This window comes from Coregonus clupeaformis, chromosome 20, assembly GCF_020615455.1.
Source record: "Coregonus clupeaformis isolate EN_2021a chromosome 20, ASM2061545v1, whole genome shotgun sequence".
Lineage (NCBI taxonomy): Eukaryota > Metazoa > Chordata > Actinopteri > Salmoniformes > Salmonidae > Coregonus > Coregonus clupeaformis.
This window is the reverse complement of record NC_059211.1, coordinates 13438417-13687736: the sequence shown is the minus strand read 5'-3', so window position 1 is coordinate 13687736 and position 249320 is coordinate 13438417. Positions and strand designations below refer to the sequence as shown.

The 249320-nt window shown below is 43.3% G+C and overlaps 8 protein-coding genes and 1 long non-coding RNA gene across 17 annotated transcripts; 3 read left to right on the top strand and 6 right to left on the bottom strand.

Annotated features, from left to right (window-relative positions):
* Positions 1-24530: 24530 nt before the first annotated feature.
* On the bottom strand, positions 24531-31359 carry LOC121532772. Of its 3 annotated transcripts, XR_005994387.2 has the most exons (5): positions 31219-31359; positions 30781-30935; positions 27088-27163; positions 25017-25118; positions 24531-24709 (listed from the first exon to the last, which is right to left on the bottom strand). It is a non-coding gene; the product is annotated as an uncharacterized LOC121532772 (long non-coding RNA). The 3 variants fall into 3 exon arrangements; XR_005994385.1 differs by lacking the exon at positions 30781-30935; XR_005994386.2 differs by lacking the exon at positions 31219-31359 and having other exon boundaries at positions 30781-31205.
* Positions 31360-37384: 6025 nt separating this feature from the next.
* LOC121533746 (nexilin) lies at positions 37385-57098 on the bottom strand. 2 transcript variants are annotated; one of them, XM_041839947.2, is made up of 15 exons: positions 56934-57098; positions 54067-54583; positions 53553-53744; positions 52862-52946; positions 52413-52561; positions 43821-44018; positions 43152-43328; positions 42398-42586; positions 41966-42157; positions 41135-41182; positions 40411-40608; positions 39106-39327; positions 38811-39002; positions 38268-38631; positions 37385-38063 (listed from the first exon to the last, which is right to left on the bottom strand). In XM_041839947.2, the coding sequence occupies exons 2-15, from the start codon at positions 54535-54537 to the stop codon at positions 38050-38052; spliced, it is 2691 nt and encodes an 896-aa protein (XP_041695881.1). In that variant the 5' UTR covers positions 54538-54583; positions 56934-57098; the 3' UTR covers positions 37385-38049. The 2 variants fall into 2 exon arrangements, with proteins under 2 accessions (XP_041695881.1, XP_041695883.1); XM_041839949.2 differs by lacking the exon at positions 41135-41182 and having other exon boundaries at positions 37978-38631.
* A 5049-nt stretch (positions 57099-62147) lies between these two features.
* Positions 62148-65197, bottom strand: LOC121533748. 2 transcript variants are annotated; one of them, XM_041839952.2, is made up of 6 exons: positions 64896-65197; positions 64546-64603; positions 63994-64363; positions 63579-63770; positions 63180-63246; positions 62148-62372 (listed from the first exon to the last, which is right to left on the bottom strand). In XM_041839952.2, the coding sequence occupies exons 3-6, from the start codon at positions 64296-64298 to the stop codon at positions 62256-62258; spliced, it is 681 nt and encodes a 226-aa protein (XP_041695886.1). In that variant the 5' UTR covers positions 64299-64363; positions 64546-64603; positions 64896-65197; the 3' UTR covers positions 62148-62255. The 2 variants fall into 2 exon arrangements, with proteins under 2 accessions (XP_041695886.1, XP_041695887.1); XM_041839953.2 differs by lacking the exon at positions 62148-62372 and having other exon boundaries at positions 62600-63246; positions 64896-65161.
* Positions 65198-66184: 987 nt separating this feature from the next.
* LOC121533747 (TGF-beta-activated kinase 1 and MAP3K7-binding protein 3) lies at positions 66185-79473 on the top strand. Of its 2 annotated transcripts, XM_041839950.2 has the most exons (7): positions 66185-66375; positions 67589-67763; positions 68773-70060; positions 70191-70351; positions 70753-70846; positions 71012-71095; positions 78539-79473. In XM_041839950.2, exons 2-7 carry the CDS (start codon positions 67662-67664, stop codon positions 78685-78687), a joined length of 1878 nt encoding a protein of 625 aa, XP_041695884.1. In that variant the 5' UTR covers positions 66185-66375; positions 67589-67661; the 3' UTR covers positions 78688-79473. The 2 variants fall into 2 exon arrangements, with proteins under 2 accessions (XP_041695884.1, XP_041695885.1); XM_041839951.2 differs by lacking the exon at positions 67589-67763.
* A 3046-nt stretch (positions 79474-82519) lies between these two features.
* LOC121533750 (transmembrane protein 47) lies at positions 82520-94581 on the bottom strand. The gene is made up of 3 exons (XM_041839954.2): positions 94210-94581; positions 83965-84105; positions 82520-83870 (listed from the first exon to the last, which is right to left on the bottom strand). The coding sequence occupies exons 1-3, from the start codon at positions 94433-94435 to the stop codon at positions 83692-83694; spliced, it is 546 nt and encodes a 181-aa protein (XP_041695888.1). The 5' UTR covers positions 94436-94581; the 3' UTR covers positions 82520-83691.
* Positions 94582-98087: 3506 nt separating this feature from the next.
* On the top strand, positions 98088-102974 carry prrg1 (proline rich Gla (G-carboxyglutamic acid) 1). 2 transcript variants are annotated; one of them, XM_041839957.2, is made up of 4 exons: positions 98088-98196; positions 98934-98979; positions 99510-99673; positions 100291-102974. In XM_041839957.2, the coding sequence occupies exons 2-4, from the start codon at positions 98970-98972 to the stop codon at positions 100738-100740; spliced, it is 624 nt and encodes a 207-aa protein (XP_041695891.1). In that variant the 5' UTR covers positions 98088-98196; positions 98934-98969; the 3' UTR covers positions 100741-102974. The 2 variants fall into 2 exon arrangements, with proteins under 2 accessions (XP_041695891.1, XP_041695892.1); XM_041839958.2 differs by having other exon boundaries at positions 98093-98196; positions 100309-102974.
* On the bottom strand, positions 102922-112945 carry cpox (coproporphyrinogen oxidase). 2 transcript variants are annotated; one of them, XM_041839955.2, is made up of 7 exons: positions 112264-112945; positions 110368-110511; positions 110015-110125; positions 109778-109919; positions 108880-109098; positions 104887-104991; positions 102922-104153 (listed from the first exon to the last, which is right to left on the bottom strand). In XM_041839955.2, exons 1-7 carry the CDS (start codon positions 112784-112786, stop codon positions 104069-104071), a joined length of 1329 nt encoding a protein of 442 aa, XP_041695889.1. In that variant the 5' UTR covers positions 112787-112945; the 3' UTR covers positions 102922-104068. The 2 variants fall into 2 exon arrangements, with proteins under 2 accessions (XP_041695889.1, XP_041695890.1); XM_041839956.2 differs by lacking the exon at positions 110015-110125.
* Positions 112946-113489: 544 nt separating this feature from the next.
* Positions 113490-121438, top strand: ccdc181 (coiled-coil domain containing 181). Of its 2 annotated transcripts, none has more exons than XM_041838569.2 (6): positions 113490-113668; positions 114384-114488; positions 117428-118462; positions 118659-118805; positions 119563-119720; positions 120130-121438. In XM_041838569.2, the coding sequence occupies exons 1-6, from the start codon at positions 113660-113662 to the stop codon at positions 120299-120301; spliced, it is 1626 nt and encodes a 541-aa protein (XP_041694503.1). In that variant the 5' UTR covers positions 113490-113659; the 3' UTR covers positions 120302-121438. The 2 variants fall into 2 exon arrangements, with proteins under 2 accessions (XP_041694503.1, XP_041694504.1); XM_041838570.2 differs by having other exon boundaries at positions 113498-113553.
* A 1295-nt stretch (positions 121439-122733) lies between these two features.
* Positions 122734-236998, bottom strand: p3h2 (prolyl 3-hydroxylase 2). The gene is made up of 15 exons (XM_041839959.2): positions 236018-236998; positions 172000-172152; positions 164057-164246; positions 149828-149959; positions 147272-147399; positions 143183-143272; positions 139783-139823; positions 127898-127989; positions 127410-127537; positions 126850-126945; positions 126312-126462; positions 125855-125972; positions 125572-125647; positions 125154-125294; positions 122734-124917 (listed from the first exon to the last, which is right to left on the bottom strand). The coding sequence occupies exons 1-15, from the start codon at positions 236432-236434 to the stop codon at positions 124816-124818; spliced, it is 2055 nt and encodes a 684-aa protein (XP_041695893.1). The 5' UTR covers positions 236435-236998; the 3' UTR covers positions 122734-124815.
* Positions 236999-249320: the final 12322 nt, after the last annotated feature.

Below are 249320 nucleotides of genomic sequence, written 5' to 3'. Positions count from 1 at the left end.
CACACTCTTGGCATTCTCTCAACCAGCTTCACCTGGAATGCTTTTCAACAGTCTTGAAGGAGTTCCCACATATGCTGAGCACTTGTTGGCTGCTTTTCCTTCACTCTGCGGTCCAAGTCATCCCAAACCATCTCAATTGGGTTGAGGTTGGGTGATTGTGGAGGCCAGGTCATTGATGCAGCACTCCATCACTCTCCTTCTTAGTCAAATAGCCCTTACACAGCCTGGAGGTGTGTTGGGTCATTGTCCTGTTGAAAAACAAATGATAGTCCCACTAAGCGCATTACCAGATAGGATGGCGTATCGCTGCAGAATGCTGTGGTAGCTGGTTGAGAAAATGCCAAGAGTGTGCAAAGCTGTCATCAAGGCAAAGGGTGGCTACTTTGAAGAATCTAAAATCTAAAATATATTTTGATTTGTTTAACACTTTTTTGGTTACTACATTATTCCATATGTGTTATTTCATAGTTTTGATGTCTTCACTATTATTCTACAATGTAGAAAATAGTAAAAATAAAGAAAAACCCTAGAATGAGTAGGTGTGTCCAAACCTTTGACTGGTACTGTATAGTAGAACATTTAAATGATATTATATTCAAATAAAGATAAAAAGTATTGTCTCATAGGCTGGTCTAGTGGTTAATGCTGCCGCCTCTGGCACACATGTCTACTGTGTATGCGGCGATTCAAATCCCGACCCCACCGCAACGCTGACGCACACTTCTACTCTCTGAACTCCAGGCGGTGCTATGGTCAAATTACCAAATTAAAATAGAGCTCTTTGGCCACGCACACCAGTGGTTGGTTTGGCGTCGAAAAACAGAAGCATATGCAGAAAAGTACCTCATACCTATGGTAAAATATGGTGGTGCATCTTTGATGGTATTTGGCTGTTTTGCTTCCACTAGTCCTGTGACCCTTTTTAAGTTCAACGGCATTATGAACTTTACCAAGTACCAGGACATTTTAGTCAAATACCTGGTTGCCTCTGCCAGGAGGCTGACACTTGTCCGCAAGTGGATCTTCTAGCAAGACAGTAACCCAAGCACTAATGAAAATCCACAAAGAAATTGTTAATTGACCACAAAATCAACATTTTGCAATGGCCATCTCAGTCTCCGGACTTGAACCCCATTGAAAAATTCTGATTTGAATTGAAGAGGGCAGTCCATAACCGCAGACGAAGGATATCAAGGATCTGGAAAGATTCTGTATGGAGGAATGGTCTACGATCCCTCCCAATGTCTTCTCCAATCTACTCATTTTGTGGGGAAAAAGGTTCAGTGTCGTTATCCTCGCAAGGATAGAGTGCTGGAGTACTGAAAAAAATAATAATCTCTGAGCAATTGTATTCCCAATTTCTTTGAGCATACAATATAGCTCAGTATTTGTATTATTATTATAATTTTTTAAAAAGTGATTAACTGTTTTCTTTATCATTTTACAGACTACAAAAGATGTGCAAGATTGCTAACACGGCTAGCAATGAGTCCACTCTGCACACAATAGTAGACTTTGCATGTGAGTATACTTTCTTTTTAGGCGTTAAACTGTCACGGGGGTTAGATTTGCATATTCAAAAGAGGAACCCTTTTTGGTTCTAGATAGCACCTTTTTTTCTAAGCGTGTATGTATTGAAAATACATTTATAGTGTTAATGGAGATTCACATGCTGTACAACTCCACCAGAGTATAGTTGGCTGTGTTTTCAACATATCCATCTTGATTATTTGTGTTAGATGAGAGCAAGTATTTGTATAGCTGAAGTAATTTTACGTTGAAAGTCATGACAAAGTTACATGTGAGTGATAAATTAGGGCCTGCAATGAGCATTGTCCTGTATGAAAAAAGTTAAACAGTAAAACAAGGATAATTTTGAAGCGCGACCAAGTGTGTTAACAAGTTGTCAGTCACACAATGTAAGCTGCACACCACTTGGTCAGACAATGAAAAAGGAAGGACCTGATTGTCTTGGTCCAGCTAATTTGCTAGACCGGCATCATTGTTAAGTTGATAACCCTTTGTTACACTTGTCTATTGCCTCCACCTGATGAGGCTGATGACAGCAGGGATGATGATATCTGTGACCTACATTTGTGTTCAGGCTCACTTAGAACTGACTCCATGTCAGTTGATGGCATCTAAGGACCTTTAGATGGTCTAACATGAATGAAGCCCCCATTACAAGCACCGCTTTAGTTGGAGTGTCATTGGAATTCAATTGATTGGAAAATTGAGGGGGCTGGCACATTAGCAGTTTTTCAGTCTCTCCAGTCATTATTCTTTTTTACTCTGAGAATGTGTTCTAGTCAGAACCATAATGAGAGATCTACTGCCACTGGGCTGTCATTAAGGGACTTACGAAGGGCCTATTAGGTTAATCATCGATTGATTCATTCAGCTCATTAGAAAATAAGTCATGAAGTGCCCTTTAACCCTTAGTCCCTAATAAGGAAAAATGGAAGGGCAGCTCAAACCCTTCATATTCTACCTCATAAAAAAAAAAGGTTAACAATTATATATATATATATATATATATATATATATATATTCACTCATAGGACAAGAATGTCACAGCACACAGATTGTGTCTTTCTGCTAGATGGGAGATTCTGTGGCCTATTTTACAAACTTTTTACAAAATAATTTAAAATTACATTAGAAAAACATGCCCTCCTGTTTTTATGACAAATAATAACATTATGTAATTGTTTGTAATTTGATTTTGCTGTGTGTTTCAGGTTCAAAATATTGAAAGCGGGATCTATGTTTTGCCAAGGAAGTGCCTTCAATTTGCAGCAGTCACATTAAAAACATAGTATTGTAATTGTTTATAGTATTTTTATTTTTGTTTGTGATACTGTATGTATATGAAAATGCTGACAGACTTTATTGGTTTTATGAAATAGATTCACATTTTATTTTCATGTATCATGTATTTTTAAGAAAACATTAATTTAATGTTGAATACACCTATTTATTGAAATGTATATAATTATTCACAATAATTCTGAAATATTCAATTATTTTCTTAAAGTTCTCATCTGATTTTTTTTTTCTCATCATGTGTGAATTCATCTCACTGAATATTATTTGCTTTGTCAATATTACATTTTGAGACGGTCCTACCATGGTCGTTTTAGATATGTCTTTCACTGTCGTTGTCTACATTGCATTTAATTTGGCACTTGAATGATTTCACACAAGGAAAACATATTGAATGATGACGATGCACTGCAGTACTGAACAATAAAAAATATTGAAGCACAGCATATTTGCAATTATTATAGAAGAGCGTGATTATTATAGAAGAGCGTGTTGAGGAAAACATCTCTGAGGTTTCTGGTGTTAGGACACTCAATAGGGAAGCTGCAAGCAGGGCTGCATCCCAAATGGCACCCTATTCCCTATATAGTCTACTACCTTTGACCAGAGCCCTATGGGCCCTGGTCAAAAGTAGTGCACGACAAAGGAAATGTCTACCAATAGGATGAAATACCATAATCCTAACATCAGCATGTGACACACACAACTATATTTCACTCAAGAGTGTCCTGTTGGGAAGACCAAATAGCAATTATTCAGAGGGTTATTTCAGTTCTGTCTGCACCTCATAACCCCTACAATTTCGAAAACAACACAAGTTTTAGGGGGGGGAAATGTATGCAAAATCCTTTCCTCAATGTATTAGCAAAGGTTATACTGCATTTCCCAATCTGTAGCTGACTTGGTTTCAAAATCGCTGGCACACTTTCTGTTTGTCCCTTGAGAACCCAAACTCATTCCAATCTTGGACTATTGGACAACAGAAAGTGAAGCAATTCAAACTCAACAAAACCAAATGGACTGGAAAAGTCTCATTTTTTATCCAGTTGTGTTTCAAAGCCTGAAGCAAAATGAATGATTACACGAACAACCAAATAGTTACATGTTGTTAACATATTTACTTTGAATTGGTGAGGACCTTATTGTATCCACTAAGATATTGTATCCAGAAGTCTAAGATATAACATATTTCCATTCCTCTTAGTAATTTTAGAATTGTTTACTTGGTATTTTGGCCAGGATGGCCTTAACTTGAGCGTGCCTTTCACATTGACCTGCATGCACCTGGTATTAAACCTCCAGTGATATGTATGGCAGTTACAATAACTTGACAAGTGAGATTCGGTGAACAAACAAACTTTATATTATTATGGCTCAGCAATCCATAATTTCAGTTATCATAGAAAGATGCAACACCCCTCCCTCCCTTTTGGTGCATTGTAGACAATTACTTGATCACTGGTATAACATGCTCCTGCAGTTGCCTGCTCAGACATTACAAGACATTAGAAAGAACATTAGTGTTTATTTTCTGGAGTTATCCAGGATGTGGCCTCTCTAAAGGTCCTAAATGTTTGTATAGTCATTTAAGACTCTTGTACAAGAACGTCAAACAATAACAAATAAAAGGGATAGCTAGAGACTTTAGCAATTGAAGAAAAAACAAGCAGAGACTTTAAAAAATGTAATTAAAATGTTGAATATAAATACATCTGGAAATTAAAGGGACATTACACCCCAAAACCAAGTTTTTCAGGTATTGCCAAGAAATTAATACATATTTATAGCGTCTATAACAAAAATGTCCTTACAAAATAAACAGTAGAGAAAACGGGTATAATGACTTCAGTATATATTCCTATTGCTATCGTATCCTATCGTAACGTACAGACACGCCTGGGAAATAGTTGATCGTCCATTGTTTTTATTTTGGAGAGTGATAAACAGACAAATTGAACCCCTCACACATAAGGAAGACTGGAATAACTTAATCTTAACCCAATGAGTCCCGCTGTAACACCGGCGCGTTTTGGACTTCTAAACATTGTGTTTTTAAACATGTTTTTAGACCCCTTTTAATCATTGTGTGTTTGTGCTACCGACCAACCATTAGTCTGTGTGATTAATGCAGGATGAGCTAGAGCTGTGTTTGTGAGATGATCCCAAAGGGGCCAGGGCCGGGTCTTTTATATGGTTTGAGCTACAAACTACATTATCAGTGGAGGCTCCTCAGAGGAGGAAGGGGAGGACCATCCTCCTCAGTGAATTTCCTAAAAATAAAAATAGTAAAACATTGAAAAAGGTCTCCTTTTTAGATAAAACTATACTAAATATATTCACGTCACCAAGTAATTGATTAAAACACACTGTTTTGCAATGAAGGTCTGCAGTAACCTCAACAGCACTCTGTAGGGTAGCACCATGGTGTAGCCGGAGGACAGCTAGTTTCCGTCCTCCTCTTCATACATTGACTTCAATACAAAACCTAGGAGGCTCTTGGTTCTCACCCCCTTCCATAGACTTACACAGTGATTATGACAACTTCTGGAGGACGTCCTCCAACCTATCAGAGCTCTTGCAGCATGAACTGACATGTTGTCCACCCAATCAAAGGATCAGAGAATTAATCTAGTACAGCTAGCTAGCACTGCAGTGCATAAAATGTGGTGAGTAGTTGACTCAAAGAGAGAGAAAGACAATAGTCGAACAGTTTTCAACAAATTAATTTATTCAAAAATGAAGGAGAAGCAAGAGAGAGAGACATTGTAATTTTTTTCACTTTCAGTTTCACTTACTTAGCTAGCAAATGCAGCTGGCTAGCTTAGTTACTCAAACACCCGGCTCAAACAGAGGGATGCTATGTTAGCTAGCTGGCTATGACTATCCAACACAACACTGGAACTCTTCCAAGTCAAGGTAAGCTTTTGGTTTTATTAATTTATTGCCACCGGGGCCCGCCGGTGTAACTGCTTACTGACAATACACTGTAACGTTACTGCAGATTGTAGCGGGTTTACTAACGCATTAGTTCTATTAGCTATGTTGACTAGGACGTTACTTTAGCAAATATGGGGACAACGATGTAGGCTGTGTGTAGCGGTTATGACATGGTTTGGCTTGGAAAGGTTTTTTCGCCTGGTCACATACAGCTGATGTGTTGTTCATTGAAGTCCACAAATGAAGGGAAAAGGTGAGAGGATTAGAGTGCATAGAGGTGAACTGTGAAAGTGAATTGTGTTTATGAGTGATCAGGGTTGTATTCATTCCGGCGATTCTGTTGAAAAACGTTTCTTAAATGGAGGCAAACGAAACGGGGATAAAAATACCTGAATTTGTCCAATAGAAACTCTGGTTTGTAACTGTTGGACTAATGAGTACACCCTAGATAAGCTAGATGCAGTCAAGAGTGTGCAAGGCGGTATTGAATGTGTCACTGTCTGTCCATGTGTCACTGTCTATCATCTCAAATTTGTCTCTCGACCTGTGTGCACCTATGTTGTAAACTTTCATTCATAGGCTAGGTTGTAGCAACCTCATGATGGGGATAGGGAAAATTATAATATCATGTACAGTGGGGAAAAAAAGTATTTAGTCAGCCACCAATTGTGCAAGTTCTCCCACTTAAAAAGATGAGAGAGGCCTGTAATTTTCATCATAGGTACACGTCAACTATGACAGACAAATTGAGAAAAAGAAATCCAGAAAATCACATTGTAGGATTTTTTATGAATTTATTTGCAAATTATGGTGGAAAATAAGTATTTGGTCACCTACAAACAAGCAAGATTTCTGGCTCTCACAGACCTGTAACTTCTTCTTTAAGAGGCTCCTCTGTCCTCCACTCGTTAATGGCACCTGTTTGAACTTGTTATCAGTATAAAAGACACCTGTCCACAACCTCAAACAGTCACACTCCAAACTCCACTATGGCCAAGACCAAAGAGCTGTCAAAGGACACCAGAAACAAAATTGTAGACCTGCACCAGGCTGGGAAGACTGAATCTGCAATAGGTAAGCAGCTTGGTTTGAAGAAATCAACTGTGGGAGCAATTATTAGGAAATGGAAGACATACAAGACCACTGATAATCTCCCTCGATCTGGGGCTCCACGCAAGATCTCACCCCCGTGGGGTCAAAATGATCACAAGAACGGTGAGCAAAAATCCCAGAACCACACGGGGGGGACCTAGTGAATGACCTGCAGAGAGCTGGGACCAAAGTAACAAAGCCTACCATCAGTAACACACTACGCCGCCAGGGACTCAAATCCTGCAGTGCCAGACGTGTCCCCCTGCTTAAGCCAGTACATGTCCAGGCCCGTCTGAAGTTTGCTAGAGTGCATTTGGATGATCCAGAAGAGGATTGGGAGAATGTCATATGGTCAGATGAAACCAAAATAGAACCTTTTGGTAAAAACTCAACTCGTCGTGTTTGGAGGACAAAGAATGGTGAGTTGCATCCAAAGAACACCATACCTACTGTGAAGCATGGGGGTGGAAACATCATGCTTTGGGGCTGTTTTTCTGCAAAGGGACCAGGACGACTGATCCGTGTAAAGGAAAGAATGAATGGGGCCATGTATCGTGAGATTTTGAGTGAAAACCTCTTTCCATCAGCAAGGGCATTGAAGATGAAACGTGGCTGGGTCTTTCAGCATGACAATGATCCCAAACACACCGCCCGGGCAAAGAAGGAGTGGCTTAGTAAGAAGCATTTCAAGGTCCTGGAGTGGCCTAGCCAGTCTCCAGATCTCAACCCCATAGAAAATCTTTGGAGGGAGTTGAAAGTCTGTGTTGCCCAGCGACAGCCCCAAAACATCACTGCTCTAGAGGAGATCTATATGGAGGAATGGGCCAAAATACCAGCAACACTGTGTGAAAACCTTGTGAAGACTTACAGAAAACGTTTGACCTGTGTCATTGCCAAAAAGGATATATAACAAAGTATTGAGAAACTTTTGTTATTGACCAAATACTTATTTTCCACCATAATTTGCTAATAAATTCATAAAAAATCCTACAATGCACTTGCACAATTGGTGGCTGACTAAATAATTTCCCCCCCCCACTTTAGTAGCCTAAACCTATCGATTTTAAATTGAACTAGGTGAATGGAATATGAATGACAGTCATCCAATAAAGGCCATGCATAATAGAAATAAGGCCATGTTCATGGATAAAAAAAAAATCCACCCTCATCATAAACGGCACTGACCGCCACTGTACACTATATATACAAAAGTATGTGGACACCCCTTCAAATTAGTGGATTTGGCTATTTCAACCACACCCGTAGCTGACAGGCGTATAAAATCGAGCACACAGCCATGCAATCTCCATAGACAAACATTGGCAATGGAATGGCCTTACTGAGGAGCTCAGTGACTTTCAACGTGGCACCGTCATAGGATGCAACCTTTCCAACAAGTCAGTTCAGTTCGTCAAATTTTTGCCCTGCTAGAGCTGCCCAGTCAACTGTAGGTGCTGTTATTGTGAAGTGGAAACGTCTAGGAGAAACAACGGCTCAGCCGCAAAGTGGTAGGCCACACAAGCTCACAGAACGGGACCGCCAAGAGCTGAAGTGCGTAGCGTGTAAAAATGGTCTGTCCTCGTTTGCAACACCCACTACCGAGTTCCAAACTGCCTCTGGAAGCAACGTCAGCACAATAACTGTTCGTCGGGAGCTTCATGAAATGGGTTTCCATGGCCGAGCAGCTGCATACAAGCCTAAGATCACCATGGGCAATGCCAAGCGTCGGCTGGAGTGGTGTAAAGCTCGCCGCCATTGGACTCTGGAGCAGTGGAATCGCATTCTCTGGAGTGATGAATCACTCTTCCCCATCTGGCAGTCCGACAGATTAAACTGGGTTTGGCGGATGCCAGGAGAACGCTACCTGCCCCAATGCATAGTGCCAACTGTAAAGTTTGGTGGAGGAGGAATAATGGTCTGTGGCTGTTTTTCATGGTTTGGGCTAGGCCCCTTAGTTCCAATGAAGGGGAATCTTAACGCTACAGCATGCAATTACATTCTAGACGATTCTGTGCTTCCAACTTTGTGGCAATAGTTTGAGGAAGGCCTTTTCCTGTTTCAGCATGACAATGCCCCCATGTACAAAGCGAGGTCCATACAGAAATGGTTTGTCGAGATCGGTATGGAAGAACTTGACTGGCTCGCACAGAGTCCTGACCTCAACCCCATCGAAGAACTTTGGGATGAACTGGATCGCCAACTGTGAGCCAGTCCTAATCGCCCAACATCAGTGCCCGACCTCACTAATGCTCTTGTGGCTGAATGGAAGCAAGTCCCCGCAGCAATGTTCCAACATCTAGTGGAAAGCCTTCCCAGAAGAGTGGAGGCTGTTATAGCATAAAAGGGGTGACCAACTCCATATTAATGCCCATGATTTTGGAATGAGATGTTCTACGAGCAGGTGTTCACATACTTTTGGTCATGTAGTGTATCTATGAAAAGCTGAGAACGAACAAGCACATGTAACATGTTCGGCTCTATGACGCTCACAAGCTACACAAGAGTCGTTAAAAGCTAAGAGGTTCTTCTACAGAAAAGATCATAGGAAATCCCAGGACATAGTGTCTATTGTACTGTAATAAGCTCACATAGTTGCTGTCACAAACTCCAAACTCCACACAGTTGTCACTGACTAGTTCGATATTCATTTCCCAGTGAGCAAATAATTTCTCTACTTACAGCATTCATATAACTTAATTTTTATCAGGTTTTTGCTCTGGCCGACCTTATTTTGTTATTGACATTTGTCAATAAAACTCATGAATGCAACCATTTATGTCAAATTGTTTTGTGTTCTACTTGTAGCGTTGGTTGTCCTGAAAATAAAATGGTAAAACACTTCATTGTGAGGCTAAATATAAGATGCAGATAAATGAAAGTCAGATAAATGAAAAGCCAATTTTTGCTGGAATCTCGGGACTGTCAGGGTTAAACAAACACTTACTTGGCCAAAGATTACACCACTACAGTTCTCACGCCAGCATGTCTCTATAGACTGTTTATAATGATTTGTAACATCAACTGGAGAAATCCCATCTTAACCAAGACTAATCACTAGGCTCTCTTATGAGCAATCTCCCCTTTTTCACTATTAGATAAAGAGATATCAAACCTCTCCATCAATGACAGACGTGAAAAGAAGCTGTTCTACCACTTCATCGTAGTTCCACAACAAAGAATGTGTTATACATCATCGTGCGATATAGCTCATGTTTCATGACTGCGTTATACCCCACTCTGAAAATTGGCCTCCACTTCTACAGCTTTGAAAGTGGAGAACAATGCAACAACTTAGATCTTTAAGGCGTTCACTTTTATGAATGTGATACTTTTAGGACTACATTTCATACAGCCACATTTCCTATTGTTCTCCAGAGGCATGGTTCATACAATATTTACAAGTCCATATAAAATGGATGTAATTTTCATTGGTCCTGAGGGCCCCTAAACCTCCGTCATACCACTGCCTTTTCACAAATCACACCCCCATCACGAAACACACCATCAATACACACTCTTTGGAAAGAAGGAGACAAAAACCAAACTACGGAAATTATGCTTCCACACAATTTATCATCATTGCTATTTATATATTTTTAAAATCATAAATGGCACTATCGATCATAATAATCTTTATATGGCTGATCATCACTGTATCATGATTACCCGGGACAATTAACAAAGGAGTGGTCGGTGTTTGTGCCAACACTATAAAATGATTAGGGTGCTATAAATAAGGAGTCCGTACTCACGGGGGTACGGAGGGGGATCCCTTTCTCAGCGGGTGGGTGGGCAGGGACACTGGATCCTTATATGAGGAGGATATCACATCTGAAGACAAACCGTGCAGATTAAGGGAAGAGACAGAAGATGCACTGGGGACGGAGTGTGGGAGGGCCCTAACACAATTACACACAACCCTACTGAATACCCCAGCGCCTCCTCTGAGAGGCACTGAGATAAATAGAGCCAAAGCCAGGTCATTTCCCATCCATCTGAAGAGCCGCAGTCAGCTGAGAGACAATGGTGGCGTCCCAAATGGCGCTCTATTCCCTACATAGAGCACTACTTTTGACCAGAGCCCTTATGGGCCGTGGTCAAAAGTAGTGCACTATATAAGGAATAGGGTGCCATTTGGGACACAGCACAGAGGGGAGCAACAAGGCTCAATAGGTTTATGATGCTGCCTCAAAGTCTTTCTGATTCTATTTGTGATGGCTTTCCATTCAATTGGTCTGTATTGTGCCCTCAGTAATGGTATGGTCAGTAATGATATAGAATAGTAAAATAGCACTTTATTAGTCCCTGCGAAAACAGAGATTCTTCTTTTCTTTTCGGCAGGGACTGATAAAGTCCTCTTCCTATGGGTTGCCATTTTCAAGTCTGGTCTCATAGAATAGACATAACATAGTAAATGTAAATATGACACAATGAAATTAGTATGATATGTTATGTTTGGTACGGTTACATAAGACAGAAAGTTACTTACGGCAAAAATTAAAGTAGGGTGATTGGTTGGGGTGGATGGGTCGTCGTATAACACAAACGTCTAGCAACCCAAAGGTTGTGTGTTCGAATCTCATCACGGACAACATTAGCATTTTAGCTAATTAGCAACTTTGCATTTACATTTGAGCTACTTTATATCTACTTTGCATGTTAGCTAACCCTTCGCCTAACCCTTTAACCTATATCCTAACCCTAAACTTAACCCTAACCTTAACCCCTAACCCTTAGCTTAGCTAACATCAGCAACCTAGCTAATGTTAGCATTAGCCACCTAGCTAATGTTAGCCACAACAAATTACAAATTCGTAACAATTGATGATAGACATCCAGAAATGAATACATACCAAACAAAATGTAAGATATCATACTAATTGGAGTGTCACGGATTTACGTTTTTACTATATTACGTCTACCCCTGAGTCCAGGTTGCATTTTCTGTATCAACCCTATGGCAATGGTGATACAGAGAGTACAAACTGACACACCATATTTTCTGTAAGAGACTTTGAATAACCCAAAACATGGCTCCCTGTGACGTGCGTTAGAAATCAGCCAAAAATATTTTTTTGCATCAAAAGTAAACACTTTAATCCAATTAAATAATCCTTGTGTAAGCAAACTACCTTTATTTATAGCTAATGCTATATTTATGTAGATGGCTGCATGACATTCTTTTACTGAGGTGCCCACACAAGTTTCTGTAATAGAGGGCCCTCGATTCATTTTGTGTGGTCTTATGTTTAATTCATGGCTCTCGTATCTTGTTTTGTGAATGCGCACATCCCTACATGATGATGACTAATACGTCAAGCATTATCAGTAGAACCTACATCAAATTCCTTGAGAAAGAGATGTAAACCTTGGTTCCTCACAGTATGTCTTTCTTTTTTTCTAAAGGAGAGTGGAATACCACTCTACCTTTAGTATTGTTATGCTTTTTAGGGATTGAACCCTGGTGCATGTCCAGTGCCTTCAGAAAGTATTCACACCCCTTGACCTTTTCCACATTTTGTTGTGTTACAGCCTGAATTTAAAATGGATTAAATTGAGATTTTGTGTCACTGGCCTACACACAATACCCCATTATATCATAGCGGAATTATGTTTTTAGAGATTTTTAAAAATTAATAAAAATGAACAGCTGAAATGTCTCGAGTCAATAAGTATTCAACCCCTTTGTTATGGCAAGCCTGAATAAGTTCAGGAGTAAAACATGTGCTTAACAAGTCACATAATAAGTTGCGTGGACTCACTCTGTGTGCAATAACAGTGTTTAACATGTGTTTTTATGACGACCTCATCGCTGTACCCCACACATACCGACTTGCCCCCTTTCTGATTTTCTCTATTTGTGCATATTTTTTATACTGAATGTTATCCGATTTTCAACAAAAACCTAATATTAGATAAAGGGAACCTGAGTTTACAAATAACAAAAAAATATACAGTACCAGTCAAAAGTTTGGACACACCTACTCATTCAAGGGTTTTTCTATATTTTTACTATTTTCTACATTGTAGAATAATAGCGAAGACATCAAAACTATGAAATAACACATATGGAATCATGTAGTAACCCAAAAAGTGTTAAACAAATCCAAATATATGTTATATTTGAGATTCTTCAAATAGCCACCCTTTGCCTTTATGACAGCTTTGCACACTCTTGGCATTCTCTCAACCAGCTACACCTGGAATGCTTTTCCAACTGTCTTGAAGGAGTTCCCACATATGCTGAGCACATGTTGGCTGCTTTTCCTTCACTCTGCCGTCCGACTCATCCCAAACCATCTCAATTGGGTTGAGGTCGGGGGATTGTGGAGGCCAGGTCATCTGATGCAGCACTCCATCACTCTCCTTCTTGGTAAAATAGCCCTTACACAGCCTGGAGTTGTGTTGGGTCATTGTCCTGTTGCAAAACAAATGATAGTCCCACTAAGCCCAAACCAAATAGGATGGCGTATCACTGCAGAATGCTGTGGTAGCCATGCTGGTTAAGTGTGCCTTGAATTCTAAATAAATCACAGACAGTGTCACCAGCAAAGCACCCCCACACCATCACACCTCCTCCTCCATGCTTTATGGTGGGAAATACACATGCAGAGATCATCCGTTCACCCACACCGCGTTTCACAAAGCCACGGCGGTTTGAACCAAAAATCTCCAATTTGTATTCCAGACCAAAGGACAAATTTACACCGGTCTAATGTCCATTGCTCGTGTTTCTTGGCCCAAGAAAGTCTCTTCTTCTTATTGGTGTCTTTTAGTAGTGGTTTCTTTGCAGAAATTCGACAACGGAGGCCTGATTCACACAGTCTCCTCTGAACAGTTCATGTTGAGATGTGTCTGTTACTTGAACTCTGTGAAGCATTTATTTGGGCTGCAATTTCTGAGGCTGGTAACTCTAATGAACTTATTCTCTGCAGCAGAGGTAACTCTGGGTCTTCCATTCCTGTGGTGGTCCTAATGAGAGCCAGTTTCATCATAGCGCTTGATGGTTTTTGCGACTGCACTTGAAGAAACTTTCAAGGTTCTTGAAATGTTCCGTATTGACTGACTTTCATGTCTTAAAGTAATGATGGACTGTTGTTTCTCTTTGCTTATTTGAGCTGTACTTGCCATAATATGGACTTGGTCTTTTACCAAATAGGGCTGTCTTCTTTATACCCCCCTACCTTGTCACAACACAACTGATTGGCTCAAACGCATTAAGAAGGAAATAAATTCCACTAATTAACTTTTAACAAGGCACACCTGTTAATTGAAATGCATTCCAGGTGACTAGCTTATGAAGTTGGTTGAGAGAATGCCAAGAGTGTGCAAAGCTGTCATCAAGGTAAAGGGTGGCTATTTGAAGAATCTCCAATATAAAATATATTTTGATTTGTTTAACATTTTTTTGGTTACAACATGATTCCATATGTGTTATTTCATAGTTTTGATGTCTTCACTATTATTCTACAATGTAAAAAATAGTAAAAATAAAGAAAAACCCTTGAATTAGTAGGTGTGTCCAAACTTTTGACTGGTAGTGTATATACTTATTTTATTTATTTAACAAAGTTATGCAACACTCAATTCCCCTGTGTGAAAAAGTAATTGCCCCCTTACACTCTATAACTGGTTGTGCCACCTTTAGCTGAAATGACTGCAAACAAATGCTTCCTGTAGTTGTTGATCAGTCTTTCACATCGCTGTGGAGGAATTTTGGCCCACTCTTGCATGCAGAACTGCTTTAACTCAGCGACATTTGTGGGTTTTCAAGAATGAACTGCTCGTTTCAAGTCCTGCCACAACATCTCAATATGGATTAGGTCTGGACTTTGATTAGGCCATTGCAAAACTTCAAATTGGTTCCTTTTTAATAATTTTCATGTAGTCTTCATTGTGTGTTTTTGATCACTGTCTTGCATGACCCAGCTGCGCTTGAGCTTCAGCTTACAGACAGATGGCCTGACATTGCCCTGTAGAATTCTCTGATACAGAGCATAATTCATGGTTCCTTCTATTAAGGCAAGTGGTCCAGGTCCTGAGGCAGCAAAGCATCCCCAAACCATCACACTACCATCACCATGCTTGACTGTTGGTATGAGATTCTTACTGTGGAATGCAGTGTTTGGATTTCACCAGACATAATGGGACCCATCTCGTCCAAAAAGTGGACTACAGTTAGCCAAAAAAGCACCTGGAAGCACCTGGATGACCATCAAGACTCTTGGAAGAATGTTCTATGGACAGATGAGTCAAAAGTAAAACTTTTTGGACGACATGGGTCCCATTATGCCTGGCAAAAACCAAACAATGCATTCCACAGCACGAATCTTATACCAACGGTCAAGCATGGTTTGCAACGCCAGGGTTGTGGGTTCGATTCCCACGGGGGGGGCCAGTATGAAAAATATATATATATATAATGTATGCACTCTGGATAAGAGCGTCTGCTAAATGACTAAAATTTAAAATTTAAAATGTGGTGGTAGTGTGATGGTTTGGGGATGCTTTGCTTGGCATTGCATATGGTAATCTTAGGCTTGTGTGCGGCTGCTCGGCCATTGAAACCCATTTCATGAAGCTCCCGACGAACAGTCATTGTGCTGACGTTGCTTCCAAAGGCAGTTTGGTACGCGGTAGTGAGTGTTGCAACCGAGGACAGACCATTTTTAAGCCCTACGCGCTTCAGCACTCGGCGGTCCCGTTCTGTGATCTTGTGTGGCCTACCACTTCGCGGTTGAGCTGTTGTGGCTCCTAGACGTTTCCACTTAAGTGATAATGCCCGAGAAGCTGGTGTTTGGAGGGTATATCTGCAAACCGTGCCAATATATCCTCCAAACACCGGCTTCAAGGGCATTATCACTTTTTTACAACGGGTTACCAACATATTCAAATAATGATTGACATATTTTCATTAAAAACGTTATTTTGATGAATTTATTCATACTATTTCATCCTTCCACAATATATAATCCCGACACAAATCTAGGGTTGCTACCCAAGCCGGCTGGTCGTTCCGTTCTATCGGTTCGGTTGCCAGAGACGCGACCCAGTCGTTCAGTCATTTTGTTCTGTATCTATGGACACGACCCAGTCATTCGTTATAAATGTTCCATTGCCATACTGGCTGGTAACATTCTCATCCCTTGCTTGCTAGCTAGCCAACTATGGCTAACTTACAGTCATATCAAAAAGTGCAGCCAGAGTAACAGCAAGTATCTTCATTTGCATTTGTTTAAGCTGTTTTCTAATGACATTTATTTGAAACATCCATAACAATGAGCTAATGAGGCGTGATTTCGCCTGGCATAGAAAATGTGCTCACTCGTCAGGACACTGTTGTTCAGAGGAGCTAGCCAACAACACAGCTAAAACAATCACTTCAAACTGCAGCTGGAAAGACCGCAAACTAGCTGCACTTCGTTTCGTTTTACCTTTTTTCAATTGACATTTCTTTATATATATCCATAAAAATGATGCCAGCTGATTCATAATTTCGACTGGCTGAGAAACACTGTCTACTTGTCTGTCTCATCCCGACTCCCGACACGTTCATTACTATGGGACAGCTGTAGATCGAATTTGAATATTGAAACAATGTTGCAAATGTCAGAGAGACAGACAGCAAGGTTTAAACATATCTCAACTGTTGAAAACGAAATATTAGTCTAAAAGAAATGCGAGATAATGTCTAGATGCATTTTATAGTGGAGATCAAGTTCATAAAGTGCCTGGCTGGGCTGATGAGACAGTGGATTGCGCAGTCAGATGGAACAAAGGAAATAGGCATTTTTACGTCATAGATTTAGCCGGTGGTAACTTGTGGAATAGACACCGGCTGGAATGCGGTTTTAACCAATAAGCATTCAGGATTAGACCCACCCGTTGTATAATTCACAATAACAGCACTTACAGCTCTAGCAGTGCAGAAATCTGACGAACTGACTTGTTGGAAAGGTGGTATCCTATGTCGGTGCCATGTTGAAAGTCACTGAGCTTTTCAGTAAGACCATTCTACTGCCAATCCACTAATTTGAAGGGGTGTCCACATACTTTGGTATATATAGTGTATTTTCAAGCATGGAGGTGGCTGCATCATGTTATGGGTATGCTTGTCATCGGCAAGGACTAGGGAGATTTTTAGGATAAAAATAAATGTAATAGCAAAGGCAAAAGTTTTCCTAGAGGAAAACTTAATTCAATCTGTGGGAGACAAATTCACCTTTCAGCAGGACAATAACCTAAAACACAAGACCACTAGAGTTGCTTACCAAGACGACATTGAATGTTCCTGAGTGGCCTAGTTACAGTTTTGACTTAAATCGGCAAGACTTGAAAATGGCTGTCTAGCAATGATCAACAACCAACTTGACAGCTTGAAGAATTTAAAAAAGAATAATGTGCAAATATTGTACAATCCAGGTGTGCAAAGCTCTTAGAGACTTACCCAGAAAGACTCATAGCTATAATCACTGCCAAAGGTGATTCTAACATGTATTGATTCAGGGGTTTGAATACTTATGTAAATGAAATATTTCTGTATTTTATTTTCAATAAATGTGCAACAATTTCTAAAAACATGTTTTCATTTTGTCATTATGGGGTATTGTGTGTAGATGGGTGAGAGAAAACATATTTAATCCATTTTGAATTCAGGCTGAAACACAACAAAATGTGGAGTAAGTCAAGGGGTATGAATAGTTTCTGAAGGCTCTGTATATGTGCTGGCCAGGAGTTTTAACCACTCGACCATGGCTCTGCACACAGTAGGTCTTTCTATATACCAGCTGTAAGTGAACAGAGAGGTAAAATGACTTGATTTTAGAAAGCTAAAATCAGATACTTAATACTTTGACTGACATAGTCAAGAACTTCCTTCCTGTTCCACCCACTTCCATTGCCAAGAGTGTTTTGGCCCGGTATTGACCCTTCCACTCAAAATGGCTACTCTGATAATACAATGGTCTGCTGGGTTCTTAATGGACAAGAGCCCAGGGATGCAGCATGATAGATACAAGTGGGTCTCACAGTAAATGAAGACGACACTGCTCTCTATCTCGGTGCCAGTTGCAGTGTTTTTGATCCCTGGTGCTTGAGGTGTTGGCATAGGGATCTTTCCTGCCACCCCCTCCCTGCCTGCATTACATCCCAGAACTGTGTGTAGCCATTTTGAACCGTAAAATAAGAGCAATGGATGATGTGATGCAATAAAAAAGTATGTTATTTAAAGAAGAGAAATATATATTTGAAGATAAATGACTTAATACATTGACGTTACTGTCAATCTTTTATGAGTGTGTGATATGGCTATGACCCTAAGTTGAGGAGACATCTACAGCCAAAACAATGAAATAAATGATTTGGCCCTGGCTAGAGGCCCATGCTCATATAGTATATGACGTTATCATGAGTGGGTGGAGATGTTTCTGTGATCACTCAAGCTTCAAATACATAGAATCGGATGGCTCTAATAAACTGACCGGGCTCCACCTTTGTGTATTGTTCTTGCGAAATGGAGAAAGAAGTACCAACGTTCATAAATATTGTTGTGTTTCTTTGTGGTGCCACTATTTGCTCAAATTCTGCACTACATAGATACATTATAGGTGTTACACAATCCACTGACTTCTTTCAAGTAAAAAAAACACAGTTGTTGTAAATATTCGGGAAAAATAAATCAACATTTCATATAGCTTCTCTTCTGTCACTGGAACCAAGAATGAGCGGAGTTGACTGCATTCAGGATCCATTTACAACTCAACAGCGGCAGCATGAGGACAATCAAAGCATTGCATGTGTCCATGTGCAGTCGTTCACAGCAGACAAAAGGCAAGATACAGGTGATCCACAACTTCTATCTTAATAAAACAGATTACTCTGACCAGTCATATAAAACATTTACAGTCAAACATACACACCACATGTATTTAAGTTATGTATTAGAATCAGGTTAGAAATATAATAATACATTATGGATATTGTAATACATTAAGACTAATGGTCATGAAAGCTGCATGTCATAGGCTATGACAAATCCAAGGCACTCTATTTATCTTGGGCATATCCATGTAAGATACAATGAGGTAATGACTCGTTTTAAGGCGTATGCATCAACACTTCCTGCACCACTTACTGTAAAATCTTCAGGCATTCAAAAACAATGACATGGACAAAATGGCCTCCATGGTCGTGTCAATACGTGTGGTCGTTGATAAAAGACTATAATATTTATACAATACAAATAATATACTTTATACAATACAAATATATACTTGTAAGTACATCTATTTAATCTGTAATAACAAAGCAGTATATTTTGTCTCCAGCCATGGGGTAGGCCTAATCTCATCGACAGTCATCACCTTCTATCCACTAGCCAATAAAAGTATGGGCTTGGTGTCATTCCAATTGACAATGGCATCTTTCCATATAGGAAAACAAAACACAAACTTAGTCAAAGAGTGGACTATAGTAAATGCCCCTGAGGTACCTACAGCTGGAAATAAACACAAGAATACAAACTCTTCATAAGGAACATTAACTTGATATGCTTTATGATTAACACTGCAAGTCATTCATTTCTCAAGTGAAGAAATACATACAAGTGATATGTGAAGAACGAATAGGGCTGATCCTTTCACATCAATAACCAAATAAATCAATAACCAAATCAATCAAATCAATAACCAAATAGCTACATACAAAAGGGATGCATCTGTGTCTAGTTCTCTAGCAGATCAAACCAACCCAGATCATCATCAGTGTTCTATACGTACAGACAGTGAGGAAGATTTCCTCCCGCTGATTGGCTAGGCCTTTGTAGTAGTATAGATCAAACTCCCCGAGCACACACTTGTCACTCAGCAGCTCCTCCTGCACACTAAAGAGCATGCTGAAATGGCTCTCGCTGCACTCCACCCAGATAGGGAACTTGGGAGTCTTCAGGTTTTTACCTTGCATATATTATAACGTTCAAATAAGGACAGCAGTCCAATGTTATTGTGACCTCTTATTCCATTGAGAACGGTCAGGTTTCCATTGCCTGAGTCCAGCTCCATGTGGTTGATACAGCCCGTCCAAACAGCAACAACACAGCCATTGGTGAATTCTAAGAGTGTCTTTCAACAAAACGTGGATTTCTACTTGGCACAATGATAGGTGTCTGGTAGCCTACTTAGGTTGCGTCCCAAATGGTACCTGTTACCTACAGTGAGGGAAAAAAGTATTTGATCCCCTGCTGATTTTGTACGTTTGCCCACTGACAAAGACATGATCAGTATATAATTTTAATGGTAGGTTTATTTGAACAGTGAGAGACAGAATAACAACAACAAAATCCAGAAAAACGCATGTCAAAAATGTTATAAATTGATTTGCATTTTAATGAGGGAAATAAGTATTTGACCCCTCTGCAAAACATGACTTAGTACTTGGTGGCAAAACCCTTGTTGGCAATCACAGAGGTCAGACGTTTCTTGTAGTTGGCCACCAGGTTTGCACACATCTCAGGAGGGATTTTGTTCCACTCCTCTTTGCAGATCTTCTCCAAGTAATTAAGGTTTTGAGGCTGACGTTTGGCAACTCGAACTTTCAGCTCCCTCCACAGATTTTCTATGGGATTAAGGTCTGGAGACTGGCTAGGCCACTCCAGGACCTTAATGTGCTTCTTCTTGAACCACTCCTTTGTTGCCTTGGCCGTGTGCTTTGGGTCATTGTCATGCTGGAATACCCATCCACGACCCATTTTCAATGCCCTGGCTGAGGGAAGGAGGTTCTCACCCAAGATTTGACGGTACATGGCCCCGTCCATCGTCCCTTTGATGCGGTGAAGTTGTCCTGTCCCCTTAGCAGAAAAACACCCCAAAGCATAATGTTTCCACCTCCATGTTTGACGGTGGGGATGGTGTTCTTGGGGTCATAGGCAGCATTCTTGGTGACTATGGTCCCAGCTGCCTTGAGATCATTGACAAGATCCTCCCGTGTAGTTCTGGGATGATTCCTCACCGTTCTCATGATCATTGTAACTCCACGAGGTGAGATCTTGCATGGAGCCCCAGGCCGAGGGAGATTGACAGTTCTTTTGTGTTTCTTCCATTTGCGAATAATCGCACCAACTGTTGTCACCTTCTCACCAAGCTGCTTGGCGATGGTCTTGTAGCCCATTCCAGCCTTGTGTAGGTCTACAATCTTGTCCCTGACATCCTTGGAGAGCTCTTTGGTCTTGGCCATGGTGGAGAGTTTGAAATATGATTGATTGATTGCTTCTGTGGACAGGTTTCTTTTATACAGGTAACAAACTGAGATTAGGAGCACTCCCTTTAAGAGTGTGCTCCTAATCTCAGCTTGTTACCTGTATAAAAGACACCTGGAAGCCAGAAATCTTTCTGATTGAGAGGGGGTCAAATACTTATTTCCCTCTTTAAAATGCAAATCAATTTATAATATTTTTCACATGCGTTTTTCTGGATTTTTTTGTTGTGATTCTGTCTCTCACTGTTCAAATAAACCTACCATTAAAATTATAGACTGATCATTTCTTTGTCAGTGGGAAAACATACAAAATCAGCAGGGGATCAAATACTTTTTTCCCTCACTGTATATAGTTCACTATTTTTAACCAGAGCCCTTGAGAAACACACTTTGTGTCTTATACATTACATGTCCCTTCTTGTGTTAGGACACCCAGATGTGTGCAGTAACCATGGGCTCCGCTGAGTGTGTTGGTGGGGACATTCATATCCTCTCTTACCCCTGTCTCAAGAGGACCACAATGGAAATAAGTCCCAGACTTTATTGTGTGTTATCCTCGATGACTTTACTCATGTGCATGTATGGCTTTTCAAGTTTTATGTGTGCTTGTTTTTTTTTATGGTCAAATTAATAAACTAAACTAAAGGGAGTAGAGGATCACACAAAAAACACACTATCTACTTCCAGTGTTCTTCTGTCTGGTTTGCTGTGTTGTAAATTGTGACTGAGTGTAAGAATTGTGTGTACTTTATATGGCATGCATGCATTTTCTGTCCATTCTGTGTTTAATGTATACTACTTCGATTCAATGTTATGTTACATGTTGTGTCTCATGTGGAACTCTATCTATGTTGCATTCTTGGTGCGCTCACTTGGAAAATATATGTAAATCTCAATGTTACTTTCTCTGGTTAAATAAAGGATAAATAAATAAAATACTACAGACTTACCTGTCAATAGATCTGGAGAGAATAGCAGAGATGGTGAGCAATATACAGTGGGGAGAACAAGTATTTGATACACTGCCGATTTTGCAGGTTTTCCTACTTACAAAGCATGTAGAGGTCTGTAATTTTTATCATAGGTACACTTCAACTGTGAGAGACGGAATCTAAAACAAAAATCCAGAAAATCACATTGTATGATTTTTAAGTAATTAATTAGCATTTTATTGCATGACATAAGTATTTGATACATCAGAAAAGCAGAACTTAATATTTGGTACAGAAACCTTTGTTTGCAATTACAGAGATCATACGTTTCCTGTAGGTCTTGACCAGGTTTGCACACACTGCAGCAGGGATTTTGGCCCACTCCTCCATACAGACCTTCTCCAGATCCTTCAGGTTTCGGGGCTGTAACTGGGCAATACGGACTTTCAGCTCCCTCCAAAGATGTTCTATTGGGTTCAGGTCTGGAGACTGGCTAGGCCACTCCAGGACCTTGAGATGCTTCTTACGGAGCCACTCCTTAGTTGCCCTGGCTGTGTGTTTCGGGTCGTTGTCATGCTGGAAGACCCAGCCACGACCCATCTTCAATGCTCTTACTGAGGGAAGAAGGTTGTTGGCCAAGATCTCGCGATACATGGCCCCATCCATCCTCCCCTCAATACGGTGCAGTCGTCCTGTCCCCTTTGCAGAAAAGCATCCCCAAAGAATGATGTTTCCACCCCCATGCTTCACGGTTGGGATGGTGTTCTTGGGGTTGTACTCATCCTTCTTCTTCCTCCAAACACGGCGAGTGGAGTTTAGACCAAAAAGCTCTATTTATGTCTCATCAGACCACATGACCTTCTCCCATTCCTCCTCTGGATCATCCAGATGGTCATTGGCAAACTTCAGACGGGCCTAGACATGCGCTGGCTTGAGCAGGGGGACCTTGCGTGCGCTGCAGGATTTTAATCCATGACGGCGTAGTGTGTTACTAATGGTTTTCTTTGAGACTGTGGTCCCAGCTCTCTTCAGGTCATTGACCAGGTCCTGCCGTGTAGTTCTGGACTGATCCCTCACCTTCCTCATGATCATTGATGCCCCATGAGGTGAGATCTTGCATGGAGCCCCAGACCGAGGGTGATTGACCGTCATCTTGAACTTCTTCCATTTTCTAATAATTGCGCCAACAGTTGTTGCCTTCTCACCAAGCTGCTTGCCTATTGTCCTGTAGCCCATCCCAGCTTTGTGCAGGTCTACAATTTTATCCCTGATGTCCTTACACAGCTCTCTGGTCTTGGCCATTGTGGAGAGGTTGGAGTCTGTTTGATTGAGTGTGTGGACAGGTGTCTTTTATACAGGTAACGAGTTCAAACAGGTGCAGTTAATACAGGTAATGAGTGGAGAACAGGAGGGCTTCTTAAAGAAAAACTAACAGGTCTGTGAGAGCCGGAATTCTTACTGGTTGGTAGGTGATCAAATACTTATGTCATGCAATAAAATGCAAATTCATTACTTAAAAATCATACAATGTGATTTTCTGGATTTTTGTTTTAGATTCCGTCTCTCACAGTTGAAGTGTACCTATGATAAAAATTACAGATCTCTACATGCTTTGTAAGTAGGAAAACCTGCAAAATCGGCAGTGTATCAAATACTTGTTCTCCCCACTGTACATCCTAAGGCTCCTGACTCAAACTACAAAGAATGAAATCAACAGTCAGTCAACTGCGAAAAAATCTAACAGAAAAATCAAACCAAACCACATGGTCACATAAGGATATTGTCCATTTAATTAATAGAAGATAATCTCAATTGTTGTATGTGCTGCTCCACAAGCAACTGAAGGTCCTTTAGATTATCAACATGAATACATGTAATCTACAACAAAAGAGTTTTGGGAACGACATTTGTCCCAAATTGGATAAAACAATATCCGAACCTCTCTTGTCATGTATTAGCCATATACTGTACAGATGCTGTCAAATATATTGTCACCCTTGTGCTTTACAATGGAGTGCAATGGAGCAGAATGTTCTGTTTTTTCTTTTCAAAACTGGTTGAATGGCTATTTGTATCCTGTAGGCACATGCAAAATACTGTACCACATGTGAGATAAATTACACAGTAAATGAGAATCATTGCCTCCAATCAAATTAAATTGAATTTTGAGTAATTTAGTCCAGACCATTTTTGACTTTGAAGTGAAACATCTCAATTTCAGTTCATATATTTTTTTTCTTGGTCCTGTGCAATTGTAAATCAAACAAATACACGTGTGAACACCAAATGTTTGTTCAATTTCAACGTATATTAGAAGAAATACAATACAATCATGCAAGGAGGCAATTGTACTATATTTCACCAATATTTCATATTGCATCTGTATGTAGACAGCATGTTTTTATAGGATAAATTATACAATTTGAAAACATTTACTCTAATTCAATTACATTATTATTGTTCCCAGATATCTGGGAATAATATGATCAACAGTAGAATAGCCTTTTTTATTGGATTATTATGTATCACAGTTCAATGTCTTATGAGGTTTGAGTAAGCCAAAGCATGCACTCTGGTCTACTTTGAGGTATTCCTAACATTACTGTACCTTTTCTAGTACTCCTTCAGATCTACAGTGTCCTGTATGGGTGAAATGGTTTCTTCCTGATGTTCTGTAAGATAACATAGGTAACAGAAAGGCTTATAAAAGGAATAACCTTGGCTTACACCTTCTAACAACCTGGGTCATATTCATTAGTGCACACCGTAGCAAAATGTTTTGCAACGGAAATCGAAAACAAGCGTTTCTTATTGGACAACTTCAAGTAATCCCTCCCTGTTTTGGTCTGTTTTCTTCCTTCTGTTTGGTGACTAGGCTACAAATACAACCCTGTATTTTCATGTTGACATTCCCTATAAAGTAGTTTTGATTTTGCTGGCTAGATTCCAACAAGGATCAGAGAAAGGTTTATAACTTACATAGCGATGGTGGCTTTTTTCCCTTCCCCAGCCCGCCACAGGATCTAAGCAGTGGCCAACGTGAGGCACTTTGTTCTCGCAGCACTGGAGGGTCTTAATCTCCTGGTGACAAAATGCCATGTGAAGTCAAGACGGAATTAAATACTGGAATTTACAGAACGTTCCATGACTTAATACTCACTGATGTAAATCAAGAAAGCACTCCTTGATGTAAATGAATGGTTGGTGAAGAATATTTAATTTATCATAATAAGTACTATGTCCCAAATAGCACCCTATTCCCTATATAGTGCACTACCTTTGACCAGAGCCACATACAGTGCCTTTGGAAAGTATTCAGACTCCTTCCCTTTTTCCACATTTTGTTATGTTACAGAATTATTCTAAAATTGATTAAATATGTTTTTCCCTCATCAATCTACACACAATACCCCATAATGACAAAGCGAAAACAGGTTTTTAGAAATGTTTGCAAAAATAGAAAACTTATTTACATAAGTATTCAGACACTTTGCTATGAGACTCGATATTGAGCTCAGGTACATCCTGTTTCCATTGATCATCCTTGAGATTTCTACAACTTGATTGGAGTCCACCTGTGGTAAATTCAATTGATTGGACATGATTTGGAAAGGCACACACACCTGTCTACATAAGGTCCCACAGTTGACAGTGCATGTCAGAGCAAAAACCAAGCCATGAGGTCGACGGAATTGTCCGTAGAGCTCCGAGACAGGATTGTGTCGAGGCACAGATCTGGGGAAGGGTACCAAAACATTTCTGCAGCATTGAAGGTCCCCAAGAACACAGTGGCCTCCATCATTCTTAAATGGAAGAAGTTTGGAACGACCAAGACTCTTCCTAGAGCTGGCCGCCCGGCCAAACTGAGCAATCGGCCCACTCCGATGAGGGATCAGTCCAGAACTACACGGCAGGACCTGGTCAATGACCTGAAGAGAGCTGGGACCACAGTCTCAAAGAAAACCAAGAGCTCCAGAGTTCCTCTGTGGAGATGGGAGAACCTTCCAGAAGGACAACCATATCTGCAGCACTCCACCAATTAGGCCTTTATGGTAGAGTGGCCAGACGGAAGCCACTCCTCAGTAAAAGGCATGACAGGCCGCTTGGAGTTTGCCAAAAGGCACCTAAAGGACTCAGAGCATGAGAAACAAGATTCTCTGGTCTGATGAAACCAAGACTGAACTCTTTGGCCTGAATGCCAAGCGTCACGTCTGGAGGAAACCTGGCACCATCCCTACGGTGAAGCATGGTGGTGGCAGCATCATGCTGTGGGGATGTTTTTCAGCGGCAGGGACTGGGAGACTAGTCAGGCTTGAGGGAAAGATGAACGGAGCAAAGTACAGAGAGATCCTTGATGGAAACCTGCTCCAGAGCGCTCAGGACCTCAGACTGGGGCGAAGGTTCACCTTCCAACAGGACAATGACCCTAAGCACACAGCCAAAACAACACAGGAGTGGCTTCGGGACAAGTCTCTGAATGTCCTTGAGTGGCCCAGCCAGAGCCCAGACTTCAACCCGATCTAACTTCTCTGGAGAGACCTGAAAATAGCTGTGCAGCGATGCTCCCCATCCAACCTGACAGAGCTTGAGAGAATCTGCAGAGAAGAATGGGAGAAACTCCCCAAATACAGGTGTGCCAAGCTTGTGGCGTCATACCCAAGAAGACTTGAGGCTGTAATCGCTGCCTAAGGTGCTTCAACAAAGTAAAGGGTCTGAATACTTATCTAAATGTGATATTTCCATTTTCTATTTTTAATAAAGTTTCAAAAATCTAAAAAACTGTTTTTGCTCTCTCATTATTTGGTATTGTGTGTAGATTGATGAGGAAAAACAACAATTTAATACATTTTTGAATAAGGCTGTAACAAAACAAAATGTGAAAAAAGTCAAGGGGTCTGAATACATTTAGAATGCACTGTAGGCCCTGGTCAAAAGTAGTGCACTATATAGGCAATATGGTGACATTTGGGACGTAGATCCTGTGTGATGGATTTGTTATCTCTATGCAGGGTGGTACAACTATAGCATTACAAAGGTGATCCAATCCTACCTTCTGTACAATCCCATATCTCAGATCCGGTGTATCTGAGAATGTGAAACTCTTGACTCCTCCACTCTTTCAGGGCCTGGTAGAAAACACAGAAAGCCATGACATTATCACTGCACATCACAGCATTTTAACTCAAACCAGTCCAGTAATCATATACGAGTCTCAAATGGAACCCTATTCCCTATATAGTGCACTGCCTTTGATCAGAGCCCATAGGGCTCTGGTCAAAAGTAGTGCACTATGTAAGGAATAGGGTGCCATTTGGGATGCATTCAATCTAAAATGGCAGTGTGCTGATCCATGGGTTGACTATCAGAACTGGGCTGAGGCAAACTGGAGGAGTGGAAGGACACTCTGGGGAACTCACTCAACTCCTCGTCATCATCAATGTCATCTGCAATAAAATATATGGTCCATGTCATCCAATGACTCCCGAGTGGCGCAGTGGTCTAAGGCACTGCATCGCAGTGCTAGCTGTGCCACTAGAGATCCTGGTTCGAATCCAGGCTCTGTCGTAGCCGGCCGCGACCGGGAGACCCATGGGGCGGCGCACAATTGGCCCAGCGTCGTCAAGGGTAGGGGAGGGAATGGCCGGCAGGGATGTAGCTCAGTTGGTAGAGCATGGTGTTTGCAACGCCAGGGTTGTGGGTTCGATTCCCACGGGGGGGCAGTATGAAAAGTAAAAAAATAATGTATGCACTCACTAACTGTAAGTCGCTCTGGATAAGAGCGTCTGCTAAATGACTAAAATGTAATACTGCAACTGTAGTGTCATCATGATAACAATGGACGTTGAATGAATGTTGCATTCAGCTTGATAAAATGGTATAATTACCTAAAATCATCTCCGACATGCAGATCAACATTTTGATTGGACATTGATTTTATTCTGAAAATAAATAATTAAAAATAAACTCAGCAAAAAAAGAAACTTCCCTTTTTCAGGATCCTGTCTTTCAATGGATAATTCGTAAAAATCCAAATAACTTCACAGATCTTCATTGTAAAGGCTTTAAACACTGTTTCCCATGCTTGTTCAATGAACCATAAACAATTAATGAGCATGCACCTGTGGAACGGTCGTTAAGACACTAACAGCTTACAGACGGTAGGCAATTAAGGTCACAGTTATGAAAACTTAGGACACTAAAAGGGCCTTCTACTGACTCTGAAAAACACCAAAAGAAAGATGCCCAGGGTCCCTGCTCATCTGTGTGAATGTGCCTTAGGCATGCTGCAAGGAGGCATGAGGACTGCAGATGTGGCCAGGGCAATAAATTGCAATGTCCGTACTGTGAGACGCCTAAGACAGCGCTACAGGGAGACAGGACGGACAGCTGACCGTCCTCGCAGTGGCAGACCACGTGTAACAACACCTGCACAGGATCGGTACATCCGAACATCACACCTGCTGGACAGGTACAGGAAGGTAACAACAACTGCCCGAGTTACACCAGGAATGCACAATCCCTCTATCAGTGCTCAGACTGTCCGCAATAGGCTGAGAGAGGCTGGACTGAGGGCTTGTAGGCCTGTTGTAAGGCAGGTCCTCACCAGACATCACCGGCAACAACGTCGCCTATGGGCACAAACCCACCGTCGCTGGACCAGACAGGACTGGCAAAAAGTTATCTTCACTGACGAGTCGCAGTTTTGTCTCAACAGGGGTGATGGTCGGATTTGCGTTTATCGTCAAAGTAATGAGCATTACACCGAGACCTGTACTCTGGAGGGTCCGTCATGGTCTGGGGCGGTGTGTCACAGCATCATCGGACTGAGCTTGTTGTCATTGCAGGCAATCTCAACGCTGTGCGTTACAGGGAAGACATCCTCCTCCCTCATGTGGTACCCTTCCTGCAGGCTCAGCCTGACATGACCCTCCAGCATGACAATGCCACCAGCCATACTACTCGTTCTGTGCGTGATTTCCTGCAAGACAGGAATGTCAGTGTTCTGCCATGGCCAGCGAAGAGCCGGATCTCAATCCCATTGAGCATGTCTGGGACCTGTTGGATCGGAGGGTTAGGGCTAGGGCCATTCCCCCCAGAAATGTCCGGGAACTTGCAGGTGCCTTGGTGGAAGAGTGGAGTAACATCTCACAGCAAGAACTGGATAATCTGGTGCAGTCCATGAGGAGATGCACTGCAGTACTTAATGCAGCTGGTGGCAACACCAGATACTGACTGTTACTTTTGATTTTGACCCCCCCTTTGTTCAGGGACACATTATTCAATTTCTGTTAGTCACATGTCTGTGGAACTTGTTCAGTTTATGTCTCAGTTGTTGAATCTTGTTATGTTCATACAAATATTTACATGTGTTAAGTTTGCTGAAAATAAACGCAGTTGACAGTGAGAGGACGTTTCTTTTTTTGCTGAGTTTATATTAAATAGGCTACAGTTAGAAATCCGAAATTCCCTGATCATGAAAACAGTTGAAGGACTCTCAAATCTAATTACTTGTTTTTTCCTACTCTCTCAAAACCATCTTCATCACTTCCTTTCCCCAGTGTGCTACATGGCTGTTGGCTTTCTCTCATAGGGTCAGCAGGGGAGAGCTCGGTCAGCCCCGTAACCATTCTCTGTGACTGGACAATCAATGGAGGCCCATCTCTTGCTGTTTTGTTGTCTTCATCATTTGCCAGAAGAGGATTTGGGCCTCCTAATCGTCGAGTCTGGCGTTTTCTATTTGATTCCATCGAGAAAACACAATTCAAATCACCAAATAAGGGAATAAAGTGAGCTTTCATCAGTTGTATGTATCACAAGTGTCAGCTAAGTGAAGTATCCATGATTATGAATATACAAATCCCTCATACCAATACAGGGTCGTATTCACTAGGCACCTAACTGAAGAAAACTGACTGAAACAGGGAGGGACTATCTGAACACTCCTTTTCATTTTTGGTTTTACTACAGTGTGCACTAATGAATACGACCCAGGTTTAATTTAGTCAAACACTGTACCTGGGGAGATCTAGCTATTGGACCTGCTCTTGTGAGTATTCTCTGTGGTGACAACAGTATTTTTTTGTGAAAAGGATTCCCTCTTAGCTGACCTGTCATTATCTAGAAAGGAATGTAAAGGCTGTTGGTCCTGCTGGCTGTGGCTACGTTTATGGCTCCAGATACTTCTCTGGGTAGTTGTGGGGTGAGTATCTGATGCTTCAAATGATGATAATGTACCATGTGATGGACAGACAACCTATGTAACTGACCTGTGACAGAAACAAATCACAAATACAGAACCCTTGCAAATAATCTAACTAACATGTAGCCTAGTCTCTCATGACAGCTGAGATTTAGTTCTGGGTGCCAACATTATCTAATAACATGCCTTTAGTTTATGATGAATACCTCGACATGTCAGTTTTGTTGAAAATAAACTCAGTAGTGTTCTCTTCTGTCCTGGGGTTGTCATACACTGTTTGTGTCACTGTTGAGATTTTGTCAACAACTTCTGTGTAATGTTAGTTGATTTGGTCTGGATGGCATCGCTGTTGAAGCATGTCCTGTCATCTTTATGTCCAATATGATGTCTTACAACGACCTCCAACATTGATTTTATGGGACAGTCTTTATTATTGAATAAAACATTACAAGCAGCATATTAGTTAATACATAGTTCTGTCCCCTTTACACTCTCATTAAATTAAAACTCATCTTTGTTTTATTAGCTAGCTAGCTGGATTACCTTGTTTTTCTTAGATAGACCGTCCAGGTGAAGAATTTGTCGCAGGTCGGATCTATTGTTGATGTTGGCATCTATACGGGGATGCTCTTTATCCATGCAAGCAATCGTTTTCTTGAGTCCCCGTAGTGTGTACAAGTAAACTAAACAAACATGGACTGAGCCTGCTGTTAGCTAGTTTAACTGTAACGTTACCTGTAAAGCTTAAACATTCTCAAAACATCTGAGATGACTTCATCACTGAACTGACTTCAAGTTATTGCTAATAATGCTAGCTACGTTCTCTAATATTCTCTGTTTGTACACTACCTACAACTCCAGATTGAATGGTGGTGTTTTGAACGTTACTTTAGACAGGCTATGTAACGCGTTAGCCAACTTGAGAGCTAACTAGCGTTTGCATTTTATTCCAATTTCATATGTGCACAGATCTCCACCTACCTTCCGACTGAGAAATTCCGGCACAAGCGATGCAGCAACTTTTTCAACTCGTACACACATAATTTGTCATAAACTACAAATTCCTACGCGAAAAATCTGCTAGCTAACCAGCTACCCTAAACAGTGTGATCTGTTTCTATGGTTACGGTGCATCGCTGGCTGGGCCAAATGAGGCTCCTTCTTCGATGATGTTTTACGGCGTTGGCATCCAATAAATTTGGCATTACCGCCACCTACTAGAATGGAGTATAACTCCCGTATACGTTGCTTTAACCCTCCCGTTGTCCTAGGGTCAAAATGACCCGCCACTGTGTTGAACCAACTTTATTTCACTGCCTCCTTCTCACAAATGATCCAAAAAATATAAAAATTAAATAAAGTTGGTTCAACACAGTGGCGGGTCATTTTGACCCTAGGACAACGGGAGGGTTTTAATAATAATAATAAAATAAAATAATAATACAAAAATAAAATAATAATAATAATAATACCGTACCATCTAACACTAAACTCACAAAACAAAACACAATTACCATACTCCACTATTTAAATCTATTTAGTCCTACTTTCAGGCCAACAGCCTGAAAGGATGGGACACCGCCACTTAACACACCCTGTAACTCTTCTGATGTCAAGTCTCGCACACCCAAATACCTCTTTGCAGCTGCCACCACAACCTCTATTTTCTGCGACTTACGTTCCATCCCTGCAGTACAGTTGATAACCATTGCTATAAATGTCAAAAATCCAATCTTACTGAAACATATATCACTTGTTGGTTTATCCCGCTGTACTGGTACAGATCTACTAATCACACCACTCCTCTCAGGATCCCTCCCCCTTGACCCATCTTCCTCTACTTTCTTCACTGCCTCAGCATATGACAACTTCTGCACTACTCTAACCCTGGAAACCTCAACCTGCCTCTCTCGCATGGGACATTTCTGATCCCCAGCCCCATGGCCACCCCTACAATTAACACATACCACTACTTTCCCCAATGCTACACTTTCCTTTGTCTCATGCCCTTCTGCACACTTCTCACACCTAGGAAACTCCCTCCTACACACTGCTGCCACATGCCCATAAGCTTGACACCTGTAACAACGTAATGTATTCGGCACAAAAGCTCTTACAGGATAACTTATATATCCTAACATCACTTTGTTGGGCAAAGACTCAACATCAAAACTAAAAAGAACAGACAATGACTCATCTGTTTCTCCACTCACGCCACCCTGTCTGCGTCACACCAAACGACGAGCATCACAAATACCGGGAATCTTCCCCTTCAGTTGGTCAGCTTTCACATTTACCGCTACCCCAGTAATCACTCCTTTCAATGGCGCCCCTTTTCTTGAGAGCAAAACAATTCACATCTCTTGCCCCCATTCGTTTAACATGGAGCGCCTGCTCCCTCTGACCAGCAGAAACACAAACAATTATCACAAGACCACTTCTGGTTACCCTCACCGATTCCACAGCACCCAACTCTGTTTTCATCCACCCTGAAACAAATGGATCAGCCAAAAGGCAAAGGTCCACTTTTTCCAAAAACATCACTCCTACTGTCACAGACTCATCTTTATCCTGACCCTCAGTGCAAACCTCGAGCTCCGAGAACTTCACCACACCTACCACCTCCGATACTTCGCCCTCATTCACTTCCATTTCTCCTCCTGTCTTCAACTCACTCTGATTACACTTTCTACCATTCTTCTTTAACAAACCATCTCCCTTTTTCCCGCCATTTTTAACCAACTCAAGCTCACCCTCTTCCTCCCTCTCTCTCTTAGACCCCTTCTGCCTCTCTTTTTCCCTCCTCCAAATGAGGCTGGCTTTGTCATAGTTTTTAAAACTTTTTGATAGAATGGTGAAATATAGCAAAAACCCTGGTAGGCCTATGTTTATGTTGTCAAAAGCAGCTAGGTTTATGTTTTTTTTCTTTTTTCTACAACTTGAATGGAATTATTTGCTTCTCCATAGAAGAATACATCAATAAATGGGAGTTCAATGGGAGGAATAGAATAGTTTAGTTTATTAGGATTGCTACGTTCCCCAGCAAATAATGTTGCTCAAATAAAAAGGGGAACTAACAAAGTGTCACTGACAACAACCAAAACGAAACAGGTGGGGTTTTAGGAGGGGTTCTGAAAGACACTCATGAGATGTCCACTGAAAGTTGTCTAGCAACAACTGGGACCTAAAGGACACCAACCACAAGCGCCCACTAAATTTGCCCAAGAACAGGCAAACAAAATAAAAACCTACACCAAACTTAAAGACAGGAAGCAAACCAAAAAGTTGAGCAAAATGAAAACAGGGAAGATCATATCAAGGATTGTTTGTCTAGAAATCAAAATAGGGAGAGACAACTAAAGGTGTTGACTCGCCACATCTCTAAAGACAACTGGAGCACTAGGCCAGCCACTCTTAAATAGCACCTGGGCCAGCACAGGTGAAAGACCTTCCCACTAACGAGATGGCAAACAGCACAGGTTTTATACATATTGACCAAAGAGGTGACACCAATTGGCAGATGTTCGATGTACTGATTCCATGGCACATGGTTTATGAACTGATATGCAAAATGACGCTGGATCCAAAACTTAGAATTTTTCCATTTAAATTAGTATACGAAATTCTTGCAACCAATACCGCGATCGATAATAGACAGTACTGTGCAGCCGTTTTCATCGACCTGGCCAAGGCTTTCGACTCTGTCAACCACCGCATTCTTATTGGCAAACTAAATAGCCTTGGTTTCTCAAATGACTGCCTCGCCTGGTTCACCAACTACTTCTCAGATAGAGTTCAGTGTGTCAAATCCGAGGGCCTGTTGTCTGGACCTATGGCAGTCTCTATGGGGGTGCCACAGGGTTCAATTCTTGGGCCGACTCTTTTCTCTGTGTATATCAATGATGTCGCTCTTGCTGCTGGTGACTCTCAGATCCACCTCTACGCAGACGACACCATTTTGTATACATCTGGCCCTTCATTGGACACTGTGTTAACAAACCTCCAAACGAGCTTCAATGCCATACAACACTCCTTCAGTAGCCTCCAACTGCTCTTAAACACTAGTAAAACTAAATGCATGCTTTTCAATCGAACGCTGCTGGCACCCGCCCACCTGACTAGAATCACCACTCTCGACGGGTCTGACCTAGAGTATGTGGACAACTACAAATACCTAGGTGTCTGGTTAGACTGTAAACTCTCCTTTCAGACTCACATTAAGAATCTCCAATCCAAAGTTAAATCTAGAATCGGCTTCCTATTTCGCAACAAAGCCTCCTTCACTCATGCTGCCAAACATGCCCTCGTAAAACTGACTATCCTACCGATCCTTGACTTCGGCGATGTCATTTACAAAATAGCCTCCAACACTCTACTCAGCAAATTGGATGTAGTCTATCACAGTGCCATCCGTTTTGTCTCCAAAGCCCCATACGCTACCCACCACTGTGACCTGTACGCTCTTGTTGGCTGGTCCTCACTACATGTTCGTCGTCAAACCCACTGGCTCCAGGCCATCTATAAATCACTGCTAGGCAAATCCCCGCCTTATCTTAGCTCATTGGTCACCATAGCAGCACCCACCCGTAGTCTGCGCTCCAGCAGGTATATCTCACTGGTCATTCCCAAAGCCAACACCTCCTTTGGCCGCCATTCCTTCCAGTTCTCTGCTGCCAATGACTGGAACGAATTGCAAAAATCTCTGAAGCTGGAGACTCTTATCTCCCTCACTAACTTTAAGCATCAGTTGTCAGAGCGCCTTACCGATCACTGCACCTGTACACAGCCCATCTGAAATTAGCCCACCCAACTACCTCATCCCTATATTGTTATTTATTTTGCTCTTTTGCACCCCAGTATCTCTATTTGCACATAATCTCTTGCACATCTAGCATTCCAGTGTTAATACTAATTGTAATTATTTTGCACTATAGCCTATTTATTGCCTTACCTCCATAACTTGCTACATTTGCACACACTGTATATATATTTTCTGTTGTATATTTTTTTGGACTTTATGTTTTTTACCCCATATGTAACTCTGTGTTGTTATTTTTATCGCACTGCTATGCTTTATCTTGGCCAGGTCGCAGTTGTAAATGAGAACTTGTTCTCAACTGGCTTACCTGGTTAAATAAAGGTGAAATAAAATAAATAAAAAATATAAATAAATAAATAAAAAATACAATGTTATATACTGTATATGGGGGCTACAACCATCCCAGCTCTGCAGGTCTGGAGGCCTTCATAGAACGATTGGGGGACACGGTCAGCCTCACCTCCGGGTACCGTCCCCAATCAAATGGGCAGGTGGAAAGGGTAAACAGGTACTGGGTAGGTACCTTCGTAGTTACTGTCAGGACCGGCCGGGGGAGTGGGCTGCGTTTCTGCCTTGGGCAGAATACGCACAAAACTACCTCCGTCACTTCTCCACTAACCTCACACCCTTTCAGTGTGTTCTAGGTTATCACCACGATTGACAGGTGGGTCATTCCACAATCCACAGCATTATTGAAACAACCGATTCAAAAGATTACAACATATTACTACGTAAAGTGCTTTGAGCATCTGGTAAAGCACTATATAAATCCAATCAATTATCATTATTATTAGTGTCTCCAATTATGTGAGAGAGGAAAACATGTTAGTGACTTTCAGTCCTCTCTCTCTAACCCTCTCTCCAGTATGGGCCACACTTGTGTTCACTGTTTTGACCGTTGCCCGGATCGTCACAGGTCAGTAAGCTAGAACCTATTTCTGACTAGACATGCATTTACAGGTGCTTTTTGGCAAACTTGAGTCAACTTTTTGGACGACATAATGGGACCCATCTCGTCCAAAAAGTTGACTCAAGTTTGCCAAAAAGCACCTGGATGATCATCAAGACTCTTGGAAGAACGTTCTATGGACAGATGATTCAAAAGTATAACTTTTTGGACGACATGGTCCCATTATGTCTGGCGAAAACCAAACACTGCATTCCACAGTAAGAACATCATACCAAAGGTCAAGCATGGTGGTGGTGTGATGGTTTGGGGATGCTTTGCTGCCTCAGGACCTGGACGACTTGCCTTAATAGAAGGAACCATGAATTCTGCTCTGTATCAGATAATTCTACAGGAGAATGTCAGACCATCTGTCTGTGAGCTGAAGCTGAAGCGCAGCTGGGTCATGCAGCAAGACAATGATCCAAAACACACAATCAAGTCTACATGAAAATTGCTAAAAAGCAACAAATTGGAAGTTTTGGAATGGCCTAGTCAAAGTCCAGACCTAATCCCAATTGAGATGTTGTGGCAGGACTTGAAACGAGCAGTTCATGCTTGAAAACCCACACGTCACTGAGTTAAAGCAGTTCTGCATGGAAGAGTGGGCCAAAATTCCTCCACAGCGACGTGAGAGACTGATCAACAACTACAGGAAGCATTTGGTTGGAGTCATTGCAGCTAAAGGTGGCACAACCAGTTATTGAGTGTAAGGGGGGAATTACTTTTTCACACAGGGGAATTGGGTGTTGCATAACTTTGTTTATGAAAGAAATATGTAATTGTTGTGTTATTTGTTCACTTATGTCCCTTTATCTAATATTAGGTTTTGGTTGAAGATCTGATAACATTCAGTATCACAAATATGCAAAAGTAGAGTAAATTAGAAAGGGGGCAAATACTTTTTCATAGCACTGTATGATTATGGTTTATAAAATCTGTTTTTTATATCTATTTTTCTCTTGCATACATACTATACAATAGATTCTGTTCATATATAACTTTTTAATTTTTTTGTGATAAAGAAAACAATTACATGCAAAGTTGTTGCAGATGAACATAATTTTCTTTATAAAAACATGTCATATTGTATTATATCAAGAAATATATAATGTTATATACAGTAGGCTACGTGAGAATCATATATATATGATTCTTACGTAGCTGTTGATCAATGTACATCAAAAGATATGCACCATGAAAAAGGTGCAACTGAACATAGGAACTCTCTTACAACATTGTAATAAACTACAAATGCCTTATAATAGAATATAATCGAATGGAATATGTAGAAATCCTCCTCTCCATCCATCCCTCCCTCCATACATTTACATTACTGTAATTAATGTTAAAAGAAAATGATAGAACAGTTGCACAGAGACTGGTATTTAGCACATTTTATTAAAACTTTTAATAAACATATCACAAATATTCATGCTAGCCTAAAACCAATTGTGTCACTATATTTCAAACCATACAACAGTGTCCAAGACAACTATATAAATTTGAATTTCCTGTAGAGTTGTACTTTAGCTCAACATGGGAAAAAAACTTTGGGGATATGAAAAACCTTTTTAGATAAAAAATCCTAAACAGATAATTATTTTGATTAGTAACCAATGTTTCAGATAGATTGTGCATACTGCTGTCTCTATTTCACAGGGATTTCAAAAGGCTTTAAATTGGGTTGCACCATATTCTCAAATGGAACTTTCTGAAAATTGACCTTTGAAGGGACATTTTCCCAGATGCACAGGCGTTATGATCTATGATATGATCACAAAATCAATCTGAATATCATTCATGACAGCAATCACTCATGGGACCAATATGTGATTTGGCACAGATTTCATCCTAAACATAATACTGAAAGGGATGAATTATGAATGACGTAAACAACATGATCTTGCACTTTTCATTTTGTGTGTATCCCTAGAAGGAATGGCTAGCATACTGCTGTTTCCTCCTCTTTTTGGCCCTACCACGAGATAGGAAGTTTTACAAAAGGAGTGAGAGAGACAGGAAAAGTTCCAGAAAAAGGAGAGCATCAGTAGTCCTCAGCTGGAAGAGAGAAACAGAAAAGGGAGGTGGTTACCCATGGACGAAGCAGCTGAACCAAGCCAATGAGGAAGAGGAGCATGCGATCCCATCCAATCATAGAAAGAGGAGCATGCGATCCCATCCAATCATAGGAAGATCAGAAAACCAAAACAGTAAGTGGTATCATGCAGGCATGCAGTGACAGTCAGACGGACAATTGCTTACTTTCTATCGTTAGGATACAGGTGCTGGCGGCGGTGCCTCTGCTGTTGACAGCTTTGCACATATACTCTCCCTCATCCTCGGGGAAGGTCTCTGGCAGGTAGAGGCAGAATGTCTCCCCTCTCTCTATGTACTGATAGTCCTCACAGTCCTGGAGCGTCTCCCCCTCAAACCACCAGGTCACCTCCGGCTTGGGCTCTCCAGTGATCTTCACCGTGAACCGCACTGGCTCGGCATCCACCACCGATTGGTTCTTCAGGGGCTTCTTAAACCACGGAGCCCCCGACCTGGCGTGGTCTTCCTCATCCTCATAGGCTGCCGAGCCATTGATGATGCTTCCCTCTTCCTCCTCCTCATCTTCCCTTTTCTGCCAAAGACATGACACATGATATCACATTTGAGATTTTTGGAACCCCTCCCCCATTACCACTTCAGGCTGAACTGAACTGAACTGTCATGCTTTTTGAGAATGCCATGCGTGTCAAGGATGCCCACAGTTTAACAACGAGAAACTCGATGATTGATCCCGGTGAAAGAGGAATTTACTTTTTGGAGAGCGGCGTCAATCTCTTGCTGCTCGAACTGCATCCTCTGCAGCTTCTGTTCCTCCACCCTCTTCCTCTCCTCCTCCTCTCTGGCTTTGGCCATTTGTTCGAACCGTGCGCGCATGTCCACCTTCTGTCTGAACGGAGCCTCCTCAGCCCCCTTCTCTGTGTCCTTTTTGCCTTCATCATCCTCCTGAAAAAACAGCCCTCAGAGTAAGTGATTTCAGAACAACATGATACAGACCAACACGTTGGAGTTCCAAAGCGATTCTGAAGGATCATGCTCAAATATATACCTCCTGGATCCGCTCTTCTTCCCTCTCTTTGATTTCCTCGTCTACGGCCTTTCTCTTTGCTCTCACGTCCTCAATCTTTTTCTGGATCTCCTCGTCTTTCAACTGCTTGATCTTCTCAAACTTGGACTTGAGGTTTTTGGCCTGGATGGAGCCGGTCCTCTTGAGTTTCTTCAGCTCCTCATACTCCTTACTCACTGTATCAGAGCTCTCATTCACCTCATCCTTTGGAAAGAAGCACATTGAACTGATTAGTGATGAGGATACATTCACAACAGAAGCATACAGTGAGCTCCAAAAGTATTGGGACAGGGACATGTTGTTTTTATATTGGCTCTGTACTCCAGCACTTTGGATTTGAAATGATACAATGACTATGAGGTCAGTGCAGACTGTCTTTAATTTGAGGGTATTTACATCCATATTGGGTGAACCATTTAGAAATTACAGCACCTTTTGTACATTTTAGAGGACCAAAAGTATTGGGACAAATTCACCAATACGTGTATTAAAGTAGTCAAAACTTTAGTATTTGGTCCCATATTCCTAGCACGCAATAATTACATTAAGCTCGTGACTCTACAAACTTGTTGGATTCATATGCTGTTTGTTTGGGTTGTTTTTCAGATTATTTTGTGCCCAATGGAAATTAATGGTAAATAATGTATTGTGTCATTTTGGAGTCACTTTTATTGTTAATACGTTTCTAAACATTTATACATTAATGTGAATGCTACCATGATTACGGAAAGTCACAAGCTTGTGGTAATCATTGCTGCCAGGAATATGGGACCAAATACTACACTTTTGACTACTTTAATACACTTATAAGTGAATTTGTCCAAAATAGTTTTGGTCCCTAAGATGGGGGGACTATGTACAAAAAGTGCTGTACTTTCTAAAGCTGATAGTCAGCACTTTAACCTCATTTTATCATTTAAAATCCAAATAGCTGGAGTACAGAGCCAAAACAACAATAAAAAATGTCACTGTCCCAATACTTTTGGAGCTCACTGTAGGTCTTATGGTTTAAACTGGGGCCGTACGTACCAAGCGTCTCAGAGTAGGAGGGCTGATCTAGGATCATGTTCTCCCCTGTCCATGTAAACGTATTCATTTTTATCTAAAAGGCTAAACTGATCCTAAATCAGCACTCCTACTCTGAGACGCTTGATAAATACGGCCCCTGATTCTCCTCGTCTTGTCATCAATCTCTGCAGTTGGTAGTTCCATACCAATATCCATGAGACTTCCCATGTGGGTCTTAGTTAACAGCGTTGTGAGACTGATACCATGTTGATGACTGACCTCTCCCATCTCTTGCCTGAGCTGCTCAAACTCCTGTTTCTCCTGCTCCATTTTCTTTTTGCGCGCCTCCACCTTGCGCTTCCTATCGGCTTCCTCCTTCTGCTTCAGCAGCTCCTCGAAGTTCATCTCTAGTTTCCCAGGGTGCAATGCTTCCTGGGACTCACTCTTGACCATCCCTTCCTCTTCCTCGTCTACCACCTGGCGGCACACAAACACAGAGCATGGTGTCATTTACAATCTCACTATAAACCAATCAGAATAAAAAATCACAAATGATCTTTAATCACAAATCGATCATCATATCAGCTTCCAATAACAATTTAATCCACCGGTTTAACCCTCCCAGAATGAATCACAAACAGTGAAGCATCCAATGAAAAGCAAAGCTAAAGCAACATAATCACATTGAACAGCAAAGCTAAAGGAACCAAATCACATTGATCTTCTCATCAGATACTGTAAAAAGCCCTAGAACGTCATTGTAGAATCAGTCCAAGTAACCAGGACACTATTACACACTGATGGGGAGCCACTTTTAAGCAAGCCAGCAGTGTTAGTATGCCTACTGAATATCCCATTCATACAGTCAGTCCATTCACATCCATTCGTAACCTTTGACTTACAATAAGAACTTACAGTATTAGCAGTTCATGGGAAACACTGTGTTATTTCTTCTTAGTCAGTGTACAAACACAATTGTCATTTGAAAGTGAAAATATCTTACTTCTCCATCTCGATATGAAGTCTTAGATTTTTCCCGATCCAGGGGGCTCTTTAAGAAGATAATTTGAAAGTAGGAACAGCAATTGCAAGTGTACCGTTTCAGTAACGTTACATCATCATGTAAGATTAATCCATCTCCAATTAGAGACCAATTAGAGATTGAGTTCTTATATTAAATATAGGCTACCTCAAATGTTAATATTGTGGTTAGTTTTCAGTAGATTATAGCAACATTGGTCACACTTTAAATGAACTATAACTTTAAATGAACTATAAGAACTATGGAGTCATAATAAAGCCTTCATAAGCACTTCATAAGGCCTACACAAATCATTTATAAACAAATGTAATTAGTAGTTCGTTTAAAGTGTGAGCATTACATTGGATATGTGCTCAGATGACATGGATCAAGTTGAGTGCAAAATATCACACAGCATGAGAAACTGAAGGTATTCGTCTGTGACATACACACACAAAACAAGTTATAAAACGTAACTCACTATGGCTCTAATCATGATGAAAAAACAGGAATAAACGATTAATCAAAATCATTTCAATCTTTTCACATGCTCCTTCTGAACGTAGCCTACTATAACCTACATGTTAGCGCAGGGCTTCATAAGCCACATGCTGGTGCTGCCTGCAGAGGTATGTTCATAGAGATCCTATAATTCACAAATGTATTGTTTTATGCCATAGTTATTCCATATTTGATCAGTTTCTAAAATAAAATGTTTTCCTGACAAGATGGCAGATTTTTCATAATGTTGCTAAGATGCCAAATTCCACTAGTGAATTGCAGGATCTCTATGGATATGTTACCCAGTCCTACCATATTCTTGCGGGCCTCTGCGAATAGCCTCTTCTCCTCCTCCAGCCTCCTCTTGGCCTCCTCCTCTGCTTTCTTCTCCTCCGCCTCTCTCCTCTGACGCTCCTTGTCTTCGAAGCTGATGCACAGCTTCCCTGGCTTGCTGCCCTCCAGGTTCAGCATGGCCAGCAACAACTCATCGTCATCATCCACTATCTGGAGAAGGGGACAACAACGAAAGAGCTCAAACTAGTGTCTGACATCTCGGTGGGATCAGTGTGAAAAGGAACTCTAAACACAATGACCAGGCTAGGGGCTTAGCCTGGTCCCACATCAGTTTGTGCTGTATAGCCATCTCCTATGGCCGTTTGACATGGCAATGACCAAAGGAGTTGGCAAGACAGCACAAACAGATCTGGGACCAGGTGAAGTGACCATCACATTACTCTCACTGACCATGCTTTTCCTGGCCTCGGCGAAAGCCCTCCTCTCCTCTTCCATTCGTCTCTTGTACTCCGCCTCTGCTGCCTTACGCTCATTCTCTACCCTCTGTTTCTCAAGCTCCTCGAAGCTCAGCCTTAGTTTACCCGGCTGGATCACCTCTCTCTCGCCCTGAGCTCCTTGTGAGTCCTCCTCATCTTCGCTCTGCAAGTACATAAAGTTCCAAAGTCACACAAGGCACAAGGCTGGGAAGTATAGCTCAGTTGGTTAGAACACAGTGCTAACAACATCGCAGGTTCAATCCGGGGAGAGCCTCAAAGCACCTTATCAAAGCGTGATTGTACATAGCGCTAAATAAATGCTACTGTTAAGAATGCATTGTGTTTAATACGTTTTATGTTTTTTTGTGTTTTTGTTGTTGTTATTATTATTATCATATTTACGAGATTATGTTCACCTTTATGACTACAATGTACACACCAACAGCGCTGACGGAGTGAGTATACTTCTTTAAAAGTCTTATCAAGAAGACCTAAAGATGGCACAAGCCAACTTGCCACTTCAAAAGCACAACAGAAAAGCACTGCAGGATGTATGAAGGGGATATGCAGGGTTGGTACAGAATGGCCACTCAGATAATTTACCTCCAGGATATATCTAGCACGTCGGAAATATCTCAGCTCTCACAAGGAAAGAACAGGACATTGAAACGTGATGTGCCAATAAGCTAATAAGAAATGTGCTAATAATGTTTTATAAGATCAGTCACCATTTCCAGCTTGGCCACCTCGAAGGCTTTCTTCTCCTCTTGCAGACGTTGTTTAGCTTCTCTCTCAGCCTGCTTCCTCAGCCTTTCCTGCCTCTCCTTCTCCGCCTCCTCAAACGTCATCTTCAGCTTCCCAGGAATCACCTGTTCCTTCTCTGTGGGTTGCTCCTCATCCTCATCCTGCGTTGACAAAGACAGTCTACATTAGAGACCACCATATCCACATGAAGTATTGACACAGACAGACTAGAACGGCTGTCATGAAAGATGAGATTTTCCTAGTTTCTGAGAAACACCTAAGCTGTTTCTTTGTCCTGACAAAGCTACTTCTCTGTGGGCTGCTCCTCATCCTGCTTTGATATAAACAATCTACACTTAAACCCCCATATTACCACAAAGTATTGACACAGACAGAATAGAATAGCTTTCATGAAAGATTTTCCTTAAAACACCTAAGCTTTTTTTTGTCCTGTCAAAGCTTCTCTGTCGGCTGACATAAACAATCTACACTTAGACTGCCATATTCCCATGAAGTATTGTATTGAAGTATTGACACAGATTGACACGGATATAATGGCTTTCATGAAATATTCGATATTCCTAGATTTCCTCCTAAAACAGCTATGCTGCCAGTCCTGCCAAAGCCTATCGTAGAGGTTCTACTCAGCACACCTGTACGACCGAGCGCCGCTTGGCCTCGCGGAAGGAGTGCCTGTTCTCATCGTAGCGCTTCTTCTTCTCCTCCTCCGTCCTCCTCTTCAGCTCCTCCTCACGGTTCTTCTCCAGGTCCTCAAAGTTCATCTTGATCCTGCCTGGAGGTCGTGATGACTTTGCAGGCACCACGCGGACCAGGATGGTGTCATCTCCCTCCTGACATAAGTGGACAAAAGCCATTGTGAGAAAAGGAAATTACATTTAACATGAGATAAGATACAATAAAACAGTAGTATATTAATTCCCAAAGGGGGTTTAGCACATAAAACATCAGCAACACAAACCATTTCCTGGTCTGTGAACTTGACAAATGCTGAAGTAGTTGTGTATAATCAAGTAATGGACTTAAGCTATGTTATACATTATGAAATTATTAGTTGAGAGACCTACCTGTGTTATGTCAAAATAGAGAGAAAAATCCCCACCAACAAAACACACACACACACACACACACACACACACACACACACACACACACACACACCGAGAGAGAGAGAGAGAGAAGCTAACAGCCCATAAAAGAGAACATTCTTTCGACCTAATGGCCACCATTTGCAGTGGGTCAGTCTGTGAATGTCAGACCTAAAATAGGAGTGTGTGTGGGGGGGTGGGGGGGTGCAACAGTGGCTAATTTAGTCAGTGGTGTGGGAAACAGTTGCCAGTCACATGTTGTCTACACCTGGCAGTGTCTGTGCCTCAAGCAGCAGCAGAGCTTGAAAGCACGGTGGCCCAATTGTTTCTAGCTCACTCGGTCAGTACTGGCTCAGATTAAAGCTACCTCCCACGCTCAATAAAGACTTCATCAAGTTTTTCCTAACTACTATAAAGTATAGGTACATGCAGTAGTGTCACGGTTTCGGCCGAGGCTGCTCCTCCTCCTGGTTCGGGCAGGCTTCGGCGGTCGTCGTCCCCGGAGTACTAGCTGCCACCGATCTATGTTTCATGTTCGTTTGGTTTGGTCTTAATGTTGTACACCTGTGTCTAGTTAGTCCTCGTTAGTGTTCTATTTAGTTCTCGTTGTGTGTGTCTGTGTTTGTGTGTGATTGCGCCTCTGTTACGTGTTGGAGCTACATTTTTCCCTCCAGTGTTTGGAGTGGTTTCTGTGCACATGTTTTGTGCGCAGTTTATTTTGTCGCCTGTGTGCGCCTGGTATTCACCTTCAGGCTTATTGTGCTTTTGTTTGTGTGAATTTAGAACTAAAGCCTTTGAACTGAGCCTCTGCGTCCTGCGCCTGATTCCTACACCACACCCACCTTCAGCACCTTATGACAGAATCACACACCACAATGGAATCAGCAGGATCGGCAGAGACGCCTGTGTCGCTCGAGGAGCATATCCGTGGACAAGATGGCCAGATTCGACAACTGGAGACCGCTCTACAGGAGGTAATCTACACCTTGCACCGATGGGGAGGCCAGCCGGGTACCCACACCTCCACCTATCCTGCCCACCCCATCGGTCGGTCCACCAGTCCTAGGTTCGGAACCCAGGGGGATTCGGCTCTCGCTCCCGAGGGCGTATGACGGAACAGCTGCCGGGTGTCAGGGGTTCCTCCTGCAGGTGGAGCTCTACCTGGCCACTGTACACCCGGTGCCCTCGGGATACGAGAGCGTTTCCGCCCTCATCTCCTGTCTCACGGGCAAGGCGTTGGAGTGGGCTAACGCCGAGTGGAGGAGAATGGACGCCAACACCGTGACCTACGCAGAGTTCTCCCGCCGCTTCAAGGCCGTGTTCGACCATCCACCTGAGGGCAAAGCGGCGGGGGGAGCGTCTAGTCCAGTTGAGACAGGGGAGGAGGAGCGCGCAGGCGTTCGCTCTAGAGTACCGGACTCTAGCGGCTGATGCAGGGTGGAATGAGCGGGCTCTCATCGACCATTTTCGATGTAACCTACGAGAGGACGTTCAACGTGAGTTGGCCTGCAGGGATACCCATCTTACATTCGACCAGTTGGTCGATATGTCCATCCGTCTGGACACCCTGCTGGCCACCCGTGGACGTCCCGAGGGGAGTCCGTCCATTCCCGCCTCCGGCGCCTCCGAGCCGAGCCCCTATGGAGCTCGGGGTGCCGGCGCTAGAGAACGGAGTAGGAGGAGCCCGAGGGGGCCTGTCTCCTGCACCAAGTGCGGTCGTGGAGGGCACACTGCGGCCAGGTGCTGGGGAGGGTTCTCCGGGGGAGAAGACAACAGGCCACGCACTGGGGGGGCCTCCCAGGTGAGTAGACGTCCCACTTACCCAGAGCTTTCTGTTGCGCACTTTTGTATACCTGTGTGTTTTCCACAGGTTGCACCTCATTCCCAGCATAAGGTGCTCGTAGATTCAGGCGCAGCTGGGAATTTTGTTGATCGGAAGTTTTGTTTTGAGTTAGGGATCCCTCTCCTACCTGTTCACAAACCTTTTCCCGTTCATGCCTTAGATAGCCGTCCGTTGGGGTCGGGGTTGATCAGGGGAGATCACAGCGCCACTTCGGATGTGTGCGCAGGGGGGTCATGAGGAGACTATACAGCTGTATCTGATCGACTCTCCTGCGTACCCAGTGGTGCTGGGGATTCCCTGGTTAAGCACCCACAACCCTGCTATTTCGTGGCAACAGAGGGCTCTCGATGGGTGGTCTGCTCAGTGCGAGGGGCGATGTCTGGGTGTTTCCGTGGGGCGACTTCGGTGGAGAGTCCAAACCAAGTGCCCGCACTGCACATTCCGCCTGAATATGGGGATTTAGCTCTCGTGTTTAGCAAAACTAGGGCGACGCAGTTGCCTCCTCATAGACAGGGGGATTGTGCGATTGATCTCCAGGCAGGAGCAGCGCTCCCACAGAGCCATGTGTATCCTTTGTCTCAAGAGGAGAGAAAAGCTATGGAGACTTACATAGCCGAATCTTTGAGACAGGGATACATTCGGCCCTCCATTTCTCCCGCCTCCTCGAGTTTCTTTTTTGTGAAAAAGAAGGATGGAGGGTTGCGCCCGTGCATCGATTACCGTGGTCTCAATCAGATTACTGTGAAATACAGTTATCCACTCCCTCTGATTGCGACCATGACGGAGTCATTGCATGGAGCGCGGTTTTTCACAAAACTGGATCTCAGGAGCGCGTATAACTTGGTGCGCATTAGGGAGGGTGACGAATGGAAGACAGCGTTTAGTACCACGTCAGGTCATTTCGAATATCTCGTCATGCCTTATGGGTTGATGAATGCTCCATCAGTCTTCCAATCCTTCGTAGATGAGATTTTCCGGGATATGCAGGGACAAGGGGTGGTCGTGTACATTGATTACATTCTGGTGTACTCGTCTACCCGAGCCGAGCATATAACCCTGGTGCGTCGTGTATTGAGGAGGCTGTTGGAGCACGACCTATATGTCAAGGCAGAGAAATGTCTGTTTTTCCAGGAGTCGGTCTCCTTTTTGGGTTATCGGTTGTCCGCGTCAGGGGTGAGAATGGAGGTGGATCGTGTGTCCGCTGTGCGTAATTGGCAAACCCCAACTACTGTAAAAGAGGTGCAGCAGTTTTTGGGCTTTGCGAATTACTACCGGAGGTTTATCCGGGGGTTTTGGACAGGTGGCAGCTCCCATCACGTCCCTTCTGAAGGGGGGTCCGGTGCGACTGCAGTGGTCAGCCGATGCGGACAGGGCCTTTAGGAGACTGAAGGACCTGTTTACGTCGGCTCCGGTGCTGGCGCATCCGGATCCCGCATTACCCTTTCAGGTTGAGGTAGACGCGTCTGAGGCTGGTATAGGGGCCGTTCTCTCAACGGTCCGGCACGCCACCTAAACTCCGCCCCTGTGCTTTTTACTCTAAGAAGCTCAGCCCGGCGGAGCGTAACTATGACGTTGGGGACAGGGAGCTGTTAGCTGTAGTTCAAGCCCTTAAGGTGTGGAGGCATTGGCTTGAGGGGGCTCAACACCCTTTCCTCATTTTGACTGACCATCGGAACCTGGAGTACATCCGGGCAGCGAGGAGACTGAACCCTCGCCAGGCTCGATGGAGTATGTTTCTCACCAGGTTCGTATTTAAAATCACGTACATCCCTGGGTCCCAGAATGGTAAGGCAGATGCGCTGTCCCGGCGGTATGACACGGAGGAGAGGTCCGTTGAGCCCACTCCCATACTACCGGAGTCGTTCCTTGTGGCACCAGTGGTGTGGGAGGTCGATTCCGAAATCGAAGCGAGCGCTAGTGCACCGACCCCAGCCCTCCACAGTGTCCTGAGGGTCGGAGGTACGTTCCGCTCGAGATTCGGGATCGACTCATTTACTGGGCTCACACGTCACCCTCCTCTGGACATCCGGGTATCGGCCGGACAGTGCATTGCCTTAGCACTAAATACTGGTGGCCCACTTTGGCTAGGGATGTGAGGGTTTATGTCTCCTCCTGCTCGGTGTGCGCCCAGTGTAAGGTGCCCCGACATCTGCCCAGGGGTAAGTTACAGCCCCTACCCGTTCCACAACGACCATGGTCCCACCTCTCGGTGGATTTTGTAACAGACCTTCCCCTCTCTCAGGGGAATACCACCATCCTGGTCGTTGTGGACCGTTTCTCTAAGGCCTGTCGTCTTCTCCCTATGTCGGGTCTTCCTACTGCCCTACAGACTGCTGAGGCCCTATTTACCCACGTCTTCCCGGCATTACGGGGTCCCCGAGGATATAGTGTCTGATCGAGGCCCCCCAGTTTACCTCCCGGGTGTGGAGAGCGTTTATGGAGCGTTTGGGGGTCTCGGTTAGCCTTACCTCGGGGTACCACCTGGAGAGTAACGGGCAGGTAGAACGTGTCAACCAGGATGTGGGTAGGTTTCTGAGGTCTTATTGCCAGGACCGGCCTGAGGAGTGGGCGCGTTACATTCCCTGGGCCGAGATGGCCCAGAATTCTCTCCGCCACTCCTCTACCAACCTAACCCCTTTCCAATGTGTATTAGGTTACCAGCCAGTTCTGGCACCGTGGCAGCAGAGCCAGATCGAGGCCCCCTGCGGTGGATGATTGGATGAGGCGCTCGGAAGAGACGTGGAACGCTGCCCACGTCCACCTGCAGCGGGCCGTCCGTCGTCACAAGGCGAGCGCCGATCTCCACCGCAGTGAGGGGCCGGTGTACGCACCCGGAGATCGAGTCTGGCTCTCTACCAGAAACCTGCCCCTCCGCCTGCCCTGCCGGAAGCTGGGTCGGCGGTTTGTGGGGGCCCTTTAAAGTCCTGAGAAGATTGAACGAGGTGTGTTATAAGTTACATCTACCTGTTGAATATAAGAATATTAACCCCTCGTTCCATGTGTCTCTTCTCAGGCCGGTGGTAGCTGGTCCACTCCAGGACAATGAGATAGGAGAGACTCCTCCGCCCCCATTGGACATCGAGGGGGCTCCGGCGTACACCGTTCGGTCCATCTTGGACTCCAGACGCCGGATGGGGGTCTCCAGTATCTCGTGGAGTGGGAGGGGTACGGCCCGGAGGAGCGGTGCTGGGTGCCGCGGAGGGACATCCTAGACCCATCTCTCCTGTCGGAGTTCCACCGGGACCATCCCGCGCGCCCTGCTCCGCGTCCTCCTGGTCGTCCCCGAGGCCGGGGTCGGCGCACGGCTGGAGCCGCTCGTCAAGGGGGGGGTACTGTCACGGTTTCGGCCGAGGCTGCTCCTCCTCCTGGTTCGGGCAGGCTTCGGCGGTCATCGTCCCCGGAGTACTAGCTGCCACCGATCTATGTTTCATGTTCGTTTGGTTTGGTCTTAATGTTGTACACCTGTGTCTAGTTAGTCCTCGTTAGTGTTCTATTTAGTTCTCGTTGTGTGTGTCTGTGTTTGTGTGTGATTGCGCCTCTGTTACGTGTTGGAGCTACATTTTTCCCTCCAGTGTTTGGAGTGGTTTCTGTGCACATGTTTTGTGCGCAGTTTATTTTGTCGCCTGTGTGCGCCTGGTATTCGCCTTCAGGCTTATTGTGCTTTTGTTTGTGTGAATTTAGCACTAAAGCCTTTGAACTGAGCCTCTGCGTCCTGCGCCTGATTCCTACACCACACCCACCTTCAGCACCTTATGACAAGTAGGTTGCAGTGAAAGGAGACAATGAAGATTGAAGTCTATGTAGCTTTCACCATGTTCAAGAAACAAATTCCTGTAGGTCTACTGGAGTAGAAATAAGATCAACAATGATTGTACAGTAAGCACTGAATACAAGCATTAGGCATAATGCTTCCTAGTGTGTTGTCACTTGTTGACATCTACCACATTATCGTACAGTGAGGGAAAAAAGTATTTGATCCCCTGCTGATTTTGTACGTTTGCCCACTGACAAAGAAATGATCAGTCTATAATTTTAATGGTAGGTTTATTTGAACAGTGAGAGACAGAATAACAACAACAAAAATCCAGAAAAACGCATGTCAAAAATGTTATAAATTGATTTGCATTTTAATGAGGGAAATAAGTATTTGACCCCCTCTCAATCAGAAAGATTTCTGTCTCCCAGGTGTCTTTTATACAGGTAACGAGCTGAGATTAGGAGCACACTCTTAAAGGGAGTGCTCCTCTTCTCAGCTTGTTACCTGTATAAAAGACACCTGTCCACAGAAGCAATCAATCAATCAAATTCCAAACTCTCCACCATGGCCAAGACCAAAGAGCCCTCCAAGGATGTCAGGGACAAGATTGTAGACAAGGCTGGAATGGGCTACAAGACCATCGTCAAGGAGCTTGGTGAGAAGGTGACAACAGTTGGTGCGATTATTTGCAAATGGAAGAAACACAAAAGAACTGTCAATCTCCCTCGGCCTGGGGCTCCATGCAAGATCTCACCTTGTGGAGTTGCAATGATCATGAGAACGGTGAGGAATCAGCCCAGAACTACACGGGAGGATCTTGTCAATGATCTCAAGGCAGTTGGGACCATAGTCACCAAGAAAACAATTGGTAACACACTATGCCGTGAAGGACTGAAATCCTGCAGAGCCCGCAAGGTCCCCCTTCTCAAGAAAGCACATGGAGAGGAGAACTGGGTGAAAGTGTTGTGGTCAGATGAGAATAAAATCGAGCTCTTTGGCATCAACTCAACTCACCGTGTTTGGAGGAGGAGGAATGCTGCCTATGACCCCAAGTACACCATCCCCACCGTCAAACATGGAGGTGGAAACATTATGCTTTGGGGGTGTTTTTCTGCTAAGGAGACAGGACAACTTCACCGCATCAAAGGGATGATGGACGGGGCCATGTACCGTCAAATCTTGGGTGAGAACCTCCTTCCCTCAGCCAGGGCATTGAAAATGGGTCATGGATGGATATTCCAGCATGACAATGACCCAAAACACATGGCAAAGGCAACAAACGAGTGGCTCAAGAAGAAGCACATTAAGGTCCTGGAGTGGCCTAGCCAGTCTCCAGACCTTAATCCCATAGAAAATCTGTGGAGGGAGCTGAAGGTTCGAGTTGCCAAACGTCAGCCTCGAAACCTTAATGACTTGGAGAAGATCTGCAAAGAGGAGTGGGACAAAATCCCTCCTGAGATGTGTGCAAACCTGGTGGCCAACTACAAGAAACATCTGACCTCTGTGATTGCCAACAAGGGTTTTGCCACCAAGTACTAAGTAATGTTTTGCAGAGGGGTCAAATACTAATTTCCCTCATTAAAATGCAAATCAATTTATAACATTTTTGACATGCGTTTTTCTGGATTTTTGTTGTTGTTATTCTGTCTCTCACTGTTCAAATAAACCTACCATTAAAATTATATACTGATCATGTCTTTGTCAGTGGGCAAACGTACAAAATCAGCAGGGGATCAAATACTTTTTTCCCTCACTGTAGGTAACAGGTACCATTTGGGACGCAACCTAAGTAGGCTACCAGACACCTATCATTGTGCCAAGTAGAAATCCACGTTTTGTTGAAAGACACTCTTAGAATTCACCAATGGCTGTGTTGTTGCTGTTTGGACGGGCTGTATCAACCACATGGAGCTGGACTCAGGCAATGGAAACCTGACCGTTCTCAATGGAATAAGAGGTCACAATAACATTGGACTGCTGTCCTTATTTGAACGTTATAATATATGCAAGGTAAAAACCTGAAGACTCCCAAGTTCCTCACTGTAGGTCAACAACAAGTTTGTGAACTGGCTTCGGTCCAGTTTGGCATGGCTACAGCTACAGCTAGCGTTAATTCATAAAGCGTCAATGCAACCAGCGCTGAATGCTTTCGAAGCAGCTATTTTGTTTGTGATCCATTCTAAGGATACTAAAGCCACTACCTGATGACTAGTGAGGGAAACCTTGTTCAACTTGACAGATACACCCAAAATTCATAGCATATGACCTGAATATGTGCTCTCAGAGCTGCTGTGGCTCGCAGCTCCACTGGACTCCACTGCAGGATTTCCCTTCAACCTGCATCAACTGTTAGCCTTTCAAATGGCACTTAAAATAACTCATCTGGGTGGCAGCTGAGGATTACCTGGCTGATTACACATAGATGGAGGCCAGTCCCTCAATAGAGGCAGCGACTGAGCAATCCAGCCCTACTGTCCCACTTCCCCTATAAGTTACACTACAGTATACCTGTCCCAAGGAAGGAATCCCGCAAGCTTACCTCTGCGGCTTTCTTGGCCAGCTCCTTCTGCATCTTCGCTTTCTCCATGATGTCCTGGGTGGCGCGCTTCTTCCTCTCCTCCTCCATCCTCTTCCTCTCATCCTCCTGTCTCTGCTTCTCCATCTCAGCAAACTTCCCCTTCACGCTACCTATAGAGTGTAGACCCCACATGTTGATGATGATGAAGATGAGACCACGGCACAAACAACAGGGTTGTGTTCATTAGGCATGCAACGCTTTAAAACGTTTTGCAACTGGAATAGAAAATGAGCGTTCCTTATCAGATAAATCCAGGTAGTCCCTCCCTGTTTCAGTCCATATCCTTCAGTTTGTTGCCTAATGAATTCGACCCAGGGGTGAGTTGATAATTAGAACCAAGCCCTCCTCCTCAGCCCTCTCCCAGCCCACCTGCCCCCCTCCACACCCTCAACAATACCCCCATTTCCTACCTGTGATCTTGGGGACGTAGGATTTCTCTATCTTGGCCGGCTTCACCTCCTCCTCCTCATCACTGGAGGCGAGTAGTTCTTTTATCTGTGGTGGACCAGAGGGAGAGCTTTGCTGAGAGGTTACCAGTTTATCTGGGATAATCTGCTTTGCAAGCTGGCCACCTCAGGAGCCATGCTGGTCCCAGCAAGTTCTCAAGGCCCTAATCCTGTGTAATTGCACATGCATGTGACCTGCAGGGAGGCCTCTGATTGGATCATGCGGTTGTGACATGGGGGGAGATCAACATGTAGGCATCCCGTCTCAGAGAGTTGGCTACGATAGTACAGGGCATTTTCTTCCCCCCTCCTGAGTATCAATGTGTTAATCCCTCGTATCAGACACTGTTTGTTTTACCACGATGCATCCTGTGATACAGCTTGTGATGAAGGACAACATACATAAAATAGACAATTGATTTAGTATGTTATCATTAATCCCCATGTTTTAAGGAAAATTGTCTTAGATGGATAGAAGCACAAACCAAACACAACTATAAGGTATTTCAATCAAATCAAAAATGTCTCTGTACAAAGTGATGTGATGATGTTATAAATTCACCAGTACACCCACACTGCTGTTGTTGAGGCTAGTGCTCCATGCCATGCAGGTCACAGTTAGTTGGGGTTATCTCTGTCTTGTTTGACCTCCGACCTGTTGCTTCCTGCGGTTGTATTCCCTCTCCTTGACATACTGCTCCTTCCTCTTTTGGTGCTCCTCCTGGCTCCTCCTACTGTTGCGCTCCTCCCTAGCCTTCTGCATGGCCTCAAACTTGTTCTTCACATCAGCCTTACCAATCTGGGGCACGTAGCTCCTGGCCACCGGCTTTTTGGAGCGCAGGAGTCTCTGGAGAAAGATGAAGATGCAAGTGTTAATGTAAAATGTTGTAAAGGATTGGGAGTGTGCTAACGGAAAGATTCATAGGAGTGAGATCCATAGGGCTGAGAGTCTCAGAACTCAAACACGTTTTCAATAGTGCTATTCAGTTGAACGTTACAGAAACGTTATGAAAGATCTACAGGCAGTCACTCCCTAATGTAACATCAGTGATTGGCTCAACAATCTATTATATTTCATATAGAACATGTCCAGAAGTAAACCTTATTATTAAGTAAGCTAATACATCAACACCAACGGGATAAACTCAAAGGATATGGCCGTGCCTCACCTCTTGTTTCAGTGCCACTTCAGATATGTTCTGTAACTGGTCTTTCTCTTCTTTCTCTTTTTCATTGTCCGTGTCATGAGCCACACCATTTTGTGCCACATCATTCTTGTCCTTCCTCGATCTTGATCTTTGCATTGGCTTGTCCTTTGCCGTATCATTTTCTTTGTGCTCCACCTCATTCATGTTGTGTGCCTCATCTTCCTCATCCTCCTCAGGCTCTGTGTGAACCTCGTCCTCTTCGGTGTGAACCTCTTCCTCATTCTCGCTATGTGCCTCATCATGCTCGTCGTGTGCGGCATCGTCCTCTTTGTGTGCCACAAGCCCGTGCCACTCGGTTGCGACGTCGTCGTGTGCTTTATCATTCATATCGTGTGCCTTGTCACTCATGTCGTGTGCCACATTGTTCATGTCATGTGCCACATCAGTCATGTCGTATTCGACATCAGCAACATTCTGTGCCACCTCAGTCATGTTTGCGCCACTCTGACAAATTGACAGGGCCCTCTTCAAATGTTACCTGTCAAAAAAAGAAAAGCACCATTACGGTATGGTACAATAACAACTTATTTCTCTTCACATAATAATTTATTATTCATCATTTATATAATATAATAATAATAATAATAATAATAATTATTATTATTATTATTATTATTATTATTATTATTATTATATTATTATATTTATATCCCTTTAAAATGTTTATTAAGCTCCTCTGCCCCATATTCAAATTTCCTCCCCCAGAAAATGCAAGCTAAATTTAGTCTCATTCCTCTCAGCCATCATCAAAGACGTATTACGTAATGGTAAGACAGGTCTACCAATGATGAATTTCAGATTGAGCTGATTGAATGAACTATATTGAATACAACATTTAGGCAACAATTTTACCGGTAAACATTACGACTTGCCCTTTCTGAAATCTGGCGTGGTAAATGACTAGACCTATGTGGACTTCAAGAATGTGTGTAACTTTGAATATCTGTAATTGTTTTACTACCCTACATATTACACTGTCCTCGTCCTCCCCCTCCACCTCCCCCTCCTCCTCCCCCCAGTATGCTGAGCCACAGCACAATGTGCAGGGTCAGAACGCTAAGTATAGCCCACTTGTGTGTCCAGGCCATGTGATGGCTATTTCTGACGAGTGATATGCGGTGGGACAGAGTAGGGTCGGCAGCCATATGTCGCCTTGACAAAACGGCCAGACTTAGTACCAGACAATCGGATAAGCAAGAGATGTTTGGGCCATAGAGTCATCAGACACTAAAACGGTTACTGTTTATCAGTGTGTTAGAAATCTAAGCTTGGCATCTGGCATGGCTGTACATTTTGAATCTGTTCTTATCAATTCAGTTGGTAATAATACTGAAATAAACAGTCAGGGGTTTGCGGTTAACAAAGTACTTCAAAAAAAGAGATAGGCCAACAAATAAAATGTAATTGATTTGATTGATTCATGGATTGAAAGCTTGAAGGGTAGGCCTAAATGTACCAAATGTTGGCCAAATGTTGATTATAGGGGCCTACTAAACAGAGTATAATACATACTACTTTTTGTCAAAAGGACCACCTGTTGCAAATTTGACTTTGAGTTCAAGTTTAGATCGATTTCCCATTACACACCTGATGAACAGCTGTGTTGGCACACATCACATCAACTACTTTGATTACGACAACTACTATGATGTTGATGGTATGGATTACCAGTCTGAGAGTAACAGGTAATTAACTGGATTCTACCAATATATGAATAACCCAAGGCTTCTTCCTAACATGTTATCTCGACCAATGTACCATTAGACTGGGATCAGTACATCTGTTACAGCTGTGGATTTGGTCATCAGAATGCACTGCCCTCTTCAATCCAGCTGTGATAACCAGGCATGATAATAAAGGCAATAATTAATGTAAATGTTAAAAAATTATACAATTTTTATCACAAAATTGTCTCTGTGTATATTACAATTGGACACTAATCAAAATGATACAATATTGGGATGCAGTAAGCGAACACATTGCCCAAGTCACCATCTCTCTACAAAGAAGTTGTAGGCCTTTGCTGAAATACAAATACCATTTAAAAAATATAATTCCAGGCATTTTTATAGTATTGTTCAAGCACTTCTATATGGTATATACATTTAAGTAGCCTATTGTATCAATCATGACCTCATATGTAATAATTTAGAGTATTACATGTTGGCAAGAAGAAGTTATTACCCTAAAAATTATCTACAGTCTATTGCATTACCCTGACCTAGTTACACCCATGAATACTTTTCTTGACCCCACATTTCATGCAAGGATTTGCCTAGAATAACTTGAACTGCCATATCATAGTTAACCAATACATTTAGGCCTGGCAAGTGAAGTCCTATTTTGGTCTAACAGTATATACTCAGCTGCCACTAAATACCATGACAATGTGCTAGAAGAATCTGTGTTAAAATTAAAATAATCTGTGTTTTAAAAGAAGATCTGGATTTCTTTGACGTTTGGTCATGTTAGACCCTTTATGCTCATGTAGACTGACATTAAAAAGTCAGAGTACCAAACTAACAGAATATTTTATTTTACAGCTAAACAAAACAGATGTACATATTTTTGTTTATGTTTTTATACCCAACAGCTGAATGACAAAGCAAAGTCAACTAGGCCTAACTGAAACATTATTACTTTCAATATTTCAACTTTTTGTATTACTGAATTATAGTTTGCCTAGTCTTCTGAATAGCATTATTTTCTCATTTACATTACAAATCTCAATTTAAAGATCAACAATTGAGGGGCAAATTTGAAACTCTCCCTAACAAGTGAATTTTAGCATCCACATAACACACATTATCTTCAATTAAAGTCTTTACCTGTTTCAGTGTAATATCCTCCTTGTCATAGGAATTTTCTGTACAAATAGTGGATCAAAACAAAAGTAATGTCAAGTGGAGAAATTCCAACTTGTCAAAGCATGGAGATGTGTGCGCCCCGTTCACTGTGAGACGACTCAAAGGCGAATGGGTGAGGTTACATATCGGTAACCAGCTTCAATAAAAGTAGGCCTACCGCTACTTTTGCGGTCTACCACATTCCGCGCGCGCCAGCGCCAGGTTCAGCTGTCGCCTCAAATACGCATGGTCCTTTCTGTTCGCTCGACGCAGATACGGCTGCAGTTCTCTCAGCCAGTCTCCCCGACAGTGTTTTTATTTGTCAAATTATATATTCCCTGCCATTATAACAACATTTCGTGAGTTAATGAAGTCTACATTTAATAAACGATTTACCATTTGTTGGCATGTTTTCTTTCAGCAATTAGGCTACTATTAGTCCTAGGATTGCCCCCTTTCCACCAGAACAAAGAGATTGTCATTTTTTTTCTAACTGACTTACTATTTGAACATGTTTACCAGTGGAGGCTGTTGAGGGGAGGACGGCTCATAATAAAGGCTGGAACAAAGCAAATGGAATGGCATCAACCCATGAGTTTAATGTATTTGATACCATTCAACTAATTCCACTCCAGCCATTACCACGAGCCCACCCTCCCCAATTAAGGTGCCACCAACCTCCTGTGGTTTAGACATAAACATGTCTGAAACTTGCACAATACTGAACTCATTGTTAGGCCTATGTCAAGAATTTGACACATTCTGGTGCTGGTGTAGCTCAGTTGGTAGAGCATAGCACTTGCAACACTAGGGTTGTGGGTTCAATTCCCACAGGGTACCACTATGAAAATGTATGTAGTCACTACTGTAAGTTGCTCTGGATAAGAGTGTCTGTTAAATATCAAAAATGTTAATGTAAAAAAGGTTACACGAGAGACTGGCTCAAAATCATGATAGGTATGCCTACTTCTCAGAATGCGTTCCACTGTTCATTCCTAACTTTTATATGGATTCATAATCAGCTCAGGACGCAGCCTGGCAGGTAGCCTAGTAGTTAGAGTGTTGGGCCAGTAATCAAAAGGTTGCTGGTTCAAATACCTGAGCTGACACAGTAAAAAAGCTTGAGCAAGGTACTTAACCCTAATTTGCTCCAGGGTTGCCATACTACTATGTATGATCCTGGAAAACAACACATTTCACTGCACCTATCTGCTTGTTGGCGTTGAGAGGCAGGGAGGCTTATCTGTTATGAGTGAAAGCAGGTTGCCTTGATTTTCCCCCTGCAGCCCAGCAATAACCCAGATATCACTGTCACTGTGCTATGCAATAACGGCTAGCTGCCTAGGCTACATATCAGTGTCTCAAGGGCCATACAATAACAGGTTTACAGTCTTACTTTGTCAAACAATAACCCACATATTCCATATACAGTATCAGTCATTTAGGGTCAAGCATTTACCCATAGGCTATACCATACTGCAGGGTTCTTCAATTCCGGTCCTGGAGGGCCGAAACACTTCAGGACCGGAATTGAAGAACCCTGCCATACTGTATGATATTACTAACCCCACTACTCCTCATAGTAGGCTGATGAGAAAGTAGTGTTCACCAAGGGCGAAATTGTGCTGTTGATATTGGTGGGGTGAACAGTAGCCGAGGGGTCCTCCCCCGGAATTGTTTTTGACATTTTTAAACGCATTTCCTGCAATTCTACACAGTTTGACATAACTTATTATGCTTATATTGAGGGGTTTTGAGGGGTATATGGAGGGGTATTTTGAAAACACAGTATAAGTGGAAGGATACGTAGAAAAAAAACACTTAAAAACCCCCACCTCAAATCTCAACAGACTGTTTAAGAAATGCTTGCTATTTCCTCATAGAGGATGATGTCAAATCAGATCAAATCAAAATAAAATAAAATTTTATCGTTACATGCTTTGTAAACAACAGGTGTGGACTAACAGTGAAATGCATACTTCGAGAAATAATAGAAAATGTAAACACGTAATAATAAAAGTAATAATAGATACACAATGAGTAACGATAACTTGGTTATATACAAGGGGTACCAGCACTGAGTCAATGTGCAGGGGTACAAGGTAATTTGCAGGGGTACAAGGTAGATATGTACATATAACTAGGAATAAAGTAACAGATAGTAAACAGTAGCAGCAGCGTATGTGATGAGGAGGATGAGCTGGCCAATCAGCGGTCTACTCGCGTGAATATTTTTTATGACAGGTATACACCCACACCATTCTGTTATTGGGGTACGCCCACACTATTCCAACACAGAAAAGCTGCTTTATATTATACTTAATTACCATTTTTTGGAAGGAAAACTATTTTACCCATATTGTAATTAATTATAGGTCATATTTCATAGAAGTCTGGAAACACTGGATAGTTACTTTAAAGGTCGACTTGGGTCAAAAACACAAAAATAATGGCTTTAAACTGTATAACTGATCAATACACCATCATACCAGGTCATTTAATGCTTTTTTTTAAATGGATGAATAACATATTTGGCTACAGAATTGCCATTTCTTACCGATCTCTACAGCTTCCGTCCAAAAATAAATCCTGTGAAATGATGTCAACACATACTGGAGGAGTTACTGGCTAGCTACAAGTGGCTAGCTTAGCTAACGAACTAGCTTCGTCCGTCACGGTGCGTATGACCAAAATGACACATCGATGAACCACCAAAGGCATACCTCATTTCTGTTTGAAAATTGAGAAAGAGTGAGAATGAGTTTTACTTTTTTTTGTTGCCCAAAGTCAGCCGTTAAAGCTAATTTCCTGCAATTCAAAAAATTTTGCCATTGCTTATGATGCGTTGATATACTATATTTTGGGGGATTTTAAAGAAACTAATGGGGGGGACAAATCGACCTATTCTGAATATTGGGGGGGTTGGCAATTTCGACCTATGGTGCTCACCATGGTGAAGGATGTAATAGAAACCCTGATTCAGACACATTTGTCAGCTCTTATCAGTCTCAATAATGGCAGTCTCACAGCTGCTGACTCACTGGCCAGTCTGGCCTCTTCTTCACACAGGGCATGGCTCTGGAAATCATTAGTAGCATGTTTGTGAGCAGTACACGGACCATGCACAGCAAGTAATGCTCAAAACAAGCACATCATGAATTGAAATTGGGCCTACAAACAAATTAGCATGATGGGAAGGAAACCAGTCAACCAGTGAAAAATAAATGTTTTATCAAAAATGAATGTAATTCCTTTCTGGTCTAAATGCAGAGATGTGCATTACGTTCTTATAAGCAGTGATTTTATAGAGTTGTAGAATGGAAAGAAAACCCAATAACTCAGAGACATTGATGCCAATGTCGTCAGTCAATATGCAACATTACCCTCAGTTACTGAGATGGTTGGTGAGTGGACCGGTCTTTGGGAAAGCCTCCAGCATGCCAAGAGTCAACCCTCCAGCTAATGTCTGGAACTGAAACCTGAGAGCCAGACCATTATGCATCACTCAGCCAGACCAGCATGCATCACCAGTGCTACAGGTCATAGTCAGCGTAAGAGACACACAGTATTCGGCCTATACTGTAGACAATGTAAGATTTTAAATTGTTGATTTGACAGATAGGATACAGTGAGACTTTGCACAGGTTACAGAGAAGAATGACACTGGGGAGTTGTGGGGACTGTCTTCGACACATGTCCACTGAAGAAGTTATGCTTTCAAAGCTGGGGACTCACCAAATAGTGTTTCAAGAGCACGGATTACTATGATGTCAAAAAAGCAAGGGGTGCCAGTGTCATTCATACAGCTGCTCTCTAGTGTTCACCCCACCTCATCCATCCACCTCCTCTCTTGGTGCAGAGGGTAGTGTGGACGGTAGAGTCAGTTCCTTGAATCCCAAGGCTGAATGGCATTGGTCCCATCCAGAGACCCTCAAGCTATCGGGGACAACAAGGAGACTGCCTTAAATAGCCCCACAGCTGTGGGAACCAATCAAGTCTGGTGTCAGGTCGCTCGAGTCAGGCCATGCCTGAGCCTCAGCTGCTGTGGCACGGCCAAACACCCCTTTGACCAGCCTCAGAATGGTACGGCCCACACACTCCTCTGTCTGTCCAGCCCTGGAGTGGAACGTCTATGCTGGGTCAGGGGCACTGGTCAAGTGATGGCCGCTACTGTAATGATTAAATTCACTTTAATTGGTAAGTGTGATATAATATGATACCCCTGCCAAAAGGACACCCAAGCTAAAATATTACTGTGTGTACATCAAATTTCCCTTAGAAATGTTGTCTCACAAGATAGACCAATACATCAGGATGTCTATATATGAAAACAACATAAGGGAGTTGTCTGTATTGATGAGTAGCTTGCCTATCTACAGTGAGGGAAAAAAGTATTTGATCCCCTGCTGATTTTGTACGTTTGCCCACTGACAAAGACATGATCAGTCTATAATTTGAATGGTAGGTTTATTTGAACAGTGAGAGACAGAATAACAACAAAAAAATCCAGAAAAACCCCATGTCAAAAATGTTATAAATTGATTTGCATTTTAATGAGGGAAATAAGTATTTGACCCCTCTGCAAAACATGACTTAGTACTTGGTGGCAAAACCCTTGTTGGCAATCACAGAGGTCAGACGTTTCTTGTAGTTGGCCACCAGGTTTGCACACATCTCAGGAGGGATTTTGTCCCACTCCTCTTTGCAGATCTTCTCCAAGTCATTAAGGTTTCGAGGCTGACTACATTATGGCCACTTAAAGGACTACAACATCCATGGGAAGGTGCTGTTTCATGGGCATGTCACCGAGTCCCAGCTGTGGTGTGTGTGAGCTCAGCTGCAGGGGGACTTGACAGGTGTAAGGCCCCCATGACAGGTGTAGGTCTCTGGTCAAGTTGCTGCTAGCATAGAGAGAGCCTGCAGTTTGTCTGATACAGGAGATCACATTGGATTATGGCTATCATTTAACTATAAACCGTTCCAAGATTTTGTCTTCATTATTTTATTATTTGTTTGTGCATACATAGCCTTGTTATTTTAAACCATATTATTGAGACAGATAGATAGAGAGTGAGTGAGTGAGTGAGAGAGAGAGAGAGAGAGAGAGAGAGAGAGAGAGAGAGAGAGAGAGAGAGAGAGAGAGAGAGAGAGAGAGAGAGAGAGAGAGAGAGAGAGAGAGAGAGAGAGAGAGAGAGAGAGAGAGAGAGAGAGAGAGAGAGAGAGAGAGAGAGAGATTTTTTATATAATCAGAGACTAACACGAAAAATTGGAATTGAAGGTGATTTTTGAGAACCTTTTCTGCCATTACAGATCCTTCCAGACAAATCTTACGCACATTTTTGAACAGGGCACAAGGGTGGAATCTGGTCCCAATGGTTTGCACGGTGGGACCAAAAAGACCTCTGTTTCCTCTAGGTGTCTCTGTAAGTAGATATAATGTCAGTGCTATCAGTTAACAGCCACTGGCTATATTTAGGCCCGTGACAAGTGAGACCTGGCTCGGTGACCAAGTGGCCAGCAGCAGAGCAGTTGACTCATCAATTACAAATAACTTTTCCATGATCCACAGCTCTGATCTGGGTCAGTGATTGGCTCTGGTTTACTCATTTGAAAAGCGTGAGCAATTTTGGTAACCTGAGATTCTGTCGCAATCTTATATTGTAGACCATCTTTATTTTATTTATGTGCTGATATAATTCAGTAGACACTTGTCAACTGTAAACTCAATGACCAATACAGTGCAGTACTGTTATGCCAACATAGAAATCAGGTTCACCATTCATCAGTATACTGTGATTGGTAAGTTTTCACACCATTCTCCAGTTTAAATAAATGCAAATCTTCTGTTCCATATTTGATCCATTCTCTTTGGAAATCTAAATATCAAAACAAATGTTGAGTTACTAATCTCCACATCTACGCCTCAGAATTGAGGGAAACAAGTGGAAGTTCTTGTTACCTACTACTGTAATTCACAATCCAAAACTTGAGTAACAGTCATCGCTGCCCCCTAGTGGTGATGGATAAAGTTGGCAGTGCACCTGTTTTTTTTTTACATTTACATTTACATTTTTCATAGGGAAATTAATTATACAGTACATAGAAGGTAATACATTTCACAATAAAACACGATTATAACTTTTCTTATGTATTACTTTCAGGACAAAGAGCAAAGAGGCTCTATGATACAAATTAGAATAGAACATTGAACTGCATTTATTGTAATACCATTATCCTCTGTTTCAACAAAATCTCTGCAAAGCCAACCGTCTCACAGTCTTGGAGAGGGCACCATCTGTGGAGAGAAAGACATTCAGGTTAATACAATACAACATAAAGTCATCCACAATGTCAATGCAATCTATAATGCTTTAATACTCACAAATAGCTGTTATTTAGTCACAATCATTGTGAAATGATAATAAGATATTATAAGGGGGTCATACATACTTATGACAAGTTACAATGCATTACAACCGGATCATAATGTCTTCTAATGTCTTCAGGTGTTCCTGAATTAAATCTCAATTTTTGATTTTCTGAATCAACATGATTGAAATAGCCTTGATCCCCAACCCTGGTTATCAGGTCATAGTCTGGCTGTTACTTTGCATTGAGATGACTGACCTCTTTTTCCTCTGCTGGACCACCAGGGGCTTAGTGGGTGCCAACTGTGGAGGGGTCAGGTAGCATGTAGAGCTGGACTTCCAGGGGTGCGATGGAGGTAGGGGGGTGGTGGAGGAGAGCTGGGTGCCTGGGGTGATGGATCTCCCCCAGGGAGGAGATGACTTGGGAACGGACCGGCCAAGCCTGGTCCCACTGCAATGTACCAGACAGACAGACATAATCATCCTGCACATAACTTCTGTTCTCATAAAACTGAAGATCTAGGTTCCCCCACATAAACCACATAATAGACAAATCAATCAATCAGTCAGTCAATAAGTCAACTGATGTGCTATTAGGAACAGTTTAGGAACAGTTTAGAGCGTGACTTTAAGAGCTCATTTTTTAACTCTGGCATTGTCCATGCAGGACTTACTTCTGACTTGGAGGGGGCCTTCTCAACCCTTTGATCCTAAATGGATTAGCCATATTGTTTCCTTTCTTTGATGAAGAACTGGGAACATCAGGGAGAGTGGGGGCCTGCATGGAAGAGGTCTCTCGATAGCCGTTACACCACACCACATTATTTTTGAATGTTGACAGGGAGATGTCCCCTAAGGTGGCACTCTTATAGGCTCGTGGGTGCCTCCTGATGACAGCGCTGCTCCTAAGTCGCTGGTTCCTCCGCAAGGCGTCCAATGAGGTGTGTGTTTGTTGCACGGTCAGCAGCTTGATGTCCATGTTGTTGATAGGTGAGTAGACTGTGCCAATTGGCTCATAGTAGGCCAGCTCCTTTTGCCACAATTCTGAGATGAATGGAAAAAGAGATAAGGGGTACGTATAGGAATATGGTACCATTTGGGACGCAATCAAGGTCTCCAGATTCAATCTCATGGTTCTACAGAGCATTCAGTGTTGTTGAGTAATATGAATCATTTTAGTGTGGAAGTAAACTGGGAAGGAAAAACTTAGATGTAGGTTAACTCACTTGAAATGACCTTAGCATAGCGTTGCAGGTAAAACAGAGCATTCCATCATCTTCAACACTGTTGGGAAATCAGAGTTTTTCCTGGACTGAGTAACAGTGGCGTCTTTTATTAAACCTTACATAAGATTTCGCATGGACAGACTTCACTGGCTATAATCTGTATCAACCAAAACTAGACATAATAGAATAGAATAGAATCATATCAATTTTGGTGTAAAATGTACATTTGTCTTTTGTCTATCATATGTATTCCAGAATTTCTAGAATAAAGTGTAGCCTATTGGAAATATCATTTTTGAGCATGCCTCTAAAAGTTCACATCATCAGACTGATAGTAGCCGTTTGCTTACCATGCAGAAGATAACTTTTTACATCCATCCGTCTGTTTGTAATTGGAAAACTTGTCTCTTTTTTCAGATATAAGTGCATATTGTTGCTCCAAGTCGTCTCCAGTAGCGCTGTTGTTTTTACCTCTGATTGGTGGCATGGTAAAATCGAGGAGCACTTCCTCGCAGCTTTTCAGCACCACCCATGCCCCCAGATGTGTGGGGATATGTGTGTGATAGGTCAAGCGGCGCAGTCTGTCACTTCTGTATTGTTCAATGAACAGTTTAGGGTCGTTGTAGTGCTGAGATTGCGATATGACGTCACATTTATTCTCTGCACACTCTCTTCTCTGATACGAAATTATTTTCCTGGACAGTTGTCCCTTGGTGCAAAGTTCATTCCTGTAAATATGTGCTTCTTTCGACCAGGCACCGACTCCGTCATTGCGCTTTGTTTGATCGTAGTAATCAACACAGTGATCACTGACCTCCAATAAATGTTCAGTTGAAAGTCGATCCTGTTCTTCTTTCGCACAACATTTAATATGTCGTTTCATGACACTTTGCTTTTATCATAGCCTATAACTTAATTAATTGCAGTGTAGGATTATGTAGGCCCATGTCCATGACATTGGTCCACATTGTTGCGTAGAAGTATCCAGTCCCGTTACATGGTAACCACAGCATCAGCCAACATGACGCCATACAACTATGGACTATTTAACTATAGTACAATGTTGTTATTAATTCGTTTTTAAATTATTAATTCAACTTTTGAGGTATTTGATAGTTGTCAATAAATGTGTATTCAGGGCAGGCTATCAATTAAACCATAGTGCCTTAAAGAGAAGTGTCTTGCATATTTTTTGCATTGAATTGTTATTGCATATTTGTAACACATAGATGGAACAACCTTTTCAATATGCAATCAATAGGCCTAAGAAATGTAATGATCTAGGCCCTAGGGCCTATAGGATATAGCCTACACTCCTTGGGCAAGCTTGGCCTACACTGGCTGGACTGTTTCCGATAATAACGTAAATCGTCATGTCGCCCTTCCCTTGTCAAATCAAATCAAATTTTATTGGTCACATACACATATTTAGCAGATGTTATTGCGGGTGTAGCGAAATGCTTGTATCCCTTGTAAGAGGAAATATCAAATAACACAGAATAGGATCGCCTCACATACAGTTATTACAATTACTGTAATTAAACCATATCTACATATGTATCTATTGGACAGGGCTCAAAAGACAAGCATGCGCAGTACAGACAACTTAGATTTAGACTACTTCCTGCTCCGAAAAGCTGACATTTATCGCGATAGAGCCAATTTCGTACGTTGTGTAGACGACGGCCTTGTCTTGGAATGTAACATAATCGCTTTATCTATCAAGAGTGAAATACATATTCGTCTACCACTTTCGGAACATATCACATCAATGAGCTTTCTCTGAAACTGTAGCTATAATGGTCCATGACAGGAGTGAGTAAGCTCATGGTAAGTCGAAGTAGCTAGCTAGCTAACTTATGCTAGCTAGCTAAAGCTTGTTTCGACGATACGATGGTGAGCTAGCTAACTAGCAAACTAGTGGTAGCCAGCTCACTAGCTAGCTAACATCTGTAGATTCGCTGGCTAGCTACGTTAACGTTATTAGTTTCTCTATGTCAGTTTACTTGTTGTGTGCCTTTCTGGTCAACGGCGCCTTAATAAGAAGTTGTCCGCTAATGTTATCGAACTAACGTTAACATTAGCTAATCTCTTTAGCTCGATACCAAAGATGTGTTCCATCTGTGTCGATACTTGATGGTTTGTAGCTGGCTAACGTTAGCAATCAACATACGCATCCTATTTGTCTAGCTAACGCGCTTATCCAAAAACTACAATAGTAACTAGCCAACTAGTTTGCAGTTAGCCAGCCAGCTAGCTGGTTACTATAGTTACTTAGCTAGTACGTGGACGGTGCGCTATTTTGTTTAGGTTGATAGCCATCTAAGTTAGCTATCTATTTTGTTTTTTCAGTGTAAGTAACGCGCTAAGCCCAACAAGACCAACTAACGTAGTCAGTTGACGTTATAGCATTATTGACCACAATAAGGTAACTTAGATGGCTAAAATACCACTGATGTTGATGCGAACGCTTTGTTAGTTTAGTTAGCTAGCTAACACGTTAGTGATCAGTATGAATTAGTTAGGTAACACTTGTCAATGTGACGTGCATGTCGTGTTATTTAGCTAGGTAACTTAGCTAGTAACTTACTTAGCTAGCTGTCTTGGATTTTTAGGTCATTACTTGGTGCCGTGAGATGACTAAACAAACAACAGAGCCAGATCCCATGCCTGTCTGTTGCAGCCAATCCTGCCTGTTGATGTGTGAATTGTCGGATGGGGTTCTTGACCAGTTTTAGCCTGGCTAACCTCTCATTGCTGCTTTATTGGCTTATCTGTCTGGTCTTTAGGGCCCATAAACTGGCCGTGTCGCCTAATTACATTGTTTCTGCAGAGGAGCTGCTGAACAAAGCTGCCCAAAATCCTTCTTCCGTTTGTAAACACATCTTCTCACCTGTGTTGCTATTTAAAGTACAGATCTTGTGACAGAGAGACATACTTTTAATGTTGTGTGGCTGGGCAGATGTGACGCAATAATGAATGAAGATTGATGCCAGCTATTCATGATGACATTGACTGTGTGTGTGTGTGTGTGTGTGTGTAGGGGATGAGAAGAGCACAGGTGCAGCAGCAGCGTTCACGGCTGTGAGCTCAGTGACTCTATCTGTGGGCTCAGGATGGCGCAGGGAGGCCCTCAGTTAGACTATCACATCCTGCAGGACCTCAAGCAGCGCTTCCCTGAGATCCCAGAGGGAGTAGTGTCCCAGTGCCTTCTGCAGGTAGGCTACAGTAGCCAGACAGCTATGAGCAAACACATAATTGAATGCGTCCCAAATGGCACCCTATTCCCTATAGTGTATTACTTTGGCCAGAACCATATGGGCCCTGGTCAAAAGTAACAGTTAAGCCCCGTTTCCACTGGCACTTAAAATTAGGGCCAAATTCCATTCGAGCTGGCTTGAGGGAAACCCGGCCCAGCGTAGCCCAGTTTCACAACTGGTGCCAGCTAGATTCGAATTCGGGCTGGTGATGCTGTTACTATGCAACCACCAAGCTGATCACTGCTGGATGCAGACACAACGTTAAGCTAGCTCTTCTGGGCTTGTTGCTGCAGTAGTCAGACACGACACAAATTACCACCATAGCTGGATCCTTTATTCATTTTTGCACTACACAAACTTTTTTTATGAGAACAGTCAGCCCTCGAATGCTAGCTAGCTACTTAACATTAGCTAGCAAGAGTTTAAACAAGCTAGCAGGAATTTTAGCTGGCCAGGTCGTATTGAAAGCTAGCTAGCTACATCATATCAAACCTGTCGTCTGGTTAGCTAGCTAGCTAATAGCCAGCTGCAGTCACATAATGGCTGCCTAGCAACATGACATAATTAACGTTGCTCATTTCTGGAGGCAGGGGAAACGCAATTTGAGCTAGCACACCAAGGCCAGCCCAACCTGGGTTGACTTCAAAGTGCCAATGGAAAGGGGCTTTAGTGTACTGCATAGGGAATTAGGGTGCCATTTGGGGCTCACACAGGCTACAAACAATGAATGTCTGTATGCTGCTTCACTGATCTAGGCTTACAAATAGCCTAAATATGAAGTTGAACATTGACAGCTGTTTGTGTGGTTTAGGTAATGATCTGTTATGACCCCAGGAAGTTGGGGTTAGTATGCCTCTGTTTTTCTACTGGAAATCGACAGAGCAGTGACAGCTATAGAACCACAGCACCAGTCTGGGCTCTATCACTGAGCCTCTAATCCCGGCCTCTAATCCCGTCTCTCCTCCAGAACAACAATAACCTGGATATATGCTGCCACCTGCTGGCTCAGGAGAGTAACAGATACCTCTATGGGGAGTTCCACAATCCGGAGGAGGTCCGCCTGAGCCGGAACCACATGCTGCACATCCAGCTAGGGGGCTACCCCCCCTCGGAGGCGGTCAAGGCCAACGGAGGCGGGCACTCCCTGGTGCACAGCTCCAGCGACGGTCACATCGAGCCCCCGCGCGTCGCCTTTCCGGAGCCCCTCTCGGCCCCCGCCACCATAGCCCCCTCGCCGGGGTACAACCCCTTCTTCGACCACGGGGGCCGCACGGCCAGCACCCCCACTCCGCCTCCCATGCAGGGAATGTCCCCTACCTTCTCGCCCATTCCTCGCTACACCATGAACCCCATCACTGTCACTCTGTCCCAGAACCTGCCCAACGCCCCCCAGGCCCTGCAGATCCCCGCCGGACACTATGGCAACAGTGGCGGTAATGCCCTCTACATCCGGCCCTCCCCCTCCCAGAGCCCCCAGCCCTCCCCCTGGCCCTCATCCGGGCAGCCTGTGTATCAGCCCTCGCCCTACACCACTCCCACCTACCAGTCCCCCTATAGCTCGCCCCAGCACCAACCCCACCAAGTGCAGCCCCAACAGCAGGTGCAGCACCAAGTCCAGCACCAACCCCAGCACCAACCCCAGCACCAGCAGACCCATGTCTTCCTGCCCATCAGCCCTCCCACCCTGGCCAGCATGCCCTACCACCACCACCAACAACAACAACAGCAGCAGCAGCAGCCCATCTACCGGCCGTTCCTGCCCAAGAGCTCCCTGAAGAACCAGATTGAGATCACCCTGGAGGGCCCGCGGCCCCGCAGCAACTCCCCCGTGCACTGCCCCCCGGGACAGACTCTCTACATGGCTACCAGCCCCTCGCCCAGCTCACCCCAGCGAGGCCTCAGCCTGAGTGGAGGGGGCCTTGCCGCCTTCCACCCCGGGGTCTACGTGCACCAGTGCCCCACGCGGCCCCGGCCCACCTCCTCACCCCAGCCAGGCAGCCAGGCAGGCTACACATTTAAGATCAAAGTGTCCCCAGGACAGGCCCAGCAGCAGCAGAGGCCCCCCTCGGGGTCCCCTCCAGTGTCCTCTCCGCCTGAGTCTCTGCTCAACATGGTAGACCAGGGGGAGCATCACGCACTGGCCCCGGCACCCATCCTGCCCATCTCGGCCCTGCCCGGTAACATCATCAGCCACATCGCCAACCTCATGCCGCGTCGCTCCAGCTCGGGCTCCGATGACTACGCTTACACCCAGGGTAAGCACGGCATATGAATGGATACGTTTTGTGTGTGCACAGAATCACAGATGTATGCATTCCTGCACATCCACCCGCGTAACCATCCCATCTGTTTGAAGCCCTGTGTTCCCTGCACTGTGTCCCCCAGCTCTCCTGCTGCACCAGAGGGCCCGGATGGAGCGTCTGCTGAAGGAGCTGCTGATGGAGAGGCAGAAGCTAGAGCAGCTGAAGGCGGACGTCAACGACATGGAGTACGACGCCCTCCAGAGACGCTTCAGACGAGTCAACAGCACCAGCCTCATCCCCCGGGTAAGGGGGGCACAGGGGAGCAGATGTGATTGTGTAGGCACATAAACACACACACATCGGTGAAGTTTAAATGCATAATCACATACATGCATATACACACTCCTTTGAAGGCATAGTACGTAACATGGCTTTTTTGCACATACACACACACCAATTGAATGCATAGGCACACAAAAATGTTTGAAGGTATAGGCACACATACAAAAACACACATTAGCTACATACGTATGTAAAAAAAAAAACACATTCTGTGAAATATGTGCATACAAACAGCTTTGATCTTATTCTTAACACGTGGATAGGTTTCTGTAAATCAATGCAGAGTATAGAGTTGTCTCAATGCAGAGTTGTCCAAAAATAAATGGGCTCATCCAACCCACCGGTGTTTGTGCCTGTTCCAGCCTGAAGAGATGACCCGATTGCGCAGTCTGAACAGACAGCTTCAGATTGATATCGACTGCACCCTGAAGGAGACGGATCTGCTGCAGTCTAGAGGTACACACGCACACAGAGAGAAACTCTCACACACAAACAGGCTTTTGAAGATGCAGTTTGTACACACACACACAAATGCCAACAGGCTTTTGAAGATGCCGTGTACAAGAGCGCACATTCAGGTGTCAAACAACAGATGCTGTATGAGTTGTGTCATTTCTACAGGGAAGTTTGATCCGCAAGCCGAGAACAACTTTTATAAGAACATTCAGACCGGTCCGGTGGTACCGCCCAAGCCAGCAAGAAAAGGTGAGAAACATGATATCCTCTATTGTACCACTGTAAACATTGGTAACACTTTATTTAAAAAGGGCAATCTGCGGTTGGTACATACATTTTTGGACTTGATGATATATATACCCTCTGATTCTTGAATAATATAAATTATAAATGCTTCATGATCTTTGTTAAACTTTCTTACCCCATCCAGAACCCAAAATATAAGCTTGTTTTGCTTGTAAGCAACGTAATTGTAAACAACCACTGTATAGCCTCAAAATTGTTAAAAATGTTGGTATCATGGATGGTCAGTCAATCAATTTTTCAATCAATTTTATTTTATATAGCCCTTCTTACATCAGCTAATATCTCGAAGTGCTGTACAGAAACCCAGCCTAAAACCCCAAACAGCTAGTAATGCAGGTGTAGAAGCACGGTGGCTAGGAAAAACTCCCTAGAAAGGCGAAAGCCTAGGAAGAAACCTAGAGAGGAACCAGGCTATGAGGGGTGGCCAGTCCTCTTCTGGCTGTGCCGGGTGGAGATTATAACAGAACCATGCCAAGATGTTCAAAAATGTTCATAAGTGACAAGCATGGTCAAATAATAATCAGGAATAAATCTCAGTTGGCTTTTCATAGCCGATCATTAAGAGTTGAAAACAGCAGGTCTGGGACAGGTAGGGGTTCCATAACCGCAGGCAGAACAGTTGAAACTGGAATAGCAGCAAGGCCAGGCGGACTGGGGACAGCAAGGAGTCACCACGGCCGGTAGTCCCGACGTATGGTCCTAGGGCTCAGGTCTCTCAGTTGGCTTTTCATAGCCGATCATTAAAGAGTTGAAAACAGCAGGTCTGGGACAGGTAGGGGTTTCGTAGCCGCAGGCAGAACAGTTGAAACTGGAATAGCAGCAAGGCCAGGCGGACTGGGGACAGCAAGGTGTCATCATGCCCGGTAGTCCTGACGTATGGTCCTAGGGCTCAGGTTCTCAGAGAGAAAGAGAGAACGAGAGAATTAGAGAGAGCATACTTAAATTCACACAGGACACTGGATAAGACAGGAGAAGTACTCCAGGTATAACCAACTAACCCCAGCCCCCCGACACATAAACTACTGCAGCATAAATACTGGAGGCTGAGACAGGAGCGGTCCGGAGACACTGTGGCCCCATCCGAAGAAACCCCGGACAGGGCCAAACAGGAAGGATATAACCCCACCCACTCCGCCAAAGCACAGCCCCGCACCACTAGAGGGATATCCCCAACCACCAACTTACAATCCTGAGACAAGGCCGAGTATAGCCCACAGAGGTCTCCACCACAGCACAAACCAAGGGGGGCGCCAACCCAGACAGGAAGATCACGTCAGTAACTCAACCCACTCAAGTGACGCACCCCTCCCAGGGACGGCATGAAAGAGCACCAGCAAGCCAGTGACTCAGCCCCTGCAACAGGGTTAGAGGCAGAGAACCCCAGTGGAGAGGGAACCGGCCCGGCAGAGACAGCAAGGGCTGTTCGTTGCTCCAGCCTTTCCGTTCACCTTCACACTCCTGGGCCAGACTACACTCAATCATATGACCTACTGAAGAGATAAGTCTTCAGTAAAGACTTAAAGGTTGAGACCGAGTCTGCGTCTCTCACATGGGTAGGCAGACTGTTCCATAAAAATGGAGATCTATAGGAGAAAGCCCTGCCTCCCGCTGTTTGCTTAGAAATTCTAGGGACAATTAGGAGGCCTGCGTCTTGTGACCGTAGCGTACGTATTGGTATGTACGGCAGGACCAACTCGGAAAGATAGGTAGGAGCAAGCCCATGTAACGCTTTATAGGTTAACAGTAAAACCTTGAAATCAGCCCTTGCCTTAACAGGAAGCCAGTGTAGGGAAGCTAGCACTGGAGTAATATGATCAAATGTCTTGGTTCTAGTCAGGATTCTAGCAGCCGTATTTAGCACTAACTGAAGTTTATTTAGTGCTTTATCCGGGTAGCCGGAAAATAGAGCATTGCAGTAGTCTAACCTAGAAGTAACAAATGCATGGATTAATTTTTCTGCATCATTTTTGGACAGAAAATTTCTGATTTTTGCAATGTTACGTAGATGGAAAAAAGCTGTCCTTGAAACAGTCTTGATATGTTCGTCAAAAGAGAGATCAGGGTCAAGAGTAACACCGAGGTCCTTCACAGTTTTATTTGAGACGACTTTACAACCATCTAGATGAATTGTCAGATTTAACAGAAGATCTCTTTGTTTCTTGGGACCTAGAACAAGCATCTCTGTTTTGTCCGAGTTTAAAAGTAAAAAGTTTTCAGCCATCCACTTCCTTATGTCTGAAACACAGGCTTCTAGCGAGGGCAATTTTGGGGCTTCACCATGTTTCATTGAAATGTACAGCTGTGTGTCATCCGCATAGCAGTGAAAGTTAACATTATGTTTTCGAATAACATCCCCAAGAGGTAAAATATATAGTGAAAACAATAGTGGTCCTAAAACGGAACCTTGAGGAACACCCGAAATGTACAGTTGATTTGTCGGAGGACAGACCATTCACAGAGACAAACTGATATCTTTCCGACAGGTAGGATCTAAACCAGGCCAGAACTTGTCCGTGTAGACCAATTTGGGTTTCCAGTCTCTCCAAAAGAATGTGGTGATCGATGGTGTCAAAGGCAGCACTAAGGTCTAGTAGCACGAGGACAGATGCAGAGCCTCGGTCTGACGCCATTAAAAGGTCATTTACCACCTTCACAAGTGCAGTCTCAGTGCTATGATGGGGTCTAAAACCAGACTGAAGCATTTCGTATACATTGTTTGTCTTCAGAAAGGCAGTGAGTTGCTGCGCAACAGCTTTTTCTAAAATTTTTGAGAGGAATGGAAGATTCGATATAGGCCGATAGTTTTTTATATTTTCCGGGTCAAGGTTTGGCTTTTTCAAGAGAGGCTTTATCACTGCCACTTTTAGTGAGTTTGGTACACATCCGGTGGATAGAGAGCTGTTTATTATGTTCAACATAGGAGGGCCAAGCACAGGAAGCAGCTCCTTCAGCAGTTTAGTAGGAATAGGATCCAGTATGCAGCTTGAAGGTTTAGAGGCCATGATTATTTTCATCATTGTGTCAAGAGATATAGTACTAAAACACTTAAGTGTCTCTCCCGATCCCAGGCCCTCGCAGAGCTGTGCAGATCCAGGACAGCTAAGCCCTGGAGGAATACGCAGATTCAAAGAGGAGTCCGTAATTTGCTTTCTAATGGTCATGATCTTTTCCTCAAAGAAGTTCATGAATTTATCACTGCTGAAGTGAAAGCCATCCTCTCTTGGGGAATGCTGCTTTTTAGTTAGCTTTGCAACAGTATCAAAAAGAAATTTTGGATTGTTCTTATTTTCCTCAATTAAGTTGGAAAAGTAGGATGATCGAGCAGCAGTGAGGGCTCTTCGGTACTGCACGGTACTGTCTTTCCAAGCTAGTCAGTCCTTGTGTTTATATCGCTATGAATTTGACCAACAGTGGTGGGGTGTCTGCTTTGTTATTGTTTGAACTGCAGATTGCCCCTGCGGTATAGCTTAGTGCTTTATAACTTGTTTTATGCATGTATGAGCCTTTATAATGTCTTGTATTACATTTGATAAAATGTTACTTGTCTTTGTTTTTTCCTCAAATTCTCTCTGATCACTCCCCTCAGTAGACCAAAGGTGGTAAATAATCGAGTGACCATGGTTTTTGTTGATTACCTTCGTGTTGCAAAGGCTCCCTGTGTGGACATTCTCCAAATGTTTTTGAAAGCATTTCCTTTTCAGAAAGGTCTTTAAAATGGTGTTGTGTATTTGTATGATCGGTGTGTAGTGTAATGACATTAATTTCATTTAGCGCTTGATATTGTACTTATGGGGTAACTCGCCTTATTCACCACTAATTAGTATCACCCTCATTGGTGATATGACAGCCAATTTGCACCAGAAGTCTCACCACCACGTAATAGCAGTGGAGAGATTGTGGCAATTTGATCCTGTAGATGACAGTAGTAGGATAATGGGCCAGGTTATGAATTTAGCCATGACACCAGTGTGAACAGCACCCCTGCGCTTGCCATGAATGCCTATGGGATCCTTGCTGAACACAGATTGAGGCTCTCTGTTGTAACATCCCATCGGAAGGACATATTTTTATTTTTTTCTGTTATGTTTGGTAGTGTGATGATGCTAACAGACCTGAACCGGACACGCAAGTTTTGCAGAGCACGGGAAGTGCCTATTAATTTAGATGAAACCAGTGCGAAAGCAGCGCGGTTCCTTGCGCTGCTCAGAGTAAAATTACACTGGTTCTATTTAAAAGGTTTTGTTGCGTGGCTCATGCCCGAGAACACTTGATAAAGTGGCTTGCTGTCTTCTCATGCCGGCAAAAAGCAGTGTAGTGACAAAAAAACAGAATGTTTTCCCGACACCCTGTTTAGCTCCCCTGTAAGACTGTTGTAGGATCTGCTGTGTTTGTTGGTGTGATACTAGGTAGAGCTGGGAATTGCCAAGGACCTCACGAGATGATATTATCACAATACTTGGGTGCCGATACGATATGTATTGCGATTCTATCTGTATTGTGATTTGATATTGCAATTTGATGTTCCAAACATATTGCTCACCATATGTCTGCTGCAGAGAGACAAGGGAGCATGAGAAAACAAGTTTTGGTCAGTTAGGGAAATAAAAGTCATGAAAACATGTTGGCTCACGATTTAAAAAGATTGAGAACAAGCTATAGGATGAAAAATACAGGAGTTTTGGCACAGGAACACCTGACTAGCGCTAGTTTAAACTACGTACTGTAGAAAAAAAGAAATGTTATATATGTATATATACAGTGCCTTCGGAAAGTATTCAGACCCCTTGACTTTTTCCACATTTTGTTACAGCCTTATTCTAAAATTGATTTGTTTTTAAATGGGTATGACGCTACACGCTTGGCACACCTCTATTTGGGGAGTTTCTCCCATTCTTCTCTGCAGATCCTCTCAAGCTCTGTCAGGTTGGATGGGGTGCATTGCTGCACAGCTATTTTCTGGTCTCTCCAGAGATGTTCGATCCGGTTCAAGTCTGGGCTCTGGCTGCCACCACCATGCTTCACCGTAGGGATGGTGCCAGGTTCCTCCAGACGTGACGCTTGGCATTCAGGCCAAAGCGATCAATCTTGGTTTCATCAGACCAGAGAATCTTGTTTCTCATGGTCTGAGAGTCCTTTAGATGCCTTTTGGCAAACTCCAAGCGGGCTGTCATGTGCCTTTTACTGAGGAGTGGCTTCCGTCTGGCCACTACCATAAAGGCCTGATTGGTGGAGTGCTGCAGAGATGGTTGTCCTTCTGGAAGGTTCTCCCATCTCCACAGAGGAACACCTACCTGACCAAGGCCCTTCTCCCCCGATTGCTCAGTTTGGCTGGGTGGCCAGCTCTAGGAAGAGTCTTGGTGGTTCCAAACTTCTTCCATTTAAGAATGATGGAGGCCACTGTGTTCCTGGGGATCTTCAATGCTGCAGACATTTTTTGGTACCCTTCCCCAGATCTGTGCCTTGACACAATCCTGTCTCGGAGCTCTACGGACAATTCCTTCGACCTCATGGCTTGGTTTTTGCTCTGACATGCTCTGTCAACTGTGGGACCTTATATAGACAGGTGTGTGCCTTTTCCAAGTCATGTCCAATCAATTGAATTTACCACAGGTGGACAAGTTGTAGAAACATCTCAAGGATAATCAATGGAAACAGTCTCATAGCAAAGGGTCTGAATACTTACACTACCAGTCAAAGTTTGGACACCTACTCATTTAATGGTTTTTCTTTATTGTAGAATAATAGTGAAAACATCAACTATGAAATAACACATATGGAATCATGTAGTAACCAAAAAAGTGTTAAACAAACCAAAATATATTTTATATATGAGTCTTCAAATAGCCACCCTTTGCCTTGATGACAGCTTTGCACACTCTTGGCATTCTCTCAACCAGCTTCATGAGGTAGTCACCTGGAATGCATTTCAATTAACAGGTGTGCCTTGTTAAATGACGTAAATGTAAATGTTAAAAGTTAATTTGTGGAATTTCTTTCCTTCTTAATGGGTTTGAGCCAATCAAGGTAGGAGGGGTATACAGAAGATAGCCCTATATGGTAAAAGACCAAGTCCATATTATGGCAAGAACAGCTCAAATAAGCAAAGAGAAATGACAGTTCATCATTACTTTAAGACATGAAGGTCAGTCAATCCGGAACATTTCAAGAACTTTGAAAATGTCTTCAAGTTCAGTCGCAAAAACCATCAAGCGCTATGATGAAACTGGCTCTCATGAGGACCGCCACAGGAATGGAAGACCCAGAGTTACCTCTCCTGCAGAGGATAAGTTAATTAGAGTTACCAGCCTCAGAAATTGCAGCCCAAATAAATGCTTCACAGAGTTCCAGTCACAGACACGTCTCAACATCAACTGTTCAGAGGGGACTGTGTGAATCAGGCCTTCATGGTCGAATTGCTGCAAAGAAACCACTACTAATGGACACCAATAAGAAGAAGAGATCTGCTTGGGCCAAGAAACACAAGCAATGGACATTAGACCGGTGGAAATTTGTCCTTTGGTCTGGAGTCAAATTGGAGATTTTTGGTTCCAACCGCTGTGTCTTTGTGAGACGCGGTGTGGGTGAACGGATGATATCCGCATGTGTATTTCCCACCTTAAAGCATGGAGGAGGTGGTGTTATGGTGTGGGGGTGCTTTGCTGGTGACACTGTCTTTTGATTTAATTAGAATTCAAGGCACACTTAACCAGCATGGCTACCACAGCATTCTGCAGCGATACGCCATTCCATCTGGTTTGGGTTTAGTGGGACTATCATTTGTTTTTCAACAGGACAATGACCCAACACACCTCCAGGCTGTGTAAGGGCTATTTTACCAAGAAGGAGAGTGATGGAGTGCAGCATCAGATGACCTGGCGTCCACAATCCCCCGACCTCAACCCAATTTGAGATGGTTTGGGATGAGTCGGACGGCAGAGTGAAGGAAAAGTAGCCAAGAAGTGCTCAGCATATGTGGGAACTCCTTCAAGACTGTTGGAAATTTGTTTAACACATTTTTGGTTACTACATGTGTTATTTCATAGTTTTGATGTCTTCACTATTATTCTACAATGTAGAAAATAGTAAAAATAAGAAAAACCCTTGAATGAGTAGGTGTGTCCAAACTTTGACTGGTACTTTATGTAAATAAGGTATTTCTGTTTATTTTTAATAAATTCGCAACAATTTCAAAAAAACCTGTTTTCTCTTTGTAATTATGGGATATTGTGTGTGTGTGTGGGGGGGGGGGCGGGGCATTTTAATCCATTTTAGAATAAGGCTGTAACAAAATTTGGAAAAAGCCAAACGGTCTGAATATTTTCCGAAGGCACTGTATATATGTTGTGGGTTAGTGACGCTAAGCCTGTATGCGTCTTTCTCTCCCAGAGGGGGAGCGGAACCCCAAGCCTGCGGTCGCAGGGCCCCAGAGGGACGAGGACTTTGAGGGAGCCCAGTGGAGCTGTGAAGAATGCACCTTCCTCAACCACCCTGCACTCAACCGCTGTGAACAGTGCGAGATGCCGCGCTACACCTGAACCTTGCCCAGCCCACACCAATCCTGTCCCGGACAGTAGTCGTCCCCTCCCCCCTTTACTTCTTCTTCCTGTAAACTCCTCTGCCCATGTTTGTGTGATGACCCTCCTTCCCTGTCAATCTATATATAAGCCCCTCCCACCTGCTGAGGAAGAGCCACTCCCCCATCCCCACTCCTTTTGTCTCATTAGAGGAACCCACCCATGCACTTTGACCCTTGTTTCCATTGGAGGAAAACATTTTCACAGGAGAGGACAGCAGGATACTTTTCCCATGTCAACCCAAAAGGGAGGGACTAGCTGTACGGAGAGTGGACAGTGGGTGTGGCTACAGAACAGCCAATGGAGCGTTGTTTTTATTATACAGAGGAGGAAGAGGCGGCGTGGTTTACCCAGTGAACATTCCGTTGCAGAATGAATGAGATTGCCCTGTTTACACGACTGAGCCCCTTCCCAACCCCCACCGACGGGCAGACGTTCATTCCCCTATAAATGACCAGGGCTGCACTCTGACAGTGGGACAATGCAATGGCTAAAAGAAAGGGTCTGATGAACTAATCCTAATGTAGACTATACACTGTATCGGCTCTGTGCCAAGAGCTCCTTCTTTCATCAAATGAAGAACACTAAAGAGACTTGCATATGAATATATTCCTGGTACTTTTATGCATATTATGCCCACACTGTATTCCGTGTTAAAAATGTCGATTTCCCTGTGCAAATGCCTCAAGTTGCTGTACTTAATAAAAGAGCTGATTCTATGTGACTGATGCTTACACCTGGAATATATTTCCTGTAGTTTTGAGTGTCTTTTTAGTGGCATTTCATTTAATGCACTACTGCTTGCTTTGACTTGGTTGTCCCCTCTCGCAAATGAAAATCACACACACTTCTCTTTTTCATTACCTGTTTTATTGTGTTAGTTTACTAACTAATAGGCATCAGCCACACAGCAGCAGCAATCCATACTCATTCACTCTCAGCACACACACCTCGCTACTCCTTTGCACACACACTTTCTACCTCAAAAGCACACAAGCATTCCTACTCTAGCTTCATTTACCTGTATTGTTTTTAATGTAAAGGCTAAATAACTTTCATTTTAAGTTATGGATCAGAAACTAGAGTATATTCTAGACAGAGTATTCAAGACGAGTATATTTAAGACATATTTTCTATAATATATTTTCTATAATACTGCTTAAGAGCTTGGCTTCATCCCAAATGGTGCCCTATTCCCTACATAGTGCACTACCCCTATGGGCCCTGGTCTAAAGGTTTGCACTAAATTGGGAATAGGGCGCCATTTGGGACGCAGTTCCCAACAGTTTGGACCAATAAGAGGGAGTGTGGGGAGTGTGGGAGTGCACACTGAGTGATCGTATTGCTCCAGGCCCCACACACATACAACACTGGTCGTTTGCCCTCTTCACACACATCATTGGAGAAAGTGGCTGAATGGCTCAACGTCAATTTGGGGAAAACGGTAGCGATGTACTTCTCCATAAAACTCAACAAACAGGCTTACCGGAACATACTTATCCACTGAGTTTAAATATATGGGCATTATCCTAGACCCTACATTGAACAAAACCAAAAACAAGATGTCCAGCAAAATCGGATATAGTCTTTCAAATTTCCATTACATCAGGAACTCACTCTCTACAAAGGCAGCCAAGATGTATTTACATGCAATGATCTTCTCTCACCTACTGTATAACCAGCTGGTCTCAAGCCACTGAAACATAAATTAAGTCCCTTCGATCTCTATATAAACAAGCACTGAAGATCCTGGACAGGAAATCACATTACCATCACTGTAATAATCTCCCCAAATACAATCTGTTCAATTTGGACAACTTTGTTTCCTCAGATGTCTGTCTAGTTTATAAGATTATCAACAATGTTGCACCCCCACCTCTGAAATATTTTGTCATATTAAGCTCTGAACGCAGCCTGGCCTCCGACTAGGCGTAACATAGTAAATGTAAATCCGGGACACTGAAATGAGTATGATATGTTACGTTTGGTATGGTTACATAAGACAGATGGTTATTAAAGGCAAAAACGAAAGTAGGGTTGTTAGATGGGCATTTAATGTGAACGTCTAGCAACCCAAAGGTTGTGAGTTCGAATCTCATAGCAGGCCATTTTAGCTAATTAGCAACTTTTCAATTACTTAATACTTTTTAGCTAATTTGCAACTACTTACCATGTTAGCTAACCCTTCCCCCAACCCCAACTTCAAACCTTTTAGCTAATCCTTTAACCTAACTCCTAAACTTAACCCTAACCTTAACCCAAACCCCTAGCCTAGCTAACGTTAGCCACCTAGCTAGAATTCGTAACATATTGTACGAAATGGTTGATGGACATCCACAAATTAATACATACCATAAGAAACACAACATATGATACTAAATGGAGTGTTGCGGATTTGCATACAGAATAATACAAAATGCTCTGAGACCAGGTTGCTGAACAAAACCTCCACAAGCGGAGACTGTGTCATTCCTAAAAGGAAACCCACCTTTGGGAAGTCAGCATTCTCCACCTCAGGCATCAGAAAATGGAATTCCCGCCCCTCTACCTTAAAAAGCACTAGCGACTTTAAATCCTTCTCCATGGAGGTCAAAGTGTGGATCAAGGCGCATCAATCCTGCACACATTGACTAATTCATAATGCACTCAAGTCTCAATGTGTTTTATGTATCTATTGTATTTGTTGTATTTTATGTTTCCTGTATTTGTTTTAATCTGTTATATCACATGTCAAACTCATTCCACAGAGGGCCAAGTGTCTGCAGGTTTTCGCTCCACCCTTGTACTTGATTGATAAATTAAGGTCACTAATTAGTAAGGAACTCCCCTCACCTGGTTGTCTAGGTCTTAAAACAAAAACCCAGACACTCGGCCCTCTGTGGAATGAGTTTGACACCCCTGTGTTATATCGTACTATACTACTGTATGAGTGATGTGTGTATTTAGCTATGTTTATGTATTTAGTTATGCATAGTTAGGGACCGCGGATTAAAATTAGCTGTGTTTAGCATACTCTGGTGCAAACATATTTCACTGTCTGAAATGTATGTTTTTAATTGCACATGGACCCTTTAAATAAACTACTACTACTTCTCTAATTTACTGTATTAGAAATGCATTTACCACACGAAAGCACCTCTTAACTACTCTATTTACATATCTTACAACTGCTGCTATTCGAAGCAGGCACAGCTGGGGTTAGGCCGCAGGGTGCAGTAGGTCTTAGATTAGGGATGGGGGCCACAAGAAATCTGAATTCATCATGAGGGGCAGCAGTGGATCGCATGTCTGCGTACCCACATCCACATCCACACACACACATGCAGTCAGAGCCGGTCCTAGCCTTTTGGGGGCCCTGAGTGAAATTTGGTTGGGGGGACACCTTGGAGGATTTTAGCGTCCCCTCTTGACAGCGGAGAGAAAAAATTGAAGTTTTAGAGTCAATTTCCTGCAATTCTACAGAGAGAATTTAGCAATTTTATAACAAATTTCATGCAATTCCTTTTTCCATGGGTGGAGAGAAACAGGAGTTTTATAGCTAATTTTCTGCAATTCTACACATTTTGCCTTGGGTGGAGAGAAATGTTTGCAGTTTTTAATATGATATCTGAGTGAGAGTGACTAACAAAATCAATGGGGCCCCCCGGTCGGTAATTCGACCATGATTACTACAACTTTATATAGCTGGCTAGACTAACTACCAATCTAAAAAAAATTAGCTGACATGGGCTTATTGAGTGACTGTGTCAGTGACTGACATAAGAAAATATAAACTGCTGATGCACAACCAAATTTCGAAATTGCATCTTGTGTATTCTACTATTCTTACTCTCAATAGTAAGTTGAGACCCCCACTGAGTTCCAAAAAAACTCATTTTCATTTTTGGAAATTGATCCGCGGGCCTACAAAAGGGGGGCGGGCCGCTAGTTGCCCATCCCGGTCTTAGATTATGCCTTACCGCTGCTAGTGTGTGTGTGTGTGATGTGAGTATGCGTGTCGTGTGGTATGTGTGCATGTGGTATGTGTGTGTGTGTGTGTGTGTATGGCCTGTGCTAATGTTTAACCAGTAATACTTTGCATGGAATGTATCGTGAGCTCTGGCCTAACCAATTATACCATATCTTGTTTGTGGCATTGGGGCATGTACCAATAGTCTATAGTGGCTTCCTTCCCTTGTCTCCTTCCCTTCATCTGCACTGATCTAGAGGAGCAGTATAGGTGAAAGCAAATTACTCTTTGCTGCCTACCTTAACCCATCCAATCTTATTTTAGATTAGCACAGATGAAAAGATGAAAGAAAGGCAAAAGCAAAGGTAATCACATATATTAGAGGGGGTGATGGCATGCATCCTTGATTCCTTTCCTTAGGTGAGTCACCTTCCTTTCCTCCTCAAGATCAATCTGTCTATCTGGCCCATCCCTCTGCTCTCTGATTGTTCTGTGTGTCTGTCACTCTCAACTGTCCCTTCTCCTCCCTCTCGTCTCTGTATTAGATCAGCTAATCCATCTGTTCTCTGTGGTTTATTAATGACAAAGCATTGTGCTGCCAATTCCTACTGGAGTTCCTATGTTAAAGGGGACCTACTGTTGGCTCAGAATGTGGACATGATTTCACTGATGCATCTGATTGATAATTAGGATTCCATTGAACTGTCAAATTGGCTCTTTAGCCTCACCACTTAGCCTATGGTTGATGTTGGTCACAACACAGGCGGAGATGCCCGTGGAGACCACAACCTCATACTGTGCTATAGAGTGTTCCTTTAAGTCTGGTATAGTACAGGATTGTGAAGGTTTGACTGTATAGATAGACACTACTGTTGTTGATTCGCCAATCGATGTGTGTGAATATGTATTTTCTCTACCAGTTCTATAAAGTTCAGAGTTTCAGCTGCTATCACAGTGAGTGTGGGGGGAACATGAAGTTGTGTAGAGGGCTCTCCTCCTCTCTAATCTTGCAGGGTTTAGTAGTAGTCGTCATAGTCCTTGGGGTTGAGGCAGTAGAGAATGGCCCCTCCAAAAGAGAAGATGGTGGCCCCCCAGGCGAGGCCATAGCCCCAGTTGAACTCGTGGTATATCCTCAGGCTGACCGTCTCAATGAACTTAATGGGGTAGAGGATCAAACCGCAGACCTGGAGCACCACTGTTAGGGAGAGAGGAGGATGTGAGTGAAGGAGAGAAATGGAGCACATGAAATGAAAAGAAAATAAGAGAATAAGGAAGATTCAATACTGTACCTGCAGCGAACAGCATGACAGCGATGGGTCTGTAGCAGTGGCTCCTGGAACCGACACACACTGACACCAGGGCCACCAGGAAGGAGAACAGGATGAGGGCTGCACCACCCAGCAACAGGACCAGCGTGGCAATCTGCCAGTCTGAGAGAGGGGGGGGGGGCACACAGCCACAGTGAAAAATGGCACAGCCACCGACATGAAAGTCATGCAGGTGAAAAATCACATTGCACACACACCATCTGGTATCAGAGTGCTTCCTATTCCTCATGGGTATAGGAAGAGTATTCTGAGAATTTGACAGAGATTTGCCAGGAAAATGTTTTCGTGGGGTTATAAGCCTAGTGATCCATGTTTACAGTGTGGTGTATGGTCCAAGAATGTTAACCCTGCACTAAAATCTGATCTTTACCCAACGCAGAAGAATGGACGAAAACGAACACACGCATGCGCACACAGACACACACACTTTCTCTCTCTCTCACACACACACACATAGGCGCTCTCTCCGTCTCTCACACACTCTCACTGCTAGGCTTCTTAATGAATCCCAGTGCAGCAGCAGAAGTAGACAAAGTAATTATCTGGGTGATTATGGTAATAGGTATCCATCCTGCCTGCCCCATGCAAAGTCAGCAGCAGTCTCAGCGTTTCATTCAGAAGAACTGCAAAACATTCAACTAAAGTAGAGACTAGAAATAGCACTCGCTGGAATGCTAACAGGGATAGGAGAGGGGGCTAGAGACACAGAGGGGGTTGAGAGAGAGAGGCAGAGAGAGCTACTAGCTAGGCCTACTATATCGAGCCACTTCACTACATGTATGGAATGAAAAATAATCTTGGTAGAATAAAAATGTTGGTGGGTTGAGGAATAAGGGATAGATATGGTATAGAATGTAATAGGCGGTATTTGGGGAGAAAGCTTGGATACAATGTGCTGGGTGGTGAAGTTTCCCATCTGTGCAGATCTAGCATCAGCCATAAGTGGGGGAAATGCAAAATGACCCAAGAACAGCGTCTACTTGGACAAACTTCACCCTACACGATAGAATGTTAACAAGCTTAGTCTCACATAGCTAGCTGCTAGACCAGGGTTCGGCAAACTTTTTTGTGTGGAGTGCCAATTTACCCTACCCTTTCTAATGATCTGCGTGCCAGTTATGATTTTCATATGTGCATTACAACTCATTGTGTCTATTGAATATCTAAGTGCCCACAAACGGAAGAATTCCATAGTTCGCTTCCATAGGCGCTGTCCATTAGCACCACGGGCTTGATCTTGGAACACAGATTGTCTTGCTGAATGATAATGACATTTAACCACGGGGTGGCCAATCTTATCTTCAATCAGCTCTGCGAATCCTTTATGTTTCCCCACCATAGCGAGGGCACTGTCAGTTGTAATAGCGAATATGTTTTTAATATCGACACCTCTCTCCTCGAAATGATCTGTGAAGGCTTTTGCTACATCTTCCCCCTTAAGTAGTACCATGCATGGGTTTTAGACAAAGCAGCTCCTCACGTACCTGCTCTGAGTCACAGTACCGTATCTTGCAACAACTGCCAGACGTGGAATGTCATTCACATCCACACTCTCATTAACAGCCAACTAAACACAGGTGTATCTTTTAACGCAACAGTTTTCTGCTCCTTTACAATCATCTCGGCAACGCGCCTTTCAACAGTTCTGGCAGACACAGGCATGTCTTTATCTTTGAGATGATTGTGTCTTTGTTAGGCAATCCATCAAATAAAACCTGCGAACTACTGAGGAAAGCCTCCTTAATATATTCCCCATTAGTAAATGGGTTTCCATGTTTAGCAATGCACTGCGCAATTTTGTAGCTCCCCTGTAGCTTGATTCTTGACTGCATGTAGATTTGTAAACACACTGCTTTGCTTTTCATACCTGGACATGGCCCTCTTGATTCCTTCAGCCTTGTCCGCCTCATCCATGTGTGAAGTTTTTCTCATGTCTCGTTTCAAAATGACGCCGTACACTTGATGTCCAACAAACAACAGTTTTACAACAGAGAGCGCAAACAAACCGGTCCTTCAGTAAAACAAATCCATATCCCTTTGTCCAAGAGGCAATAAACGAGGGGACATATGCCTTATTTTTCTTTGCTGATTACATTTTTCGCCCTGAACTTTTTTAAATAAAAGAAGGCTTGCTAGCTGCTAGCCATGTGAAAACGAATCTCTCATCTTCAGTGCTGCCTTGGTTTTGAATTTCGCGGGAGAGGCGAGGCGAGGGGGGTCGTCTTGCGCTGAACTAATAATATGAAACTCCTGCAAAATCATGAAATTCCATTGGCTAAACCAGGATGGACATATCTTGGGAACTACAACATTTAGACATTTAGGCGTAGACACTTATCTAACAGGCTAGACTGTATGGGAGGTATACTGGCATCTAGGCACATAAGACTGAGTGGGCTATGAGGACTGATGGACTGCTGAGTGATATAACTGTATAATTGTTGGGAGTAACAGTCTAGATTCTTGTTCATCAACAATCTGTGTGCTGGGTGGGGAAATGGTATATGTAAACAAACAAGGGATGTTATGATGGGGTTGTTGATTACCTTTTAGAAATATATCTTATCAAAGTAAATACCATCACAGAAAAGGGTTTGGTTTCTAATTATAAAATATGCTCAAATAGTTAGACATAAAGAAAAAGTCAGATTTAATACGTAATCACACAATGTTCATTACAATCACAGCTAAACAGATTAATGCATGGCAAATTATTTCCCTCTATAGCAATGCGGGAATCATCAAACCAGTCGACAATGAGAGAATGTGACAGTGTGTAAGCCGCTTAAACTACAGTTCCCACCCTTGTCGGGGGGAACTTCATTCCACAGGCTGAGCTGCTCAAACATAAACAAACATTCACTTCTTTGACCAAATATGGCTTCTACGATTTAGAGTTTTAAAATGGTCCTGTCATCACAGGAAGCTGAAGGGAACCCACAAAAAGCAGAGCTCCGGCTCCCTTCAGCCTCAGTGCTTTCACAACATGCGGTACTGACTTGGAACGACCCTTGACCTCTCATTTGCAGCAACCTCACTGGCTGCCTCTCCGACCGCAGGAGCTACACTAACTCCTGTTCGTCTGTATCTAATCATTCCGGTCATTTTATAGTCGTTTCGGTCATTTCTTCCCTATCAGACTGCAACTGAAATTGCAGGAGCTACTGCGGTTATTATCAGTCTGTATCAGTTGTGTAACAGCAGGATACAGAAACTCATTTCAGCAGCTCAGATATTTGGAATGGACCCACATGCTCTGTGCGAGAAATACAGCCAGAAGTCTCAGTGCTTGAAGGACAGGAAGCGCTAACTATTAATCTGGGGTTGAGTCACAAATGGCACCCTATTCCCTATGTAGTGCACTACTTTTGAGCTCTGGTCAAAAGTAGTGCACTATATAGGGAATATGGTGCCATTTAGGACGCATCCTAGGTCCTGTATGATGACAGATGGAAATGGTGATATGCAAGATCCAATCTGATCGGTAATTACATCTCCCTGTGTGTATTTTAGGAGCAGCCATCCCTGTTAATCAAAAAATCCGGATTGGCCTTCAGGGTGCCTCTCGGCCTGAGACAATAGAGGGAATAACTGTGCAATTTTTGTTGTGGCCCCGGACAAACACACCTGATTCTACTTGTCAACTAATCATCAAGCCCTTGGCAAGTTGAATCAGGTGTTTTTGTCCGGAGCTACAACAGAAATGTGTGCTGTTGGGAGTACTCGAGGACCGGAGTTTGGAAACACTGCCATAGGAGAAACCTTTTTAGTTCCAGGTAGAACCCTTTTGGGTTTCATGTAGAACCCTCTGTGGAAAGGGTTATTTTACTCGTTATTGTTATTCACTGTATTTCTTGTGTCACTATTTCTATAAAAAAAAAAGTACATCTTTATCTTTAACTCTGCATTGTTGGAAAATCAAATCAAATTGTATTTGTCACATGCGCCGAATACAACAGGTGTAGACCTTACCGTGAAATGCTTACTTACAAGCTCTTAACCAACAATGCCGTTTTAAGAAAAAAAGAGTTAAGAAAATATTTACTAAATAAACTAAAGTTAAAAAATAAAAGAGTAACAATAAAATAACGAGGCTATATACAGGGGGTACCGGTACCGAGTCAATGTGCGGGGATACAGGTTAGTCGAGGTAATATGTACATGTAGGTCAGGGTGACTATGCATAGATAATAAACAGTGAGTAGCAGCAGCGTAAAAAGGGTGGGAGGGGGTCAATGCAAATAGTCCGGGTAGCCATTTGATTAGCTGTTCAGCAGTCTTATGGCTTGGGGATAGAAGCTGTTAAGAAGCCTTTTGGACCTAGACTTGGCGCTCCGGTACCGCTTGCTGTGCGGAAGCAGAGAGAACAGTCTATGACTAGGGTGGCTGGAGTCTTTGGCAATTTTTAGGGCCTTCCTCTGACACCTCCTGGTATAGAGGTCCTGGATGGCAGGAAGCTTGGCCTCAGTGATGTACTGGGCCGTACGCACTACCCTCTGTAGCGCCTAAACCGAGCAGTTGCCATACCAGGCGGTGATGCAACCAGTCAGGATGCTCTCAATGGTGCAGCTGTATAACTTTTTGAGGATCTGAGGACCCATGCCAAATCTTTTCAGTCTCCTGAGGGAGAATAGGCGTTGTCGTGCCCTCTTCACAACTGTGTTTGGACCATGATACACTCTAAAAATTAGGGGTTCAACAAGGGTTCTTCAAAAAACCTTAGGGTTCTTGGCACTAAAAATGGCCCCCAAAATGTTCTTCCAAGAACCCCATAGGAGGTGGGGTTCATCGAGGAACCTCCTTAGTTGGTGGGGTTCTTGCGGGAGCCTATCTGCCCAACTGAAAAATTTGGATTTGAATTTGAAAGGACAGCATGTGCAGGCACTTAACTGAAAAATGTAAAGATCTCCTCAATTTAAGGTAAGGTTTGTCCCTTGTATAATCTAAATTGATATTGTTTTATATTTGTGCAAATCTTTCTAAAACAGAAAATTGACAATTCAATGGATATCAATCAACAAAGAGGTAAGAATATGTAGGCTATAAGAATATGTTGAAGGCTAGCTGTATTGGGTGCAGATGTCTGAACTGCTCACTTTTGTGTCTGTGTCTGCAGGTATACAGGCGAGGAGGCATACAAAGGTATCTCAATTTGTATTGGTATGTTATGCTGATCACATTTACCATCCTCCTCCCTTACCTCTTCAATGACTATCCCATAGGCCTCTACATTATGGACAAGGTATGTGTATGAAAACCATTATCAAAACAGTTTTTTAAATTCACATTCACCACAAAAACCAAGGTATGAATTCTGTTGTGTGCATGTTTTGTTAATCATCAATTACAAACAAACAAAAATGTCATCCTCCCTACACCTCTGATGAATATAACAGAAAACCTGTTCAATCACCATGCACTGCAAAATCATTCTGGCTATGGATACGGAGAACATCGACACATTAACATCATCACGCCAGAGGATATATCCATTGGACTTGGGGCTCTGCTGGGAGTTTACCTCATTTAGATTTTTTTATTCTGCTTTGCCACTAAAATCATAATAAACACTGAGAACTAAAATATTGTGTTATTGTTGTTATTGTTATGCGTAGAATTAATAATAATAATAGGGGAGGGGGGGTAGTTCAAAAATTAACCCCAAAAGGTTCTTCAAGGATCCATTAAAAGGGGTTCTTTGATGAACCCTTTTAAAGGGTTCTTCGAATAACTTATAGGGGTTCCCCCACAGTTTCAATTTGAAGAACCCCTAAAGGATACTCCAGGAACCTTTTCTTTTTAAAGTGTAGTTTGTTGGTGATGTGGACACCAAGGAACTTGAAGCTCTCAACCTGCTCCACTAGAGCCCCATCGATGAGAATGGGGGTGTGCTCGGCCCTCCTTTTCCTGTAGTCCACGATCATCTCCTTTGTCTTGATCACATTGAGGGAGAGGTTGTTGTCCTGGCACCACACTGCCAGGTCTCTGACCTCCTCCCTATAGGCTGTCTCATCGTTGTCGGTGATCAGGCCTACCACCGTTGTGTTGTTGGCAAACTTAATGATGGTGTTGGAGTCGTGCTTGGCCACACAGTCATGGGTGAACAGGGAGTACAGGAGGGGACTAAGCATGCACCCCTGAGGGGACCCCGTGTTGAGGATCAGTGTTGTTGCCTATTCTTACCACCTGGGGACGGCCCGTCAGGAAGTTCAGGATCCAGTTGCAGAGGGAGGTGTTTAGTCCCAGGGTCCTTAGCTTAGTGATGAGCTTTGAGGGCACTATGGTGTTGAAAGCTGAGCTGTAGTCAATGAACAGCATTCTCACATAGGTGTGTTCCTTTTGTCCAGGTGGGAAAGGGCAGTGTGGAGTGCAATAGAGATTGTGTCATCTGTGGATCTGTTGGGGCGGTATGCAAATTGGAGTGGGTCTAGGGTTTCTTGGATGATGGTGTTGATGTGAGCCATGACCAGCCTTTCAAAGCACTTCATGGCTACAGACGTGAGTGCTACGGGTCAGTAGTCATTTAGGCAGGTTACCTTGGCGTTCTTGGGCACAGGGACTATGGTGGTCTGCTTGAAACATGTAGGTATTACAGACTCGGTCAGGGACAGGTTGAAAATGTCAGTTAGTCCACACCTGTTGTTTACGAAGCATGTGACAAATAACATTTGATTTGATTTATTCTACAAGAAACTGAAAAAGGGTTCTACCTGGAACAAAAAGGGTTCTACCTGGAACCAAAAATAGTTATTCAAAGGGTTCTGCTATGGCAGGGTACCCCAGCTGGCGGCCCCGCCGGCAGAATGTGGCCCGCGGGTGATTCCCCCCCCCCCACCCCCCCGGCATTCAGTTACTGTTCAATTGAATGTTAAAATGGGCAAAATGACTGACCTAACCGACTTTGAGCATGGTATGATCGTCGGCGCGTGGTTCCAATATCTCAGAAACAGACGGCCTCCTGGGCTTTTCACGCACGACAGTGTCTATGGTTTACCGAGAATGGCGCGACAAACAAAAATCATCCAGTCAGCAGCAGTCCTGTGGCCGAAAACAGAATGGCAAGAATCGTGCAAGCTAACAGGCGGCCCACAAAGACGCAAATAACAGTGCATCTCAGAACGCATTTCGGAACTTGTCGGTCCTTGTCACGGATGGGCTATTGCAGTAGATGACCACACCGGGCTCCACTCCTATCAGCTAAAAACAAGAAGAAGTGGCTCCAGTGGGCACGCGATCACCAACACTGGACAACTGAGGAGTGGAAAAACATTGCCACGGTTCCTGTTGCGTCATTCTGAAGGCAGAGTCAGGATTTGGCATAAGCAACATGAGTCCATAGCCCCATCCTGCCTGGTGTCAACGGTACAGGCTGGTGGCGGTGGTGTAATGGTGTGGGGAATGTTTTCCTGGCACACGTTAGGTCCCTTGATACCAATTGACCAACGTTTGAATGCCACAGCATATCTGAACATTGTTGCTGACCAGGTGCATCCCTTCATGGCTATAGTTTACCCTTTGTAACATGGATACTTCCAGCAGGATAATGCGCCATGTCACAAAGCATGTATTGTTTCAGAATGGTTCTAGGAACATGACAGTGTGTTCAGTTTACTTAAGTAGCCTGCACAGTCCCTAGACCTCAACCCAATAGAGCATCTTTGGGATGAGATGGAATGGGCTGTTCGCAGCATGAATGTACCGCCGTCAGATATGCAGCAACTGTGTGATGCCATCGTGTCAGTATGGACCAACATCCCTGTGGAGCGTTTCCGACACCTTGTAGAATCCATGCCCCGAAGAATTCAGGATGTTCTGGAGGCAAAGGGGGGTCCGACCTGGTACTAGATGAGTGTACCTAATAAACTGGCCACTGAGTGTATGTGATAGTATACAAATGTAAGCACGGTTTGAAATGATTATATTTTATATCTGTATGTTATATCTGTTTGGGCTTCTTGCGGTCAATTTGCAATCTACAAATTATTTGTAATTATGTTCCGGCCCCCTTACCATCCACTCAAGAAAAAAAAAACGGTCCGTGGCTGACTCTAGTTGATGATCCCTGTCCTATGGGGACAGCTGATGAACCTTTTTAGGTTCTAGATAGCACCTTTTTTGGGGGGGGGTATTTTACCCCCTTTTTCTCCCCAATTTCGTGGTATCCAATTGGTAGTTAGTCTTGTCCCATCGCTGCAACTCCCGTACGGACATGGGAGAGGCGAAGGTCGAGAGTCGTGTGTCCTCCGAAACACAACCCAACCGAGCCGCACTGCTTCTTGACACAGTGCCCACTTAACCCGGAAGCCAGCCGCAACAATGTGCCGGAGGAAACACTGTACACTTGGCAACCGAGTCAGCGTGCACTGCGCCCGGCCCGCCACAGGAGTCGCTAGTGCGCGATGGGACAAGAACATTCCTGCCGGCCAAACCCTCCACTATCCTGGACGGCGCTGGGCCAATTGTGCGCCGCCCCATGGGTCTTCCGGTTGCGGCCGGCTGCGACAGAAGCACCTTTTATTCTAAGAGTGTATGTAGGGATTAATATGATGCCATTTGGGATGCAGCCTGAGTCTCATATTCCCCCATCATCACCTCTGACTGAACTAGAATCAGTGCTAATAATGATGAGTACTGCCTGTTTAGTGCTCACACACTCGCTCCACATTCGTTGCGCCCCTCTCACTAGACTGGCATCAGCACAAAACATTCTCACAGAGACACTCCATATTCCTGAGACTGTGTCAACCCCTGCATGTTTTGTATCTGACCCGACCTCTGCCCTGTGTGTGTGTGTGTGTGTGCGCGTGCGCATGATAGAGAGGGTAATAAAGAGAGAGAATGTGTGTGTGTGCTTGAGTGTAATATCCAAATGTCATCCATTTCCATTTGTCATCTGCATTAATGGAATGTTCTTTGGCACAGACATATAGGACATGAATAAACATGCACATCTATGCACAACAACCCTGCAGAACTCATTATTGAGTGTACCAACCTGGTCATTTCAACACTAACACAATTTGTTTAATGTCCTGGGCATGACACTGAGAAAACCTGGATATTGGGGGAAGAAACTGACGGATTACTGTGAGTCAAATCAATATGTAAGCCTAGTGCAAGGCCAGCCTGAGGAAATGAGCAGTTTGTTGTGTGCAGTTAATGTGGTATGCTGGCTGCTGCTGACACAGAGACTCCAGGTCTTTATAAGGAATCAAGCTGCACTTTGTCTCAGAGTGACAGTGGGAAGAAGCAGGGCCAAAATCACCCTCAGTTACTCATCACAGAAACAAAACAGTGTTGTCATACAAACAAAAACACTTACTTAATGCCTGCACAACAAACAGGACAACAATCAGCAGCCCACATTTGTTTTGATAAAAATAAACATTAAACACACTTGGTGTAATAATCGAAATACAGATTGTTTCTACAAATGCTTCCGTGCTGGATGAAAAATAAGTCCCCTTTTCTGAGGGAAAGACAGCATTTCTCGAATGCGGCACTTGTTGTCCTGGTTACACTTATCTCCCGGCAGGATATTTGGATCTCTGGGAAGTTCGGTTCTCAAAGTTGCCCTCGCTCCATGGCCGGCGGAGGAACCCCAACAATGGCTGATTTTGTCGGCAACAAAAGCCTAATAAAACCCCAGCTGGACCGCCGCTTGCAAGGCAAAATTCCCACGTAATTTAGTGGCACGCTGGACAAATAGAAAAGAGTGTAACTGAGAACTGAAGTTGATAAAGACTGATATCATTATATTATAAGTATTCCCTTTACTTTGAAATAAACTATTTTAAACTTTGAAAAGACAGCTGTTTTAGAGCGCACACATCTTACATTTGATAACAGATAGTCTAAACTGAATGCGGATAATCTATACTGAGAAAATGATGCTCCTGCTATCTCTACCTTTTAGCCCCATCATATATTGTTACTGAGCAGAGAGAAAAACAGTGTTTGTGCTGATGCACCAGTGGACTCAGCAGCAGGGGGCCCTTTGTCATCTCTGAATTAATATGCATCTCAGTGGAGCTTTGAATATTACTGTGGGTACCAAAAATATCCACAAAATGTCCCCAAATGCCCCCAAAATAGAACCCTATCACCTTTTCCCTAAACACAATATAGATGCATATGGACAATTTGAACAGTTAAAACACAGTAATAACTGTTGACTTTAGTAAGCATGAGGCAGGTCTCTCTCACCAGTCTCGAGCGTGGTGTTGCACTGCCATGTGTCCGAGGTGACAGGCTTCCAGCAGGACTCCCACAGAGACAGGTAGTACTGGTTATCCGCCGTTACCCACGCGGGGCTCAACACGGCCCCGATATCCAGACAGAGCGCAAGGAAGACGCACACCAAGCCAACCAACTTCAGGGGCGTCAACGCCGACACGCGCACTTCCTCAGTTCCACTCCCGGATGAAGCCATGGATGGCGTATGGGGTTTGGGGTGATAAACAAAAGTATCTTTCTCCGAGGATCGTGGGTTTGCGGTCAGATCGCAAACCAAGAATTTTGGGATTCTCCCCCGCGGTGTGGAGAGTAGGCAGCCTCTGCGCGTCAGGGACGCCGCTGCAGCCGTACCACAACTGCTGATGTGACTGCACTGCACATTGCTGAAATATCACAAAGTGGCCCCTGCAGGGTCCTAGTGCCTAGGTTCTCCTATGGGATTTCCACGAGTCTCCTTCCATAGGTACTATGGAAGGAAACAGCGGATATGTTATCTCATTTTTATAATTGAACCTAACCGATTCTTATTTCCTCAAGGAAGTATCCAGTAATTAGGTATTATATATATATATATATATATATATATATATATATATATATATATATATATATATATATATATATATAGGGGACACATTTGATTATTACTTTGAGACAATTAAGGCCAGGCACCACACCCTAACAGGGTAATTTTCCCTTAGCCTAATCATATCACAATCAACTTTTAACAGTTGAATGTAGACACAAATATTACTTTTTTGTATTACAATTTTTCTGAAATATTGTATTAAAATATGCAAATTAGTTGATATCTCATGCAAACAAAAAATCTAGACACTGGATGAAGTCAGCCTAATTATTTTCTTTCATTTTATTAAGACACTCAAAGAACGGATTTATACATAGCAGATTGTGGATAAATACATTTTCATGTTTCTATATCTGTAAAATACTAAAGAAAGGTAGACCTACCTAAAATCCATTTTTGGCACATTTTTTTGAATAAATTGTATCTATTTTTTTAGGACATATCAACAATTCCCTATGTATAAGTCTGGAAAATAAGTCTAAGGATACCCACACAACATTTGGTGAATGCAGATGCTTCTGAGGCTGAGAAAAATTAGTTGGCGTGTGGGAAGAGTCTGACTTTCGGGAAATGGCAGTTAAAGACAAGTACACTGAATTTAGACTGCCAAACGCCAAACACCTATTTAGCCCCAATCACCATCTCTTCAAAGTACGTTACTACACATAGTCCAGTTTGTAACATTCTCTATGAAATGGGCTTTAAAATGGTGATTCAATGTAGTGAGCTTTGAAATTACAGATATGTCCATTTAAAAGTGGTTAGAATTCATGAAATTTTGATGACGTAGTATGATAAACTAACGGAAATATATATTTGTTTTTTTACTTTTAGAAAATACTAATATTAATGGACCAAAATACTAAAAAATCTCAAAATTGGTGAGTAGATGCAAAAATGCAATTGGTCTTAATTCCAAAGTTGCACATTTGTTTTCAAGTGCAATTATTCAATGAACATGGGGGTTTTCTGACGAGTGAAATTATTTGATATGATTCATGGTTCATTTCACTCCCATGTAGGCTATGTTAGACCTATAGGTGATGTGTTGAGTGTCAATTTTTTAAACTACAGTCAAATGTGATCATAGACTGGAGTTTGATTAGACATTTTGAATTTGATATTTTGTGACAAGTTAAAAAAACGTCCCAAAATTAATTGGCTTTTCCTGACCTTGTATGCTGCATGGCGCATGTATGATACATCCCATATCTAACTGAGTGGAGAAGCTCCCATCTGTACCTCTGCTGCAATTCTAATGAATAGGGGTATTATTTTTAGGTAAACAAAACGTTTCAAACAATACAACAGAAGTGGAAAGATGACTCGACAACAAAGAGGACTTTATGTCTCTCTACATTTGGGTCATAGCCAGATAATAGGGTTTCAACCATCAAAGATAAAGCAGAAGTGTGCAGCGGTGGAAAGAGTACTCAATTGTCATACTTGAGTAAAAGTAAAGATACCTTAATAGAAAATCACTCAAGTAAAAGTGAAAGTCACCAAGTAAAATACTACTTGAGTAAAAGTCTAAAAGTATCTGGTTTTAAATATACTTAAATACAGTGATGGAAAAATAGGCCTACTTGTCATACTTGAATAAAAGTAAAAAGTAAATGCTATACATCAAATTCCTTATATTAAGCAAACCAGACGGCACAATTTGTAATTTTGATTTATTTACGGACAGCAAGGGGCACACTCCAACACTCCAACATAATTTACAAACGCAGTATTTGTGTTTAGTGAGTCCGTGTGTGTATGTGTGTGCGTGCGTGTGTGTGTTTATGCGTGTCAGTGTGTGTGTGTGTTCCTGCATCTGTGTGTGCATTTGTGTGTTTTAGGACTGTAGGACGACTGTGCCTTGTGGCAAAGTCTTTCTACATCATCACTGATGATTACAGATTCTAATCAGGAGGCTCTCAGGGGAACAACAAGGCACCGAGTGGATCATCACACACTAACACAACAGCCCCTGAGCCACAAAAACACAATACATCAATCACATCACTAAGAGAAATCACACACTCACTCACACACACACACGCACATACATTGCAGCAAATTTGTGGGCAAGCCTGAGCAAGATCCAAATCCACAATTGTGTGTGAATAAGTCCACCATCTAAACCATGTATACCAAGAAATCTGAACCTCTTGATGAGCTGGTGTTGTAGTCCTACTAAGTGGCTGGTGTTGTAGTCCTACTAAGTGGCTGGTGTTGTAGTCCTACTAAGTGGCTGGTGTTGTAGTCCTACTAAGTGGCTGGTGTTGTAGTCCTACTAAGTGGCTAGTGTTCTACTAAGGACGCTACAACTACACTACCTCCATCCTCTGGGAAACATGCCTGGCCCAGCGCTCATCACGATCTCTAGTTCCTCATGTGACTCCAATGTCCTCAGGGAAGTGGCATCCTACTTCTGACACCAGTGCAGTGAGTTCAGGAGATCTGAATAGGATTGAAACCCACAACCTTGGGTCTGTCAGTCGGACATCTAAGCTATTATACCAGAGATTTACAGTCAATCTACAGTAAATGTGTTTGTCAATGGTGTTGTGCTATTGGATGCTAGAATACTGTAGGGACCTTAACCCAGCACCTAGTGACATCGTCAAGAGGTTCGGACCTCTTGGCATAACAGTTAAGGTGTTGGCTTGACAGTCGCTGGATCTGGGTTTGAGTCCCGGTCAGGACCACCCCCTGAATTCGCCACAATATTGTCAACTGTTCAGGCTAATTGATTGATTGATAGTCTGATGGTACTGAGTGATGAGACCAACAACCCATCTTAAATTATACAGTGCTATCTATTGTATTATTATTCAAGAGATAGTTTAGATAATATGTCATTTCAGTGCACTGTGCAGCACACATTTTGTTAAATGTCAAAATGCTTAGTGCCTAGGCACTGGCCTAGACTATGGTAAGCTAAGTACAGACTGACATAATTACATTGGAACCTAAAGACCAAACTCCATGCATTGATTGCTATTGACTCACAAATCAATGCCTGCAAGACCATGGAAACTCAGTAAATCAAGTTTTGACAGGCAATGTTTCCTGGTGCATTTAATCATTAACACAAGGTGGTCTACATAGCTCCAGGATGCCTAACTGTGCACCGTGAGTAGCTTACACATACTCTTTCATTCTTGCTGCACACTCCCAATAATATAATGTGAAACAAATAATGATATTGTGTAGAAATAGCACATAGCCTACTAGGGATTTGATGCCAGTCACCTGACTGTCCCTTTAAACTGGAAAAAATAGAAAACGGCTTTCCAACAGGCTTTTGCGCGTGCGTAGCAACATTTTGAGCATCAAGGCGTTAGTGGAGCATAGAGCGCATTCGGGAAGGAAAACAGGTAAATAAAGTTCAATTATTTGCCATTTTCATTTGAAAAATAAATGCTTTGAATCTTTCGTTTATTCTTGAAGCGGTTAGCTAAAACCTTTGCTCATTGGAATGACAGGAGTCGCTTCTTATCCTACAATGTAGCAAATCAACCAGCGAAATGGTTACAAATCAAATCCGATTGTCAGCGAGCTAAACGTTAGCCAGCTTCAATCTCAGATGTCTTCCATCACACTGTTCACACATATCGGCAGCTGTAATAATATCGCCAAAGATTAAAGCAGTTTTTATTGTTCTAATAACGGTTTCACAATTCATATCCTGTGCCGCTTTTGAAGAGATGGAAGGAACAGGGCGGGCGGCGCTTTGTTTGTTACATTTCTGCTGGTGTTCTATTTCGGTCATAGCAGTAACATTCCTGTGTAACCCTGGTTAGCGTTTGGTCATTTCGTTTTTAGTTGGCAAAGGATGTCTGAAATTCACAGTACACTGCGTGACGGCCATTTCCGTTAATACGTCTGTCAGGAGTTGAAAAGTAATAATAGGATTACGCGAACTCTGATGCTCTATGGGAAAAGTAGCCTAAACACCATGTGGAAATTGTAGTTTGGATATATAGAATGCTTTAAATGTCTGAATCACCTGTTGTATGACTAGGACTACTATTGTCCTGTTTCCTCTCATTGACTTTGTCCCAGTTAAAAACATGGAACTGACTGTTTTTGTTTAATGTTTTTCTGTCAACAGACACTGTCACCCACCCCAAACAGACCAGCAGGAATAATGTCGAGTGGTACGTTTGTTCTCTGTAGGCTATCCATAGGCCTATGGCATGTACATTTACATAACTTCACTACCTGCAAGGCTGGTCCTTGTTTAAACAACTACTCAACATGGTGGTTTGTCCAAGAAAATACAAATGTTAGCTGACTCTCCCTTCTGTGAGTCTAATCAGATGTTTTTAAACACAAAATGGTTCCTGTCCATGGACTCTGGTCTGATCCCAGATCAGTCCAACAGAGGGCCGCTCTGTCCCCCTCTCTTGATTCCCAGAGTTAGTTTCACTTGTACTGGCCAGGGTTGGCCGTCCTAATCAAAGAAGCGTTTGTTTTATACAGAAATGCAGTTAGTAGGCAGCTCCCTCTTTTCTACTGGCTTTGTATCAACCTCTGCTTCTTTTTCTCTCTCTGCCTCTCCTGTCTTTCTCTTTCTTCTCTGTTCTCTCCCTGTTTCTCTCTTTCTTCCTCCCCTTTCCCCCTTTCTCGCTCTCTGTCCTCTTCTCTCTTTTTCCCGCTTCTCCTTCCATCTCTTGCTCTCTGACAGTGTTCCTGCCGTCGGACCTGGCCAACTCAGTGTTGAGCCGGCAGCGCAGGGACAACAGCTACCTGCTAGAGGAGATCAGGCAGGGCAACATCCAGAGAGAGTGCAGGGAGGAGATCTGCACCTACGAGGAGGCCAGGGAGGCCTTTGAGAATGACGAGAAAACTGTGAGTGAGACGCACATGCAACCCATGTGCGCAACACACACGCAACCAGGGTTGTGGTCAATTCCATTTCAATTCAGTCTATTCAGGAAGTAAACTGAAGTTCAAATTAAAAAAAACTAGTGTTTCTTATATGGGAAGCATTGAGGAAAATTTGAATTTTACTTCCTTGTTTGTTTACTTCCTGAATTGACCCCAACCCTGTATGCAACACTCGCTCACACAGATGCACACACAATGTTCTTTGTCTCGCTATTGCTCCCTCATTGACATACACATACACTCGATAACAAAAACACTTGTAATCCTACTCCGAGTGTGCTGGCCTGTGGAATGTTCCTGCTTTTCAGGAAGTGATGATAATCAGCAGGAAGAGTAGCTGACTCCCTGAGAGTGCTGCTCAATAGGGAGAGGGTCATTACTGCAACTATTGTCAGGAGAGGGAATGAACAGTCCGTGCAGCACGCACATGTGGAGAGCTTTTTGTTTTTGTTTTGTGTGGGAGCTTTCTGGAGTATGACATTCAGAATGTTGCAAATGGCATTTGTAGTTTTCACATTTTTCTTTTACTTTAAATGCCCAGTAATTGATAATTCTGCCCAGTAATTGGTCTGATGTAGCTCTCTGATTGGCTGCAGCAACGGTTCTGGGAGGAGTATGTACGGGAGAGCAGCCCAAGTGGCGGGCTGCAGTCTGTGGTGGGCGGAGTCCACTCCCTCTACCTGATCCTCCCCTTGCTCCTGGTGCTCCTCCTCATCGCAGCAGTGGCCATCACCGTGTGGCGGTGCCACTCCCGCAAGCGCTCAGAGCGCAGCCCCGCCCTGGGGGGCTCCAACCGGGACCCCACCCTATCGGTGGTCTCCATGGACCAGTGGGGACGGGACTTCCACGATCACTCCGAGCTCAGCGTCCACAGCAGCCCCGCCTACCCGGGCTTGGAGGTCACGTCGGCGAGGGGAAGCAGGGGAGAGCCACCGCCATCTTACGAGGAGGCGGTCGGCCACACAGATGTGCACATAGAGACAGAGCCGCCGCCTCAGTATGAGGACATCATTGGCCATGGGAAGTGAAGTACCCCCCATGTCCTTTCTTACCCAACACCCCACCTCTCTCTCCAGCCCCCATCCAGCTATATCATCCTCCCGGTCTCAGCCTACACCTCGCCTCCCTCTTTAACTGTTACGTTACTACACTATACTAACGGAGAGTTACTGGATGCAATAACGTCGAAGCTTGCACTGACCATCAGATAGGAGTTGAGTGATAGCGGAGACGATACCAAATGTTTGATTTCGCAAAACCAAAATGTACTGTGTTTTTGTCATCCTACCATAGATTTATGTTATGACTACCCTGGAGGTTTGGGGCTTGCAAATGAACGATGCATGACAATTGTGTGGTGTAAAGGAAAAATAAGAAAACAGCAACAGTTCTTATTGACATACTTGTAAGAAAGGAGAAAACAATTCTAGAGAGATAGTTGTTTTGAATGTTCAGGAAGTGAATTGTAAAAAAACAAGCAATTTTGCTTGCATAAGGAGACAGAATTGTTTGCTGTGTCATTTTAGCCATATATTTGGGTAAGCCAGTACTGGCTATGTACACGTGGGCTTATTGGATCTATGCCAGCGTCGTATACATTTGTGGAAGACTGTCAATATTCTCCGACCGTATTCCATTAGGGAATGTCCTAAATGGCACCCTATGCCTTATATAGTGCATTACTTTTGGCCAGAGCCCTATGGGTAGTAGTGCACTAAATATGGTATAGGGTGCCATTTGGGACACATTCTATGTCTGTCTCTCGGAGTGGGACATTATCTGAGCTGTGCTGGCATGGAGCGCGGAGTGACCTGCAAGCGAATATGGGCCAGGAAGCAGAAGAATATGAAGCAGGGTGGAGCAGCAACAACCCATTTTTCACTTGCAGTATTAAATGTCACTATGGACAGCGTGTGTGAGCATGTGTGTATATACATGTGTGTGAGAGTGCGCTTGAGTGAGCGTGCTTCTATTTTTTTACTGCAGATAACGGCAGTGACTACATTGATACTAATGTAGTGGATATGTGGTGTGACTGAAGGCACTTTCTGTTAAGGCTCAAACTGAGCCGTTTGCTAATGAATTCTAGGGCAGAGTCTGTTTTGTTTGTGTCCATTCAGCACAACTCTCAGCAATAATGTCACCTATTGATACAACGGTCTATTTTACATGCTAATTATGCAGCTGGGGGACTAATTGCAGACATCTGCCTAATATTCAGTATCATAATACATGTAATATGACAATGGCCCTGTAAACACTTTAGGTTGTACAACTGATTGACAAAGCATTTGACACCATTGTTATGATACCACGGACAGTTTGGCCAGGATTCAATCTTATTGCGCGCTTGCCATTTTAAAAGTAATTTCCATTAAGCTGTCATCTACAGTGTTTGTTAATGCATTAGTGTTAATGCAGGAACATTGCCTTTTTAAAGGTGCATTGTCGACAGCGTTCTACTGATTTTGAATCCTGGCCTTTGTCGGCACAGTAATGTTTGCACACTAATTGTGCACAATGTGCAGTGTCTCAACAACGCTTGTAATGATACATTTTTTAAATACAAAACAAACTTTCCGTTGTGCAAAATGTGTTGTACATTAGTTGTAGAACTTGTGTGTACGGGGCCTGTGTAATATGTACATTACAGATTGAGAGCACTGATGTTTTTTGTTGACCTGTGGAATCGCAGCACTTGTCCCAATGCTATATGACCTGTGACTGGGATGTGTTGGTTAAGTTAGCCATTTCGGTTTGGTCTATTGGTACGTTCAAGACAACTCAGAAACTCATCTTTTATGACTTGGAAACTCATAGGATGAGGCCCGAGTCAACAATAGGAAGCTCTTTACAAATAACTTATGTTCATTTTAACTTGAGGTTCCGAGTTTCCGACTTGTCATGAATACACCATATGGCCCTGTCCAGAAACAACCCCTAGGACCCTACCCACTTCTGAGAGGATTCAATATGTTAAAGCTACAGTATATGGTGACAGCTCCACCTTTCCCTCTGATAGAATAGGTGGAATTGTTGCTATATTGCTTACACCTGTCCAATCATTTCAGATCTCCACAGGTGTCTACATGTAGGTAATAGGGGCAAGGAATTCTGGACAGGGCCAATTATTGTACTGTTACCTTTTGAAATCCAGTTTTTACAACGCCTTAAGTAAATGCATAAGTAAATGTAAAAAAAGATAAACCTTTGAATATGTACTGAGCTTGAATTTTAATTTGTAATAAAATACTTAAACATGTGGGGCTGTTGTCGTCAGTGCCTCCAAATTTATCCAACCCTTTTCTGTAGTTGATATGAGGACCATCTTTGTCCTTCTGCAGTCCAAAAACAACTGTATAATGGTATTTCGAATCCCAGTTGAGACTTCAGTTTTCAAACCTTACCCAACAATCACATTTCTAATCTACATTCTAAATGACTAACCTAAATATGTGCAAAAACAATGTTGGAGTATTCCACGTCTAGCGCAGTAGATTAGGTACTGGGTTTGAGACCAGAAAATCACAGGTTATGCTGATGCCCTTTCTCAAAAAAAGGTTATTTATAAATTATGTTGAATGACATGTTATATCCTAGCATGTCTAGCACTTTTTATTATATTTTACATCAATGGCATAGCGCACATACCCTGAGTGGTTCAGACACACTTTCCCTTTGTGTCCTGGGTCACATTCAGCATGAACAGAAGGGAGAAAACAGTTTGAAACATGAGTGTTTTTCCTTCAAAAGTGCCTAGACTGCCTGGAGAACACAACCCTGGGTTGCTTTGGAGACCAGAGACAAGCAGAGCCAGCCAATCTAGACCAGTTGGTACACAGCATGCATCTGACACAGGAAATATTAACTTGAAGCAGTCAATAGTGATAAAGACACCCGTGATAAAGCAATGTGGGCGGAAGGCAAAAGGGCAGCAGTTAGCCTAGCGGTTGAGAGTGTTGGGCCAGTTACCGAAAGGTCGCTGGTTCGAATTCCCAAGCCGACTAGGTGAAAAATCAGTCGATGTGCCCTTGAGCAAGGCCCTTAACCCCAATTGCTCCTGTAAGTCGCTCTGGATAAGAGCGTCTGCTAAATGGTAGTGTTAAGGCTTATCTGACACAGACAATATTATATCAAGCAATAAGAAACAGACAGCAAAAGCAATAAGAGCAAGTGTGCATTTTCCAGTAACAACTAGCTAATAGCATCAGCGGTGCGTTGGCCAATGACAAAGCAATGATTTCGCAGTCAAAGGGACGGATGCCTGTTCCAGTCAACAGTCACGTAGGCTGCTGCTCTGAAGGCTGAGTCAGGTTGGTATCTCCATGGTAATGTGTAAACATGGTAACACCCATTTCAGATCCACTCCTTGGGGTTTCGTAACACCTCCAGCATATCGGCCTCCTGGGAACCTTTAGGAGGCTCATGCATGTACTCCCACCTGTGAAGAGAGAAGACAGTCAGCATGAATGAGAGGCCTGGGGCTTCTTCAGTGATTGCAGATAAAAATGTAATGTACACAGCTGACATTAGATGACTCCACAGGGGTCTGGTTGATGCGGTGGTGCAGCTCGGTCATGGTACGAACCGAGGGACATACAGTGTCTGTGTTCCAAATGGCCCCCATAGGGCTCTGCTCAACTGTAGAACACCATGTAGAGAATAGGGTGCCATTTAGGATGCTGACACAGAGCACTTTGTATAGTTGTCTCAATGGAAGCAGCCAGCTCTTTCATTTCCCGCCAGCAAATTTAGAAGACATTAGCATTTCACTCTCTAAACACGTGGCTATGACTCGTGGATAACCACAGAGGTGACATGACTCCCTATGCGACAGTCATGTCTGTTCAACACTACACATTTCTACCTGAACATTTTAGAAGCCTTCTGAATAAGCCCTAGAGCATTCACTTCCAGGCACACACAGGCTGTACACAGTAGTACACACAGTCTTCACTGGTCCAAGGTTGCGTCCCAATCTCTCCCTTTCCCCCAAAATGTGCACTTGTTCACTTCCCTTTATGGATTGAAAAGTACAATTTATGGGAAGTAGTGTAAGAGTGCACACATCAGGAGGAAGGAGAGATTATTGGGACACAACCCAGTACTCATTCCCAATCACTAGTAATTTACATCCAGTGCTAGCAGCAGCAGTATGACGTAATATTACTCACTTGGCTGTTAGGGGCAGGGACATGAGGATGCTCTCGATCCTGGAGCCTGGGGTGGCCAGTCCAAACTTCACCCCTCTGTCATACACCAGGTTAAATTCCACATACCTGAAACACACACACACACCAAAGGCTTAATGAAACACAAGCACAAAGATATAGACACATATACAAACTGTGTTATTACACATGCACACAAGCATGTGGGTACACCTAGGGCTGTTACGGTGACCGTATTACTACCACGACGGCAGTCAAATTCCACGTGACCGTTTAGTCACGGTAATTAGGCTTCTCCAAGGTCTGATGCTGCTGATGGTCATTAGTAGCCTAACAAACTTGCATGAGAAAACAGAGGGATGGCCTCTATTAAAAAGAGGAGGATCCCATCAGCTTTCTATAGGCTAGGGCTACTATATTTATTTCTCAACTTTCCTAATATTAAGCACATTGCTTCTCTTTACAACAGGAGTATAGCCTACCTGGCTGGCATGAAAATGAACCACGGGAAAAGCGTCCTCCATTCGCTATTTAAGTGCATAGATGACATGTATTTTTTCCCCTACCCCTGTTTTGAGACAGGTGCATGATAATCGTCCATTCTAAATCAAAACAATTTTCACACATACAGTACCAGTCAAAAGTTTGGACACACCTACTCATTCCAGGGTTTTTCTTTATTTTATTCTACATTGTAGAATAATAGTGAAGACATCAAAACTATGAAATAACACAAATGGAATCATGTAGTAACCATTTTTTTTTTTTTTACAAATCAAAATATATTTTAGATTTGAGATTCTTCAAAGTAGACACCCTTTGCCTTGATGACAGCTTTGCACACTCTTGGCATTCTCTCAACCAGCTTCATGAGGTAGTCACCTGGAATGCATTTCAATTAACAGGTGTGCCTTGTTAAAAGTTCATTTGTGGAATTTCTTTCCTTCTTAATGCGTTTGAGCCAATCAGTTGTGTTGTGACAAGGTAGGGGTAGTATACAGAAGATAGCCCTATTTGGTAAAATACCAAGTCCATATTATGGCAAGAACAGCTCAAATAAGCAAAGAGAAACGACAGTCCATCATTACTTTAAGACATGAAGGTCAGTCAATACGGAACATTTCAAGAACTTTGAACGTTTCTTCAAGTGCAGTCGTAAAAACTATCAAGCGCTATAATGAAACTGGCTCTCATGAGGACCGCCACAGGAATGGAAGACCCAGAGTTACCTCTGCTGCAGAGGATACGTTCATTAGAGTTAACTGCACCCCAGATTGCAGCCCAAATAAATGCTTCACAGAGTTCAAGTAACAGACACATCTCAACATCAATTGTTCAGAGGAGACTGCATGATTCATGCCTTCATGGTCGAACTGCTGCAAAGAAACCACTACTAAAGGACACCAATAAGAAGAAGAGACTTGCTTGGACCAAGAAACACAAGCAATGGACATTAGACCGGTGGAAATCCTTTGGTCTGATGAGTCCAAATTTGAGATTTTTGGTTCCAACCGCCGTGTCTTTGTGAGACGCAGCGTAGGTGAACGGATGATGTCCGCATGTGTGGTACCCACTGTGAAGCATGGAGGAGGAGGTGTGATGGTGTGGAGGTGCTTTGCTGGTGACACTGTCGGTGATTTATTTAGAATTTTACGCACATTTAACCAGCATGGCTACCACAGCATTCTGCAGCGATACGCCATCCCATCTGGTTTGCGCTTAGTGGGACTATAATTTGTTTTTCAACAGGACAATGACCCAAAACACACCTCCAGGCTGTGTAAGGGCTATTTTACCAAGAAGGAGAGTGATGGAGTGCTGCATCAGATGACCTGGCCTCCACAATCCCCCGACCTCAACCCAATTGAGATGGTTTAGGAGGAGTTGGACCGCAGAGTGAAGGAAAAGCAGCCAACCTGCAAAACACCAGTCTCAACGTCAACAGTGAAGAGGCGACTCCGGGATGCTGACCTTCTAGGCAGAGTTACAAAGAAAAAGCCATATCTCAGACTGGCCAATAAAAAGAAAATATTAAGATGGGCAGTCTGAGATATGGCTTTTTCTTTGCAACTCTGCCTAGAAGGTCAGCATCCCAGAGTCGCCTCTTCACTCTCGACGTTGAGACTGGTGTTTTGCGGGTACTATTTAATTAAGCTGCCATTTGAGGACCTGTGAGGCGCCTGTTTCTCAAACTAGACACTAATGTATTTGTCCTCTTGCTCAGTTGTGCACCGGGGCCTCCCACTCCTCTTTCTTTTCTGGTTAGAGACAGTTTGCGCTGTTCTGTGAAGGGAGTAGTACACAGCGTTGTACGAAATCTTCAGTTTCTTGGCAATTTCTTGCATGGAATAGCCTTCATTTCTCAGAACAAGAATAGACTGACGAGTTTTAGAAGAAAGTTATTTGTTTCTGGACATTTTGAGCCTGTAATGGAACCCACAATTGCTGATGCTCCAGATACTCAACTAGTCTCAAGAAGGCCAGTTTTATTGCTTCTTTAATCAGCACAACAGTTTTCAGCTGTGCTAACATAATTGCAAAAGGGTTTTCTAATGATCAATTAGCCTTTTAAAATGATAAACTTGGATTAGCAAACACAACGTGCCATTGGAACACAGGACTGATGGTTGCTGATAATGGGCCTCTGTACGCCTATGTAGATATTCCATTTAAAAAATCAGCCTTTTCCAGCTACAATAGCCATTTACAACATTAACAATGTCTACACTATATTTCTGATCATTTTTATGTTATTTTAATGGACAGAAAAATTCATTTTCTTTCAAAAACAAGGACATTTCTAAGTGACCCCAAACTTTTGAACGATAGTGTATGTAAAGACAAGATTAAATCAACAACAGTCTGATGGGTGAAAATATTAGCCTATCACTTGTGAATGATGCCCAGCTTGTGTGCAGTAAGGCAAGAAAGAGTGCATGCCTTTGTTGCAACTTTTTCAAATCAGTCGCACACCTCATGTAGCCTAGCTCATAGGCCTATATGTTTTGATAAGGTTTGTATCACAACTAAAGTGGCCAAATAACTTCTTACAATTAAGCACACTAATCCACTTTACAACAGGTGTAGAGCCTAACTGGCATACATGCACAGCGTGTGAGTTTCACGTTTGGGGAAGATACTTTTTTTTTTTTCTTAACTTTTTCACAAAAGGCATGGATTTCTTTAAGGGCCATTACGGCCACACAAAGGGGATGCCGCCGAGAAATTTGAGGCATTATCAAGTGCTTGTCAAATTGTGAATGAGAGACTGATGAAATGTGTGCAGCCTGCGCAAATAACAAAGCAGAGCTCATGCCTTTCATGCAACTTTTTTCAAATCATCATTAGTCACATCATGCAGCCTTAGAATGTATAAAAAAATACAAACGTTGGCCTATATATTTTGATCACAACTAAGGTTTCATAAATAACTCTTAGTTAAGCATATAAGAAGACCTGTTTCTTTGTTAACCGCTCAACACAGAATAGTGGCATGTGCGCACTCCCTCAGAAATATTTTGGAGAAAACATTGTTTGTATTTTATTCAGCTGTGTTCATTTGTATTCTTCATACTATAAAATAATGCCATGAAATTCTAAGCAAATCTTGTCTGCTAAATGAACTAGTATAGCCCACAGGCATATGGCATAGCCAGGTCAGAGCCTAACATAATGACAAGGAGTATGCTATTCTGTTCTTCTGAAATAGACCACATTTTCTTCATATCATGTTTATTAGACCTGTCTAAAATACATACTTTATTGTGATGGTGTAGGCTATGGATTTATTAGGCTTTTTAAAATGTAGATGTTCCAAAGGTCTGCATCAGTGGCTTGTAGGCTATGCGTGGAAGCCAGGAGATGCTAAATGTGTTTTTGTTAATTAACGGTCAATTACCATGAGACTGGCAGTTATGTGCTTGACAATCAATGGCTGACAAAATGTCATGACCGCCACAGCCCTAGGTACACCCACACCCTCTCATATGTACCCACCTGCCTCTCCGCACCTGCTGCCAGTCCTTCTCCTCTGGGCTGAAGGGGTCATTGAGGTGTTTGTAGACAATGGGCAGGTAACAGGGCACCACGGTCTGGGCACAGCTCCTAACAAAGCTGAACGCCTCCTCCTGGCTGGGAGAGTCCAGGTCGTCAAAGAAGATGCCACCGATGCCCCGCGTCTCGCCACGATGGCGGATGTAAAAGTAGTGGTCACACCTACAGGCAGCAGGAGTGTTTTGAATTAACTAAGCTTGAGGAAAGACATGTGCAGGTTATGGAAACACTTTAATTATACCCGCCCGCAGGTACTGTATATTGCTTTATAACTTGTTATACGCATGCATTTATACCAGCAGCCTTTAATTAAAGTGTTACCAATGTTAATTTCCATAATTGTATCATAACTAGTACATTGCAGTACTTTTACAGGTATTTGAAACATGGTAGAAATGTTGAGCTACTGGTTTCAATGACTCTAGACACAGAGGTAGTTATTAGATAATGTGATTCCGCTCAATTAAAATATAACCCAATGTTCTTTAAAAATACAACTACTGTATGTTTGAGTTGAGAGAAGATCAAGATAACAATGTCAATCTGGGGGAAAGACCACTGTATGAATGTGTAAAATGCAAACAGCTTATAGGAATCTAGCCTTTAAAAGTAACACAGACACACACATCCATATACAGTACCATACTCACTTACCCTCCCATTCATTGACACAATGTCATTCACTAGCTCTGAACAAAACGGTCATTCAGCAGCTGAAGAAAATTATGAGAAACTCCTTATCCCTGTTGAACAGTAGAGACCCACCCAGTGAAGTCACCCACCCCACCCACCCAGTCATTACCACACATTGTATGAAGTCACTGATGTGGGTGGTTCGTACCACTTTTTGAAGTCGGGGTAGTACTGGGGGTGATGTTTGTCACAGGCCTCCTTCAGACTGTTGTGAAAGTGAGCACCATCCTCCTTATTGACATAGGTAGGAGTCAGGTCTGTACCGCCACCAAACCACCACTGTTTAGTGCCTGGGAGACACACACACACACGAGAAGACAAGAGCCATCATTCATTATCTCAGCTCTAACACTTGAATGGTATGATGTCACAGGCTGACACGCACCATCTTCTTCTTCTATCTCAAAGTATCTGTAGTTGAAGTGCACTGTGGGAATGTGGGGGTTCTTGGGGTGGATGACTGAGCTCACGCCCATGGCACAGAATGGCAGGATGCCTAGGAGTGAACATAATACAATATTATACAATACAATGCAATACCATAATATACATCTCAACCATAGTCTGACTCAAGGATCCAATCCCTAATCCTTGAACACATTAGCTTGTCAGAATGGCATGAATGGCCATTTCTGGTCTTGAGTGACACATGTAGCATGAGGTAACACACTGTACTGCAAGACAACATAATATTGCTGAAGTTAATGAGGTTGATATGAACCTAGGGCTGCCACTCACCATCTTTCCCTTTGAGGACCTTCCCTCTGCTGCGCATCTGCTTAGCGGCCTCCTCGGTCAGGTTCCCAAACACCACGGACACGTTGACCCCCGCCTTCTCAAACACCTTCCCATCCTGCAGCACACAGCTAATGCCCCCGCCACCTGATGATACACACACAGACAAACATACAAGATGTTAGACAGTAAAGAAAGAGCCAAACACCAAAGCACTGTAATAATGCTATACAAACAGACAGTGAGACAATGGCATGGGTGCAGAATGTGGCAAGGTGCTACTACTGTAGCTGTTGGGCTCAGCTTAAAAATAAGGGCAGGTGGGATAACCTTTGGATTAGCCTGAATAGATTACGACCTTAGTTTATAGATGCACTGGGGTCGGACAGGCTTCTTGTTTAGATTAAGACACCGCAGAGCCGGCACAAGATATGGCTCGGAAAACCTACCTCAATCCAGGGATGAGAAATACGTTGCACTCAGAATTGTCCCATTATCCCAACTGTTACGCCAAGAACATTGAACGACTGCTAAAAATCTAGCAGTCGTTCAATCTTCTCGGTGTAAGAGTTGGGATAATGGGACAATTCTATGTACAATGAATTTCTCATCCCTGGATTGAGGTACGTTTTCCGAGCCATATCTCACGCTGGTGCCTTAATCTAAACAGGAAGCCTGTACAACCCCAGTGCAGCTGTAAGCAAGCGTAGGGTCGGAATCTAGTCTAGCTACCTTCGAATATGTAGGTAGCCTAGCTGTTAGAGCATTGGGCCAGCAACCGGAAGGTCGCTGGTTCGAATATCCGAGCTGACAAGGTGAAAAATCTGTCGATTTGCCCTTGAGCAAGGCACTTAACCCTAATTTGTGCCATACTACTATGGCTGACCATGTAAAACAACAGATTTCCCTGCACATATCTGGTGTATGTCACAATTATAAACATTTTTTTTAACCTATTGCACAAATTAGTCATTGGACACTTCATGTGCCACTGTGAATGTGTCAGCGTTGATAGCTGCCAGATACACTATATATACAAAAGTATGTGGACACCCCTTCAAACGAGTGGATTCGGCTATTTCAACCACACCCGTTGCTGACAGGTGCATAAAATCGAGCACACAGCCATGCAATCTCCATAGACAAACATTGACAGTAGAATGGCCTTACTGAAGAGCTCAGTGACGTTCAACGTGGCATTGTCATAGGATGACACTTTTCCAACAAGTCAGCTTGTCAAATTTCTGCCCTGCTAGAGCAGCCACAGTCAACTGTAAGAGTTGTTATTGTGAAGTGGAAACGTCTAGGCGCAACAACGGTTCAGCCGCGAAGTGGTAGGCCACACAAGCTCACAGAACGGGACCGCCGAGTGCTGAAGCGCATAAAAACGTCTGTCCTTGGTTGTAACACTCACTACCGATTTCCAAACTGCCTCTGGAAGCAACGTCAGCACAATAACTGTTAGTCGGGAGCTTCATGAAATGGGTTTCCATGGCCGAGCAGCCGCACACAAGCCTAAGATCACCATGTGCAATGCCAAGCGTCAGCTGGAGTGGTGTAAAGCTCGGCGCCATTGGACTCTGGAGCAGTGAATCACGCTTCACCATCTGGCAATCTGACGGATGAATCTGGGTTTGGCAGACGCCAGAACGCTACCTGCCAACTGTAAAGTTTGGTGGAGGAGGAATAATGGTCTGGGGCTGTTTATCATGGTTCTGGCTTTTTGGAATGAGATGTTAGACGAGCAGGTGTCCACATACTTTTGATCATATAGTGTAGGTCTACGTTGGCATATAGGTAAGATGCTCTGGCCTTAGGTTGGGGTTCCTAACTGACTATCCACGCGCTTTGGCACGGGCTGTGTGTGCCAAATGGCACGTGCCAAAGGGAGATCCTTGCCTTCTTTCCGTTCCCACTTGTCCACTTTGAACTTGCCGCCGTCCACCTCCTCGAGCGCTCTGCAGAACTCCGCCTGAGTGTCCATTATCAGCATCTCCATCCTCGTGCACATTTCCTCTTTCCTCTGCTGCAGCACTTTGACGTCGGTACACGGCGGGGCCATGAACGTCTTGCATTTCTCCGCTATCTCCTTCTCCTCGGTTTTGGGGATCATGGTTGCCATTTCAGCCCGCTGAAAGTGACTACCGCTAGCCACAAAACCCGCCACTGCCGCCGCTGCTCCAGCAACCAGCAGTGCGCCTCTCCTGGTTCGCCCGGTTGCCGATTTGCCTGCAGTCCCGTGTGACATTAACCGCACTCCAGTAGCTTTGGGAACACATCTCGCTCCCGGAAGCGAAGTTAACCTGCGGAAGAAAGATAGGTGCGAGTCCACTATGGAAGCTCGCTTTGAAAACTGAATTAAACATTGTCTCGCAGTGGTTTGCGCCGTTCTGTTCATGGAATAAAGAACGATGGTCGCCATGATTTGTAAATTATCTAGCTGTCCTCTCCATGTAAAATGTACAGGTTGTAGACATCCAGCTAGCAAAACTGAAAACAACAATCACAAGTAGACAGCAGTGCAGTCACGCTAAGGTCCGGGGGAGGGGGGGTCTTTGCCTTGAACCGAGCGAAGAGGCATGGGAAATGGTGTTCTCGAGTCTGCAGGTTTGTTTGATTGATAGTAAATTACAGAAAACAGCAAGACCCACAAGCCAGTGCTTATCTGTAGGCGTGTCCTTATTATCCAGAACGTGATAAGAGACCAGTTTCATCTCTGCTTATCCGCTGTCTTTGCCAAGGTAGTCCTTGATAATAATAATAATTGGCGCATAATGACTATGGATTTATTTTCTTATTCACATATTATTAAAGCATGAACAAAAATATGCCACATAGGTCTTCATTTATTTATGTCACTATTTTAAACAACACAAGGACAAGTCGTGCATTTAATTCCTCATAATAACATTTTCATAATAACATTTTAGAGCACATATTTAGAATGTAGCCTACACTAGTCTATAAAATCCTTCCCATTACTCATGACTGAAAGTTTGATAGATGATAGATGTGTCTGTGTACATTGAGTGTGTGTGTGCGAGAGAGAACCTGTTTTCTGTTTCGCGCATGTGCGTGTTGTAAGTCTCTATGACAACAGGACTATTAAACCCTTTAGTGGAGCCTGGGAGAAGGACACGCACAGGAGATTATCTGGACAGGTGCTCCGGCCGGTTGTATCACGAAAATGTAGGCCAGTAAAACGAATAACGAGTTCCCATATAAGAGGATAAAATACATATATGTTTTTATTTTTATTTGTTAAATTCTGAGTAAAAAGGAGACGCAAAAGCTTATGGTAGTGGTGAGTTTATTTCGATGTTTGGGTAACGGTACGGTTGTGCACAATCTATTGTGTATTTATATAGCTCTGTGCTTCTAATTATTTCAGACTTGTGCCTTATAATAACGCGTGTAGCTTATTGTGTTTGTAGCAAGAGTAGCCTATTCTAATGTTACATCATCGCGTTAGGCTTCTAGAGTAGCTATGTTTACTCTTGTATTGGAGCCTAGAAACCAGGCTATGTCTGTGTCTGTCACATCATGCTGTCCTGTTGTATCAGTAAGATTCTACAAGTAGCAATAAATCTGCCAGTAACTCCAATCACAGTTAAGACAAGATAGCCTATTTCACAATACGATCCCATATTAAAAGTAATGCACACAACTGCACCTGTCACAGGTTGAACTGTTTAACCTGCGCTATGGGTCATTTGGCCATGGGAGGGCCACGGAGGCGTGAATACAGGTCTACTATAATATTGTGTGACTGATGATCTGTGAGTGTTCAGAATTTGTATGCTTGTGATGTGTGCTTACAGAGTTGGGAATTCTATTCTATTTTAGTTTTATGAGGGATTGTCAATGCACAAACTGCCCTGAACTGGTGTGAATTGAAATACAATGGACTTATGGATACCCTTGGAAGTATAATGTTGGGGCTATCATCACAAATGGGCCTGCATATACAATGTTCCGGTTGATCATGTATTGTTCTTCATGCTATTCCTTTGGAGAAGATGAGTCAGGTGCGGACGAGCACTAGGACCCAGGAGGAGTATGAGGACGACTTTGAGAAGGACCTGGATTGGCTGATCAGTGAGGAGGGGACGAACGATGGCCAGGTAGGTCAGTGGGGATTGGCTGATCAGTGAGGACGGGAGGAGTGATGGCCAGGTAGGTCAGAGGGATTGGCTGATCAGCGAGGAGGGGAGGAGCGACAGCTAGGTAGGTCAGTGGGGATTGGCTGATCAGTGAGGACCCAGGGCTGCGTTCAGTACGTTTTACGTTCAGTTGAAAAACGGGGAGGGGTTGGGTTGTGGGTTGGGGAACGCTGCCAGTATAGCCACTGCCTTTTAAATACTGTATGTCAGTCATTGCTTCAAGCCACACCTTGCCACACCCACCAAACGGTAGCGAATGTACCTCAAAGTTTGTTCAAGAATGTACAACAATGTTTTGGGGAATCGTCTCGTTCAGTACAAACCGTTCCGCAACGTAGCAAACGTTCAAGTGAACTGAATGCACCTCAGGAGTGACGGCCAAGTAGGTCAGTGAGCTGCTGGGTTGCCAGACTCGCCCACTTTCTGTGAAAACGTCACAGGGATCTTTTGAATAGTAAGGCAAAAGCAACCGACTGTAGACGAAAGTCAAGGAGTGAAGTCGGGGGAAGTGCATCTGCGACAGCCGAAAGTCAGACATTGATGTGGTTTTCCAACAGCAAGGCTCAGTGCAACATGGCAGTGTTGCCATTGTTTATAAACGTTTTTCTTTGTAATGTCGAAATAAGAATGTCTCCAACCCCCATATCACACACTCACAAACTGTAGATATAGTTGTGTACATTGTACTATCAATTGGTGAAAGAGAGCCTCAAATATCACATTCAATTATACACTGCTCAAAAAAATAAAGGGAACACTTAAACAACACATCCTAGATCTGAATTAATGAAATAATCTTATTAAATACTTTTTTCTTTACATAGTTGAATGTGCTGTCAACAAAATCACACAAAAATGATCAATGGAAATCAAATGTATCAACCCAAGGAGGTCTGGATTTGGAAAAATTAAAGTGGAAAACCACACTACAGGCTGATCCAACTTTGATGTAATGTCCTTAAAACAAGTCAAAATGAGGCTCAGTAGTGAGTGTGGCCTCCACGTGCCTGTATGACCTCCCTACAACGCCTGGGCATGCTCCTGATGAGGTGGCGGATGGTCTCCTGAGGGATCTCCTCCCAGACCTGGACTAAAGCATCCGCCAACTCCTGGACAGTCTGTGGTGCAACGTGGCGTTGGTGGATGGAGCGAGACATGATGTCCCAGATGTGCTCAATTGGATTCAGGTCTGGGGAACGGGCGGGCCAGTCCATAGCATCAATGCCTTCCTCTTGCAGGAACTGCTGACACACTCCAGCCACATGAGGTCTAGCATTGTCTTGCATTAGGAGGAACCCAGGGCCAACTGCACCAGCATATGGTCTCACAAGGGGTCTGAGGATCTCATCTTGGTACCTAATGGCAGTCAGGCTACCTCTGGCGAGCACATGGAGGGCTGTGTGGCCCCCCAAAGAAATGCCACCCCACACCATGACTGACCCACCGCCAAACTGGTCATGCTGGAGGATGTTGCAGGCAGCAGAACGTTCTCCACGGCGTCTCCAGACTCTGTCACGTCTGTCACGTGCTCAGTGTGAACCTGCTTTCATCTGTGAAGAGCACAATGGGCCAGTGGCGAATTTGCCATTTTTGTGTTCTCTGGCAAATGCCAAACGTCCTGCACGGTGTTGGGCTGTAAGCACAACCCCCACCTGTGGACATCGGGCCCTCATACCACCCTCATGGAGTCTGTTTCTGACTGTTTGAGCAGACACATGCACATTTGTGGCCTGCTGGAGGTCATTTTGCAGGACTCTGGCAGTGCTCCTCCTGCTCCTCCTTGCACAAAGGCGGAGGTAGCGGTCCTGCTGCTGGGTTGTTGCCCTCCTACGGCCTCCTCCACATCTCCTGATGTACTGGCCTGTCTCCTGGTAGCGCCTCCATGCTCTGGACACTACGCTGACAGACACAGCAAACCTTCTTGCCACAGCTCGCATTGATGTGCCATCCTGGATGAGCTGCACTACCTGAGCCACTTGTGTGGGTTGTAGACTCCGTCTCATGCTACCACTAGAGTGAAAGCACCGCCAGCATTCAAAAGTGACCAAAACATCAGCCAGGAAGCATAGGAACTGAAAAGTGGTCTGTGGTCACCACCTGCAGAACCACTTCTTTATTGGGGGTGTCTTGCTAATTGCCTATAATTTCCACCTATTGTCTATTCCATTTGCACAACAGCATGTGAAATTTATTGTCAATCAGTGTTGCTTCCTAAGTGGACAGTTTGATTTCACAGAAGTGTGATTGACTTGGAGTTACATTGTGTTGTTTAAGTGTTCCCTTTATTTTTTTGAGCAGTGTACATGAATCGCAGCAAAGTTGGTTCCTGTTTTAGTCAGGTCATGTTCACGTGAGTCAAATAAAAACACCCTAATGATTGGTTGACAATAGAGCCTCCCACAATGCAGGTAATGGCTGCAGGATGAAGTTGGTGAAGAGCAACTGCAGAAATTTGCAGTCAACTCCAGTCAAAATGTCATGATCTTTGATCACATGGTTTTTGTAAAGTTCATGCAGTTGTCATGTAAGCGCAAATTGGACAATTTCTTCCCTATAATACAACACATTTTGGAAGGCAGTGACCAACGATGGTCACCGACTTGACAAAAGTGATCTGCTCAAATGCGCCCACAGTTTGTGGTGTTGTGTTACCGTGTGCCTGCATCTCAGTGTCTGTGTGTGAAATCCAACCCACTGACACACATCCAGACACTTTCACTGTACCACAGCTATAGGGCTCTGGACTGGATACATTGATAACCACACACACACACACACACATACACACAGTCGTCATGTCTTTCACAAAGTATCAAAGTACCTAATTAACATATCGTTTGCTGACACACTGTCTGTTGAGAGACTCAGGTGAATAGAACTCAGTCACTCCTCCTCAACAGGAACCTGACTACGAGGACATCGAGGCCGAAATAGACAAGGAGCTGAAGGAGGAGGAGAAGAAGGAAGAGAAGAAGCGAGGGAGGAAGGAGGACAAGAAAAGCCTGAAAGAGGAGAAGAGGGTGAGCGAGTCAGAGAAGGCGGAGGAGGAGGAGAGGTGGCCCTCGCCTATGGAACCTTTGGAGTTCGACTCCGACCGAGACAGTCCATATAAGGGCGGATCCCCCATAGCTCCGCCCCCTCCGGTGTTGGAAGACCAACCGGAAGAGGACAAGAAGTACATCCTGGAGAAGATCCAGCTAGCCAATCGGCAGCTGCAGGACCAGGAAGCGCCGGACATGACTCGGCGCCGACGCCTTCACTTCAAAGAAACGCTGGTGGATCTGGTGGTGCCGCCGCTGGAGTACGAGAAAGACAGCAGCACCCCCCAAAGGACGGGGGTGGTAGAGCAGGTGAGCAGCACGGCCAGCGGCAAGGACATGGAGGTAGAGAGTGAGATGTCGGGGAAGCTCTCTGAGCTGAAGATCACCCCACGGGAAGGTGAAGGAGGAGGGCAGGGGAGCAAGGCTGGGGGTGGTGGTGGAGGTGGGGAGGCTGGCCAGAGTGGACCGGGGAAAGAGGGCAAAGTCCTGGTAGAGAAAGATGGCAAGTTTGACCTTGTCAGCCTGAAGGAGGTGGAGAGCCATGGCCTGATGCTGCCACCTTTAGCGAGCTTCCCCAGCGACAACTCACGCTCGTCCTCCCGTCCAAGTGACCTGAGCCCGAACAAGACCCCCACATCCTCCCCACTGCGTCCCATCTCTAGCACCATGTCCCTGGGGATCGAGCACCTCCGCTCCCCCAGACCTCCGGCCCAGCCCAGGAATCGGCCCAACTCGGCCAGTCACAGCCAGAGGGGCAGCGGGTGGAGGGGCACCAAGCGCAGGGTGCAGTCGGCCAACAGTACCCCGTCCCAGCAAGCCACCTTCACTCTCTCGCCCCAACAGAAGGAGCTACTGAACAAAATACAAGAGAGGAGAGAGAGGCTCGCCAGAGAGGTGGGGAACACAGGAAGTCCCAATGCTTATCATGAAAGATAAACCCCCTTTTCTGTTTTCCTGTGTAACTCTTTCTACCTCTCCCCCTCCTGCTTTTATATGATCCTCCTTGCTCCCCCTCTCTCTTGCTCCCCCTCTCTCTCTTTCTCTCCCCCCTCTCCTCTCTCTCTCGTTCTCCCCCTGCCCCTTCTCTCAGGAGGAGCAGAGGAAGAGGGAGGAGGATGAGCAGAAGCGTCAGGAGAACGAGCTGGCGTTCCGGGCATGGCTGGTGAGGAAGAGGGAGCAGCTGCAGGAGGAGAGGAGGATCCACAGAGCCCAGGAGATGGAGAGAATGAATGGCATGGTATGCACAGGCCACTAGAGGGCGACACTAGCACACAAGCACAGCCTGTAGCAGGACTGTAATTGTCCTGTAGTAATACTTTGTAGAAATCAGTGCTTTCAGCTAAATGTACCTGCTATTTACTTAAATAATTAAATAAATAAAGGGAAGAAATGTATATTTTCTGATGCGTATTATAAAGAAATGAAAAAGTTGTTATTGGGTAACTGTATGCTAAACTGCTACAATCTTTAGTGCAATCATTACATTTTACATTTACGTCATTTAGCAGACGCTCTTATCCAGAGCGACTTACAAATTGGTGCATTCACCTTATAGCCAGTGGGATAACCACTTTTTTATTTTTTATTTTTTTTGGGGTGGGGTAAGGGGGGGTAGAAGGATTACTTTATCCTATCCCAGGTATTCCTTAAAGAGGTGGGGTTTCAAGTGTCTCCGGAAGGTGGTGAGTGACTCCGCTGTCCTAGCATCGTGAGGGAGCTTGTTCCACCATTGGGGTGCCAGAGCAGCGAACAGTTTTGACTGGGCTGAGCGGGAACTGTGCTTCCGCAGAGGTAGGGGGGCCAGCAGGCCAGATGTGGATGAACGCAATGCCCTCGTTTGGGTGTAGGGACTGATCAGAGCCTGAAGTTACGGAGGTACCATTCATAGAAGAAGATACTGCACCAGCAAGCTTGTGACAAGCCAATCCAAGAAAGTAGGATAGTGAGTGAAAACAGTTTTGACTTCATTTGTCCCTGTGTCCTGCCTCCCTCAGAGGGAGCACAGTGACCCAGACGAGGCCTTTAAGTCGTGGCTGCAGAGGAAACACGAACAGCAGCAGAGAGACAGGCAGCTGGAGGAGATGAAGAGGCTGGAGGAGGAGAGTGGGTTCTACCTGCACAACCGAGAGGAGTGTGAACGAGCCTTCAAACTGTGAGTCCCTACTCAGCTGTGTGAACGTCTGTCTACTGTAGAAGGGCATTGGAGATAGTCTGGACCATGGCTTTCCAACCCTGTTCCTGGAGAGCTACCATCCTGTAGGTTTTCGCTCCAACCCTAATCTAGCTCTCCTGATTCTAATAATTAGCTGGTTGATAAGATGAATCAGGTTAGTTACAACTGGGGTTTGCGCTAAAACCTATAGGAGGTTAGCTCTTCAGGAACCGGGTTGGAGAGCCCTGGTCTGGACACTCAAGTTCTTTTAAATAATTTGTCCGGGTGAAGAAAATGAGTAATTGGGAGAAAGCTATATACAGATTGGAAAAACAATCAGGTCACACTACCCATGATATTACTGGGTCCCCTCTCTCTCTTACTCTTCTCTCTCTCTCTCTCTCCTCAGGTGGCTGAAGAGGAAGCGGGCAGAGAAGCGGGCGGAGCAGCAGGCGGCCAGAGAGCGCTCCCGCAGGCTTGTGTTTGAGGAGCGGCGTGCCCGGCGCATGCAGGACCTCCTGTGCACCGTCAACGAGACCAAGCCTTTCCGCTTCACCGAACACCTGGCATACCGCTTCTAAACGGCTTCTGAACCCACCATTCGCAACATCATACCTCGAGAGGAAAGAGTTGAGATCTGAGTAAAGCTTCAGGGCCTACATTATACGATTCAGGGCCTACATCGTTGTCCATTTTTGCCCGGCAAAATTACAACTTATGTAGACTTTTTCGAATGAGTTACATAAGGAAAAAGATGGACAATTTGTGAACTTTTTTGGGGGACAATCAGCTCCGTTGTCATTCATACTGCATTGGATGACTCCCATTGAAAGAGCGTCGGCTCCATCCGAAAAAAGCTACATCTCACTGTGGGCGAGGCCTAAGGGAGAAGGGAATCACCAAAGAAGTCTAGGCTCTGTTCCAGTATCCATTCTAGCATACCACTTAGAATGAGGCATTTTTACTGAAAGTGAATCTTAACATGGGATCAGCACTGAGACTACTGTTGAGAGAAGGGCTTTATTTTCTACATTTTCATTTGTCACAGATTATCCGTTTGTGACCTCCAAAGTTCTTTTTTCTTTGACATTACTTAGTCAAACATGCACAACTCCTAAGGGTTCCGAATTGATCAGACATCAGTGATCTATCCTGTGCTCACTGTGTACAGTATATAAAGAGATTATTTTATCAAATTAATGATTATAACTGGTTCAATAGCTGTGTGACAACAAATATTTATACAGAATAAATATGTGATTATAGGCCTACTGGCGCTTGTTCTCTACATTGTCAACAGCCTTCTCTCTGTTGCTGATGCACTTTAACCTAGCCTACTAGATAACATGGAGCTCACCAATGCCGGCAGTGCTAGTAGGCAGTGTTACCATAATGCCTTCATAAATTGTTTGTCACTGAGTGTTTTTAAGTTTATTCTTAAATTCTTAAATGTATTCTTTATTCTATCTTAAGTTTATTAAGTCTTAAGCTTAGGTCCTTTGTAGTAGTGGCATCAACACTGACTACATTTTCGTCCGTCAGATGACGTCATTCTAAGGAGACATGCAGTTGCCAGTCCAGACGGCCATAGCCACGGGAAGATGTTTGAGGGTGGGGTTGCTGCGCAGATTTTTGTGTGTGCCTGCGCTACAGACGGCTATATCGGTCCGCTAATACAGGACTAGTAAAAGGCCCAGTGCACTACTATTGTGATATTTTTTTCTTCTTCTAAACAAATGTATGAATATATACACTACCTGTCAAAAGTTTGGACACACCTACTCATTCAAGGATTTTTATTTATTTTTTAAAATGTTTTTTTTTTTTTTTTTTTTTTTAGAATAATAGGGAAGACATCAAAACTATGAAGCAACACATATGGAATCATGTAGTAACCAAAAAAGTGTTAAACAAATCAAAATATATTTTATTTTTGAGATTCTTCAAATAGCCACCCTTTGCCTTGATGACTGCTTTAAGTGCAGTCGCAAAAACCATCAAGCGCTATGATGAAATTGGCTCCCATGAGGACCGCCACAGGAATGGAATACCCAGAGTTACCTCTGCTGCAGAGGATAAGTTCATTAGAGTTACCAGCCTCAGAAATTGCAGCCCAAATAAATGCTTCACAGAGTTCAAGTAACAGATACATCTCAACATCAACTTTTCAGAGGAGACTGTATGAATCAGGCCTTCATGGTCGAATTGCTGCAAAGAAACCACTACTAAAGGACACCAATAATAAGAAGAGACTTGCTTGGGCCAAGAAACACGAGCAATGGACATTAGACGGGTGGAAATTTGTCCTTTGGTCTGGAGTCCAAATTGGAGATTTTTGGTTCCAACCGCCGTGGCCTTATGAGATGCGGTGTGGGTGAACGGATGATCTCTGCATGTGTATTTCCCACCATAAATCATGGAGGAGGACGTGTTATGGTGTGGGGGTGCTTTGCTGGTGACACTGTCTGTGATTTATTTAGAATTCAAGGCACACTTAACCAGCATGGCTACCACAGCATTCTGCAGCGATACGCCATTCCATCTGGTTTGGGCTTAGTGGGACTATCATTTGTTTTTCAACAGGACAACGACCCAACACACCTCCAGGCTGTGTAAGGGCTATTTTACCAAGAAGGAGAGTGATGGAGTACAGCATCAGATGACCTGGCCTCCACAATCCCCTGACCTCAACCCAACTGAGATGGCTTGGGATGAGTCGGACCGTAGAGTGAAGGATAAACAGCCAACAAGTGCTCAGCATATGTGGGAACTCCTTCAAGACTGTTGGAAAAGCATTCCAGGTGAAGTTGGTTGAGAGAATACCAAGAGTGTGCAAAGCTGTCATCAAGGCAAAGGGTGGCTATTTGAAGAATCTCAAAAATAAAATATATTTTGATTTGTTTAACACTTTTTTGGTTACTACATGATTCCATATGTGTTATTTCATAGTTTTGATGTCTTCACTATTATTCTACAAAGTAGAAAATAGTTAAAATAAAGAAAAACACTTGAATGAGTAGGTGTGTCCATACTTTTGACTGGTAGTGTATATAAAGTTTTTAGATTTTTCAGGGGGTGCTGCAGCATCCTCAGAACCCGTACTTCCCACGGCTATCTGATGTGAGACAATGCACTGACTATAGATGTCAAGAAATTTTAAAAGAACGATGGTTTGATACTGTATACATAATTAGTAATTAGAAAAATCTGAATTGGAACAGTCAGTACTATAAATGATTAAATCATTTACCTCTGTGTTTATCTAGATATTTAAGATCTATTTACTTATAGTCATATTAATGTCTAGATTTTCAAATACAGTTTTGTAAAACCACTTCATTAAATGTTGTTTGTTACAACTGAACCCATAGACAATGTGTTGACAAATTGTAAACAATTTAAACATTCCGAAATAACAAAGGACACAGTTTAAGTTATTTTATGAAATATTGTCTTTTTAATTTATAAGTACACATTACAACAAAAGAGATGGATACAACAATTTGTTTGTGCTACAGCAATTTATATTTAAATATTAGTGAGTGGCCATCCTCCCTATCAAAAGATAAGATAAAACCCTACTCTAACTTAAAATGGATAAGTTACGTATAGTTAGCAGTTGTATCATTGAAATATCATAGTACACAAGGCACTTTCTTTCCATTGGATTATAACAGTGCGTGTGCCTGTCTGTCTATTTTGTCCAATGAAATGAGGACATTTTGAAAGGAAAGGACACCTATACGCCACCTTAAAATAAGAATTCCTTTAAACAGGAATAAATGACATCTTTTATTAAAAAGCGTCTAATATCAAATGCCGACAATTGCAATAGCAGCTGTCTATCTTTAAAACAGACACATAAACACACACAAAAAAAACACACACACACCATGCCTTTGTGTAAGCTAACTTGTAAACAGTTATCTTGCTCTGCGTTTGATTACATTGAAGGGAGGGATTAGCTCTGGTCCAAAGCATTAGTAAGTCTTGCTAACGCCATGGACCTGAGCTAGGGAGGGACGTGAGTTATGAAGATGATGTCTCTTTATCACACTACAAACAAAAAGAAAGTGCACATAAAATATTGACAGATAAGTTCAATCATTATTGTCAGTCACTGAAAAGGATTATAGCTCCCTGTTTGTAAGAAATGCCTGACCTCTTTCTCTCGGTAAATGCATATATTCCAGCCAATGTTTCAATGAATAAATAGATAAAACATATTAACTGTGTTTACACCGCCTGAAAGAAATAATCCCACTACTTTTGTTTTATGAGTGCATGTTTTAAACGTTATAAACAGCCCGTTTTTTCTATAACAGAGAACAACAATGTCAACTGCCGTTCTTCTCTTTCGCGTGTTCACAGTGCAGTAAGAACTGTACATATGTATGACAGGTCTGTATTGTAACAACCTTGTGTGCAACCTGCACACTACACAAAGTCATCACAAAGTGAACTGAACATTTTAAGTCATCACAAAGTGAACTGGACCTTTAAATCCATCACAAAGTGAACTGGGCCTTTAAAGGCATCACAAAGTGAACTGGACCTGGACCTTTAAAGGCATCACAAAGTGAACTGGACCTGGACCTTTAAAGTCATCACAAAGTGAACTGGGCCTTTAAAGCCATCACAAAGTGAACTGGACCTTTAAAGGCATCACTAAGTGAACTGGACCTTTAAAGGCATCACAAAGTGAACTGGACCTTTAAAGGCATCACAAAGTGAACTGGACCTGGACCTTTAAAGCCATCACAAAGTGAACTGGACCTTTAAAGCCATCACAAAGTGAACTGGACCTTTAAAGCCATCACAAAGTGAACTGGACCTTTAAAGCCATCACAAAGTGAACTGGACATTTAAAATGTGGGGCACAATGACTGGAGCTCAAGTACTGGTATGCACAAAAACATAAATCACACAAGATCAAAAGAACAACAGACTAAAGCCACGACGACAACACAAACAATAACTATATAACCTTGCACTTCAAACAGTACAAAAATAAAATTGTTCTGATCCAAACTTCATTAAATAAATAGATCGATATAAAGATTTGGGGGGTGCTTGGCTGGATGCTGGAGGACTACTACAGCTCGTCTTTGGGGTTGATGTTGAGGCTTGTGTCCCACTGTGATTGGCTGCTCTGGTTGTCCAACGCCTGCATCACCTCATCTGCCTGCAGGCGCTCCTAGAGGAGAAAGAGAGAGGGAGAAAAGAGAGGAGTTATGTATTATGATATAATCATCTTCCTAACTAAATAGCAATCAACCTCTTCCTAAATAAATACCAATATACATATTCCTAAATCAATAGCCATTTTAAACATCTTGTACATAACATGATGTACTATACTCTATACATGTGTCTCTATGAAAGACATAATCATAGAAGACATTATGATAGGGCCTTGGCTGTAGTGTTTACCAGTTCTCTGAATAGGGGGTCCAGGGTGAACCACAGGGCCACGGCACACCTCTGCCCCCTGGTGACGGCCCTCACTCCATGGGGGTTCTCCCCACCAGACGAGAAGCCCACCATACGACCACAATTTGGCTTAACCTGTGCCTGGGGGAGGAGGAGGGGAAGGAGGAGACCAGGGTCAGTACTGACTGTCGTTGTGGAATGGGATCACATTGGATGTGGGAAATTCCAACTTTATGTAGACGAGGCTCCAAATGACAGAAAAGTGCAATGCAAAGGTACGAAGAAAGGGTAAGATAGTAAGACTAATAAAAATGTCAAAAAATACATGCAACAATAATGATATGAGACATATATAATTTGTTATTTTGATCACTTCACTCTTAAAAAAAAATATTTCCCTTCTCAGGTTAGGACTCACTGTGACTGTTTTGGCGTCCATTTCTGTGAAGATGAACTCCCCACCCTCAAAATCTCCATTCAGGTACAGCAGAGCACTTAGGACAAAATGAAAACCATGACTATTTAACACTAGGTAATGGTATAATATGGTGCCATTGATAGCACAAATATGTTTCAATGTAGTTAGGAAGCAGCTTTGCCTTGGACCAGAGCTAAGATTATACCCTTAGCTGCTTCATAACTACACTGAAACCTATTCATCATGAAAAAATTAAGGACCAGAGCTAGGTATAAGCTCTAACCTGTAGTCTCTGTAGGTGTAGGCTGGCGGTTCTTTCCAGCACTCGTTGGCCTCTGGGTCTAACAGACAGTTGTCAGCGTGGATGGGATGGCTCAGGTCATTTCTATGGTCCTGTTGCCCTATACCAAACAGAGATAAAACTTTATTAAACCCAAACAGAGACAAACTTTATTAACCCCAAAACAGCACAAAACAGAAACAAACTTTACTAAAGCAACACAGAGGCAAACTAAACCAGATTTGACTAAACCTACATGCTCAAACTCACAAAGTCACATAATGCTCAACGTTGTATGACACTATAAGGAAAGGTTGATAATAATATATAATGATACCATAACAGGGTTGGGGTCAATTCCATTCAAATTAAGTAAATTCAGGAAGTTTCTCATGTCTCCATTCAGGTACAGCATTGGAATTTCAGTATAATTAGTAGCATCGCTGGTGACTTGGCTCACCTGTGATGGCAGTCCGGCACACCAGGTGTGTGTAGGAGAAGTGGAGTGTTGAATTGAGCAGGAAGTAGGACTCGATGATGCGTCTGGCCCTCTCACTGACGTCATAGAAGAGACGAGCGCTCCTCAATAGGACACGGCCCTCGTAGCCATACTGCAGGTAACACACAGTAACATGGTTAAATATTCACCCAGCATGTTGCCAGGGACAGAACTTAAGGATTTTGGCACTGGCCAGCCAGGCTAGTAGACTGCAATTTCCAAGGGTCCAAAGTCTGTGCTGTTGGGCTAGTTTGGGAAATGTTCTACTAGCCCGGTCTGAAAAGTACTAGCCTCAGGCTAGCTTCATTTGCATTCCTGCTTGTAAGGAACCAAAAATATTCTGTATTTGCTTACTAACGTACTGAAAGAGTGACTTTTGATAACTTTGAGACAAGAGCGATACTTAATGTTACTTGAAAAGGGCAATACAAATCAAGTGGTTTCAAACAGAGGTTGATTTAATCTTCACCATTGTGTCTATGTATAGACGCTTGTTTACCTGCAGTGTTTTCAGCACAGTGGCTCCCTCAAACCTCTCATTGGGGGTGTGAGGAGACATCTTCCCTCGGTATCCGTCTCCTGCCATAGTGACAGTCTGTAGACCAAACAAGAGAATGAACCCCTGGCTCTCATATTCTAGAAATGCATTTATAAAGTAACAAACAATGACTATGTTCACAAAGTACACTAAGGGCCAGTTTGCTGGACACGGATTAAGCCTAATCCTGGACTAAAAAGCATACTCGATGGAGAATCTCCATTGAAAGAGCTTTTCAGTCCAGGATTAGGCTTAATATGTGTCTGGGGAACCGCCTCATAGTGTTCACTGTAAACCTGTAACAACACACTAAATAGAGATAAATTGAAATGCACGTTTATACTTTGTACAATTCATGATAGTGAATATTTGGATGTAGTTCTGTTCTTGAGCTGTTCTTGTCTATTAATGTTCTGTATTATGTCATGTTTCATGTTTTGTGTGGACCCCAGGAAGAGTAGCTGCTGCTTTCGCAACAGCTAATGGGGATCCTAATAAAATACCAAATATAGTCATCTTACATGGGCCAGGTTTGTGAGCTCAGTACACTCGTCCACAGATATGACATCATCCAGAAGAACCCTCTGAGTTCCGTTCAGGGCCTTTGAGTTCTGGACCAGCTGCACACTGTCATACACCAAGGGGCCTCCTACAGTACACACACACACACACACACACAGACAAACACACAAACACACACACCAGTACAGAGGATTAGGGCAAAGTGTTAACTTATCTATGCTGGAACACATTAATCTGTCCAGTTGTTAACACATCACATCATGGGTTAGTTCAATCTAAATTATGTTTTATTTACAGAGTGCTATAAACCTCTCAGGGACCTCCAGCCGTTCCATGTATTTCAATTATTCTAGAGCTAGCACACCTGATTCAATTTGTCAACCGATCAAGTGAGCTAGTTCAGGTCTACAACAAAATTGTGAAACATCTGGAGGACCCCAAGGAGAGGTTTGAAAACCACTGGTGTAGAGAACAGAGGATGTCCTACCTTCTCTGAGCTCCTGTGGCGGGGCCAGAGTGAAGTTCTTCTTTTCTGAGATGGGTACATACTCCATCCATCCATCTGTACCAGAGGGAATCCTGGGGGAATGTAAGAACAGAGCATGGAGTCAAATAAACAGGCAGACAGTACATGCTTATAACAAGGCTGAGACAATCATTCCGGCTGCGGTAGGCCTTCAGTACCTTGTTATGTTACATCTATGGCAGCAGCTAGCAGACAAATACATGTGTATTTGAGTATTTGTATTTGAAATACTTACTTTCTGTATTTTTCAAATAATGTGGCCAATTTTTTATTTAATTTTTTATTTCACCTTTATTTAACCAGGTAAACCAGTTGAGAACAAGTTCTCATTTACAACTGCGACCTGGCCAAGATAAAGCAAAGCAGTGCGATAAAAAAACAACAACACAGAGTTACATATGGGGTAAACAAAACATAAAGTCAAAAATACAACAGAAAATATATATACAGTGGGGGGAAAAAGTATTTAGTCAGCCACCAATTGTGCAAGTTCTCCCACTTAAAAAGATGAGAGGCCTGTAATTGTCACGGATTCGGCCGAGGCTGCTCCTCCTCCTTGCTCGGGCAGGCTTCGGCGTTCGTCGTCCCCGGAGTACTAGCTGCCACCGTTGAATGTTATCGATGTTGGTTTGGTTTTGTCTTCCTTGTACACCTGTTTCCATTTAGTGTTCATTATGTCCCCCTATAAGTTTCTCGTTTTGTGTGTAGTTAGTTGTGTGTAATTGTCCGCCTGTCCGTTGGTGCTGTGTATTTTGCTCTCGTGTATTTAGAGTACGGACGCACTATTTGCGTATTCTTTTGTATTTTGTGTATTTGCGCACAGTATGCGTAATCGCTCGCCTCCGTTGTTGTTGAGGCCCGTTACTTTGTATTGTCGTGTTTCTAACAAGTAAAGTCTGTTGGACTAAGCTTCTGTGTCCTGCGCCTGACTCCAACACCACATCCACATCAGCCCTTGACAGAATTACACACCACCATGGAGTCAGCAGGAGCAGCAGCAGCACCCGAGTCGCTGGAGGATTGAGTCAGCGGTCAAGACGCCAGGATCCAGCAACTCGGATCCTCCCTGCATGAGGTGATCAACACTCTGCGCCGATGGGAGACCGGAGGAGTGCCCACACCTCCTCCAACCTTACCACCACCATCGGTCAGTCCTCCCATCCCAGCTCCGGAATCCAGTGGGATTCGGCTCTCACTCCCGAGGGCGTATGATGGCGCCACAGCCGGGTGTCAGGGGTTCCTCCTGCAGGTGGAACTCTACCTGGCCACCATACACCTGGCGCCCTCGGGATACGAGAGCGTTTCCGCCCTCATCTCCTGTCTCTCCGGCAAGGCGTTGGAGTGGGCCAACGCCGAATGGAGGGGAATAGACGCCGCCGCCATCACCTACGCGGAGTTCTCCTGCCACTTCAGGGCAGTGTTCAACCATCCACCTGAGGGGAAAGCGGCGGGGGAGCGTCTATTCCACCTCCGACAGGGGAAGAGGAGCGCACAGGAGTTCGCCCTGGAATTCCGGACTCTAGCGGCGGATGCGGGGTGGAATGAGCGGGCCCTCATCGACCACTATCGATGCAGTCTACGGGAGGACGTTCGTCGAGAGCTGGCCTGCAGGGACACCAACCTATCGTTCGACCAGTTGGTGGACATGTCCATCCATCTCGACACCCTGCTGGCTACCCGCAGACGTCCCGAGTGGGGGCCGTCCATTCCACCCTCCAGCACCTCCGAGCCGAGCCCTATGGAGCTCGGGGGTGCTGGCGCTAGAGAGAGGAGGAGAGGGAGCCCGAGGGGGGCCGTCCCCTGCACCAACTGTGGCCGTGGAGGGCACACTGCGGCTAGGTGCTGGGGAGGGTCTCCAGGGGGAGGGGACAACAGGCCACGCACTGGGGAGTCATTTCAGGTGAGTAGGCGCCCCACTTACCCAGAGCTCTCTGTTGTTCACTTATGTATACCTGTAAGACTTCCTCAGGTTGCACCTCATTCCCAGCATAAGGCGCTAGTCGATTCAGGCGCAGCTGGAAATTTTGTTGATCGGAATTTTTGTGTAAGGTTAGGGATTCCCCTCCTTCCTGTTGATGCTCCCTTCCCTGTCCATGCACTAGATAGCCGCCCGTTGGGATCGGGGTTGATTAGAGAGGTCACAGCACCACTTAAGATGAGTACGCAGGGGGGTCATGAGGAAACTATTCAGTTATATCTGATCGACTCTCCTGCGTATCCTGTGGTGCTGGGGCTTCCCTGGTTAATTACCCATAATCCCTCAATTTTGTGGCAACAGAGGGCTCTCAAGGAGTGGTCTGCCCAGTGTGTAGGGCGATGTCTAGGTGTTTCCGTGGGGGCGACCTCGGTGGAGAGTCCGAACCAAGTGCCCGCAATGCACATTCCCCCTGAGTATGAGGATTTAGCACTCGTGTTTAGCAAGACGAGGGCGACGCGGTTGCCTCCTCATAGACAGGGGGATTGTGCGATAGACCTCCAGACAGGAGCAGCGCTTCCGCGGAGCCATGTGTATCCTCTGTCTCAAGAGGAGAAGGTGGCTATGGAGACATACATAGCCGAGTCTCTGAGACAGGGATACATACGGCCCTCCACTTCCCCTGCGTCCTCGAGTTTCTTTTTTGTGAAGAAGAAGGATGGAGGGTTGCGCCCGTGTATTGATTACCGTAGTCTCAATCAGATCACTGTGAAATACAGTTATCCACTCCCTCTGATTGCGAGTATGACGGAATCATTACACGGAGCGCGTTTCTTCACAAAACTGGATCTCAGGAGCGCCTACAACTTGGTGCGCAATAGGGAGGGAGATGAATGGAAGACAGCATTTAGTACCACCTCGGGTCATTATGAGTATCTCATCATGCCATACGGGTTAATGAATGCTCCTTCAGTCTTCCAATCGTTTGTGGACGAGATCTTCCGGGACATGCATGGGCAAGGTGTGGTGGTGTACATTGACGACATTCTAGTGTACTCTTCTACCCGAGCCGAGCATGTAGCCCTGGTGCGTCGAGTGTTGGGGAGGCTGTTGGAGCACGACTTGTATGTCAAGGCAGAGAAATGTCTGTTTTTCCAGGAGTCTGTCTCCTTTTTGGGTTATCGGTTGTCCGCGTCAGGGGTGAAGATGGAGGTTGACCGTGTGTCAGCCGTGCATAATTGGCAAACCCCAACCACGGTTAAAGAGGTGCAGCAGTTTTGGGGTTTTGCCAATTACTACCGGAGGTTTATCCGGGGTTTTGGACAGGTGGCAGCTCCCATAACTTCCCTGCTGAAGGGGGCCCGGTGCGTTGCAGTGGTCAGCTGAGGCGGACAGGGCTTTTGGGAGACTGAAGGACCTGTTCACTTCGGCTCGGTGCTGGCGCATCCGGACCCCGCTTTACCATTCCAGGTAGAGGTGGACGCGTCAGAGGCCGGTATTGGGGCCGTACTGTCGCAACGGTCCGGCACGCCACCTAAACTCCGCCCCTGTGCTTTTTATTCCAAGAAGCTCAGCCCAGCGGAGCGAAATTATGACGTAGGGGACAGGGAGCTGTTAGCCGTGGTACAGGCCCTAAAGGTGTGGAGGCATTGACTTGAGGGGGCTCAACACCCTTTTCTCATTTTGACTGACCACCGTAACCTGGAGTACATCCGGGCAGCTAGGAGATTGAACCCTCGTCAGGCTCGGTGGAACATGTTTCTAACCCGGTTCGTATTTAAAATAACTTACATCCCTGGGTCCCAGAACGGTAAGGCAGATGCCCTGTCCCGGCGGTATGATACAGAGGAGAGGTCCATTGAGCCCACTCCCATACTGCCGGAGTCTTGTCTGGTGGCACCGGTGGTGTGGGAGGTCGATGCCGAAATCGAGCGGGCGTTGCGTACCGACCCTAGTCCCCCAGAGTGTCCTGTGGGTCGGACGTACGTTCCGCTCGAGGTTCGGGATCGTCTGATTTATTGGGCTCATACGTCCCCCTCCTCCTGGACATCCAGGTATTGGCCGGACAGTGCACTGCCTTAGCGCTAAGTACTGGTGGCCAACTTTAGCTAGGGATGTGAGGGTTTATGTCTCCTCCTGCTCGGTGTGCGCCCAGTGTAAGGTGCCTAGACACCTGCCCAGGGGGAAGTTACAACCCCTACCCATTCCACAACGGCCATGGTCTCACCTCTCGGTGGATTTCGTTACAGACCTTCCCCCCTCTCAGGGGAATACCACTATACTGGTCGTTGTGGATCGGTTCTCTAAGGCCTGTTGTCTCCTCCCAATGCCGGGTCTCCCTACTGCCCTACAGACCGCTGAGGCACTGTTCACCCACGTCTTTCGGCACTACGGGGTGCCCGAGGATATAGTGTCTGATCGAGGTCCCCAGTTCACCTCCAGAGTCTGGAGGGCGTTCATGGAGCGCTTGGGGGTCTCGGTGAGCCTTACCTCGGGGTACCACCCAGAGAGCAATGGGCAGGTAGAAAGAGTGAACCAGGATGTGGGTAGGTTTCTGAGATCTTATTGCCAGGGCCGGCCGGAGGAGTGGGCGAGGTATATCCCCTGGGCAGAGATGGCACAGAACTCTCTCGCCACTCCTCCACCAACCTAACCCCTTTCCAGTGTGTGTTGGGGTATCAGCCGGTTCTGGCACCATGGCATCAGAGCCAGATCGAGGCTCCTGCGGTGGATGAGTGGGTGCGGCGCTCGGAGGAGACGTGGAACGCTGCACACGTCCATCTACAGCGGGCCATCCGTCGACAAAAGGCGAGCGCCGATCTCCACCGCAGTGAGGGTCCGGTGTACGCACCTGGAGATCGAGTCTGGCTCTCGACTCGAAACCTGCCCCTCCGCCTGCCCTGCTGGAAGCTGGGTCGGCGGTTTGTGGGGCCATTTAAAGTCCTGAGGAGATTGAACGAGGTGTGTTACAGGTTACAACTGCCTATTGATTATCACATTAACCCCTCGTTCCATGTGTTTCTTCTCAGGCTGGTGGTAGCTGGTCCACTCCAGGACTGTGAGATAAGAGAGACTCCTCCGCCCCAACTGGACATCGAGGGGGCTCCGGCGTACACAGTTCGGTCCATCATGGATTCGAGACGTCGGATGGGGGGTCTCCAATATCTCGTGGAGTGGGAGGAGTACGGCCCGGAGGAACGGTGCTGGGTGCCAAGGAGGGACATCTTAGATCCATCTCTCCTGACTGAGTTCCACCGTGGTCATCCCACGCGCCCTGCTCCGCGTCCTCCTGGTCGTCCCCGAGGCCGGGGTCGGCGCACGGCTGGAGCCGCGCGTCAAGGGGGGGGTACTGTCACGGATTCGGCCGAGGCTGCTCCTCCTCCTTGCTCGGGCAGGCTTCGGCGTTCGTCGTCCCCGGAGTACTAGCTGCCACCATTGAATGTTATCGATGTTGGTTTGGTTTTGTCTTCCTTGTACACCTGTTTCCATTTAGTGTTCATTATGTCCCCTATACGTTTCTCGTTTTGTGTGTAGTTAGTTGTGTGTAATTGTCCGCCTGTCAATTGGTGCTGTGTATTTTGCTCTCGTGTATTTAGAGTACGGACGCACTATTTGCGTATTCTTTTGTATTTTGTGTATTTGCGCACAGTATGCGTCGTGTTTCTAACTAGTAAAGTCTGTTGGACTAAGCTTCTGTGTCCTGCGCCTGACTCCAACACCACATCCACATCAGCCCTTGACAGTAATTTTCATCATAGGTACACGTCAACTATGACAGACAAAATGAGAAAAAGAATTCCTGAAAATCACATTGTAGGATTTTTAATGAATTTATTTGCAAATTATGGTGGAAAATAAGTATTTGGTCAATAACAACAGTTTCTCAATACTTTGTTATATACCCTTTGTTGGCAATGACACAGGTCAAACGTTTTCTGTAAGTCTTCACAAGGTTTTCACACACTGTTGCTGGTATTTTGGCCCATTCCTCCAAGCAGATCTCCTCTAGAGCAGTGATGTTTTGGGGCTGTCGTTGGCCAACAGACTTTCAACTCCCTCCAAAGATTTTCTATTGGGTTGAGATCTGGAGACTGGCTAGGCCACTCCAGGACCTTGAAATGCTTCTTACGAAGCCACTCCTTCGTTGCCCGGGCGGTGTGTTTGGGATCATTGTCATGATGAAAGACCCAGCCACGTTTCATCTTCAATGCCCTTGCTGATGGAAGGAGGTTTTCACTCAAAATCTCACGATACATGGCCCCATTCATTCTTTCCTTTACACGGATCAGTCGTCCTGGTCCCTTTGCAGAAAAACAGCCCCAAAGCATGATGTTTCCAACCCCATGCTTCACAGTAGGTATGGTGTTCTTTGGATGCAACTCAGCATTCTTTGTCCTCCAAACACGACGAGTTGAGTTTTTACCAAAAAAGTTCTATTTTGGTTTCATCTGACCATTTGACATTCTCCCAATCCTCTTCTGGATCATCCAAATGCACTCTAGCAAACTTCAGACGGGCCTGGACATGTACTGGCTTAAGCAGGGGGACACGTCTGGCACTGCAGGATTTGAGTCCCTGGCGGCGTAGTGTGTTACTGATGGTAGGCTTTGTTACTTTGGTCCCAGCTCTCTGCAGGTCATTCACTAGGTCCCCCGTGTGGTTCTGGGATTTTTGCTCACCGTTCTTGTGATCATTTTGACCCCACGGGGTGAGATCTTGTGTGGAGCCCCAGATCGAGGGAGATTATCAGTGGTCTTGTATGTCTTCCATTTCCTAATAATTGCTCCCACAGTTGATTTCTTCAAACCAAGCTGCTTACCTATTGCAGATTCAGTCTTCCCAGCCTGGTGCAGGTCTACAATTTTGTTTCTGGTGTCCTTTGACAGCTCTTTGGTCTTGGCCATAGTGGAGTTTGGAGTGTGACTGTTTGAGGTTGTGGACAGGTGTCTTTTATACTGATAACAAGTTCAAACAGGTGCCATTAATAAAGGTAACGAGTGGAGGACAGAGGAGCCTCTTAAAGAAGAAGTTACAGGTCTGTGAGAGCCAGAAAGCTTGCTTGTTTGTAGGTGACCAAATACTTATTTTCCACCATAATTTGCAAATAAATTCATTATAAATCCTACAATGTGATTTTCTGGATTTTTTTTCTCAATTTGTCTGTCATAGTTGACGTGTACCTATGATGAAAATTACAGGCCTCTCTCATCTTTTTAAGTGGGAGAACTTGCACAATTGGTGGCTGACTAAATACTTTTTTCCCCTACTGTACAGTGTGTGCAAATGTAGCAAGTTATGGAGGTAAGGCAATAAATAGGCCATAGTGCAAAATAATTACAATTTCGTATTAACACTGGAATGATAGATGTGCAAGAAATGATGTGCAAATAGAGATACTGGGGTGCAAATGAGCAAAATAAATAACAATATGGGGATGAGGTAGTTGGGTGGGCTAATTTCAGATGGGCTATGTACAGGTGCAGTGATCGGTAAGGTGCTCTGACAACTGATGCTTAAAGTTAGTGAGGGAGATAAGAGTCTCCAGCTTCAGAGATTTTTGCAGTTCGTTCCAGTCATTGGCAGCAGAGAACTGGAAGGAATGGCGGCCAAAGGAGGTGTTGGCTTTGGGGATGACCAGTGAGATATACCTGCTGGAGCGCATACTACGGGTGGGTGTTGCTATGGTGACCAATGAGCTAAGATAAGGCGGGGATTTGCCTAGCAGTGATTTATAGATGACCTGGAGCCAGTGGGTTTGGCAATGAATATGTAGTGAGGACCAGCCAACAAGAGCGTACAGGTCACAGTGGTGGGTAGTATATGGGGCTTTGGTGACAAAACGGATGGCACTGTGATAGACTACATCCAATTTGCTGAGTAGAGTGTTGGAGGCTATTTTGTAAATGACATCGCCGAAGTCAAGGATCGGTAGGATAGTCAGTTTAACGAGGGCATGTTTGGCAGCATGAGTGAAGGAGGCTTTGTTGCGAAATAGGAAGCCGATTCTAGATTTCACTTTTGATTGGAGATGCTTAATGTGTGTCTGGAATGATAGTTTACAGTCTAACCAGACACCTAGGTATTTGTAGTTGTCCACATAGTCTAGGTCAGACCCGCCGAGAGTAGTGATTCTAGTCGGGTGGGCGGGTGCCAGCAGCGTTCGATTGAAGAGCATGCATTTAGTTTTACTAGTGTTTAAGAGCAGTTGGAGGCTACGGAAGGAGTGTTGTATGGCATTGAAGCTCGCTTTGAGGTTTGTTAACACAGTGTCCAATGAAGGGCCAGATGTATACAAAATGGTGTCGTCTGCGTAGAGGTGGATCTGAGAGTCAGGTTTCCTCAGTGCAGTGGGCAGCTGGGAGGAGGTGCTCTTATTCTCCATGGACTTTACAGTGTCCCAAAACTTTTTGGAGTTAGTGCTACAGGATGCAAATATCTGTTTGAAAAAGCTAGCCTTTGCTTTCCTAACTGCTTGTGTATATTGGTGCCTAACTTCCCTGAAAAGTTGCATATCGCGGGGGCTATTCGATGCTAATGCAGTACGCCACAGGATGTTTTTGTGCGGGTCAAGGGCAGTCAAGTCTGAGGAGAACCAGGGGCTATATTTGTTCTTAGTTCTGAATTTTTTGAATGGGGCATGCTTATTTAAGATTGAGAGGAAAGCACTTTTAAAGAACAACCAGGCATCCTCTACTGACGGAATGAGATCGATATCCATCCAGGATATCTGGGCCAGGTCAATTAGGAAGGCCTGCTCGCTAAAGTGTTTTAGGGAGCGTTTGACAGTGATGAGGGGTGGTCGTTTGAACCCTGTGGCACCCCCATAGAGACTGCCATAGGTCCAGACAACAGGCCCTCCGATTTGACACATTGAACTCTATCTGAGAAGTAGTTGGTGAACCAGGCGAGGCAGTCATTTGAGAAACCAAGGCTATTTAGTCTGCCAATAAGAATGCGGTGGTTGACAGAGTCAAAAGCCTTGGCCAGGTCGATGAAGACGGCTGCACAGTACTGTCTATTATCGATTGCGGTTATAATATCGTTTAGGACCTTGAGCGTGGCTGAGGTGCACCCATGACCAGCTCGGAAACCGGCTTGCATAGCGGAAAAGGTACGGTGGGATTCGAAATGGTCGGTTCTCGTTTGACAGTGATGAGGGGTGGTCGTTTGACCGCGGACCCGTTACGGATGCAGGCAATAAGGCGAAAGAGATTCTGGTTGAAGACAGCGGAGGTGTATTTAGAGGGTAAATTAGTCAGGATGATATCTATGAGGGTGCCCATGTTTACAGATTGAGGTTTGTACCTGGTAGGTTCCTTTATAATTTGTGTGAGATTGAGGGCATCTAGTTTGGATTGTAGGATGGCCGGGGTGTTAAGCATTTCCCAGTTTAGGTCACCAAGCAGTACGAACTCTGAGGATAGATGGGAAGCAATCAATTCACATATGGTGTCCAGGGCACAGTTGGGGGCTGAGGGGGGTCTGTAGCAAGTGGCAACAGTGAGAGACTTATTTCTGGAAAGGTGGATTTTTAGAAGTAGGATCTCAAACTGTTTGGGCACAGACCTGTATAGTATGATAGAGCTCTGAAGGCTATCTCTACAATAGATTGCAACTCCACCCCCTTTGGCAGTTCTATCTAGACGGAAAATGTTGTAGTTGGGGATGGACATTTCTGAATTTTTGGTGGCCTTCCTAAGCCAGGATTCAGACACTGCTAGAACATCAGGGTTGGCGGAGTGTGCTAACGCAGTGAATAACTCAAACTTAGGAAGGAGGCTTCTGATGTTAACATGCAAAAAGCCAAGGCTTTTACGGTTACAGAAGTCAACAAATGATAGCGCCTGGGGAGTAGGAGTGATACTAAACCTCTACATCACCAGAGGAACAGAGGAGGACTAGAATAAGAATATGGCTAAAGGCTTTAAGAACTGGTCTTCTAGTGCGTTGGGTACAGAGAATAAAAGGTGCAGATTTCCGGGCGTTGTAGAATAGATTCAGGGCATTATGTACAGACAAGGATATGGAAGGATATGAGTACAGTGGAGGTAAACCTAAGCGTTGGGTAACAATGAAAGAGATAGCATCACTGGAGGCACCGATTGAGCCGGTCTCCGCGTGTATGGGGGGTGGAACAAAGGAGCTATTTGAGGCAGTTTGAGAGGGACTTGGGGCTCTACAGTGAAATTGTATAATAAGAACTAACTGGAACAGCAATAGGCAAGGCATATTGACATGGGAGAGAGGCATAAAGCAATCACAGGTGTTATTCGAGAAAGCTAAGACAACAACTGGTAATGGCGATGAAAGTTTGGGCTGAGGCTAAACAGATAAAACAGGACAGGGTACCATGTAAAGGAACAGTCCAGCAGGCATCAGCTGTGCAGCTGAGTGATCATAAGGTCCAGTGAACAGCAATGTGAGTCCGAGAGCAGTTTGAATTGGTGCTACCGCACAGGCGATCAGGAAGCACGGCTGTTGAATTGCGGGCCGGGGCTAGCAGATGGATCTTCGTGGTCGTCGCAACGAGAAGCCTGTTGAAACCACAGACGATTACATCGGCAGACCAGTCGTGATGGATCGGCGGGGCTCCGTGTCGACACGTGGAGGTCCCGTCCGGTTGACAGAGAGGTAGATAGCCGGGAGATGGGCCTGACTCGAGGCTAGCTCAAGGCGGATTAGCCAACCACAACATCCATTCGGTTGCAGCTAGCTAGTTGCGATGATCCGGTGTTAAAGGTCCAGTGATTCAGTGATTCCGGTAGAAAATCCAATATGTTCTGGGTCGATAACGCGCTATGCAGACTGGCCGATAATAGTCCAGGCTAGAGTTAGCTGGTAGGTAGTGCAGGCCACGGACAATGGTGGAAAAACCTGCTAATGGTGGCTAATAGCAAGTAGCTAGTTAGCTGGCTACTCCCGTCCGGTAGACAGAGAGGTAGATAGCCGGGATATGGGCCTGGCTCGAGGCTAGCTCAAGGCTAACTGGTGCTTGCTTCGGGGGCAGTGGTGATTAGCCAACAGCAACATCCATTCGGTTGCGGCTAGTTGGTTGCGATCAGGTGTTAAGGTCCAGTGATTCAGTTATTCCGGCAGAAAATCAGATGTTCTGGGTGAAAACCGCTAACGGTGGCTAATAGCAAGTAGCTAGTTAGCTGGCTAGCTAGTTTCAACAGGAGAATACGTTCCACATTGAGTGAGGCGGGTTGCAGGAAAGTATATTTAGTAGAAGGATGAAAAGTGTGATAGGGGAAATATATACAACAAAAGACAAAAGAAGAAAAAACAGGCTATTTACACGGACATACAACAGAGTACACGACCGCACTCCTACGCCATCTTGGATCAAACATTCAACTACTACTACAAATCAACTACTTCTATTATATATATATATATATATATATCAAAATACTTACTTTGAAATGTCTTTGAAAGTAATTGAAATACCCTAAATAGTATTTGAACCCAGGTCAGGAGTCCAGTAAAAAGCATGAGAACACGCACACCCCAAAAAGTAGAAAAGGTGCTGATCAACGGAATATAGTAACGTGTGTAAAAAATAAATAAAGATATTCACACACATGCTTCAAATAAACTGATTCAATTATTGGGAGCATTATAAAGTGTGCAACTATATATATTTTTTTCCACAACAGATTATACAGCATGCATGCTATACTGAAAGTATCCCATAGATGTCAGTGGTGTATACAACACAAAGCAGAGTCACTACAGTCAAATACGACACAGGATATAGTACCGTTTTCATTCATTTATTATTGTCTATAAGTGAAAAGCATCACTTGATTCTAACTATCTATCTGACACTGTGTTGTTCTTGTGAACTATACATCTGATATTCATTATTATACAGGACAACTACTGAACACGTTGACATTTCCAAGAGGATATTTCTAGGTTTGCTCACCTGTTAGAATCCTCTCGTCCACCTGTGCTGGTCCAGTAATGCTACAAGACAAGGTAAAACACTGACAGATCAGAATGTTACATTTTATTCATTTAGCGGACGCTCTTATCCAGAACAACTTACAGTTAGAGCATTCATCTTAAGGTATCTAGGTAAGACAACCACATATTACAGTCATAGTAAGTAAACCTACACTGAGTGTACAAAACATTAGGAACACCTTCCTAATATTGAGGTGCCCCCTTTTGCCCTCAGAACACCCTCAATTTGTCGGGGCATGGACTCTACAAGGTGTTGAAAGTGTTCCAAAGGGATACTGGCCCGTGTTGACTCCAATGTCAGTGGTCCTCTGTAGCTCAGCTGGTAGAGCACGGCGCTTGTAACGCCAAGGTAGTGGGTTCGATCCCCGGGACCACCCATACACAAAAATGTATGCACACACGACTGTAAGTCGCTTTGGATAAAAGCGTCTGCTAAATGGCATATTATTATTATTATTATAATGTCAAGTTGGCTGGATGTCCTTTGGGTGGTGGACATTACTTGATACACACGGGAAACTGTTGAGCATGAAAAACCCAGCAGTGTTGCAGTTCTTGACACACCCTGTTCAAAGGCACTTACATATTTTGTCTTGCCAATTCACCTTCTGAATGGCACACATACACAATCCATGTTTCAATTGTCTGAATCAGGGATGGGCAACTGGGGACCCGCGGGCCGCCCCCCTTTTGTTGGCCCACGGACCAATTTCACCAATATATATATATATATTTTTTAGGAACTCAGTCGGTGTCTCAACTCACTGCTGAGAGTTAAAATCATAGAATACACAAGGTGCAATTTAGAAATGTGGTTGTGTATCAGCAGTCACTCAATTAGCCCATTTCAGCTTAATTGTTTTAGATTGGTAAGTTAGTCTAGTGGTAGTAAGCATAATGGGGGTGGGGCCCATTGATCATCAGTTATCATATTAAAAACTGCAAACGTTTGCCTCCATCCATTGGCAAAATGTGCAGAATTGCAGGAAATTAACTTTAAAACTGCTAATATTTCTCAATAAGTAGAATAGCACGAACTGAGTGAAAAAATATATATACAGTGCCCTTGACTTTTTCCACATTTTGTTAAGTTACAGCCTTATTCTAAAATGGAGTTAATAAAAAAAATCCTCAGCAATCTACACACAATACCCCATAATGACAAAGCGAAAACAGGTTATTTACATATGTATTCAGACCCTTTGCTATGAGACTCGAAATTGAGCTCAGGTGCATTCTGTTTCCATTGATCATCCTTGAGATGTTTCTACAACTTGATTTACCACCTGTGGTAAATTCAATTGATTGGACATGATTTGGAAAGGCACACACCTGTCTATATAAGGTCCCATAGTTGACAGTGCATGTCAGAGCAAAAACCAAGCCATGAGGTTGAAGGAATTGTCCGTAGAGCGCCGAGACAGGATTGTGTTGAGGCACAGATCTGGGGAAGGGTACCAAAACATTCCTGCAGCATTGAAGGTCCCCAAGAACACAGTGGCCTCCATAATTCTTAAATGGAAGAAGTTTGGAACCACCAAGACTCTTCCTAGAGCTGGCCGCCCGGCCAAACTGACCAATCGGGGGAGAAGGGCCTTGGTCAGGAAGGTGATCAAGAACCCGATGGTCACTCTGACAGAGCTCTACAGTTCCTCTGTGGAGATGGGAGAACCTTCCAAAAGGACAACCATATCTGCAGCCCCTCACCAATCAGGCCTTTATGGTAGTGGTCAGACGGAAGCCACTCCTCAGTAAAAGGCACATGACAGCCCGCTTGGAGTTTGCCAAAAGGCACCTAAAGACTCTCAGACCATGAGAAAGAAGATTCTCTGGTCTGATGAAACCAAGATTGAACTCTTTGGCCTGAATGACAAGTGTCACGTCTGGAGGAAACCTGGCACCATCCCTACGGTGAAGCATGGTGGTGGCAGCATCATGCTGTGGGGATGTTTTTCAGCGACCGGGACTGGGAGACTAATCAGGATCGAGACAAAGATGAACGGAGCAAAGTACAGAGAGATCCTTGATGAAAACCTGCTCCAGAGCGCTCAGGACCTCAGACTGGGGCGAAGGTTCACCTTCGAACAGGACAACGACCCTAAGCACACAGCCAAGACAACGCAGGAGTGGCTTCGGGACAAGTCTCTGAATGTCCTTGAGTGGCCCAGCCAGAGCCCGGACTTGAACCCGATCGAACATCTCTGGAGAGACCTGTATATAGCTGTGCAGCAATGCTCCCCATCCAACCTGACAGAGCTTGAGAGGATCTGCAGAGAAGAATGGGAGAAACTCCCCAAATACAGGTGTGGAAAGCTTGTAGCGTCATACCCAAGAAGACTCGATGCTGTAATCGCTGCCAAAGGTGCTTCAACAAAGTACTGAGTAAAGGGTCTGAATACTTTTGTAAATGTGATATTTCATTTGTTTTATATTTAATAAATTAGCAAACAATTCTAAAGACCCACGAGCCACTGCGGCCCCTAATGATGAGTTCTGATTTTTTTGTTGCCCCAACCCCCGTCAAAGTTGTCCATCCCTGGTCTGAATGCTTAAAAATCCTTCTTTAACCTGTTTCCTCCCCTCATCTACAGTGATTGAAGTGGATTTAACAAGTGTCATCAATAAGGATCAATTGGTAGAGCATGGCGCTTGTAACGCCAGGGTAGTGGGTTCGATTCCCGGGACCACCCAAACGTAAACATTTATGCACACATGACTGTAAGTCGCTTTGGATAAAAGCGTCTGCTAAATGGCATATTATTATATTATTATCATAGCTTTCACCTGGATTCACCTGGTCAGTCTATGTCATGTTCCTAATGTTTTGTACACTCAGTGTATATACTATATACAAACTCCTTATATAGTAATTTATATACTAATCTATACTACAACTATATGTAAATGATGCAGATTCAGAAGCATTATAGTGCAAAAAGTCCATGAATGAAAAGCTGGAGCACCAATGGGTTTCCATCATGGCCACAAGGTGGTGCTGTGTCCTGCGGACATAATGGTGTAACTACCAGGCACCTGTTACTGTCCTACATACGGCCCATATGTACCAACAAGCGTCACAGAGTACGAGTGCTGATCTAGGATCAGATCCCCCCCTCCATTTAATTTTATTCATTGTGATCTAAAAAAGCAAAACTGATCCTAAATCAGTAATCTTGCTCCAGCTCTGGCTCTCATTTTTGTGCTCTATTAAAATAATTACTTGTTCCAGTAACGGGGCCAGAAATGTCGCCCAATTGACCTTTCAGTAGTCATGGCAGCCATTCACAAGTATCAGAGACAGCCCAAAAAGTTCAAATAAGAGGCTAAGTTGCCATTTGTCATCAATGTACTGTACTCACCCCTTCTGTAAATTCCACGTGCATGTTCTCACTGCCGATCACTAGTAGCTCCAGCTCCTGCTTATGGCGCCTCAGGTACCACTCAGCCTTCTGTAGACACACAGAGATATCGGGCAGCCCTGTTTATCTCAACAGGTAAAAACCTTTTTTTTAATGACATCACTTTAGCACATTACCTAGCTACTGAATCTCCCCAAATTGACCCCTTGAAGAAGAAATGTTTAGGAAGACTATTTTCATAACCACTATGCCTCTTATATCTTATCTCCTGTCCCTACCCTAACACCTCTTCCTCTTTCAGCAGCCAAGCCCCCTCCAGCCCTCTCATCGCCTTATTGCTGGACCCAATGGACTGTGCTATATTTCCCTCTCTATTGGGAAAAAGCACAAGAAAGAGGATTTCGGGCACCCATCTTCTCAGATTGTTCTGAAATCATTTCTGTAGTTAGAAACAGATAAGATTAGCATTCCTGCAACATTATTTTGTTGAAATATAATTTGATCTCTGAAAAATTAAGTTAATTGATTGTATCCAAATTAGCCATTTTAATTTATAGGATGCATATAATATTCAATAAAAAAGTACCTAACATCTGATTTGTACAAACATTTTTCAATAACAAGGAGTTAGACATGATGAATCCAATGAAATGGTCAAAAGCCAGCCATGGACAACCCACGCCAATCCCACCTCAACAATGAGAATATTTACTGAACAAAAATATAAACGCAACATGTAAAGTGTTGGTCCCATGTTTCATGAGCTGAAATAAAAGATCCCAGAAATGTCCCATTTGCACAAAAAGCTTATTTCTCTCAAATGTTGTGCACACATTTGTTTACATCCCTGTTAGTGAGCATTTCTCATTTGCCAAGATAATCCATCCATCTGACAAGTGTGGCATATTAAGGATCTGATTAGACAGCATGATCATTACACAGGTGCACCTTGTGCTGGGGACAATAAAAGGCTACTCTAAAATGTGCCGTTTTTTCACACAACACAATGCCACAGAAGTTTTGAGGGAGGGTGCAATTGTCATACTCATTGCAGGAATGTCCACCAGAGCTGTTGCCAGAGAATGTAATGTTCATTTCTCTACCATAAGTCGCCTCCAAAGTATTTTTATTGAATTTGGCAGTATGTCCAGCTGGCCTCATACCGCAGACCACGTATAACCATGCCAGCCCAATTCCTCCACATCCAGCTTCTTCACCTGCGGGATCGTCTGAGACCAGTCACCCGTAGAGCTGATGAAACTGTGGTTTGCACAACTGAATAATTTCTGCACAAACTGTCAGAAACCGTCTCAGGGAAGCTCATCTGCGTGCTCGTCGTCCTCACCAGGGTCTTGACCTGACAGCAGTTCAGTGTCGTAACCAACTTCAGTAGGCAAATGCTCACCTTCAATGGCTCTTCACGGATGAATCCCAGTTTCAACTGTACCGGGCAGATGGCAGACAGCGTGTATGGCGTCATGTGGGTGAGCAGTTTACTGATGTCAACGTTGTGAACAGATTGCCCCATGGTGCCGGTGGGGTTATGGTATGGGCAGGCATAAGCTACAGACAATGTACACAATTGCATTTTATCGATGGCAATTTCAATGCACAGAGATACCGTGACGAGATCCTGAGGCCCATTGTCGTGCCATTCATCTGCCGCCATCACCTCATGTTTCAGCATGATAATGCACGGCCCCATGTTGCAAGAATCTGTACACAATTCCTGGAAGCTGAAAATGTCCCAGTCCTTCCATGGTCTGCATACTCACCAGACATGTCACCCATTGAGCAAGCATGTTTGGGATGCTCTGGATCGACATGTGTGACAGCGTGTTCCAGTTCCCGCCAATATCCGGCAACTTCGCACAGCCATTGCATGAGGCAAATAATGGTCACACGAGATACTGACTGGTTTTCTGATCAACACCCCTATCTTTTTTTTTTAAAGGTATCTGTAACCAACAGATGCATATCTGCTTTCCCAGTCATATGAAATCCATAGATTAGGGCCTAATGAATTCATTTCAATTGACTGATTTCCTTACATGAACTGTAACTCAGTAAAATCTTTGAAATTGTTGCATGTATATGCATGGTATACATCATCCAACAAAATGCTTACTTGCAGGTTCCTTCTCGACAATGCAACAACAATAAGAAATATAATCCAAGCCGCAGCTCCGTACTACTTGTCAGACATAGAGAACTGATACTGTATACTCAATGTTGGGTTGAGATTGGCGTGGGGTGTCCGTGAGTGGCCTTTGACCATTTCTTTGGATTCCTTATGTCTTACTCATTGTTAGAAAACGTTTGGTCCAATTCGGATGTTAGATACTATATTTATTGAATATTTTATGAATCCTATAAATTAAAATGGCCAATTTGGGTGCAATCAATTAGTCTCAGAGATCAAATTATATTTCAACAAAATATTGTTGCAGGAATGCTAATCTTATCTGTTTCTAACTACAGAAATGATTTCAGAACAATCTGAGATGGTGGGTGTCACAGCTTGCTGAAATGGCATGTAACGACCCTCTTGGCATTTCACAGCTGAGCTTTTTACTAGTCCTTCCTGGCAAGGTCTTAAAGAGGGCTGGTGTGACTGGAATGTCTTGGACTTACATTATAGAGGTTTGGAGTAGGAGAGGAGGAGAGGAATGAGGGAAAGAAGGTGTGATAATCTGCAATAGACAAGAAGGGGCGACGTTATGTTTTGAAACCTGAGCAGCCAGTAGCGTTTGCGGTGGCCGGAAACCGTAATGCAAACAGCTCCTAAATTGTTTCTGTGGGCATTGGTGCTTGATTTCCCCCTCCTCCCTGTTCCTGAAAGACAGGAGTCTTTGGCAGGAAGGCAGGCAGGCAGACCCCGGCTCTCTCCTGCTCTATATGCTGGCTAAATGAGGTCCCTAATGCCGCAGAGAGAGAGAGATGAGAGAGGAATGGACAGGAGATGAGAGAAGAGGGGCTGAGAGAGAGAGAGAGAGAAATATGGAATGGAGGAATGGAGTGTTTAGGGGCCGAGAGGAGAGAGCCAGAGGGACTGAGATGGTTGATGTCAGAGTCCTAACCATAGTCATCAGCTGCATTGGTTTGTCCGCTGGCATGCACACACACACAAACACATGCACACACACGCACACACACAATCTCTCTCTCTCACACACACCCTGGCCATACTGGGAGAACTCACATTCACTCTAATAGCTTCCAGGCTTTCCAGGAAAACGGGCCTGTAAGGGAGGGAGTGCAGAACAAGAGACTCCGTGGCTGTACAGAGAGTGGAGCAGGTTTGAGGGTTTGAAGTCAACCGTTTTTTGGGGGGACAAGTTCTTGGGGGCAAATCGGCCACTAATTTGCCAGTTAGTTCTCCAGGCAAACTGACTATAGATGCGTCCCAAATGGCACCCTATTCCCTACATAGGGAATAGTGTGCCATTTGAGATGCATCCTATTCCAAACGTCGGCTCTAAATTATCAGCACATTTACATTCCCAATAACCTGATAATTAGGAACACTTAGGGGATATAGTTGCCGGTAAACACAAATTATATGAGTCACTAAAAAATCTGGCATTAAATTTACGCAGCAATAACGGGCTTATAAAACCTATTGGGCAGTGAATCTGTAGGAATGAAAACTAAACATTGGGCCCCAACTCTTTGGCCATACAATGTAGAAAGAGTAACATTAACTGATTAAAGTCCCCTCCAATGTAAACTATTCCTTATAGTGCACTATTTCTTACTACCAAAAGTAGTGCACTATACTATATAGGGAATAGCTAGCCTGGGTACCAGTCTGTTTGTAACATCATGCCACTCCTTGCCACTCATTATCATGCCAAACAGTTTGGGTTGACAAGGAGTTGAAATTATAGCACAAAAATATCTGAGACCAGGCTAGGGAATAGGCCATGCTTGTCATGGTCAAAAGTAATGCACTATATCAGAAATAGCCCATCCGGGTCCTGATCAAAAGTAGTGCACTATATAGGGAATAGCCCATGCGTGTCCTGGTCAAAAGTAGTGCACTATATAGGGAATAGGGTGCCATTTTGGACGTAACCAAGGTCTTACCTCCCGGGGTTTGATGTCGTGGCCCACGGCCTCTCTGTAGTACTCCACGTTCTCTGTCATAAACTCCTCCCCCTCGTGGAACAGCAGGTAGGACTTGGCACACTCCAATGCCTCCTCCACCATGTTAACTGGAGAGACAGAGAGACAGAAAGAAGACATTATGAAATGGACATGTGTTACGTTCTGTGTATTGCTTAACATTGGGATGTTCTTGTGTCGATAAAGCTTGTTTGAATTGAAAATGGAATTGAAAATTGAAATTGAAAGAAAGGGGGTAGAGATGGTGAGTGAGAGGAACAGAGAGCGAGAGAAAGAGAGAGAAACAGAGAGAGAGAGAGAGAGAGAGAGAAACAAATGGAGGTTAAAAGACATCCATCCATCCTTCTGAGCCCTGCCTAAACAAGAGGAACTGTCATCACACCTCCGTTACAGACTCCCTCCCTGAACTCCCCTGTAAGACAGCATCCCAAATGGCATCCTGTTCCCTATGTAGTGCACTACTTTTGACCAGGGCCCATGGAGCTCTGGTCAAAAGAAGTGCACTATATAGGGAATAGGGTGGCATTTGGGATGTACCCAGTATAACACACACTTCCTATTGGTTTCCACTCATAAAGTTCAGTACAGGTCCACATGTAATAAAGCCACCTAGGCCTGAATGAGATGTGTGTCTGAAACCTTTTGAAGTCTCGTGCGGCTGAACATTCCAGGGGCATGACCACAATGGCGCAAGCAGCAGTAGCGCTACAACAGTGAGAGGCAGTCAGAGGCTAGCTGAGATACTGGAAACACAGACAGACACACAGGCGGCAGGCGCACACACACGCACACACTCACAAACACACACATACACAGCTGCTCCAGGCTCCAGGCTAGGGCTGTATCTCCTGTTCCTAAAGTGCTTACAGCGAGCAGTGACTTGCAAGTAACACATACACACATTTTATTTAATTTTTTTACATTTTAGTCATTTTAGCAGACGCTCTTATCTAGAGCGACTTACAGTTAAAGAGTGCATGCATTTTTCATACACACATGCACGCACACATGCGCACGACACCCACACATCCACCCAACACACGTGGACTTTACTATCTTGTAAAGCAGCTGGGCTCACATATCACTTCCCGGCGGGGCGGCCAGGCCCGAGGCAGCAGCGTTTCTGCGGTCAGCGCGTCTCCTCCGGTTCCCCTGGTTCCCAGGTCATAAACAGTGAGGGGCTTTGAGGCCGTTAAAAACGACAATGTCACCGAACGGATCATTGAGGAAACAGCTTCCCGCAGAGCAATGTGAGACTGTTGAGTGATGGGGAGACTTTTAAACAGGCGACTCAAGACTTGCAGACTGGAAGTCTAGAAGAACAGCTAGCATGCTAGCTATAACCATAGACTTCCAGTCATTGCACTAACGCTAGTTAGCATTGGCCTGCGAAACTAACTCACTTCCCTCATACTGGACACAGATATATAAAAAGGGTATCCATGAGTTCATCTGACTCTAGGGAAGTAGATAAAGGACTTCATTGCCAAAATCCCGAACTACCCCTTTAAGTTCTGCTGCTGGGAATGATTCATTGAGCTCTGGTGTTTTTCATAGGATCCCATGAGCCACTTGGGTTTATTCTGATAAGCTCATAAAAATTTACCACATTGGCTTATCCTTCCTTCTCTCCTTTCCTATGTTGTCCTGCCAACCCCCCTCTCCTAATGTCTGATCCCCAATCAGCCCAGGCTACACAAATGCTAGCGCCCTATTATGAACAACACCACACCAGATAATGGATAAATGTTGCTGAATGAGTTTGAGTGGAACAGTGTGTGCTTCTCTATTAAGGCGTGGTCCTGGTCTGTTTGGTGTTGACAGTCTGGGCCTGTATTCACAAAGTGTCTCAGATTAGGAATGCTGATCTAGGATCAGGTCCATCCTGTCCATTCATTACAATCTAAAAGGTAGAGCTGATCCTAGATCAGCACTCCTACTCTGAGAAGCTTTATGAATACGAGTCCTGGCCTTTCTCCACAGCTCTTTGTGATTTGCCCTAATCCCTGCCTTTTCAAACGCCTGTGACCAGGTGTTTCTCAGCTCTCTGTCTCTTTCGCTCTGTCTCTGAGAGTCAGCAGGGGAATACTTATCTAATTAATGATAATTCGATATAGGTGTGTTAGTGTTAGTGAATAAAAGCCTGTACACACTACATCGCTGTAGTCTGAACACCACACCCTGTGGTGTGTAAAGTCGGCAAGCAGGGTCAAGTAGGGTCAAGTAGGGTGCGGTTAGGTAAGACTTGGGGCTGGATTCAATCCGTATCGCAGAAGCATCTCGGAAGACCCACACTCAAATGTAAAGGTAATTTCCGATTGAGCCGACATATGCAGCGTTTACCGTGAATGCAGTCTCCGCGAAAGCGGAAACATTGCCTTTAAATTTAAATCTAGCTATAGCGCGGATCTTCGGCGATACTTCTATACCTTACTCTGGAAGTCGGTGAACTGCAGGTAGTCATAATGTAGAGGTAAACTAGATTAAAGTAGGGTGCAGTAGGGTAATGTTACTCACGCTGGAAGTAAGCAAACTGCAGGTAGTCGTAATGTAGAGGCAGGTAGTTCTCCATTGGAGACAGACGGCCGGGCCGGGTGGACAGGTCTCTCACACACTCGTGTTCACAGTGCAGCGCCTGGGTGAAGTGGTCTGAAACACACACAGGAGGATAGGGGGGATACAGGTATATTTATACATTCATAAGCATTTTTAAAGCAGAGTAATGTCCTCCTGAGGAAAAGCATTGAGTAGTATGATAATGATGAGGAACCATTCACAATGCCTACCTTAATGTTTCATGCAGTATTCTCATCCAACTGATTACCATACATTCTTCATTGCTATCACAAAGGTTTATTTTCAGCCATGTCGCCACTGATTTACTGTAGATATTGTGCTTTGCATTCTCTGTACTAGATTTGTAATCATTCTAGACACGTCAGTCCATCACTTGGTTCTATCAGAGATTCAGTGTCTAATAGAGCCAATTAAAGGGTGTTTTCTTTTTATTTGTATTACATTTAGCCTAATGCACTGAGACTCTCAGGTCTACTGAGGAATAATATCCTAAAGACACACACACACACACACCTTAGCGTTCAACAACGTTTTCATCATCTTCCACACACAGGGGGTAACATTAGTGGGTGAATGAAACATTTAGCACAGTTGACCTATTGACATGTACAGTGGGGAAAAAAAGTATTTAGTCAGCCACCAATTGTGCAAGTTCTCCCACTTAAAAAGATGAGAGAGGCCTGTAATTTTCATCATAGGTACACGTCAACTATGACAGACAAATTGAGATTATTTTTTCCAGAAAATCACATTGTAGGATTTTTAATGAATTTATTTGCAAATTATGGTGGAAAATAAGTATTTGGTCAATAACAAAAGTTTCTCAATACTTTGTTATATACCCTTTGTTGGCAATGACACAGGTCAAACGTTTTCTGTAAGTCTTCACAAGGTTTTCACACACTGTTGCTGGTATTTTGGCCCATTCCTCCATGCAGATCTCCTCTAGAGCAGTGATGTTTTGGGGCTGTCGCTGGGCAACACAGACTTTCAACTCCCTCCAAAGATTTTCTATGGGGTTGAGATCTGGAGACTGGCTAGGCCACTCCAGGACCTTGAAATGCTTCTTACGAAGCCACTCCTTCGTTGCCCGGGCGGTGTGTTTGGGATCATTGTCATGATGAAAGACCCAGCCACGTTTCATCTTCAATGCCCTTGCTGATGGAAGGAGGTTTTCACTCAAAATCTCACGATACATGGCCCCATTCATTCTTTCCTTTACACGGATGGTTCGTCCTGGTCCCTTTGTAGAAAAACAGCCCCAAAGCATGATGTTTCCACCCCCATGCTTCACAGTAGGTATGGTGTTCTTTGGATGCAACTCAGCATTCTTTGTCCTCCAAACATGACGAGTTGAGTTTTTACCAAAAAGTTATATTTTGGTTTCATCTGACCATATGACATTCTCCCAATCCTCTTCTGGATCATCCAAATGCACTCTAGCAAACTTTAGACGGGCCTGGACATGTACTGGCTTAAGCAGGGGGACACGTCTGGCACTGCAGGATTTGAGTCCCTGGCGGCGTAGTGTGTCACTGATGGTAGGCTTTGTTACTTTGGTCCCAGCTCTCTGCAGGTCATTCCCTAGGTCCCCCTGTGTGGTTCTGGGATTTTTGCTCACCGTTCTTGTGATCATTTTGACCCCACGGGGTGAGATCTTGCGTGGAGCCCCAGATCGAGGGAGATTATCAGTGGTCTTGTATGTCTTCCATTTCCTAATAATTGCTCCCACAGTTGATTTCTTCAAACCAAGCTGCTTACCTATTGCAGATTCAGTCTTCCCAGCCTGGTGCAGGTCTACAATTTTGTTTCTGGTGTCCTTTGACAGCTCTTTGGTCTTGGCCATAGTGGAGTTTGGAGTGTGACTGTTTGAGGTTGTGGACACGTGTCTTTTATACTGATAACAAGTTCAAACAGGTGCCATTAATACAGGTAACGAGTGGAGGACAGAGGAGCCTCTTAAAGAAGAAGTTACAGGTCTGTGAGAGCCAGAAATCTTGCTTGTTTGTAGGTGACCAAATACTTATTTTCCACCATAATTTGCTAATTTAAATTCATTAAAAATCCTACAATGTGATTTTCAGGATTTTTTTCCTCATTTTGTCTGTCATAGTTGACGTGTACCTATGATGAAATGTACAGGCCTCTCTCATCTTTTTAAGTGGGAGAACTTGCACAATTGGTGGCTGACTAAATACTTTTTTCCCCACTGTATGTATAAAATATCATCATTATTTCTCTATGACAAACAAAAAAGAAAAAGATTACCGAGGTGGGATTCAGGTTACCCAATGTCCCCCGATGACCACCAATGACATGCTACAGTGAAGTCAACCACTGTGAAATCACAGGTCAGAGCAGCCCAGACAACCGGATACTCCTGTTTCTCTATAACTAGACAACAACAACAATAATCTCTTCTCTTGTTGCTAGACTTTGTATTTGTTGATTTGTTGCCCAGAACACGTTTGTATTTGTTGCTTTCACACATGGATGGAGAAAAAATGCCTGAGGTTATTACAAATCATATTTCCATTCTTTAGGAGAGTCAGTAATGTTGATTTCCCCATAACCATGGAAGACAGTATGTCGGAAGACAGTATACCACTACGGGATCACATAAATATATAACAATGTGAATACTGTAGTGTAAAGGAAAATGATTCCCTTCCATTCACATGTACACTACATGACCAAAAGTATGTGGACACCTGCTCGTCGAACATCTCATTCCAAAACCATGGGCATTAATATGGAGTTGGTCCCCCCTTTGCTGCTATAACAGCCTCCACTCTTCTGGAACATTGCTGCTGGGACTTCAATTCAGCCACAAGAACATTAGTGCGGTCGGGCACTGATGTCGGACAATTAGGCCTGGCTCGCAGTCGCCGTTCCAATTCATCCCAAAGGTGTTCGATGGAGTTGAGGTCAGGGCTCTGCGCAGGCCAGTCAAGTTCTTCCACACTGATCTCGACAAACCATTTCTGTATGGACCTTGCTTTGTGCATGCGAGCATTGTCAAGCTGAAACAGGTCAGGGCCTTCCCCAAACTGTTGCCACAAAATTGGGAGCACAGAATCGTCTAGAATGTCATTGTATGCTGTAGCGTTAAGATTCCCCTTCACTGGAACTAAGAGGCCTAGCCCAAACCATGAAAAACAGCCCCAGACCATTATTCCTCCTCCACCAAACTTTACAATTGCACTATGCATTGGGGCAGATAGCATTCTCCTGGCATCCGCAGAAACCCAGATTTGTCTGTCGGACTGCCAGATGGTGAAGCGTGATTCATCTCTCCAGAGAACGCGTTTCCACTGCTCCAGTGTCCAATGGCGTAAAGCTTTACACCACTCCAGCTGACGCTTGGCATTGCGCATGGTGATCTTAGGCTTGTGTGCGGCTGCTCGGCCATGGAAACCCATTTCATGAAGCTCCCGACGAACAGTTCTTGTGCTGACGTTGCTTCCTGTGGCAGTTTGGAACTCGGTAGTGAGTGTTGCAACCGAGGACAGACAATTTTTAAGTGCTGCGTGCTTCAGCCCTCGGCAGTCCTGTTCTGTGAGCTTGTGTGGCCTACCACTTCGTGGCTGAGCCGTTGTTGCCCCTAGATGTTTCCACTTCACAATAACAGCACTTACCGTTGACCGGGGCAGCTCTAGCAGGGCAGAAATTTGACAAACTGACTTGTTGGAAAGGTGGCATCCTATGACGGTGCCACGTTGAAAGTCACAGAGCTCTTTAGTAAGGCCATTCTACTGCCAATGTTTGTCTATGGAGATTGCATGGCTGTGTGCTCGATTAAATACACATGTCAGCAATCCACCAATTTTAAGGGTGTCTGCATACTTTTGTATATACTGTATAGTGTATGTACGTGTAACTGATAGATGCACACACACACACACACACACTATGTTAATGTTTTAAAATGTACAGTATGTAAATTGTAAAGTATTTTGTCTGTGATGTATTTTTCATTTTGTGTCGGACCCCAGCAAAACTATCTGTCGCCATTGGGGATCCTAATAAATCAAGTCAAATAAAATTCCTTTCCATGTACTTTTCCATCAAGGTCAAATAGCACATACTTTAGACTTTATTCATTCAACACTTGAGGTACATAGTAAACAGACGCGTCCAATGGTCAAAGAAACTACAATAGCACTGATTCTCCTGTTGTTGAAGTCCTATGGAAAAATAACTCTTGGCTTGATTAGACATTGAGAAAAGCTTAATCAAAGCCAATACTGTACGATTTTGGCATGTTTGTGCAATGATACGTGTGATTGAGACAAAGCACGCTTGCCATCGACTCAGCTTAGCTTTAAGACCACCACAATACTGCTAGCAGCAGTGCGTTCTATGAGGGGAACTGTGCAACTGTCTAACGTCAACACAAACACAGCTGACTAAGCTTGTGTGTGTATATCATTGCATAATCACATTGTTATTTTCCAATGGCAGTGTTATGCGAGGCCTGACACCCCTGTCACCACAGGAGGTTGGTGGCACCTTAATTGGGGAGGACGGGCTCCTGGTAATGGCTGGAGCGGAATCAGTGGAATGGTATCAAATACAACAAACACATGGTTTCCATGTGTTTGATGCCATTTCATTTGCTCCGTTCCAGCCATTATTATGAGCCATCCTCCCCTCAGCAGCCTCCACTGCCTGTCACACCAGAACATCCAACATTATCCTGCTGTGCTGCTTCTGGGCCCATATTCATAAAGCGTCTCAGATCAGTTTCCTTTTAGCGCATAATGAATAAGATTCCATGAAGAAGGTAGGACCTGATCCTAGATCAGCATTCATACTCTTTATGAATATGGGCACTGGAGTCTATGGGCTCACAGCTAGGCCTGATGTAATGACACTTTGGACTAACAAAATGCAACAATAACACAGGACATTAACCGAATGCTTTCTCTCAATGGAGCATTAACGCTGTACTGTACCCTGAGTACTCACTGACAAGACTTTATGGAGAAATTATGAAACTGAAGTAGTAAAACTGAAACAACTCTGAAACAACTCTCTCTCTTAGTTCATCGGTTGTAGACTTAGGGCTGGATACGTGGGGCTGTAACTGACCAATGAGGTCACCAAACATTGACCAGACTTGCTCTGGATGACTGTGTGGTCAGTTGGAGCTTTATGACCATGGTTTATGAGGAGAGGTGATGCAGAGAGAGAAAGGAGAGAGAGAGAGGATGAAGAAAGAGAGAGAGAGGGTAAAGAAAGAGAAAGAGAGAGGGTGAAGAAAGAGAAAGAGAGAGAGGGTGAAGAAAGAGCGAGAGGGTGAAGAAAGAGCGAGAGAGGTCCTGGGGCTCTGTTTACAAACACAAACAGACCCCACAAAGCCCCAGGACAGCAACACAATTAGACCCAACCAAATCATGAGAAAACAAAAAGATCATTATTTCCAATGTGTCAAGTAATTAACAAAAAAACTGAGCAAACTAGAATACTATTTGGCCCTAAACAGAGAGTACACAGTGTCAGAATACCTGACCACTGTGACTAACCCAAAACTAAGGAACGCTTTGACTATGTACAGACTCAGTGAGCATAGCCTTGCTATGGAAAGAAACCACAGTAGGCAGACCTGGCTCTCAAGAGAAGACAGGATATGTGCACACTGCCCACAAAATGAGGTGGAACTGAGCTGCACTTCCTTACCTCCTGCCAAATGTATGATCATATTAGAGACACATATTTCCCTCAGATTACACAGACCAACAAAGAATTAGAAAACAAATCCAATTTTCAAGATTTGTGACCTGTTGCCACAATAAAATGGCAATTAGTGAAGAACAAACACCATTGTAAATACAACCCATATTTACAGTTGAGGTCGGAAGTTTACATACGCCTTAGCCAAAAACTCAGTTTTTCACAATTCCTGACATTTAATCCTAGTAAAAATAACCTGTTTTAGGTCAGTTAGGATCACCAATTTATCTTAAGAATGTGAAATGTCAGAATAATAGTAGAGAGAATGATTTATTTCAGCTTTTATTTCTTTCATCACATTCCCAGTGGGTTTACATACACTCAATTAGTATTTGGTAGCATTGCCATGAAATTGTTTAACTTGGGTCAAACGTTTCAGGTAGCCTTCCACAAGCTTCCCACAATAAGTTGGGTGAATTCTGGCCCATTCTTCCTGACAGAGCTGGTGTAACTGAGTCAGGTTTGTAGGCCTCCTTGCTCACACACACTTTTTCAGTTCTGCCCACAAATATTCTATAGAATTGAGGTCAGGGCTTTGTGATGGCCACTCCAATATCTTGACTTTGTTGTCCTTAAGCCTTTTTGCCACAACTTTGGAAGTATGCTTGGGGTCATTGTCCATTTGGAAGACCCATTTGCGACCAAGCTTTAACTTCCTGACTGATGTCTTGAGATGTTGCTTCAATATATCCACATAATTTTCATTTTCAAAGCACCCTCACAGCATGATGCTGCCACCCCCGTGCTTCACTGTTGGGATGGTGTTCTTCGGCTTGCAAGATCCCCCTTTTTCCTCCAAACATAATGATGGGCATTATGGCCAAACAGTTCTATTTTTGTTTCATCAGACCAGAGGACATATCTCAAAAAAGTGAGATCTTTGTCCCCATGTGCAGTTGTAAACCGTAGTCTGGCTTTTTTATGGTGGTTTTGGAGCAGTTGCTTCTTTGCTGAGTGGCCTTTCAGGTTATGTCGATATAAGACTCGTTTTACTGTGGATATATATACTTTTGTACCTGTTTCCTCCAGCATCTTCACAAGGTCCTTTGCTGTTGTTCTGGGATTGATTTGCACTTTTCGCACCAAAGTACGTTCATCTCTAGGAGACAGAACGTGTCTCCTTCCTGAGCGGTATGACGGCTATGACGGCTGTGTGGTCCCATGGTGTTTGTACAGATGAACATGGTACCTTCAGGCGTTTGGAAATTGCTCCCAAGGATGAACCAGACTTGTGGAGTTCTACAATTTTTTCTATGAGCTTGGCTGATTTCTTTTGATTTTCCCATGATGTCAAGCAAAGAGGCACTGAGTTTGAAGGTAGGCCTTGAAATACATCCACAGGTACACCTCCAATTGACTCAAATGATGTCAATTAGCCTATCAGAAGCTTCTAAAGCCATGACAAAATTTTCTGGAATTTTCCAAGCTGTTTAAAGGCACAGTCAACTTAGTGTATGTAAACTTCTGACCCACTGGAATTGTGATACAGTGAATTATAAGTGAAATAATCTGTCTGTAAACAATTGTTGGAAAAATTACTTGTGTCATGTACAAAGTAGATGTCCTAACCGACTTGCCAAAACTATAGTTTGTTAACATGACGTTTGTGGAGTGGTTGAAAAACAAGTTTGAATGACTCCAACCTAAGTGTATGTAAACTTCCGACTTCAACTGTATGTTTATTTGTTTTCCATTTTGTACTTTAACTATTTGCACATCTTTACAACACTGTATATAGCCATAATATGACCTTTGAAATGTCTCTATTCCTTTGGAACTTCTGTGAGTGTAATGTTTACTGTTCATTTTCTTTGTTAATTTTACTTTTGTTCATTATCTATTCCACTTGCTTCGGTAATGAATAAAGCCCTTTGAATTGAATTGAGAGGATGGAGAAACAGAGAGTGAGAGAGAGAGAGCGAGAGAGAGAGAGACTTACAAGCAGGGCTCACTATGGCTGTGTCGTTAGGCAAAAGCTAGGAACTCATGCTGGCCCAGTTTCAGACTGTTGGCTTTTAGGACCGTCTAAGATGGTAACAGAGCATATCAAAAAGATCTCAAAAGGCTTTGCACGTGAACACACACAGAAACAGCCACAGGAAAGAGTAAAGTATATGTATAATGTACACATTTGCCTCCAACTGTGTTTGACTTCACACAATCAATATGTTGCTCATTGCTTTTCCTGCACTCTTCTCCACCCGTTTAGAGGTTCTTTCAAGATGTTCAGTGGTCTGTTGGACCACTTAGACAAAGACAGACTCATGACCACAACAATGTTTTGAAATTACAATACCAGGATATTTGTCACGACTTCGGCCGAGGCTGCCTCCCCTCCTTGTTCGGGCAGGCTTCGGTGTTCATCGTCACCGGATTACTAACCACTGCAGCCCCAATCATCATCACAATTGTCTTGTCTCATTATCACACACACCTGGTTCTAATCCCCTAATTAGTCTGTGTAAAAGTGTTCCCTCTGCCCCGTTGTCCTTGTGGGTGATTGTTTATTGTGAAGGTTAGTGAAGCTTGTGTATTTTGTTCGACGGGAGTATTTTCCCGTGTGCCTTGTCTTTTCCAGTGCACTTGTTTTGTGCCCTGGAGTGTGTTTGACGCAGTTCTGCATAAACCTGTATTTTGTGGATTAAAGCCTGTTATTCTGTGATTTACATTTACATTTGAGTAATTTAGCAGACGCTCTTATCCATACTGGACCCCCGTGGGAATCGAACCCACAATCCTGGCATTGCAAGCGCCATGCTCTACCAACTGAGCTACAGGAGACTAAGATTTACCCTCCTGCGCCTGAATCCTTCAACACCACCTCATCACAATATTACAAAGGAAAGGCCAAGAACCAAAATGTGTGTGAGGAGTCATTCGTGTTTCAAGCCTTGTCTGCCATTTTCCTTGAGTGGCCAAAAGAGATGAAGGGAGGTAGTTTCAAAATGAGCTGTCCCATAAAGTAGTCCAGGTGGAAAAGTAATTTATCTGAAAAAAAAGTATCCTTGAGGATGTAACTTACGGTAAGTAGCTCTCTCTGAAAATTAATGACAGAACCACATGAGATAAGGTGTAGGGGTATTTGCTGTTAAGTAGAGTATACCAGTACTCCCTTCATAATGAAAAAAAAAGTATATTTATTTAAACATTCATGTTGTTTTAAACTCTTAATATGAAGAAAAAAAACATTAGACCATTTCCAAACCGAGGGAGTCATTTTTGTCAAATCAATAAAGATTCAGTTTGCAAGAATGACTTGGCTAATACTTCTTAAGCTGAACAAATATTGACCGAATCGTGGCAGCCATCTCAAACTTCACCTCATTCAATTATCCTCATTCAAATATGTTCTAATCCATGATTAATCTTCGACAAAAAAAGTGCGACATCAAAAATAAGTCACCATAATTATGTGTGCGCTGTCAGAACCTGTGAAAGAGAGGCATTGGACTGTTTACACAACCGTTTGTGATTTCTTGGCATTTGGCAACCTAGCTGTCCTCTCTCTCTCTGCATGTTTTCCCTTATCTGCCCTTTGACCCTGTGCCAAGTCCTCCACCATATGCCAGCCCACTGCCAGCCATAGTTTATCACCTAGTGAGCATGGCATAGCTGTATGCCATTTCAAAACATCTGAACACCAAGATAAGTTTCCCATCCCACATCAAACCTACACTTCATAACATGATACGTTTCTCAGGGGGTTGTAAGCAATGTGAACCATCACTCAAAGTAGAAAGCTCTGTTTTTAATAAAAATACTACCACTGCCTGCTGAGAGACTCCTCACTGCAGTAAAGTAGCTGTGAACACAGAGAAATCCTGTGTCTTCTGGTCAGTCAGCATACAAAACAAGCAGCTCAGACCCATGCAACACAAATTACATATCCATATTCATGTACAGTACCAGTCAAATGTGGACACACCTACTCATTCAAGGCTTTTTCTTTATTATTCACACTTTTCTACACTGTAGAATAATAGTGAAGACATCAGAACTATGAAATAACACATATGGAATCACGTAGTAACCAAAAAAGTGTTAAACAAATCAAAATATATTTTATATTTGAGATTCTTCAAAGTTGCCACCCTTTGCCTTGATGACAGCTTTGCACACTCCTGGCATTCTCTCAACCAGCTTCATGGAATGCATTTCAATTAACAGGTGTGCCTTGTTAAAAGTTCATTTGTGGAATTTATTTCCTTCTTAATTCGTTTGAGCCAATCAGTTGTGTTGTGACAAGATAGGGGTGGTATACAGAAGATAGTCCTATTTGGTAAAAGACCAAGTCCATATTATGGCAAGAACAGCTCAAAAAAGCAAAGAGAAACTACAGTCCTTCATTACTTTAAGACAACTATGAAAGTTTCTTCAAGTGCAGTCGCAAAAACCATCAAGCGCATGATGAAACTGGCTCTCATGAGGACCGCCACAGGAATGGAAGACCCAGAGTTACCTCTGCTGCAGAGGATAAGTTCATTAGAGTTAACCACACCTCAAATTGCAGCCCAAATAAATGCTTCACAGAGTTCAAGTAACAGACACATCTCAACATCAATTGTTCAGAGTAGACTGCATGAATCAGGCCTTCATGGTCGAACTTCTGCAAAGAAACCACTACTAAAGGACACCAATAATAAGAAGAGACCTGCTAGGGCCAAGAAACATGAGCAATGGACACTAGACTGGTGGAAATATGTCCTTTGGTCTGATCAATCCAAATTTGAGATTTTTGGTTCCAACCGCCATGTCTTTGTGAGACGCAGAGTAGGTGAACGGATGATCTCCGCATGTGTGGTTCCCACTGTGAAGCACGGAGGAGGAGGTGTGATGTTGTGGGGGTGCTTTGCTGGTGACACAGTCTGTGATTTATTTTGAATTCAAGGCACACTTAACCAGCATGGCTACCATAGCATTCTGCAGCGATACGCCGTCCCATCTGGTTTGTGTTTAGTGGGACTATCATTTGTTTTTCAACAGGACAATGACCCAAAACACACCTCCAGGCTGTGTAAGGGCTATTTGACCAAGAAGGAGAGTGATGGAGTGCTGCATCAGATGACCTGGCCTCCACAATCACCCGGCCTCAACCCAATTGAGATGGTTTGGGATGAGTTGGACCGCAGAGTGAAGGAAAAGCAGCCAACAGGTGCTCAGCAAACAGTGGCTTGCGAAAGTATTCATCCTCCTTGGCATCTTTCCTATTTTGTTGCCTTACAACCTGGATTTAAAATTGATTTTGGGGGGGTTTGTATCATTTGATTTACACAACATGCCTACCACTTTGAAGATGCAAAATAAAAAAATGTGTGAAACAAACAAGAGATAAGACAAAAAAACAGAAAGGTTGAGCGTACATAAGTATTCACCCCCCCAAAAGTCAATACTTTGTAGAGCCACCTTTTGCAGCAATTACAGCTGCAAGTCTCTTGGGGTATGTCTCTATAAGCTTGGCACATCTAGCCACTGGGATTTTGCCCATTCTTCAAGGCAAAACTGCTCCAGCTCCTTCAAGTTGGATGGGTTCCGCTGGTGTACAGCAATCTTTAAGTCATACCACAGATTCTCAATTGGATTGAGGTCTGGGCTTTGACTAGGCCATTCCAAGACATTTAAATGTTTCCCCTTAAACCACTCGAGTGTTGCTTTAGCAGTATGCTTAGGGTCATTGTCCTGCTGGAAGGTGAACCTCCATCCCAGTCTCAAATCTCTGGAAGACTGAAACAGGTTTTCCTCAAGAATTTCCCTGTATTTAGCGCCATCCATCATTCCTTCAATTCTGACCAGTTTCCCAGTCCCTGCCGATGAAAAATGATGGGGTTCTCAGGGTGATGAGAGGTGTTGGGTTTGCGCCAGACATACCGTTTTCCTTGATGGCCAAAAAGCTCAATTCTGACCAGAGTACCTTCTTCCATATGTTTGGGGAATCTCCCACATGGATTTTGGCGAACACCAAACATGTTTGCTTATTTTTTTCTTTAAGCAATGGCTTTTTTCTGGCCACTTTACCTTAAAGCCCAGCTCTGTGGAGAGTACGGCTTAAAGTGGTCCTATGGACAGATACTCCAATCTCCGCTGTGGAGCTTTGCAGCGCCTTCAGGGTTATCTTTGGTCTCTTTGTTGCCTCTCTGATTAATGCCCTCCTTGCCTGGTCCGTGAGTTTTGGTGGGCAGCCCTCTCTTGGCAGGTTTGTTGTGGTGCCATATTCTTTCCATGTTTTAATAATGGATTTAATGGTGCTCCTTGGGATGTTCAAAGTGTCTGATATTTTTTTGAACCCAACCCTGATCTGTACTTCTCCACAACTTTGTCCCTGACCTGTTTGGAGAGGTCCTTGGTCTTCATGGTGCCGCTTGCTTGGTGGTGCCCCTTGCTTAGTGGTGTTGCAGACTCTGGGGCCTTTCAGAACAGGTGTATATATACTGAGATAATGTGACAGATCATGTGACACTTAGATCGCACACAGGTGGACTTTAACTAATTATGTGACTTCTGAAGATAATTGGTTGCACTAGATCTTATTTAGGGGCTTCATAGCAAAGGGGGTGAATACATACGCATGCACCACTTTTCCGTAATTTATTTTAAATAATTTCTTGAAACAAGTAATTTTTTTCATTTCACTTCACCAATTTTGATTATTTTGTGTATGTCCATTACATGAAATCCAAATAGAAATCCATTTAAATTACAGGTTGTAATCCAACAAAATAGGAAAAACGCCAAGGGGGATGAATACTTTTGCAAGGCACTGTATGTGGGAACTCCTTCAAGACTGTTGGAAAAGCATTCCTCATGAAGCTGGTTGAGAGAATGCCAAGAGTGTGCAAAGCTGTCATCAAGGCAAAGGGTGGCTACGTTGAAGAATCTAAAATCAAAAATATATTTTGATTTGTTTAACACTTTTTTGATTACTACATGATTCCATTTGTGTTATTTCATAGTTTTGATGTCTTCACTATTATTCTACAATGTAGAAAATAGTACAAATTAAGAAAAACCCTTGAATGAGTACATTTACATCATTTAGCAGACGCTCTTATCCAGAGCGACTTACAAATTGGTGCATTCAACTTATGATAGCCAGTGGGACAACCACCTTATATTTTTATTTTATGGGGGGTGGGGGAAGAAGGATTACTTTATACTATTCCAGGTATTCCTTAAAGAGGTAGGGTTTCAAGTGTCTCCGGAAGGTGGTCAGTGACTCCGCTGTCCTGGCGTCGTGGGGGAGCTTGTTCCACCATTGGGGTGCCAGAGCAGCGAATAGCTTTGACTGGGCTGAGCGGGAACTGTGCTTCCGTAGAGGTAGGGGAGCTAGCAGGCCAGAGGTGGATGAACCTAGTGCCCTCGTTTGGGTGTAGGATCAGAGCCTGAAGGTAAGGAGGTGCCGTTCCCCTCACAGCTCCGTAGGCAAGCACCATGGTATTGTAGTAGCCTCAACTGGAAGCCAGTGGAGTGTGCGGAGGAGCGGGGTGACATGAGAGAACTTGGGAAGGTTGAACACCAGACGGGCTGCAGCGTTCTGGATAAGTTGTAGGTGTATCCAAACATTTGACTGGTACTGTATGTCTATTCACAGAGGTCAACAAACTGCACAGTGTCAGAATCCACCAAGCAATCAATCAGTGAGTCACAAAGGAACAGAGTACAACAAGAGTTGAATTCTGTCAGAGCGAACAAACTCTGATTTGAGTAAAAACATGACAACAAATCTGAAAAAATAAACTATATAAAACCAGATGTGAGACACTACGACTTACATAGGAGGTGTTATAGACACTAAATACACTGAGTATACCAAACATTAGGAACACTCTACAAGGTGTCGAAAGCATTCCACAGGGATGCTGGCCCATGTTGACTCCAATGCTTCCCACAGTTGTGTCAAGTTGGCTGGATGTCCTTTGGGTGGTGGAACATTCTAGATACACACGAGAAACTGTTGAGCGTGAAAGATCCAGAAGAGTTGCAGTTGACACAAACCGGTGCGCCTGGCACCTACTACCATACCCTGTTCAAAGGCACTTAAATCTTTTCTCTTGCCCATTCACCGTCTGAATGACACACATACACAATCCATGTCTCAATTGTCTCAAGGCTTAAAAATCCTTCTTTAACCTGTCTCCTCCCTTCATCTACGCTGATTGAAGTGGATTTAACAAGTGACATCAATAAGTGATCATAGCTTTCACCTGGATTCACCTGGTCAATCTATGTCATGGTGTTCTTAATGTTTTGTATACTCAGTGTATATGTGTTAAAGACACTACATAGACACTACATAGGAGCTGTTATAAACACTACATACATACCCAGCCATCATGTGTCTTAAGACATATCAAGACATGGTGATGGCTGTGTATGTAGCCATTACATAGGAGGTGTTATAGATACATAGACACTACACAGGACTACGTAGTGACTGACCTGAGACCAGTTCGTATAGGCTGTAGCGGTAGAGGACATGGTCCTGCTCCTCGAACCTCTGGGGCCCCTGGCAGAGGGCCCGACACTCCACGTCGGCCCTGTAGTACTCCTGGAGGGCTTCCTCGAACAGTGCGATGGCTCCCTTGTAGTCTGCACTGTCATACAGCTTCACCCCAGCTGAGAAGGACCTCTGTGGGGAGGGAGGGAGAGAGGGGGAGATAGTGAGAGGTGGAGGGTGGAGGGTGGGGAGAGGGGAGAGGGGTAGAGGGAGAGGGAGGGGTGCAGAGTGGGAATAGGAAAGAGTAGGGGAGAAAGGGGAGAGAGGGAGGGTGGGAATAGGATAGGAGGAAAGAGGCAGGGAGAGGAGGATATAGGACAAAGAGGAGGAGAGAGGCAGAGAGAGAAGGATATGGAAGAGAAGGGACAAAATAATAGGGGAGGCAGAGAGATATAGGAAGACAAAGACATAGAAAGAGAGAGGATGAGAGTGATGGGGGAAAGAAAGCGGATAAAGAATTTAGCTCAGCTTGTGACCACATGAGATCTATCCAAAAAGAGCTGTAGTATAGAAAATCATAGACAGCTCATACAAGTTGCATCTGCCTGCTAAATGACGAAAACATAGAGTAAACATGTGTATTGTAGTCTGTGTGTGGCGAGACAGGCAGGCGGTCAGGCACCACTATAGCACTACAATGAATGAGACAGTGTGTGAGCATTGACACATCCCTCCACAACCAAACCTCTATGGGCTTCAATGCTCTCCACAAGCAGCAGTCAATTACCTAAACTTGTCTACGCTCATGAAATTGCACTGACCACAGTCAGCCAAAAGACGGGGATCATGGATAACCACCAACACAAAGAACCATTTACACATTGAGCAGTCACACAATGCATTTGATTTAGAATGGTAATAGCTGAAAATATGTTAAAAACAGACACTGGTTCAGCTAATGCTAACAGCACTAAATGCTCTGGCAAGGTAATTCTTGTTTTGTAGGCATGATGCATATGGCACTCAAAGCAACATCAAGACCTGGCCACACTATAATGTTTAATTGAAAGACTGTACACCTAATTCTGTTTGGCAGAAAGAGGCAAGAGGGTTTAAGAGAGAAAGCCCAGCCTGGTCCTGCCAAATAGGCTTGGGCGGCATACCGTACAGTGACTTGCGAAAGTATTCACCCCCCTTGGTATTTTTCCTATTTTGTTGCTTTACAACCTGGAATTAAAATTGATTTTTTGGGGTTTGTATCATTTGATTTACACAACATGCTTACCACTTTGAAGATGCAAAATATTTTTTATTGTCAAAAAAGAAATAAGACAAAAAAACAGAAAACTTGAGCGTGCATAACTATTCACACCCCCCCCCAAGTCAATACATTGTAGAGCCACCTTTTGAGCAATTACAGCTGCAAGTCTCTTGGGGTATGTCTCTATAAGCTTGGCACATCTAGCCACTGGGATTTTTGCCCATTCTTCAAGGCAAAACTGCTCCAGCTCCTTCAAGTTGGATGGGTTCCGCTGGTGTACAGCAGTCTTTAAGTCATACCACAGATTCTCAATTGGATTGAGGTCTGGGCTTTGACTAGGGCATTCCAAGACATTTAAATGTTTCCCCTTAAACCACTCGAGTGTTGCTTTAGCAGTATGCTTAGAGTCATTGTCCTGCTGGAAGGTGAACCTCCGTCCCAGTCTCAAATCTCTGGAAGACTGAAACAGGTTTCCCTCAAGAATTTCCCTGTATTTAGCGCCATCCATCATTCCTTCAATTCTGACCAGTTTCCCAGTCCCTGCCAATGAAAAACATCCCCACAGCATGATGCTGCCACCACCATGCTTCACTGTGGGGATGGTGTTCTCTGGGTGATGAGAGGTGTTGGGTTTGCTCCAGACATAGCATTTTCCTTGATGGCCAAAAAGCTCAATTTTAGTCTCATCTGACCAGAGTACCTTCTTCCATATGTTTGGGGAGTCTCCCACATGGCTTTTGGCGAACACCAAACGTGTTTGCTTATTTTTTTCATGAAGCAATGGCTTTTTTTCTGGCCACTCTTCTGTAAAGCCCAGCTCTGTGGAGTGTATGGCTTAAAGTGATCCTATGGACAGATACACCAATCTCCGCTGTGGAGCTTTGCAGCTCCTTCAGGGTTATCTTGGGTCTCTTTGTTGCCTCTCTGATTAATGCCCTTCTTGCCTGGTCCGTGAGTTTTGGTGGGCGGCCCTCTCTTGGCAGCTTTGTTGTGGTGCCATATTCTTTCAATTTTTTAATAATGGATTTAATGGTGCTCCTTGGGATGTTCAAAGTGTCTGATATTTTTTTATAACCCAACCCTGATCTGTACTTCTCCACAACTTTGTCCCTGACCTGTTTGGAGAGGTCCTTGGTCTTCATGGTGCCGCTTGCTTGGTGGTGCCCCTTGCTTAGTGGTGTTGCAGACTCTGGGGCCTTTCAGAACAGGTGTATATATACTGAGATCATGTGACAGATCATGTGACACTTAGATTGCACACAGGTGGACTTTATTTAACTAATTATGTGACTTCTGAAGGTAATTGGTTGCACCAGATCTTATTTAGGGGCTTCATAGCAAAGGGGGTGAATACATATGCACGCACCACTTTTCCGTTATTTATTTTAAATACTTTTTTTAAACAAGTAATTTTTTTCATTCCACTTCACCAATTTGGACTATTTTGTGTATGTCCATTACATGACATCCAAATAGAAATCCATTTAAATTACAGGTTGTAATGCAATAAAATAGGAAAAACGCCAAGGGGGATGAATACTTTTGCAAGGCACTGTATATACCGTATACCAGGGTATTTGGAAAAAGCCAAGGGATGGTTTTTCAATACCGTCAAAACTATTTCTTTGAAGTTTTTTAATAAATTTGAATATTTGTAGCTACTTTTTAAGTTAATACCTGAAGTCAACTTGTGCAAACGTTAGGAGATAAAGCAGATTGCGTTCTTCATTTCACCTGTCACATTATTTTACATTATGAAGCTTACCGTAGTTCCCCAGAACAGTTGAGCCAGTCACGTGTTTGTTTGTAAATAGCACAACGGGAGAATGCAGGAGCTGGTGAGTCCATAGCGTTCTATATCTGTCAGCGAGTATTTGTTGTGCGGCACACATGAGGTGATGAAGTTACACTTGTATGCAATTCACTACTAAATGTTTGCCATCAGATAGATATCTTATAACGGCTTTCTGCTGTGTTTGAGAAGAGCTCTTGGTGAGTTATCTGTACAGCTGCCATGTTTTCCCTGGGCTTCCTACTAGCGTTTATTTTATCCTTCGTTCTTCTCCCGTCTTTTCTGTGTACACTTGCTGCTCTTCCTTCAGAAAAGCATGCGTTTCAACTTTGTTCATTTGCAAAATGTATCTGGTTCATTTCCGCTTGTAAATATCCACACTCACTGAAAATGATATTCAGTAGCTACTAGTTATGCTCGTATAACTGTATGAGTTAGATTTGCCTGTCTTAGCAATTAGTTTATGTTAGTTTTCGTTAGCATTAACTAACAGTGTCTATGTGATTTCGCTATTACTCGTGCAATTATTTTTAACATTCTGGTAATAGATGCCCAATCTGCTTTTTTTGTTTATTTTTAGCGCCCCCTTGTTTGCTATGCCGGTAATACCGTAAATTCCGGGATGGCAGAAGAACGGTATGAATATCTGGATACCACCCAAGCCTACTGCCAAAGCAATGGTAAGGGAAGCTCTGATGGGGCCTCTGTATGTCTCTGGACCTGTTCCAATACCATTAAAATGCATCCTTCCTCCCTTTAGGTAATTATTAACCCATAAATTGATTGGATGTTTTTTTTGTAAGATTGTATTATTATTATTTTGGTTTTTTTCTTGCCATTATTTCGTTTTTTTCCACGTTAATTTTATATCCTGAGATTTTAGATTATTCTGAAAATATTTTTAGCGGGGGGGCATTGACTTTTCATTATTGGTCAGGTATATCAGGAGATTGTCAGCAAATAAGTTTAGTTTATATTCATGTTTACCAATACTGATACCCGTTACGTTTGGGTTCTGTATAAATTTTTTTGCGGTTCAATTGACAGTGCAAACAGGAGGGGGGAGAGAGGACATCCCTGGCTTGTGCCCCTTTCTAAACCGATGATGTATTATTTGTGTATATTTTTGCTTTAGGGCATTTATATAATATTTTTATACAATTATTATTTCAGCTGGAAAGTTTAAAGCTTCCAAAGTTATGAAGAGAAAAGGCCATTCAAGACAGTCAAAAGCATTTTCGGCATCAACAGCCATTATTGATAAATCTATATATCGTTTTTTAGGATATTGTATTACACTGAAGCATGTTCTTTTATTTGTTTGTAAGTGTCTATTTTTAATCAATCCTGTTTGATTGATATGTATCAATTCTGGTAAAACTTCTGCCATTCTATTGCTTATGAGCGTTATTATTTTGTCACACTTTATTAAACTTATGGGTCTGTAATCAGCTGGGGACTCTCCAGATTTTCCTTGTTTTAATATAACTGAAATAACTGTTTGATACATGGAACTAGGAAGCACTGAATTGAGTGATTTGCCATTAAGTAGTATGCTTTATTTGAGTTTAACCTGTAGTTGTTGGCTCTCTTCAAAAGTAAAAGATCATATTCCTGCTGAAGTTCAACATTTCTATTTTCTTCTTAACCTTGTAAAGATTTTTTATGGTCTTTTTCTAAAATCACATTTAATAAATTAATCAAATTGATTTATAAAGCCCTTTTTACATCAGCAGATGTCACAAAGTGCTTATACAGAAACCCAGCCTAAAACCCCAAAGAGAAAGCAATGCAGATGCAGTGATTTATTTTTCTTTAATTTACATATTCTAACTCTTGCCGAGTACGAGATTATCATTCCCCTAATGTACGCCATAAAAGCATCCCAAAATTATATCGGGGTCGGCTTTTTATCTATCCTCTATGTCTACATTTGTAATGGTGGAAGGTTTTTATTTTTTCATTTACATATTTAATACATTTCGGGTCTTGAGGATGCGCTCTGTTCATTTTCCATATTCTGTCGCTAAGTGAATTTTCTATTGGTGTAATTAAGCATGATATGGGAGAATGGTCCGATATCACTATATCATGAATTTTTAACCCATTAAATTGTTGAGTGCATTTTTTGAAATAAAAATGTAGTCAATTATTGAATAGCTTTTCTTACTTTGAGAGAAAAAAGAGAGTAGTTTTTGTAGTTGAGAATAGTAGTCTCCAGGTGTCCTGTAGATTATTTGTAGAGATTAAAATGTTCAGCCTATTTGGAGGCTCCTTGAATTTGCCTTTTTTATTACTACGTCTATCAATCATATTGAATGTATGATTTAGGTTGCCTGCTAAAATAATAGCTCCTGTCTGGATTTGATCTAATATTTTTAAAATTGTTTTTATTTAACCTTATTTAAATATACAGTGCCTTTAGAAAGTATTCGTACCCCTTGTCTTATTCCACATTTTGGTGTGTTACAGCCTGAATTCAAAATTGATTAAAAACACAATACCTTTTTCAATTCTTGCCATAAATGTTAAAGTAGATTTAAGACAAAATTGTAACTCGGCCACTCAGGGACATACACTGTCTTCTTGGTAAGCAACTCCAGTGTAGATTTGGTCTTGTGTTTTAGGTCATTGTCCTGCTGAAAGGTGAATTCATAATTAATAATAACATCACCATGCTCAAAGTGATATTCGCCTGCTTTTTAAAAAGTTGACCTATCTACCAATAGGTGCCCTTCTTTGCGAGGATTGGAAAACCTCCCTGGTCTTTGTGGTTGAATCTGTGTTTGAAATGTAATGTTCGACTGAGGGACATTACAGATAATTGGTGAGGTGAGGTAGTCATTCAACAATCATGTTAAACACTATTACTGCACACAGAGTGAGTCCATGCAACTTATTATGTGACTTGTTAAGACATTTTTTACTCTTGAAATTATTTAGGCTTGCCATAACAAAGGGTTGAATACTTATTGACTCAAGACATTTCAGCTTTTCATTTTTTATTAATTTGTAAACATTTTGAAAAACATAGTTCCACTTTCACATTATGTGGTATTGTGTGTAGGCCAGTGACAAAAAAGGTGTGAATACTTTCTGAAGGCACTGTACCTTGAATTATATCTAAAAACACCAGATTTGCCCCTAGTGGGATATAGAGTACAATTAAATCAATGTGTATTTTTCACCATGTAAGGTACAATACAACATTAGAAAATGGCCTTCTTGGTCCGTGTGCTGGGATATAAGGGAAAATGGTGTATTCTTATTTATCAGGATGCCTACACCTCTGCTGTTACTACAGTAGGTGGCAGCATAGGCCTCTCCAACCCAGCTCCTCTTTAAATATTCAAATGTAATTATTGCAGAAAACCTAATCTGCTGACAATTTCTTTAAGTGTTCAAGCACCATATGCGTTTTTCCCCCCCATCATGAAGCCCGTGCACAAGTTGGAGTTTATTGGTCTTTACTTTTGTTGGTCTTTCTCTCATGGAACGGGAGAGTCATAGTATGAATACATAGTTGTTATATACATGACATATATAGAGCGTGTGAGTATGTGGGCTGAGCAGACATTTAAGAGAGAACACACAAAAAACATAAAGCAAAGTACTTCTTTGTACTTTGAGGCACTATGCCTTTTTAGGGCTTTTAAGCACCAACTCCTCTCCTAATGTACCGAAAGACCATAGATTATGTCATTACACATACATTGGAGGAAGACTGCCACTTAAGTACTATGGTCAGTTTGTATTACCTTGTAAATTATATTAACGTATAGTGGCTGGTGGGGGTCTTTGTGGGGAGAGTGGGTCTACCGAGAGAGTGCGATGAATGGAGTACCTACACACACTTCAGAGAAGTGTCTGATGCCCTCCCAGTCACCCCGTCCCAATCCCTCGGATAGAGCCCCTCTCCACTTTCACCAATAACCACCATTGAATCATAACTATAATAACAAACAAGGAATAATAATGACTCGACATCCTTTCCTAATCTGTCCAGAAATCTTCTTCATTTTACAGCAGGTTTGCAAGTTACAAAATAAAATAAAATAACATTATAGTATAGTTAAATGCTTCCTTCTCCCAAGCCAAACCTTCCCTCTCCACCTCTAGTTTTCTTCTCCCTTTTCCCCACCCAAGCCAAGCTTGTCCCACCCTCCCATCCTTGCCCTGCCTTACAAACCCAGGCAAAGTTTATCCCAACTTTCTGTCTTTTCCCACCCTCCATTCTTCTTAGACACATTTACACCCGTCCATATATCGACTTACTCATCCATTCTCCTTCATTCACATACAGCATATCCTATGCATCCACCCACCCATTCTCTCCCGCCCTCCTACACATATTCACCCTCCTTCACACTCCCATTCATATGCACAGACACATACACACACTACACCCACTCACACCTATAGAACAATTATTGACATACGTGCTATCTTTTCAGTGTCCATGTAGTCCATTGGCATCGGCTACTTCTATTGTTACTTCCTAGAGAAGAACAGTTACTTGGGGACAGTAGAGTTTAGATTGTATTGGGGGGAGGAGGAAAGAATATTGTCTCAATTTACGATAAGCTTGCCTTAGACATCACCATGTCTGATTATCGATTAGTACATAATGGTAGGTAGAAAGGAAGGATGAAACAGGCCCAGAATTTTTTACACTAATCAAACGTCGTGTAAAAATTTATTAAACTAATTCTCAATGGAAAATCCCCATTGAAAGTACCGGGTAGGGTTGCAACTTTCTCCAAACTTTCCCAAAATTCCCATAAATGCTGTTTGGAGGATTCCTGGGATTTCTGGAAAAGCAGGGAATTTGGGGAAAGATACCAGAATTTTGTAACCCTAGCCTCGGGAAACAGACAGTTGCACACTCTTACCTGATGGGGCCGGGCCTCTCTGTCCACAAAGTGGTCCTGGTCGGTCCCCTCCAGAGCCTTGTACTGCTCTAAGTTCTGATCCATTTCCACATGCTCCGGGTTGGCCTGGAAATAGGTGTGGGCCGCCGCCGCTGCCTTGTCCAACTGCTTCAGCTATACAGGAGAGGGGGAGGAAGGGAGGATGGGAGAGGGAGGGAGAGAGAGCGAGAAAGAAAGAGAGAGAATGAGAGAGAGTGAGAGGCATTATCACAGATATTAATGAAAAACCCTACACATGAAAAAAAAAAAAAAAAAAATTGAGCATACGCCAACTGCATCTGGCTGACAAATAGCTGCTTTTAGCCAAACATAGCCTTTCCCAGGGTCAATTTCATTGCGCAACAATTGGAGAAATAAACCACACACAGACACTATAGTCTTGTAGTCCAGCTGTCTCTAGCAGGGCAGTGTGGCCCTGTGGAATACTTTGGTGTGGCTGAGGTAAGTACAGGACAGTGGAGTATATTAATGACAGTGTTCACCTCAGGAAGTGGAAGTGGAGACCCACCCTAACCCGCCTCCTCATCACCACTCCCTTCACATGGAATATAGAGGATGGCACAGGTCTCACACCAAGATGATACACCGTCTCATTAACCGAGATGAGGCTAGCTGTCCCAGTCTCATACACTGAGACGAGACAAGCTCTACGGACATTGATCACTTCTACTGAAGTGGCCCCTTCAATTAACTTTGATGACATTTATGCTGACAGGGCAGAGACCGCAGAAGCTTTGAAATGAAGTAAATGGGTTGTATACCGTGCCATTCAAAGAACGGGTTAAGGCCATGACCTGACCTCACACCTTCTTTGTACAAAATATAGTGTTAATAATAATAAATAATATGCCATTTAGCAGACGCTTTTATCCAAAGCGACTTACAGTCATGCGTGCATACATTTTTTTGTGTATGGGTGGTCCCGGCGATCGAACCCACTACCCTGGCGTTACAAGCGCTGTGCTCTACCAGCTGAGCTACAGAGGACCATTTAGATTTAGATTTAGATTTAGGGTTGGCGTGGAATCTACTGCACTAACAGAGAGTGGCATATCATAAGCCACAGTTCAAAGAAGACCTTAAAACCAGTGCTGACTTGAGCATAAAAAGACTAATTCATTATATAGTATGCAATATTAATGGTTCTGGCTGAGCAGGAGATCAACAGGAGAGAAGAACCGTGACTTTTAGAAGGACACATTGTTCCCATTTACTTCCTGTCAGCATTGAAACCCGCCATCCATTCCATTAATGTCAACCCAAATGATGGATTTGCTTCCTTCATCAGGAAACATGTGGGAATCATACATTTGGGTACATTAGCATGAAATAATTATCCCAATCCCAAGGATTCTCTTACATTACAGAAAAATGCATCAAGAATAAACACAGAAGGATAAATGGGGCCTGTCAATCATCTTTGACTCCTATCAGAGGCCTCCCGAACAAGACAAACACAGACGTGGGGTCTTTGAGTAGAAGTGCTGTGGATACTGTACAGACCTCGGGCAGCTGGTTTAAATGAGCTCATTGTAAAAACGGTAAAAGCCAGCTGCTGTTATTTCACCAAGAAAACAATTGGTAACACACTACGCCGTGAAGGACTGAAATCCTGCAGCGCCCGCAAGGTCCCCCTGCTCAAAAAAGCACATATACATGCCCGTCTGAAGTTTGCCAATGAACATCTGAATGATTCAGAGGAGAACTGGGTGAAAGTGTTGTGGTCAGATGAGAACAAAATCGAGCTCTTTGGCATCAACTCAACTCGCCGTGTTTGGAGGAGGAGGAATGCTGCCTATGACCCCAAGAACACCATCCCCCACCGTCAAACATGGAGGTGAAAACATTATGTTTTGGGGGTGTTTTTCTGCTAAGGGGACAGGACAACTTCACCACATCAAAGGGACGATGGACCGGGCCATGTACCGTCAAATCTTGGGTGAGAACCTCCTTCCCTCAGCCAGGGCATTGAAAATGGGTCGTGGATGGGTATTCCAGCATGACAATGACCCAAAACACATGGCCAAGGCAACAAAGGAGTGGCTCAAGAAGCGGCACATTACGGTCCTGGAGTGGCCTAGCCAGTCTCCAGACCTTAATCCCATAGAAAATCTGTAGAGGGAGCTGAAGGTTCGAGTTGCCAAACGTCAGCCTCGAAACCTTAATGACTTGGAGAAGATCTGCAAAGAGGAGTGGAACAAAATCCCTCCTGAGATGTTTGCAAACCTGGTGGCCAACTACAAGAAACGTCTGACCACTGTGATTGCCAACAAGGGTTTTGCCACCAAGTACTAAGTCATGTTTTGCAGAGGGGTCAAATACTTATTTCCCTAATTAAAATGCAAATCAATTTATAACATTTTTGTCATGCGTTTTTCTGGATTGTTTTGTTGTTATTCTGTCTCTCACTGTTCAAATAAACCTACCATTAAAATTATAGACTGATCATTTCTTTGTCAGTGGGCAAACATGCAAAATCAGCAGGGGATCAAATACTTTTTTCCCTCACTGTAGGTCTGTTTGACGCTCATATTTACCCATAAATGTAGTGGTATTCTAATGGTTCTGGAAGACAGTAGATCTTAAAATGTTTGGGCCAAAACTCTAAAGCTTTAAGAATGCTCTTGAAAACATGCTATTTCCATTGTTCTTTTGACAAATGGAAAAAGCCAACGATTTTTTTCCTTTGAAATAGCCATGACACACCAGTGGGTCACACACCACCATTTGGGAAACTGCTCAAAGGCTCCACAGCCGTTGAATATAACCAGACTAACAGCATCATCCACTAACAGCCCACTCTAATAGGCTAGCTGCAGACAGAGAGGATTCCCCCATGCCGTGGAACTTGAGGACTTAATTCTGCCTTCACAAGCACCGCTGCACTTAGGACGCAATGTTTTTTGCCTTGGCTCTACAGTTAAGAAACCCATATCTCCCTCCCTCCATCTCTCCCTCTCTCCCTTCACATTAAAGGATCGTAAACCTCAAAGGTGACTTTTTAATTCCACTTTTTATAACGTTTAACCTACCTGCCCATGTGAGATAAGGAAACGCAGCTTAAGAGTATGGATCACATCAAAAGGGAAAGGCAAGGTATGGTTTTGCTCCAGCTCCTGCTATGTCCTGTGTTGGTTGCTTCAAGAGCACTCAGGGTGCAATTAGATCTGATCAAATCACTGTCAAGTCCTGACACAGGAAGATCTTTGACGATCTTTCCCTGGTACATTCCCACGAAAACAACCACCTTTCACAATAGCTCACATCAAGATGTGGCATGTCATGGCCTGAGAAACATGCCCAGGACAGAGATGGACAGACCCTCAAAATCGCAGGAATACAATAACACCCTCCCAAGAGATTAGAGATGCTTCATATACCTCTGTCTGTGTGGGAGCGAGGGTAAGAGAGAGACCGAGAGAGAGAGAGAGAGAGAGATTATGGTCAGCGGCAGCGGGCGAGGAAGCAGCAGAGGTGGCTTCCTGCTTAGCGTCCAAGGAATAAGTATAAAATTGAGAGACAGTGAGCTCTGTCTAGCTGAGGATCTCATGTGGTGCAATGTTAGCTCCATCTCGTAAAACGGGAGGTGACTATATGAGTGACTATATGGCCCTGCTCATTTTAAATCCTTCCTATACGCATAAAACATTGGTGCTGTTTTGAATGGTCTGAGACCAAAGACCAAGCTCCAAGCTTGTAACTCCACTGCCAGCTCTAGGCTATTTCCTGACTAGGAAAGCCATGATCTGGGTGCTGTGCTAATCAACAATCTCCTCTCTTTTTTTCCCTCTCTTTTTGCGACGCAGCCAAGGTTTTCTCTCCGGCGGAGAGGAGCAGGGGAAAGAAAAGCTGGGTGGACATGCTTGGTTACCTCTGAAAGGCCAAAGAGCGAATTGGCGTCGACTACATTCCTGCACTGTCCACCTCTCCCCCGTGCTGCCCAGGCTGAGGCTAAGGACCTATCGGCAAGGGGATAGCCGGAGGCATTTTTGTGTCCCATCCAAATGCTGACCTCTCCACTTTTCCGGTAATCACGGAGAATTCCGCCTGACTTCTCTCCGTCCGAGAGCTGGACCCAAGGATGGGGCTGTGACGTTCAGGAGAGGGGCTGGGGGGAATCCAGCCACCTGTGGAGTGTCTCGGCCCACCTGCCCTTCTGCTCCACTACTTTCCCCAGTCCTCCCCCCAACGCCTCAGAAAGGCAGCGTCAGGAGACAGGGGTATTAAGTCCAGCTGCAGCACAAACACAGCTGCGTCTCAGCACTGCCAGACCTATTGTCCCGAGACATGAGAGAAACTAGAGAGAGAAAGCGGAGGAGGAGACTCAATCTGACGCATGACAGCAGCACACTGCCTTCCAGGTTTGATCATGAGAGGCCATCATACCATCATAAATCTCTGTTCACAATTCTGTACGACCATTAAAGTTGGCAAAGTACCAAAAGTAAAGTTTTTACATTGTTTTAAATATACCTTGTGTGAAGTAGTTTCCTCTAAGAAAAACACAGTTTCAGAAAATTGTGCAATTAAATAGAACATAGTAAAGTGAGCATGAAGACTCACTAGGAAAACTGTAACATAAGGACCTCAGGGGTATTCCATTGGCAACATATAGGACTAGGGGAGCCGTGCTGAGAGACTCATTCTCTATAGTGATAATAGATTTACAGTGATACTCCGCAGTGCTGACCTCAAACATCCAGTGATGTCACTGGTTTATGGAGAGAGAAAAGATCTGTGAGGCTGGAGGGGCTAAGAGGAGACTGCCAGAAGTACAGTATCGCATACTGTATACTGAACATGTAAAGTGTTGGTCCCATGTTTCATGACCTGAAATAAAAGATCCCAGAAATGTTCCATACGCACAAAAAGCTTATTTCTCTCAAATTATGTGCACATCCCTGTTAGTGAGCATTTCTCCTTTGCCAAGATAATCCATCTACCTGACAGGTGTGGCATATCAAGAAGCTTATTAAACAGCATGATCATTACACAGGTTCACCTTGTGCTGCGGACAATAAAAGGGCACTTTAAAATGTGCAGTTTTGTCACACAACACAATGCCACAGTCTCAAGTGTTGAGGTAGAGTGCAATTGTCATGCTGACTGCAGGAATGTCCACCAGATCTGTTGCCAAGGAATTGAATGTTAATTTCTCTACCATAAGCTGCCTCCATTGTCGTTTTAGAGAATTTGTCAGTACATCCAACCGGCCTCACAACCGCAGACCACGTGTAACCTCGCCAGCCCAGGAACTCCACATCCGGCTTCTTCATCTGCAGGATCATCTGAGACTAGCCACCCGGACAGCTGATGAAACTATTTCTGTCTGTAATAAAGCCCTTTTGTGGGGAAAAACGTATTTTGATTGGCTGGGCCTGGCTCCCCAGTGGGTGGGCCTCGCTCCCAAGTGGGTGGGCCTATGCCCTCCCAGGCCCACCCATGGCTGCACACCTGCCCAGTCATGTGAAATCCATAGGGCCTAATGAATTTATTTCAATTGTGTCACGCCCTGGCCTACAGAACTCTTGCTAGTTTGGTCAGGGTGTGAATATTCTAGATTTGTATTTCTATGTTGGCCGGTGTGGTTCCCAATCAGAGGCAGCTGTCGCCCGTTGTCTCTGATTGGGAATCATACTTAGGAAGCCTTTTGGCACTGTCTAGTTGTGGGTTCTTGTGTAAGGTTTGTTTTGTTGTACCTTTGGACTTCACGTTTCGTTTCCTTTGTTGTTTTGTCGAGTGTTTATCGTTAAATAAACATGTACGCATATCACGCTGCGCCTTGGTCCGACCCGTCATTAAACGAACGTGACAGAAGAACCCACCAAACGAGGACCAAGCAGCGTGCCCAGGAGCAGCAGACACCCTGGACACAGGTGGAGGAGCAGAGAGTATGGACTTGGCGGGAGATAAGAGAGGATCTGGCAAGGCAGATGGAGGCCCTGAAAGGGATCAGGGTGGAGAAGGAGAGACAGCCCCAATAATTCTTTTTTGGGGGGGCTAAAAGGGTGGTCGGGGAGCGACAGAGAGGAGCCCCGACCACTGCACTCGTGGGGGCTCAAGGAGGAGTCCTCACTGGAGGAGGACGGGGCGCGGAGTGTAAAGGACGGAGACAGTCATAGACCTCCAGTGCCGGTTCCCAGTCCGGTACGCCCCGTACCTGCTCCCCGCACCAAGCCAGTGGTGCGTGTTCCCAGTCCGGCCCGGCCTGTGCCTGCTCCTCGCACCAAGCCAGTGGTGTGTGTTCCCAGTCCGGCCCGGCCTGTTCCTGCTCCTCGCACCAAGCCAGTGGTGCGCGTCGCCAGTCCGGCCGGCCTGTTCCTGCTCCTCGCACCAAGCCTGTGGTGCGCGTCGCCAGTCCGGCCCGGTCTGTTCCTGCTCCTCGCACCAAGCCAGTGGTGCGTGTTCCCAGTCCTGCCCGGCTTGTTCCTGCTCCTCGCACCAAGCCGGTGGTGCGTGTTCCCAGTCCGGCCCGGCCTGTTCCTCGCACCAAGCCGGTGGTGCGCGTCGCCAGTCCGGCCCGGCCTGTTCCTGCTCCTCGCACCAAGCCAGTGGTGCGCGTCGCCAGTCCGGCCCAGCCTGTTCCTGCTCCTCGCACCAAGCCAGTGGTGCGCGTTGCCAGTCCGGCCCGTGCCCGTTCCACCGGTGCCTGGTTCGGCACCGGTCAGCGGCTCCACTCTGGAGCCAGAGCAGTCCGCTCCACCGGTGCCTGATCCAGCTCCGGTCAGCAGCTCCACTCTGGAGCCAGAGCAGTCCGCTCCACCGGTGCCTGATCCAGATCTGGTCGGTTGCTCCACTCCGGAGCCAGAGCGGTCTGTTCCACCGGTGCCCAGTCCAGCTCCGGGCAGCGGCTCCACTCCGGAGCCGGAGCCCCCACCGAGGCTGGAAGCCCACCCGGACCCTCCCCTATTCAGTCAGATTTGTGCGGCCAGAGTCCGCACCTTTGGGGGGGGGGGGGGTACTGTCACGCCCTGGCCTACAGAACTCTAGCTAGTTTGGTCAGGGTGTGAATATTCTAGATTTGTATTTCTATGTTGGCCGGTGTGGTTCCCAATCAGAGGCAGCTGTCGCTCGTTGTCATGATTGGGAATCATACTTAGGAAGCCTTTTGGCACTGTCTAGTTGTGGGTTCTTGTTCCGTGTAAGGTTTGTTGTGTTGTACCTTTGGACTTCACGTTTCGTTTCCTTTGTTGTTTTGTCGAGTGTTTATCGTTAAATAAACATGTACGCATATCACGCTGCGCCTTGGTCCGACCCGTCATTAAACGAACATGACAAATTGACTGATTTCCTTATATGAACTGTAATTCAGTAACATCATTGAAATTGTTGCATGTTGTGTTTATATTTTTGTTCAGTATAATAAAGCATGATGCAACCACTCAGATATTTCATAAACTGGTGCATATAAATCAAACCTCCAAATGAATCAAAATATCCCCCTGAGGGATGACATTGCAGGCCCAGTGCAAATCTATCAACTTTTTAAAAGAGGGATTACAGCACTACCAAATAGCACTATGGAATAACATTATCAAATACTCCCAGGCATATCAACATTTTTCCATTATCAAGCAGGTAGACTCGTATTGAAAAGTGATGTAGGATTAGCCATATCTTTAGTTTTTTTTTGTGACGACTCCTACGATCACAATCTCTAATACATGCATCGGTGGGCTTTCCCCCGCTGTGTTGAGTTGCCTTGGCGACAGTCTATTACTAAACATAGGACCCCGTGACCAGGTTGAGAAGGGGACATCTGAGGACACTTTGGGGGTGGGGTTAGGGGTGATGAGAAAACCACCCTCTTCCCACAGAATCACTATGATGCTGATACAGACAGTCTTCTAGTAGTAAATTACGCAAAATAGATCAATCACTTTCAGCTGACCTTTCAGTTTACCTCCCAATCCTTGTTATCAACAGCTCCTTAATTAAGACAGTAAGACGTTTCCCACAACAAAATATTAGATTTTTCCTTTCATTAAAAACTAAAACTAAAAAATCTATACACACCAGCATCACCTGTTTATGCTTCAAAGCTAACAACCCTCACAACCCTACCATTAACCATCAGGCATTGAACACAGAGTCCTTGTAGAGTAAGCACATGTTTTTCCCACTCATGAATTTCAAAGGAGCACCTGTAATGGGGAAATAACTAGTGCCCAGTAGGCGCCCTCACTCTGTCCTCCCTACAGAACACTAACTCTCGCTGAGTAAAAACCTCTTGATGTGGGATAGGCAAGAAGCCAAGTCAAATGGCCATTTGCATGTTTCTCTCCCCATGAACCTCACACTCACTTCACAAATATGTAAATAGTGCTGTAGCCAGGTCAAAGACACAGCGGGGCTGTGACGACGAGCACGTATCCCTCCGCCACAAATTGACAGGAGACAAGAGACAAGGGTCGGCGTCAAGACTAGAGTCAGCAGTAGTCACCAACCAGGCAGCCAGCAACCACTGGCTTCCCACAAACTGGGAAGAACTGGGAAAAGTAAGCTGCTTTCTAAAACACAGAAAATACCTTAGGCTAGAAGCCTCTAGGTCAGGGTTCCCCAACTGGCGGTCCGCGGGCCAAATCTGGCCCATGGGTGGTTTTATTTGACCCCCCCCCCCAAGATTTCTGAGCAAAGAAAATAATAAAAATAAAAATAATAATAATAAAAATAATAATAATAATAAAAATAGTTGAGAATTTTCATTGTTGGACATAAAAACACCAGAGACACATGCAAATGTAAGCAAGGTTTGGAATAATTTTTAGTTTTAGTCAAATATTATATCTGTTTGGGCTTCTTGCAGTCAATTTGCAGTCTACAAATTATTTGTAGTTACTGTATGTTCCGGCCTTCAAACCATCCGAGAAGGCCAGAATCAAAGAGTGAGAACTTAAGCCTAACTCTTGGAAACTGCCAGGGGTTTACGGCCTACCGGAGTTCTAGAGTGGAGCTTGTGGACTATAACATGCTAAGGTTTTGGATGCACACATACCAGCACCTCTATGGATCTGTTCATTTCTGGCATGGAGATTGACCCCATTGTGAAAATGTAAAATATCATAGATACTCTATGTCTGAGTACATGTGTTGAAACCTGCTTCTACTTGTTTTATCGGAGGAATCATGCCAGGAATTACCGTATGCCAAAAGTCCATAGTACTGTATGCTAAGTCAGGATATAGAAATGGAAACAGCCAGGGATCCCTACTCTCCAGCCTTATTCAGGCTTAGTGTTCAGGCTTCAATGAGGACCAGTAGAATACCAACACCCTAACTACGCGCTAATAGCATTTAGCGCATGTAGCGCTAGGGGTGTCAAATCTATGCCCGTGGCTATTACATGTATAAACATTTCTCCCTGCTGCTATTAAACACCCGGCCTAGTCTGCTAAGCCTCCACTGACAGAAGTTTGACCTTCTCGAAAAAGGTCTTTAAAACGATTTTCCTCAAAGAAGTACTGTCCAGTGAGCTCCTTGGCTCCGGTACTTAGCATAGTACACATTCCAGCAGCAAATATGTCTGTGTGATAACAACAGCCCTACAACAGCAGCCAATAATGGTTTTAAGACCTCTAAGGGAATAGAAGCCAAGCGCTGCTGACTAGGGTAAAGTTAGAAGTCAAACATCTGCCAGAGAACGTATCTAAGAGGAAATGTTGCTTCGATGATATGCATTGTTTTTTCGATGATATCCATTATCTCTAAAGATGTAATGACCTGTGTTTATAAACTCAGCAAAAAAAGAAACGTCCCTTTTTCAGGACCCTGTCTTTCAAAGATCATTTGTAAAATTCCAAATAACTTCACCGATCTTCATTGTAAAGGGTATAAACACTGTTCCCCATGCTTGTTCAATGAACCATAAACAATTAATGAACATGCACCTGTGGAACGGTCGTTAAGACACTAACAGCTTACAGACGGTAGGCAATTAAGGTCACAGTTATGAAAACTTAGGACACTAAAGAGGCCTTTCTACTGACTCTGAAAAACACCAAAAGAAAGATGCCCAGGGTCCCTGCTCATCTGCGTGAACGTGCCTTAGGCATGCTGCAAGGAGGCATGAGGACTGCAGATGTGGCCAGGGCAATAAATTGCAATATCCGTACTGTGAGACGCCTAAGACAGCGCTACAGGGAGACAGGACGGATAGCTGATCGTCCTCGCAGTGGCAGACCACGTGTAACAACACCTGCACATGATCGGTACATCCAAACATCACACCTGCGGGACAGGTACAGGATGGCAACAACAACTGTCCGAGTTACACCAGGAATGCACAATCCCTCCATCAGTGCTCAGACTGTCCGCAATAGGCTGAGAGGGACTGAGGGCTTGTAGGCCTGTTGTAAGGCAGGTCCTCACCAGACATCACCGGCAACAACGTCGTCTATGGGCACAAACCCACCGTCGCTGGACCAGACAGGACTGGCAAAATGTGCTCTTCACTGACGAGTCGCGGTTTATCGTCGAAGGAATGAGCGTTACACCAAGGCCTGTACTCTGGAGCGGGATCGATTTGGTGGTGGAGGGTCCATCATGGTCTGGGGCGGTGTGTCACAGCATCATCGTACTGAGCTTGTTGTCATTGCCGGCAATCTCAACGCTGTGTGTTACAGGGAAGACATCCTCCTCTCTCATGTGGTACCCTTCCTGCAGGCTCATCCTGACATGACCCTCCAGCATGACAATGCCACCAGCCATACTGCTCGTTCTGTGCATGATTTCCTGCAAGACAGGAATGTCAGTGTTCTGCCATGGCCAGCGAAGAGCCCGGATCTCAATCCCATTGAGCACGTCTGGGACCTGTTGGATCGGAGGGTGATGCAGCTGGTGGCCACACCAGATACTGACTGTTACTTTTGATTTTGACCCCCCCTTTGTTCAGGGACACATTATTCCATTTCTGTTAGTCACATGTCTGTGGAACTTGTTCAGTTTATGTCTCAGTTGTTGAATCTTGTTATGTTCATACAAATATTTACACATGTTAAGTTTGCTGAAAATAAACACAGTTGACAGTGAGAGGACGTTTCTTTTTTTGCTGAGTTTACATGGCCAGGCATAACAAGTAGGACTATTCCATGTGTTTATATCTCTGAAGGACCTAGACTTGCTGGTATTGTTCTTGAGAACCTGCTGTCCTCAACTGGCCCTGAAATGGAAGGTTCTAGATTGAAGGTGACAGAATTATAACATAGTTTCTCCAGTCTCCAGTCAAGTCACAAACAACATGAAACAGACCGGCGCTGACAGTGCTCTACATTCTTTCACGCATCATGCCATCAGACAACATTCTATCATCACCCATTGACATTGCATTGATCTTCACATACATTCCAGTAATCTCTTAGGTCACTATGTAACGTTGGCAATACAAGAAGACAAGATATACTACATCTAGACTAGCTGTATCTTATAATGTGTTATAATATTTCCTGGTCTGTAAACACAGTAGTTATTTACTGATTAGCCCGGACCAAGAAAGAGTTTAATGTTGCTAACCCTATATTAATGTTACGAAGGTTGAGTCCAATTTGGACTGGGGTTGCTTACCGATACAAGGAGGAAAGCCACAAAATACCTACAGTATGGTAGTCAGATCAAGAAGATGTTAAGGTCTTGTTGCTATGTGTGTGTGTTGACCAAACATAAGTTTAACATCTTCGTTGCTTAGACACAACATTGGGAGTGCTTTACGATAGTGGGAGTGCTTTACGGCATTTTTTTTTTGCAAGGAAAAGTAAAGGAGAGGCAGTAAATATATTAACCCATTTGGAGAGAATGGAACTGATCATGGCACCTTGAATTAAGTTACTTTTCACGCTACTTTAAAATCAATGACCCAAAACTGTAAGTAGATTTCACGTGTGGCTAAAAGCATACTGTAACACTAGGGATAAATGTGATGTAGCCTGTTCATACATCACAAACCTTGTTCATAGTTTCTACTGTAAACCTACTGGCTTTGATGGATGCTGCCTGAAAGTTTGGGGAAAATGAGACTACTGCTTGGCACCTTGATAAAAGCATCTGGTAAAACATCCAAGAAAACTACCACAACCATTCAACAGTGTGTACTGTAAATCATTAACAAATGGGAGTATGATTGAATCTCCATTTGCCCAGAAAATACATTGTAAATACACTCACTGGCGCTTTAAACAAACCATGTATTTGTGTAAACGGGCATTACTAGCTGTAGTAGCAGTCTTTTTGGCAGAAGTCTTTGGCATTGCGAACCCCAACTATAGGAAAATGTGTGTAAATGTTCAAATACCTGCTGTGTTAGAGTATAATAGACAAGGGATTATGTTGTAAATCTATAAAACGCCTTCTTCTCAGCTTATTTCAGTTCAAAGTAGAGGAGACTGGGGGCAACTGTAACAGGGGGCAATTGTCACACCTTGAAAAAAGTTAGAGTGATGAAACTCACAGTACATGCACATTTAGTCAAATATCTCACTATTTGCACCTTTTATGGACAAATGTTTGTTTTTTAGGGTTGAAAGTTTATTTTTTCCATCGGCTTTATTTTTCTTATACTGCCCTGAGCATTAATGTCCAATAATTAAAAATAGTATACTTTTCATGGCTAAACAAACTATTGTTTTCAAGTTGTAATTTTTAAATTGTATTTATTAAACTCATATAACAGTAAATGCAAATCCGTAAGTATACAACATATTAATGGATAAGAGCAACAAAATGTAAATCAATCATGACCTGTGCGCCTTAAAGCGACTCAAACAATGACCAGAAATATGGGAGCCAAATTATGAAAATAAGTGATTTTAACTTAAAGATTGTATGAATTATACATGAATTATACAAATACTAACTTTATAGCCTTGGGGACCAGTGGAGTGCCAAATAAGTTATAAACAGGTATAATATGGGCACCATCAGTCTATTCAGATGTTTTGAGAGGAACCGAATGGCCATGTTCAAACATGTGCGTTACTGTTATTATAGGTTACTTGTGATGGGGGGAAAAATTGTAGTTACATATCGCAAAATTATTTTTGGACAACATTATATTGTTGGATATTTGACTCCAAGTATCGATTTGTATTGGTCATCCTATAGCTTGTTCTCAGTCTTCTTTTTAAATAGTGAGCCAACATGTTTTCAGCACTTTTATTTCCCTGACTGATCAAAACTCATCTTCTCATGCTCTCTCGTATTTTTGCAGCATACATACACTGAGTATACCGAACATTAGGAACACCCTCAAATTTTTTTAGACACAGCAAATTTCAGGTCTGCTGAGCACAAACTTGTGCAACTTTCAGCACTCGTTTACTGTGAACACTGAGGCTGTACCCGCTTTAAGTTACAGTTAACAGTGGCCATGTAGGCTACTGTGGCTATTTGATCATAATGTAGGACTACAAGAGTGGCCTACCATCAAAAACAATGGCCTACATTCCATGAGACTTTGAAGAAAAAAAACATGCACGGCTTTGACATTAACCTGTTTATCCACTTGTCCTTCAGAAAAGGAGGTGACTGAAAATGTTGTTGTATTGTTTGATGCAAGAAACCACTTTACAAAATTAAATGCATTATTATTCCCATACCATTATTACAGAGAATCAGACAAATTATGCTACCCACTGCCTACTGGCTACTTAAGAGTATTCAAGCCTGTCTCAAAATACAACACTGCCCTTTTAAGACAAAAAAAAAAGCTCCTTACCTGACTCACTTTTGTGCTCTTGTAGGAAGCAATCACTTCCCTATTGCTGACCAGATATTATCTATAACTGGGCTAACAACTCACTAACTATCAAAGGATATGAACAAAATGTGCACACGTGGCTACATGCAGCTCTCACTTTGATCTCAAAACAAGCACATCTACTCACGACCGCTCAAGTATATAAAAATATAAATATGTATGCACTCACTAACTGTAAGTCACTCTGGATAAGAGCGTCTTCTAAATGACTAAAATAAAAAAAATAAAATAATATAAATATAAATATATGCTGTAAACACAGTCCAGTTCAAAGATCCATATATCGCAATGGTCTATTTGCATATAGGCCTACTGAAGCTCTGATTGTTTATGACGCACCGGTCTGTGTAGAGTACGGGTTTTGTATACTCAGTGTATAGTGATTGGAACACATGACATTGGTGGCACCTTAATTGGGGAGGACAGGCTCGTGGTAATGGCTGGAGCAGAATCGGTGGAATGGTCTCCAATACATCAAACACATGGTTTCCTTGTGTTTAAATTCAAATCAATATTGTGATCTGACCGTCTTATGTACAGACATACAAATGGTATGAATGATTAGAAGACATATGCACGTTTCTTATATCAACAAAATGTCTGGCCTAGTTCGAGTGGTCTCAGAGCAATGGAGTAAAACACAAAATCTGTTACAATTGCCCCCGGTCTCCCCTACATTGTGTCGATCCAGATCCACTGTTCGAGGAATTCCTGGGGAACCTGGAAAACAACATTTGTGCCTTGTCACAGATGCAGCAGAGGTTGTTTCCACCTGTAGATCCCTGATTCCCTGGCTATCAGATTGTATCAAGTCTGTTTCCAATCAGTTGTTCAGCTCATTTAGACAGGGGTCAAAGAGAAGTCTCTCTCTCACTCTCTCTCTCACACCCATGCGCATATACAGTACACAGGGCTAAAGAGTGCTTCTTGTGACGTGAGTGTGACGCTAATTGGCAAAGAAAACATAACTACTCCAAATAAACCGTTCCATCAGGCGCTTTTCAAAACAGTGATTTTCATTAAGTCCGTTCTTAAGCTAATTAATTCATGAAAGCACTTTCATGGTACAACTTCACAAGGAGCACAGAACGTCAGTAGGCTACTCTACATTGAGTCTGAATAAGGCGCTTGATTACCTCTGCTGACTGGTTAAACTAACCAGACGTGGGCTTGTTTTTCCTCAGCCGCTAAAGCACACAACATTTTAAGACACAGGCTCTCGACTATAACTCACACCAACACTGACCAGGAAACGAGCCAGCCAGCCAGCCAGCTGCACTGTACATTTCATAGTCTGCAACACGGCTAGTGCATATAACACGTTGACGGTTAAGCACGTCTCAATGAAAAACACGTCTGTGCTGCTAAGAAGGGGGATTGTGAGAGGGGAACTTTCCTATGTGATGTCATAGGTGAGCTTTCTGGCCTTCCATCGCTTCTTACCTCACCCTAACATTCTCTTCCTCGCCCCATCCCCTCAATGTTGACAGCTCCTCACACTGCTCCCATTCTGGTTATCCTCGCCCCACTCTGAGCCAAATGCGTGGTCATCCAATAAGGTCATGTCTGAGGAATTCCTTAAAAGCCTCGTCGGCCACCAGCCAGACACACAGCCTCTTTCATTAAGACAAGACCGCTTGAGGACACGGGAGATGGCAAATGAGGCTGCAGCGCCTGGAAAATAAACCAACCCCCCCTGCCCCCCCTCCTCCATCCCTTCTTTAAAGGCCCTGTCAAGACTGTATGTTGAAAAGTAAAGAAAACAGTGGTGGCATAATCTTGCCACTGTACACAGGAGCAGGGTGGTAGCGGTTCCATGGCTGTGTGGTCTGGTCCTGAACAGGGGCCTGCTGGTTTTGATTAGAGAACACAGAGCCTCCCTCACAGTGGTCGGAACGCAGAGGGAACCCAGAGTGGGAACAGCGGGCCATCGTAGAGAACGTATTAGCAAAGAAAACACAATTTGTGCCCATTATGATGAATCTCAGATGCCAGTCTCCTGATGGAAATCTGGGTTTGGACAGATCTAAAATGGAGATGCTTATTATGTAGTGCAGTAGTACTCTGTAACTGAAACTGGTCATGTGGGTGACATCCCTTTCCTCAGGAAGGTGATTGGACCATTCTCTCCACTTCCTATGACTCCTGAGTGAAGCCTCCTTGGAGTTGTTGTTAAATCAGTGACAGTGAAGACTATCCCTTTCTCCTCAACTATCCTGAGGAAACACCGGCTACTGTATCCTCAGCCAACCATCACTCACTCATTGCAGTCTGCCCCCTTTTCCTGCACCGCACTGACACACAAGGCCTGCTTTTTGTGGCACCCTGAAAACAGAGGGTGTGTGAGGCGTGAGACGTTCAGACAGGGTGGAAAATTGGGCTTTAAACGTCCTCATCACACTTCTCTCACGTTCCCTCCTTCCCCATGTACAGTAACACTCTCTCTTTTCTCCCAGAAGTTCTTTTTAAACTGCGCTCGCCCGCAATTTCAAACACCTGAAGTTTCCACTGGCATAAAGCAGCCCTTTCTGTGGAAAACTTAAAACATTTCCATTTAGTTCTTTGTTAAAAAAAAAAAAAGTGTCCCTGTAGGGCTGTGTGTGTGTGTGTGTATTATACAAAAATAATTTTACAAATTAAGCAAAATCCCTGAAGTCTTAATTTAGTCAATTGTACAGTCACATTTCACAGAAACAATTATGGACGGACCCCTCCGAGGCATGTGTGTGCGTGTGTGCCCAGACAATGCCAACATTCACCCAGCTACCCAGCGTTCGCTCTATCCCTCATAACCCCTCTCCGGAGAAACATAAAATGTTAAATGTATTTGTCCATCTTGAAATCAATCTGCTCATGTAGTTATGAAGGAGTTCTTAAAAAGGTAGGCGGGACATAGCCTGCAGTATTAGGCATCTCCATGTGAAAAACTTTACTGAAAGGAAACACATTCAAGACATGATGAATTTAAGGCAATCTGAAATGAATGGATCATTCACATGGACTTTAACCAGCTGTGCAAATTGTTCACATTTTAAAGGGAGAGCAGATCTTCAAGACCATTAGTTACAGTATGCAAAACATACATGATTTGCATTAAACACAAAGTTTTCTGTAACTTTTCTTCTATTTCCCTGAGCTTTGTAAGTGGATCTGCACTTAAGAATATTACCATTAACATGTCACGCACAAATGTTGATCTTTGCATGGGACTTGTGTGTCAGCATCCCATCATCGCATCAACATCCTCCAACTCATCAAAGCAGTATGCTACTGAACACCACAAGTCACAACCATATCAGAGCAGAAAATGTATTTAATGAGAAGGTCAAGACTCCCAGAGGCACAGCTCCTAATTCAAAACTCAATATCCATACTATGATGAAGATCTGTGTCCATCCTCAGGGTTAGGTTCAGGAAAAGACCTGTCTGCTCCTCCCTTAATCCTTAAGGCAGACCCCCGCAATTCTCTGTTTCAGCTGGGTTTGGTTAAATACGGAAGAAAACATTTCGGTTGAATGTATTCAGTTGTGCAACTGACTAGGTATCCCCTTCCCTTTCACTACAGTAAATCACTCAATAGATCCCCTCTCATTTGTACATGTATAACCTTTCACTAAATGTCATGTAACACTCAACAAGGAAATCTAGACATGCCTAACCATTTTTCCAAATGTCATGGAACACTGAACAGTGAAATCTAGACTTTCAAGAAAGTTTGCCCTATGGCAACAGAAAAGAAAGCTGGGGTGGTTAGTGAATGGGTAGAGCTAGACACCATCCAAGGACTGGATGTCAATCAAGCGTCTCAGAGTAGGAGTGCTGATTTAGGATCAGTTTAGCCTTCTAGACCACAATGAATAAGATAACATGGACAGGGGAGAACCTGGTCCTAGAGCAGCACTGTTACTCAGCACTCTTACTCAGGTGCTTGATATGACCCAAGATATCATGAAGTCGCTCCCCAGCTGGACCATTCTCAGCAGCTTAGCCCATGACGAGACAATTCCTGAGATGAGAGACCTATAAGACCCCTGTTAGAAGAAAAGAGAGGGAGCTATATGTGACTCGTTTCAGGAAACTAGGTGTATGTCGCACGTCACTACTTCACAGGAGAGCCAACTTGTATTTATTTATCAAAATGCGTTTTTTGGCAGAAATGCCTTCTGGAACATGTGAACTTTCATGTGCCTTAATAACAAACTTGTATGCCATCTGTAAATATGAATAACATTATTAAATTGTGAGCCTAGTTGATTTAGCCACGGAACAAGAATGCAACCTTCCCGCTAGCCATGATTGGCTGAGATAATGAGTGGGCTTGACATGCCGAGAGATGAGTTCAGATTGGTCTGCCATGTAGCGCGCTTCTGTCTATAATATGAGCTGGTCAGTATGTGTAGGTAATCCTTTCTAACACAGCCGTTTTGAAAGATATCACGTAGTAGAACTGCATACATTTTGCTCTCCACCTTCTGGAGGACCGAGTTCTGAAATCAGTGGAATTAGAGTATGAGAGCTAAGGAGATGGAGAAAATTCTGGCGTTTGATTGCAAATATGCAGATGGAGTCGAAAAGAGAATACACAGAAAACTGTTGTATAAAACACCTGTCTTCGGATTACATCTTCAAAATAAGGGCAACCATGGCATCCGTGACAGAGAGGGAGAACCGTTCATCCATGTTTACGGGTAAGATAGTCTAGCTAGCTACATTTTCAGACAGTACACGTTTCTAATTTTGTCAGACATTCGTTTTCATTTCAAGTTAAAATGTACTGTTAGCTAGCTAGCGATAGCTGGCTGACTCGCTAGTTAACATTACATGTATGATCTGTGTAGTAATATTATTAATCTCAGAGCCATTTGCATTTCTAGTTATAGCCTACTTGTCACGATCGTCGAACACAGAGGACCAAGGCGCAGCGTGGAATGCGAACATACTTTTATTTTTAATGATCACACGAACAAAACAACAAACGATACGAAACGTGAAGTCCTACGGTTTACACAAACCAAACGGAACAAGATCCCACAACACACTGTGGAAAACAGGCTGCCTAAGTATGGTTCCCAATCAGAGACAACAAGCAACAGCTGATACACGTTGCCTCAGATTGAGAACCACACCGGCCAACATAGAAACAAATGAACTAGACAATCACCCTAGCACACAAAACACATAGAAACAACACACCCTGGCTCAACATAACAGAGTCCCAGAGCCAGGGCGTGACACTACTGTTAGCTAGCTAACATTGAACCTGGTTGATTAGCTACCTGCACATTCATACAGGGTAGTAACGTTATGAGTTGGGATTATGGTTCATTGTTTAGCTAGTTAGCTACATGTCTAAACAAGACTCCACTATGCAAGTTACCATTTCAATAGAATGTTCATGATGTCACTGCGACAACTGTCGATAGACGTAGCTTGTAAACTCGCTCTGGCTATCTACTCCGATTTCAGAGCACTCTCGTCTGAGTGTGCCAGAGCACAGAACTCTCAACACCCGTTGAATATGGCCGGTGTCAGTAAACGTTGGCAAAAAAGTGTATTTAAATTGTTGCCAGTAGCACAGTTGCAGTCATCAATGCTCTGGATAACATAAAAAGAGCCTAACCAGCTCTGCTAGGGTGAGTAAAATGGTCAGTGTGAACTGTTCTCTCAAGTGCTCAGCATATGTGGGAACTCCGTCAAGACTGTAGGAAAAGCATTCCAGGTGAAGCTAGTTGAGAGAATGCCAAGAGTGTGCAAAGCTGTCATCAAGGCAAAGGGTGGCTATTTGAAGAATCTCAAATAGAAAATATATTTTGATTTGTTTAACACTTTTCTGGTAACTACATGATTCCATATGTGTTATTTCATAGTTTTGATGTCTTCACTATTATTATACAATGTAGAAAATAGTAAAAATAAAGAAAAACCCTTGAATGAGTAGGTGTGTCCAAACTTTTGACTGGTACTGTATGTCAACAATCCTTCCTCCTTAAGGACTATTCTATTAATTACATTTCATGAAAATCCCAAAATCATAGTCTTTTTTTGTATGGGTTTCCTGAGGAATCACTCTTTTGGCCAGTGCCCATAGTAGTGCACTATGTAGGGAATAGGGTGCCATTTGGGACGCAGCCCAGGTCACATACATCAGGACTGGTTTGACTGACTATAGGATTCTCAGTACACACTGAACAACACAGTCTACTACATGATGCGGTAAGAGAATGCAGCGAAAGGGGCAAGAGGGGGAGAAACTGTAAGGTCACACCAATACATCATCTACATCTTTAGGGTGTCTCTTTCCATTGAAATTCACCAATGAATGACATGAGAGGAATGTTTCAGCTCATGTAACTGTGGAAAGAATGTCTTCTTGAAGGGCATTAAACATCATCAACATTAGCAGCTCTAAGGCAGTGGTTCTCAAACACCTCGGGGACCCCCAGACGTTTCACAGCCCTGAACTAGCTCACCTTAAGGGCTTGATAATTAGTTGACAAGTTGAATCAGGTGTGCTTGCTCTAGAATAGTTCAAATACATGGACTGACTAGGGGTCCACGAGGAGAGGTTTGAAAACCCCTGCTCTAAGGAACTACCAGATGATTCAACAATGTCCTTCATCTAGTAGACAGTCTCTCTGATTTCCTCATACCAGCCTTAGGATGGATTTTCACTCGGCCATCCATTAGCATGGGCTGTTCATGTACTGGTTCTTGTCACATTACAAATGACCAGAGCTACTGACACAGCATGCTAGCAAGAATCCAGGCTAACTAATAGCACAGAGGAGGGTTGACATGGGTTAGACCTGTCAGTTTGACGGTCTGTATTAGCACTGTACCAACAGGAGAATATCCAGGTTTAAGTTTTGCCTAGGTACAGATGTAGGATCAGCTTCCCATCCCCAATCCTAACCCTAATCATTTGTGGGGGAAATGCCAAACTTACCCAAGATCAGCATCTAGGGGCAAATTCCGCCTACACGACAGGAGTGGGAGCCCTGTATATCACATGAAAAGGAATGGACCAGCCACCCTCGAAACCCACAATAGTAAAATACAACTCAAAAGGCCACCCTTGCTTAGAGGGAAATTATGTAGGCCAAAGGTCATGTGTTTAAGACAATAACACATCCTGGGTCAAGGATTATGTCTTAAAATAAGGTAAACTGTCACAGTGCTGTAGGAGAGAGTCCAGAGTTTTGGTGCGTATAGGTGAGTTTTTGTATGCATAAGTGCATGTGTGTCCATCTGTGAGTGCAATTAGGTGTGTATGTGCTTCGCAAGGTCAGGAGCTCACATTGGCCCTTTCCCTTTGATGTGACATTGATGTGATTGGCCAGGAGCAGTTGGACAGTCCAAGGTCAGGGGTTGTGTCAGTGGCTGGCTGACAGCCTCATGGTGAGGTGTCCCGGGCTGTTACTCTGTGGCCTGCATTCCAAGATTTCCCCAGCAGTGATGCAGTCAGGGGGTCAGAAGGGGAAGCCCCACAAGGGGTTAAGATTCCCCTCCCCCAATCCTCACCTTAACCATTAGTGGGGAAAATGAATAACTGACACAAGATCAAGGTCTTGACTCAGGAACAAGTCTCTGCAGAAGGAGCTCAAGGCCACATGGAATGGACTGTGTCAGCACTCAGGAATCAGCTGTGACTGTGGTTGTCTACTATGTCTATGTCGCAATAGCCTAAAGTTGCTTTCTCTCCTTGTCTCTTCTCCTTCATCTGCGCTGATATGAAAGAACTGGATAGGTAATGTCTAGGGCGTTGCTTTCCCTTTTCCATTCTTTCAACCAACAATGCAGACCAAGGAAAGGAGACAAGGTCAAGAAAGGCACTTTAGATTATTGAGGTGCACCCACTGACACTGACAGACGTCATCATTGAGGCAGCAGAGGTGGAGAGATTGACAACCACCCAAGAGCAAGCTGGCATTTTTATTTTACCTTTATTTAAAAAGGGAGTCACCATTGAGACCAGAGTCTCTTTCGCAAGGTAGCCCTGCATATACAATTCATAAGACAAAATCGAATCAAAATCAGATACAATGTAAAACAAACTAAAATACAGCACAACACAAATATTCAAGAAAAACTGTTACATTCCTCAGTAAGAAGTTTCCTAATCAATATTTAAAATTGGCGAGCGGCACCAGAACATCCAATTGTAATGTATTTTGTAGTTGGTTCCAGCGACAAGGTGCATTAAAACTAAAAGCGGATTTGCCTAGTTCGGTGGACACCCGAGGAACCTCGAGTTAACCAACTCTGTGAACGGGTTTGGTATCTCATGTTTTTATACTTTAACAACGAAGTTAGGTAAGTTGGAAGCTTGTGTAGTAGAGCTTTGTAAACAAAAAGGGAGTAATGAAGTGATTTACGGGACTTAAATGAGGACCAGCCAACCTTTTGATACACGATGCAGTAGTGAGTATTAAAACTGTCACCAGTGATAAAAAAAACAAATGGCGCTATGGTAGACGGCATCTCCTAGCAGCGGCACCCTCCTCAAACCACTAGACTAGCCGTGGATCCATCCATCTGCCTAAGGGGCAGCTGCCTATTTTAGACCTGCACATCTAAAAGGATGATGTAATGGCCCTCCCATCGCTTGATGACTAGTTACAGGGTCTTGGTGATGGTTTGGGCCTGTTATAGAAAAGGGAGGGATGATTATTTCTCTCTTCATGATGAAGGGAAAGTGCTAGCAGGTCTAGGAGGGGATGGTGAGAGTGCTCAGTCATTAAGTTGTTTGTGGTTGAGTCGTAGGACATGGATGGAATGCGAACATGATGCTCTGGCTCAGCACAAACTTGTAATTTCAGTGACATCGCTTTCGCTTGTCATTGTTTCCATGGTTAAGATTGTCACAGGGTTTGAAATGTAGATATACAGTAAGGTCCATAATTATTGGCACCCTTGATAAAGATGAGCATAAAAGACTGGATAAAATAAAAAGCTTTTATTTCTTTCATCACATTCCCAGTGGGTCAGAAGTTTACATACACTCAATTAGTATTTGGTAGCATTGCCTTTAAATTGTTTAACTTGGGTCAAACGGTTCGGGTATCCTTCCACAAGCTTCCCACAATAAGTTGGGTGAATTTTGGCCCATTCCTCCTGACAGAGCTGGTGTAACTGAGTCAGGTTTGTAGGCCTCCTTGCTCGCACACGCTTTTTCAGTTCTGCCCACACATTTTCTATAGGATTGAGGTCAGGGCTTTGTGATGGCCACTCCAATACCTTGACTTAGTTGTTCTTAAGCCATTTTGCCACAACTTTGGAAGTATGCTTGGGGTCATTGTCCATTTGGAAGACCCATTTGCAACCAAGCTTTAACTTCCTGACTGATGTCTTGAGATGTTGCTTCAATATATCCACATACTTTTCCTTCCTCATGATGCCATCTATTTTGTGAAGTGCACTAGTCACTCCTGCAGCAAAGCACCCACACAGCATGGTGCTGCCACCCCCGTGCGTCACGGTTGGGATGGTGTTCTTCGGCTTACAAGCCACCCCCTTTTTCCTCCAAACATAACAATGGTCATTATGGCCAAACATTTCTATTTTTGTTTCATCAAACCAGAGGACATTTCTCCAAAAAGTACGATCTTTGTCCCCATGTGCAGTTGCAAACCGTAGTCTGGCTTTTTTATGGCGGTTTTGGAGCAGTGGCTTCTTCCTTGCTGAGCGGCCTTTTAGGTTATGTCTATATAGGACTCGTTTTACTGTGGATATAGACACTTTTGTACCTCTTTTCTCCAGCATCTTCACAAGGTCCTTTGCTGTTGTTCTGGGACTGATTTGCACTTTTCGCACCAAAGTACGTTCATCTCTAGGAGACAGAATGCGTCTCCTTCCTGAGCGGTATGAAGGCTGCGTGGTCCCATGGTGTTTATACTTGCGTACTATTGTTTGTACAGATGAACGTGGTTCCTTCAGGCATTTGAAATTGCTCCCAAGGATGAACCAGACTTGTGGAGGTCTACCATTTTTTTTCTGAGGTCTTGGCTGATTTCTTTTTATTTTCCCATGATGTCAAGCAAAGAGGCACTGAGTTTGAAGATAGGCCTTGAAATACATCCACAGGTACACCTCCAATTGACTCAAAGTATGTCAATTAGCCTATCAGAAGCTTCTAAAGCCATGACATCATTTTCTAGAAATGTCCAAGCTGTTTAAAGGCACAGTCAACTTAGTGTTTGTAAACTTCTGACCCACCGGAATTGTGATACAGTGAATTATAAGTGAAATAATCTGTCTGTAAACAATTGTTGGAAAATTACTTGTGTCATGCACAAAGTAACCTAACCGACTTGCCAAAACTATAGTTTGTTAACAAGACATTTGTGGAGTGGTTGAAAAACAAGTTTTAATGACTCCAACCTAAGGGTATGTAAACTTCTGACTTCAACTGTACCTATAGGCTGCTATAGCCTACATATTTATTCAGTTTGTTATTCTATAGTTTTCATGGAATTCTAGTGGTAATTAAATATAATTTATTTAGACTTTATCAAATTTAATTTTCCGTAAATATTTTTACCAGCTCCGTGTATTTTCTAATTGAAAAAAGTGAGGGAGCGCCGCTCCCCCGCGCTACAGCAGCACTACATCCCTGATTTCCACCCTATGAGGTTGGAATAATACTGTGAAATTTTGAAAATTATGATAATGCCCTTTTAGTGTAAGAGCTGTTTGAAGACTGCCTGAAATTTCAGCCTGTTTTGGTGGGATGGAGTTTTGGCCTACCTGTTGCGGTAAATTAGTTAATAGACCAATAAGAAAGAGAGTTTCAAACCTATCTGCCAATAACAGTTAGTTGTCCTCTTCCAGACAGTTCTAGCAAAATTTGTGCTTGAGAAATTGCTCTTTGCTAAGAAGCATTTTAAAAAAAATTGCATTGGACCTTTATCCTTCTATTACAGATGAAATGTTGATATGTTCTTTGCATATGTGACGATTGTCCTACAGTATGTCTGTCCTCTGTCACAAGCTAAATTCTTGGCTGATTATGTATGTCCAGACATTAATTAACACCTGTTTATTATGAGAAGCACATTTTATTGAATGTTATTGATGAGGGGATATTTATCATGTGGAATATATTACCTGAATGTGTTTGTATAGCCTTTTCATATCTGTATTGAAGTTGATTGTCTATTAGGTAATTGGTAGGGTTTGTGATGCATTCTGGATAATGGGTATTGCTACAAGAAGCATGTCATTTCTTTGTTTCTTAGACAAGACAGACAGACAGATAACAGGTAGGCATGCTGCTGGGTTTACAGGCATATTTGAAGCCTGTGTTTTTGTTTTGAGAGATCTCTATGGTAATTTCATCCAGTTTGCTGACCTTCACACAGGGCACCAATGCTTTCTAACTATTTGGACGTTCTCTCTTCAAATGTGTCTCCCTCCTCAGCAACCAGCTCTCCCTCTCGGGTGTTTTACTGCCAAACCTCACAATATCCCTTGGTATCTGTTCCTCCAAGAATCCCAGCCATTCAAACACTGGAAACTCTGGAACTCGCCTCTCCTCCTTAAAAGCATTCCCAGAGCTTTGAATGTGTCTATAAACAATGGCCATTGCCATTTTAAAGATAGTTTAAAGTGTCAGCTTTGGACATAAGGGACTATAAAAGTATTACAGGAATTTTTATATTTACCGTGTGAGAGAGGTCTCAGTTTCAGCTCCAGCCTTTGCCCCAGAATATACAAGGGTCTATGAGGAAGTGGTTTGGCATTTTATGGCAAACAGGAGGATGGTAATGACACATATGTTCAGTCTAAAACAAGATCTGCATCCTAAATGGCACCCTATTCCCTATATAGTGCACTTTGGTCAAAAGTGGTGCATTATGAAGGGAATAGGGTGTCATTTGGGAAACAGCCAAGCTCTTTCTGGCTGCTGATGTGGTAGATTTATAGACCCCAAACATTCCCCACTGTTTCACATTGACTTTTTTAAATGTTGCCCCCGTAAAAACCTTGCATATAACAACCTAACTTAACACGAGGCTGTGTGGCAGGACGAAAACAGGAAGACTTCAAGTTGATGAATGTCGCTTAATATTTATATTCACCTGATCCAATTGGAGCATAAAACACTTTTCCTCTAAACATCCACCACTAAGACTGCACAGAACGTGCTCCAACATTTAAAAAATAGGCTACATATGAGGAATGTTATGGCTCTGAGGTAGCACCCTGAAACAACAACAGCATGTGTCAAGTTCTTACTAGATCGCTTAAATTAAATACATTTTCCATCTGACCAAAACTATGAAATGCAAAATAGAGGTCATAAAAATGCTGAAAACACACATCTCAACTACTGAGATGGCTGAGACCTGTTGCCAGGGCTATTTATACGGTGATTAAATGAGTGTGTGGGGTGAAACATCAGTCAAAGGCTTGCTTCCACCAGCAGAGTCTGTCGTTCCCAAAAGCAATGTTGCGGGGAAGTCGTGATTGATCATTAAACAAAATTAAAGGGTTTCCTGAAAGGCCCAAATTTTCTCTGATCCTGCAAACCCCTGCCTCCGGTCCTTCTTGTAACTTTAAAAGTATTTTTGTGTGTCTTTGTGTTTAAGTAGCTCTCTGACAGACATATTGGACACTGCGGGATTGAACCGGACAAGCATGATTACTGATGTCATAAAATAAATCTCAAGCTTTGATGTGCTTAAAGGCGACACAACACTTTAAAACATTTTATAAATAATTAAAGGCAATATCCTCGTCATTATGGAGTTGGTCATGGTGTCTCTGTGTAGTATACATTTAACAAATCTATAGAACCCAAATTAAGTTCTAATCTACAGGTAATTGCCAAAATAAAGGAAACATTAGTAAATGAGGGATACAAAGTATTGTATATTGAAAGCAGGTGCTTCCACACAGGTGTGTTTCCTGAGTTAATTAAGCAATTAACAATCATGCTTAGGGTCATGTATAAAAATGCCCAGTTACCCATTATTTTGGCTACCATGGCTAGAAGAAGAGACCTCAGTGAGTACGTTTACATGCACACTAATAATTAGATATTAAATGGATTATGGCAGTAGGCCGAGTATGGCAATAGTCATGAAAACACTTTACTCTGCTTACCTTAAATCGGCATAAGGTCAAAATCGAAGTAAGCATACGTCGATTAAAACACCTGGTTTTCTGAGCGATCTTTCTAATTATTAGGACATGTAAACAGCTTAATCGACATTCTAGCGGTGTATTTGACCTGCACCGATAGCGCAAGCCTCCCTCTTATGTACGAGCTAAGTGAGTTCGGAAAAAATGAAAGTATGCCTCTTAGAAATAGTTTACACATACAAAGTTTATGTGTCTGAACTCAGAATCAAATAGGTGTCGTAAAAATAACATGGTAGAATGTTTATTTTGTTTGCCGATTTTCTGCATTCCCATCAGGTAGCCTGATTTCAGATGTGTCCATGTAAACAGGATTATTAGGGAAATTGTTCTTCTTGCAAAGAATGTACATGTTTTAAACAAACTATTATATTAATCTGTCTATCCACAATAATCGCATTGTGTGCATGTAACCATACTCAGTGACTTTGAAAGAGGGGTCATAAAGGAGCATAGTTTTTTTTTAAAGGGTGGGTGTGTGTGTGTGTGTGTGTCACCAGATCGCAACCCAATTTAACACTTATGGGAGATTCTGGAGTGACGCCTGAGACAGCGTTTTCCACCATCAACAAAACACAAAATTATGGAATTTCTCGTGGAAGAATGGTGTCGCATCCCTCCAATAGAGTTCCAGAGACTTGTAGAATCTATGCCAAGGCGCATTGAAGCTGTTCTGGCGGTTCGTGGTGGCCCAACGCTCTATTAAGACACTTTATGTTGGTGTTTACTTCGGCAGTTACCTGTAGATTGAGAATGGAAGGAAATGAGGGCTACAGCTTTTCAGGTCAAAATGGAGGTAAAAACCAACAGTTGCAATTATCATCAGCCAAATTATGAGCTGTGCTTATACATGTGTCTATTCTGAGTGAATTACAACAACACCAAGACATGAACTGAACTTGAAAGCAGAACAGTGGGCAGTAATTGCTTTCCCAGACTAACTGATGACACACAGTCATTCACAAGCATCAAGGAGAGCGTAACAAGCCGCCACAGTCATGTGATCCTAAAGCTATTTCCTTTACCGCTACTGTGAAGTCATGCGTGTCTGCCCTGTGAAGTACAGTAACAGTATACACGCATGTCTGGTCTTGCTATATACTTAACAACAAACATATGGGGAGACACATGTTGTCTAGCAAGCCAGCAAGACTTCCATGTGCTATCATCCAGCAGCCCCTCCTGACTACAAGGTGCGAGACCGTGTGACCCAGACGAGAACACTCTCGCCCACATGTGACTTCCCTTTCTGTCAGAGAGTGAGAGAAAAAGAGGGAGAGAGAAAAAGACAGACAGACAGTGAGAAAGAGAGTGTGAGAATGAAAGAGAAAGGTTCTGAATAGTTTGTTCAAAAGTTCAGCATCCATCGTCATCCACCATAAAGTCCCAGACTGGTATTCAACTTGATAAAAGTCTCATTTAGATGGTGAGTCTGGAACACTGTCCACCCACAGCTGTTTAACCACAAAACCCAGAGTTGAGACCGTGACTCAGCGAGTGGGTTCGACTCGGCTAGGATGGGCAGACATAAACAAACTAAGAGAAGAGACTTCTCTAGTTCTGACTAATGATGATCAAATAGAGATGGTCCCACAACTCCCAGCAGAGAGGAGGGAAAGATGACAAACTACAGGTCAGAGAGGTCAGAGTTCACTACGCCCAGCTATTTAACAAGCAGCTGTGAAGCAGGACTTTCTCTTCTCTCCTCATAGGCCCTATGGGCAAGTGTTTATCTAATACACTGTTCTCAAAGGTGTTAATTGCTCCTGAGAAAAGGCCTGCCTGGTTGATGCAAAGCAGAGGCGCCCCCAAATATAATCGCTGGGCTAATAACCTGGACCATAGCTAACTGAAATATAAACTGAACAACAGTCTTTTAATGGTGCCTATTTGACCTGTCTTGTAGCATGGAGGGAGAACCCCCGAAGACACGTTTTTAATTGAGGTGATAAACGATGGTGAGATCACTCAACAAAGCACTTAGTCTAAATCATCGGAGAGCATTGTCTAATGGCCATCTGGAAACCAATTTTGGGGGCACGGAGCAAGACCATTCAAGTCTTCGTCTGAACTAACAGACAAGAGGTCAGTGTCAGAGAGAGTTCATGGGACGAGATGCCAAAATACACTCATTAGTTGAGGTTAACATCCACCATTCCGTCATAAGTAAAGGATTTTTGTAGGAAAAAATGTGCCATCTTGGGAAAAAATACTTTTTCGATTGAAGACCCTGAGTTTGTTTGTCATCAAGCCCACCAAGTCCAGGGTTTTCCTCATCCGTCACCGGTAGAAGCTGGAAGCGATTGACTTCAGGCGTGGCCTTACAACAGCGTTAACATAAATCACTCTCCCGTTTAACGAGATGTGCCGGAGAAGGCACACACTCTTGTGGCAAATAACTATTCCCCTTTTCGACTGAAGAACCCCTCCAACTCTATAACATGAAGAAGAGTCTGGCAAGAACATCAAGCCCAAGTGAAATAATCCACAAGTTTGATGATCCTATACTAACATAGGCAATAGTTTAGTATTGAAAAAAACGGTACCCGTCGGATAGCTTTCGCTATGCCCTTGTTGGCTCACCTTTTGTATTGTATAAGTTTAAGCCATATTGTGAACACTATTATCCAGCCAACATGAGGACTGCGTGAAACCTTTGTTTATTTCAGCTACTGTATTGATCTCTCAGATCTATGACAAGGTGTAAAAGAAAACAGAGCGAAAGGAGTGAGATATGCAGATGGAATCCTCCCACTAAGTCATGGCGAGGAGAGCTGTCCGTCCCTACGGACGAAAGGAAATCTCCAGCAATCCCAGGCAGGCTGGAGGGAAAAACTACCAGGCCGTCTCACACAAAGCAGTCTGGGTCTGGGAATCTAACACCACCACTGCCACAGCATCGTCCCCACCTGGCTTGCAGCTTGAGGAGTCAGCCAGGCAGAGCCAGTAACAGGGTTCCTGAAGGGAAATTCTCCATAGTTTCTCCATACAATAACTGGCAGGGGAGGGCATTAAGAGTAAATGAACAACTCAACTGTGACTATTATTTGTGATGGGATTGAGGCACCAGGGGCTGTGGAAGAAAATGTATCCCCTTATCTCCCTGAGTAGTGATTGACCTCACTTCCTCTTTGGGCAACAAGGGAGTGGGTCAAACGTACCCCTGATCATGAACCCAGCAGGTGGCTCCACTCAGATCTTCAGTTCTTGCCTCCCATCACAACTCGAGAGGAGGGGAAGTGGCGCCCGACAGCCACACATGTAGCCTCCAGTCACACATGCAGCTACTTCCATTAGGTCCATTCGATACGCTCCTGACCAGGAATCATACACAATATCCTGGGATGTCAGAGCAACATTTCTAAAAACATGTTTTCACTTTGTCATTATGGGGTTTTCTGTGTAAATGGGTGAGAGAGAAAAAATTCAAGCTGTAACACATCTAAATGTGGAATAAGTCAAGGGGTATGAATACCATGCTGAAAGTATTCATACCCCTTGACTTATTCCACATTTTGTTGTGTTGCAGCTTGAATTTTATTTAATTAGAATGACCATTTCCACACAATACCCCATAATGACAAAGTGAAAACATGTTTTTAGAAATGTTTGCAAATGTATTGAAAAATAAATACACCCCTGAGTGAATACATGTTAGAAGCACCTTTGGCAGCGATTACAGCTGTGAGTCTTTCTGGGTAAGTCTCTAAGAGCTTTGCACACATGGATTGTACAATATTTGCCCATTATTCTTGAAAATATTATTCAAGCTGTCGAATTGGTTGTTGATCATTGCTAGACAACCATTTTCAAGTCCTGCCATAGATTTTTCAAGCAGATTTAAGTCAAAACTGTAACTCGGCCACTCATGGACATTCACTGTCTTCTTGGTAAGCAACTCCAGTGTAGATTTGGTCTTCTGTTTTAGGTTATTGTCCTGTGGAAAGATGAATGCATCTCCCAGTGTCTGGTGGAAAGCAGATCTGTGTTTTGAAATTCACTGCTCGACTGAGGGACCTTACAGATAATTGTATGTGTGGGGTACAGAGAAGGTAGTCATTCGAAAATCATGTCAAACACTATTATTGCACACAGTGAGTCCATGCAACTTATTATGTTACTTGTTAAGCAAACGTGTACTCCTGAACTTATTTAGGCTTGCCACAACAAAGGGATTGAATACTTATTGACTCAAGACATTTCAGCTTTTCATTTTTAATTTATCTGTAGAACTGTCGAAAAACATCATTCCACTTTGACATTATGGTGTATTGTGTGTAGGCCAGTGACCAAAATCTCAATGTAATACATTTTACATTCAGGCTTTAACACAAGAAAATTTGGAAAAGGTCTAGGGGTGTGAATAGTTTCTGAAAGCACTGTACGTCTCCCCACAGCTTTCACTGCCAAGCAGTAAGCAGTCCTGGGGTCCTGATCGTGTGTGGCACAGAGAGCTAATAGCAGGGAGCAGCACAGTCTAAATTAAATAATCACAGCAATAAAACTATGCGGCTTCGCATTCCATGGCTAACGTCATTGGAAAGAAACGGTCACAATGGGAAATGCTATGTGACAGACTGGGGAGTATGTACGGCTATGTGCTGGGGGCAACGTGAGTTAATGTCTAAGGAGAAGTGTACAGTAAGAACACAATCTTCCAAAAGGGGGGTAATTCCCAAAGAGCATGCTTAATTACAGGGAAGGGCTGACAGGTAAGTGCCCTACCTGTCTGCATGCTCAACTTTCACCAGGCACTCCACACAGCCGTGTCGGAGTAAGCTATAGTTACAACCTTCCATAATATCTGCCCTCTGTCCTGGGGCAGAGATAGCTGTTTGTTTTGAACGTGAGTTTTCCACACAGAGCCGCGAAAGCTGTAAGTGAAGGGACTGACAAAAGAAACCTGAAGACACTCCTAAACCCTTCAAACATTTCCCTTCATTTCTAATCTCAACCGGGTGAGATTGGCAGTTTACAGGGCACAATATAATAGAGGAACCAGTCTCAGATGTATAGGCCAGAGCTTTCCCACTGAGTTCTAACACTGCTTTTTGTTCTTGTACGATAGGAGTTCTTAGTTATGAAAAAATATACAGTGAGGGAAAAAAAGTATTTGATCCCCTGCTGATTTTGTACGTTTGCCCACTGACAAAGAAATGATCAGTCTATGATTGTAATGGTAGGTTTATTTGAACAGTGAGAGACAGAATAACAACAACAAAATCCAGAAAAACGCATGTCAAAAATGGTATAAATTGATTTGCATTTTAATGAGGGAAATAAGTATTTGACCCCCTCTCAATCAGAAAGATTTCTGGCTCCCAGGTGTCTTTTATACAGGTAACGAGCTGAGATTAGGAGCACACTCTTAAAGGGAGTGCTCCACATCTCAGTTTGTTACCTGTATAAAAGAAACCTGTCCACAGAAGCAATCAATCAATCAGATTCCAAACTCTCCACCATGGCCAAGACCAAAGAGCTCTCCAATGATGTCAGGGACAAGATTGTAGACCTACACAAGGCTGGAATGGGCTACAAGACCATCGCCAAGCAGCTTGGTGAGAAGGTGACAACAGTTGGTGCGATTATTCGCAAATGGAAGAAACACAAAATAACTGTCAATCTCCCTCGGCCTGGGGCTCCATGCAAGATCTCACCTCGTGGCGTTGCAATGATCATGAGAACGGTGAGGAATCAGCCCAGAACTACACAGGAGGATCTTGTCAATGAACTCAAGGCAGCTGGCACCATAGTCACCAAGAAAACAATTGGTAACACACTACGCTGTGAAGGACTTAAATCCTGCAGCGCCCGCAAGGTCCCCCTGCTCAAGAAAGCACATATACATGCCCGTCTGAAGTTTGCCAATGAACATCTGAATGATTCAGAGGAGAACTGGGTGAAAGTGTTGTGGTCAGATGAGACCAAAATCGAGCTCTTTGGCATCAACTCAACTCGCCGTGTTTGGAGGAGGAGGAATGCTGCCTATGACCCCAAGAACACCATCCCCACCGTCAAACATGGAGGTGGAAACATTATGCTTTGGGGGTGTTTTTCTGCTAAGGGGACAGGACAACTTCACCGCATCAAAGGGACGATGGACGGGGCCATGTACTGTCAAATGTTGGGTGAGAACCTCCTTCCCTCAGCCAGGGCATTGAAAATTGGCCATGGATGGGTATTCCAGCATGACAATGACCCAAAACACACGGCCAAGGCAACAAAGGAGTGGATCAAGAAGAAGCAAATTAAGGTCCTGGAGTGGCCTAGCCAGTCTCCAGACCTTAATCCCATAGAAAATATGTGGAGGGAGCTGAAGGTTTGAGTTGCCAAACGTCAGGCTCGAAACCTTAATGACTTGAAGAAGATCTGCAAAGAGGAGTGGGACAAAATTCCTCCTGAGATGTGTGCAAACCTGGTGGCCAACTACAAGAAACGTCTGACCTCTGTGATTGCCAACAAGAGTTTTGCCACCAAGTACTAAGTCATGTTTTGCAGAGGGGTCAAATACTTATTTCCCTCATTAAAATGCAAATCAATTTATAACATTTTTGACATGTGTTTTTCTGGATTCTGTTGTTATTGTGTCTCTCACTGTTCAAATAAACCTACCATTAAAATTATAGACTGATCATTTCTTTGTCAGGTGGGCAAACGTACAAAATCAGCAGGGGATCAAATATCTTTTTCCCTCACTGTATATCCCTCCGCCCTCATCCAGAAAGCTTTGCCAGAGGGTGGTGTTGGTTTCTAAACCCTGTCCGAGCCCGAATGAGTCACAGTAAGCTTAAGGGCACTGGGAAAAGAGGAGAGGGCTATTTTACCATCCAGAAGAGCATTCCCAATGGACAGGGTGCCCTGATTGAAAACACACAGGTCATACGTTATACAGGCCATAAGTTACTTTCCCAACACTCCAGTCATTTTTACACAGGGTGTGGTGGGTAGAGAGAGTTCCCGATGCACTGCTCTGGGGTCAAGTTTGTTTTGTGGCTCATGGCTGTACATTGATTCAGAACCAGTTCTTAAGGGGGGGTCTTTACATCCGGAGCTTCTCCCTAAAGCCCTCGAGCATCAAAATCCTCAATCACATAATCCCGGCTAACCTATGGCACATCGTACTGTAGGCTGGTTGTGTGAAAATACGGTAGTTACGTAATGACTCGATCGATATTGCAACAGAAACCTCTGCGATTTCAGTTGTCCAGTCAAGAGAATACACATCTTCTTCAGTTTTAGTCAAGACTCCTGTGCCATTCTTTCCCTTTTCCAGTCCCCATCCTGTCTTATTCCAGCACCACTCAGTCTGTCTGAGGTCAGATGATCCTGACTTTGCTTAGTGCCTGGACTTCCCATTTCAGAGGTTCTCTGCTAGGCTTCCCACCACAGGCAGTCTGAGCCCAGACCTGTAGCCTTAAGGCAGGTTCCACACCGCCTTTTCAGCGAGCTCAGAGGATACAGAGAGAAAGAGCAAAGAGATGTTCCTCCAGGCAGCACTGTCTTGACATTTAAAGTAATGTGATTGATAATTGTACGTCCTTTACAAGTCAATTGGCTGAAATTCAGGAGCATTCCTCAAACGAAGAATGGTGCTTATATTGACACAACAGGTGCTGTTAACAGGTGAGGATGCACTGTAAATGAAAAGCAACAATGGATGCTTTCATAGACCGACATTACCGTAGTGTAATAATGTTCAGTACTGAGTTAATTTCCCCTAAAAAGAAATAAAAGGTTGACTGATTACTATCCAACATAAATATATCCAACCACAGGCAAAATACCTAATGGTACAATGGCCAGACTGTACTTCTCCTCTGACTTCAGACTGAATCAGTCTGGTAGGAGACCCTCTTTCGCAAATGGACCTCATTTTCTCCTGTATGACTGTCCAGTGTGCATTAGGACTGGGAATTCCCAGGGACCTATATCGATATTATCACAATACTTAGGTGCCGATACGATATGTATTGCGATTCTCACGATTCTATATGTATTGCAATTTCATACTGTGATTTTATTGCGATTCAATGTTCCAAACATATTGCTCACTATATGTCTGCTGCAGAGGGACAAGAGAGAGCCAAGAGAAAAATAGTCAGTTATGGAAATAAAAGTGCTGAAAACAAATTGGCTCCCTATTTAAAAGAAGATGGAGAACAAACTATGAAGGAAAAATACTGGTGCAGGTTACAGACAACTAGCGCAAAAATTATATTGCGATATTGACAAAACGATACGATACATCGTCAAAGATCATGTCCCGATATGTAACTATAGATGTTTTCCCACATCACTAATGTGCATCAGGAGTTAGCCATCTGCTAGAGGCGACAAGGCAAAAGGTGAAGTAAGCCTTACCACCAGCTCAGCCCCGTTAAAGACATTCCTCCCTGATGAAGAGCTGCCTGCAGTCCCCACACATAGAACCAGATTTCTCATTGGTCCTTCTGTTTGTTTCACCGCTGCTTAACAACCAGCCTCAAACAGTTGACTTGTGACTACCTCCTACCATGTAGACCTCATTAATAAGTATGTATTCACTACTGGTAATAACTAAGCAGAAAGCCATTCCAGAAACATTGCTCAGAGGTCACTCAAAGCATCAATCTGACCATGGAATGGTTTGGTTTGAGGGTTCCTCTCAGAAAATCCTATAGCATTGCTAACCTTCAGATTCTGGAGACCTTCTCCCTTACCTCACCTTGCTCATCAACTCATCCTTGACTGCTGGCCATGTCCCTTCCGTCTTCAAGAGAGCGAGAGTTGCACCCCTCCTCAAAAAACCTACACTCGATCCCTCCGATGTCAACAACTACAGACCAGTATCCCTTCTTTCTTTTCTCTCCAAAACTCTTGAGCGTGCCGTCTCTAGCCAACTCTCCTGCTATCTCTCTCAGAATGACCTTCTTGATCCAAACCAGTCAGGTTTCAAGACTGGTCATTCAACTGAGACTGCTCTTCTCTGTGTCACGGAGGCTCTCCGCACTGCTAAAGCTAACTCTCTCTCCTCTGCCCTTATCCTTCTAGACCTATCCGCTGCCTTTGATACTGTGAACCATCAGATCCTCCTCTCCACCCTCTCCGAGTTGGGCATCTCCGGCGCTGCTCACTCTTGGATTGCGTTCTACCTGACAGGTCGCTCCTACCAGGTGGCGTGGCGAGAATCTGTCTCCGCACCACGTGCTCTCACCACTGGTGTCCCCCAGGGCTCAGTTCTAGGCCCTCTCCTATTCTCTCTATACACCAAGTCACTTGGCTCTGTCATATCCTCACATGGTCTCTGCTATCATTGCTACGCAGACGACACACAATTAATTTTCTCCTTTCCCCCTTCTGATAACCAGGTGGTGAATTGCATCTCTGCATGTCTGGCAGACATATCAGTGTGGATGTCGGATCACCACCTCAAGCTGAACCTCGGCAAGACGGAGCTGCTCTTCCTCCCGGGGAAGGACTGCCCGCTCCATGATCTCGCATTCACGGTTGACAACTCCATTGTGTCCTCCTCCCAGAGTGCAAAGAACCTTGGCGTGACCCTGGACAACACCCTGTTGTTCTTCGCTAACATCAAAGCGATGACCCGATCCTGCAGGTTCATGCTCTACAACATTCGCAGAGTACGACCCTACCTTACACAGAAAGCGGCACAGGTCCTAATCCAGGCACTTGTCATCTCCCGTCTGGATTACTGCAACTCGCTGTTGGCTGGGCTCCCTGCCTGTGCCATTAAACCCCTACAACTTATCCAGAACGCTGCAGCCCGTCTGGTGTTCAACCTTCCCAAGTTCTCTCATGTCACCCCGCTCCTCCGCACACTCCACTGGCTTCCAGTTGAGGCTCGCATCTGCTACAAGACCATGGTGCTTGCCTACGGAGCTGTGAGGGGAACGGCACCTCCTTACCTTCAGGCTCTGATCAGACCCTACACCCAAACGAGGGCACTACGTTCATCCACCTCTGGCCTGCTAGCTCCCCTACCTCTACGGAAGCACAGTTCCCGCTCAGCCCAGTCAAAGCTATTCGCTGCTCTGGCACCCCAATGGTGGAACAAGCTCCCCCACGACCCCAGGACAGCGGAGTCACTGACCACCTTCCGGAGACACTTGAAACCCTACCTCTTTAAGGAATACCTAGAATAGTATAAAGTAATCCTTCTACCCCCCCCATAAAAAAAGAAGAAAAAAAGTGGTTGTCCCACTGGCTATCATAAGTTGAATGCACCAATTTGTGTCTGCTAAATGATGTAAATGTAAATGTAAATTACAGAATATCAATGAGATTTGAAAGCAGCTGCCCTTGTGTTCAGAACCAGTATTACCAAATATCCCGGTATGGCACAAGATCGGTTTGATGGTATGACAATCTGGATACTGCCCAAGCCTATCTGTGACCCATCAAATTTCTAAGACGTCAGCATTCTATGGAACTGTAGCTCCCCCAAAATTGTTTAGCCTTCCAAGTAAGTTGTAGTTGTTATTTAACTTGTCTTTTTATGCATCTATAAATAGTCATAATATATTAGTAATATAACAATTACTAATATAACAATTATATTAATATTAATATTAGTAATTTTACTGGAGCTCAGTTGGTAGAGCATGGCTCTTGCAACACTAGGATAGTGGGTTCGATTCCTGGGACCACCCATGTATACAAATAAAACAAATAAAATGCACGCTTGACTGTAAGTCGTTTTGGATAAAAGCGTCTGCTAAATAGTATATATTATTATATATTATTATATTATATCTCTGCTTTAGGTAACTTACCGTCATGTAAATACAGTATTTTCTTACACTGCCATTGTTTATTCCTTGTTATCAAACATGCTCGTCATTAGCCTACTCTACTATGTAATATATGCTTATTAGATACAGTCCTTGTTATCGAGTATTGCTGTGTAATAGCCTACTGTTTATTACTGCAATGTATTATCCTATAGTCTTTCATATTGTGCCATTACATGGTTATAGCTCATTGATAGAATCATTATTAATGACTAATTATTACACCCTGAAACTGTGTGAAATGTGTTAGAATGTGTGAGTGTAGGACCAGTAAAGATTATGACATTGAGCTACTATTTAGCAATGTGAGTAAGAGTTAGACCAGACAACAAAGGACAAGGAGAGCTGTCTACAGACAACTGAGAAACCAAGATAAAGAGGCCTCCCAATTTAGGGAGGAGAGAAACTGTTAGGCTTTTTAAGGAGTATGAAACATGGTGCAGAATATTGTGAGAACGGCGATAACTGAGGAATGCAGGGAGTAGGCTATGATAAGAAAGTGTGTGTGTGTGAACTGATGGTCAGGAGAGCAATTATAAAGTGAAAAACTACAGCCTGCCTAAAGAGGAGGTATGACGTATGAGTATAAAAGATGGACTCTGAAATTGTGATGGCAGAATTCTCAATGTGTCACGCCCTGACTCAGGGGACGTTTATTTGTTGAGTCAGGGTGTGTATATTCTATGTTGTGTATTTCTATGGTGATATGTTCTAGTGTGTCTATTTCTGTGTTGGCCGGTGTGGTTCCCAATCAGAGGCAGCTGTCGCTCGTTGTCTCTGATTGGGGACCATACTTATGCAGCCTTTTGGCACTGGTTAGTTGTGGGATCTTGTTCCGTGTTAAGGTATGTTGTGTTGTGCTGCCTTGGACTTCACGTATCGTTTGTTTATTGTTTTGTTGTTGTGTTTATTCATCACGCTGCGCCTTGGTCCGTCCCGTCTCTAAACGATCGTGACACAATGAATAAACATCTCTGACTATGCAGACCGGGACTCTGTCCGTTTCTTGATTTTGGGAGACGCACTGAAATAGAGACACTGAAATAGTTTGTTAAATAATTCACATAACACTCATTCATTACTCTGCTATCCATTGTAGCCTGTATGTGAATATTCATTATTCCTTTCTCTGTACCTTTCAGAACCATCCCCATGTACATCCCCATGTTCATCTTCCTCAGTGTGTTTAAATAAAGTTAATGTGTTTTAACTATTATGCTGCTTTATTCCTCTCTAACCGGGGGCAGTGTCACTGAGTCACAAACCAGTAAAATACGAAGAGCCGGGTTGCTCTCTTTCACACACATCTAGATTTACAAAGCCAATTGAGATGGAAAGGCTAAGAAGTAGGGGGAGCAGATCTGTGTAGACACATCTGACAAGTCTGTTCAGATCAGGACATGCTGTGACTGTGAGCCTCCAGAAAAACAGCTCTAAACAATCTTGCCAAAGAAGAAAAACAATCTCTTTCCAAAGTGAAAAACTAGGACAAACATTTTCTATGTTTTTGGAATGTGTGTTGAGAGATGAATTTCCACCAGTAAAATTACCCTAACCCCCACTTCCTGTGGCCTTGAGAGCCTCAAGAAGCTCTTTACTCAAGGCATAGTTACAGTGAATCTCAATTCTGTGGTAAATTGAACCCAAACAAAACAAAGCAGCTTCAGAAACAAAACAATACATAACTGTAAACATTAGGGTTGAGCAGTTTCCAGATTTTCATATCGTCCTACCATCCTTCTCTCATCCCGGGACTTACAGTATTACCGTCTTAGTACACAACGGGGAGCCAAAAAAACAAAAAAAAGCCCATTGAGGCGTCTATTACTAGAATGCTAACAAAATTAGCAAAAGTAATGGTGAATTTCCATGGAGACTGCTAGCTAAATATGCTAATGAGCGCAAACGGAAATATAATAATTCCTAAGACAGGCAGTCCAGCTCATAAAGTTATAAATATACAGTGAGGGGAAAAAAGTATTTGATCCCCTGCTGATTTTGTACGTTTGCCCACTGACAAAGACATGATTAGTCTATAATTTTAATGGTAGGTTTATTTGAACAGTGAGAGACAGAATAACAGCAAAAGAATCCAGAAAAACGCATGTCAAAAATGTTATAAATTGATTTGCATTTTAATGAGGGAAATAAGTATTTGACCCCTCTGCAAAACATGACTTAGTACATGGTGGCAAAACCCTTGTTTGCAATCACAGAGGTCAGACGTTTATTGTAGTTGGCCACCAGGTTTCCACACATCTCAGTCATTAAGGTTTCGAGGCTGACGTTTGGCAACTCGAACCTTCAGCTCCCTCCACAGCTCCCTCCACAGACTTTCTATGGGATAAAGGTCTGGAGACTGGCTAGGCCACTCCCTTAATGTGCTTCATCTTGAGCCACTCCTTTGTTGCCTTGGCCGTGTGTTTTGGGTCATTGTCATGCTGGAATACCCATCCACGACCCATTTTCAATGCCCTGGCTGAGGGAAGGAGGTTCTCACCCAAGATTTGACGGTACATGGCCCCGTCAATCGTCCCTTTGATGCGGTGAAGTTGTCCTGTCCCCTTAGCAGAAAAACACCCCCAAAGCATAATGTTTCCACCTCCATGTTTGACGGTGGGGATGGTGTTCTTGGGGTCATAGGCAGCATTCCTCCTCCTCCAAACACTGCGAGTTGAGTTGTTGCCAAAGAGCTCGATTTTGGTCTCATCTGACCACAACACTTTCACCCAGTTCTCTGAATCATTCAGATGTTCAATGGCAAACTTCAGACGGGCCTGTATATGTGCTTTCTTGAGCAGGGGGACCTTGAGGGCGCTGCAGAATTTCAGTCCTTCACAGCGTAGTGTGTTACCAATTGTTTTCTTGGTGACTATGGTCCCAGCTGCCTTGAGATCATTGACAAGATCCTCCCGTGTAGTTCTGGGCTGATTCCTCACCGTTCTCATGATCATTGCAACTCCACGAGGTGAGATCTTGCATGGAGCCCCAGGCCGAGGGAGATTGACAGTTATTTTGTGTTTCTTCCATTTGCAAATAATCGCACCAACTGTTGTCACCTTCTCACCAAGCTGCTTGGCGATGGTCTTGTAGCCCATTCCAGCCTTGTGTAGGTCTACAATCTTGTCCCTGACATCCTTGGAGAGCTCTTTGGTCTTGACCATTGTGGAGAGTTTGGAATCTGATTGATTGATTGCTTCTGTGGACAGGTGTCTTTTATACAGGTAACACACTGAGATTAGGAGCACTCCCTTTAAGAGTGTGCTCCCAATCTCAGCTCGTTACCTGTATAAAATACACCTGGGAGCTAGACATCTTTCTGATTGAGAGGGGGTCAAATACTTATTTCCCTCATTAAAATGCAAATAAATGTATAACATTTTTGACATGTGTTTTTCTGGATTTTGTTGTTGTTATTCTGTCTCTCACTGTTCAAATAAACCTACCATTAAAATTATAGACTGATCATGTCTTTGTCAGTGGGCAAACATACAAAATCAGCAGGGGATCAAATACTTTTTTTCCCTCACTATAGGTGAGGCTACCGAATGTCATTTTTGGTGAGTTTGGACATTTACAAGCGAATGTGAATTAGAGACATTGTGCAAATTAACAGTACTGGCTCTGGAGCAGCATGTGTACATGCTGTGTCTGTGTGGAGTCTGGAGTCGCTAGGGCAACAGGCCTACCTGCTCGGAGAAGATGGGGGAGGAGCAGACATGCCAAGAACGGAGAGGAGAAAAATGTATAGCGCATAGAATTAAAAAGGTATTGTCGGATATTATTCATTCTAATCAGACAGGTTTTTTACATGGAAGATACATTGGAGATAATATAAGGCAAGTATTGGAAACAATAGAACACTATGGAAAATATGGGAAACCAGGCCTGCTATTCATAGCAGACTTCGAAAAGGCATTTGATAAAGTTCGACTGGAATTTATATATAAATGCCTGGAGCATTTCAATTTTGGAGAATCTCTTATAAAATGGGTCAAAATCATGTATAGTAACCCTAGGTGTAAAATAGTAAATAATGGCTATTTCTCAGAAAGTTTTAAACTGTCAAGAGGAGTGAAACAAGGTTGTCCACTATCGGCATATCTATTTATTGTGGCCATCGAGATGTTAGCTATAAAAATCAGATCCAATAATAATATCAGAGGATTAGAAATACAGGGCTTAAAAACAAAGGTGTCATTGTACGCAGATGATTCATGTTTTCTTTTAGATCCACAACTAGAATCCCTCCACAGCCTCATAGAGGATCTAGATAAATTTTCTAACCTCTCTGGATTAAAACCAAATTATGACAAATGTACTATATTACGTATTGGATCACTAAAAAATACAATTTTTACATTACCATGTAGTTTACCAATAAAATGGTCTGATGGTGATGTAGATATACTCGGAATACATATCCCAAAGGAAATAAATGATCTCACTTCAATAAATGTTAATAGAAAGTTAGCAAAAATAGATAAGATCTTACTACCATGGAAAGGAAAATACCTGTCAATTTGTGGAAAAATCACCCTGATTAACTCTTTAGTATTATCCCAGTTTATCTATTTGCTTATGGTCTTGCCTACGCCTAGCAAACAGTTTTTTAAATTATATGAGAAAAAAATATTCAATTTTATTTGGAACGGCAAGCCAGACAAAATTAAAAGAGCATATTTATATAATGAATATGAATTCGGAGGACAGAAATTATTAAATATTAAAGCATTAGACCTATCACTAAAATCTTCAGTCATCCAAAAGTTATACTTAAATCCGAACTGGTTCTCAAGCAAATTAGTAAGATTGTCTCACCCACTGTTCAAGAAAGGCCTTTTTCCCTTTATTCAGATTACAACCTCTCACTTTCAGTTATTTGAAAAGGAAATAATCTCCCAAATGTCACTATTTCTAAAACAAGCCATAGAAAGTTGGTTGCAATTTCAATTTAATCCTCCAGAAACGACAGAACAAATAATGCAACAAATATTGTGGTTAAATTCAAATATACTAATTGACAAAAAACCTTTATTTTTTGACAGAATGTTTAAAAAAGGTATAATCTTCGTAAATGATATCATCGGTAGGACTGGTGGAGTTATGTCGCACATGCAGCTAACAAAAACATATGGAAATGTCTGCTCTACCCAAAATTACAACCAAATAATTGCAGCCTTACCGCAAAAGTGGAAGAGGAAAGTTGAAGGGGGGAGAAAGTAAGGAACTTGTCTGTCGGCCTTGCATTAAAGAACATAATTGGTTAAGGAAAACTGTGATAAATAAAAAAAGTATATCAGTTTCACTTAAGGACCAAAGGATTGACAGCCGTCCCATATAGATTGCAAAATAGTTGGGAAGAGATCTTTGACGTACCGATCCCATGGCATAGTGTTTATGAACTGACACGCAAAAACGACACCGGATTCAAAAATTAGAATCTTTCAATTTAAATTATTATATAAAATTCTTGCTACCAATAGAATGTTATTTATATGGGGGATACAATCTTCCCAGCTCTGCAGATTTTGCTGTGAAGAGATAGAATCATTAGATCATTTGTTTTGGTTCTGTCCATTTGTAGCTTGTTTTTGGACACAGGTCCAGGAATGGCTAAAGGATTGCAATATTTACCTGGAACTAACCTTGCAGATAGCATTACTGGGTGATCTGAAAAGTCATAGTCAATCAATCAATAATATAATAATACTTTTAGCAAAAATGTTTATTTTTAATTCACAATCTGTAGAAGCAATGAGAATAGAAAGGTTCAGAACTTTTGTAAAACATCACAGTACGGTTGAAATATATATGGCAAATAGAAATCCTATATGGATGGTGTTAAGAGATAGATGGGAGGTATTGAATAGAGTTGAAGGATGGGACTAATAACAAATAACAACAAATAATAACAAAGATAGCTAATAATGTAAGCATACTGTGTCCATAATAAGTATATAGGTTGTATGTTGGGAGCTTTTGGGAAAGAGCACAGTTAGAAAGATATGGCATTTAGAAGCAAACCGGATGGACATCATGAAAATGATCGGAGAGGTTGAGAGTAGAAGAAGTTCAGGAGCAAAAAATAAATAAAATATATATATATATATATATATATATATATATATATATATATATATATATATATATATATATAGATATATAATTATTGTAAAATTAACTCTGTCCATAAGGTGTAGATAGTAAGTATAGACCGGAAGTAGAGGCCTGGGCGTTGTTGTTCACTAATTTACTCCAAGTAGGGAAAGGATGGTGGGGTTGAAAAGTAATAAAGGGGAATATATATATATAAAAAATAAAAATAAACATGGGGGATTGGAAGTGATGCAGACAATTACATTGATAGAAGATACAATCTATCTGCAATATTAAGCTGATCCATCCCCCCCCAAAAAATAAAATAAATAAATAAATAAATAAAGAACGGAGAGGAGAAAAAGAAACGCAAGGAAATCAAAAGATAGCAGTGGCAGCTGTACAGACCAAGTCACTATTGTTCGAGTCAAAAGTAAGTCTCAAGTCACAAGGTCCGAGTCTTGAGTTGAGTTTCAAGTAGAACGGGTCAAGTCAAGTCCAAATCGTACATTCTAAGAGCAAGTTAAGTCGAGTCAAACGTTTTTTCATGTCAAGTCTCAAGTCAAGTAAAAAAAAATATCTATACATGCAATGACTGTAAATCTTTGTCTATTTATTGAGGCTACCAGACAGCCCTTTTCATTATTTTGTCTACAACACATTTTGATTATGTAATTGTAAAATAGAGACCTTGTAGCAGTCGTAAGGGCATGAAATCAGCAGAAGGCAAGACAGGTTGACGTGCTCAGTGTAAATTAATTTATAGTTCTTGGTGATCCAATGGTAAAACCGCAAGTAGATTGACCAAATATACACGGCCCAAAAGAAATAGCCTCTGTATCAGGCTGAACCTGTCCTATCTGAAAGGACACAGGTAGAGGGCGGCAGGTAGCGTAGTGGTTAAGAACGTTGTGCCAGTAACCGAAAGGTCGCTGGTTCTAATCCCCGAGCCGACTAGGTGAAGAATCTGTCGATGTGCCCTTGAGCAAGGCACTTAACCCTAATTGCTCCTGTAAGTCGCTCTGGATAAGAGCGTCTGCTAAATGACTAAAATGTAAAAATGTAAATGTAAGACTGCACAGCCTCCCCTTGAGAAATCGAATGTGTCTAGGAGGAGCTCAAACAGGTCCATATAAGCACTTGCCCCTCCCAGGACCATACAATTACGCAATTGGCAATTACATCCAATAAACTGGTTTTACAATGTAAAAGGCAATTTCCACATCCATTGGTACATTCGTCTTAATCAGACTTAATGATTAATAATGATATTTCATCACCATTCATACATTAAACAATTATTTTCTCTTATTCACAGCGATGCTGTGACTACTGTCTCTGGCTGCGTGGAATCCACGGAGACTCTGTCCCACAAAATGATTGACAAAACGTTACAAAACCTGGTCAGATCATTTCAAGTCATCAGTCTAAAGTCAAAGTTGAGTCCTGACTCTTAAGGCTCCAAGTCCAAGTCAAGTCTCAAGTTATTTTATTTTCTATCAAGTCGAGTCTCACGGTACAGATAACTCATCCAAAGGGCTTTGACTTCTCAAACATGGCAGAAAGCCAACACAATATGATGCCCCGTCACCGTATTAATTCAGCCACTTACTTAAATAACTAGCAAGTTAAACTTAAAGGTTGCGTTAACGCAGAATTCTTTGTTTTTCACGCAGGAAAAAAATATAAAACGCATAAGAAATATCTTGCAGCGTTTTGTAAATGCAGATCTAAAATGCTTCTTATTGTAATTTCTGCTTGGCATCAGACTCATTTTCTGTTTCAGTTGCATTTCTCCACTTGGATGAGAGGCATTCTATCAGCAGACAGCACTCTGACTTTTCTCCAGTACTTTTCTCGGTGTAGCAGCCTACTTTTCTCTGGTAAAATGCAAGATTAACTATAAGAAAAACATTAGGAAATGTTTTCATCAAGCCTACTTGTGTGGATGCTAGCCAAATAGTGTTGCACTAATGTATTTTCTATGAAGGAAAACTATAGTTGCACGTCCCTGACAGTCTACTGAAGAAAAAATATATAAAACGCGACCCCTGTCAATACACAGCTGGACTCACCTGCTCCCGCTTTTTCAAGTTGTGCTATTTACAAACAAACACCTGACTGGCTCAACTGTTCTGGGGAACTACAGTAAACTTCATAATGTAAAATAATATGACAGGTGAAATGAAGAACGCAATCTGCTTTATCTTCTAACATATTGCACAAGTTGACCTCAGGTATTTACTTAAAAAGTAGCTACAAATATTACAATGTTTTGAAAAACTTCAAATAGTTTCAACGCTATTGACGGTATTGAAAAACCATCCCCTGGCTATTTCCAAATACCCTGGTATATGGTATGTACGGTATACCGTCCAAACCTTGTGAACATGCCACCTAACAAACATCTTCATAAGGGAGGCGTGGTCAGATACAGTAATTTGATCACATTAGCATCAGCAAGTGTGCCAATGCAACCTGTAGTTTATAGAACTCTCTCTTTCTTCACTCTAATGAGTTCTGCATGGGGTCTTAATGGGGTTTAGGGCTGGGCGGTATACCGTATTTTACTATATATCACTCAAGGAGCCCATTTGTTGTTGCTTCGACCACGAGACACTTGCGTTCAGTCTGCTAAATTGCGTTCAGTCTGCTAAAAGAGGAGTCACTACAGACACAGGTTCGATCCCAGGCTGTGTCGCAACCAGCCGCGACTTGGAGACCCATGAGGTGGCGCACAATTGGCCCAGCGACGTCCGGGTTAGGGGAGGGTTTGGCTGGCCGGGATGTCCTTGTCCCATCGCGCTCTAGCGGCTCCTTGTGGCAGGCTGGGCGCATGCACGCTGACTTCGGTCGCCAGTTGTACAGTGTTTCCTCCGACACATTGGTGCGGCTGGCTTCCGGGTTAAGCGAGCAGTGTGTCAAGAAGCAGTGCGGCTTGGCAGGGTCGTGTTTCGGAGGACGCATGGCTCTCGACCTTCGCCTCTCCCGAGTCCGTACGGGAGTTGCAGTGATGGGACAAGACTGTAACTACCAATTGGGGAGAAAAAGGGGTAAAAAGTTAAAAATAGTTTAATTGAACAGTATAAAACAATCAGAATGGAGAGAGACCCATTGAAATCACTTGAAAATCACCCTAGAGTCACGCACTACTCATAAAGCAAATGTATAACTTTTTTATTATTCAAAAACATAAAACACCGTCAAAAATTTGAAAAATACCGTGATATGATAGATTGGCCATATCGCCCAGCCCTAATGGGGTTTATCACGATGTTTGTGATTTCACCCCAAGGAATCACATTTTTGTTTAGTTTCCCATCCCCAAAGAGTTTTATGGTCACTTCTTTGTGTAGGCAACCAGGAAGATGTAGGCCTTCCCTCTTATTGAGCGCATGTGGACTTTGTTGGGCCAGTAAACGAAAGGTCGCTGGTTTGAATCCCCGAGCCGGCAAGGCGCCGATGACGTGGACGTCGATTAAGGCAGCCCCCTGCACCACTCTGATTTAGAGGGGTTGGGTTAACTGCGGAAGACACATTTTGGTTCAATGCATTCAGTCGTGCAACTGACTAGGTATCCCCTTTCCCTTCCCAATGTGTCATGTGGTGGTCGCAGTCATTTCTCTCAAAATCACAACTGGAGACAGAGTCTACATACTTTGAAGTTGAACATGAGGAGGGCTTACCCACCATGTGACATCACAGCCCGCTGAGTGTTTTACGTAAGTCCGACTTTGAAACTAGCACCCTAATGACAAGTTAATAGCATGGCAAATAAAGCTGACAAGACCCAATAAATTCAAGCGCATGGGGCCATTGTAAAAACAGTTGTAAATTAAAACGCTGCACACACGTTTATGAATAGCAGTATACTTGAGCTAATAGTTGTCAAATAATTTAAACAGGTTTTACTCGGTTTCAATGGCAGGGTTTTAAAGGTGGACTTCGCTCTCACACAGTCACACAGTATCTGCACATGTGCACGGGTTCGCTTCACGCTGTTCACAGCGTGGTAGCCAGGGAACCAAAACAGCAGAGAAGTTGAGCCTCGCACTAAAACGCTCTTAGTTGTTGCGGAAATTGACCCACTATGCCGTTTACTTTCTGCATCTACGTCATATCGCCGAGTCTACCTTTAAAGAGAGAGTGAATGAGTTACCTCTCCTTCCTCCCTATTCTTCTTTCTCCAAGTAAGCCTTCAGTACTAAATCCAGAGAGAACAGATTATGCTGCCTGCTTCTCTGGGAAGACATCCACGTAGAGTTTGTTCTAGTTGTGTACATATCACAGCATCCATCTGGCAATGTCTTGATCATAAAGAACTATTGCGAATCGACCTGCTCATTCACTTCAAATGCACACAACACAATCTAGCTGTTTGTTCTGCACATTGCTTTTACGTTGATTTTATGCCGCTTTTCATTGCTCTTCAAACAGTTCATTGACACCTCATCTCCTCACAGCACACAGGGCCCCCAGCGTCCTATCGTCTGTGCTGGTCTGGTCGGTTCTCACCAGGAACGGAGTGATTCTTATGAGGAATCTCCACATCAAGTCGAAAGACTCCACCAGGGAGAGCTAGCTAGTCCTGAGCTTCCCTATAAGCAACACTCAAGGGAGAATTGAGACGCAATACATTTCCATTCTGCGTACTTCCAGAGAACACAAAGGATAACTTCACTTAACAAGACAGGACTCTGACATAAGATAAACATTGATAGGTTGAACTGGGGGTTAAGCTTGTGGAGTGTCTTTTATACAGCTAAGACAACAACAAAAAGCCCTGTACAAACAGGGACCATGAGTGGCCCAAGTCAGGGCCTGACACTGATCTCTAAGCTGTTACACTCATTGGAGAGGAAGAGATGGAGATGGAGCACTTTCCCAGTCAGGTACCTCATAAGGGAAGTCTCATGTTTCCTTCCATAAAGGCCAGGAGAGTTTAAGACAAATTTTAACTAACGTCTCCAACCCAACCCCCAGTGTGGGATCTTCACAGGGTTACGACCTTGGCAGGAAGCAGTCAGAGGCATTTGACTGAATCCCAACGAAGAATGCTCATTTCTCATCGACCCTATCATTCTTTCACTATGCGTTACTCCAGGAAAGCGCTATTACTATGGTTTATTTCACAAGACAAAGGAAACGGAAAGGGGGATACCTAGTCAGTTCAACAACTGAATGCATTCAACTGAAATTCATTTTCCAAAGACATGAACCCAACTGACTGCAGCTATTGTCATCACGCCCTGCCAGATCAGTCATTTATTTCCATAGTTCTATTTCACTACTCATTACTCATTTCTGAAACTTCCTCCACATCCCATTCATCAACCAAGCTAATCTGGTTGGGGTACTGTGAAAAGCAAGCAGAAGATCTTCTTGCGAAATAACTCCCACTCTTTCTGTGAGGATCATGACATACAGTGAGGGGGGAAAAGTATTTGATCCCTTGCTGATTTTGTACGTTTGCCCACTGACAAAGAAATGATCAGTCTATAATTTTAATGGTAGGTTTATTTGAACAGTGAGAGACACAATAACAACAAAAAAATCCAGAAAAACGCATGTCAAAAATGTTATAAATTGATTTGCATTTTAAATGAGGGAAATAAGTATTTGACCCCTCTGCAAAACATGACTTAGTACTTGGTGGCAAAACCCTTGTTGGCAATCACAGAGGTCAGACGTTTCTTGTAGTTGGCCACCAGGTTTGCACACATCTCAGGAGGGATTTTGTCTTTAAGGTTTCGAGCCTGACGTTTGGCAACTCGAACCTTCAGCTCCCTCCACAGATTTTCTATGGGATTAAGGTCTGGAGACTGGCTAGGCCACTCCAGGACCATAATGTGCTTCTTCTTGAGCCACTCCTTTGTTGCCTTGTCCGTGTGTTTTGGGTCATTGTCATGCTGGAATACCCATCCACGACCCATTTTCAATGCCCTGGCTGAGGGAATGAGGTTCTCACCTAAGATTTGACGGTATATGGCCCCGTCCATCATCCCTTTGATGCTGTGAAGTTGTCCTGTCCCCTTAGCAGAAAAACACCCCCAAAGCATAATGTTTCCACCTCCATGTTTGACGGTGGGGATGGTGTTCTTGGGGTCATAGGCAGCATTCCTCCTCCTCCAAACATGGCGAGTTGAGTTGATGCCAAAGAGCTCCATTTTGGTCTCATCTGACCACAACACGTTCACCCAGTTCTCCTCTGAATCATTCAGATGTTCATTGGCAAACTTCAGACGGGCATGTATATGTGCTTTCTTGAGCAGGGGGACCTTGTGGGCGCTGCAGGATTTCAGTCCTTCACGGGGTAGTGTGTTACCAATTGTTTTCTTGGTGACTATGGTCCCAGCTGCCTTGAGATCATTGACAAGATCCTCCCGTGTAGTTCTGGGCTGATTCCTCACCGTTCTCATGATCATTGCAACTCCACGAGGTGAGATCTTGCATGGAGCCCCAGGCCGAGGGAGATTGACAGTTCTTTTGTGTTTCTTCCATTTGCAAATAATCGCACCAACTGTTGTCACCTTCTCACCAAGCTGATTGGTGATGGTCTTGTAGCCCATTCCAGCCGTGTGTAGGTCTACAATCTTGTCCCTGACATCCTTGGAGAGCTCTTTGGTCTTGGCCATGGTGGAGAGTTTGGAATCTGATTGATTGATTGCTTCTGTGGACAGGTGTCTTTTATACAGGTAACAAACTGAGATTAGGAGCACTCCCTTTAAGAGTGTGCACCTAATCTCAGCTCGTTACCTGTATAAAAAGACACCTGGGAGCCAGAAATCTTTCTGATTGAGAGGGGGTCAAATACTTATTTCCCTCATTAAAATGCTAATCAATTTATAACATTTTTGACATGAGTTTTTCTGGATTTTGTTGTTGTTATTCTGTCTCTCACTGTTCAAATAAACCTACCATTAAAATTATAGACTGATCATTTCTTTGTCAGTAGGCAAACGTACAAAATCAGCAGGGGATCAAATACTTTTTTCCCTCACTGTACATACCTCTTGAATTTCGGGGAAGCCCCAGGATGTACGGTCAAGGTTCTGTAAGAACATCTGACCAGGGGTCCACTGATGCAAGGCCTACGTGGTGGAAGATGCCAAGATACACACTCTCCCTCACCACTCTGCTTAGTCATAATAACCTAGTGGAAGTCAAGAGTTGTGACCCTGCCAAATGTAGGACTTCAATTTTCATCAGGGCTGTCTGGGGAAGAAGGAGGACAATGAGGCACTTTTTGTAAAATGTGTTTCAAATACACTTGTCTCAATAAACTTTGTCTGGAAAACCTAGATGTTTGGTTATTGAAGCTGCATTTGGACAATGGTGCAATAACAATCAACATGGAAGCCAGCATGAATGTGATGTATTTCTGTACTGTGCAAAATGCCAAAAGTAACATTCAAAATCAAAGAAGCACTGCGGTTTGAACTAATCTAAAGATCAGTCTGAGTATGTGTGTTCATAAAAGCTGGTCATCATCCAATTGTAACACCCAATCACAGCTAGTAATTCTTTAAAAGAAGCCTCAGTGGCATACTGTTACCATGATGTTATCAGGACGATATTCTGATAGTCCTGGTAACATTGGATGAATGGAGAAAGATGACATCACCTCTCTGGAAACATTATGACCGGTTTTTGTTTCTTGGTGAAACACATTCCAGCACACCGCTCCATCCCTGTTACAGAGTCATTCCAGCCCCCCCTCTTACCACTGTAATAGAGTAGGCAGGGAGTCTGTTAGCCATCGTGGCTAAGTGCTGGTTAATGCTGTGTTTAGCTGTAATTCACAGAGGTGGCACACAATCTGAACCAGATGTGGAGATGGTGCCTGCCTCAAAGGTCAGCTTTGGGTCGCGGCCAGGTCACCGTGGGGTCGTGAAAACTAACCCGCCCCCTTTTGTGCAGCTCTAAATGGGACTAATATAACCTGTGTCTCTCCTATAGATAACCTCTTCTCCACTCCCCTTCAGTGTTTATCACTTGGAAGCCCAGCGTTATGTGGAATGTGAATCCGGGGTGAATGGACGTTTGGCAGTGGTGTGATATAAAAAGCTCCATATCGAGAGGCTTAAGGGTGATGGACAAGTGTTCTGTGTCCAAATCTCATGGTCCTGTTAGGGTATTGACATATTTTTCCAAGATTGATAAAGCTTGGCTACTCAGAAATAAAATATTATTTGGCTATTAGCTCTCTCTCTCTCTCTCTCTCTCTCTCTCTCTCTCTCTCTCCTCCTCTCTCTCTCTCTCTCTCTCTCTCTCTCTCTCTCTCTCTCTCTCTCTCTCTCTCTCTCTCTCTCTCTCTCTCTCTCTCTCTCTCTCTCTCTCTCTCTCTCTCTCTCTCTCTCTCTCTCTCTCTCTCTCTCTCTCTCTCTCTCTCTCTCTCTCTCTCTCTCTCTCTCTCTCTCTCTCTCTCTCTCTCTCTCTCTCTCTCTCTCTCTCTCTCTCTCTCTCTCTCTCTCTCTCTCTCTCTCTCTCTCTCTCTCTCTCTCTCTCTCTCTCTCTCTCTCTTTTTTTTTTTTTTTCTCTCTCTCTCTCTCTCTCACGTGTTTGTTATACTGCCACCCTGGAACTCAGGGTTGATGACAGCAGAGAGCCTCTTGGTAAACAATCAACACCTCTAATTGAATTTCACCCAGAAATAGTCTCGGGGTGAGAGATGAGAGCGACTGGAATATCCGGAATCCTCCAAACAGGAAGTTGGGGAAGTTCAGCCCATTATGAGACATTGAAAGAGACATGTAACATGTCACAAGCCTGCCATCTCAAAAGGCTGTACACAATTCTAACATGGCCACCACATTGGACCCAGTCATGCATCACAATGTAGATGTAATCTGTCATCGCTACTACGTTTGTCCTATTGCACCCCAGTCTGATTGGACACGGCTTGCACAACACAGGCTCCGATCAGTTCCTGCAGTGTGGCTGTGTTGTTTGAATCCCAGTGTGTTGATTGAATCCCAGTGGGTAATCAGAGACATATGGATCTGCTGTGAAATCTGAGGACCAGACCGATGCCTGCTATACTATCGCAGCCACATACAGAGCCCCACAGTTGCTCTGTTTCTACAGAGGACTTCAGTCAAGTTCAATTCATTGCATGACTGGGCAGTACAAGCTAGCTAAACTAATCTCCTTAACTGGGTGGACCAGACGTACAATCAAGCAATGGTCCAGGCTTTACTGAAAGAAGATAACATCTAGATGTTTGTTGAAATCACTCTTTATTTTGGAAAAGACCAGAGGACGATTTCAAAGTCCTTTTTCTCCACCCACCCCCCCAGTAGCTCCCACCCCAAACACATTAGGGGCCTCATTTATAAACGTTGCGTACACACAAAATATGCCCCAAAACATGCGTGCACCAGTTTTCACACAAACGTTGGAATTTATCAAAACTGAACCTGACGGGAGAATGTGCTTATCCTCCCGCAAACTTTAGACAATGCATACACACAGTTTCTAGTGGTTGAAGTATTGCATTGCAAAAAGGCAAAAGTAGCTTAGTAGTAGCCTTGTGCAGGAATATATGATGATACTCTTATTCATAATAAAAAACAGGCGGTTCTTCTTTTCCATTGACTTTTGTAGTAGAGAACAACCAATATCGATTTTTTTAGGGCCGATGCCAATACCGATTTTTGGGGGTCAAGGAGGCCGATTGCCAATATTTTAGGCCGATATTCAATATCATCACATTTGAAAATGTTGATGACAACATTTCCCAGAGGCAGCCAAGTATGCATTAATGCATCAATTTTAAAATCAAACAATAAAATTGACTTTGTTTTTACCAACCTAACTACATAACAACATAATGGTAATAACTGTATTTGAATGGTAAATTATTATTTTTTTATTTTGTTTTTTTAACCTTTATTTAACTAGGCAAGTCAGTTAAGAACAAATTCTTATTTACAATGACGGCCTACACCGGCCAAACCCTATGGGACTCCCAATCATGGCCGGTTGTGATACAGCCTGGAATCGAACCAGGGGATCTGTAGTGACGCCTCAAGCACTCAAGCACTGAGATACAGTGCCTTAGACCGCTGCGCCACTCAGGAGCAAATCTCTTGATGAATTTGGTAAGTTAAAATGGCATACGCCTACTCACAATACAGGTGAATGCATATTCAATGTGCGTGCAAGCATTGAGTTATTGAGCTTATTTTGGCTGATCAGTGGAGTCTATGGTGCTACAGATGACAAACAATCTGTTTGCCTCTCATGTGGGACATATATTAGCCTACTGATCAACAACATTTGCATAGAAGCATCACTGCAGCATGTCATGCCTGTATGGAAGGACATCATATAGACACTGCTATTAGTTTGACAATATAAAATAGCATCTATTCAATGCAAATGGTCCAACGTAACGTCATGATTTGTGATCAAGGATGCTTATGAAACTAGTATTTTTTGTCATTTTCCGTGATATGGAAAACATTTTTTTTCAGCTATCAGGACGCATCTCTAAACAACTCAGCTGCAATGATGAAATTCGAAACAACTCTCTGGCCTCACACACTCACAGCAGTTCATCCTCAAAGCTGTCAAAGTTTCACTTCTTTTTGTGTGAACATGCACACAGACCCACATAGATAAACATACCGGTACACAACATGCTTACATGTGCACACCACACACACACACTCTCATGGTTTTTCCTCTGGTCATCCTGTCAAAACTCTGGGCATTTAAAAGAGCCAGGCATTCTGCTATACTGACAGGGAACAAAAGCAGATAATTAAAAACTGAGAAGATGGAGGGTCCCACAAGTTTGCTGATCCAAACCTTCAGCAGCACATAGTCATTAGTCAAGCCTAACAGATTCGGTGCCTGGCAAGACACTTCACCTTTTTCCACAGGCAGGATCCTTCCCAAGGAGACACCCAAGGTTTTGTCTCCTCACAGACCACAAAATAATTCACATCCCATACTCACACAGTCCACACTCAATGCCAACCCCTGAGCATCCACTCAAACTGATGAATGCCTCTTTAATTAAAACAAGAGTAACTGAGAGAGACACGCTCTCTGATCACTGGCTGGTTGGATCAGGCTACTGCATCTCCATCCAACTGCTTCCTCCCATGACGAGGGATATTGTGATCCTTCATAAATTAGAACTGAGTAAGAATGCACTGTGTGTCATTGTGATAAATCCCCTGGTTGATCTATGGCGAGGAACTGAAACTGATATCAAATAAACAGCAGAAGCTTGATTTCTCTCAGTTCCTGAATGCAGAAACAAGTGCATGGGCAATTTCTCTCTGCCGATTGAATACGGCTTTACACTGTGTCAACACTTGACAATATCACTTCTTGGCCAGGTCTTTCTCTTTCTTCTCACTCCAGAGTCTGCAGCCTCATCTCCCCTCGCAAACACTGCAATCTTCTAGGAAGTCGTTCTCAGCGTCCTCCCTCCTTTCCCCTAGCCTTCTGATCGTTAATAAGGTAGACAGCATTTGTTTAATACAGTACAGTCCATTAGAGAAAGTGCACCCACATTCCTGCTGTGCTGTTATCCGCTCAGAGGTAGTCATGCAGAAGGTCTTTGGCAGAGCCGAGTGCCACTCTGTCTAGGCCCAGCCATGCTCACCGTGGGCAGAGTGCAGTAAGTTAGTTATAGCACGCTTCAGAGTCAACCAGGGGAGGATTCATGATTGGCACATAAGCAGAAATGAAGGTGCACCCTAAGGAGAGTTTTATCGACTCTGTGAATGGTTTCAGGAAAGCAACACAGCAGAGCATGTTGAGAAACTTTTATAAAACATTTCAATCGTAAACAAATTAAGAACGGTCGCAAAGAGATGAGAAACAACAAAAAAAGAAAAGCTCTCAGCAAAGTCCGTCACCATCTGTCAAACCTGTCCTGTTCCAGGTCATGAGAAAAGACAATCGGGTGCTCCAGACTAATTTCTGCAAGTGACCTTTGGTCTACAATGTGCTGCTTGAGCCTCCTAGGTGAAACCCTTTCAAGAAAGACTTGGCAAGAAAGTTAGCCCTGTCTTTAGCCCTGCATTTCCCAAAATTCCCAGGTCTCCATCCTGGATTTCTTAAAACCTGGGAATTTTGGGAAAGTTATCAGAATTGTAAAAGCCTTGCATCACCGTTTCACATGACATCCATCTTTCCAGGTCCTTAATCTGTAGGCTAGAGCTGGCACTCAAACACAGGAAGGTGGAGAATATTTTTTCTGGGCCTCTCACCATATGTATTCCCTGTCTCTATCCTAAGCCTCTATCCTTTATCCTAGGTCCTATCCTTCATCAGTGAGTAATATCCCTTATCAAAAGGTTCCAGATAAAAATCTAGGACATAATTGCTCTCTATCCTGGAGTCACCCTGACTCAGGATTTCTGTTTGGTGTAAATAATATTCAGCCCCTCGACCCCTTCCTTCTTGTCAGCTCTTCAATTCTCCACTATCAGTAACAGACGACAATAACAGGATCTACTCCCCCCACGCCAGACACATACTGTGGTAGAGTATGAGAGGAGAGAGAGAACCTTTTTCCACTCGAAAAACCTCAGCTTCAAACTCCTAGAAACAGACATCTCCTCCTTCTCCTGGTCTTGTCGGCTGGTTGGCTAACTGTATCAGCGTGATGACAGTGCTTTGAATGAGACAGATGCGACAATGATCAATACACGGTTGCGTAGTGGAAAAGGAGTCCTTGTAATTGGTTAGGGTCACGAACCTCCCCTATCCCTCCATACCTAAACTCCCTTACACGCATCCACTCTGATCAAAGCAGGGTTTCATTTCCACAGAAGTCCAGTCCAAGTCATAATCTCAGAGGAGATCTATGCTGGAGACAGTTGGAGCTGAACAACATCAAGTAGCCTGCTGAGTGGAAATCAAATCATAAAGTTATTCACAGTGGAAAACACAAGACCTAGAGTCCTCGTAGGGTTTTCCAAACTCAGTCCTCGGGACCCCAAGGGACGCACGTTTTGGTTTTTGCCCTAGCACTACACAGCGGATTCAAATAATCAACTAATCATCAAGCTTTGATAATTTGAATCAGCTGTGTAGTGTTAGGGCAAAAACCAAAATGTGCACCCCTTGGGGTCCAGAGGACCGAGTTTGGGAAACGCTGATGTAGAGCCTCGAGATAGACTGGTAATAAACGAGGCATTCCGGACAGAGAGAGCAGGGAACACTGTGGCTCCAAGAACAGCAGGATTCATAAAGTCACGCTGGGAGAGGGGGGAAAGTTTCCAAAACAAAGCAACAATGGGAAATCAGTTAGTCCACAATGAGATACAGAGCGACGTGCAGTCCAATGTGTCATTTGGTGGGCAGACGGAATTTGTGAAGGCAGACTATCCTCATATGTAAAGTAATACATTAATTCATTATAAATCAAACTGTTGTGCCATCTGGCCCTAGTCAAAGCCATATATAACCTCTGGCCCCAGTCATATCCCCCAAAATAGTGATTCAATTTAATTGTGTTCCTTTGTCTCTTCAAATGTGTTGCAGTTAATTGGCAATTGATGGTAAACACTTTAACACAGTAACTATTCTAGCCACAAACAAACATAAAAACAAGGGAAAAAAGTATTTAAAGAGAGGCAACCCTGTTTTAATTTTATTTAATTTCTCTTCCATTACAAACGGCACCTACAGGGCCTATATGCACTGTGGTTAGGATCACCAGTTCAAACTCCCCTCAGAATGGCCGACCAATGGCCCTCCCCCAGATGGGTTGGAGATTACAGGGATTTTTCTGCCATTGAAATCCTTGGGCGAGCCGCCTAAGCGTTTTTTCAAACAGTGTAACAGTCAAATTTTCAGGATTGAAACGCTTTCTTTGTAAACTTAAACTATTAAAACCAGATATAAAGTACAGTGGGGAAAAAATGTATTTAGTCAGCCACCAATTGTGCAAGTTCTCCCACTTAAAAAGATGAGAGAGTCCTGTAATTTTCATCATAGGTACACGTCAACTATGACAGACAAAATGAGAAAAAAAAATCCAGAAAATCACATTGTAGGATTTTTAATGAATTTATTTGCAAATTATGATGGAAAATAAGTATTTGGTCAATAACAAAAGTTTCTCAATACTTTGTTATATACCCTTTGTTGGTAATGACACAGGTCAAACGTTTTCTGTAAGTCTTCACAAGGTTTTCACACACTGTTGCTGGTATTTTGGCCCATTCCTCCATGCAGATCTCCTCTAGAGCAGTGATGTTTTGGGGCTGTCGCTGGGCAACACAGACTTTCAACTCCCTCCAAAGATTTTCTATGGGGTTGAGATCTGGAGACTGGCTACACCACTCTAGGACCTTGAAATGCTTCTTACGAAGCCACTCCTTCGTTGCCCGGGCGGTGTGTTTGGGATCATTGTCATGCTGAAAGACCCAGCCACGTTTCATCTTCAATGCCCTTGCTGATGGAAGGAGGTTTTCACTCAAAATCTCATGATACATGGCCCCATTCATTCTTTCCTTTACACGGATCAGTTGTCCTGGTCCCTTTGCTGAAAAACAGCCCCAAAGCATGATGTTTCCACCCCCATGCTTCACAGTAGGTATGGTGTTCTTTGGATGCAACTCAGCATTCTTTGTCCTCCAAACACGACAAGTTGAGTTTTTACCAAAAAGTTATATTTTGGTTTCATCTGACCATATGACATTCTCCCAATCATCTTCTGGATCATCCAAATGCACTCTAGCAAACTTCAGACGGGCCTGGACATGTACTGGCTTAAGCAGGGGGACACGTCTGGCACTGCAGGATTTGAGTCCATGGCGGCGTAGTGTGTTACTGATGGTAGGCTTTGTTACTTTGGTCCCAGCTCTCTGCAGGTCATTCACTAGGTCCCCCCGTGTGGTTCTGGGATTTTTGCTCAACGTTCTTGTGATCATTTTGACCCCACAGGGTTTGATCTTGTGTGGAGGCCCAGATCGAGGGAGATTATCAGTGGTCTTGTTTGTCTTCCATTTCCTAATAATTGCTCCCACAGTTGATTTCTTCAAACCAAGCTGCTTACCTATTGCAGATTCAGTCTTCCCAGCCTGGTGCAGGTCTACAATTTTGTTTCTGGTGTCCTTTGACAGCTCTTTGGTCTTGGCCATAGTGGAGTTTGGAGTGTGACTGTTTGAGGTTGTGGACAGGTGTCTTTTATACTGATAACAAGTTCAAACAGGTGCCATTAATACAGGTAACGAGTGGAGGACAGAGGAGCCTCTTAAAGAAGAAGTTACAGGTCTGTGAGAGCAAGAAATCTTGCTTGTTTGTAGGTGACCAAATACTTATTTTCCACCATAATTTGCAAATAAATTCATTAAAAATCCTACAATGTGATTTTCTGGATTTTCTTTTCTCAATTTGTCTGTCATAGTTGACGTGTACCTATGATGAAAATTACAGGCCTCTCTCATCTTTTTAAGTGGGAGAACTTGCACAATTGGTGGCTGACTAAATACTTTTCTTCCCCACTGTATGTAGAAAAGATAATGGACCTATTTTTATAATATCTTTGAGAACTAACATTCACCAAAATAAAAGGGTGAATTGAACATTCCAAAAACAATGAATCTAGCAGTATTGATTTTGTTATTATGTTTGAGCAAAATAACATAGCATTAGCCAAGGCAAAATGCATGGAACTGCAGGAAATTAGCTTAAAAAATTCAAAGATTTCTCTACACCACCAAGATGGGGGGCCTCTAAAATGTTCTCTTAAATTCAGCCGTGCTGACTCATTGCCACGCCCACCATCTAAGACCCTTTTTGATCCAGAAAAAACTCAGGATTAGCATCGAGCCCTGGGGCCGATGAGATCAGGTCCTGGGAGTCCAGGGCCGCTGAGGGTCTTTGATCCTGCTGTGGCTTTAGGCTGTGGAGCCAGTGCTGGCCAACCACCAGGTACTACTGCAGGCTACCTGGGTCAGGCCCACGGGCCATACAAGAGTCTCCCTTTACCTCCTGCACAAGTGTGGCGTGTCTCTCCATTTAGCAAAGCAAACAGGCCACAACAGGAAAAAAATATTTGGCCAGCTAAATGAAGGGCGAACTGGGGACACACGTACCAGCCTTAATAGGGCAGAACAGTTGGTGTCTGTGTTGGTGTCTGTGGGCCCTTCTGCCAGGACGAAAGGGGTCATTATGCCAGAGGCCGGGTCCAGAGGTGGAATGTTAAATAGTGGAGGAATGTTGTTTATTTTCACAATCACCGGCACGCGCCCCCACCTCAACCCACACCGACACACATTCACAGAGCCTGCTCTTACTAATATAGTCGTATTAAGCCAACCAACAGGAATGCCTCAGATCTCCCCCTTTACCTGTTGTGAGGTCAACACAGGACCTCCAGGCCTTGATGTGCTGCCATGTTAGCCAGTTCATAAAGACATCAACATGCTGGGAGACATGCAGAGACACGGAGGAGGAGATCTAGAAAACAGCCATGGCTGTATTAGTTACTGCCTTTTTTTTGCCTATTATAATATAATGCCACCTTACTCTGTTGTGCAAATGGTGGTAAAATAAATTCCCCTTTGCAGCACAGATGAGTAATATTTATAGGGCTGAGCCAAGGCCTTGCCTAAGAGGATGTCTGTCCCAAATGTCTAGACTTGTACATTGTTCTTTTATGGGCTGCAGCACCCACAGTCTATGAAGCATTGGGCTGATCCAAAAAGAGGGAAACAGAACCATCTTTGCCTGCAGACAGTGATGTGCTCAATGTATTCCTTCCCCACCACTTCTAAGCTGGGGGAGCTGTGTCAGCGAGTTGGCATTGGATCCCCAATGACTCTGACACTGGCAGACGAAGATGTCTGTAGGCAGTGGGGCAGTGTAGCCAGGTGTCCACTAGGCCATCCTGAGTTCAAAGTTCAGGGACATCAGAGGCTTCTGATAGCGTCTCAAATACACATTTAGTTCATGTAAAGGATTACTGAGACCTGGATGTCTCAATGCATGCATTAATTAGGAACACACTAAAGCCAAACACATGCAACTGTGAATTACATGGCCTAAACTAACCCCTATTATTATAGACCTTAAAGGTGCAATATGCAGAAATGGCTTTGCCATTTGCTGGTTGCTAAAATTCTAATAGTTTGCTAAATGTCAGTTTAAATGACAAAACAAGCAATGCATAGTGTAGAGAATCAATGTACCATCTAAACTGCTGTGAAATATATATTTCACTATATATATATATATATAAATATATATATATATATTTATTTAATTTTTTACCCCCTTTTTCTCCCCAACTTCATGATATCCAATTGCGATCCAATTACGATCTTGTCTCATCGCTGCAACTCCCCAACGGGCTCGGAAGAGGCGAAGGTCGAGTCATGTGTCCTCCGAAACATTACCCGCCTAACCGCGCTTCTTAACACCCGCCCGCTTAACACGGAAGCCAGCTGCACCAATGTGTCGGAAGAAACACTGCTCAACTGACGACCGAAGTCAGCCTGCAGGCGCCCGGCTCGCCACAAGGAGTCGCTAGAGCGCGATGAGCCAAGTAAAGCCCCCTCGGCCAAACCCTCCCCTAACCCGGACGACGCTGGGCCAATTGTGCACTGCCCTATGGGACTCCCGGTCACGGCTGGTTGTGACACAGCCTGAGATCGAACCCGGGTCTCAAGCACTGCGCCACTTGGGAGGCCGTGAAATATATTTTCAATAACAACAAATATTTTATTTTCAGCTGTTTGAAGCTGGTGTAAAAGACGAAAAAATTAAACTAAAGAATGGTAAGCATAGAAACAGCGCATATAGAACAGATCTACCGCTTCTTAGACTTGCTTTCAAAGAGAATGACAGATCTATTACTCACATTTCTATGTGAATTGGGTCGGTTCGCCCTTAGGGTACGTGAACGATTAAAAGGGCACTTGAGTCTATAAATAAGGGAAGGACATTTATTCTACAATTCAAATAGATATTCTCATTGTTCCCACACCCATCTGCCAGCAGCACAGTCAAAGCTAAGAGCTCTTGGGAAAGGGTTGATCTCAGTGTCAATGTAGGCTATAGGGCCTAGGCTATTTGAGACAATTTGGGGCAGTGATGATGATTCTCTGTTTACTTGTGGGTATTTCTGCATTCTTTCACAATCAACTGATCACAAGACGCTGTATTTGATGTTGTTGGTGTTTAATTACTGGGGAGGAGATCACATTCATTCACCAGCTCTGTGATGTTGTTAGGCGTATGCATGTGTTTTTAGACATTTCAATGTCATACAAAGTGCTGCAGATCTGGGTTTGAGGGGCAACCTGCAATCAGGTACCATTAGTTTCTGTGGAATGGGCTGGAAATCAAGGAGTAACTGGCAGCCAAAGCAAAAACACACACTTCAGCAGTTGCTGCCAGCGGTTGGCATGGCACAGGCACAGCAAACCATCCGGCTGTAAAAACGCATAAAAGTCTCTAAAATGGAAAACAAGTGCACAGATGTGTGTACCTGTTTCGATTCAATGGGAAAGGAATGTCTGGAAAACTTTATGAATGGGTGCAGGCAGAGACTGCGAGAAGGGCTAATACTAAATTGTCCAATTCCATAGCCTGCGGTGTGTGTACTGTGTTCAGTGACATGCGGCCTGCCTACCCTGTGAAAATTATTGAAAAAATAACTGTAATGAAAAATACATAAATATAAATTTGATCAATAATACTTTAGTACACTCATTTGTACACTGTATACATATGAATCGAGGCAAAGTTGCTTCCTGTTTCAGTGAAGTCTTTGGTCCCGTTTGCGTGGGTCAAACAAAAACACTAATGCAGGTGATGGCTGCAAGTTGCAGCTGGTGAGGAGCAACAGCAGAAAATTGAAGTCGACTGCAGTTAAAACTTCATGACCTTTGATCACATGGTTGTTGTAAAGTTCATGTGACATGTAGGCCCTAGTCGAACATTTCTATCCCCATAACGCAACTCATTTTGAAAGGAGGTGACTTGACAAAAGTGATCACTAAAACGGCCAATATGTCCCATTCATTTTCATTGCGCTCAAATAATAAATGCGCATGTGTATTGGCGTGAAAAAAGTTATGGGAAAGGCATAGCTCTCACCTAATGGACGTCACATGTAATCTGCTGCCTTTTGGCGGTTACATTCGTTTTACTGCTAACTAAAAGTAAACTGATCAGGATGAATAACATATTGCATCTGAAACTGTTTTAAAAGTATGATTTTTCTAGCGAAACAGGGGGTGATAAGTGATGGAAGACCAAGACCTGAGTTTAGGGACCTACATCAAAGGAAGGGCCAGAAAAGAACATGATCATTTCAATCTCAGTGGTATCATCTGAAAGACTGGCCTCATGGTGCTTTCAAGACAACTGATAACTCGGAAAAGAAAGAGGTCAAATCATGACGTCAGTAATCTTCAGGTCAGAAAGTCGGAGTTCTAGAAAGATGCCCGAGTGTCCGACTTGCAATTCCGAGTTGGATGACCTTTCAATACGATTTTTCCCAGTTGGAGCTCTTTTTTTTTCCCGAGTTCCCAGTTGTCGTGAACGCACTGAAGTCAGAGATTTCCGAGTTCCCAGTTGTTTTGAACGCAGCATCAGACCTCACCACATGTCACTGTTATGGACGTATATGTGCGTGTGTGAGCACGTCGTTTTTGCGTTACGTTAGAAAGATACGTTTTGTGAACACACCTTATGTGAGTGAGTAAATTCCTTCCTCCCACAACTCGGAGTTTGCTTCCTTTACACGCAGGTCTATAATGCAGTAGACACACAATATATTACATAACTAAAATGCACACAAATAGAAGCACAAAGCTGCTTAACATTGGCTACAATAGGACTTTATGTGTTAGGCCTATTTTTAGGCTAATAACAGGGCTGGGAAATAGAACACGCCTGCAATTCGGAAACAAAGTTTCACTCAAGTCCCGCAGTCGCACAAATTATTTGCAACAAAACTGATACAGTAGCTAGGCTATATCAGAGACACTGTAACATGGTATCTTTTCTCGCGTCGCCCCTGAAACAGCAACACGGACGGTGTCACGTTGCTCAGCAGCAGCAACAGCTGTGAAAATCCAGCTGCGCACAAGCTTATTGCAGTTGACTGTGTAGGTCACCGAATGATGCGCTGGAGCCTAATAAAGGTGGGTGACTAATATCCAGAACTTTCTTATCAAAGATGGATTGTCAGATATACTAAAAAGCATCTTACCTTCTGATACGCCAACTGAAGATAATTGTACGGGATTCGTCTGTGGAAATCCTGGATGACATCCTCGCTGACTTTGTGCATGGACTGTGTTCCAACTTTCTCTTCAATGCACTCGTTCTGACAATTTGATCTTCGGAGAACCACGTCAAAGAACTGCAGGTCCATGGAAACAGAATCAAACGGGTGCTGGACCTGGCATCTCAATCGACATCGGACTTTAGTCTGGCGGACCTCTGCGTAGCTGCTGAGCGCTCCCTCCATGTATCGCACTACATCTTTATAGTCACTTCTGTAAAAGGCGTCGACGGCATTATTGTATAAAAGGTCGTAGGGCTCCAACGAACCATATGAAGAAGACAACAAGAGCGCTTGAAGGACAATTGACAAGATACTACTAATGGAAAAGTTCACATCCATCTTTGTCGTTAGTTATCTTTGGTGGGACACTACTCACGCGCACCAGCTTGCAGTTTGTACAAAATCTTCAGTCTTATAATAAAATTACCAGGGCAGCTTGCGGAGTCCAGATAGAATGTGACAGTCACGTAAGAAGGAAAATGAATGTTTTAGTCCCATTAAATGCTTGCTTTGGTAGATGTTGCGGACGGTAGTGGGGCAGAAATTGAACTACTTCAGTCAGGGACACATTTTCTGTAATGACACCCCCCCCCTACACTCTCACTCAACTAACTCCTCCCCCTCTGCTATGAAATTAATGGTCATAACATCACACTGAGTTCTTATGATATTTGACACAATTGTAAAGTTACTACGTTTATGAACTGCCCTATGGCACTACACGAAATAACAGTTTTATCATAGCAACAATCAGCCTAAATCTATAGGCTAGGCTACTTCACAACAAAAAGTATAATTTTGGCAATGTTAAATGGGACTCACATTAATCTTTTCATTCTTGTGTTCGTTTTTTAACCTAAACCATTTTCTGTGAGATCGAAGGATGCTTGGAGTGGAACCACATTAAAGTACCTCATATCACCTTTCGTAACCCTCTCAAAATGCTCAATCACTGGATATTGTCTCCCCCTGCAGGTTCCAAATACTAATTCTAGTACTTTCTGGTACTTTCTGCAGAGCCTCATTACTTGCTCTTATGAGAAATACTTACATTATATTATTTTTCCCTTTTAACACTTTCTTACCAGACAGCATATTATGTGAATCAAATCAAACATGTTTGGTATGGGGAAGAATAACTTTTCATACCAAAACATGCGCCATTGTGATACACTACATGACCAAAAGCTCGTCGAACATCTCATTCCAAAATCATGGGCATGAATGTATGGACCTCGCTTAGTACACAGGGGCATTGTCATGCTGGAACAGGAAAGGGCCTTCCCCAAACTGTTGCCACAAAGTTGGAAGCACATTATTGTCTAGAATGTATGCTGTAGTATTAAGATTAACCTTCACTGGAACTAAGGGGCCTAGCCCGAACCATGAAAAACAGCCCCAGACCATTATTCCTCCTCCACTAAACATTACAGTTGGCACTATGCATTGGGGTGAGTAGTGTTGTCCTGGCATCCGCCAAACCCAGATTTGTCCATTGGACTGCCAGACGGTGAAGCGTGATTCATCACTCCAGAGAACGCGTTTCCACTGCTCCAGAGTCCAATGGCGGCGAGCTTTACACAACTCCAGCCAACGCTTGGTATTGCGCATGGTGATCTTAGGCTTGTGTGCGGCTGCTCGGCCATGGAAACCCATTTCATTAAGCTCCTGACGAACAGTTATTGTGCTGACGTTGCTTCCAGAGGCAGTTTGGAACTCGGTAGTGAGTGTTGCAAACGAGGACATACGATTTTTACGCACTAGGTCCCATTCTGTGAGCTTGTGTGGCCTACCACTTAGCGACTGAGCCGTTGTTGCTCCTAGACGTTTCCACTTCACAATAACAGCACTTACAGTTGACCGGGGCATCCTATGACGATGCCACGTTGAAAGTCACTGAGCTATTCAGTAAGACCATTCTACTGCCACTGTTTGTCTATGGAGATTGCATGGCTATGTGCTCTATTTTATAAACCTGCCAGCAACGGGTGTGGCTGAAATAGCCGAATCTACTAATTTGTGACCACATACTTTTGTATGTATAGTGTATAAATTGTCCCTTGGGCTGGGCGGTATACCATATTTTACTATATAGGTCTATTGGTATTGATGCATGGACCTGTTTGGGTTTTTACTTTACCTTCTATAATGGTATTTCAATGTTTGGTTTGTTAATGATATGCTACTCCGCCTTGTGTAGCGTCCATGCTACTTGAGTCAATCAATCAAATGTATTTATAAAGCCCTTTTTACGTCAGCAGATGTCACACAGTGCTTATACAGAAACCCAGCCTAAAATCCCAAAGAGCAAGCAATGCATATGTAGAAGCACGGTGGCTAGGAAAAACTCCCTAGAAAGGCAGGAACCTAAGAAGAAATCTAGAGAGGAACTAGGCTCTGAGGTGTGGCCAGTCCTCTTCTGGCTGTGCCAGGTGGAGATTATAAGAGTACATGGTCTTTAAGGCCAGATTGTTCATCAAGATGTTCAAACGCTCATAGATGACTAGCAGGGTCAAATAATAATCACAGTAGTAGAGGGTGCAACAGGTCAGCACCTCAGGAGTAAATGTCAGTTTGCTTTTCATAGCCGAGCATGCAGAGATCGAGACAGTAGGTGCGGTAGAGAGGGAGAGAGATTCGTCCCCCTCTCTCTACATGCCGCTTTCCACACAGACCCGCCCCGCCCCCTGTCACTCAAGGAGCGCAGTTGTTGTTGCATATTAAAGGCACTACATGGTCAATCTGACTTCTGCATTGGTCGTGCAGAATTTACGGTGATATGGCCTCAGCAGAAGTCAGGGCATTCATACTTCTTGCGCTTCGCCAAGCAGCAAGGAAGTGAGTTTGTATTTATACAAGACCTCCCGCCCTCACCCACAGTCAACCAATCATGTCAATGCAGAGATATATACGGAGCCCTCCACATTGTTACTAAATTTGAGAGGCGTACGGCGATGCCATACGGAGCTCAATTTGGCCTCTGCATGCCTCTGGAGGCCCCGGAATTGCGTCACACCATCCATACGGAGCCTCCAACCACATTTTCGGATCAAGCATAAATTGGCTCTTAGTTATGGGCATTCCGAGTGTTTTCCATGGCTCCGTTCAAGTAAAAGTGCAGCATCATTTGGCTCCCGACCGGCTCTTCATGCAAAATGCTTGAAAATCTCTCATGTAAAGCCCAAAAAGTAGGCTACCATTATGTCAGATCATGATATGCACGTACAAATACATTTTTACCAGGCCAAATTATTAGATCGGCTGCAAAAAAAGTTTTATTATGCACTGCTAAAATTAGCGTGGACCAGAATGACATGCTCTCCCTACTCCCTACTATTTATTGTTTCTGCAGTGAGGTTTACCATCTTCAGATCATGATTTTGTAACTTATTTGTAGATAATCGCTGTTTGAAAATCAAAAAGCAATAGTAGCAGTACCGAGTGGCGCAGTGGTCTAAGGCACTGCATCGCAGTGCTAACTGTGCCACTAGAGATCCTGGTTCGAATCCAGGCTCTGTCGCACCCGGCCGTGACCGGGAGACTCATGGGCAGCGCACAATTGGCCCAGCGTCGTCCAGGGTAGGGGAGGGAATGGCCGGCAGGGATGTAGCTCAGTTGATAGAGCATGGCTTTGCAACGCCAGGGTTGTGGGTTCGTTTCCCACCGGGGGCCAGTATAAAAAAATTAAATGTATTCACTAACTGTAAGTTGCTCTGGATAAGAGCGTCTGCTAAATGACGTAAATGTAAAAATGTAAATAAATCAGTGAGCCAAATGAAAGAGCCATTCAAAAAGAGCAGTTCGTTCGCGAACGACCCATCAGTACAACCTGCTACAAGATGAAGTGGCCCGGCCAGAGGTAGCTACTGCAGAAGGTGCATTTTTTACATTAATTTCTGTAGCTAACTTAGCTAGGTCTACTGTCTGGCTGGTGCTTATTTACTGAGTAGGCTAATAATGAACTGCAGTTACTGTAAATGGTTACCTATCTGGCCCTTTGTATAGCTATTTCTTACACATTCAATACAACAATATCCAGTTAAGCTACAGTCAATGCTGATCTTGTGTGTGTGTGGGGGGGTTCAGAATGTGCCCGCAGGAGAAGGACACAGTATGGCTTCTGAGCAGATCATCATGAACTTCATCCAGTTACATCAGCCAATACAGTAAGTTAAAATCAGCCTTTTTATTGGTGTGGGTATAATTCACAATCCTCCTTTCCTGCTTACTGAAAGGCAGATGTAGAAAAAGCATAATGGTGAGGATACTACATGAATTGCTACAACAATTGGCCGACTTTTCTGAATGTAAACCTCCCACCTTTCAGGGGGGCTGATGATCAATGATACGGAGAAAGCCTGATAGGTTACTAGGGGGTAACTAGCCCGCTGGGGTAATTGCAGTAGCAATACAAGAATATAACATCTATAGAAGAGACAGAAATGCTTATGTGGGAGGTGTTGCTGTATATATTCAGAGCCATATCCCTGTAATGCTTAGAGAAGATCTTATGTCAAGTGTTATTGAAGTGTTTTGGTTGCAGGTACACTTGCCACATCTAAAGCCTTTTCTTTTGGGGTGTTGCTATAGGCCACCAAGTGCGAACAGTCAGTATCTAAATAATATGTGTGAAATGCTTGATAGTGTATGTGATGTAAACAGAGGTCTACTTTCTTGGGGACCTGAATATTGACTGGTTTTCATCAAGCTGTCTGCTCAAGAGTAAGCTTCTTTCTGTAACCTGTGCCTGTAATCTGGTTCAGGTTATTAATCAACCTACCAGGGTGTTTACAAACACTACAGGAACAAGATCATCCACATGTATTGATCACATTTTTACTAATACTGTAGAACTTTGTTCTAAAGCTGTATCCGTACCCATTGGATGCAGTGATCACAATATAGTGGCTATATCCAGGAAAGCTCATATGTGGATGATGTAAAAAATATGTGTTGGTCTGATGTGATTAATAAGGAGCATCCAGACGCTGCACTTGATGAATTTATGAAATTGCTTCTTCCAATTATTGATAAACATGCACCTGTTAGGAAACTGACTGTTAGAACTGTTAAGGATCCATGGACTGATGAGGAATTGAAAAACTGTATGGTTGAAAGAGATGGGGCAAAAGGAGTGGCTAATAAGTCTGGCTGCACATCTGACTGGTTGACTTACTGCAAATTGAGAAATTATGTGACTAAACTTAACAAAAAGAAGCCAAGATCAATGATATAAAGAATGATGGAAAAAAACGTTGGAGTACTTTAAATGAAATTATGGGCAGAAAGACAAATTCAACTCCCATCTTTCATCAAATCAAATAATGAAAGAAAAGCATTTCAAGTTTACATTTTGTAAAGTTAGTGTGGGAGAGGTGGAAAAAGTATTGTTATCGATCAATAATGACAAACCTCCTGGCATTGACAACTTAGATGGAAAGCTACTGAGGATGGTAGCTGACTCTGTAGCCACTCCTATCTGTCATATCTTTAATCTGAGCATGGAGGAAAGTCTTTGTCCTCAGGCCTGGAGGGAAGCCAAAGTGATTCCGCTACCCAAGAATGGTAAAGCGGCCTTTACTGGTTCTAACAGCAGACCTATAAGCTTGCTGCCAGCTCTTAGCAAACTGTTGGAAAAAATGGTGTTTGACCAAATACAATGCTTTTTCTCTGTAAACAAATTAACAACAGACTTTCAGCATGCTTATAGGGAAGGGCACTCAACATGTACTGCACTGACACAAATGACTGATGATTGGTTGAAAGAAATTGATAATAAGAAGATTGTGGGAGCTGTACTGTTAGATTTCAGTGCAGCCTTTGATATTATTGACCATAACCTGTTGTTGAAAAAAAGTATGTGTTATGGCTTTTTCAGCTATCTATCTAATAGAACTCAAAGGGTTTTCTTTAATGGAAGCTTCTCTAATGTCAAACATGTAAAGTGTGGTGTACCACAGGGCAGCTCTCTAGGCCCTCTACTCTTTTCTATTTTTACCAATGACCTGCCACTGGCATTAAACAAAGCATGTGTGTCCATATATGCTGATGATTCAACCATATACGCATCAGCAACCACAGCTAATGAAGTCCATGAAACCCTTAACAAAGAGTTGCAGTCTGTTTTGGAATGGGTGGCCACTAATAAACTAGTCCTGAACATCTCTAAAACTAAGAGCATTGTATTTGGTACAAATCATTCCATAAGTTCTAGACCTCAGCTGAATCTGGTAATGAATGGTGTGGCTGTTGAACAAGTTGAGGAGACTAAATTACTTGGCGTTACCTTAGATTGTAAACTATCATGGTCAAAACATATAGATTCAATGGTTGTAAAGATGGGGAGAGGTCTGTCCGTAATAAAGAGATGCTCTGCTTTTTTGACACCACACTCCAAAAAGCAAGTTCTGCAGGCTCTAGTCTTGTCTAATCTTGATTATTGTCCAGTCGTGTGGTCCAGTGCTGCAAGGAAATACCTAGTTAAGCTGCAGCTGGCCCAAAACAGAGTGGCACGTCTTGCTCTTCATTGTAATCAGAGGGCTGATATAAATACTATGCATGCCAGTCTCTCTTGGCTAAGAGTTGAGGAGAGACTGACTGCATCACTTATTTTTATAAGAAAATCCCAAATTGTTTGCATAGTCAACTTACATACAGCTCTGACACACACACTCTTTTCATAGTCCCCAAATCCAGAACAAAGAAAGGGTACAGTATTATATAGAGCCATTATTGCATGGAACTCTGTTCCATCTCATATTGCTCAAATAAACAGCAAACCTGGTTTCAAAAAACAGATAAAGCAACACCTCACGGCACAGCGCCTCTCCCCTATTTGACCTAGATAGTTTGTGTGTATGTATTGACATGTAGGCTACGTGTGCCTTTATAAAAAATTAATGTAGTTCTGTCCTTGAGCTGTTCTTGCCTATTCATGTTCTGTATTGTGTCATGTTTCATGTTAGGTGTGGACCCCAGGAAGAGTAGCTGCTGCTTTTGCAACAGCTAATGGGGATCCTAATAAAATACTAAATACCAAATAGAGCTTTTCAATTGGCATCTCTCCCCCTGTTTTCAGTCACAGGTGGGGATTGGATTAGGTGTGAGCAGTGCAGGAGGTGGGCTCATGAGTTGTGCTCCAATTTGACTGGGGATAGCTTTATTTGTGACCTATGTACAAATGAGAATTGTGCAATAGCAGAGCATAAGAGAGTTGACACAACAATGTTACACTGAGTTCATTAGTTAAGTTATTGTTATTAAATGTTATACTCCAATGTTATTTAATGTTATTAGTTATAGTAACCCCGGTACTTTAAAAAAGCACCCCTTTTCTAAAATCAACATTTCATGAAAAAAGTGTAAACTGTAGCCATTTATTTCCCTTTATAGTTTATTTGCCTAAGCATGACCTTCATCCACACACAATTTATTTTTTCCAAACGTTGCTTTTTTGTGTCAGCAATTAGACACTGTTCTTAGGGGGGGCTAGTTACCCCCTTGTACCCTATTACTTGATTACTGATTCCCCCCACACTCTCTATTTTTCTCTCTCATTCAAAGGACCATTCACAGTCCAGTCACTCAGCCCTATCCAGAAACTCTCAAGGTCCTACACTACTTCCTCCTACAACACCCTGATGAGAAGCAATAAGGTGTGTCTCTTTCTCATGTTGTGTGGTATAACCTATAGATGACTCCTAGACACTATCACATAGTTTACCTCTGAATTGGTGTCCACATCAGGCTATTTACTTGTTACCTGTGTGTTAGAATTCGGCGTCCCTTTCACATAATTTTAATGATCCCTCCACTGCCACATGCTCTCTCTCTTTCTCTCCAGGATACATTAGGGGAAGTTGCTTTGCTGTTGGCACCAATCCCACGCTGCCAGACAACATCAACAACTTTACCCCCTTCATCCTAAACTTTTCTAACTCTTGTTCAACTATTTATATAATTAATATGAATTTGGAGGACAGAAATTATTAAATATTAAAGCTAAAAGCTTCAGTCATACAAAAGTTATACTTAAATCCGAACTGGTTATCTAGCAAATTAGTAAGATTGTCTCACCACATGTTCAAGAATGGCCTTTTCCCTTTATTCAGATTACAACCTTTCACTTTCAGTTATTTGAAAAGGAAATAATCTCCCAAATATCACTATTTCTAAAACAAGCCATAGAAAGTTGGTTGCAATTTCAATTTAATCCTCCAGAATCCGACAGAACAAATAATGCAACAAATATTGTGGTTAAACTCAAATATACTAATTGATAAAAAATCATAACTTTTTGAATAATAAAAAAAAAAAGGTATAATCTTCATAAATGATATCATAGGTAGTACTGGTGGAGTTATGTCGCACATGCAGCAAACAAAAACATATGGAAATGTCTGCTCTACCCAAAATTACAACCAAATAATTGCCGCATTACCGCAAAAATGGAAGAGGAAAGTGGAAGGGGGAAAAAGTAAGGAACTTGTCTGTCGGCCCTGCATTAAAGAAAATAATTGGTTAAAGAAAATTATGATAAATAAAAAAGTATACCAGTATCATTTAAGGACCAAAGGATTGAAAGCCGTCCCATATAGATTGCAAAATAGTTGGGAAGAGATTTTTGACGTACCGATTCCATGGCAGAGTGTTAATGAACTGATACGCAAAACGGATTCAAAACGTAGAATTTTTCGATTTAAATTATTATACAAAATTCTTGCTACCAATAGAATGTTATTTATATGGGGGATACAATCTTCCCAGCTCTGCAGATTTTGCTGCGAAGAGACAGAATCATTAGATCATTTGTTTTGGTACTGTCCATTTGTAGCTTGTTTTTGGTCACAGGTCCAGGAGTGGCTGATTGCAATATTTACCTGGAGCTAACCCTGCAGATAGCACTACTGGGTGATCTGAAAAGTCATAGTCAATCGATCAATAATATAATAATACTTTTAGCAAAAATGTTTATTTTCAATTTACAATCTGTAGAAACAATGAGAATAGAAGGGTTCAGAACTTTTGTGAAACATCACAGTACAGTTGAAAAATATATGGCAAATAGAAATCCAATATGGATGGTGTTAAGAGATAGATGGGAGGTGTTGAATGGAGCTGAAGGATGGGACTAATAACAACAAAATAACTAATGTAAAGCATACTGTGTCCATAATAAGTATATAGGTTATAGGTTGAGAGCTTTTGTGAAAGAGCACAGTTAGAAAGATATGGCATATAGAAGCAAACCGGATGGACATCATGAAAATGATCGGAGAGGTTGAGGGTAGAGGAAGTTCAGGAGTAAAAAAAAAAAATATATAATTATTGTAAAATAGTCTGTGTCCATAAAATGTATATAGTATGTATAAGCTGGAAGTAGAGGCTTAAGCGTTGTTGTTCACTAGTTTACTCCAATTAGGGAATAGGTGGTGGGGTTGGAAAGTAATAAAGGGAAATATATTTTTTAAAAGGATGTGTACAGTGGGGAAAAAAAGTATTTAGTCAGCCACCAATTGTGCAAGTTCTCCCACTTAAAAAGATGAGAGAGGCCTGTAATCTTCATCATAGGTACACGTCAACTATGACAGACAAATTGAGAATTTTTTCCCCAGAAAATCACATTGTAGGATTTTTTATGAATTTATTTGCAAATTATGGTGGAAAATAAGTATTTGGTCACCTACAAACAAGCAAGATTTCTGGCTCTCACAGACCTGTAACTTCTTCTTTAAGAGGCTCCTCTGTCCTCCACTCGTTACCTGTATTAATGGCACCTGTTTGAACTTGTTATCAGTATAAAAGACACCTGTCCACAACCTCAAACAGTCACACTCCAAACTCCACTATGGCCAAGACCAAAGAGCTGTCAAAGGACACCAGAAACAAAATTGTAGACCTGTACCAGGCTGGGAAGACTGAATCTGCAATCGGTAAGCATCTTGGTTTGAAGAAATCAACTGTGGGAGCATATATTAGGAAATGGAAGACATACAAGACCACTGATAATCTCCCTCGATCTGGGGCTCCACGCAAGATCTCACCCCGTGGGGTCAAAATGATCACAAGAACGGTGAGCAAAAATCCCAGAACCACACGGGGGGACCTAGTGAATGACCTGCAGAGAGCTGGGACCAAAGTAACAAAGCCTACCATCAGTAACACACTACGCCGCCAGGGACTCAAATCCTGCAGTGCCAGACGTGTCCCCCTGCTTAAGCCAGTACATGTCCAGGCCCGTCTGAAGTTTGCTAGAGTGCAGTTGGATGATCCAGAAGAGGATTGGGAGAATGTCATATGGTCAGATGAAACCAAAATATAACTTTTTGGTAAAAACTCAACTCGTCGTGTTTGGAGGACAAAGAATGCTGAGTTGCATCCAAAGAACACCATACCTACTGTGAAGCATGGTGGTGGAAACATCATGCTTTGGGGCTGTTTTTCTGCAAAGGGACCAGGATGACTGATCCGTGTAAAGGAAAGAATGAATGGGGCCATGTATCGTGAGATTTTGAGTGAAAACCTCCTTCCATCAGCAAGGGCATTGAAGATGAAACGTGGCTGGGTCTTTCAGCATGACAATGATCCCAAACACACCGCCCGGGCAACGAAGGAGTGGCTTCGTAAGAAGCATTTCAAGGTCCTGGAGTGGCCTAGCCAGTCTCCAGATCTCAACCCCATAGAAAATCTTTGGAGGGAGTTGAAAGTCCGTGTTGCCCAGCGACAGCCCCAAAACATCACAGCTCTAGAGGAGATCTACATGGAGGAATGGGCCAGAATACCAGCAACAGTGTGTGAAAACCTTGTGAAGACTTACAGAAAACGTTTGACCTGTGTCATTGCCAACAAAGGGTATATAACAAAGTATTGAGAAACTTTTGTTATTGACCAAATACTTATTTTCCACCATAATTTGCAAATAAATTCATAAAAAATCCTACAATGTGATTTTCTGGATTTTTTTTTCTCATTTTGTCTGTCATAGTTGACGTGTACCTATGATGAAAATTACAGGCCTCTCACATCTTTTTAAGTGGGAGAACTTGCACAATTGGTGGCTAACTAAATACTTTTTTCCCCCACTGTATATATATGTATATGTATTTATATGTATGTACAGTGGGGAGAACAAGTATTTGATACACTGCCGATTTTGCAGGTTTTCCTACTTACAAAGCATGTAGAGGTCTGTAATTTTTATCATAGGTACACTTCAACTGTGAGAGACGGAATCTAAAACAAAAATCCAGAAAATCACATTGTATGATTTTTAAGTAATTAATTTGCATTTTATTGCATGACATAAGTATTTGATGACCTACCAACCAGTAAGAATTCCGGCTCTCACAGACCTGTTAGTTTTTCTTTAAGAAGCCCTCCTGTTCTCCACTCATTACCTGTATTAACTGCACCTGTTTGAACTCGTTACCTGTATAAAAGACACCTGTCCACACACTCAATCAAACAGACTCCAACCTCTCCACAATGGCCAAGACCAGAGAGCTGTGTAAGGACATCAGGGATAAAATTGTAGACCTGCACAAGGCTGGGATGGGCTACAGGACAATAGGCAAGCAGCTTGGTGAGAAGGCAACAACTGTTGGCGCAATTATTAGAAAATTGAAGAAGTTCAAGATGACGGTCAATCACCCTCGGTCTGGGGCTCCATGCAAGATCTCACCTCGTGTGGCATCAATGATCATGAGGAAGGTGAGGGATCAGCCCAAAACTACATGGCAGGACCTGGTCAATGACCTGAAGAGAGCTGGGACCACAGTCTCAAAGAAAACCATTAGTAACACACTACGTCGTCATGGATTAAAATCCTGCAGCGCACGCAAGGTCCCCCTGCTCAAGCCAGCGCATGTCCAGGCCCATCTGAAGTTTGCCAATGACCATCTGGATGATCCAGAGGAGGAATAGGAGAAGGTCATGTGGTCTGATGAGAGAAAAATAGAGCTTTTTGGTCTAAACTCCACTCGCCGTGTTTGGAGGAAGAAGAAGGATGAGTACAACCCCAAGAACACCATCCCAACCGTGACGCATGGAGGTGGAAACATCATTATTTGGGGATGCTTTTCTGCAAAGGGGACAGGATGACTGCACCGTATTGAGGGGAGGATGGATGGGGCCATGTATCGCGAGATCTTGGCCAACAACCTCCTTCCCTCAGTAAGATCATTGAAGATGGGTCGTGGCTGGGTCTTCCAGCATGACAACGACCCGAAACACACGGCCAAGGCAACAAAGGAGTGGCTCAAGAAGAAGCACATTAAGATCCTGGAGTGGCCTAGCCAGTCTCCAGACCTTAAACCCATAGAAAATCTGTGGAGGGAGCTGAAGTTTCGAGTTGCCAAACGTCAGCCTCGAAACCTTAATGACTTGGAGAAGATCTGCAAAGAGGAGTGGGACAGAATCCCTCCTGAGATGTGTGCAAACCTGGTGGCCAACTACAAGAAACGTCTGACCTCTGTGATTGCCAACAAGGGTTTTGCCACCAAGTACTAAGTCATGTTTTGCAGAGGGGTCAAATACTTATTTCCCTCATTAAAATGCAAATCAATTTATAACATTTTTGACATGCATTTTTCTGGATTTTGTTGTTGTTATTCTGTCTCTCACTGTTCAAATAAACCTACCATTCAAATTATAGACTGATCATGTCTTTGTCAGTGGGCAAACGTACAAAATCAGCAGGGGATCAAATACTTTTTTCCCTCACTGTATATACACTGCTCAAAAAAAAAAGGGAACACTAAAATAACACATCCTAGATCTGAATGAATGAAATAATCTTATTAAATACTTTTTTCTTCACATAGTTGAATGTGCTGACAACAATATCACACAAAAATTATCAATGGAAATCAAATGTATCAACCCATGGAGGTCTGGATTTGGAGTCACCCTCAAAATTAAAGTGGAAAACCACACTACAGGCTGATCCAACTTGTATGTAATGTCCTTAAAACAAGTCAAAATGAGGCTCAGTAGTGTGTGTGGCCTCCACGTGCCTGTATGACCTCCCTACAACGCCTGGGCATGCTCCTGATGAGGTAGTGGATGGTCTCCTGAGACATCTCCTCCCAGACCTGGACTAAAGCATCCGCCAACTCCTGGACAGACTGTGGTGCAACGTGGCGTTGGTGGATGGAGCGAGACATGATGTCCCAGATGTGCTCAATTGGATTCAGGTGTGGGGAACGGGCGGGCCAGTCCATAGCAT

Excerpts from the sequence above, each read along its gene's own strand:
- LOC121533746 (XM_041839947.2), bottom strand. The coding sequence starts at position 54,537 with ATGACTGAGGTGGCACAGAATGTTGCTGATGTCGAATACGACATGACT. Across the intron at positions 52,947-53,552 it reads ACAACCGCAGGAAGCAACAG|ATAAAAGAACTACTCGCCTC; the intron begins GTCGGAGGTCAA and ends GGTCCACCACAG. Across the intron at positions 42,158-42,397 it reads CCGAGGCCAGGAAAAGCATG|ATAGTGGATGATGACGATGA; the intron begins GTCAGTGAGAGT and ends CCCCTTCTCCAG.
- LOC121533748 (XM_041839952.2), bottom strand. The coding sequence starts at position 64,298 with ATGGACATCAAGCTGCTGACCGTGCAACAAACACACACCTCATTGGAC. Across the intron at positions 63,247-63,578 it reads GTCCAGCAGAGGAAAAAGAG|ATGGTGCCCTCTCCAAGACT; the intron begins GTCAGTCATCTC and ends TTCTCTCCACAG. Across the intron at positions 62,373-63,179 it reads TGTTGAAACAGAGGATAATG|AGACACCTAGAGGAAACAGA; the intron begins GTATTACAATAA and ends ATCTACTTACAG.
- LOC121533747 (XM_041839950.2), top strand. The coding sequence starts at position 67,662 with ATGGCGCAGGGAGGCCCTCAGTTAGACTATCACATCCTGCAGGACCTC. Across the intron at positions 70,847-71,011 it reads GGATCTGCTGCAGTCTAGAG|GGAAGTTTGATCCGCAAGCC; the intron begins GTACACACGCAC and ends TCATTTCTACAG. Across the intron at positions 71,096-78,538 it reads GCCCAAGCCAGCAAGAAAAG|AGGGGGAGCGGAACCCCAAG; the intron begins GTGAGAAACATG and ends TTTCTCTCCCAG.
- LOC121533750 (XM_041839954.2), bottom strand. The coding sequence starts at position 94,435 with ATGGCTTCATCCGGGAGTGGAACTGAGGAAGTGCGCGTGTCGGCGTTG. Across the intron at positions 84,106-94,209 it reads CAACACCACGCTCGAGACTG|ACTGGCAGATTGCCACGCTG; the intron begins GTGAGAGAGACC and ends CCCCTCTCTCAG. Across the intron at positions 83,871-83,964 it reads TGTCATGCTGTTCGCTGCAG|TGGTGCTCCAGGTCTGCGGT; the intron begins GTACAGTATTGA and ends TCTCCCTAACAG.
- prrg1 (XM_041839957.2), top strand. Across the intron at positions 99,674-100,290 it reads TTGAGAATGACGAGAAAACT|CTCTCTGATTGGCTGCAGCA; the intron begins GTGAGTGAGACG and ends GGTCTGATGTAG.
- cpox (XM_041839955.2), bottom strand. The coding sequence starts at position 112,786 with ATGGCGACCATCGTTCTTTATTCCATGAACAGAACGGCGCAAACCACT. Across the intron at positions 110,126-110,367 it reads GGTCCTCAAAGGGAAAGATG|GCATCCTGCCATTCTGTGCC; the intron begins GTGAGTGGCAGC and ends GTTCACTCCTAG. Across the intron at positions 104,154-104,886 it reads TCCCTGCCCCTAACAGCCAA|GTGGGAGTACATGCATGAGC; the intron begins GTGAGTAATATT and ends CTCTCTTCACAG.
- ccdc181 (XM_041838569.2), top strand. Across the intron at positions 118,463-118,658 it reads GAGAGAGGCTCGCCAGAGAG|GAGGAGCAGAGGAAGAGGGA; the intron begins GTGGGGAACACA and ends CCCTTCTCTCAG. Across the intron at positions 118,806-119,562 it reads TGGAGAGAATGAATGGCATG|AGGGAGCACAGTGACCCAGA; the intron begins GTATGCACAGGC and ends TGCCTCCCTCAG.
- p3h2 (XM_041839959.2), bottom strand. The coding sequence starts at position 236,434 with ATGGATGTGAACTTTTCCATTAGTAGTATCTTGTCAATTGTCCTTCAA. Across the intron at positions 149,960-164,056 it reads CCTATACGAACTGGTCTCAG|ACCACTTCACCCAGGCGCTG; the intron begins GTCAGTCACTAC and ends TGTGTGTTTCAG. Across the intron at positions 139,824-143,182 it reads ACGTGGAATTTACAGAAGGG|CATTACTGGACCAGCACAGG; the intron begins GTGAGTACAGTA and ends CTTGTCTTGTAG.